At 44.1% G+C, this 208042-nt stretch overlaps 1 protein-coding gene across 2 annotated transcripts; it reads left to right on the top strand.

The window, feature by feature from the left end:
• Positions 1 to 6127: 6127 nt before the first annotated feature.
• Positions 6128 to 172654, top strand: LOC145348418 (protein FAM163A-like). 2 transcript variants are annotated; one of them, XM_080196631.1, is made up of 5 exons: positions 6128 to 6216; positions 35838 to 35908; positions 144807 to 144915; positions 167945 to 168059; positions 171465 to 172654. In XM_080196631.1, the coding sequence occupies exons 4-5, from the start codon at positions 167967 to 167969 to the stop codon at positions 171828 to 171830; spliced, it is 459 nt and encodes a 152-aa protein (XP_080052757.1). In that variant the 5' UTR covers positions 6128 to 6216; positions 35838 to 35908; positions 144807 to 144915; positions 167945 to 167966; the 3' UTR covers positions 171831 to 172654. The 2 variants fall into 2 exon arrangements, with proteins under 2 accessions (XP_080052757.1, XP_080052758.1); XM_080196632.1 differs by lacking the exon at positions 6128 to 6216 and adding an exon at positions 7467 to 7629.
• Positions 172655 to 208042: the final 35388 nt, after the last annotated feature.

A 208042-nucleotide genomic window follows, 5' to 3' on the forward strand; every position in this document is an offset into this window, starting at 1 on the left:
TAATGGCACTAACTTTTCAAAAAAAGTTCTTTAACTGAATTCAAATAAATAAACTGCTATGGTTAGATTCAAACTCACAGGTACAGGGTTATGAATTCAGCAACACAGCCATTTTACTATCATATGGTCCCACTGGATTGAGTTGCTCTGCCAGCTCCACTCATGCCTGACTGCCCCACTGTTTACATTCCCCTGGAATGACGATAATTGTGCAATTTACAAGAGCTTGTGAACCCCAAATGTCCCTTCCTCCCTGCAGAATGATCTTTCTTCAGTCACTAATTACAGCCATTAAAGATGAATGCATATCAACAAGCAATTAAAACCTCAATAACTCATTAAACAATTGATTCAGCAACATGATTGATGGTGCTTTCTGATTGTACCTGGCAGTAAAGAAAGTGAGCTAATAAACCCAGCATTGGATAATTTGGTGAATTGAAAATTACCTGGTTTCAAATGTGCATTAAAAAATCAGTACCTAATGGAAAAATAGTCAGAACCTAAAATTTACACAAGAGCCTTAAAGTTTCATTTATATCCATGATTTTTTAGAAGTTGAACATATTACACCAATGTTATCTCTCATCAAAGTGGAACAGAAACACTTTAAGTCAGAACAGAAGGGAAAATATCTGTAACTCTTGTGGTGCAGCATGATGACACAGTGGTTAGCACTGCTGCCTCACAGCTCAATTTCAGCGTCCGGTGACTGTCTGTGTGGCGTTTGCACATTCTCCCCATGTCTGCGTGGATTTCCTCCAGGTGTTCCAGTTTCCTCCCACAGTCCAAAGATGTGTTGGTTAGGTGGATTGGCCATGGGAAATGTGTGGGATTATAGGGATAGGGCGGAGGAGAGGGCTTGGGTAAAATACTCTGTCAGGGAGTTGACGGTTTGGTAGAAATTTGATGTCTGTGTCAATATGCGCGATCTTCTTGGAGATCCTCTCCAGTTGGAGCCGTCAATGAGTCGGTGCAGACTCAATGGGCCAGATAGTCTCTTCCGCACTGTAGGGATCCTATGACACCACAGGCTTAGAGATTTGCTGATTAAGGATCAATCTGTTCACTTGTCTGAAGACTCATGGCAAAAACCCACTACCATGAGTAGACATCACCTCAGATAAAATTTAAAGTTTATTTATTAGTGGCACAAGGAGGTTTACATTAACATTGCAATGAAGCTACTATGAAAATCCCCGAGTCACCTGTTTAGATACACTGAGGGAGAACTTAGCATGGCCAATGCACCTAACCAGCATGTCTTTCAGATTGTGGGATGAAACCGGAGCACCTGGAAGAAACACATTCAGACATGAGGAGAATGTGCAGACTCTGCATGCACAGTGCAGATAGACTGCCAGCTGCCAATCTGATCCCTTCTATTGTCAGTATATACCACAATATTTATAATTCTGTGTTGCATAATTGTATCAATCTTGGCATCTTCTACAAAATGCTCATATCAAAACATAAAATGCCGGGACTGCACAGCTGGCCACATTAAAGAGAAAGACAGACTGCTGGTTCAGTTTGTTGAATTTATGCTTTTTTATTTCCGATTAGTGCCACTTACCTTTTATATCTCTTTTAATGCTTTATTAATGACCATGCAGAGAGTGACGTGCTTCGAATACTGGATTTGCACCCTGTTAGGTAGCACTGATTCCTGATCATGATTAAAATCTGCAAGTGCATGCACATCAACATGAGGTAAAGTTTCCACCTCACACAGCAATGAGATAGATATTATATTTTAGTGATGAATATTGGCTAGGAGAAGATATCATGGAGTTTATCTCTGATATTCTAAGCTGTGGCGTCAGAAGTGGAGGTCATACAATGGAGGGCATCCTCTCTTTTAAAGACCTATAATAAGGTGTAGGAGTGTCACTGCTAATGCAACATACACTTTTGGCCAATCACTGCTGTCTTTTTTTATTCATTCATGGGACATGGGAGTTGCTGGCTGGCCAGCATTTATTGCCCATCTCTAGTTGCCCAAGGGCAGTTAAGAATCAACCACATTGCTGTGGCACTGGAGTTACAAGTAGGCCAGACGAGGTAAAGATGGCAGATTTCCGTCCCTAAAGAACATTAATGAACCAGGTGAGTTTTTCCGACAATCGACAATGGTTTCATGATCATCAGCAGATTCTTAATTTCAGATATTTTTATTGAATTCAAATTCTAGCATTTGCCATAGCAGGATTTGAATCCAGGTCCCGAGAACATCATTATTGAATTCAAATTCTAGCATTTGCCATAGCAGGATTTGAATCCAGGTCCCGAGAACATCAGCTGAGTTTCTGGTTTATTAGTCTACTGATAATACCACTAGACCATTGCCTCCCCTTGTGGCTCAGTCTTGTGCCCAGCAGACTCACAGGAGTCGCAAAACACCAAAGCGAAGAGGAGACAGCAGAGACAGGGTCCACCAGGAATACACTATCCATTTTCATAGGGACTGTGTCCTGATCAATCCCAGAAGTTGATCCAGGGCAGCAGGATTTGAGGTTAACTGTCAGCATCAGATTGGTATTTAGCATTAAAATATTCTCTTTGTGCTGTTACATGCCAGCCACATCTACCCATCATTTATTACAGTTGGGGACATTTGATCTTTGACTGTCGGTTCCAGTAGATGAACGTCCAATGACCATGCAGATCAGTGAACAGGATGGCTGCTCCCCATCTCAGATATTTGACAAAAAAAGCTAATGGGTGGAATTTTACCAGCACATCCGCCCAAGGTTTGTACGATCACATAGAGGCCAATGAAGAATGGGGCAAGCGTGCTGGTAAAATTCCAGCCAATGTGTTATCTGGACCAATGGCAATGGATTCAGATCCACTCCCCAGTCCAGAAGTAGTCAGCTTGAAAGAATGACCATAAACAGTCAACTAGGTAACCAAGAATCAGAACTGCATCACCCACTTTCCCACTGCCAACCCCTCACTTGCATAACAAAGCCTTTGGATATTATAACCCCCTCAACTGATCATTTTCAAAACATTATCCTTTCTTTATTGATTGCTCTGGCTTCAGTCAACCATTTCTCAACCACCAAAATAGCAGTTCCATCCTCCAAAAACTGAAATTCATACAAGTCCTCTGCTGCCTGTGTCCTCACCAAATCCTATTCACCTAAGACCCATGTATCCATTGAGCTGTACCGGCTTCAAGTTCATGAATGCCATGATCTTAAAATTTTTGCCCTTGTTTTCCTTCCTTCTGCGACATCTTCCAACCCTAAAACCCCACAAAATATCGACTCTGCTTCAAATCTTGCGCATCCCTAGTTTTTCTTGCCCTATCTTTGACCACAATGGCTTCAGCTGTCTAGCCCCACAGTTTTGGAATTTTCTCCTTACAACTCATCATTTCTCTCCCTCGCCTTTCTAATACTTCTTAAAACCTATCTCTTTGAACAAGCTTTTGGTCATCTGGCCTAATATCTCCTTATGTCAAATCTGTTTAGTAATCATGCTGGGAAGTATCTTGAAATACTCTGTTACCCTAAAGATGCAACACATATAAGTACATATTGCTGTTGTAGTTGACACAATATAGTACATCGGCATAGGCTGTTTCAACTTGTCTCTACATAAAGTGGAAAGCCACTCATCTGGTCAAAATCTGGATGACTGTATTGCAGTGCTTCACCTGGGGACATATATAAATCAGGATCAAGGGTGAGGGAAGCAGTTGGAAATACTTTCCAGAAGCTCACAATAGTCTTCCATCATCAATTCCATAACATACTCAACAGCAAAATCATGAAACCTCAACATCTCTCACTACAGTAGCAATGACCAACCCTTTGTGAAGGACAGCCCTACACCCCCTTGTCTGACTACCACCTACAGCCAAGTTGATTCCAAACCATTAAGAAATATGATGCCAATGTACACAGTTGGATCTGTTGGGGCTGAATTTTGCTGTATAAGTAATGGTGAGACAAACAGACATTATTGAACTGTAAATCAGAAATCAATTTCCGGTATCTGACTACACGTAACTGTGCTGACTGTTTCCATACTAAGTTTCCATGTAGGTTTACATACTTACCTCATACACATGAACTAAACTTCACTGGAAAATGTTTGGCCTTCTTCATTCCAGCTTAAGTACTCTTTCAATGATGTGTTAAGTCTTAATTATTTTCAAACAACGTATCTGACACTGAAAATTAATTTTTACAAGTGTGAAATTTCATTCTCCAGATTATAACTTTTGTTGGTTGCTTAAAAATGTAAAAATGTATTTATAACTTTTTGTTTTTGTATTTTTTGTCTCTCATTCTTAATTCAATCACTCATTCCTCTCTCTTTATCTTGCTGTTAGTACCTGATTTGAAATTGAATTCAATATTCTGATTGAGTCTTCCTGGTCCTGACTCTGTGCTCTCATCAAGATTCTTCAATCTGGTTGGTTAAGGAGATACCCAGTTACTACCCTAATCACAAAGGTGCCAGATCTGCTATAGTATGCACTGCACTTTTTGCCTCTTCAATTTACAGTGCATTCCAGTGTAAACCCCATGGAATATTTATGGACAAGTCCAAGTATTGGCCCAAATCTTCTGACCAGCATCAGAACCCATGTGTACAGTAGTAGGTGGGTAAGGTGGCAGAGTAGCTGGTGGTAAGTGGACAGGATGGCAAGTGGGCAGGGTGGCAGGAGAGTAATGAGACAGGTAGGTGAGGTGGCCAGTGGGTAGGGTGGAGGCAAGATTGGGCAGCAGACATATAGGTGGAAGATGTTTAGGGTGGCAACTGGGTAGGGTGGCAGGTGGGTGAGTGAGTAGGTGGGTAGCGTGGAAGATGAGTTAGCGGGTAAGTCATGGGGAGCATCTATGGGTAGATGATTAGGATATCAGATTGATAAATGGGAAGGTTGGCAGGTGGATGAGTGAGTGGGTGGGTAGGATGGGTAGATGAGTTGGGGTTAATCAGTTGGGCTGAAAGTGCAGTCAAAAGTGGGGGAGTCAGGAGGTCAGGGGGTAGTCAAGGAATTAGGGGGGAGTGCGGGGGGGTGGTTTGTGGGGTCATGTGAGTGTTTGGAGGGGGTTTGGTTGTATAGTTACCGAGAAATTCCCCTGGGATATTTCAATCTAAATCTCCTGAGTAACTATCCTGGTAAGTGAATCGGGCCTGTCTTTTTCAGGGTGATCCAGGGGGCAGGGAATTGTTCGCCAGCAGGACATTTTCCCAGTCAATTCTCATATAGCCAGTGTGGCAGGACTTCTGCAGGGACCCCACATGCATCTTAGCCCCTATGTCTGGCCTCTGGTGATCCGGAGTTGGGAAAATCTGAACTATTCGCAGAGCTCAGAGCAAAATCTGACCCAATGTTGCATCAAGTTTAACCTCCAGTAAATAAGTGAATAGAATGTTCAAGTGCACCTATATTTAAATCAGAGTACGGGTTAGTTACAAAGTGGATGTGGGGAGCACAGACACAGGGTTGACCTAAAGTCAGAATTGCTTGGCATTAGATTACACCCCCCGCTGCTGGATTTTGCTCAGGGACACAGAATGACACTGATTGTAAATGTATAGTGTATCAAGCCAGGATAGAGTATTGACATAGCCATGAGCAGCTTGGCCTCTGTCACTGCGGAGCCCAGGGGATTTCTAATTATTATAGCAACATGACACAACCTGAACCATTTCCAGCCCAAATTGACTCTTCGTATTCAGCCACCTGGTGTGAGGGCCAGTCACTGCACAAGCACATTGAGCTGGACCCAAGGAACCAGGGGTGGAAAGAGAGAGGCAGATTGGAGACTGGCGGTAGCAAAGGCATTCTAAACCATAGAAAGAGGCCATTCGGACCATCGTCTTTGAAAGAGCCTGTTTAATTCATCCCCTCTCCCCCCAGCTGCTCTAAATATCCAGGCAGTCAAAAAGAGAGTGAGAAGGTGAAATGGACGCAGGGCGTTGGGGGGAGGGGAGTGAGAAAAGAGGAGAGAGAGAGAAGGAAAGGGGGAGAGAGAGAGAGAGTTAAGCAGTGAGAAGGCGAGCACAGAGACAGTCTGGGGACTGATCCACAGTCAGGGACATCATGAGCTGTGGTTGCTGGAGGCTGGATCGTTATTCGCGTTCAGCAGGGGGCGCGGTGCGTGAATATTCATCGAGATACAGAAGGAACTGGGACGAAGACGCCTGGCTTTTCAGCACCAAGGACTAGTGACAGCTCCTCATCACAAGGTGAGATTTTTCAATTAGAAGAGTTTTGTTTTTTTTCGCGATGCTGATTCCGAGGGAGAAGGAGGACTTTTCTTTCGCTTCGGTGGACGCCAGCTGTGTTCTTTAGGGCAGAGCTGTCTCTGGGGGACAGAAAGAAACAGAGGGCAAGAGGGAAAGAGCTCAGCACTGAGAGAGCTGCCAGCCCTCTCTCCTCTCTTCTCCTGGCCCATACAGCTGGAGTTCAGCTTCCAGCCACCGACTCGAATCACAAATCTTCTTCATTTCCCCAGTCGCCTGAAGTTTGGCCTGTCTCAAGGCTGGGTCAGCAATGGTTCAGCATTGAACAGTTTCAGGAGTGATTCGAGACTGGTCAGTTTCAGGAGCAGCCCGGGACTGGTCAGTTTCAGAACTCAGGACTGGTCAGTTTCAGGAGTAACTCAAGACTCGCCAGCTTCAGAACTCGGGACTGGTCAGTTTCAGGAGTAATTCGGGACTGGTCAGTTTCAGAACTCGGGACTGGTCAGTTTCAGGAGCAGCCCGGGACTGGTCAGTTTCGGGAGTAATTCGAGACTGGTCAGTTTCAGGATTAATTTGGGACTGGTCAGTTTCGGGAGTAACTCGGGACTGGTCAGTTTCAGGATTAATTTGGGACTGGTCAGTTTCGGGAGTAACTCGGGACTGGTCAGTTTCAGGATTAATTTGGGACTGGTCAGTTTCAGGATTAATTTGGGACTGGTCAGTTTCGGGAGTAACTCGGGACTGGTCAGTTTCAGGATTAATTTGGGACTGGTCAGTTTCGGGAGTAACTCGGGACTGGTCAGTTTCAGGATTAATTTGGGACTGGTCAGTTTCAGGATTAATTTGGGACTGGTCAGTTTCGGGAGTAACTCGGGACTGGTCAGTTTCAGGATTAATTTGGGACTGGTCAGTTTCAGGAGTAGCGGGCATTTCAATGGTCACACAGACTGGGTATTTTGGGGGGTGTAGACACGCGTTCTCTGACTGCCCAAACTCCAAACCCCCATCCGGACCATCCCCACTCCTCCCGGGGTCTTGCTGAGCTCCGTGTGGAAGAAGCAGTCGGCGGGTCTCTGCCTCTTATCCCCTCACTCATTCCTGGATACCGTCCTTTCCTTTTCTCTCTCCACACGCTCTTGGCGTCAGCAATGATCCTCTGTGTTTACCAGCTTTCCGGATCTCCCGGGTTAAGGAGCTGAGGGAGCCAGAGAGAAAAAGACAGCCAGGGGACGGAACTTTCAGCCTGCCTCAGAGCAATGGACTAACCCGGGGCGGCCTGGATGTAGTCACTGGACTATAAAGAACACAATTCAAAGCTCTCCATCCATCCGCACTGAAACTAGCTTCCATTATCCCCAAGGAGAGAACTGGGGAAGGGAATTAGAGACAGTTCTCCAGTCAAACACACACACAAAGGTAAGATGGGAAAATCTAATTGGCGTCCCAATGCCTAGAATTCAGATTGACCCGATTGGGAATGCATTATTTGAAGAAGGGACTTCCAGGGTTATGGATTCGGGTTGCAATGTGCATGCTGAATGTTGCTTTGGTGCAAGGTGATTCATTTTACAAACGGGATTTGCACCGGCCGCTCTTTAAGCTGTGTAACTGAACAGCCCGTTTGCTGGGAGCTGCTGCCTGTGTGTGTGTGTGTGTGTGTCTGTCTGTTTATGCTCGGATATTTAGACACGCTGTCTGTTTACGGGACGCACAGCGATGTGAATGGTTTTGGGTCAGTCAGCCACCGCTATACTACAGAGTTACACCCCCTAACTCACTGAAACCCATCCCTGACCTGAGGCTAGACCTGCTCCATGTGGGGAGCTTTGGCAGGGCAGGAGGGAGGCCGTCTGTGGTAAATATAAAATGCTCCACGAGTGAATACCTTTAAGTTGCTGTGGGTGAGCATCCAAAGCAACGAGTTGGTGAATACATTCAAAACACAGCTTTGGCTTTCAAACTCCCTTGTTGCTTCTTTGCTATTTTTCTGTCTTTCCAATGGAAATGGGAGACCAAAAAAAGGATGGAGCAACAACAGTTTGCATTTATATGGCGCCTTTTGGTGAGACAAGATTCCAAAGCGCCTCACAGGAGCATTATAAAACAACATATGGCATTGAACAAAATCAGAGTTTTGAATAGTCCCATCACACATTAAGCTGATCTTTCTCTTCACCCTATCAATAACTGCAACATTATATTCTGCACCCTCTTTTCCTTCTCCCCAATGTACTCTATGATCAGTATGTTTTGTCTGTAACAGCTCGGAAGAAACAATACTTTTCACTATATCCCAATACATATTACAATAAATCCAATCAAATCATTGAACCAAATAAGGATTGATTAAACAGCTTGATTATCAAATGTAGATTTAAAGGAGTAGTTTAGAATCATAGAATCTCTCCACTGCAGAAGGAGGCCATTTGGCCCATTAAGTGTGCATTGATTCTCCAAAATAGCATCTTATCCAGGTCCAAACCCCTGCCCTATCCCCATATATTCACCATGACTAATCCCCCTAACCTATACATCTTTGGACACCAAGGGGCTATTTAGCATGGTCAATCCACCTAACTTGCGCATCTTTGGATTGTTGAGGGAGGGAACTGGGACACCTGGAGAAAACCAACACAGACACAGGGAAAACATGCAAACTCCGCACAGTCACCCAAGGCTGAAATTGAACACTGTGAGGCAACAGTGCTAACCACCATGCCGCCCTTTTGTTTGCAAGAGAAAGGCAAAGTGGAGGTGCGGTGAGATAATTCTACAGCTTAGGGCCTGGTCAGCAGAGGAAATGGACACTGGAGATTGAGCAGTTTCAACAGAGATTGCTCAAGAGACCGGAATTAAATGAGCACAAATATCCTGGGAGGTTATGGGGCTGAGGAAGGTTACAGAGATAGGTAAGCGAGGCCACAGAGTAGTTTGAAAACAAAGGTGAGAATTCCAAAATAGATACATTGCTTAACCACAAGCCAATGAATAGTAGTGAGCACAAGGGTAAGAGGTCAAAGGGACTTGGGCCAGTTAGGACACATGCAGCAGTATTCTGAATGACATCAGGTCTGTGGGGAGCTGTAGGTGGGAGAGCAGCCAGGAATGCATTGCAACAGCCAAGTTTAGTGGCAGCAGAAGTTTCAGTGAAGGTTTCAGCAGCAGATGAGCTGAGGTAGGGGAGGAATTGTCAGGCCATTTTACCAGAAATAGCCAGTCCTAGTGTTGGTGTGGATTTGTTGCCTGAACCTCATTTCAGAGTCATGTGCAAGACAAAGGTTGCAAAGAGCCTGGTGCAACCTCAGACAGCTGCCAGGGAGAGGAATGGAGTCAGTGGTTGGGGAGATAGGATGGGGAGGAGGGAATTTTGCAGGGGCTGAACACAGTGCCTTGGGTCTTTTCAATGTCGAATTGATTCTCCACTCATTTCAGCTCACCTGACACTGAATGTCAACGAAGAGTGGAACAACCACGAGCTGTAGAAAGGCACAAAGCATTCAAACATAGCAATGTACCAGAGAAGCAGGGTTAGTGGATCTTGGAAGCAAGTGTGAGAGAGGAATGGTTGCCGAATGATGGAGAGCAAGAATGGAACAGCCAAAGAATGGAGGTCAGGGGAAAAAGAATCACTGAAGGGTCAGAGGATGAGAGAGGAAAGGTTGTTAAATAGATGAGGAGTGTTGATGCGTCAAACATATTTATTTAGCTCATTCAATAATATAGCTAATTATTTACTTGACAAAATATTACCTTAAACACCCTGGGCACCAACACAAAATCGGAACATTAGCCTAATGTCTGACACGTATGTGGATTTTAATAAGTTGTGGAAATAGCTTCTCCAAGCCTGCTCATGCATGGATGACGCAGACCCATCCCTTTCTTTCTCACTAAAAAGACAATTCTTTTGATACTATTTTCTTTATGGAATCCTTCATGTGGAAATGCAGCACAATTTGATCCTTTATGGTTGCCCGGTTATTGGAGCTGAGTGGCAAAAAGAGATGAGGAGCCTCGTGTCTTTTCACACCATACTGTTATTCTCAGTCACTGCTTCTCCTGAGCCACAGCTTTGTTACAAATGACCTTTTGATGCATGATCTCATAGGAGCAAACTGCTTCATACAACACGGCAATCTCCTGCCTTTCCCCAGATTAAAAATAAAATTTGTGTGTTTAATTTTTAGCTTTTTAAGCTCCACATTTCAGTATGTTTTCACCAGACATGTTTTTTCCAGAACACAATTTCAACCAATTCTGTCACTTGTTAGAAACAAAAATAAAATACAAAAATATTAATATTCTTATGTTGCCTAACCTGAAACTAGAAAAAAGCTCCTTTTTGTAACCTCACAAATTTAAATTTCGATCGGCCCTAAGTTTTATTATAATTTACCTCATTTTAATATACTTTCCATTGTTATCTTAAAAATGAAAACATTGTCATAGAACCTCTATTGTGCAAAAGAAGGCCATTTGGCCCATCAGATCTGCACCAACTCTCTGTCAGATCATTTTACCCAGGCCTTACCTTGCTGCCCTATCCCCATATCCTCACGGATTTACCAGACTAATCCTCCCCAATGTACACACCTTGGGCCACTAAGGGGCAACTCAGCATGCCCAATCCCCTAAACTGCACATCTTTGGACTCTGGGAGAAAACCAGAACACCCAGAGGAAACCCACACAGGTATAGGGAGAACACGTAAACTCTACGCAGATAGTCACCGAAGGCCGGTATTGAACCCAGGTGCCTGGCACTATAAGGCAACAGTGCTAACCATTGTGCCACTGTGTCGCCCAGAAAGTAGTGGTGCTCAAGTGAGACATGAGCCCCATGACCTTGTGAGGACAATCAGCATAATGAATTGTGTTAACAGTGAGAATAAGGAGGCAGTTCTACATCTTACCAAATCACATCGCTAGTTATCTAAGATGGCAATAGGCTATTGTTCCTGAGAAATGCTGGAGCATTTCGGTATAGATTTAAAGTACAGGAAAGGGATGGAATTGGATGGCCAAAATGTATAATTGCTGATAAGGTTTCTGCCTGGAGGGTTACAATGACTCGAATTTCCGTAATGTAATGGGTCCCAAGGGCACCAGTATTTTATTCCCAAATCTAATAACTTGCGTTGACATAAAACAGAGTGTTCGCCAAAGTATGCACATGATGTGTAATTTGGTACGTTCTTCCCTTCAAATTGTTTTGTTTTCCATCAATGTGTAGTGTCACTCTGTGGTGCAGTTAAGGTATTCTTTTCCTGAAATGAAGATACAGGCTGACCATGCAATCAGCAGCACATCACAAACACATAGCCAAGCCAGCACTTTGTTTCTGCAACAGCCATAGATTTCTGGGATTTTTACAAACACCTTCATTTAATTGCAATGGGATAATTTTTCAACAAATCCATATCAGTCTGCTTGCATTATCCAGCATTCCTAGTCTTTACACCTTTCACCTAATCATATTGCCAAGTAGTTTTCATTTGCTTGTCTGATAGAAAGTACAAGGCAGAATTGTTTTCTCTATCAGTTATCCCTTGTTTTGGATTTGATTTGGCTGGAGGCCTCCGTACATTAATCACCTTTGAAAACAATTGTTCTTCATAGTCATTGGGGTCCTGACATTCCCCAAAAAAACTCTTTTAATTGTGAGTGTTTGGGTTTATCATGTTTCCACATTCTCATTATGTCAATCCATTTGATTTTTCTCCCAAAGTGCATTCAATGAATGAATGTACTATTTCTTCTTTGCAGCCTATGATTTAAGATTACACATATACACTTAAATTGATGGGAAGGGGAAAATAACAAAAGCACAATTGAACAGGATAGGAACCTAATTATAGCTCACCAGAGGCCATTTTTTGGTCCTTTTCCTTGGACATTTTGTTGACTCATCCTTGCCCAACATGAGTTTTTCCCTATTTCCTTTAAAATGAGCCCGTTCAAAACATTACTACAATTGACGAATAATAATGAATCTTAATGTTGTCTCAGCTTTGGGTGCACCAAACTACTGGATAAATATTAGCTTGCCTTTCACCATCAATTGTCACCAGTAAAATAAATGGTCCAGTTTTCTGGTACGTTCTTCCTGAGCGGTCACAGCTGTACAACTAAGTCAGTTCACGTTAAAGGCTTCAACATTCCTTTATTATGGAGCAAATCTTTCGTTTTATTTCTGGTGTTGATGAAGAGGAAACTCTTAGACACAAGACCACTGGCTCTCCACTATGGCAGCCACAGCATCCATGCCAGGCTTTCAGCCTCAGCACTCCCTGTATAAATTAGAATTTAAACAGGAATTAACTGGGCTGTGCCCCTGAAGGGGCTCAGTGGCAATGGTTTGCATTGTGGAAGCACAAAGATGTTGCAAAGATAGTCCTTTATGACCTGCCATGAATTCCAAAGTGAAAAGACTTTAGTTCAGTTCTTTAAACACAGTTGCTCCATTTGTCATCCAAGAGTCAGCTGTGAAAGAACCATGCTTTATTGAACAAAATTAAGATAAAAAATAATCACAAGCCTGTGATGAACACAACGGGTGGGATTTTACGGTCTTGATCAAGCAAGACTAGAAATTCTAGCCCAAGGTCAATGGACATTTCTATTGTCCATCCCTCGCCCGCTCCAATTCTCTAATGGGCAAGACAGTAGAATTATAGCAAATATGTCCCTACTGAAACCAAAAAAAAGATAATGGACCCACTCATAGTCTTGCTTTATACAGGGCTCAGCATACGAGCTCCACCTGATTGGTTAATTACCAAACCCAGGGAGCTCATATTCAACGAGTCCATCTGGGAGGTCAATTAGTGATTCCCTGTGTAGACCATGGGGGTTATCCTATCATGAGAGTTACAACATCATTTTTAACCTTTCTGTTTTCTCTTTCCACCAAGTCTGACCCCAGAGGGGCTGCAGGATGTGAAATTTATGTAATAAAATGCACATTTCTTTCATAAACTGGCCCACACATTGTGCAACATATTGTTATTACTTGATTGCTCCGCCTCAAAATAACTTGTTCAACAAGACATTCAGCCTGTCGCTTCAAGCTGATACCTAAATAAAATAACACAGCGTGTCTGTACATTCAGCAGTTCAATGTGGCAAATTGAAGCGAGGAGTTAATTACTTGTTCACTGTGACAATAATCCCTCAGGGTGGGGGGAGGAGTCAGTCAGCACGATTGCAGTTTCAGATGTGCTGTTATAGCAATAAAAATGCTTTGAAAAGTTCCAACTGCAACTGTAATTCCTCAATATAGCCTTTTACCCTTGAAAATCCTTGAGGGTGAAGCAACAATATAATGTAAGTTATTATCAAGATAAAGTCATACCATATATCTTTAATTTTAAAAATATAAAACAAAATGCTTTTTTATGAAAGACTTTCCTTAAATCTCCCAGTTTTACAGGCAAATTTCTCCATTGAAATGAGTATATTTTAACAGCCAGATTAATAACAACTCAAGCCAAGTACCTTAATCACACTCAGTCATTCAAGCCTTATTTGTTCTCATCCAGTTTAAAATATTGATTCCTTGTCATGGGTTTATTAACTCAAGTGTGAGAGAATCTCAAGTCACATTATGTGCAGAACCAGTTTTCTAAAGTGGCCACCAATGGAAAAATCAGTATTCACAATTTGATCATTTGGTCAAATACTCAGGCAGGAAATATCAGTTTGCATACCAAAAATAACCAGAAGGACTCAATATTCTAAAATTAAATGCTTACATACTGCAGAGTGATATTTGGCTGAAGCTAAGGACCAAAAAAAGGTGCAATTACATTGCTCAGTGTAGTCTATTGGCCACTAACTAGTGGAAGTTTGTAGACAAGTCACTAAGGGAGTGACAGGAGGACCATGAAGGAGTGGAGAGTGAGGGTCACTGAGGGATAGAGAGTGAGAGTGACTGGAAGGTGGAAATTGCAAGTGACTGAGTAATAGAGAGTGAGAGTGACTGAGGGATGGAGCGTGAGGGTGCTGAGGGCTGGAGCGTGAGGGTGCTGAGGGATGGAGAGTGAGGGTGACTGAGGGATGGAGAGTGACAGTGACTGAGGGGTGGAGAGTGAGGGTGACTGAGGGATGGAGATTGAGGGATGGAGATTGAAGGTGACTGAGGGATAGAGAGTAAGATTCACTGAGGGATGGAGAGTGAGGGTGACTGGAAGACGGAAATTGCAAGTGACTGAGTAATGGAGAGTGAGGGTGACTGAGGGATGGAGAGTGACAGTGACTGAGGGATGGAGAGTGACAGTGACTGAGGGATGGAGATTGAGGATGACTGAGGGATAGAGAGTGAGAGTCACTGAGGGATGGAGCTTGCGGGTGACTGAGGGATGGAGATTGAGGGGACTGAGGGATGGAGAGTGAGAGTCACTGAGGGATGGAGATTGCAAGTGACTGAGGGATGGAGATTGAGGGGACTGAGGAATGGAGAGTGAGAATGACTGAGGGATGGAGTGTGAGGGTGCTGAGGGATGGAGAGTGAGGGTGACTGAGGGATGGAGAGTGAAGGTCACTGAGGGATGGAGATTGATAGTGACTGAGGGATAGAGGGTGAAGATCACTGAGGGAGAGAGAGTGAGAGTCACTGAGGGAAAGAGGGTGAAAGTCACTGAGGGATGGGCAGTGACAATGACTGAGGGGTCAAGATTGAGGGGGACTGAGGGATGCTAAAGGTAAAGTCACCATAGTCCTAGATGATGAAAGGCTGCTCTCTCTTTTGTGGGGAAAAGCTGACTGGTGGTGAATTAGCCTGAGGATTGCCACATTTCAGGTGAGGGACAAGGTTGAGAAGGCAGGGCCTTCATTTATAACCTCAGCCGGTATCGGGGTTGAACCTGCACTACTGGTGTCCCTTTGCATCACTAACCAGCCATCCAGCTAACTGAGCTAAACTGAGCCCCTGACTGAAGGATGGAGACTGAGGGTCACTGAGGGATGGAGGATATGGGTGACTGAGGGATGGAGAGTGAGAGTGACTGAGGGATGGAGACTGAGGGTCACTGAGGGATGGAAGATGTGGGTGACTAAGGGATGGAGAGTGAGGGTGATTGAGGGATGGAGGGGGAGGGTGGCTAAGGGATGGAGGGTGAAGATGATAGAGGGATGGAGGGTGACTGAGGGATGGGGACTGAGGGTCATTGAGGGGTGGAGGGTGAGAGTGACTGAGGGATGGAGGGTGAGAGTGACTGAGGGATGGAGGGTGAGAGTGACTAAGGGATGGAGGGTGAGGGTCACTGAGGGATGGAGGATAAGGGTCACTGAGGGATGGAGGGTGAGGATTACTGAAGGATGGTGGGTGAGGGTCACTGAGAGATGGAGGGTGAGGGTGACTGAGGGATGGAGGATGTCGGTGACTGAGGGGTGGGAAGTGAAGGTGACTGAGGAACGGAGGGTGAGGGTGACTAAGAGATGGAGAGTGTGGGTGACTGAGGAATGGAGAGAGTGGCTGAGGGATGGAGGGTGAGAGTGACTGAGGGATGGAATATATGGTTTCCTGAGAGATGGTGAGTGAACAGTATGAACTGAAGATTGACATTTTACCAATGGGCATGTTGATTCAGAAGACCAGCAATGGATGTACTTCTTATTCTTTCTGTTCCTGGGGAAGCAGCAGTGGCTAACAGAGACACTGAGGGAAATTGTGGCCTTACACAAGAGAACTTCAGTCCTGTTGTGTGGGCAAGAGAGTAGGAAGGCAGAAAATAAGTGCTGGATGGACACCATGGAGACAGGATATCCACAACCTCAACCTAAATTCTCTGCTGGACCATCAGCTGCCTTCTTTCATTTTGCATTTCACAATTGGCATCGTATTGTGTTTTGCCATCAGCTAATTCAGGTCAGAGTAGACAGGCTACTTACCATTTAAATTCACAAAACATCACATCCTAGTCTTTGACCCAATGAGCCAATGAGATTAACTGGCATCTTAAATTATTTGGAAAAATTTATTCAGACTGCACCACATTACATAGATGAGTTAAACAGTATGTATTACCCCAAATCATTGGTTGCATGTCTTGGAACAGCTTATCTATTTGTCTCTATTTAGCTATAAATATCTCAATTTCTACTTCCTATCTATCCTTCCACAAATGTGTCTGTGCCCCTGTCTATCTGTCCATCCCCGTTTATTTTTTTGTACTTGCCTGCGTGCGTTTTTCCTACTCATGTTTGATTATCTGAATGTACAATGTACAATGACAATTGGAAATATAAATTCAGAACGTCAAAGCAAAGTTCCTACGTCATTCAGGTCAGATTGCAAAGCTGAAAAAAAGCATGTATTATTTTGGAGGGGAGCTGTATTATAGAAACCTATGTTGTACACACAGCCACGCAAACTTTTCACATATTTTGGGCAGCAAGACAAAGGTCATCAAACACAGCAGCTATTGAATAGAATATTGCACACAATTTATGGGTTTCCTATTAACACAACGTTCTTTTAAAGATCTTTACAAGGTTGCAAGGTTACAGAAAGATACAATGACCCAATTAGAGATTTGATGTCACATTATTGTCACTGTTTCATTCAAAAAAAGCTGGACAAAATCAATAATCACATTGCTGGAGAGAAAGGGCGGAGTGTTAAATTACGGTTACTAAGATTGTTTTGGAGTCATCAAGTCATTACAGCACAGAAGGAGGCTATTCGGTCCATCAAGTCCATACCAGCTCTGTGTACAGCAATCCAGTCAGTCTCATTGCTCACTCTTTCCCTCTAAACCTGTAACTTTATTTCCCACAAATATCCATCCAATTCCTCTTGAAATCACTGATTGTCTCCACTTCTACCACACTCATGGTTAGTGTGTTCCACATTGTTACCTCAATCTGGTCCAATAAGCGTAGACAAAGGTCATGGGTAGAAGACGGCACTCACAATGTTAAAATGCGGCGTGGGCTTGTTGGGCTGAAGGGGCCTGTTTCCTGTGCTGTGTTGTTCTTTGTTCTTTGTACCACTCACTACAGAAATGCTCCTCCTCACATACTTGATTCACATTTCTCACCCCAAACCTGAAATCTGTGTGCCCTGTTCTTTGCACCATTGGCTAATGGGAACAGCTTTTTTTATCCACCTTATTCAAACCTGTCATAATCTTGTACATCTCCATCAAATCTTCTGTCAATCCCCTCTACTCCAAGGAGAACACCCCAGCTTCTACAGCCTAACTTTGTAGTTAAAATTCCTCATCCTGTAGCCATGCGTGTAAATATCTGCTCCCTCTCACAGGCCAACACACTCTTTCTAAAATGTGGTGACCAGAACTGGATGCAATTGTCTAGTTGTGGATGAATCCATAGAGTTTAATAAAAGTTCAGTGCATCTTCCTCAATATCTTTTGTATTCAATAATTATGTGGTAGCACAGTGGTTAGTACTGTTGCCTCACAGCTCCAGGGACCTGGGTTCCATTCCTGGCTTGGGTCACTCTCTGTGTGGACTTTGCACACTCTCCCCATGTTTGCGTGGGTTTCCTCTGGGTGTCCACACTCCAAAGATATGCGGCTTAGGTTGATTGGCCACGCTAAATTGTCCCTTAGTGTCCTGGGGTAGATAGGTTAGAGGGATTAGCAGGGTAAATATGTGGAGTGACATGCATAGGGCCTGGATGGGATTGTTGTCAGTGCAGAATTGATGGGCTGAATGGCTTCCTTCTGCACTATAGGGTTTCTATGATTCTATGATGTTTGATTTATGAAGCCTAAGTTCCTCCACTGCTCTCCACCACTACCTTCAAAGATCTACCCCAAATCTCTACCCGCATGAACTCTAAATCTATCTGGCACACTCTTCAAAACTATACCATTCAGTTTGTATTGCCACTTCTTATCCCTTCTGCCAAAATGCATCACCTTTATCAAATTCCATCTGTCACTTGTCTGCTCCATCTAATAGCCTATCTAGATCCTATTGCAGGCGACTGGTATCATTGTCACTGTTTGCCACTCCTCCAAGTTTGGTATCAATGGCAAATTTTTAAATTTTACTCTAATAAAAATCCAAGTCATTTATCTATATCAAAAATATAATGTCGTTAAAGTGACCCTTGAAGAATGCCAGTTCCTACAATTCTCCAATCTGAATACAACCATTTACCATAACATGATGCTTACTGTCTTTAAGCCAATTTGTTATTCAAGCTGACATTGACCCTCCTATTACCATGAATCTCAGTTTTGTTAAATAGCCTTTGATGTGATACTTTGGCAAGAACATCCTTAATGTCCATTGGGACACTTTAATTTTTTTAAATTAGTGTCACAAGTAGACTTACATTAACACTGCAATTAAGTTACTGTGAAAATCCCCTTGTCACCACACCACGGCACCTGGGTGAAATAAGTGATTTGTTAATTTGTGGTCAACAGTTGTAGTTCCATCTCACTCTGTATTGTTAGGAAATTGGAATTAAATAAAAAGCAAAGAATTGGATAAAAGTGAAACTGATAGGGATTTAGCTGCGCTGAGGACTCATGAGGTGCAAATTAGCTGAGTAGAAGGGGGAAACAGATACTTTGTTAAGCAAAGTGGAGACTAGCAGTCTAGTGATTTAGATTATAACCACAAGTAATTGAAAAGCAGAGCTCTCTCAGAGAGGATCAAGCTGTTGTACAGAAAAGAAAACAGCAGAAGTCTGTCTGTGCAGACCCCATCAACTCAACCCTAAAGGTTCCCAGAAGAAAGCTACAGTCCTGTATGGCAATTATTTGCTGGATTTGGTCCATTGTGTTAAAATCTATGGGATGAAGTTTTGGGGTAAGTGGAATCTCAGAGCTTAGGAAAGTAGATAAATTCAGTTGGGGGGAAGGGGGGATTAATTTAAGTATACTGTCTGAGTAAACATTATTGTAGTTAATTATAAATTTGTTCTTTACTGTTGCCATTCTTGTTGTGTGTTTTAATAAACCTTTTGTTATTTAAATAATTTACAAAGTTGATCCTTTCCTCATCAGGTTCATCTCTTTTCTCACATTTTTTCCAAATTACAAATATAAATAGTTAAGAACTGACGTTCCAAGTTTCTCTTCAGGGATTTGGGATAACCTTACAGTGAACGTCAGCGGGGTTCATCACAATGTACATATATATCTCAAAGCAGTTTATTATAATAACTGCTTGTGCTTCTATAGCACCTGTAATACAGTCATATGTCCCAAGGTGCTTCATAGAAGAGTTATCAGACAGAGCTATGTGAAGAGGTAATAGGACAGATGACCATTAGTTTCAGCTAGATTTTAAGGAACATCTTAAATGAGGTAAGAAAAGTTGAGATGTTTGGATAGGAAACTCCAGCGTTTAGGGCCCAGGCTGTTGATGACAGATGCTCTGTTTCAACACCATTCTCTCATTCTTTCTCTATATTCCTTGATGCCTTTACTATCTAAAAATCAATCAATTTCTCCCTCAAATATATTCAGCGATTTGGCCTCCACAGCTTTCTGTGGAAGATAATTTCACAGGTTCACCAGCCTCTGAGTGAAGAAATCACTCTTTATTTCAGTCCTAAATGCCCTACTCTATCCTGAGATTCTGACCCCTTGTTCTAGACCCTTCTCCCCCAGCCAGGGGAAACAGCATTCCTGCATCCAGTCTGTCCAGCCTGTCAGAATTTTATACATTTCAATTTGATCCTCTTCCATTCTTCCAAAACCCCAGTGAATTCAGGTCTAGTCCACCGCGGATGACAATCCTGTCACCCCAAGAATCAGTCTGGTTGCTGCACTCCCCCTCTGGCAAGTATATCCTTTCTTAGGCAAGGAGACCAAATGCACACAATACTCCAATTGTGGTCTCACCAAGGCCATATTCAGCTCCAGTAAGACATCCTTGCACTTGTACTGAAATCTTCTTGCAATGAAGGCCAACACGCTGTTTACCTTCCTCACCAATTGTTGTGACTGCTTGTTCTCAGTGACTGGCATACAAGGATACCCAGATCCTTTTGTATGTCAACATTTCTCAATTCTAGCTAGATTCACCTGTTCCAACTTTTGAAAGACCTTGCTTTTCTAGGGTAATCTGAGGTAAACTGGGCATTTTCAGGACCAAAATTTATAGCCTTAGGCCATTCAAGAGTTTGCTGAACAGGTGCTGCTTAATAGCCCCTTCCATCACTTTACTCATGACTGAGAGTAGACTAATTGGCTGGGTTGGATTTGTCCTGGTTTTTGTGTACAGGACATACCTGGGCAATTTTCCACATTGTTGGGTAGTTGCCAGTGTTGTAACTGTACTGGAAGAGCTTGACTACGGGAGCAACAAGTTCTGGAGCACAAGTCTTCAGTACTATTGCCAGAATTTTATCAGGGCCCATTGCCTTTTCGGTATCCAGTGCTTCCAACCATTTCTTAATATCACTTGGAGTAAATTGAATTGGCTGGAGACTGGCATCTGAGATGCTGGGGCAACTGGAGGAGGTCAAAATGGATTATTTTCTTGGCATTTCTGGCTGAAGATTGCTGCGAATACTTCAGCCTTATCTTTTGCACTGATGTGCTGGGCTCCTCCGTCATTGAGGATGGGGATATTTGTAGAACCTCCTCCTCCAGTGAGTTGTTTAATTGTCCACCAACATTCTCGACTGGATGTGGAAGGACTGCAGAGCTTAAATCTGACCCCTTGGTTGTGGGATCGCTTAGCTCTGTCTATCACTTGCTGTTTTTGCCATTTGGCGTGCCAGTGCTCGTGTTTGGTAGCTTCACCAGGTGGACACCTCATTTTTAGGTGTGCCTGGTTCTGCTCCTAGCATTCCCTCCTGCACTCTCCATTGAACAAGGAGTCGATCCCATGGCTTGATGATAATGGTTGAGTGGAGGATATGCTGGACCATGTGTTTGTAGACTATGCTGGAGTACAGTTCCACTGCTGTTGATGGCCCACAGTCCCTCGTGGATGCCCAATCTTAAGTTGCTTGATTGGTTCAAAATCTGTCCCATTTAGCACGGTGATAATGCCATACAGCACGATGGAGGTTGTTCTCAATGTGAAGGCAGGAGTTTGTCTCCACAAGGACTGTGCGGTGGTCACTTACCAACACTGTCATGGACAGATGCATCTGCAGCCAGCAGTTTGGTATGAATTATGTTATTTCCTCTTGTCGGTTCCTTCATCACCTGCTGCAGACCCAGTTTAGCTGTTATTCCTTTAGGACCCAACCAGCTGAATCAGTAGTGCTGATGCCAAGCCATTCTTGGCGGTGGATGTTGGAATCCCCCATCCAGAGTACATTTTGCATCCTTGCTTCCTCCAGTGCTTCCTCCAAGTGTTGCCCAACATGGAGGAATACTGATTCATCAGCCAAAGGAGGACGGTATGTCGTAACCAGAAAGAGGTTTCCTTGCCCATATTTAACCTGGAGCCAAGAGACTTCATGGGCTCCAGAGTCAATGTTAAGGACTCCCAAGGCAACTGCCTACCCACTGTATATCACAGTGCCACCACCTCTGCTGGGTCTGTCCTGCCTCTGGGACAGGACATATCCAGGGATGGTAATGGTATGATTCTCTGAGAATGACTATGTCAGGCTGTTGCTTGACTAGTCTGTGAGACAGCTCTCCCAATTTTGGCACTAGCCCCCAGATGTTACAAGAAGGACTTTGCAGGGTCGACAGGGCTGCTTGTTTTGCCGTTGTCTTTTCCAGTGCCGACGTCGATGCCAGGCAGTCCATCCATTTCATTTCTTTATTGACACTTTGCAGCGATTGTTACAACTGAGTGGCTTGCTAGACCATTTCAGAGGGCACTTAAGAGTCAGCCACATTGCTGTGTCTCTGGAGTCACCTGCAGGCCAGACCAGATAAGGACGACAGATTTCCTTCCCTAAAGGTCTTTAATTAATCAATGTCTTGGGAGGCCTAGGTTTAACAATGATTGGAATGATGGGACCTCAGCTCTCTCACTGCTGCTCTGGAATGCCACCTGATAACCTCCTGAGTAAGTGCTGACAAGAGTGCTCCCACAGAGAGCACTCATACTGTCACATGCTTTATGTATCCAGGTGGTCTGAAAGTGAAAGGAAAATCGTAACTCCGCACGATACTATTGTCCGAGCACCGACTGTGCTGTTGGCAAATTCCCCTGTCTGTTATTTTAAATGTATTCATTTTAAATGGGTTAATGCCTCTGTTAGAGTATTGGATCGAAGAACTTGAGAGATCAGACCGGAGTGTCTGATAGCATGGTTTCCGGGCTTATGGTTGCAGCTGACTGGCTCAGATGAGCTCATCCTCAATTCCCAGTGCTTCCATCCACAAATGTTGAGTCTAATTGGTTACAAGTAACTAAAGGCAAACCTCTTTATAATTTTCTGTCTCGTCCTCGTCTCTTATTCTGAAGCAGCTGTCAGATCTGCCACCCCTCCCCCTCCCACCCCAGTCCTTGTACAATTCTCCTGCACAGCACTGAGGATAATTACAGTCAAAATTTCCTTTCTCTTCCGTACTTTCCCTCAGGGTCCTGCCACATTCAGGAAGACAAATCACCAGGGCCTGATGATCCTTAATTATATTGCTGTCGCCGTTATTCCCAGATGTTCCCTCCGTAAAAGGCAAGGACTTGCATTTATATAGCACCTTTCACAACCCAGAAGGTTTTCCCGAAGCTCTTTGTAGCTGCTCCTGAAGTGTAATTCCCCTTGTGTAGGAACCGTGGCAGCTAATTTGTACACAGGTAATCATCCCGAGATAATAATCTGACTTTTAATTGAGGGATAAATAATTGTCAAGGAACGAGAGAGAATATCTTGCTTCAAAATTAATGAAATTATTAACCAAAAAAGCAGTTAGATCGTGCTCTTCTTTAGATCAGCCAGACAGAGAGAACAGCCCAGAATACATTTCAAATAAAAGCATTCTCCATTTTACTGAGATTCCTCCCCCGACCCTAATTTCTAATCTGTCATAGAATCCTGACAGTGCAGAAGGAGGTCGTTCAGCCCATCAGACATAATACCACCCAGGCCCTATCCCTGTAACTCAATGTATTTATCCTGCTAATCCCCCTGAGAGGTGATTTAGCCCAATCTGCACATCTTTGGAGTATGGGAGGAAACCGGAGGAAACCCATGCAGATACCGGGAGAATGTGCAAACTCCACACAGTCACCCGAGGCCAGAATTGAACCCGGGTCCCTGATGCTGTGACTTACATTGTCAGAAGTTCAGACCTATGCTGGGACACAAATCACACCTCACTAGTGTGATTTGTGTCCTACCTTTGGCAAAATGTTATCTGGCCGTATCCACCTCCCCCTCTCCTCCACCATTAATTCCCCAGAAGCAGAGGGTGAGAACAATGGGAAAACCCATTAAAAATGGTGGAACCAGAAGATCCCGCTACCAGCCACTGCCAGGCCACCTCTGAATAAGTGGACAAGCATGTTCCCACTGAGAACATGCCACGATGGGCATGGAAAATCCCAGCCAGTGCGTGACATTCTCCTTAATAGGAGCAAACATGGGTAGCAGATTGTGTAAGGAAGAGCAAAACTGTCTAAAAAGAATCATCATCCAAGGTGGATCTAACATGCATCATTTGCAGCTGTAGTTTCACCTTGATTTACGAACAGAAAAGGATGGGGTACCATCCTACTGGCATCAGAATGTTCGAGACAGAGAGCTTCAGGACAAGATATCATAGGAGGCTGCAGTTCTTTCTGGTTACTAAGATGTGTGGGCTAACTCCCCACTTCTGGTCCACAGGTTTACTCTGGCTATCAACAACTCAAGACTGCCAAATTATTGTTTGCCAGCAGCACATTTATTCTTCATTCCAAAATCTTGCGCTCATTAAGAATTATCCTTACACTACCAAGTGGGCAATGCTTGTGCGAGAGTCAGAACGGAGTGAGTGATCAGTTCTGTCCTTCTGGTCTCCACATCGTTGATCAGACTACTTTGTCCTGAACTAGCCAACTATTATTCTGGAGCACAATTTCTTACACCCTGCTCTGGGTATGCTGCCTGCCTGATCGGCTCTGGCTTGGCCAAATCTTCCTTCCCAAGGCTCAGTGATTGGCCAGTTGTCTGTTGACACAACACCAGTCACAGTCAGTTGACCTTGCACCAGCCTCTGTCATCACTTGGTTACTGGCAGCCTCCTCAGGCCTCAGCTACCTGGTATGGATAGCTCCATGTTCTTCAGTCCTTACACAATAACAAACCATTGAATCAGCTCCACCAACGTTCCAGACTTGGCAAATCCCCTTCTTCATACATCCAGAGACTTGCTTACTATGCTTAGTTTTTCGTATACACCCTTTCCTCTTTACCAAGTTAGATGGGGGTTGCTGAGAGTTGGGATCCAGGCCTTTCTGATGAAGTGAAATGCCCCCTCTCTCTGCCAGCTGCAATAGGAGCCCGAATTTGGTCCAGGCTAAATTCACAACAATAAATTGCACAAACTTTGTTGTTTGGCATCAAATGGGCAGAATCAATGAGCAATATGCATCAAATCTTCTAAATTGGGATGGATTCCCTGGAATCATCTACTTCCAATGGCTGAGGGAATCATTCCAGAGGTATAGACTGGGATGTTTCAGTCCTTCCCACCACGGGACTGGAAAATCCCAACATAGTGTGGCTTTAGTCCTTCTGACATGGGTTTTTGCTGCCAGACAAATCGAAGGGCAATATTGAGAACAACGTTGGGACTCGTATTGAACAAGCACAGAAGGCATTAATGGTGCTACCCAAGCTGGGAATGCATTAACTAATGAAAGTAGGTATTAAAAACAGAGACATCTTTCATTCAACAAGCACCAAGGACCAAAACAAATCTTCAGCAAAAAAGCTCCTTAAAATCAGGAGCAGTAAAAAAAAATCTATGAAGCTATGTCAAATATCAGCTTGGTCTCTGTGAATACCAAGATGAACAGTGCCTGTTCTGGAAACTCGGATTCCTGGTTCAAGCATTCAAATAATATATTACATCAAATTCCACAATTAAGCAATATTGTGTCACTGGTTTCTATCTTGTAACAAAGGAAATGTGACTAAACTGTAGGAGATAAATTAGATAATGCATTTGGGCAGAGTTAAATTACAAGTAATTGCCTTAAGATTCACTAGGCTGTAATTCAGTCATTTTTATATTTCTTCACATTTTTGGAGCCTAGAAATTGTCTCCACAATTTTAGTGTAAATACACTTAGCACATTCATATCAAGTCTCCTGTCCACTATTCCAGTGGGAATGTTGGAGCACTCACCCATTTACAGAAAATAATTAAGCAATTTCTACTAAAGTAGCAGACAAGGAAATGATACAGTGGTTAAGTTTTCCAGTGATAGTATCACACAAAGTAATTTCTAGGGCCTGATGGTTTCCTGGGAGTTGGTTAGCTTTATATTATCAGCGTATGAATTTAGAATTCACTCCATATTAGAACATCGTGCTGGAGATCTGTTAAATCTAATCACTGCTGAACGCAGGGAGTAAAGGATGCAATTACATTTCACTTATTTGTCTTATCAAAGCTCATTTTGTAACCAAGAAGAGTAATAAAACACACTGCCCTCTCCCAGTCTGTGAACCCATGCTTCCTTTTATTGCATTACACTAGAGAACACAAAGCTAATGTGCTTTAGTCTTACAAAATAACCCGATCAAGCCTCTCTCTTTCTCTGTCTATCTGATCTCATTGACCAGTTCACACTAACCCCATTGCTCACACTGACCCCATTGCCCAGTTCCACACTGACCCCATTGTCCACACAGACCCCATTGTCCAGTTCCACACTGACCCCATTGTCCAATTCCACACTGACCCCATTGTCCAGTTCACACTGACCCCATTGTCCAGTTCACACTGACCCCATTGTCCAGTTCCACACTGACCCCATTGTCCAGTTCACACTGACCCCATTGTCCAATTCCACACTGACCCCATTGTCCAGTTCCACACTGACCCCATTGTCCAGTTCCACACTGACCCCATTGTCCAATTCCACACTGACCCCATTGTCCAGTTCCACACTGACCCCATTGTCCAGTTCCACACTGACCCCATTGTCCAATTCCACACTGACCCCATTGTCGAGTTCCACACTGACCCCATTGTCCAGTTCCACACTGACCCCATTGTCCAGTTCACACTGACCCCATTGTCCACACTGACCCCATTGTCCACACTGACCCCATTGTCCGGTTCACACTGACCCCATTGTCCAGTTCCACACTGACCCCATTGTCCAGTTCCACACTGACCCCATTGTCCACACTGACCCCATTGTCCACACTGGCACCATTGTCCAGTTCACATTGACCCCTATGTCCAATTTCACACTGACCCCATTGTCCATACTGACCCCATTGTCCAGTTCACACTGACCCCATTGTCCACATTGACCCCTATGTCCAATTCCACACTGACCCCATTGTCCACACTGACTCCATTGTCCAGTTCACACTGACCCCATTGTTCACACTGACCCCATTGTCCAGTTCCACACTGACCCCATTGTCCAGTTCCACACTGACCCCATTGTCCACACTGACCCCATTGTCCACACTGGCACCATTGTCCAGTTCACATTGACCCCTATGTCCAATTTCACACTGACCCCATTGTCCATACTGACCCCATTGTCCAGTTCACACTGACCCCATTGTCCACATTGACCCCTATGTCCAATTCCACACTGACCCCATTGTCCACACTGACTCCATTGTCCAGTTCACACTGACCCCATTGTTTACACTGACCCCATTGTCCAGTTCCACACTGACCCCATTGTCCAGTTCCACACTGACCCCATTGTCCACACTGACCCCATTGTCCACACTGGCACCATTGTCCAGTTCACATTGACCCCTATGTCCAATTTCACACTGACCCCATTGCCCACACTGACCACATTGTCCAGTTCACACTGACCCCATTGTCCACATTGACCCCTATGTCCAATTCCACACTGACCCCATTGTCCACACTGACTCCATTGTCCAGTTCACACTGACCCCACTGTTCACACTGACCCTATTGTCCAGTTCACGCTGACCCCATTGTCGAGTTCCACACTGACCCCATTGTCGAGTTCCACACTGACCCCATTGTCCAGTTCCACACTGACCCCATTGTGCAGTTCCACACTGACCCCATTGTCGAGTTCCACACTGACCCCATTGTCCAGTTCCACACTGACCCCATTGTCCGGTTCACACTGACCCCATTGTCCAGTTCCACACTGACCCCATTGTCCACACTGACCCCATTGTCCACACTGACCCCATTGTCCAGTTCACACTGACCCCATTGTTCACACTGACCCCATTGCCCAGTTCACACTGACCCCACTGTTCACACTGACCCTATTGTCCAGTTCACACTGACCCCATTGTCCAGTCCACTGTGACTACTTTGTCCAGTTCCACACCAATCCCATTGTCCAGTTCCACACCAATCTCATTGCTCAGTTCCACACCGACCTCATTATCCAGTCCCACACTGACCCCATTGTCCACACTGAGCCCATTGTCCAGTTCACACTGACCCCATTGTTCACACTGACCCCATTGCCCAGTTCACACTGACCCCACTGTTCACACTGACCCTATTGTCCAGTTCACACTGACCCCATTGTCCAGTCCACTGTGACTACTTTGTCCAGTTCCACACCAATCCCATTGTCCAGTTCCACACCAATCCCATTGTCCAGTTCCACACCAATCTCATTGTTCAGTTCCACACCGACCTCATTATCCAGCCCCACACTGACCCCATTGCCCACATTGACCCCATTGTCCAGTTCATACTGACAGCATCGTCCAGATTGACCCATTGTCCTGTTCCACCACTGACCCCATTGTCCTGTTCCACAATGTTTTCATAGCAAGCACATGTGTGAAAAATAAAAGCAGTAAGCTCTGGAAATATTCAGCAGGTCCGGCAGCATCTGTGGAGGGAGAAAAAGAGTTAATGTTCAGATCAACGATATTTGACAAGACATCTCCTCTGGATCATCACTTCTCCACATCTTTCTGCCCCTCCATCCTGTCACCGCTGTATTCATTCAATTCTCGAGTCCTTATTAGCAAGGTAGAAAATGGGCAAAATCATCTTGAGAGGTCACAGTGGGTTGAGGAAACCTGTGAGTTAAATCTGATGAATGAATAAATAACAGTTCAATCGATGAGTGTCACTGAGTATTCAGGTTGTTTATATCATTAAGTGAATGAAGTGAATGATCTTACCATTTGATGACTGGTCTGATATCAGTCAATAGTTTATTCTTTCCACATCCAGAGGCTTTGGACTTTAATCGAACTTCCTTCACTCCAGTGCTGATGACCTCACACTATCTCTTTGCTGCCATCTGTTCCTATCCGCACTCTCTCATGTGATGTCAGATGTTGTGTTCTCTGCAAATGCAGATAAATGGGCAGCAAGGTGGCACAATGGTTAGCACTGCTGCCTCACGATGCCAGGGACCCAGAGACCGATTCTAGCCTCAGGTGACTGCATGTGTGGAATTTTGTGAAGTCGAGTTTGTGAATTTGGAATTTAATATTGATAAAGATGTAAAAGAATTGTAAAAATGCTAGCAGGAAATGAACATTGTGTGGTCCCTTTAAAAGCTGCTGTTTTGTTTCAGTGTTTGGAGGTTTAAAATGCAAAGTGCATCCAGAGTCCAAGCTGAAACATTTGTATCAAAAAGTCAAGCAGTCTTGACAAGACAGCCTGTTTTTGTTTGAATTTTGCCCAGTCAATTTAAAGCAAGCAGTAAGCTACCAAGAACCTATAAGATTTGAATGTGATGACATTGACAACGTCAGACCAATTCTATTGTCAGAAAATTGATAGGTCATCATAGGTATCAAAGAAAGTCGGGGGGGAAAGCAGGAGAGCAACTGAAAAACTGCCACCTCTCAAACCTCGAGAGAGAGCGAGCAGCTCTCAACTCTGCCAGTTTCAGATATCTCTTAAGAGAGCACACCATCTAACTAGCAAAAGGTACCAAAAAGAAAAAAGTTACAGACAGAGGAATCAACAGAAGAACTGTAAAAGCTTCTGAAAGCTTGCTGTATTTTTGAGAATGACTGAATTCTTTTATTATATTTTTCCTTGTCTAATGAATAACTATTGTATTACACTACCAGAAGGACGTGGAGGCTTTGGAGAGAGTGCAGAGGAGGTTTACCAGGATGTTGCCTGGTATGGAGGGTCTTAGCTATGAGGAGAGATTGGGTAAACTGAGGTTGTTCTCCCTGGAAAGACAGAGAATGAGGGGGGACCTAATAGAGGTGTACAAAATTATGAAGGGTATTGATAGCGTGAACAGTGGGAAGCATTTTCCCAGGTCGGAGTTGACGATCACGAGGGATTACAGGCTCAAGGTGTGAGGGGCAAGGTTTAACTCAGATATCAGAGGGAGGTTTTTTTTCCAAAGAGGGTGGTGGGGGCCTGGAATGCACTGCCAAGTTGGGTGGTGGAGGCAGACACGCTGGGATCATTTAAGACTTATCTGGATAGTCACATGAGCAGACTGGGAATGGGGGATACAAACAAATGGTCTAGTTAGACCAATGAGTGACACAGGCTTGGAGGGCCAAAGGGCCTGTTTCCTGTGCTGTACTATTCTTTATTCTTTGTTCTTGGTATCCCCAGCCTGTTGAACGTAGCCCCCGATGCCACTCGCCCCTCCCCCACCTCACAAAGACTCCCCCAAGCCTTGGGCTCTGCAGCATGATGGGGTATCATGTAGTCCCAACTGCAATCACTGCACCCAGCCAGCATTGTTGGGACATCCTTAGACAGCTGGCAGCTGTCTAAGGTGGGACCCCCTCCTGAGGAAGGGGTGGAAGTCCAGCCTTAACACATTGGAAGTTGCTCCCACTATTAACCTGCTGCAGAGCAGTCACAAGGCACATGGGCACGCTCCCCCACAATTTTTAAATGGGGGTGGAGACCATGGCACTGTGTCAAATCTAGCTCCGTAATTCTATATTGGCAGATTTGAGTATCTTCCCCATAGCGGACGATAGATTCTGTAATTTCCTGATTTCCCTCTTTGGACCTTCTTAAGTAATTAGCATTAGCAGCTTCCTATCCAAGAGTACAGTGTTTTTGAAGATCTTGACCGGACATTCACAATTCCCTGGCTTATTCTTTTCAACCTGGAAGTGGGAACCATCAAGTCTGGAGATTTGTCAACATTCAGCCTAATTGTTTTCTCTGTTACAATTGTTTCAACTTACTGCATGTAATGTCTATGCAAGTCTTCCCCATTGATTTATTCTTTGTTGCCTTTGTATCTCTCAAACTTTATCCACATCCTCTTCTGTGAAGGCTATTACAAAGTAATGATTTACCAATTTTCTTATTTTCGATTACATTATCACATGTATCTGTCTTTAAAGGACCAACATTTCCCTTTGTAACCACCCTCTTTCTCTTAACATTCTTGTCAGCACTTTTGGTTTTATCCTTGTTATGCCTTGCCAGGTTTATTTTCTCATATTCCTTTTCTTAGTTGTCACTACTCTCTTTTTATCCCGTTACTGTACTCGTTAACTGCCCCAGTCTGTAGGATCTTTGCATTTCAGTTCAATATGGCTGGCTGCCGTTTGTGCTCTTTTCTGCTTTGCTCTTCTTTACATGCCAAGAATGCAACTTTCATAAGAAGACCAATTACAATGTGATGTTGCTAATGGCTCAATATTCAGCGAGACTAGTCTTCATCTGCATCCTTGTCTGCCAATTTGCATGTATTAACATTTCAAATTAAGTTGTTCCAGGCGCTGAAGCAACTTTAACCCTTCTAAATACAGGCACTCATCATTTTCCCGTCAAAGTGCAAGAATAGGTTTCAAAGGAAAATTAGACAGACTCCCCCTTAGCCATGCACTCATAACTCCCTGGTTTTCCTGATGCTGCAGCAGGCATTAAATAAATCAAAGGGCTAAACCGGGAAGATCATGTCTGCATTTTGAACCGCAATGATGGAGGCCAAATTCTAATTCATAGAATCACATAATCCGTACAGTGCAAAAACAGGCCATTTGGCCCATTGAGTCTGCACTGACAACAATTCTACCCAGGCCCTATCCCACGTAAACACCCTGCTAATAACTATGGGGCAATATAGCATGGCCAATCAACTTAACCCCCACATCTTTGAAGTTTGGGGAAAACCAGAGCACCTGGAGGAAACCCACGCTGACATGGGAGAACATGCAATCTTCACACAGTCATCCAAGGCCAGAATTGAACCCAGGTCCCTGGAGCTGTGAGGCAGCAATGCTACATAAGAACATAAGAAATAGGAGTAGGCCATCTAGCTCTTCGAGCCTGCCCCGCCATTCAATAAGATCATGGCTGATCTGAAGTGGATCAGTTCCACTTTCCCACTTTCTCCCCATAACCCTTAATTCCCCTGTCAGAAATCTATCTACCCGTGACTTAAATGTATTTAGCAAGGTAGCCTCCACCACTTCAACGGGCAGAGAATTCCAGAGATTCACCACCCTCTGAGTGAAGAAGTTCCTCCTCAACTCCGATCTAAACTGCCGCCCCCCCTTATCTTGAGGCTGTGCCCTCTGGTCCTGCTGTCCTTTCTAAGCGGGAAGAATCTCGCTACCTCTACCCTATCCATCCCTTTCATTATCTTATACGTCTCTATAAGATCCCCCCTCATCCTTCTAAACTCCAACGAGTACAGACTCAGACTATTTAGTCTCTCTTCATAGGCCAACCCCCTCATCTCCGGTATCAGCCTAGTGAACCTAAATATTTAATCTTTATATGAAGAGGCCATTCAGTCCATACCAACCACAGTCCCACCCAGACCCTATCCCAGTATTTACCCTGCTGATCCCCCTGACACTGAGCAGTAACTGATCATGTCCAGTGTCCCTATGCTGCTGATGTTTGGAGAGTGTGAGGAAAGGCCCCCGTAGACATGGAGACAATGTACAGACTCCACACAGACAGTGAGCCCAAGGCCACCAATTGAAGCCGAGCCTCCCTCAATGCTAACCACTGTGCCACCATGCCATCCAAAAGTTCAGCTCAACTTATTTTGAAAGCACAAAGAAGCAAAGTTAGAAAGTTGCTTGGTCCCATTCTTCAGACAAGATGCTAAATGGAAGACACTTCTAAATGGTTCACATGGACAGCAAATACTCCTCTGAAGAAGAAAAATCTTCTCCCAAAATCCAGGCCAAGAAACTTTCGTCATCCATCACCCACCCCAAATGGATTAACTGGTTAGGCAGGTTTGTGGGATCTTCTCAGAACATAAATTGGATGCCAAATCAATCCCCAAAGCACCACATTTCGATCACATTTTCTATATGCCTGGAATCCTCAGTGTAGAAAAATGCCCCAAATGGAGGAGACAGGCAAAAATGAAAGCTAGGCTAAAGACAGACGTTAGATACAAAATTGAATAGCTTAAAGGAAGAGGTGGGTTTAAAGAGGAGATTCAAGGAGGTGAGAAAGTTAAAGACAAAGGTGTTCCAGATGGCTATATGCATTGCCACGGACAGTGCAGCGGAGGGAGAAAGCACCACACAATCAGTGTTGGAGGAATGGAGTTTTCAAGTCTTGGAAGGGTTGAATGAGTTAGGGAGGAGCGAGGCCATTTGGCCATGAAGGATTTAATCATGTGGACAGGAAATTTCAATCTGAGATCTTGTGAGATTGGAAACCTTTGTGGGTCAGAAAGGGTAAGTGTGATGTATTCATGATACCATAGCTGAGCTTTGGAGGTATTGTGGATTTGTTTTTTGGGTGAGTGAGCAGGAGAGCCCAGTCATGACATTCAATTTCAAGCTGACAAAGACAGGATGAGGGTTAAAGCTGCAGAGACAGGGCTGAGCAGGAGATACATGCTCTGTGAAGGATGCCATATGGAATTGGAAGTTCAGATCAACGGGGAACATTCTACCTCAGCTGAAAGCAGTGGCCTTCAACCTGAGACAGTGGCCTGGGAATGAAATGCAATTAGCAGTGAGGGAATAGTAACTGTGACAGAGCCTAAATTATATTCAGATTATCTAGGACAAAATGTCAGGCAAGCAGGCTGGCGGCTCTGGCTATGATTGATTAGTGTAGAACCAATTAAGGTAGTCAAACTGAACTGTACAACAATGGAGAGATATTGGAGGATGGCGGCCAGCAAGTCCTGCAAACAGGGTCCTATAGTACCTGGACAGATAGTGCAACTGGATCACAATCATAGAAGACATCCACAACTATAATAGAGGTTATTTTAATGATGCAGAAGAGATGGAAAACTGACTGGACAGATTTAAACATGAAGCTGCAAAAAGGATGTATTTTTTTGGAGAGTGGAACTGAAGCCAGTCATTTCCCAGGACTGGTGAACAAGAAATGGAATTTTTGTAGAAGGATTTGTTGACAGTGGTTTTGAAAGAAGTCAGAATAACAGCTGAGGGATGAAACCATTTGCAATGGGCAGCACAGTGGCACAGTGGTTAGCACTGCTGCCTCACTGCACCCGAGATCTGGGTTCAATTCTAGCCTTGTGTGGGATTTGCACATTCTCCCCGTGTCTGCATGGGTTTCCTCCAGGCGCTCCAGTTTTCCCCCACGGTCCAAAGATGTGTAGATTAGGTGGTTTGGCCATGGTAAAATTGCCCCTTAATTCCCAAGATGTGTAGGTTAGATAGATTAGCCATGTGAAATGTGTGGGGTTATGGGGATGGGGATAGGGAGGGAGGGGGTGGGGGTGGGGGAGAGGTGCTGGGCTTGAGTGAAATATTCTGTGAGAGAGCCAGTGCACACTCAATGGGCTGAACTGTAGGGATTCTATATTCAATGTCATCAGTATTTCTGTCCATGAAGGAAAGTGGGCAGTTTAGTGGGAATAGGGTTGAAGGATCAGGAGAACAACATGAATTCTAGCAGCACATGAAGGGAGATCGACTGAAGAAAGTGTAAAGAAATAAACAACGAAATGAAGCCAAGGTAGAGGAATAAGAACGAGACTCCAATCGTCAATGAGAGCTTTCTGGTGTTGCCCCTAATGGGAGAGCAGTGAGTCAGCCTGAGGGTTAATGTGAACGTGGAGAATTCACTTCAGTGGGTGGAGTCTTCACCTGCACATTAGGAAGTGAAGATTAAATGTGTTGTAGCTGTAGGCCCTCAGTTTCGCAACAACAGAATTTAATGCTGGACTTAATTTTCACCCTTGGGTCTGTAAATGTGCATCAGGCAAAAAGACCAGAGAGCACATCCAGTTTGTATCTAAATGTTAGCATCACTCATCCAGACTCATATACATTGAGTGAATAAAAGCTTTTCCACAATAGTTTCCGTTCAAGATAACTAACTGAAGTGAAATCAAATAAATCCCTCAATCACTAAACTGTCTCAAAGGGACATTACTGTCTTTTCCTGGTGGCTTAATAGGATGCAACATGATGGTCTAAATTAGCTAGCACAGTATTGTGTTACTTAGTGAGAAATGTGTTGGACCTGATAGGCCCCTTAAAGGGCAAGAGATCTGCAGTCTATTCTTGATAATTCAAAGTCAATTCTTGTTCTAGAAAATAATAATTATCCAGTCATTTGAAAGAAGCAATGTGAATAGCACAGCAAAGCGGGAATTTAGCACTAAAGACTCAAAATGACTGGATTGACTTCTTGGCTTTAAACTTGGGGTAGGCTATGATTGCTGTAAATAGGCACATCCTGAAGTTCCAGGTCAATAGCCTTTTTGGACATCTTTCTGAGCAGCTTTATGCAGAAATGTGTGCATAACCAATGAAGGGAGTTGGCATTGACTGTGATTTCACAGAGTTGCACGCTGAAGGATCTGGTAGCGAGAAATGGAAATAGATATGAAGGATAAGAGCAAAATGTAAAAGGAAAAAACAGAAAGCGAGGAAAGACTGCAATATAGAGAGAGAATAGTGAAAGGAGAAAGAGTTAACTTTCCAATGGACATCTTGGAAGAAGCATTTTTAAGCTGAAAAAGTGAAGCAAGAATTGGTAAACATATGTGGGGGTTGAATGTGAGTTTTTGAATGATAAACTGTGACAGGAAAAATTAATTTATCAACTTAGACAGCGACCTATACTTGTATACCTTCTCTAACATCGCAAAACAACCCAAAGGGCTTCACAAGAGAGTAAACAGACAACAAAATAGAAGTTGGTCTTAGGTTGGATGGCCAAAGGTTTTATTAATGAGGCAAGTTTAAGGATCGTCAGCAAGAAGGTAAGAAGCAGAGGGGTTAGGCCTCAGAATGGAGACGCACAGATAACCAATAATTAGAAAAAAGCAAGATACTGCAGATGCTGGAATCTGAAACAAAAACAGAAAACCCTGGAAAATCAGCAGAAAATCAGAGTCAGGCGCTCAGGAGAAACTGATTTGAAACAATATGTGAGAAGGAAGCAAAGTAGGTGTTTGCATCTATTGGAATACTCGAGCTAAAGGGAACTAAGGCTAAGTGATCCTTTGGAACTTCAAAGAATTTGGCCATAAGACTGGGTCACGAGAATTGCTTCTTTATTTGCATGGGATCAGTGTGAAGAGGTTTACATATACATAGCAAAATGATAAAAATTTTAAGCAAGCAGGACAATTCACCATATCCTAATTCCCACTTCCCTGTTGCAGGAGAGCACATCAATCTCTGACCTCTGGCAGGACAACAGAGGAAGAGAACAAGCTGAGGGACTGTTGAGAAGGTAGGAGCACCACCTCTGTTCAATGCAGCCATTCTAAGCATGTATGTGTGAGATAACATGAAACCAAATGGACAATGTGCTCAACCACACTATGTTTTTGCCTATTAAAAGCAATGCAAACATGCATTCACCAAGCGTTACTATCCGTGCAGAAATATCACAAAATAAGAAACAGATGTGGCAAAGAGCGTGACTTGAGAATCACAATATTTTATGGATTGTATCCTGCAGAATGGCAGGGTTGTGGAGCTCGGTATTAATACCAGTACCATAACCGCAGGAGTGTTCAGCCTGTACGTCAGTTTCTGATGTTTGATTTACTGTGATGTGATTTTTCAAGATGGCAGACAAAAGAACACGCAGAGTGGCAAAGAGCTTTGATCTATAGGGCATGTAATCCAGAATAGCTAGTTCCATGGTATGTTGTGAGTGATGAAGTTTACTGTATCTATGGGAACCTGAAATCAGTGAACAGTAAACTCGGATGTAAATATGTTTTGGTAAAGTAAGCAAAGAGAGTACCGGAGGCAATCAGCTGGAGTTGGGAGATGGTAGCCTGGCTTTGGCAGGGACAGCCTGGATAGATACTACAAATATATGTATAGAAGGTCCAGTGTAGAGCAATCAGCAAAAGTGGGATAGGCCAGAGTGGGCCTCAGTCACCCCAGTGCAGTCACAATTTGAGCATATCTCCGGCAGCCATGGCCACACTAACACATTCTCATCAAGATGCCAGAAGTGTGCAAGCTGGCATCAGACATCTTTTAGGATGGTAACTAGTGCCCATAGCACCCAAATAATGGGTGCTGTTGATCCAAATTTCACACCCAAGTTTGAATTGCAGTAAGAATACTCCCCCATTTATAGCCGAGAAATGTAACCCACACATTGGGTGAAAGGTTCAAATTCCAGAACTTTTACTGCTGCTTTAGGGGCCAAGTTTGAGGCAGAGAATTTGAAATCAATAAATGAGTATTCTTTCTTAAATATATTCATTTATGTGTTTCATTAAAATGTATTCTACATAAGCTTTAAAGTAAAAAGCCTACAGAAAGAAACTCAGTGGCAAAGTGGTTAGCACTGCTGCCTCACAGCGCCAGGGATCTAGCTTGGGTCACTGCCTGTACGGAGTCTGCACGTTCTCCCTGTGTCTGCATGGGTTTCCTCCAGGTGCTCTGGTTTCCTCCCTTGGTCTGAAAGATATACTGGTTAGGTGCATTAGCCATGCTAAATTCTCCCTGAGTGCACCCGAAAAAGCACCGGAGTGTGGGATTTTCACAGTGACTCCATTACAGTGTTTATGTACGTCTACTTGTGACTAATAAATAAACTTTATTCTGGGGATGTGGGTTGGAAGCTCACCACAGCAGATGGTGGAATTTGAATTCAATAAAAAAGTATCTGGGGCTAAGAATCTACTGAGGACCATGAAACCTTTGTTGATTGTTGGGGAAACCCATCTGGTTCACTAACATCCTACAGGGAAGGAAATCTGCTGTCCTAACCTGGTCTACATGTGACTTCACAGCCACAGCAATGTGGTTGACTCTCAACTGTCCTTTGAAATGGCCTAGCAAGCCATTCAGTTCAAAAGCAAAACTGGACGGGATGGGAGAGTGAGATTTAACTGTACTGGGAAAGGGGGAGTGAGGTTTAACTGTACTGGGTAAGGGGGAGTGAGGTTTAACTGTGCTGGGTAAGGGGGAGTGAGGTTTAACTGTGCTGGGTAAGGGGGAGTGAAGTTTAACTGTACTGGGTAAGGGGGAGTGAGGTTTAACTGTATTGAGTAAGGGGGAGTGAGGTTTAACTGTACTGGGTAAGGGGGAGTGAGGTTTAACTGTATTGAGTAAGGGGGAGTGAAGTTTCCCTACATAGATTAAGGTTAAGTGAGTGGGCAAAAATCTAGCAAATAGAGTATAATGTGGACAAATGTAAAATTGCCCATTTTGGCAGGAAGAATTAAAAGAAGCTCATTATCTAAATTGTGAGAGATTAGAGATCTGAGGAGCAGAGAAAGCTGGGTGTCCTAGTCCATGAAGCAAAAAAGGATAGTGCACAGATCAACCAAATAATTAGGAAAGCTGTCTTATAATTTATGGTGAGGGGAACTGATCACAAAGTAGGGAGATTATGCTTTAGTTGTACAGGGCATTGGTGAGATTACACCTGGAGTACTGTGTACAGTATTAGCCTTACTTAAAGAATGTAAATGTTAGAAGCAGTTAAGAGAAGCTTTGGTGGACTAATACTAGGAATGGGTGGATTGTTTTAGGAGGAAAGGTTAGAGAGGTTAGGTTTGTACTCACTAGAGTTTAGAAGAATAAGAGGCAACTTGATCAAAACCTTTAAGATCCTGAGGGGTATGGACAGGGTGGGTGTGGAGAGTATGTTTCCTCTTGTCAGCGAATTTAGAAATGTTTAAAAATAAGTTTTTGCTCATTTAAGGCGAAGGTGAGGAGATTTTGTTTCTCTCAGAGGGTAGTGAGTCACTGGAACTCTCTTCCTCCAAAGGCAGTGGAAGCAGAGTCTTTGAATAGTTTTAAGGCAGAGCTAGGTAGATTCTTGATTAACAAGAGAGTGAAAGGTTATCGGGGATCAGCAAGAATGTGGGGCTAGGGTTATAATCAGACCAACCATGATTTTATTAAATGGCAGTGCAGGCTCAAAGGGCCAAGTGGCCTACTCTTGCTTCTGATTCATATGTTTAGTATGCAGGTATGTTCATATTATCAAATGATGATTGAGGTTTCATAGTAAAGACATAGGAATATACGGAACTAAAGAAATTATTAAACAAACCTGCACCTTGCCTTTTTCATTAAAAATATGACATTAAAGAAGAGATTTATACAGGCATGTGAAGGAAGCAAATTGATTTGACAACCTGCAACAGATAAGAAAAGAACAATTTGTTTTCTATTGTCTGGGAATAACGTACAAAATTCTTTCTAATGCTTAAATGCAAATGCTCCTCTGCACCTCCCATCCTGTTTCTTGCAAAAACCTCACTGTGAGTCAATATAAGGGGAGAGCAGCTGGCATTTTCACAAACTTCTTCATTTCTATAAGTGAAATTGTTGATAATACTTTGCCAAATAGAAGACAATTATTTGTGCCTTGTGCTCAGAGGTGTGAAAAGTCTGTAAGGCCGGATGTATGGAGAAGTAATTTCATAAACGTCTCATTGGAATTCAACAAAGAGGGTGGGAATTCCACATCAATAAAACAAGCTGCAAGATTGGCAGCAGAAATGTAAAAATAGATATAAAAATGCTGCTGATTAGAAGGGGCTGGTCAGAATTCCCTCAAGCATGTCCAGTGTCAGCAGTATCTGATAAACCACTTTGTAAATGAAATGTACAATCAGGCTCTCAGCAACATCAGCACCCAGGCAGGCTGAACACTGAATAAAGAGTATTATCAACATCAATCTCTGTTACACACTTAGTTCATCTTGCACCTCGTCAAACCATGAGACCCAGACCCTGCCTCTCAGTCTGACTGTGAAAGTGTGACCCAGGTTCTGACTTCCTCTCTCTCTGTGTCTGACAATCTAAGGATTGCAAAGATGATCCTGGATAGGTGCGAAAGTAACAGGGTAGTTGTTATGGGAGACTTTAACTTTGCAAATATCGATCGGAAAAGCTATAGTTCAAGCACGTTAGAGGGGTCAGTTTTTGTCCAATGTGTGCAGGAAGGTTTCATGACAGAGTATGTAGATAGGCCAACAAGAGGTGAGGCTACATTGGATTTGGTACTGGGTAATGAACCAAAGCAGGTGTTAGACTTGAAGGTAGGTGAGCACTTTGGTGATAGTGACCACAATTCGGTCACGTTTACCTTAGTGATGGAAAGGGATAGGCATATACCGAAGGGCAGAAGTTATAGCTGGGGGAAAGGTAATTATGAGGCTATTAGGCAAGATTTAGGATACATAGGGTGGAGTACGAAATTGCAGGGGCTGGGACATCTGAAATGTGGAGCTTATTCAAGGAGCAGCTACTGCGAGTCCTTGATAAATATGTACCTGTTAGGCAGGGAGGAAGTGGTCAAGTGAGGGAACCTTGGTGTACTAAGGAAGTTGAATCTCTGGTGAAGAGGAAGAAGGAGGCTTATGTAAAGATGAGACGTGAAGGCTCGGTTAGGGCACTGGAGAGTTATAAATTAGCCAGGAAGGAGCTAAAGAGAGAGTTAAGAAGAGCTAGAAGAGGACATGAGAAGACTTTGGCGGATAGGATCAAGGAAAATCCTAAAGCTTTCTACAGGTATGTTAAGAATAAAAGATTGGTTAGGGCAAGATTAGGGCCAGTCAGAGACAGCAGTGGGAAGTTGTGCGTGGAGCCTGAAGAGATAGTAGAGGCACTGAATGAGTATTTTTCGACAGTATTCACACAGGAAAAAGTCAGTGTAGTCGAAGAGAATACTGCGATACCAGGTCGTAGACAAGATGGGATTGAAGTACATAAGGAGGAGGTGTTGGCAATTCTTGAGAGTGTGAAAATAAATAAGTCCCCTGGGCCGGATGGGATTTACCCTAGGATTCTCTGGGAGGCTAGGGAGGAGATTGCAGAGCCTTTGGCTTTGATCTTCATGTCGTCATTGGCTTCAGGTATAGTGCCGGAAGACTGGAGGATAGCAAATGTTGTCCCCTTGTTCAAGAAAGGGAGTAGAGACCATCCTGGGAATTATAGACCAGTGAGCCTTACTTCTGTTGTGGGCAAAGTTTTGGAAAGAATTATAAGGGATACGATTTATAATCATCTAGAGGGAAATAAATTGATTAGGGATAGTCAACACGCTTTTGTGAAGGGTAGGTCGTGCCTCACAAACCTTATCGAGTTTTTTGAAAAGGTGACCAAAGAGATGGATAAGGGTAAGTCAGTTGACGTGGTGTATATGGATTTTAGCAAAGCGTTTGATAAGGTTCCCCATGGTAGACTATTGCAGAAAATGCAGATGCATGGGATTGAGGGTGATTTAGCAGTTTGGATCAGGAATTGGCTAGCTGATAGAAGACAGAGGGTGGTGGTTGATGGGAAATATTCAACCTGGAGTGCAGTTACAAGTGGTGTACCTCAAGGATCTGTTTTGGGGCCACTGCTGTTTGTCATTTTTATAAATGACCTGGATGAGGGTGTAGAAGGATGGATTAGTAAATTTGCTGACAACACCAAAGTCGGAGGAGTTGTAGACAGTGAGGATGGATGTTACAGTTTGCAGAGGGACATAGATAAGCTACAGAGCTGGGCCGAGAGGTGGCAGATGGAGTTTAATATGGAAAAGTGTGAGGTGATTCACTTTGGTAAGAATAACAGGGGTACAGAATATAGGGCTAATGGAAGGACTCTTAATAGTGTGGACGAGCAGAGGGATCTCAGGGTACATGTGCATAGCTCCCTGAAAGTTGGCACCCAGGTTGATAAGGTTGTTAAGAAGGCGTAAGGTGTGTTAGCTTTTATTGGTAGAGGGATTGAATTTCGGAGCCGTGAGGTCATGTTACAACTGTACAAAACGCTGGTGCGGCCGCACTTGGAGTATTGTGTACAGTTCTGTCGCCGCATTATAAGAAGGATGTAGAGGCATTGGAAAGGGTGCAGAGGAGGTTTACCAGGATGTTGCCTGGTATGGTGGGAAGGTCTTATGAGGAAAGGCTGAGGGACTTGAGCTTATTTTCATTGGAGAGAAGAAGGTTACGAGGTGACCTGATTGAGGCATACAAGATGATCAAAGGATTGGATAGGGTGGACAGTGAAAGCATTTTACCTTGGATGGTGATGGCTAACACAAGGAGACATAGCTTTAAATTAAGGGGTGATAATTATAGGACGAATGTCAGAGGTAGGTTCTTTACTCAGAGGGTAGTAAGGTCGTGGAATGCCCTGCCTGCAGCAGTTGTGGACTCGCCAACTTTAAGGGCGTTCAAATGGTCTGTGGATAGGCATATGGATAATATTGGAATAGTTTAAGTTAGAGGGTCATTAGATTGGTTCCACTGGTCAGCGCAACATCGAGGGCTGAAGGGCCTCTACTGCGCTGTAGTGTTCTATGTTCTATGACAGTGTGACCCAGGTTCTGACTCTCTCTCTATGTCTTGGACCACGTGGTCCAGTTTCTGAGCTCCTTGCTACTTCTTTCTTATCCTAAATCTCCATTCTCTCCTCACTCATGCCCGCACCGTTTTTGTCTCTCAGCTTGTTTCTCACCTTCACCCATCGACTGCACACCAAATTCTCCCATCCTCCATCATGTCTTGCTCTCTGATTACTTGACTGACACAGTAAGAAGTCCCACAACGCCAGGTTAAAGTCCAACAGCATGGATTAAACTTGACTGACAGCATGGATTTTCTGTTTAATGTCCTCAAGAATTGATAGGCTTCTATGTTCAATGTGGAGAATGTGTTCGAATGAATCCATCCGAGAAACAGCTGGCGGGTCAGTTTAACTGAATGGAAATGGTGCCAAATTGAAATTCATCTCATTTACTTCTTTACTTAGGAACGGTGACTGGAATCGATAAGAGACTCCATTCATTGTTTCATTGGCTAACTAACTGTGATCATTTGCAATGGAGTGCTTTTGCCTTGTATGTTTGCAGCTGATATACGAGTGTGTCCCATTGGAGCTGCACTTTGAATAACGGCATTGCTGTGTTAGTTGGCTTTGTATTCACCTTTGTAACCTGATTTTAAATATGTTCCAGAATAAGCAGATCATAGTCCCTTCTGTTTGGCAGCTGTAACCCTCCCCTATGAAGTGAACTTCAGTAAACCCAATGCAGCCATTTCATTCCAGGCTACACAAACTGCCCCAGTTCGATGCTAAGTGCACCATCTCTCACACAGGAAGGTCACAAGGATGATTCCACTTGGGCCTGCAGCCTGAGGTTGAGGCACACTGCTAGGGAGATCACAGGTCTCGACACACACAACAGATGAAGAGGTCTTGCGAGCTGATGTAACTGGATTGTTTTTTTCTAATTATCACTGAGCTGGAGGGTACCCTCCTCTTCATTCTGTTTGAGTTTAGCATGGGAATGTGAAGAGAGACAGCGCAGCCTGCACTAGATTCAGGTGCGGAGCAGAGCTTGGCAGACATTCTGCTATTTGCTTGGTGCTGAACTGGGCGGGTAACATATCAGAGATTGTTGCTTCTGTCGAAGATTAGTAGGAACACATTCTAAGGTGCTGCAATCTAAGCTTTGACAGGATTTTCCTCTAAGAAACTTCAAAAACACAGACACCAGGCATTAAAGGTGATGTGGGCTTCACAATTCACCCAAAATGTTCTCCTGATCTCCCACATGAGGCCAGCAATGACTGAATTTCACCAAGTCAGATACGGCTTTTTTTTAATTTAAACCATACTGGCCCAAGGCTGCTTCCCAACTGAAACTGTGAGTCAGTGGGGAAACAACTGTACGTGGGTCTAAGATCATCATAGAATCAGCATAGAATCCCCACAGTGCAGAAGGAAGCCATTCAGCCCATTGTGTCTGCACCAACAACAATCCCACCCAGGCCCTATCTCCCATATTTCGCCAGCTAACCCCTCTAACCTACACATCCCAGGGCACTAAGAGGCACTAACCTGCACATCTCTGGGAGAAAACTGGAGCACCCGGAGGAAACCCTCGCAGACGCAAGGAGAACATGCAAACTCCACACTGACAGTGACCTAAGCCGGGAATTGAATCCTGCTCTCTAGCACTGCGAGGCAGCAGTGCTAACCACTGTGCCACACAGAGCTCTTGACTATTGCCAAATATGTCAATATTGAGAAGAGAACTTTCTCCTTCTGTGGGTGTGAATCTAATCTATTTCCGAGGGGGTTTGAGGCTGGGGTGAACTCGTCTCAGATGAGGGTCAGCTTGCTAACAGTCAATAGCTTGTCTTTTCATTTTGTGCTAACCCAGCCAGGCAGCTGCACCAGATTCAAGCTTCCACAAGCAAACCTCTGCTTTAGGGTCCAGGTTTACAGAGAAATTGAGAAACGTTTTTCTTATTTAAAGTATTAAGGGGAATCGTAGTGTCTGATTCACTGAAGATCACAGGTCTTCATTTCCCGTTTTAGTTCAAATCTGTTGCGTTAAGCCAGTGCCTTGGTCTAATTGAATATATATTCACACTGCTTTAAACACAGTAAAAGTCATATTCTGACACATGGGCCTGAATTTTCACACTCGCCATCGTGAGAATCAGCAGGTAACCTGTTCCTGGAAGTTCCGACAGTCCCACTGCCATGTCACACTCAATTGAGTGTTGATTGGCATCAGGCAGTACTCCCAGCTACACTGGGAGGGAAGTACCATCTCAGAGAGCCGTCAGCTAATCAGACTGTCTATCCATCATCTCTCTGGCCTGTTCAGGCACAGCAGTGCAGTGGCCAGAAGAGGTACTGCAGTGCTGTACCTCAACCTAAGTCCTGGGACCGCACTTAAGATAACTCCTAAGGGTTCCCGAGGTCGCGGGGATGGGAGGGCAGGGGATGTCCTGGGGGATCAGGAGGCGGCAATGCTACCTCAGGATGGGAGGGCTGGAGCTCCAAGGTCCTGCAGGGCAGGTTACCAAAATCTGAAGTGGTTTTCCAATTAATTCGTCCTACCCGAGATGGAGATTCGTTCATTTTTCAGTTTCCCATACTGCTCTGACCCACACCCACCAGCTTAAAAATTGTGACTGGGTGGGGAAAGGCCCTTACTTGGCCATAAAGTGTCTACTTATGGGCTTTAATAGGGAAACAATGGATTTCCTGCCTATTGTATCTGGTTCAGGTTGGGCGGAATCCCAAAGGGAGTCGGAGAAAGGTGCTCTCCAAGTCATACAGGATGTCAGACTTTATCAAATTACTGATTGAAATGTTATCTAAATGCTGAGAGGTGGCAGAAATCCAGAGGGATCTGGGTGTCCTAGAGTATGAATCACAAAAGGCTAGAATGCGGGTATAGCAAGTAATTAGGAAAACTAATTAAACATAATTTTTTTTTGTGAGGGGAATTGAATGAAAAGGTAAGGAGGTTTTGCTCCAAATTGTACAGGGCATTGTTGAGACCACATCTTGAGTACAGTGCATTGTGTTAGTCTCCCTATTTAAGGAAGGATGTAAACGTGTTAGAAGCAGTTCAGTGAAGGTTTACTACACTAATACTAGGAATGGGTTGATTCTCTTTTGGGGAAAGTTTGTAGAGGCCAAGCTTGTGTCCACTTGAGTTTAGAAGAGGGAGAGGCAATGTGATTGAAACATGTAAGACTTTGAGGGGTATGGACAGGGTGGAGAGAATGTTTCCCCTTGTGAGAGGATCAAAAACTAGGGGGTCATTGTTTAATAATAAGGGGTTGATTAAAAAAGCAAAAAGCTTTGATTCACACACCTAGATCCAAACTAACAAAAACAAATTTATTCTCAGACCTTCTGCCAATACAGAGTACAAAATGAAAGTAAAACAGCAGCCTGTGTAACACCCTAATATCATCACCATCAAATCACATGATTAGATCTTCAAGCAATCTGCAACTACTTAAATAATTAACAGTGATGCTGGTGTTGATTCTGGTGATGGTGGTGGTAGTGGGGGTGATGGTGGTGTTGGTAGTGGTGTTGGTTCTGGTAGTATTTGTGATGGTGATGTTGGAAGAGATGGTGTCAATTCTGGTGGTGTTGTGTGTTGGAGGCGATGGTGTTGATTAGGTTGCTGATGGTGGTGGTGTTGTTGTTAGTGTTGTTGGTGCTATTTTTGTTGTTCTTGTTGCTTGTGCTTGTGTTCTTGTTGTTATTTTTGCTGATGGTGGTGGTGTTTGTAATAAATTCAACAAACGCCATGAGGTTGGTTCTTGGAGTACGAGCTCCCTGATTAAGGCCATAATTTCCTGACTAGTCAGGGAGCCCCAATTGCATCTAAAACTGGGAGTGACCGGTCTTCTGGCACTCCTGGTTCTGATTCTGCACCAAAAGTACTTTTAGACATTTATAAATAAAGCGAATTTGGTGAACAGACTGAGGAGTTATTTTAGTATGACAAGGAAAAAGAACAGCTCTAAGGAACTTGCTTATGAATAGCTGTCTTCACTTGAGATAAGCCATTTTCAGGCATCATGCCTCTCTTTGGGAAACTGGACTCTTTTGACCCTGCTGTGGAGGACTGGGCCCAACATGTGGAACACCTGCATTGTATTTTTAGGAGTAAAGATATTGTGGCAGGTGAAAAGCAACTCCTAAAAGTACTTGTGGTGCAGAGTCAGAATCAGGAGTGGAACACATGCATTACATTTTTAGGGTTAATGATATTGTGGCAGATGAAAAGCAACAGGTCATTTTTCTGACCCTTGTAGACGGGTGACATTTGCCGTTATTCACAGTTTACCTTCCCCCGGAGGCACCAGGCATCAAAACCTTTCTGGAATTGGCAGGCCTAGTGAGGAAATATGCCACTTCTGATTCTGAGGAGGCATTGGTTTTTCTTGGCACTCCAGGAGATGGGAGAGTCTGTTACATGTTTCCTAACAAGGTTTAGATGACTGGTGGAAGCATGTGAGTTCGGGTCGATGCTTAATGAGATGTTAAGAGACTGTTCAATACATGGGATAAATGCTATAACTACCCAAAAATACCTACTGGCTGAAGCCCAAATGTACTTGCAAATAGACTCTACAGCTGGCCTTATAACTGGAAAATCCTGCAACTGGGGCATATGAATTGCAAGGTATCCTGTTAAAAGTTGACACCCGTGCAAGTTCGACCAAGTTCAGGATCACCACTTGAGTGCAGGCGATTACATAGCATCGCTCAGGAAGTATCCAGAAAGAAATAAACCCAGATCTGCCTGCAGTACTTCCCCAGAGCAAAGCCAAGCTTTGACCAGACTGTCAATAGTCCCTTCAGAATCCCGCCTGGCAGGGCATTGGAACTGCTGCCGGTATGCAGAGTCGGAGCAGCACAGTAAGCCTTCAAGACCCAGATTTAGGAAAATGACCATTCCATAGGCCATGTCCAGGAAAGTGCACAGCCTGGAAGGTTCACCTACGTCCAACGTGGAATAATTAAACTGCATAGCAATGTCCAAATTGGATCCAGTTAAGATAAAATCATAGAACCCTACAGTGCAGAAAGAGGCCCTTCGGCCCATCGAGTCTGCACCGAACACAATCCCACCCAGGCCCGACCCCCATATCCCTACATATTATACCCACTAATCTCTCTAACCTCCGCTACCCTGGACACTAAGGTGCAATTTCTTAGCATGGCCAATCAATCTAACCCGCACATCTTTGGACTGTGGGAGGAAACCGGAGCACCCGGAGGAAATCCACGCAGACACAAGGAGAATGTGCCAACTCCACACAGACAGTGACCCGAGCCGAGAATCGAACCCAGGACCCTAGAGCTGTGAAGCAGCAGTGCTAACCACTATGCTACCATGCTGCCCACAAGATCTTACAACCATAAGATTAAATGGAAGTGGGTACAGGCATGACCATTTTGGTGGCCGGAGAATCAGCATTCAGTAAAATTCGCACTGGACTCCAACCTTTAACTTTAATCAAGACTTCAGCAATATGAGAACTTACACAAGGGAACCTCTGAGTCTTGTGGGTACAACCTTTGGTCCTGTCTCCGACGAAAGGCAGCTGGTTTGGTTGTCATTACTGGTCATGGAGGATTCAGGCCCAAGCCTAATGAGGTGAAACTGATTGAGAGAAATCCATCTGGATTGGGTAAACATCTTCCAGTTAGAAAATGGTCGCTTGAGTGAAGTTCTGCTCAAATACCCGGAGGTTTTCCGAGAAGGGCCAGAAACCATAAAGGGAGCCAAGGCAACCAGTATGCTGTCCTGTGATTTTTGCAAGGTCCACCCAGTACTTTGGCTTTAAAGGTTGAAGTGGAAGCAGAAATTAGAAGGCGGGAACAAGAAGGAATCACAGAACCTGTCCAGTGGCAGAATGGGCAGCATTGGTGGAGCCTATTTTGAAACCAAATGGTTCAGTCCGCCTTTGTGGGGATTTTAAACAAACAATAAACCGTTATTCACAGCTGGACAAACACCCAATTCATTGGATCAAGGATCTATATGCAAAGTTGTCAGGGGGGACTCTTATTCTCGAAATTGGCTACAAGTTATTCTTATTTGCAGTCGCAGCTGGATGAGGATTTGCAGAAATATTCCACTATCAATACTCTAAGGAGCCTCTATCAATACACAAGGTTAGCTTTTGGGGTATCGTCAGCCTGCTTGATTTTCCAGAGAACAATGGAGAACATATTATAGCGTTTACCCCAGGTGGCAGTTTACCTGGATGACGTAATCATTACAAATAAAACAAAGGCAGAATATCTACAGACCTGGAGGAAGTCCTTAATCATTTATCAAAAGCCAGCATGAGGTTAAGGAGGCAGAAATGCAACTTACTGTGACCTATCTGGGCTATAAAGTGGATAAGTCAGGTCTACATCCTTTAGAGGACTGGGTGTGGGTGATTAAAGATGCCTCAGCTCCCATCTCAATCCAGGATTTAGGGCTATGTTCGTAGGGCCGATAACATATTACAGAAAATTCATACAAAATCGGGCCTCCATTTTGGTTCCGCTACCTCAGCTGCTAAAAAAGGTCAATCTTCAGAATAGTCTGCCCATCAAGACCTCGCTTTCAAGCAAATAAAGCAACAGCTGTCATCATCAAATGTCTTAGTACAATCTCAAAAAAGGATTAGTGCTAACTTGTGATACATCTGCATATGGCATCGGAGCAGTATTGGCACAATAGTGGCCAAATGGAGAAGAACATCCAATAGCCTCCGCCTCCAGGAACTTGACTAGAGCGGAAAGAAAGTACATCCATATTGAAAAAGATGGGTTGGCCATAATACTTGAAGTAAAAAAATTCCATCAATATCTTTATGTGCATTTGTGACTGTCACCAATCACAAGCTGTTATTGGGACTACTAAGTGAGGACAAGGCAGTATCATTGATAGCAATGGCTCAGACTCAGCAGTGGGAATTATTATTAACAGCTTACAATTATCAGTTGGAACAACGGCCAGGAGGTTGAGTGGCTACATTTAGCAGACACCCCACCAATATTGAAGTTTAAAGTTTATTTACTAGTGTCACAGGTAGACTTACATGAAGTTACTGTGAAAAAAGTACCTAAGTAGAAGAGATAGTAATGACTATGAATTTTCTGGATACCCTCACAGCAGCCTCACAGAATATATGTCTTTGGATGCAAAAGAACCCCATACTTGCAACAGTTAAACACTTAGTACTGACGGAGGAGATGGAAAGACCAGTACAGTCCCAAATACATCCTTATTGAAGCAGAAGAGAGCAGCTCAGGGTAGAAGATGGAATACTGCTATGGGGACCACTCTGTTATTCTAAGTCATGTTGGCTGAACTACATCACAGCCACCCATGCGTGTCCAAGGTGAAGATGTTGGCCAGGAGCTTTGTTTGGTGGCCTGGAATGGACACAGAGAGAGCGGCACTTATGGGTTGATGCCAGGAATGTCAACAAGGATAAGGCTTGCCACGAGCAGCTCCGCTACACCCATGGGAATGGCCAGGTAGATCATGGCTGCATGTGGATCATGGACACTCATTCATGGGCTTGATGTTCTTGGTCATAGTGGACGCCCATTCCAAGTGGATGGATGTCCATAAGGTGCATTCAGTGAACGCAGCAATAACAGTAAGGAAATTTTGCACCTCCTTTTTGATGCATTGGAGCCTGGAGGTGCAGGTCTCTGACAATGAACCGGCTTTCGCCAGCCAAGAGTTCACCCAGTTCATGAAGTTGAATGGGATTCGACAAATAAGGATGGCACCATGCCATCCATCGTCAAATGACCTCGCAGACAGAGAGGTCCAGATTTTAAAAAAACAGCCAGTGGCATCAATGGATACCAAGCTCTCCCACTGGTTATTCAATTATAGGACAAACCCCCCCCATGACACTACAGGAATAGCAACCGCAGAATTGCTCATGGGCAGACGCCTCTGCACTAGATTAAATTTGGTCTTCCCAAACTAGGGGTAGGGTGCAAAAGCAACAAAAAGCTCATTGCAAAGGCCTCAACAATAGCAGCCAGGAGAGACAACTGGAGGCCAGTGAAAAGTTTTAGGTAAAGAAGTACACAAATGGTCTCGCATGGTTACCTGGAATGGTGGACTTTAGGATGGGGCCTATATCCTACAGAATACACCTGGGTGGGACCATCCAGAAACAAATCTGGACCAGACTTGGGTCTCAAAATCACAGTTTGTCCTGGAGCCACCTATGCCCAGCGAGCCGAGAACAAAGGAGAGTCCTCCCAGACTGGCCAGCCCCCACCTCTCTGTCACCCATAGTTAAGACCCCTGAGTCCAAAATGGACACTGCAGACCAAACTGTGGCTACTCCTCTGCCACCTGGTGAAGGGACAAACTAGAACTCCGGTGCTTGTGTCGCAATAGACAGGCGCTTGTTAGATACACTCCTCCGATATCGGATGCCGAGTTGGAGGATCTGTACCCAGTGCTGAAATATAACAAGAGATCCATTAGTGTGTGAACTGCTGAGGTTCCTGAGACTTGGGAGAGAGGGGTGGACCTTAAGGTTGGCCTCTTAGAGCTCCCAAATTGAGGCCATAATTGCCTGCCCAATCAGGGAGACTCACCTGTACCTAAATATAGAGTGTGAGGTCCATTGGCACTCCTGATTGTGGCTTTGCACCAGAAGCACATTTGGAGTAGAATTGTGTTTGTGAATAAAGGGACTCTGGCCTCTGAGGAGTTAGTTCAGTGCTGTAGTTGGTGCTGATGTTGTTGCTGGAGCTGGTGTTGTTGTGATGGTGGCAGTGTTAAAAACAGAAACATAGAAACTAGAAGCAGGAATAGGCCATTTGGCCCATCAATCCTGTTCCGCCATTCATTTTGATCATGGCTGATCATTGAATTCAATATCCTAATCTCCCCTTCCCCCCCATTTCCCTTGATCCCTTTAGCCCCAAAAGCTATATCCAATTCCTTCTTGAAATCACTCAACAATTTGGCCTCAACTACATCCTGAATTCCACAAAGTCACCACTCTCTAGGTGAAGAAATTTCTCCTCACTTCAGTCCTGGAAGGTTTAACTCTTATCCTGAAAGTATTACTCTCGGTTCTGGATTCCCTCACCATCGGAAACATTCTTTCTGAATCTAGCCTATCTAAGCCTATTAGAATTTTCTGAGTTCCTATGAGATCCTCTCTCACACCTCTAAAGTCCAGTGAATAAAATCCTTACCAACTTCTCCTGATATAACAGATCTGCTATCCAAGATTCAGCCTGGTAAACCTTCGCTCTATAGTAAAGACATGCTTTCTCAGGTAAGGACACCATAACTGAACACAATACTCCAGGTGTGGCCTCACCAACACCTTGATACAATTGCAATAAAACATCCCTATCCCTATTCTCAAATTCTTTTGTTACAAAGGCCAACATGCCTTTTGCCTTCTTTACTGCTTGCTGTACCTGCGGGCTTACTTTCAGCAACTGATGCACGAGGAGACCAAGGTCTTGCTGAGTATCCACTTCTCTCAATTTATACCCATTGAAATAATAATCTGCTTTCATATTATTGCTAGCAAAATGGATAACCTCACATTTATTCACATTATACTGCATCTGCCAGGCATATGCCCACTCACTCACCTGTCCAAATCATGCTGAATCATGTTTTCTCTCAACCGCCCTTTTTTGAATAGCAGGCTTACATCATCGATCCTCCAAACTGTAGGAATCAGTTCAGAGTCCAAAGAATTTTGAAAAATGACCTCCAATGGATCTACTATTTCTAGGGCGATGACAATGGATAAATGAACACCACTCAACAATCACTAGGCAGGAGTGTTCCCTTCCAGTCAGAGAACACTTCAGCAGTCACGGGCATTCAGCCTCTGAACTTTGGGTAAGCGTTCTCCAAGACAGCTTTCACGACAATGACAACGCAGAATGACTGAGCAGAAACTGAGAGCCAAGTTCCTCACACATGTGGATTCATGTCACACTATTTGTAACCCCTCACGAGTTGCCTGGGCTTGCAAAATCTCACTAACTGCCCTGGCTGGAGACGATACACATCTCTTTAAACTGTGCTTAATCCTCTCTCCACTCACATTGTCTGTACCTTTTAAGACTTGATTACCAGTAAAGATTTGCATTCCAACCATTATCTTTTAAATTGAGTTTGTGTCTTTATATGTCCTGTTTATGAATATAAGCCCTCACTCACCTGAAGGAGGAGCCTGAGGGTCTGAAAGTTTGTGCTACCAAATAAACCTGTTGGACTTTAACCTGGTGTTGTGATACTTCTTACAGTGCTTCTCCTAGTCCAATGCTGGCATCTCTACATCATTCCTTTGTGAAGACAGAAGAAAAGTCTGAATTTAGTTCCTTAACCATTTCTTTGTTCCCCATTATGAATTCTGCCTTTTCTGACCGTAAGGAGTCTACATTTATCTTTGGCAATCTTTTCCTCTTTACATATCTGTAGAAACTTTTGCAGTCAGATTTTATGTTCTCTGCTAACTTACTTTCATACTCTGTTTTCCTTTTCTTAAAGAATCCCTTGGTGCTCCTTTGCTAAATTTTAAACTGCTCCCAATCCTCAGCCCAATTGCTTTCTCTTGCCAACTTGTATGTTTCTTCTTTGAATCTAATCCTGTCTCTAATTTCCCTTTATAAGCCGTGGTTTGGCCACAGTTCCCTTTACACTCTTGCGCCAAATAGGAAAAAACAACTTTTGGAGTTCACCAATTCATTCCATGAACGCCTGCCATTGCCTGTCCACTGTCCTTCCTTGCGGTAATGTTTCCCAGTCCATCACAGCCAATTCATATCTTATATCATCATAGTTACCTTAATTGAGATTCAGGACCCTGATCTCAGAATCAACTACCTCACTATCCACCTATATAAAGAATTCTATCGTATTATGGCCACCTATCCCTAAGGGTTCGCTCACAACAAGATTGCCAACTAATCCTTTCTCATTGCACAATACCCATCCAAGATGACCTGTTCCATTGTTGATTTCTCAACGTATTGGTCCAGAAAACCATCCTGTATACACTCCTGATATTCCTCCTCCATTGTACTGTGACTAATTTAACTATCCCAATCTATACACAGATTAAAATCATCCATAATCACAGATGTTCCTTTATCACATGCATCTCTGATTTTCTGTCGAATGCTTTTCCCAACATTGCTACTACAGTTTGGTGGTCTGTATACCACCCCCACAAATGTTTATGCCCCTTTGTTCTTTTATTCGATCCGCACAGATTCCAAATCGTCCATGATAATATCTTTCCTCAATATCGTATCAATTTCTCCTTTAATCAACAATGCAACTCCACCACCTTTTCCTTTCTGTCTGTCCTTCTAAACGCTGAAGAGCTCTCAATGTTTAGTCCCCATCCTTGGCCACCTTTGAGTCATGTCTCTGTAATCCCAACTATATCACACCTCTTTTCATCTTTCTGTGAAACTAATTCATCCATTTTCTTTCAAATGCTCCAAGCATTCAGGTACAAATCTTACGGTGAGCCCTTTTAACATTTCTGTCCTATTCCTACTATTTTCTACTGCGTTCTTATCTGGCTCTGGCCCTTGATTTCTCTGTCTCTCACTTATCTTATTCTCCTTGCTGTATTTTTCTCTTATTCTCCCTACTCTGAATCTTACAGGTTCCCATTCCACTGCCATATTAGGTTGTTGACATTGGCATTGGTGGTGATGGTATTATTGTTGATATTGGCACACTGCAACTATGCACTGAGTGGCATTAATGGAACCTGCTCTCCTCTATTTTTCCTCTGGTCCCTCTCCCATCTTCCTTGCTCTCTTCTTCTCCATCCTCCTTTTCATTCTTCGATTTTCCTTTTCCTCTCCTTCTTTCCTTGCAACTCTCCATCTCTCACTACCAATCCTTCTTATCCTCTCTCTCCTTTTCAGTTCCCACCCCTTCATTCCCTCCCTTCACTTTTCCCTCACTCCTCATCCTCTTCCTTCTTATCATTTTCACTAGGTTATTGAATTTCAGAGGGAGAGAAAGCACTGTGAAGATATGGTTCATGTTGATACTTTGTCAGCTGCTGTTACTGAGTCGACAGGGCCTTTCTCTAATAGAGAGTGCTCATTGCCAGCCTTAGACCTGGGTTAAGCCTACACAATGCTCTTTATTTGTCTCTTACACTCCAGATGTGGGATAGTGACAGATTGGACGTTGCTGTCCTGCAGAGTCAAGGCATTGGAATGAAAATCCAGCCAGTTCAGTCTCAGCTTGCCTCTATTAGTTTGGTTTCATGTTGCAGTATACGCTACGACAATGGATGAATGAACATCGCTCGACAGTCACCAGGCAAGACTGTTCCCTTCCTGTTGGCGAACACTTCAGTGGTCACGGGCATTCAGCCTCTGACCTTCGGGTAAGCATTCTCCAAGGCGGCCTTCACGACACACGACAGCGCAGAGTCGCTGAACAGAGACTGATAGCCAAGTTCCGCACACATGAGGACGGTCTCAACAGGGATCTTGGGTTCATGTCGCACTATCTGTAACCCCCGTGACTTGCCTGGGTTTGCAAAACCTCACTTACTGTACTGTCTGGAGACAATACACATCTCTTTAAACTGTGATCAGTGCTCCTTCCACTCACATTATCAGCCACTTCAGGTCTTGAACAGCAGGTTAGGTGTAAGGATTCGCATTCTAATCAGTAATCTCTAAACTGTCTGTGCTTTATATGCTCTGTCTGAGGCCAGAACTCTCCATTCACCTGACGAAGGGGCTAACCCGAAAGCTTGCGAGTATATTATCAAATAAATAGGTTGGACTAAAACCTGGTGTTGTCAGACTTTTTATTGCAGTAGTACAAATACAGACGGTTAACTCAAGCATAAAGTACACCAGAGTGGATATTAAAATGCTGAAATTACAGTTGACTGTGCAGTCTCCCCTACACTGAGTGCCCCATCATGCAGCCTCTGTGTTACACAAGACCAATTTGTTTTACGGATTCTGAGGAATCAGCAGATGGGATCAGACAGTCAGTGATAAATGTTATCGGGTAATCTAACGGAGGAGGGTCTTTTCAGTGAGGTCAGCTATAAATTGTCAGTGACAGTTGCATTGTCTGGGTTTCTGATTAAAAGCAGTGTGACAGGCATGGGATGAAGAGGTGAACATTGCCTACTGAACAACAGCCACACATACTAATACACACACACCCACATACACACTGACACAGAGATGTACACACACACACTGACACACACACGCCCACACACACTAACACAGACAAACCCACACACACACTGACACACACACACACCCACATATTGACTGACACAGAGACACACACACATGCTGACACAGACACAACCACACACACTGACACACACATACACACCCACACACAGACTGACACAGAGACGCACACACACACACACATACTGACAGACACATGACCACACACACTGACACAGAAACACCGACACACACTGACACACATGCACCCATTCATAGACTGACACAGAGACACACACATACTGACAACACGCACCCATACATACTAACACAGACACACCCACACACACTGACACAGAAACACCCATACGCACTGACATAGACATACCCACACGCAGCCACACACAGACTGACAGAGAGACACACACACTGACACAGCCAGACTGCACACACTGACACAGACACACCCACACAAACTGACACAAACACACCCACATACACCATATGCAGACATGCATGAAATATACAACACTCACAGATACCGCTCACACTGACACAGTCAGACCACACACTGAAATGTAGCCACCCATCAAGACATAGAGTTTGTGCACACAAACACACTTCATGCACGCACACACACATTTCCACAGGACACACAGGATACATGTACACATAGCACTGCACATAGGATACACATAGGATACGCAAACACACACAGGCACACAAACCATACTATACACATGCAGACACAAACACACAGTCAGACATGAAGCACACTGAGAGTTAATCCAGTGCTTTGGCTGGCAGAGTCCTTACAAATATTTGCATCCATTTGCAATATTTCAATTATCAGTGCTGAGAGGTCTTGTCCTTTATTAAACAGAGAGAGTCTGTTGGGCATGGAGGTTCTGGCATGTCACGCAGAGGGGTGTGACACTGGACACTGACAGGAACATTCAACAAAGAATGTTTGCAAAACACCACACTGTATCTTCTATAATAAAAGAAATATTACTTCCTCCCCTGTTTGTGTCTGGAATGCCTGGAGACTGGTAGATAAACGCCTTCGATGGGCGTGAAGGGATTGGACTAAATCCTGACACTCAACTCATTATAACTTTGGGCTAATCTTTCTGAGAGAGCTGGTGGTCATTTGCAATGATGTGGGTATGCCGGCGTTGGACTGGCGTAAACACAGTAAAAAGTCTGACAACACCAGGTTTTAGTCCAACCTATTTATTTGATAATATACTCGCAAGCTTTCGGGGTTAGCCCCTGACGAAGGGGCTAACCCCGAAAGCTTGCGAGTATATTATCAAATAAATAGGTTGGACTAAAACCTGGTGTTGTCAGACTTTTTACGGTCATTTGCAAGCCAGGGCAGGCAGATTGTCAAGAGTTAAAATAGAGAAACCATCTACTCACATCTCCAAAGATGCAGCATTATGTGGACCTGTATTAACTATGTGCAGACCACCTCAGCAGTGAAGTTACAGGACTTTATTTCCAGAACCTCTGTGAGATGCCTCAGGCATTTCACCTTTATTGAGTTCACAATTAAACCAAGCAACATTATCAGAAGGTGTTGCTTCACAAATTGAAATCAAGCAGTGGCAGGCTTTGTGTCCACTGCTAGCAGAGTTGTCCCAGTGGATTGTGCTGCAATTAGAAGCAGCTTATTCCATTGTGAACAATTGTGGGCACTCCATTATTGTGTCTCTTCACACTGACCTGATGAAATGCACAGCAGAGAAATTAATTCAGCGGGAGCAGATGGTGTGGGTCAGCAGACCGTGACTCAATCCCAAACTGCTTTAAGCAAAGAAGTGATGGCAAACCTTGGATACCTCCAGAGTTCTCCCTCTTCATATCCCAATTCTGTAATAGATTCAGCACCCAGACTAAACCCTTCACGTTCAACTATACACAGCAAGAATTTACAATAGCCAGTTAATGTAAACTCACAATTCCAGAAATCTGTTGATCGCACAGGAGGTGAGGACAGACAAACAGGAGGGGAGGGACAGGCAGACAGAAGGTGAGGGACAGATGGACATGAGGTGAGGAACAGATGGACAAGAGACCAGGGACCGACAGGCAAGAAGTGAAGGACAGACAGGCAGGAGGCAAGGGACAGGCAGACAGGAGGTGAGGGACAGGCAGACAGGAGGTGATGGAAAGACGGACAGTTGGTGAGGGACAGATGGACAAGAGGCAAGGGACAGACAGAGAGGACGTGAGGGACAGGCAGGCAGGAGGTGAGGGACAGACAGGAGGTGACTATAGGCAGACAGGAGGTGAGGGACAGACGGCGGGCAGGAGATGAGGTGCAGACAGACAGGAAGTGAGAAACAGTCAGACAGGGGGGTCAAAGAGAGTCGGACATTAGGTCAGGGACCGAGAGCATCAGACATCCAGTAAAAAAATCAAGTGGCACTCCTCCCCATCCCTCATACTGCACCAGAACAAAGACAGTGAATGAGTTAACCGTCATACTCACTGTGGAACCGTGTTGTTATCTCACTGCGTGAGCTGACTAGAAATGAAGAGAGTTGAGTGGAGAAAGCAATGTTCCTGAGGAAGGAACTTGACAGGTGAAGCTTTACTCTGCATCTGGAGTCCCAAGTTATTTCATCTTACGACAGGGGCAGACAGATCCAAAAACATCACAGATTAGCAGCAGGAGCTGCAGATTTATTTGTTCTTGTTTGGTTAACCAGTATTTATGGAAATGGCATTATGGGATCTGTTCTTGCCATGTGGACAACTAAGTGCCACAGTGCCAACTAAGCTGGAGTTTCTGAACGTGATTCTATTGATTAGTAAGCTGGGTGGACTGTGATATGAATTATACCTATGCTAACAAGCACTTGCAAAAACAGATTATTCCCCCCTACAAGAGAGGGGTCAATTGAGGGAGAGATACACAACGTCAAACCCAATATATGCAATTTACACTGAATCCAACCAAGCAGCTAACCCTCAGAGAGAAACAACAGATGGTAACAGAGAACAGCACTCAAACAAAGAAACAGTTTCCCAAGGCAAATCTCATCCACGTTAACAGCGACCTGCATTTATATAGCAACTGAAAGGAAGAGTAGGACTTAGAGAAGAGGAGGGATTTATGGGAGAAATTCCAGAGTTTAGTGTTTGGACAGCTGAAAGGGTGATGAATAATGGTGTGGTGATGGAGGTCACGGAGGCACCAGAATTGGAGGAGCGCGGATATTTTGGAGGGTTGTAAGACTGGGATAAGTTACGGAGGCATTAATGGGGTGAGACAATGAAGGAACTGGAAGATGAGGGTGAGATTGTTCAAATTGAAGCACTGACTCTCTGGGAGCTAGTGTGGGTCAGCAAGCACACAGTGTGTGATGAGTAACCAGGAGTTGGCACCAGTTAGGATGGGGGAAATGCATTTGAAATGAGCTTGAGGTTTTGAAGGGTATCAAGTGGTCAGATTGTGATGGCAATGGCCTATTTTCTAAGGACTTCTGCCCAAGTTCCACAGAATCCATAGAATTGTAGAATGAGGCCATTCAGACCATCGAGTTGCGCCAACTCTCTGAAAGAACATCTTACCCAGGCCCAGCACATCCCCATAATCCCACACATTTACCAAGGCCAATCCGCCTAACCTGTATATTTTTGGAGTGTGGGAGGAAACTGGTGCACCCGGATGATTGATTTTGATTCTGCTGGCAATACAGGCAGGAGTGAGGCTTTCAACTACAAGTCCACGGGGGCAAAGATGGAGTCGAGTCATAGAGGAGTAAGTGGGCGTTTTTGGTGATGGAGCAAAAATGGGGTTGGAAGTTGAGCTCAGGATTAGATAGGATCCCCATTTAGAAGAGAGAAATGAAAGGTAACAGTTTTGCATCAAGCATCTTCCCCCTGAAAGCTGCAGAGTACTGAGGGTCAAGGATCCCATTAGTTAGCCTCAATGAGGCCTGAGTGATGCTGGCTATTGTGTTCAGAGAGGGAAGGAGGTGGAATCCACAGATACAGTGGTACAGTGGTTGGCACTGCTGCCTCATGGCACCAGGAACCTGGGTTCAATTCCTGGCTTGGGTCATTGTCTGTGTGGAGTTTGCACGTTCTCCTCATGTCTGTGTGGGTTTCCTCTGGGCGCTCCATTTTCCTCCCACAGTCCAAAGATGAGCTGGTTAGGTGGACTGGCCATGCTAAATTCTCCCTAAGTTTATCCGAACAGATGCCAGAGTGTTACATAAGAACATAAGAACATAAGAAATAGGAGCAGGAGTAGGCCACCTAGCCCTTCGAGCCTGCCCCGCCATTCAATAAGGTCATGGCTGATCTGTCGTGGCTCAGTTCCACTTTCCCGCCCTCTCCCCATAACCCTTAATCCCCTCTCTTATCAAAAACCCATCAACCCGCGTCTTAAATATATTTAGCGAGGCAGCCTCCACCACTTCAACGGGCAGAGAATTCCAGAGATTCACCACCCTTTGAGTGACTAGGGGATTTCCATTCCCCCTCTCCCTCTCCTCCTCTATTCCCCACTCTCTCTCCTCCATTCCCTCACTCCCTCTCCTCCAATTCCCCCCACTTCTCCATTCTCCTTCTCCTCTATTCCCCCTCTTCCACTCCTCTATTTCCCTCTCCTTTTCCTTCATTGCCCCTCTCCCTCTCCTCCTCCATTCCCCCATTCCCGCTTCTCCATCCCCAACTACCTCTCTTCCATTTCCCATTCTCCCTCTTCTCCATTTCCCCTGTCCTCTCCTCCATTTCCTCTCTCTCCATCTCCTTCTCCATTCCCCTACTCCTCTCTTTCATTCCCCTTTCCCTCTCTTCCATTTCCCGCTCTCCCTTTCCTCCATTCCCCCCTTCTCCATTCCCCTTCTCCCTCAACTCCATTTCTCCTCTTCCTCTGCTCCATGCCCCTCTCCCTCTTCTTCCATTCCCCCTCTCCCTCACCTCCATTATCCATTCCCTCATCTCTATTCTTCCTCTCATTCTGCTCCATTCCCCCTCCCCCTCTGCTCCTCCATTCCCCCCTCTCCTCCACCCCCTCCTCTTTAAAACCCAATCCCTCACTTCTCTCCCTTCTCTTCCTCCCTTTTCTTTATCCTCTCCCCTCTTCTTCCTCCTCTTCTCCACCCTCACACTACCCCTTCCCTCGATAAGATCCCGCATGCTGCTTCCTCTGTGCTGTTGGGAGTTGTCTCTGGCTCAGACCTCACACAGAGTGAGGGACAGAATGTGAGAGGATGCTTCATTTTTGACCAAGTAGGGAGGGTGAGGAATTGCTACATGGAGATGTGAGGACACAGACATTCAATCAGCTTTGAGATAATGTTGGAAATATTGGAAAAATCATAAAAAGATGAAATGATTGAGCAGAGGGCTGCAGGCTCACTACACACCAGTGTATTTATGATCCTGATGACAGAATAGTTCACACTTACCTCAATAGAATCAGAAGACACTTAGGTGCAATTTCTAAAATTAAATAGCGGCTATTTGTGATACAAAGATCAGATGTCTGCCATTAATCTTGCTAATTTAGACAGCAAAGGATAAGTGAGCAGGAAATGGTTTGGGATCTTGGAATATGTTTGATATGAGGCAGAGAAAGTGTAGCTGATGATTATATTAAAATATTGCCAGAGTTCCTGCTTCTTCTTCAATGTTTTTCAATCACTTTTACACATTTCTGTGTGACAAACAAACACCCTCCCCTGGGAGAGAGGGAATGGAGAGGGGACGAGGGGAAATGGAGGAGAGGGGGGGATTTTCTGCCCCACTTTTCATCAGGCAGGATTGACTATGGGAGCGGAAAATCCAGCAGGAGGATCAAACCGCATTTCCTGCCAATTTAAAGGTGTAAATTTAAGTTTATTTTACTAGTGTCACAAGTATGCTTATGTTAACACTGCAACAAAGTTACTGTGAAACTCCCCTAGTCATCACTCTCCGGTGCCTGTTCAGGTACACTGAGGGAGCATTTAACCTGACCAATGCACCTAACCAGCACGTCTTTCAGACTGTGGGAGGAAACCGGTGCATCCAGAGGAAACCCATGCAGACATGGGGAGAATGTGCAGACTCTGCACAGACAGTGACCTAAATCAGGAATCGAACCTGGGTCCTTGGTGCTGTTGGGCAGCAACGTTAACCACTGTGCCCATTGTAATGGTGTGACATGATCATCCACACCGTGCACACCAGTGAGGTCAGAAGAAATTCACTTTCAACATCAGAAAGCCAATCACATCGACTTATCATTATACCCTATGCATGATATTCTAACCGTCTCCATTTCATAATCCATTCGCACATCAGGGAACACACGTGTGATTTATGATGGGTCTCCCAGAACATGTACTTGGTGAGCAGAACCTGCCACAGGAGTTCAGGTGAGAGCATCGCTCAGGGAGAATGAGAGGGTCATGCCTAGATACAGCTCACTGGCTGTGCCCGAGGAATGGGACTCCATTCAATGGGGATGGCAGGATGGGTGAGATGTCGGGGAGATGGAGGTTCTATTTTTAATTTTTTGCATCTGGAGAAAAACGATGCCCCAATCTTTTAAAACGTAAGTTGCAGGTGGGTGATCTCAGTCAGATCCTGCCCCACTGGTATTACACTGTGGGGCCATCCATTCACTTTGTTTCAGCCGAATGTTACAATGGAGAAAGACACTGTTGGGGCTGACAGCTTCCATGCCATTTTTCTTGCCCACTGTATTACTCAACTAAAAAACTGGGTAAACTCCACCCTTACTGACTGCACGTTTTAAAAGCTGGACTGCAAAACAATCCCAATGTTTCGACATCAGATGTTGTTGCGAAGTCACTTTTATTTCAAATATTTTGTCGTTAAAAGAGAAAGAGAAACAACTCGCATTTATATTGCACCTTTCACTATCTGAGGGTGTTCCAAAGTGCTTTGGCTCAGTGTTGTAATGACTCTCTTTCTCTCTCGCTGTCAGTGTTTGCGTTCCTCTGGTTAATGTGTGCAGCAAAATGAAGGAATAGATTTCCCGCGAATGCATCCCTTACCCATAACAAGCAGGATACTTCTTCCTTTTCAGCCTCTGAGGGTACCTCTCCTCTTCCTCAATCAAACACTACCGAGCTCCCTCATTACCCTGCTCCCTCAAAATGCACTCACTCAGTACTTCACACCCTCAGTACTCCACACCCTCAGTATTCCACCCCTTTGGTACACCGCCTCCTCGACACTGTACCCTCAACGCTCAGCCCTGCAGTACTTCACACCCTCAACTCGCAGTACTCCCCCTGCACTGTATCCTGCACCCTCGGTATGCTGCATCCCAGTGAGGCGTGGGGGTGCAGGATGAGCAAGGGGAATAGACGATGAAGGATGGGATGGAATGGGCGTGGGTGTGTGATGGTGGAGGAGGGGAGCGGGGTGTGATGGTGGGGTGGGGAGGGGGTGTAGTGTGGTGGTGGGAGGCAGTGTGATGTGGGGGAGGGGGAGTGATGTGAGAGAGGAGAGGGGGTGCGATGTGGGGGTGGGCAGGGGGTGTGATGTGGGGATGGGGAGAGGGTGTGATGTAGGGGAGGGGAGTAGGTGTGATGTGGGGGATGGGGAGGGGTGTGATGTGGAGGGTGGGGAGGGGGTGTGATGTAGAGGATGGCGTGGGGAGGGATTGTGATGTGGGGGAGGGAGAGGGGTGTGATGGAGATGGGATGGGGAGGGGTTGTGATGTGCGGGATGGAGTGGGGAGGGGGGTGTGATGTGGGGGACAGGGTGGGGGGGTGTGATGTGGGTGATGGGGTGAGGAGGGGAGGGGGTGTGATGGTGGGAATGTGGGAAGGGTGATCGTTGGGGCTGCTATGGAGGGCAGTGGGATGATTGTGTGCCAGTTGTGGAAATGCCATGTGGAGGAAAAGTTCAAGAAAGAGACATTTCAGTGGGAGCTAAAAATAAATCCAAGTAAAGGACTTGAGCAAGAAGCTGATGCCTTTCCTTAGGGGAAGCTGAAAATCACAATTAATCACTGTCACACACTCGTGTCTCAAACAGATGATTGCCAGATCCTTACGAGCTATCCATTCCACAGTCAGAGCTGCTGCAGATGGTTCTTCTCGCTATCTCTGGGGCTTGACGGATTGGCTTGAAGCAGGGCAACAGCTGAGGATCACCATCAGCCTTCATTGGGACGCCTTCATTGCCATTAGCATGTCCATGATAATGCGCTAAAAATTAGGCTTCTGCTCAGTCTTTTCAAAACCATAAAAAGCTCTTTACAGTTAATAACTGGGCTGATAAGTGGTAGGTAACATTCCAGCCACACAAGTGTCAAGCAGCGACCATCTTGAACAGCAGAGAATCTAACCACTGTCCTTTGACATTCAATGGTATTACCATCGCTAAATTCCCTCACTGTTGACCAGAAACTGAACTCGACTAACCATATAAATGTGATAAGAATAGGTCAAAGGAGAGGAATCCTGCAGCGAGTAACTCACCTCCTGATTCCCTAAAGCATGTCCATCATCTACAAGGCGCAAGGCAGGAGTGTGATGGAATGTCCTACACTTGCCTGGATGGGTGCAGTCCAACACTCATGAAGCTCAACACCTTCCAAGACAAAGCAGCCCGCCTATTGGACCCCGTTCAACGTTCACTCCCTCCACCACTAACACACAATGACAGCAGTACGTGCCATCTAAATGATGTACGGCAAAAACTCACCGACGCTCCTTTGACAGCACATTCCAAAATTACGACCTGTACCTCCTAAAAGGACAAGGGCAGGAGACACATAACAGCACCATCAGCTGTAATTTCAAACCCAAGCCACTCCGCATACTGAGCTGGAAGCGTATTACTGGGTCAAAATCCTGGGACCCTCCCTTCCTAAAAGTACTGTTCAAGGGCTTTCAGCACAGAGCCTTCAGCATAGGGCCTTTGGTACAGGGGATTCAGCAAATGGGCCTTTACTACAGGGGTTTCAGCATGGGGCCTTCAGCGCAGGACCTTCAGTACAGGGATTTCAGCACAGGGGTTTTGGCACAGGGGTTACAGCACAGAGCCTTCAGAACTGGGCCTTCAGCACAGGGTCATCAGTGCATGGCTTTCAGTACTTGGCATTCAGTACAGGGGTTTCAGCACAGAGGTTTCAGCACAGGCGTTTCATTATCAGATGCTTAATTACTCAAGGAGATACTGGATTGTTGATCAGACCATTGGTCAATATGTTGGGTTTTAAGGAGAATGTCTGTGGCCTAGATGGGTGAAATGACAAAACGTATTTGTGGTATGATTGAAATCAGGGATAGTCAATAGGCTGGAATTGGGTAAAATACAGATATCTTGTAATGTCGAGCTGGAGGAGTTGATAGTTATAAGGAGCGCCAAGACCGTACAGAGATTTGAAATTAAGGATGAGAATTTAAAAATGTAAGCGTTTCTAGACCATACACCAAACCTAAGTCAGTAAGCACAGAGGTGATGAGTGGAAATGGCTTGGTGTGAATTTGGATAAGAATAGTATGAGCTGAAGTTTGTAGAGAGTACAATAAGGAGGCCAGCCATGAGAGTATTGACATAGTCCATTCCAGTTGTAGTTTGATCAGAATTCTACACATGTAGATTTAACAGGCCTCAACAGTGAAAACTCATGTCCTGAAGTTCATTCTCAATCTGCACACAGGGAAAGACATTGGCATACAGGGCCTGGAAGACAGTGCCAAATACCAGAAAGGGGGGTGGGGGGGGGAGGTGGTGGTGGATTAGTGGAGGTGACAGGGCTAATTGCTCTAAATAGAGTTCCTGAGTTTCTGATGACCCCAGCCTGAGGAACCAGAGGCAGAGCTGCAGACCTGATAAGAATCGGGACCTTCAACCTAAGAGTTGCAATTTTGTTAAAGCCAGTTGGTCAGTTCAATTTCACTGAGCTGCTGCGGTGGCTGGTTCTGACCTTAGGGAAGCTTGGTGGTTCTGATTTTTTTTCAAAAAAACCCTTCAAAAAACCATTCTCAGCATCTGAGAGTGTTCTTGCTTGAAACATATTCAGTGAAATTTGAAATGGTATTTTAGGGTGGTGGGAAGGTGGGGGCATGTTTGGGATGTTAAAAGCATTGGTGATGTGGGAGGGGTGAGAGAGTTTGGACACTTTTGGTGAAGTGTGGGAAGTGGGGGTATTAGACGTGTAAGGGGAGGTTGGGGGTAATGGGGAACGGGATGCGGTGCAGTGTCAGTCTTTTTTGCTGTTGGTGTTTCTTATTTATTCATTACATCTTTCCAATTTAAGCTGTAAATTCACAATGCAGAACCTTGAGCCCATGTTTGCCATCCACAGGAATGGCCAGTGAGATCATGATATAATCTGATTTCCATACATTACACCACATTTACAAATCATTAAAGAACCCCTTGCCAGATAGTGAGCCCCTGCTGTATCTTCAAACAGGCATTCAACACCTAAACCCCATTTCAAAGTTGGCATTCATTCTCCACCCTCGCATTTCTCCTCCCCACTCTCCGTATTTTCAAACAGCCAGAAGTGAATCTGTCTTGGGGACCCGCAGGGGCATAAATGTAGGCATAGCCCCTGAAGGAGAGGGAGCCAGACAGTGGTCTGGCAATGCCCCCGGCACAGATTGGCATTGCCAGTCAGCACTGTATCACTCTGACAGTGCTAACCTATTGCCAAGGTGGAGCCCAGTGGGAGCGTTATGGAGGATGGGGAAGTTTCATTTATATGTGGTGGTGGACGGGAGCGGACATGGGAACTGGGGATTCCGGCACTGATCGTTTTGGGGTCGTGTGCTGGCAATGGCAGTCTGGGTGGGTGGTTGGGGGCCAAGGGTCTGCTGTTTGGGGAGGGAAGGTGCTGGCACTGACTGCTGGAGCGGGGAGTGGGGAGGAGAAATGCAAGGGTGGAGAGTGAATGCCAACGTTGAAATGGGGTTTAGGGGTTGAATGCCAGCTGTGATTATGGAGCAGTAGTGAGAGGAAGCCCTTGAAACCTCCTTGATAGGGCAGTTGCTTTGATCAGGGCACCCTTTAATCATGGCACCCTGGTCTCAGTGCAGCCCAGGCTTTGCCAGCATGTTGAGGCCCTGTCCCCTTACAGAAAGTGACAGAATGGTGGAAGATCTGCAAGGAAAACTGATTGTTTCTCTGGAGAGAAACATGCCATTTTTGGTAAGATTCCCCTCACAATGTACAACACAATTTCTATGATCTATGGAAGGAGAATCAACTTAGTCCTTGAGTTTAGGCAGTACTGCATTTATGTACTTGTATCGTTCTTCACTGAGAAATTCAAACCAACAATCCAGTCTATATTTTTTCCTAAGCTTCTGGCGGATGTCTGATTAGCAAATCTTGTGGCTAATGTAAAAGGAACACTTGCTATTTGTGGTATATTGTGGGTTTGCGTCAAAGAAGAAGAATGGTAAGGTTTGTATTAGCTACAGAGTTGAATTGTTTTGTAAATGTAATGATTATTTTGTAGCCATTTTCCTAAGACTTGTTGATTGCTTTGGCATGTATTATCCTTAGAGATACAGCATTGTGACTCTAATTTCACCATTGCTACAGTCACTCTGCCTACTGCATGCAGCTGTACTGAAAGAAAGACAACACCTGCATTTATACCTTTCACAATGTCTCAAATCACTTTACAGCCGATTAGATATTTAGTCGCAGCCACTTATATATTGTAGACAATGTTAACAAATGACAGAGCAGGATCAAGGGACCGAATGGCTTAGTCCTGCTCCTAATACACATATCATTCTGGATGGATGAGATGAACTGGGCTAGATGGGCGTTGACATTTACAATGACTCTGTAATCAAGGGGTGGAATCATATCTGAGTTTTGTTTATTTTGTCATTAATGGAAGTTTACTGTCTGCAGGGTTTGTGGGACAGGAGTACTTAATGGACTCATAGTGAATCAATAATCTGTTTTACATTGCACATGATTCTAAAGCGTCTTTTTCATTGACTTCACTAATTTCCTTTTTTCTATGTACTTATTATCCCACTCTAGCTTTGTGATTTTATGCTCTTTTTGAGGAATACAATATTATCATGCACAGTAGATACTGAAAATATATGGTAATGAGAAGCAGCAATTAGCAGAGTGTTCAGTGATTAAGAAAACACAAATACAATTGTGAACCATTCAGTATTTGTCCTCTGGTCTCTTCCAAGTTGTATTGCATGGAAATACCTGAGAATGCCAGTGCTCTGACAGAGAAGATCTAGGTTGTTCAATTGTTCCACTTTGTTGCTCAGGAGTCACTTTATCTTTCTATCCTGTGAGATTATTGATAAAATAGTATCTAATTATACCATTCCTGTGAATTTTTTTTATTTGATCATGCACACGGGCAGGAGAGGAAGTCTGATTCTTCTACAGGATGACAAAGATCTTGTGCAGTTTATCTAATTGCAAGTGTTGAATCTTTCCCCCAAATATGAATTTACAATCACCGTGTTGATATGGTGCAATGTGTTGAACATGTTAATGAGGGCAGGGGCAGTCACAAAATTCAGTGTTATTGTCTGCACAATGTTATAAATAATGGAATATTTACCTGTCAAATTAACAATATCGTATGTTGCAGTTTAAGTTTCTTTAATAGTTATCGTGGGAACACTTGCAGGTGGCACACAAACTAACACGGTGTCATATATTGCTCTTAATATTAATGATCTGCTGCCATCAGACTTTTGAATGGACCTACCTTTTTTCATTCACTTGTGGAACACGGTCTTCACTGCTGGCCAGCATTTATTGCCCATTCCTAGTTGCCCTTGAGAAGGTGGTGGTGAACTGCCTTCTTGAATCGCTGCAGTGCACATGCTGTGGGTTGATCCACAATGCCATAAGGGAGGAAATTCCAGGATTTTGAACCAGTGACCGCGAAGGAACGGCAATATATTTCCAAGTCAGGATGGTGAGTGGCTTGGGGGGGAACTTGCAGGTGGTGGTGTTCCCAAGTATCTGCTACCTTTGTCCTTCTAGATGGAAGTGGTTATGGGTTTGGAAGGTGCTGTCTAAGGAGATTTGGTGAATTTCTGCAGTGCATCTTGTAGATAATACACACTGCTGCTATTGAGTGTCGATGGTGGAGGACGTGGGTGTTTATGGATGTGGTGCCAATCAAGCAGGTTGCTTGGATAGTGTCAAGCTTCTTGAGTGTTGTTGGAGCTGCACTCACCCAGGCAATATATTAAGTTGATCTTTCTCTACATCCTAGCTGTGTTTGTAAACTATATTCTGCACTCTCTCCTTTCTTTCTCCGTTATGTACTCGATGAACAATATGCTTTGTCTATATTGTGCACAAGAAATAATACTTTTCACTGTATACCAAAACATCTGACAATAATAAATCAAATCAAATCAGGTGATACTTGTAACCAGTCATTATTGTTTTACTAGGATCTATCTGTGTTTGCTGAATTGATTGGTGTACCTTGAAAGGGGGAAAGAAATTACCATGCATGATTTAGTGAGAGGACTATGTAGGAGATTGTAGAGAATAAAGAACCCAGAAACAGTAGAGGCACCAGGGCTCATAATTTCTCTCTCTGGCTCTGTTGGCATATATTGCAAGTCAAAGGCAATGGCTCCAATCCAATTCCAAAAACCATGAAAGCTGGATTAGATGAGCAATAGATGAACCTATCAGTATGTCTGTCTCATCTCCCACACAACCAGATTGCATTCAGGCCACAGTTCTCTTCGCCACCTCCCCCACTTCTCTCTTCCCCTGTGCACATGGCTATACAATTTACCATGTGCTTTGAAATTACTGACCTCCCTTTCAGTTGTTACTGGAATGCACAGCTGATCATTTCTCTGCCACCATCCAATAATGTCAATCACCTACCCTCACCCCAAACACAAGGACATTGCAGACTGCCTCTGTTGGTTTTGTTAAGAAATGCTCAGCACCGAAAGTAGAATATGATGAAAAAGTGGAATGTTAAATTAATTTACATGAGAGTGAACAGAGACCTAAAGCAACTGTCAATGAGATAAAGGCTATAATTTAATGTTATAATTCTGGCAACAGTTCCAAAATGCTTAGTTTGAACTTCATCCTTGAGATCATTAAATTGAGAGTTGCATAACTCATTGCTCACAACCATTCATCTGTAATCCACCATATTATAACCACATAACTCACTGTTTGTGATCCATTTCTGACTTGTAATTCACCAGATTACAACAATGTAACTCACTGCTTGTAATCGATTACTTGTAATTCACCATATTGCAATAATGTAATTCACTGCTAATTATCAATTACTCACTTGTAATCCACTATATTACAACCATGCTTATAATGTATGCTTGTATGCTTGTAATCTATGCTTGTAATCACTGCTTGTAATCTATTGCTCACTTGTAATCCAGCATATTACAACCATCATTCTATACCATGTAGTTTACTGCTTTTAGTATATTATTCATTTTTAGTCCATCATATTACAACCATGTAACTGCTTGTAACCTATTATTCACTAGTAACCAGATTATTGCAACACGAATTCACTGCCTACAATCTCTGAGGATTTTGATGTTTTTTTCCAATTTTGCTTGTTTCCCACTGGTAGCCAAGTCAATAACCAGGCTACATAGTTTTAAGAGAATTGGCAAAAGAACAGGAGAAAGGACGAGGAAAAGTTATTTTCTTCATTAAGTCATTATGATCTGGAATGCACTGTCTGAAAAGACAGTGCAGTGGAGTCAGAGTTAGTAATAATTTGCTGAAAGAAATTGGATACCTAATTGGAAAGGAGAACATTTCAAAACTGTGAGGAAAGAGTCCTGGAGTAGGACTAATTGGATAACTCTTTCAGACCCTATTTTGTGGTATATGATTCTATGTATGTCCTCAGCTTTGCTGGTGCTCACTGTTTGTTAGTGCACATCATTTGGGAAGAAGAGGCAGTGGGTATTTTTTAACCTGTGTCTCTGGCATTGTGAGGCAGCAGCGCTAACCACAGTGCCACCATGCCAAGTGGTGGTATTGTCACTATGCTACTGATCCAGGGTAGTTCTCTGGGGATTGGGTTTGAATCCAACCATGATAGATGACAAAATATAAATTCAATAAAACTCTAGAATTTAAAGCCGAATGATGATTATGAAACTATTCTCATAAAAACTCATCTGCTTTAATAACGTCCTTTAAGAAAAGAAATCTGCCGTCCTTACCTAGTCTGGCCCATGACTCCTGGTCCATAGCAACGTTGTTTACTTCTAATTGCCCTTGGGAATGGGCAATAAATGCCAGCCCAGCCAGTGATGTCCACATGCTATCAACAAACAAGAACAAATTTACAGAATCAATTTTGTTGCCATAGTTAGCAGAGCCCATCGGTGGCAAACTGATAATTGAATGGGATTCAATACATTGCAGACAACACGTTGGAACTGAGCACCAATCTAGGAATTCCAGCAATAGTTTCATGCGGAGAATAGAGGGAAGATAAAGGACACATTCACGAGGATAATTGGGGATAATGTTTGAAGACAGCCTAGAAGCAAAATTAGCGTTGAAATCCACAGGGTGAAAATCAGGGATACCCCCGATGCACTCACAGTGGATGGAGGAGGTGGTAGATACCATTAAGGTGGAGAAGATGAGATCCACTGCTAAGTTCTATAAGACCTGGCATCCATTTATAGTCATGTTGGGGCGCTGCAGTTGCAGCCGGGTGAGTCGATACTCCAGGACCCCGGGTGCTCCCATAAAACACCCCCCCTCCCCCAATTGGTGGACACGGCCTGGCCCTTTACCTGAGTACACCCACCCACCCTGCCGAGGAATGGAGACCAGTACAAGAACTTTTCTCTCTTCCCTCTCACTCTCTTTCTTCTCTCCCCTTCACTGTCACTCTTTTTCTGCTAGCTAGTTTATAGCTTGGGCTGTTTGGGTGCTCAGTTGGTTCTCCAGCAGCATTCCTCTGACTTTTTGTTTATATATTATTACCGTCATTACCAGTGCAATTAGGCGGGACTTGAGCGGGGTGGGTGCTGGAGTACCAAGACTGGTCCCTTGACCTCGGGGAGCTCTGTGCCCACTCACGTCGGAATGTACACGTGAGCACTGTGTGGATCTGTACCTGTGTTTGTTTGCTACGTAAAATATAAGAAAATTTTCAATAAACACATCAAAAAAAGAGAAAACCATGGGGTTAAGGGGGCCAGGATGGCAGCGAAACGCTTGGGTCCCATTAAGTGTGTCGCTTGCTGACTGTACATCAGAGTTGGCAAACCAGCACGAGGTGAATTCCCAGCTATTAGAAATGGGTGATGGGTGGCGGCTACTAGGAGAACTGTCTCCATTGCAAATGAAATTTTCATGGTGGAATCTGATCCTCCTCATAGTGATTGTGGTGATTCATAGAAGCTCTACAGTACAGAAGGAAGCCATTCGGCCCATCGAACCTGCACTAGCCGCAATCCCACACAGGCCCCATCCCCATAACCTCACGTATTTATGACACTAAGGGGGGGGGGGGTAGTTTTAGCATGGCCAATCTACCTAACCTACACGTCTTTATACTGTGGGAGGAAACCAGAGCATCTGGAGGTAACTCACACAGACATGGAGAGAACGTGCAAACCATGCACAAACAGTGACCCAAGCCAGGAATTGAACCCTGGGCTCTGAGGCAGTAGTGCTAACCACTGTGCTACCGTCCCTGGTACACATGGTGGAATCCATTACTTCACAAATGAACAATTCTTTGTTTTCATGTGTGGTACAGTAAAAGAGAGAACAGAACCCTTTCACATTCAAAGAATGGCTCAAAGCACTTTGCAGCTAATGAAGTATTGTAGTAGGAAAAGCAGCAGCTAATTTGTCCACAGCAAGATCCTACAAACAATGTTGGAACGTCCAGAGAATCTGTTCTTTTGATGTTACTTGAGAGATAAATATTTGATATCATCCAGGCGGGGATTACTGTTTTTCACTGAAATGGTGTTGGGGACCTTTCACCTCCACCCTGGTTTAATGTCTCAATCAAAAGACAACACAGCTGACAGTGCAGCATTCCCTCAATTATAGACTCAAGCAATTCTTAGTCTGCTGGAGGAATCCAGAACAAGGAGGAACCATCTTAAAATGAGAACTAGATCATGCAGGATGAAAATCAAGAAACACTGACCTGCACCAAGGAAAGAGTTGTCGAAATCTGGAACACAGAAAGGCTAAGGAAGTACTGAGAAATGGAAGATTTTGAGATTGAGGTCAATTGGTGGTGAGTGAAGGGTCGTTAGCAGGGGACGGGAGGGAGGATGATTCTAGTTTTCCACTGCTCAGTTCGCAATCTTGGTCACGAGATATAAATTCTGAGTCCAGGAGGTTTCCCACTGGAGTTGTCAAGACAAATGGCGAGGGTAGGGTAATTTTTGATTTGATATGACGTATTATTGTCACATGTATTAATATGTAGTGAAAAGTATTGTTCTTGCATACTATACAGACAAGGCATACTGTGTGGAGTCCTTGATTATGCTGGCTGTTTTTCCAAGGCAGTGTAAAGTGTAGACAGATGGAAGCTGGTTTCCATTCACGACCTTTTGTAGTTTCTTGCAGTCTTGGGCAGAGCGGGAGCCACACAAAGCTGTGACACGACAAGAAAGAATACTTTCTATGATGCATCTGTAAAAGTTGGTGACAGTCATAGCTGACATGCCAAATTTCCTTAGTCTTCTGAGAGAGTAGAGGCATTGGTGGGCTTTATTAACTATAGTGTCAGCGTGGAAGAACCAGGACAGATTGTTGGTGATTTGGACACCTAAAAACTTGAAGCTCTCGACCATTTCTACTTCGTCCCCATTGATGTAGATAGGGGCATGTTCTCCACTATGTTTCCTGTCATCCAAAATGAGAGTCAGGCCAGGGTGGTAACTGGTGCTTCCTGGTAACCATGAGAGGACATTGGCATCACCCTGCCAACAGATTACACAGCCATTCCCTTCACTGACACTGAGCCAAGCAAGGGAGGAAATAGAGCAGAAACCTACTCCCAGAAAGACTAAAGCTTATTGAAAACTGAGGACTTCTTTTTATTCATTCAAGGGATTTGGGCATCACTGACAAGTGATGACCCTTCACACCACCAATTGACCTCAATCTCAAAATCTTCCATTTCTCAGTACTTCCTTAGCCTTTCTGTGTTCCAGATTTCGACAATTCTTTCCTTGGTGCAGGTCAGTGCTTCTCTAATTGTCTTCAAGAAGGTGGTGGTGAGCTGTCTTTTTGAACTGCTGTTGTCTATGTGGCGTAGGTATATCACAGTACTGTTAGGGAAGGAGTTCTGGGATTTTGACCCAGTGACAGTGGAGGAACAGCAATGTATTTCCAAGTCAAGATGGTGAAGTGCTTGGAGGGGATTTACCAGGTGGTGGAGCTGCTGCCTGAGGAGCCTTGGTGAGTTCCTGTAGTCAACGTTGTTGTCTTGTCAGGTTCTTAAGATATCAATCATTCAAATTGCATGTCCAATCTAACTATTTTCCGAATGCATGGTACAGAGCATTCTACAGGTCCACAGTACATTCACACTCACACAGGAAACAAATGCAACAACCACCTTCTGCACAGCAAGATCCCTTAAAGAACAAATGATAAATGGATGTGACTTTGATGACCAATGTTTTCAAGCTGAATATTTGGTCCAGATACAAAAACATTCCAGCTTTTTTTTTGAGCTACCACCATGGAATGTTTAATAGAGATCTGAAAAATAAATATTCAAAATATTCATCCCTTAATTGCCTTATTAAAATCCTTCAATATTTCAAATAGCTCCTCAAAACCCTGCCAATGCTCCAATGGAAATAGCCTTAGGCTGTTATCCCTCCTCATAATCTTGACTTCCCATTCTTGTAGAAATTTATTGTACTTCTACTTTTGTACTTGTACTTTGTATTTTACATTACTTCTAAAACCCAAACAGTTATTGTACCTTTTTCTACCCATTTAATCCCCATCCACACCCCATGTACATTCTATCCTATTATAGACTCTACCCACCCATTTAAGCTCCTCCCACACCCCATGTACACTCTTTTCTATTAGAGACTCTACCCACCATTTAAACTCCACCCACACCCCATGTACATTCTACCCTATCAAACCCTTCCCACCCATTTAATCACCTCCCACACCCCATGTACACTCTTTTCTATTAGAAACTCTACCCACCATTTAATCCCCTCCCCCACCCGATGTACATTCTACCCTATCAAACTCTTCCCACCCATTTAATCACCTCCCACACCCCATGTACACTCTTTTCTATTAGAGACTCTACCCACCATATAATCCCCTCCCCCACCCCATGTACACTCTATCCTATCATAGACTTTACCCACCCATTTAACCCCTCCCAAACCCCATGTACACTCTACCCTATCATACACTCTACTCACCCATTTAATCTCCTTCTATACCTCATGTGCACTTTTCTTTATCACACTCTACCCATCCATTTAATCCCCTCCCATACCCCATGTACACTCTACACTATCATAGACTCTACTTACTCATTTAATCCCCTCCCACAGCCATGTACACTCTATCAGATTCTATCCATCCATTTAATCACCTCTCACAGCCCATGTACACTCTACACTATCATAGACTCTACTCACTCATTTAATCTCCTTCCACATTCCATGTAAACTCTACCCTATCATAGACTCTACCCATTCGTTTAATCTCCATCCACACCCCATGTAACTCAATCCTATCATAGATTCTACTCACCCATTTAATCTCCTCGCACACCCATGTACGCTTTACCCTATGAGATTCTACCCACCCATTTAATCTCCATCCACACCCCATGTAACTCAATCCTATCATAGATTCTACTCACCCATTAAATCTCCTCCCACACCCATGTACGCTTTACCCTATGAGACTCTACCCACCCATTTAATCTCCATCCACACCCCATGTAACTCAATCCTATCATAGATTCTACTCACCCATTAAATCTCCTCCCACACCCATGTACGCTTTACCCTATGAGACTCTACCCAACCATTTAATCTCCATCCACACCCCATGAACACTCTACTCTATCAGCGATCCTATCACATAGATCTCCAGAATTTTCATCAATCCTCACACCTCCATTATCCATGCATAACCTACCAGCCTCCAAATACAATACAACAAGGATTATACCCCAGAGAATACCTGATCTTATCTGTCCCTTTATTCCCAATCAACTGATGCAGGCTCTGTTTGAATGAGTTAATTGTTGACATACTCCTTAAGAGAAATATCTTTCACTTGAAACACAGAGACAGGTGTAGCTTTGTAGGAATACAACATTAGGACCAACTAATTTCCTACTCAAAAGTTGGAAACAAATTGCAATAATGACAATTTATGATTTGACATTCCTGCCTTGACCAATGCCCCCAGAAACAGACTAACTGACCGATCATCTCGCTGCAGTTTACGAAATATTTCTGTGGCAAATTGACTGCTGTGTTTGCTTAACAATTGAGTGGCAGCCGACAACATGAAAGCAGTGTCTACTATTTCATGAATTGAGTTTCACCAAAATCCTGTTGGTGCTGCAGAAACTCCATTGTACTGATGGCCACATTATGTTCAGGCGGGTGTGATAGCCTAGTGGTATTATCATTAGACTATTCATCCAAAAACTCAGCTAACATTCTGGGGACCCAGGTTCAAATCTCACCACGGCAGATGATGGAATTTAAATTCCATAAAAAATATCTGGAATTAAGTATCTACTCATAACCATGAAACCATTGCCGATTGTCAGGAAAAACCCATCTGCCTCACAAGTGTCCTTTAGGAAAGGAAATCTGCCATCCTTACCTGGTCTGGCCGACATGTGGCTCTAGAGCCACAGCAACGTGGTTGACTCTCAACTACCCTCCTAGGGCAACTAGGGATGGGCTATAAATGCTAGCCAGCCAGTGACGCCCATGTCCCATGAATGAATAAAAAAAATCACAAATGACACTGCGGTGCCTAAGGAAATGCTTAACCTATTTAGTGCAAAACTAGTTCACTGAGAGAATCAATGAATACTTCCCAAGTTCAGTCTGCATTGAGTGAATTGAAAGGAATGTTAACCTCGTTTGTGGCAGCACTCAAGGAAGGGCAGAGAGATATCCCAGTGACCTGGCAACTATGCTATATTCTGCGGTTTGATGATTTTATGAATCTTGTTAGGTATAATTAAATGATTCACGTAAGTTGATTATAAATGATTAGAATTACAATCTGTCTCCTGTCAGCTGCCGTGACTGGAAATTATCTCTGGAAGCCATAAATTCTCACTCAAAAGTCGACAGAAAGTCTGTAAGTGGCTGTCCACACAATTTACAGTGAATATCATTTCTTTACATTGTCCACAAAACCCAGCCCAGTATCTCCCTCAGTTACACTCCTGTAAAGCCACACAGTCATCAGGTTTTACAGCGCGGAAAGAAGTCCTTTGGCCCATTGTGTCTGTGCCAGTCATCAAGTGCCTACCTATTCTAATCCCATTTTCTGGCACTTGATCTGTAATCTTTTATGCTATGGCATTTCAACTGCTTATCTAAATCCTTAGAACATAGAACATAGAACATAGAACACTACAGCACAAACAGGCCCTTCGGCCCACAAGTTGCGCCGATCACATCATCACCTACCAACCTACAGACCTATCTATAACCCTCAATCTCATTAAACCCCATATACTCATCCAGAAGTCTTTTAAAAGACCCCAGCGAGTTCGCCTCCACCACCACTGACGGCAGCCGATTCCATTCACTCACCACCCTCTGAGTGAAAAACTTACCCCTAACATCACTTCTGAACCTCCCTCCCCGCACCTTAAATCTGTGTCCTCTCGTAGCGACCATTTCAACCCGGGGAAATAGCCTTCTTAAATGTTGTGAGGGTTCCCGCCCCTACCATCCTTTCAGGAAGTGAATTCCCCATTCCCACCACCCTCTGAGTGAGAACATCTTTCCTCAAATCCACTCTAAATTTCCTGCCCCTTACCTTAAATCTATGCCCCCTGGTTATTGACCCCTCTATTAAGGAGAAAAGTGTTTTCCTATCTACTTTATCTATGTCCCTCATAATTTTGTATACCTCAGTTAGATTCTCTCTCCGTCCCCTCTGCTCTTAAGACAAACAATCCCAGCCTAACCAGCCTTTCTTCAAAACTGAAATGTTCCAGCCCAAGCAACATCCTGGTGAATCTCCTCAGAACCTTCTCTAATGCAATCACATCATTTAAACATAACTTCCTTTGCAAAGCCACATTGACTGCCTGATTACCTTGAATTTGAACCCGGGTTTCCAGAAGATTACCATGAATCTCTGGATTACCCGTCCAGCCACCATGCCCCAACACTACCACCTCGCCTACTCAAAACAATGTCCCTCCCTCAACCAATGTCTGCCACAAACTGATTCACTTAAGTGAAGTTGGTGTTTGTAAAATAATAAAACAGTTGTAAAAATGCTAAGAGCAGACAGCAGCACATGGATTGTTTAAAAGAAGAATAACTTTTTTTGTGCACTGAAGAGAAGCAGGTGCATACTGTATACACAGACTGAAATAACATATCGCAAGCTTAGGCAGTGGTGCTGCCAAGACAACAGGGATATAAAAGCCACAGCTCCCAGTTCCAGAGAGCTGAAGACCACCTGCCATCAACTGCCACAGATCACAGCTTGAGAACGAGAGAGAGAGAGAGAGAGAGCCAGCAAATGTCTCTAACAGTGTAACAGCCACATTTATGTCTTAAAAGAAAGCCTCATCTCAATCATAAAGGTACCAACAGAAGATATTGAAAACTGAAGATAAAGAGTTCAGAAGATTCTTGAAGATGACAAACCTGGTTAAAACTTTAAGAGTGACTAGAAACTCTTTTTTTGACAATAAGTGAGAATTGTATTTATCTAAACAGCATTCCATTAGAATAGTTTTTTATTCAATTTGTTAATAACTTAGTCAACCTGTTTACTGTTTGTTAGCTAAATAAAGTGTTACTTGTTGCTTTTTCAGAGAGTCTCAGGTAGTTATTTTGATTTGACCACTAAAATTTGCTGAAGCACAGATATTACTCCTTCTCACACCCTCTTTAACAGATGAAAGGAGGTACTTCTCTTTGAATGTGTTAGTTCTCAGAGAAGAGATCCTCTTTCTAATACTCACCTACCATTCATCTCACTGTAGTCAGGGAAACTTTATTATGAATTAAGTGGCTGTCTTGGACTTAACATCAGTTATTGCACTTCAGTCTAATTCATTGTCCACAGATTACCTGGGGACATTTCCACGAGATATGATGAGGCTCCACATGCATTGAAAATTTTGTCGCCCGAATGTCACCATCTGGAAGCAGTGAATCAGGAAGGACTTCCTCTTCCCTCCATTGTCTGCTCATTGAGGTAACCAGCTTATAATATCCTTCCACCTACAAAGGGTGAGGGACACACTAAAAACAAATCCATTTCAGATGGGGCAGCATGGTGGCACGGTGGTTAGCACTGCTGCCTCTCAGCGCCAGGGACCCAGGTTCAATTCCGGCTTCGGGTTACTTTCTGTGCAGAGTTTGCACGTTCTCCTCGTGTCTGCGTGGGTTTCCTCTGGATGCTCTGGTTCCTTCCCACAGTCCAAAGATGTGTGGGTTAGGTGGATTGGCCATGATAAATTGCTCCTTAGTGTCAGGGAAGGTAAATTTGTGGGGTTGTGGGTATATGGCCTGGGTGGGATTGTGGTCAGTGCAGACTTGATGGGTTGAATGGCCTCCTTCCCTACTGTAAGGATTCTATATTTAAATGGTGCACTTTGCTGAAGAGGCCAATCTTTGAGAAGCAGGTTCTGCTACAAGTGCCTCACTTGTGGGTTCTTGTTTCCAGCACTGGTGTCTGCTGTCAAGCTACTGTAGTCATTGTGATGGTGCACACCAGCCCACAGGAGATCTCACCATTTTCCTCTATCATCAGTTTGTGACTCGCAGATGTGATAATCGGTTTAAAGGTTTCTTGTCACATTTGCATCCTTGAGGAGTTCTGGACATCCCACTGGTCATCTAGCTCTGACCATCTCAGCCGGACGGCACAGTGGTACACTGGTTAGCGCTGCTGCCTCACAGCACCAGGGGCCCAGGTTCGATTCTGGCCTTGGGTCACTGTCTGTGGAGTCTGCACATTCTCCCTATGTCTGAGTGAGTTTCCTTGAGGTGTTCTGATTTCCTCCCACAGCCTTAAGGGTGCATTGGCCACACTAATTTCTTCCTCAGTGTACCTGAACAGGCACCGGAGTGTTGCCACTAGGGGATTTTCAACTTCATCGAAGTGTTAATATAAGCTCTCTTGTGACACTAATAAATAAACTTTAAACCTCACCATGCAGAATGTCCTTGGGTATATGACAGTCTTTGACCCTGTAGATGTGACCAAGCCAATGGAACCTGTTTGATGAATGTTAACCACTTTGAAGCTCTGGCTTTGTGAGGTTTGTCACATTTATGAACTTGTCCTGCCAGGATATGTCTATAATGCACTGCATATGGTGAAAATGGAAATTGTTGAGCATCTTTGCCTGATAGCTGGGGATTGACAATGTTTCATAGCAATATGTGTGTGTGTGTGTGTGTGTGTGTGTGTGTGTGTGTGTGTGTGTGTGTGTGTGTGTGTGTGTGTACACAACAGAACGTTGGGAAGACAGGCTTCATAAACCATCATCTTGGTCCGAACCACTCTGTCATGTGTTGGCCAAAGGGTCTAGCTGCTTTCCCTGTGCACATATTGATTTCTGCATCAAAGGATTGTCTGTCACTGTTGTCATGAAAATGCATCTTTATTCTTTGAAAAGTAATTTTTAAAATAACTTTCAACTGGCGGGAAATTTGATACTTTAAAAAAAATGAGCAGCAAGCTGCTTGTAAATGCAAGGCTGCTTTCCAAGAGAAAAGCAAACCAGAACCCCATCCAAAAAAAGGTGAGAACAGGGACATTTCAAAGGAAACCTATAGACATCAAAATCCAACACTAACTAACGTATAGATTAAAAATGCAAAATGCTGAACTTTGATTCACAATAAAGACAATGGGAACTGTTAAACAGCCAGATACACTGTGGGGGATATAATAAACCCATCTTCTGTTGGCTCCATTGGCTGAAATGTATCAAAAATATTTGAGATGCAAGATCAGAATATGATTACTTGATCTACAAACAATGACTGTAAGAGTTTTAATATCAAATTTCTTTCTGGGAATATACAGACAGGAGGTTTTTGAGAAGTGGTTTTGCCAAGGCAGACGCAAAAATAAGTCACCTGGAAAAATTTCTGAAAGGCACCTCTCCCTCTCTCTTAAGTTAATAAAGCCCAATCTGTACAGTATTAAAATCCAACTCAAGATATAGTGACTGTCCATCAAAAAGAGCGTCAAGAGAATCCCATTATTTTTTGGGAGACGGACCTGGGAATTTAAAGGAGGGAAATTGATTCCAGCAACGTGCAGTTACCTGGACTACAATTCAACTCCAGGATTTTAAAAGAAAGCAGCTAAATTCAAACAGCCACAACATTCAACAATTTGAATCTCGAGAACAAGAAACGCCTCTACTTTCTCAGAAAACTAATTTGACATGTCAGCTATGACTCTCACCAACTTTTACAGATGCACCATAGAAAGCATTCTTTCTGGTTGTATCATAGCTTGGTATGGCTCCTGCTCTGTCCAAGACCACAAGGACCTACAAAAGGTTATGAATGTAGCCCAATCCATCACACAAACCAGCATCCCATCCATTCACTCTGCCTACACTTTTGCTGCCTTGGAAAAGGAGCCAATATAATTAAGGACCCCACACACCCTGGACATACTCTCTTTCAACTACTTCCTTTGGGAAAAAAGATACAAAAGTCTGAGGACACATAGCAACGGACTCAAGAACAGCTTCTTCCCTGTTGCCATCAGGCTTTTGAATGGACCTACCTCGTACTAAGTTGATCTTTTTCTATATCCTAGCTATAACTGTAACACTACAATCTGCACTATCTCCTTTCCTTGTCTATGAATGTTTTGCTTTGTCTGTATAGCATGCAAGAAACAACACTTATCATTGCATATAACACATGTGACAATAATAAATCAAATCAAAAAAAAGGACTTAACCCTATAATCTTTTATTTGGACTCCAACTTTCTTATTTGAATATGTGTGTGTGTGTGTGTGTGTGTGTGTGTGTGTGTGTGTGTGTGTGTGTGTGTGTGTGTGTGTGTGTGTGTGTGTGTTGTAAGGTCTTTATTATTTTACCTTCAATTTGATAACTAATAAACTTTGTCTTTCACTCAAGAAAACCTGGATTGATTTTCTCCTTTATAAATCAGTGAATACATTTGGATTGGAAAAGGCATGTATGGGCAAAAGAAATCAAAAAATCTTTGTTGAAATGGAAGAGGCTGAATAAAGGGGTGCCAGTCCATCCTCCAGGTCCAGTCATAACACCATCAACCCAGGGTAGTAGAATTTACTGATCACTTCCGCTGAGGTGTTATTTAGTGCAATCAAGGATGGAGATGTGACACCCAGTCCCATGGTCACCGTTTTCTTGATGTTTATAGTCAAGGAGAACAAGTTACAGGCATGGCGAAACAATCCAGAATCTTTGCAGTTGTGTTTCCTTTTGAGTGACTTACATGGCATTATCAGCACAGAGGAGTTACCTGCTGAGTATTTGTCTTTAATCTAGATAGATTGTCTAGCTTGCTGTCTGATCTAGGGTGGAAGTAGACTGTAAGGAAGGCAAATTCTGTGTTTGATGCTCTCCTGCAGTTTCCTCTCATGGTTGAGTTAATGGAGAGAAACTTCAAAATGCATCGATGCAGAGGAATCTGGGTGTACTTCTGCATGAATCGCCAGAAGTTAGTATGCACATGAAGCACATAATAAGGCAGACAAATGGAATTTTGGCACTCATTGCTAATGGAATAGAGTTCAAAAGTGCGGAAGTGCTGTTGCAACAGTACAGGCCTTCATTGAGACCATATGTGGAGTAGTGCACAGTTCCTTCCCCTTACCTGAGGAAGGATGTAAGTACATTAGAAATGGTTTTATAATGGAGGCCAGCTTGGAACTAAACTGAATTGAGTTAAAAGGAAATTTAAAACCTTAAAAGTGCAAAGTATTGCAGCTCATAACGCAGAATTGCATTTTTGGATCAACACGAACAGAAAAAGAGAAGTAACACCTGTCAGTTTAGCGCAGAGTTTTGACCAACAAGTTGTGTAAACTAAGAGTTGCAGACTCAAATTTCATCACAATGGGAATAGGTAATTGTGTTGCTTCCAAAGGGCACTCATCACTAATCTTCTGTACCTTGAAGGTTCTGGAGGAATAGCAATCATGTGAAGTTTAGCTGCTCCCCCGCCTCATCCCGGGAGAGGTGCCAGCTCCAGACTGCATCACAGCTGCTATCTCACTGCCACTCTAAGACAGACAGTGGCCAGAAGATGAGACTGGCCATATGGGGGAGATCTGCTCCCAACCTCCCCCGCAATCAAGGAACTGCATGAAATCTGCAAACACTCTATGATTGCATAATAGCATTACTGTGACTTAACTCAGGGTATATTTGGATGTGTTCACTCAGAAACAGTTTTCAAGGACAATGTTAGATAGTATTTATTGCATGAGATTAGATAGGATATGCTGCACAAAAACAGGACATTCAACCTAGCCAGTCCATATTAGTGTTTAAGCTCCATTCCAGCCTCCTCACATCTTTCCTCATCCAAATCTACAATTGTAACCCTCTATTCCTCCCTCCCTTACCTCCATGTCTAGGTTCCCCTTAATGCATTTATACTATTTATTTCAACCTCGGTGCTAGTGAGTTCCACATTCTCACCATTGTTGAAAAAAGAGGCATGATGTCTAAGCTTCCCATCTGTATATAGGCAATAAGTTCTGACCTTATTGTCTTGAACTCAGCTGATGTTATCTGCAAGGGCGTCTCAACCTGGAACACTGGTTCATGGTAGTATATAGTTTTATATACAGGAATGGTGTGAGAAGCCACGTGCAAGACCAAGTGAGAACAGTAACCAGCCCAATTGTGAATTAACACTTAATGGAGGCTATTTATTACTATAAAGAAAACACAAACAGAACTATAACAATCTAAGATTGATGTTACATCTAGAAAATAAACACTCAGTTCATATAGAAATTACCCTTTTTGATCCAAAGTATATTTAAGAGATCTGAACTTTTTCAGGACTTCTCAAACAACATCCACTTCAATAGATCATAAATCAAGGCTCGCTTATAGTTATTTGTATATGACTGAGGAGTTATTTTCGGAAGCACTTCTTCTTGGTTTAGCAAAGCCATGGATTTCACAAAGGCTTTCTGCACTCTTGCTTCTTGTCTGTTAGCCAGAACTGACTTACAGATTGCTCGGTGGAATCTGCCTACCTGATTCACTGAGTGTTGGCAAATATAGTTTCCCTTTGATTGTTCTCTCTGTGTATTTGCTCTCTGGCCCCTTAGTTTCTGTGGCTCTAAAAAATTAACATAGAATCCCATTCAGTCCATCAAGTCTGTACTGACCACAATCCCATCCAGGCTATATTCCTGTAACCCCATACATTTATCCTGCTAATCCCCCTGACGCTAAGGGGAATGGTCAATCAACCTAACCTGCACATCTTTGGACTGTGGGAGGAAACCAGAGCAACTGGAGGAAACCCAGACAGATGTGGGGAGAAAGTGCAAACTCCACACAGACAGTGACCTGAGGCTGGAATTGAACCCGAGTTCCGGGTGCTACAGGGCAACAGTGCTAGCCACAGTGCAACCCCTTATATATGCCTTCCCTTGAAGGTTCAATTTTCTAACTAAACTATTTCCTATTAGCATGGTGAATTATTCTTCTGGTCTGCCTAAAGCCTGCTAATCTTCTTACTGGGAGACTCACATTCTGTGAAATACCTTTTGAAATGCTGGTGACTAACACTTGTTCTTTTTGGTATATTCTTGATATTGCTTGTTACTAGGCACATTCATGACCGTACCCAACCAGTCTGTTCTTGCAAAACTGAAGGTTGAATGTTGGATGTGACTCCACGATTGGAAAACATTTGCTAAACAATCTTGATTGTTACAAGAAATACACTAAAAACCAATTTAAGATCGTCAGTCAGATTTCAGTGTGGCTCACTTACACATGCTGGAAGACACAAATATTCACCCATAGGGCCCTGTCCTTTGCAGAAGAAATATGTCCATATGTTTCGCCTTTCTCATCTAAACAAAAGCTTTAGGTAACAGTCATTCCCTGGTTCATTCCTCAGGGAAATGCCTTGACCAAGAAAAGTTGACCGACCCAGTTTGAATTTGAACAAAGCTGGGCAGCTAAATGTTCCATGCTGCATTCTCCATGGCGACATGTCCACCAATCAGGGTCCACTTACTAATCATTCAGCGCTCTCTTCTCATGCGGTATAAATTGTTGTTCCTCTTTACTATTGTTAATTTCTTGCGAGCTGTATTGATGAGTTCAAGATGAAAAGTTTTGATAGCGATGTCTCTTTTTTCAGCAATACTCAAGTTTTGTACTACCAAATGATTATTCACACAACTCTTTGGATGAAGAAATTTCTCCTGATATCTCTATTGGATTTCTTAGTGACTACCTCATATTGATGGTCTCTAATTATGGTTTTCCCCACAAGAGAAAACATTCTTTCTGTATCTGTTCTATCAAAACCTTTCCATAATTTAAGATGTCTATTTGGTCAACCCCTCAGCCTTCTCCTTTCAAGCGAGCCAGCCTGTCATGTAGATGATTTTCTATTACTCAGGACTTCACATCCTTCATCAACTGCTCAATCTCATGTTACTGATAACTTTGTATTTGGAGCAAGTCATCTGGAAACTTATTGTTCCTAAGATTGCAATTTCAATTATTCATGGTAAGCAATAATTGTAACTTCAAGCAATGCTTATCACATAAGGATTTCTTTAGCAAACAGTGGAGGAAGAATACACCTTGCCTCCCACCCTGGTCTGCCCACCAGTTAAAAACCCAAATTGATGGTCTGTTATAGCTACTGCTGTAAAATTCACCTTGCAGGTAGAGCACCTTGTACAGAATCAGTAACAATGACTATTCAAGAATCATTACAAGTAAGAGCTCTGTAATATCAGTGTAGTGCTAAACATTGGGTTATGCAATTGGAGCTGTTCAGATGTGTTTGAGTTGCAATTATTTCTTATCTACATTAATGTCTTCAGTGCAGGGACCAGCTATATGGAAACCAAATTTGCTGATGCTACGAAGATAAATAGGAAATCAGGTTTTATGGAGGATATAAAACATCTGCAAAGGGTTACAGATAGGTTAAGTAAATGGGCAAACATTTGATAGAGAGATATAATGTGAGAAAATGTGAGGTTGTCCACTTTGGTAGGAAGAATATATTTAATTGGCGAGAGACTACAAAATGCTGAGATACAGAGAAACATGTATGCTCTTGTACATGCAAGGACAGCAAATAATTCAGATGGCAAGTGGAAAGTTGGCCTTTATTGCAAGGTAGGGTGGAGTGTAAAAGTGGGGAAGTCTTGCTACAAAGATGCTGCACATAGAGTTCTGCGTACAGTTTTCGTCACTTTGCTTAAGGAATAATATATTTGCATTGGAAGCAGTTCAGAAAAAGTTCATTAGGCTGATTCCTGGAATCAGGGCTTTGTATTCTGAGGAAAGGTTGAGTAGGTTGGCCGATATTTGCGGGAGTTTAGAAGACTTGAGAAGTGATCTTATTGAAGCATTTAAGATTCTGAGGGGTTTTGACAGGATAGATGCTGGATTCCCCACTGGGAGACTCTAGAACTAGGGGCCAAAGTTTCAAAATAAAGGGACTCCAATTTATGCCAGAGATGAGGAGGAATTTCTTCTCTCAGAGGGTTGCTATATCTTTGGAATTCTCTCCCAAAGGAAGCAGTGGATGGGACATTGAATATATTCGACGCAGAGCCAGACAATTTTTTGACTGACAAGGGAGTCAAGGGTTATAATGGGTGGGCAGGCAAGTGGAGCTAAGGTTACAATCAGATCAGCCATGATCTTATTGAATGGCAGAGCAGGCTTCAGGGTCTGAATGACCTACTCCTTCCTCTAATTCTTACGCTCTGTGACTGCCCACTAATTTCTTCTTTGGCCTTCACCCGGCCACAGACCTACTTGTGCTGCTCAACAAACAAAACAGACTTCTTATTAGGACTGGGGTTACTGATGTGGATCTTCCCCCAGCTCCATTCCTGAGAAGCAGTTTCGACAGTATTAATTCAGTGGCTGTTTTTATTATTTGACGTCCATCAGGGCATCTTTGCAAGTTAGAGTAGTTGGGATAAAAGCATTGTTCAAACAGGGTATTGACCCTTGGATGGTGGCAAAGGTGGGGGAGAGGAAGGGTGGACCTTCACTTTGAGGAGGAGTCAATTCATACAAATCAAAACATTTGTTTGCAAATGCGAGAGAGTGCTCCATTGAACCTTGCGCATTATGTTCACTTTAACTGAGCCGTATCCAATTATTGAATAATATTGGTTGTGGTTCTTGGATCTTTATTGCATCAATTATCATTATAAATGAATTTTCCCTCCAACTCATTTCAAAATAAATGGAGTTGTCCTGTATCCATTTTCAGTGTAGGTAGATTATCCCTGTAACCCATTACAATAATTGTGCAGTTTCCTTATATCCCAGGGTGGCACCATGGCACAATAGTTAGTATTGCTGCCTCACTGTACCAGGGACCAGGGATCATTCCCAGCTGGGTCACTGTCTGTGCAGAGTTTGTACATTCTCCCCATATCTGTATGGGCTCACTTTGGGTGCTCCAGTTTCTTCCCACAGTCCAAAAGACATGTTGGTTAGGTGCATTGGCCATGCTAAATTCTCCCTCAGTATACTTGACCAGCTGCCAGAGTGTGGCGACTAGGGGATTTTCACAATAATTTCATTGCAGTGTTAATGTTAGCCTACTTGTGACAGTAGTAAATAAACTTTAACTCACTACGAATGGCTTATCATTACACAGGACACTAATAAATAAACTTTAACTCACTATGAATGGCTTATCATTACACAGGTCACTTTTGCGATCAAAATAGTCAAGTGCAGAGGTGTATCAATCACAGCTGTCATATGAGAATTCATGAGATCTAACAGAACATGTCTAGATTTTATTTTGATACTATTCAAAAGCCTAGATTAAGTTCATTCCTGATGCAAACTTTAGTGAGACAGATCTCCAACAAGAATAAATGATCGCCAACAGCTATTAGTGCAAGCCAGAAGTTGTGGAGCAAATGCCAGATACTAGATGTTGAAGTGATGTTCCATAACAATAATAATGGCTAGAAAGGACTGCATTTGGAGAAAACCAAGACACATATGGAACAAGATGGCAAGAATACATTCACAAGATTTAACCTCAGGATATGAAACTGAATGGTGCCTAAAACTAAATTGAACTTACGAAGATGAGTAAGTGGACCAAGCTGTGGTCTTTTGATAAATTAATGATAAGAAAAATGTATTTTATTCATTACTAGATAGAAGGTCAATTAAGTGGAAAGAATAGTTATCTCTAAACGTTCAGTACCAACAGTATGGGAAACTACTAGAATGAATGCTAAGTAAACTTCTCTTCTGACAGCAGAAGTAAGTTTTTGTTAAACAGTTAGTTATCTCTCGTTTAGTGCGCCTAATGTGTGCCGAAAAACCAGAGGCTGAATGAAAATAATTTTCCCACAAGAAAACATATTAAATGATGAGCCACATTCCCACCCTGTCATTTTTATATTAAAAACCTAATAATTAAACAGAGAATGCCTGTCCCAGCCAGAACATTAACCATACTCTTCCTCTCTGCTCATTGCAACCACATTGGGCACAGCAAGCACTACCTTGGATACATTTACAGGGAGGCGACAGCCTAGTGTTATTATTGCTAGACTATTAATACAGAAACTCAGCTAATGTTCTGGGGACCCAGGTTCAAATCTCACCATGACAGTTGGTGGAATCAAATTCAATTTAAAAACTCTGAAATTAAGAATCCACTGATGACCATGAAACAATTGTCAGGAAAAACAATTTGGTTCGCTAACGTCCTTTAGGGAAGAAAAACTGCTGTCCTTACCTAGTCTGTTCTACATAGGACTTCAGAGCCACAGCAATGTGGTTGACTCTCAATTGCCCTCAGGCAACTAGGGATGGGCAATAAATGTTTGCCAGCCAGCAACGCCCATGCCCCATGAATGAATTATAAAAGAAACCTAAAACAAGTTATTGGAAATGCATCTTTCAAATAGAAAATCTGTCTGAGCCAGCCACTTAAACAGTGGGTTTGGACTCTGCAGTTCACAAAACAAGAATTGAGATCCAGCCAATAAGTTCTAAAAGTTAAAATGAAAGCAAAGTATGTCATGCATTCAGTGCTGCCTCGCTCACCATGCAATGTGTGTGCAGCCTCACAGCCTCGTCCACATACAGGCTCTGAATGAAGCAGCCACAGGGTTACATCAGCCCCAGGTGGCCATCGCTGCTGGAAAAATCCAGAAGCAATTCCAGTTTTAACTGCAAGGAAGAAAAACCAAACAGCATCTTCATTTCCAACAAGACTCTTCCGTTGCAAACTGCAAGGTTCATTCAATGTGTGTCTCAACATCACTTCCAACGCATTGTAAATTTCACACGGTGATGATCACTGGGATTTATAAAAACAAGAAAGCATAAAGATTCTGTTTACAACAAACTAGGTGATTGTGAAAGCTGAAAGCAGCAAAAGGAATTTTGTAAACTGACTAAACTGAGACTGAATTTTGGAATGCTCCTTAACATAAGCACTGGCTCATTAACTATACTAAACCGAAAATTGAGATCATGGCAAGCGACATTATTTGAAGAAGCTGCTTTATATTAAATCTGCTTCAAAGCAAATATATGCTCTAAATAGGATATCTTTGTCTGCATTTCTCAATGCACTTTACACAGCATTTGCACAAGCATACATCAGGTTCCCACCCCAACACAGTAGTGAGATGACCCTTAAAATATCACAAATGACACTTAATGTGACAACGACCGTAGTAAACTCTCCTGCCTCAGCCTTCAACATGGCTGACCACTCCATCCTCTTCCACATTGTCCAACTAGGTGGAAATAACCTTGCCTGGCTCCATTCTTGTCAATTGAATTGTAGTCAGGTAGTCACCTGCAAAGGCTTCTCTTCCCATTCCCACTCTCCTGTGCCCTGTCTATTTTCCATCTACAACACTCACCCTTGGCTGACATCATCCAGATTTGACCTGTACGCTGACAACACTCAGCTCTACCTCACTTGACCTCTCCACTCTCAGAATTGCTGGAGTGCTTGTCCAACATGCAGCATTGAGCAGAACTTCCCTTCAACTGAATGTTTGGAATACCATGTTGTTTTTGATCTCTCCATTCCCTGATCACATTCCCATCCTTCTCCCTGAAGACCACCTGAAATGCAGCCAGACTGTTCACAACCTCAGTGTCTGACCTGAGCTGAGTTTCCAGCCATATTTCCGTTCCATCGCTGAGACTGACTAATTTCAGCTTCACAACAGCACCCAACACCAACTGAACCATGGCATATCCGCTCCTGAAATCCTCGCCCAGGCCCCGTTACCTGTAGAGTTGACAATTCCAATGCTCTCCTAGTTGGCCTCCCATCCTTCACCCTGGATAAGTTTCTGCTCACCCTAACTCTGCTATGAAATTTTCACTTGCACCATGTCCTATTTACCCATTACCCCTGACCCCTGATTTACAGATCTGGCTTCAGATCTGACAACACCTCAATTTACACTCCTCACTTTTTTTCACTATTGCCTCACCCTCCTTAGCTCGAGAATCTCCTCCAACCTTCGTGATCACTGCAGTTCTCCAATTCTGGCACCTTAGCCACTTTCATTTTAATTGCTCCACCAATGGTGGCCATATTGCCTTGGCTGTAAGCTCTGGAATCTTCTCTGGATGGCACGGTGCCAGGGACCTGAGTTCAATTCAAGCCTTGGGTCACTGTCTGTGTAGAGTCTGCACATTCTCCCTGTGTCTGTGTGGGTTTCCTCTGGATGCTCCGGTTCTCTCCCACAGTCCAAAGATTTGCAAGTTATGTAAATTGGCCATGCTAAATTGTCCCTTAACGTCCCAAGGTGTGTAGGTTAGGGTGATCAGTGGGGTAAATTCATGGGGTTATGGGGATGGGGCCTGAGTGGGATTGTTGTCGGTGCAGGCTCGATGGGCCAAATGGCCTCCTTCTGCACTGTATGATTCTTTCTAACTCTCTCTTTTAAACCTATCTCTTTGATCAAGCTTTTTGTCAACTGGCCTGACATGTCCTTTCATGGGTCAATGTCAAATTTTTATTGGCAACAATCTTTTTAAAATGTTCGAAGGAACTTTATAAAGTTGATAACATTTTTAAAAATTTACAAAATTTTATAAACTTTCTGAAGCAACTTTAAAGGAACTATATAAATGCAAGTTGATGTTATACGCCGATACAGTAAACCTGTTAAAAGATTATGTATTGTGGTGTTACATTTTCTAGACTTCTATCAGTGATTGAATTATAGAATCCTACAGTGCACAAGGAGGCCATTCAGCCCATGGACTCTGCACTGACAACAATCCTACCCAGGCCCTCTCCCCATAACATCATGTATTTACCCTGCTAGTCACCCTGACGCTAAAGGGCAACTTAGCATGGCCTACCAACTTAACCCTTTGGACTGTAGAGGAAACCAGAGCACCCAGAGGAAACCCACGCAAACATGGGGAGAATGTACAAACACCACTCAGACAGTGACCCAAGGCCAGAATTGAACCCGGGTCCCTGATGCTAAGCACCAGCAGTGCCAATCAGTGTGCCACCATGCCTATTGGATAGGTTTTTTTTGGAGTTGATAGCCAGACTCCTATTGGTATGTGGGTTGATGGATAGTTTATATGTAAACTCCTGCTCCAGGAAAGTTGATAGATGAATGTGAACAAACATCTCCTAAAATAGTTAGTGTCACTGTACATTATAGTAGTTACACTTCTACAGTGCTAACAGTGCACATTCATTGGGCCAAAGGACCTATTTTGCACTGTGTGATTCTGTGATAAGGTTGTTTTTAGATTTTACAGTTTGAATACAGTGTCTGCCATGACTCAGTTGGTAGCACACTTGCCTCTGAATCACATCTTGGTTCGAGACCCACACTGGGCCTGAGAACAAAACATTGCGACTGTAAACAATTGGTACCTGATCTTTGAATCATGAGTAAAATTATATAAGATACTGTTGTTATCCCACTGCTTCTTGTTGTTCATTTCCTCCTGCACTTGGGCAACAGAAAATATAGTGCAGTACTGAGGGTGCACCATAGTGTCACTCTGCCTGTCTACTCAGGTGGATGTATAAGATCCCATGGCACCACTTTGCAGAGGATCAGGGGAGTTAGCCCCAATTCCCTGGTCATCATTTATCCCTCAATCAACATCACACAGAGCAAATGATCGGCTCACTGTCACATGTGTTTGCCTTGTTATGGCTAATAGATATACCAGGAACAAAACTGTGTGAGGAGAACAAAGCTTGCTGGTATCATATCAGAGCTGAATATACACAAGGTTAGAGGGAATGAAAAGGAGGCTGAGAAAGTGTTTCAGTACTGGGGCTCTTGTCGAGGGAGTGAAAGTGTCGGAGCAGTTTTCATTCATCAGACTCTGGCCAACAGCTCGTGAGAACAGGCAAACTTCGGACTACAGAAAATAGAAAAACTTGAGAAAACTTCACAGGGTGGTGGGGATTGGGAGGTGGTGGTAGGGGTCGCTGTGAGAGGCTAGACCCAGTGTTGGGGGCTGTGAGTGGATAGACCCAGGGTGGGGGGATGGGGGTTGAGAGGCTAGACTCCAGGCAGTGAAGGTCAGGATACAGTGGGTGAGGGGCAGGACCTGGGAGAGTAAAGTCAGGACCTCACAGGATACATGAATATAACTTTGGGTCTTATGGCGTACTGTTGTCAGTATTATACAGAACAGATCATGAATAAAACACAACCACCCATTAAATTATTTTAAGTTCCACAAGTAACAGTCACCCAGAAATGATGTCCATGAAACAGAAATTTGAGAGGAAATTTGACTGATGAGTGATTTTCAGTCTCAATCATTGACAATACCTCAAAACAGCAGTTAATCACTCGAATGGAGAACAGGTTTATAGAGCTCTTAGATTCACTCAACTCAATTGTTACCAGCTCAGCAGCAGTGAGGAGCCAGTAGACAACAAGTCTAAATGTACTAAAAACACAGCCAGAGATCCGAGGTACATCAACAACAGCCAGGTACTGACCCCGGTTGGTGAATTTAAAATGTACCTTGGATGTGAAATGAGCAGCTCTTTTACAGATTTACAGCCCATTGCTCAGAACTTTTGCCTAAAATATCAACAGGCAATTCGCAATACGGAGTTCTGTGGTGATCACAGATCTAATCATCGCTCTCAGTAGGGGAGGTCATGGTACAGTGGTATTGTCACTGGACTAATATCCCAGAGACTCAGGGTAATGCTCTGGGGACCAGGTTCAAATCCTACTATGGCAGATTTTGCAGTTTGAATAAAACAAGCCCAATGCTGACTGTACTATTGATGTAAAAGATCATCAGGTTCACTAAGTAGGGAAGGAAATCTATCATCCTTACCTGGTCTGGCCTACATGTAACTCAAGACTGTGGTTGACTCTTAACTGCCCTCTGCAATGGTTATTAGGGATGGACAACAAATGTTGGCCATGCCAGGAAGAATAAAAACACATTACATATTGTGGCTGTACAGTCCAAGATTAAATTTATTTATTAGTTCACAAGTTGGCTTACATTAATGAAGTTACTGTGAAAATCCCCTAGTCACCACACTCCAGCGCCTAATCGGGACATGGAGGGAGAATTTAGTATGGCCAACGCACATAACCAGCATGTCTTACGGATTGTGGGAGGAAACCGGAGCACCTGGAGGAAACCCACACAAACACGGGGAGAACATACACCCTCCGCACAAACAGTGACCCGAACCAGGAATCAAACCTTGGTCCCTGGCACTGTGTGGCAGCAATGTTAACCATTCTGCCACCATGCCGGCCCAGTCCTGTATTGGATTAAATAAAGGTTCTTTGGCTTCACCAATCCATCCCAATTGTGAAGCAGAACACAAGGATTCCAAGTTTGGGAAGGGGGAAAGATTCCTATCAATGGCCTCCCTCTGCACTGTGGGGACTTTATATGTTACTGCTGTTGAAAGCTATCTGACATATTTACATTTACCAATACGATCTGCTTTTTTCCCTTAAAATGTTTGTGGCAAGATGCCACATGACAGACTAGTCAGAAAATAAGTGCCATGGGTTCCAAGGGCAAGTGGCAAGTTGGATCAAAACTTGCCTCAGTGGTAGGAAGCAATATGTTCCTGATTAACAGGTATAATTTTGAATGAAAGGTTGTGGCCACTGGACTCCTGCAGTCCATCCTGCTTGGTCCTTTGCTTTTTGTGGTACTATCAGTGATAGAGACTTCAACACAGGGGCAAGATTTAGATCATTGATGATATTAAAAAGCAGGGCATGGTGTTGATGGTGAGGAATGAAGCTGTGGACTTCAGGAACAATACCAATGGACTGGTCAGGTGGACAGGAAATTAATACATGGAATTCCCTCTGTAAAAGTGTGAGGTCATGCATTCGGGGAGACCAAGAAAAAGGGAATATAAAATTATATGTTCGGACTCTGAGAAGTGTAGTAGGGCAGAAGAACTTGGAGTGCATGTCCACAGATCCCTGAAGGTAGCAGGACAGTTAGAAAACACAGTTAAGAAAGCATACAAAATACTTCATCAGCCAATGCATAGAATATAGAATAGAATCATGGAATGCCTTCAGTGCATTAGAGGCCCATTGAGTATGCAGTGACTCTCTGATGGAGTGCCTTGCCCAGTCCCTCTCCCTAGCCCTATCCCTGTAACCCCACTCAGTCACCATGGCTAATCCATCTAACCTACACATCTAGGGACACTAAGGGGTAACTTGCCACAGACAATCCATGGACTGTTGGAAGAAAACGGATCACCTAGAAGAAATCCATCTTGGCACGCATCAACTCCAGTCTCCCAGATTGCCTGGATTCACTGCAGTTCGCCTACTGCTGCAACAGGTCCACAGCATTTCCCTGGCCCTATACTCAACGTTGGAACACCTGGGTAAGAAGGAGACTACTGTCAGACTCCTATTTTTTGTCAACAGCTCAGCCTTCAACACCATTATCCCAACAAAACGCATCTCTAACTCCCTAGCCTCGGGCTTGGCTCCTCCCTCTGCAACTGCCCATCTACATCAATGGAAACAAAATAGAAATGGTCGAGAGCTTCAGATTTTTTGGTATCCAGATCACCAACAACCTGTCCTGGTCTCCCCATGCTGACACTACAGTTGAGAAAGTCCATCAATGTCTTTACTTTCTCAGAAGACTAATTTGGCAGGACTGCTATGATTCTCACTAACTTTTACAGATGTGCTATAGAATGCAAGTTGTATCACAGCTTGGTATGGCTCCTGCTCTGTCCAAGACCACAAGAAACTATAAAGGGTTGTGAATGAAGCCCAGTCCATCACTCAAACCAGCCTCCTATCCATTGAATCTGTCTACACTTCCTGCTGCCTCGGAAAGCAGCCAGCATAAGACCCCATGCACCCCAGACATACTCTTTCCACCTTCTTCCATCGGGAAAATGATACAAAAGTCTGAGGGCACGTACCAACCGACTCAAGACTTTTTCCCTGCTACCATCTGTGTTTTGAATGGGTCTATCTCACATTCTTTCTCTATCCCCTAGCTATGATTGTAACACTACATTCTGCACTCTCTCATTTCGTTCTCTGTGAACTGTGTGCTTTGTCTATATATCACGCAAGAAACAATAGCTGCCTGGTGCCCGCTGGGATGCTGTCAGGTTTCAGTGGGTGGTCTCACCACGTTGCCACAATGTGTGCATACAGAAAGCAGGGGGTGACAGGCAGGCAGCCAATCTATCACTGGCAAAACGGTTTGGTAGCGGGGTGGTGCCAAACCCTCGGCCTCCTTCACATGCCATTTTCCACCTTTCCTGCCTCCCAGCCCATTGCCAGGGGACTGATAAATTCAGCCCATTATCTGTGTTTTCCTCCACAGGTACAGTCTGACCGACTGATCTATTTTTGCCATCCAGGAAAGATTTCAGGTTGGGCTCAGTGAAAGTGTGGCATCTCCTTGGCAATTTAAGGACCGTTTCCTGCCCAATTTCACATTTTAGGTTGGTGGGTAGATAACAGTTTGGGAGGTGGGGGCAGGGGGGAGAAATAATGATAGTTAGATCTCAGACGGGAAGGGTGTGGGCACCTCTAGCACAAGCCTCCTTCTGACTGGGGCCATTCTCCCCTAAAGGCCTGGTGATCTCAGACTCCCTTGCTCGCCAGCCTATCCCCCGAGACACCAATTGCCCACCCAACAGGCGTTCCCTATCCTCCCGGTCCTGAAACCCCTGTCACTTACCTTGTCCTCCGGTTCTCAGTGTCAGGCAGCTCTGTGTAGTGCTCCTTCCGGCCACTGCAGCGCTGTTGCTGGAGGGTCTGGAGAGCTGCCAGCCAATCTTCATGAGCACAGAAGTCCTGCCTAATGTCAATCAATGCTGATTTGAGGGTAAAATAGCAATGGAGCTGCTGGAGTTGATGGGGATGTATCCCCCAGCCTAAAAATTCAGGACATAACTTCTAGGGTTTGCTGTGTAATTACCCTGAATTCTCACTCTGGGCAATTAATTTGATGGAGTTCTTTGAGGAAGTGATGGAAATGGTGGATGAAGATGATGGCATAAGAACTAGTTCAATACAATCATGGCTGACGTTATCTTGGCCTCAGTTCCACCTTCCTGCCCTCTCCCTGTAACCTTACATCCCACTGCTAGTTATAAACCTACCTACCTCCTCCTTAAACTTGCTTAGTGTTCAAGCAACCATCGAACTCTGGGGTAAAAAATTCTACATGGTCAGAACTCTTTCAGTGAAGTAATTCCTCCTCATTTGTGTTTTAAATCTCTATCCCTCAGCCGAAAACTATGGCCTTTCCTTCGCGAATGTCCAACAAGGGGAAACACCCTGCTCTATGTCTACTCTGTCAATTCCCTTTAGCGTTTTATATGCCTGTGTAAGTTGACTTTAATTTAAAGTGTCATGAGATCAAAGGGCAGGGGCTGTGGGACAAGAAGCAGAGAGCAGCGGTGAACAGTTGCAATGAAGTGTGCAATGGTGTCCTCAAAGGGTCGACATGTGGACCATTTCTCTGTTTCTTTACTATATTAATGAGCTGGATTTCCATACACAGAAAATCATTTTAAAATCTGCAGATGATACAGAACTCAGAAATGTAGTCAGATGCAAGGAGGATATTAACAGTCTTCAGGAGGACGTTGACAGACTGGTAAATTATGCAGACACATCACTGATGAAATGTAATGCAGAGCAGTCTGAAGTGATTCACTTTGATCAGAAGAATGAGGAAAAGAATTATAAAATAAATGATACGGTTTTAGTGAAACTGCAAAAACAGGGCATTGTGCATGCACAAGTTTTTGATGGTGACAGAGCAGATTGAACAGGCTGTTAAGAAACCATGTGCGACCTTCAGTTTATAGGTCAAGGCATTAGAAAACAGGTTAAGCATTATCAAGAGTATTGAGTCCAGCCCTGAGCGCCACACTTCAGGAAAAACATCAGAGCTGGGGATGACAGCTTTGTTCTCAGACTGATGGGAGAAACCGAGGACTTCCTTCTCAGAGCAGAAGGGAGAGTTGAGAGAAATGTTCAAAATCTTGAAAATCTTTGATATTTGATTTGATTTATTATTGTTACATATATCGGGATACAGTGAAAAGAATTGTATCTTGTGCACTGTACAGACAAAAACACACTGTTCATCGAGCACATCAGGGAGAAGGAAAGGAGAGGGTGCAGAATATAGCATTACAGCCACAGCTAGGGTTTTGAGAAGGATCAGCTTAATATAAGGTAGGTGCATTCAAAAGTATGACAACAGCAGGGAATAAGTTATTCTCGAGTCGGTTGGTACATGTCCTCAGACTTGTGTATCTTTTTCCTGACAGAAGAAGATGGAAAGAATATGTCCGGGGTATGTGGGGTCATTGATTATGCTGGCTGCTTTTCCAAGGCAGCGAGAAGTGTAGATAGACTCAATGGTGGGAAGCCGGTTTGCGTATGGACTGGGCTATGTTCACAACCCTTTGCAGTTTTTTGATGTCTTGGTCAGAGCAGGAGCCATACCAAGCTGTGATAAATTTGGAAAGGATGCTTTCTATGGTGTAGTTGTAAAAATTAATGTGAGTCATAGCATAGCAGAGATGACAAATTTCCTTAACCTTCTGAGAAAGTAGAGGCAATGAGGGCTTTTTAAGCTTAAGTGTCAGCGTGAAGGAATCAACTGAGATCCATCAAAGATGCCAAAAGACAATACCGGCCCAGCTAGAGACCCAAGCTAGCCACAAGGATCCCCGTTGAATATGGCAAGGTCCGCAAGAGATAACAGGCTCCAAGATGAAGGCATGTAAAATCGTCAGTACCAATGCACCCCTCCGTGATAAGCTAATGCATTCTATGCCTGTTTTGAGCAAGAGGTCAGCGAAAGTATGCCCTCCATCCCAGAATCCTTGAACGAACCTGTATCCAAGGTATTCGAGGTCACCTTCGCAGACATCAGAGCAGCCTTCTCGAAAGTCAACCCACAGAAAGAGACTGGCCCGGATGGGGTACTGGACGTGCACTCAGATCCTGCATAGATAACTAGCAGGGGTATTCACAGACATCTTCATCCTCTCCTTACAACAGTCTAAGGTTACAATCTGCTTCGGGAAGACGATCTTCATCCCAGTACAAAGAAACGCCTTAATTATTGTCCGGTGGCTCCGACATCTTTCATTAGAAGTGCTACAAAAGGTTAATCATGGCACAAATCAATTACGGCCTTCCAGATTGCCTGGATCCACGAAAGTTTGCTTATCGCTGCAGCAGGTCCCCAGCAGATGCCATCCCCCTGGCTCTGCACTCAACCCTGGGACACCTAGACACCTATGTCAGACTCCTATTTCCAGAGTAGAGCTCAGCCTTCAACATCATTATTCCTACAAAACTCATCTCCAATCTTTGTGGCCTGGCGCTCCTCCCTCTGTGACTGGATACCAGACTTCCTAACCCACAGACCACAATCATTAAGGTAGGCAACAATACCATTTCCATGATCATCCTTGACACAGATGTCCCAGAAGACTGCGTCCTCAGCCCCTTACTATACTAAAGTAAAAGTCAAGTTTATTAATTAGTCATAAATAGGCTTACATTAACACTGCAATGAAGTTACTATGAAAATCCTTTAGTTGTCACACTCCAGTGCCTGTTCGTGTACACTGAGAGAGAATTTAGCATTGATAATGCACATAACCAGCACATCTTTTCAATTATGGGAGGAAATCGGAGCAGCTGGAGGAAACCCAGACAGACACATGGAGAATGTGCAAACTCCACACAGACAGTAACCCAAGCTAGGAATTGAATCCAGGCCCCTGGCACAGTGAGGCACCAGTATTCACCACTATCCCACTGTGCCACCAATACTATACTCCTTTTACACTTATGACTGTGTGGCCAAATTCCCCTCCAACTCAATTTTCAAATTTGCTGATGACACGACCGTAGTGGGTCGGATCTCAAACAATAATGAGATGGAATGCAGGGAAGCGATAGAGAATCTGGTGAACTGGGGCGACGACAATAATCTCTCCCTCAATGTCAACAAAACAAAGAAGATGGTCATCAACTTCAGGAAGCATAATGGATGGCATGCCCCTGTCTACATCAACGGGGATGAAGTGAAAATGGCTGAAAGCTTCAAATTTCTAAGTATCCAGATCACCAACAATCTATGCTGGTCCCTCCATGCCAATACTATAGTTAAGAAAGTCCACCAAACTTCTACTTTCTCAGGGGGCTAAGGAAATTTGGCATATCCGCTTACAGCTCTCACCAACTTTTACAGATGCACCATAGAAAGCATTCTTTCTGGTTGTATCACAGCTTGGCATGACTCCTGCTCTGCCCAAGGCTGCAAGGAATTACCAAAGGTGGAGAGTCTGCAGAAGGATCTAGATAGGCTGGGCGAATGGGCCAGGAAATGGCAAATGGAATTTAATGTTGGCAAGTGTGAGGTGGTCCACTTTGGTAGGAAGAATGGTAGGAAGGACTATTACTTACGTGGCGAAAAACTGCAGCAGGCGACGGTGCAGAGGGACCTCGGGGTCCTTGTGCATGAATCGCAAAAACCCAGCTTGCAGGTGCAGCAGGTGGTCAGGAAGGCGAATGGGATGCTGGCCTTCATAGCGAGGGGGATTGAATATAAAAGTAGGGAGGTCTTGCTGCAGCTGTATAGGGCATTGGTGAGGCCGCAGCTGGAGTACTGTGTGCAGTTTTGGGCGCCGCACCTGCGCAAGGATATTTTGGCCCTGGAGGGAGTGCAGAGGAGGTTTACTAGGCTGATACCGGAGTTGAGGGGATTGAGCTATGAGGAGAGGCTGAATAAACTAGGCTTGTACTCGTTAGAGTTTAGAAGAATGAGGGGAGATCTCATTGAGACGTATAAGATGATGAATGGGATGGATAGGATAGAGGTGGAGAGACTCTTCCCGCTCAAAAAAGACAGTAGGACTAGGGGGCACAGCCTCAAGATAAAGGGGAGGCGGTTTAGAACGGAGTTGAGGAGGAACTTCTTCACTCAAAGGGTGGTGAATCTCTGGAATTCTCTGCCCGTTGAAGTGGTGGAGGCTGCCTCGCTAAATATTTTTAAGAAGCGGGTTGATGGGTTTTTGATAAGAGAAGGGATTAAGGGCTATGGGGAGAGGGCGGGAAAGTGGAACTGAGCCACGACAGATCAGCCATGATCTTATTGAATGGCGGGGCAGGCTCGAAGGGCTAGATGGCCTACTCCTGCTCCTATTTCTTATGTTCTTATGTTCTTATGTTCTTATGTCATGAATGTAGCCCAATCCATCACGCAAACCAGCCTCCCATCCATTGGCAATGTCTACACTACCCGCTGCCTCAGAAAATCAGCCGGCATAATTAAGGACCCCACTCACCCGAACATACTCTCTTCCACGTTCTTCCGTCAGGAAAAAGATACAAAAAGTCTGAGGACATGCACCAACCGACTCAAGAACATCTTCTTCCCTGCTGCCATCAGAGTTTTAAATGGACTTACCTCACTTCAGTTGATCTTTCTCGACACCCTAGATATGACTATAACACTTCATTCTGCACTCTCTCTTTTCCTTCTCTATGAACGGTATGCTTTGGCTGTATAGTGCACAAGAAACAATACTTTTCACTGTATACTGATACATGCAACAATAATAAATCAAATCAAATTTTATGGCAGGCAGGAGGGTGATGACAACTCGCAATGCAGCATTGTGATGTTACCCTGATGAAAACTAGTCTGACGCCTACCTGCATCCACACTGGCACCTGGGTCCACATCTGTGTGGTGGGTTAGGGAGCACTGAACATCAATGCAGGGTCTCGGGGTGCATAGAGTGGGGGTGGGGGAGGGAATCTTTCCTGAGTTCCAGCAGATGCTGTAAGTCGCTGCCAATGCATGCCACCCGCTGTAGCCAGTGAAAGATTTGAGCGCCTTGATTTTCACAGTAGTAGTGCCCTGAGGGGCGTCCCCCATTCCCCATCGGGAGCAGGGGGTTGATGAGGAGGTCACGTGCAAGGAAGTCCTGGGGGGCAGGTAAGGGGGTCAGTAATGTTAAGGGGGTCTCCAATGTCCGTGAGGGAGGTGGGGGGTTGTTCTATCTGACCAAGAGGAGTTATTTCAGGACATCTGCAGATTATGTTCTTTTACTGTGCATGTGTAGTTTGTGACTCCAATCTGAGTTGCAAGCTGTCTGGCAAATTAAGCCCCACCCACTGCCTCTGGTGGCTAGAAACAGTATAGCCCATATTTTCAATAACTAAGTGCATAAGATTTGGAATGAAAACGCTCCCAAAAAATAAATCAGGAACTCTCCCACTTTCATGCTAGCTGGACATTTAGAAAAAAATCTTGTAAAATTCCACCCATAGATTGACACAGAATTGGAAAAATTGGGCCATGGATAGAATTCTGTACACAGAATATCAACTTGGACGCAATGAATGTTTGAAATGAATTAGCTGTCTCAGAGGGACAGAGAGCCAGATCAGTAATCCAGGGATATTGTTATGGACAGGAATGGGGGTATATTTGAGTGGCATGAACTTAGAGCATAAGACCATAAGACATAGGAGCAGGATTAGGCCACTCGGCCCATCGAGTCTGCTCCGCCATTCAATCATGGCTGACTTTTTTTCTCACCCCCCCGTTCTCCTGCCTTTTCCCCATAACCCTTGATTCCCTTATTAATCAAGAACTATCTATCTCTATCTTAAAGACGTTTAATGACCTGGCCTCCACAGCTTTCTGCAGCAGAGTTCCACAGATCCATCACTCTCTGCCTGAAGAAATTCCTCCTCATCACTGTTTTAAAGGATTGTCCTTTAGCCTGTGGTTGTGCCCTCTGCTTCTAGTTTTTCTTACGAGCGGAACATCTTCTCCACATCTATCCAGGCCTTGCAGTATCCTGTAAGTTTCAATAAGATCCCCCCTCATCCTTCTAGACTCCAATGAGTACAGACCCAGAGTCCTCAACTGTTCCTCATATGACAAGCTCTTCATTCCAGGGATCATTCTTGTGAACTTCCTCTGGTCCCTTTCCAAGGCCAGCATATCCTTCCTTTGATAAGGGGTCCAAAACTGCTCACAATACTCCAAATATATTGTGGTACAGAGCCTTATACGGCCTCAGAAGTATATCCCTGCTCTTGTAACCTAGTCCCCTTGACATGAATACTAACATTGCATTTGCCTTCCTAACTGCCAACTGAAACTGCACGTTAACCTCAAGAGAATCTTGAGCAAGGACTACCAAGTTCCTTTGTGTTTCTGATTTTCTAAGCATTTCCCCATTTAGAAAATAGTCTATGCCTCCATTCCTCCTTCCAAAGTGCATAACCTCACACTTTTCCACATTGTATTCTATCTGCCACTTTTTTGCCCACTCTCCTAACCTGTCTAAGTCCTTCTGCAGCCCCCCTGCTTCCTCAATATTACCTGTCCCTCTACATATCTTAGTATCATATGCAAACTTAGCAACAGTGCCTTCAGTTCCTTCTTCCAAATCGTTAATGTATATTGTGAAAAGTTGTGGTCCCAGCACTGACCCCTAAGGCACATCACTAGTTACCGGCTGCCATCCTGAAAAAGACCTTTTATCCCCACTCTCTGCCTTCTGCCAGTCAGCCAATTCTCAATTTCTCCTCTCACCACCCATTGGTAAAGAAATTTGAGAGGTTTGATCTGTTTCCTACTTTATGAGAGGCGGCATTTTTTCCATCCCCTCAGTTTTTCTGTGACCTAGTTTACTATTTATGATCCCACAGCAAGTTTGTGACAGGATGAACTCAAAGGGTTAGTTTATTTTCACGCACTCAAAACGTGAAGATTACTCAGACAGTAAAGAGAGGGATAGAGAAAAGAAAGATTTACAGTGCAGATACTACAGAGAAAATAAATATTGGGGGCGATTCTCCCAAAAGTGCTGAATTGGTGGGGAAACTGTTCTGGATCATGACTGTTTCCTCAATTCAACTTCTCACTCGAATCTCCCCAGTCTGTGCACTACAGAGGTCCCAGTTGTGAATCTGATTAAAAACTCAGAGAGGGGAGGGGCCTACTCGTGCCGGAGTCTGTCAGTTCCAGAACTCTGTGCATGCGCAGTGGTCCCGATCTGTCAGCCTCCCCGTTTGCTGGCCAGCTTAATCGCTGGCTGGCCTTGGGACACCCACAGTGCTGCCCCTCCAGCCATCCCCACAGCCCGATTGCTTTCCCAAAACAATCCCCAGGCCAGCCCTGGGCCACCCACCCTCATCCTACAGCGCCCCAATGTCCAGCCCCCACACCCAGCAGTGGCGATCCCTCTACCTGCCTGTTCCTGGTAGACCACCCCCCTCCCTGGGGTCAAGACGTCCCTCCCCCCCCCCTCGGGAGGCCACCCACTCCCCCCCCCCCCCCCCCAGAGGCAGTCAACACCCCCCACCCAGTCTGCCCCAATCACTGTCCTCCCTCCATCCCACACCCATCCCAATGCAGAGTGGCAGCGGGACCCCCAACCCCACTGATCACCCCTAGGCCCCATCCACAATAGATCCCACCCCCTGGGCACTGCCCGATGCCCTGTGGGCAGTGACAAGGTGTTCACTGGGCTGGACACTTTGCCCCTTGGGCAGTGCCAGGAGGCACAGGTTGGCAGTGCCAGGATGCCCATGCCCAGGGGGCACCACCACCCCCCCCCCCCACTGCCTGGCCCCCTGGGTGGGCCCCGATTTGCCCCCTCCCCTTCATCCTGGCAGGTTCTCCTGCTGGTTTCCCAAAAGTGTGGAGCTATTTTAAACCCCCGCCAGAATGAAGCACTCCTGGCTGGGTCGCATGTGCAAATCCTGGAACAAGGCCGATGATACGCATCTGCCAGCCCGACCCCCCAGAAAAGCTGCGGCTCACAGTGGGGGTTTCATGTGGGTTCCAGAGTCCAAAATCAAAGTCCAGTGAGGACTTTCTTCCTGGAGGTTGGCAGGCTTGAAAGTGATACTGTATCACTCACTTTTCCAGCAGTGTTGACTTCACATGATGTGATAGACATGCAGAGATGAATCAGTTTTGTGGATGATAGCACAGAATTTCTAGCAGAAGCAATGTAGATGGAGCCATGTGTCCTGACAGATCCACAGCTCCTTGTGTGTGAGTTGCTAGTTAGATGGTAAGAAAGCAGACTGAGACTTTGCTGTTCAGCAAAGCAATATTACTGGTTCCAAAAGGCAGAGGTCACCTTTTCCACATTGTCTATGACAAAAGATGTGTACTCCTTGTCTGCGCCCTTGAGATTGTTAAATGGCTCAACCATTTAAAGATTGGCAGGAAGGTTTCAGGGCCTTTTGTCTCAGCAGATAGGCAAACTCCTGTTGGCCAACTGGGGTTGGGAAATGCAGATAACCTTTGTATAACTTCCTTTGAATTTGGTCTGTGCAGCCCACATGCAGCCATTAGTAGCCCTTCAGGGATAATGAGGTGTGAGTTTATCTGATTGGCACAGTGGTTAGCACTGCTGCCTCACAGCACCAGGAACCTGGGTTCAATTCCTGGCCTTGGGTCACTGTCTGCGCAGAGTCTGCACATTCTGTGTGGGTTTCCTCAGGGTGCTCTGGTTTTCTCCCACAGCCTGAAAGATGTGCTGGTTAGCTGCATTAGCCATACTAAATTCTCCCTCAGTGTACCCAAACAGGCACCGGAGTTTGGCAACTGGGGATTTTCACAGTAACTTCATTGCAGTGTTAATGTAAGCCTACTAATTAATATATAAAAAAAACCCAAGTGCTTCTTTTGTTCAGAGTCACAGGCAGACTCATATTCCGTTTGGATCTTGGTCTAGTTTGAAGTTACTAGAGATGGCAATGAGCATATCTTTGTCCATTTTGTTTTAAGAAGTCAAGGGTGAGGTCTTAGTCCCTCAAAGTATGTTGGAAAATGTTTGAAAGTTCTCAACAGAGAAGAGGATTAACAGGGACCTTAGAGACATTTGTAATCCAGAGATTAACATAAAGGAATTAACTGGGATATGGAAAGAAAAATGTAACCCATGAACCCACACAAAGAGGATTGTCTAGAGCAAGGAGAGGGATTTGAACTCTAGGGATTAATTGGACAAATATCTGCTTTGTTTGGACCGATACTATTGGGAACAAAAGGAGCTGTAGGTTAGTATCAGACAAACTCACACATCAGTATCCCTGAAGAGTCACTAGTGGCCCCATGTGTGCAGCACAAGCCAAATTCAAACAGAGCTATACAAAGGCCATCCGCATTTCATAACATAGATTAGTTAACATTGGTATTAACTGAGCATGGTGAGAAATCTGTAATCCAGAGATTGAGATAATAGGATTAACTGGCACATGAGGAGCGGGCTGCAATCTAGGGACAAACACAGATCAGCATTAACTTGCATCCATGGATTGACATTGTCATGGTAATGAGCTAAGAAACAATGAAATTACAAAAAGATAATGGAATGTTGCTCTCCTCACAAGAGGGCTGGAATGCAGACGGGTAAAGCTGTGGAGGGTTCTGCTGAGACCCCATCTGGAGTGCTAGACTTCATGGAGATATATAGGGCTTAGATAGGGTGCAGTGCAAATTCACTAGAAAGACACTGAGGATAAAAGGATTAAGTTAAGAGGACAGTTCGTGAAGGCTAGACTTGTATTTCCTCGAGTGTAGAAGATTAAAGAGTGATCTATCTAATTGAGGTGTTAAGATGATTAAAGCACTATATAAAGCAGATAAATGAGAAAATATTTCAGTTGGTGGGATAATCCAGGGCAGTAAGTATAGCCTTAAGTGTTAATTAGAGCTAAACGGTTGTGGGGAAGACACAAAGAGTAGTGGAAATCTGACCTAAAACTGGGAATGAATGTTTCTTTCTGTTATTTAAGGATTACAGAGCCAGGGCACGTAGATACTGTTAAGGTACTAAGTGGAGGGTCTAAGTGAATGGCAGAACATGCTTGAGGGGCTGAATGGTCTACTCCTTCATCCCTTCTTATAATAAGGAAATAGAAAGAGATCAGAGAGCTCTCAGCGAAGTTTACAATAGCTTCTGAAGAACCGGATTCAGTTGAGAGGATCCTACTGGTGGCACCAAGGTCAGTATAACCCCCAGGGAAAGAAGGACATGCAGCACCCCTTGGCACCATGTTTGGCACAGGTTGGTACTGCCCCCAGTACAGGTGGGAAGTGACAAGCCAGCAGTGCCAGCTTGTGCCAGGGGAATGCTGGGGTGGGCCCTCTGGGGAGCTCCATTGGGGAGGGGTTCCCATTATATGTGCTGGGGGTGGGGGAAGGATTGAGGGGGACTTGCCTATGAAGGGGGGTTCTTACCAGTGAAGAGGGAAGGGGGACATGCCTACGTAGGGAAGGGAGGGGGTGTCTTGCAGACTTTTTATCCAGGGACTGAACTGGAGGGAGATTTATCCAACAGTTAAGCCAATTAGTCTGACATCAATCTATCATTAAGGAAGTCTTAACAATTCACTTGGAAAAATCAAAGTATCATCAAACCATGTCAACAAGGTTTTACGGAAGGGAAATAATGTTTGACAAAAACTTAGAGTTTTTTGAGGATGCAACTAGCAGTGTGGACAAAGGGGAACCAGTGGATGTGATGTACCTTGACCTCCACAGACATTTGAGAAGGTGTCCCTGTGAGGTTAACACACAGGAAAAGGAGCTGAAAGTGATACATCAGTAAGGATGGAGGATTAGTTAAACAGGAAGCAGACAGTGAGAGTAAATAGGGCTTTTTCAACTTGGCAGGCTGTGACAAATGGAATGCCGCAAGGATTAGTCCTGGGGGCATCAGTTATTTACAATCTATATTAATGACTTGGATTAAGAAATCAAGAGTAATGTATCTAATTTTGCTGACAGTACAAATTCATCTGAGAATTCATGCTGTGAAGAGGACAGAGAGAGGTTGCAGAGTTGTAGTCAGGTTAAGTGAATGGGAAACAATCTGGTCGATGGAATATAAAGTGTGGAAGTGTGAGGTTATTCACTTGGTTTGCAAGAATAGAAAAGCAGAATATTGTTCAAAGGAAGCTGGGGCAGATTTACATTGAAACATACCACGCCTTGGCACAGGGCTCCCAAACAACAAGGGGGCCCCAAAATGAATGAGTTTTTTTAAGGATTTCATTACGTTAACTGAAACTGCACTTTCAGTGGGAGCTCAGTTCCACTGGGGTGTTCTGATTCAAGGCAAAGATCTATAAACCAAATTGTGAATATTCCCATTCCCCAGGGAACCAGAAACCCTCTTAAAGAAGGCAGGTCTCTCCAGCAATGAGAAGAGGAATTAAATATATAAAATTCATAAAGGGAGGGAGGTAGAAGTTGGCAATGAAGGCATTTTACTTCTGTTTAATTCTGAGTTTCAGTGCCAGTTGAATAAAAAGAGTAAGACTGGACTGGAGAAAGTGTTAGAATCATAGAAATCATAGAAACCCTACAGTGTAGAAAGAGGCCATTCGGCCCATCGAGTCTGCACCAACCACAATCCCACCCAGGCGCTACCCCAATATCCCTACATATTTTACCCACTAATCCCTCTAACCTATGCATCTCAGGACACTAAGGGGCAACTTTAGCATGGCCAATCAACCTAACCCGCACATCTTTGGACTGTGGGAGGAAACTGGAGCACTAGGAGGAAACCCATGCAGACACGAGGAGAATGTGCAAACTCTGCACAGACAGTGACCCAAGTCAGGAATCAAACCCGGGTCCCTGGAGCTGTGAAGCAGCAGTGCTAACCACTGTGCTATCGTCCTGCCCAAACTTTAAGAGGATTGGAGAGCAGGAGACACACTATTGGAGAGGCTGTTGGAAGTGAGGAGCCCATGCTGAGAGCTGGTGGATTTGACCAGCACTGCATCCTGAACAACTCTTATTTCCAGAAGGTGATTTTTGTTTAAAATGTAGATTTTTTAACAGTGGAATGGAGACCTCTTCTACATGAGTTGTCCAATGCTGTATGGAGTATGATGGCAAGTGGGGAGATGGCTGCAAAAGGAGTAACATCACTGGACAGACAGTCTGATACCTGTTTTCAGCTAAAATGAATGCATTCAGCTCACATCCAAAGGTTTGCCCAGGCAACGTGACCTTTCCACTTCAAAACAGCACCAAATATGTTGCAAATCTGCCATGACTTGTGCAAATCTGTTCACCATTCTGATTTTAATAGCTGAATAAAGGAGAGAAATTGATTTATTTCAGCAATATCCTGCCTGGAGGAGAATTTGCAAAGGTGTGTGGAGCTGAACTCTTAGTTGCTTCCTCAGAAAGTCAACTTACTGCAGGCCATTAGCCAAGTTGCTTCATTTGATTTTAGTTTGAGGGCCGATGACAACAGAGAGTCAATGGAATAGTTAACTCAAAGCTTTCATATGTTTAATTAATATGCAGGAAGAGGCAGGGATGAAGGAATATAGAATGATCAATGACCCATTATGTTCCCCTGGCTTGTGAGCATTGCGTTGAAAGATAGAGGGTTGAAAGTTTAATGAGATTTCATCACTGACTTTAATACAAGTCATCCAGGGCAACAGGTATTGCCAAATTATCATAGAATCCCTACAGTGCAGAAGGAGACCTTATGGCACACTGAGCCTGCATCGACAACAACCCCATTCAGGCCTTATACCCGAAACCCCACACATTTACCTTGCTAATCCCCCTGACACTAAGGTCAATTTAGCATGGCCAATCAACCTAACCCATACATCTTTGGACGGTGGGAGGAAACCAGAGCACCTGGAGGAAACCCACGCAGACATGGGGAGAATGTGCAAACTCCACACTGACAATGACCCAAGGCTGGAATTGAACCCGGGTCCTTGGCGCTGTGAGGCAGCAGTGCAGACCACTGCGACATTGTGCTACCCAGATTATATCCATTTTTAAGAATATTTATTTCTCTATATGGGATCGACGGGAATTTCATTCGCAAAAGTATTTCGTGATGAATTTGAGGAAGTGTCTGTTTGATTTTGCTGTACAGTTAAAGTGTGATAAACATTGGAATAATACTTAAAATACAATTGTAGAACAAACACCTGGCCCTTTAGAACAAGTTTTCACCAGACCATTTAAGGGGGATGCTGGATAGACACACACAGGGGAGGATGGAATAAAAGGATATGATGCTAAGGTACAATGAAGAGGGGGTAGGAAGAGATTACTGTGGAACCTGAATATCACTGGACTGGATGGGGCTGAATAGTCTGTTTCTGTGCATCGAATTCTGTGGAATTCTGTGCAAATGCCAGTCTATCAGTGGGAGAGGTGAATGTGAGGGAAGAACAGTGGAGCAAGAGGTAAACGGAAATCGGGAGTTGCAGAGAGAGGGTAGTCTGATGGGAAAACTGAATGCAAAAAAAAAAATTCCCTCCTGTTAATTCTCAGAACAGCTGGAACGTCCTCCTCCTAAAACTGTCCGTGACATATCAGCAAAAGAACTGAGGTCTCTGAGTGTCAGATTGAACACACATTTGCTGCTGATAGGCTCGGAAAAGTATGGATTCTTCCTGAAGGAATCAGCCTGCAATAAGCTGAATAACTTCACCCGCAGTGAAGCTGCTGTGGCAACTTCCCTTAGGCGTGTTCATAGGATCCTAACAGTGCAGAAGGAGGCCATTCGACCCATGGAGTCTGCACCGACCACAATCACACCCAGGCTGTATCTCCACAACCCCATGCACTTACCTTAGCTAGTCCCCCTGACACTAAGGGTCAATTTAGCACGGCCAATCCACCTAACCTGCACATCTTTGGAATATGGGAGGAAACAGGAGTACCATGCAGACATGGGAAGAATGTACAAACTCCACACAGACAGTGATCTTAGCCGGGAACTGAACCCAGGTCCCTGGCACTGTGAGGCAGCAGTGCTAACCACTGTGCCATCATACTGCCCAATAGATGAAATTCTTTGAAAGCTTCTTGACCTTTTGGTTATGAACGAGTGTCAAATCAAGCCCCAAGATGGGGTGTAATGCCTTATCTTGTCAGCTTGTATCTTGTTTGTCTCTTTTGTGGGGACCATGAATTGGATTCAATTGGAATTTGAATTTGGTTTTGGAGCAAGCAAGGAATGGATTTGGGGCCACCTGGTCCACTCTGAACCTTGACTTTGTAGTTTTAAGGATGGAGTAAAAAATTTGAACAAAAATGAATTCTTGGAAAATCCAATTTAGTGTGGAGTGAGTTTTGATCAGAAGCTGCAAATATTGAGCAATACACTGTTATAAATTTGAGAATAATCTCTGTCGTAGTGACAGTGCTTCTTTTGTAATTTTAAACATCTTGACAACAATCAGAAACTTGTTTCTATCCAACCCCCTCATGCACTTGTCTCAGCTTTACTTTGAGGTTCTCAAAATTGGTGATGAAATTCCAGCAAGTTAGATAACAAATACTGATGGCAGATATAGTCATCTATTTTCTATTTATGGCATTGACTTTATTGAAACATGTCAAAATGTGCTTTCGGAATTTAGGGGCCTTTCGGCAAACGATGCATTTTCACCAGTGTGGGTCAAAACCTGAGAAGAATGTTTTCTGAAATTCAATAGGAACTCAGTGTCATGTAGCATGTCCAATTTCCACACTCAGTGCGCTCAAAGTAGCGATTAACATGAAATAAAAATCACAATATTTCAACATATGTCAAATCCTCCTGAGGAATTTAAAGAACATCTCCTCTGTGAAGCAATTGATAATTGCTATTGTGCATAAAATGCTGAAGTACAATATCCTTCAAATTCACTCACTGATTTCATGGAATCCCTACAGTGCAGAAGGAAGCCATTTGGCCCATCAAGTCTGCAATACAACAATCCCACCCAGGTCCTATTCCTGTAACCTATTTACCCTACCAATCCACCTGACATCTCCCTAACACTAAGGAGCTATTTAGCATGGCCAATAAACATGGCCCGCACATTTTTTTGGACTGTGGGAGGAAACCAGAGCACCCGGAGGAAACCCACACAGACACAGGGAGAATGTGCAAACTCCACACACACACACACACACACACACACACAGTGACCCAAGCCAGGAATCAAACCTGGGTCCCTAGACCATGAGGCAGCAGTGCTAACCACTGTGCCACCATGCTGCCCCATTTTGATGGCATTGCCATTGTTTTTTTGAGGGGGAGAAAGGAGAGTGATGTCAGATGACTTGCCAAGAAAACAGGAAGAAGGGCTGGAGCAGTGTTGCAACTTAATACGTGAACCAATTTGGCAGAATTGCAGAATTGTTACAGAATCCTACAGTACAGAAGGAGGCCAATTGGCCCATCGAGTCTGCACCAACAACAATCCCACCCAGGCCCTACGCCCGTAACCCCATCTATTTACCCTGCTAATCCCCCTGAAAATAAGGGGCAATTTAGCATGGCCAATCCACCTAACCCATGGATTTTGGAGTGTGTGAGGAAACTTGAGCACCCAGAGGAAACCCACACAAGGGAGAATGTGCAAACTTCACACAGATAGTCATCCTAGGTCAGAATTGAGCCTGGGCCCCTGACTCTGTGAGGCAGCAGTGTTAACCATTCTGCAACCATGCCATTGACTTTGATCTTACTCCAGAAGAAATTTGATTGGGTTCTATCCAAGTGGCACACTGAGTGAAAGGTGCAGGATTCTCACTGTACTCCCAAAACTTAAAATAATCACAGAACTTCACCCAACCATGACTAGTATGCAGTCACATGCCATTTAGCGTTCATTGCATTCATTTTAGCAGCAAAAGACAATTTATGTCAAATGTCAATTTGTATGCTTGAAATTCCAAATAACACCCAGCGATTAAATTTTATTTTGAGTCGTTACTTTTATGCAAACCCTCACTCATAAATACACTGGATTATTATCCAGCTTAGTTCTCAAAAAGGTCGAGAGCGATGCAAAAGTAAAATTAATCATAATTTAAATTTGAAGCTTAATCAACATGTGACATTTGCCAATTTGAACCTGGACATGGCATTTAGCAGCTAGCAAAATATGTGAAACAAATTTGAATGTGAACAAATGTGAAACAAAGGCCGAATTTGAAGAAATGAGAAAGGATCTAAAAAGTATGGGTTGGGACAGGCTGCTCTTGGCAAGGATGTGATTGGTAAGTGGGAGGCCTTCAAAAGAGAAATTTTGAGAATGCAGAGTTTGTATGTTCCTGTCAGGATTAAAGGCAAAGTGAATTATAATAAGGAACCTTAGTTCTCAAGGGATTTTGGAACACTGATAAAGAAGAAGAGAGAGATGTATGACATGCATAGGCAACAGAGAACAAATAAGATACTTGAGGAGAATAAAAAAGTGCAAGGAACTACTTAAGAGAGAAATCAGGAGGACTAAAAGAAGTCATGAGGGTGCATTGGCAGTCAAGGTGAAGGATAATCCTAAGAGCTTCTACAGGTATATTAAAAGCAAAAGGATAGTGAGGGATAAAATTGGTCCACTTGAAGATCAGTGTAATCGGCTTTGTATGGAACCAAAAGAAATGGGGGAGATATTAAATGGTTTTTTTGCATCCGTATTTACTAAGGAAACTGGCATGGAGTCTATGGAAATAAGGCAAACATGTAGGGAGGTTATGGAACATAAACAGATTGAAGGGGAGGAGGTGCTGGCTGTCTTGAGGCAAATCGGAATAGATAAATCCCCAGGACCCAACAGGGTATTTCCTCGGACTTGAAGGAGACTAGTGTTGAAATTGCAGGGACCTTGGCAGGTATACTTAAAATGTCAGTATCCACGGGTGAGGTGCCAGATGATCGGAGGACAGCTCATGTTGTCCCATTGTTTAAAAAAGGCTCAAAAAGTAATCCAGGAAATTAGAGGCCAGTAAGTTTGATGTCAGTAGTAGGTAAATTATTGGAAGGAGTACTAAGAGATAGGATCTACAAATACTTGGATGGACAGGGACTATTTAGGGAGAGTCAACACGGCTTTGTGTGTAGTAGGTCATGTTTAACCAATCTATTAGAGTTTTTCGAGGAGGTTACCAGGAAAGTGAATGAAGGGAAGGCAGTGGATGTTGTCTACATGGACTTCAGTAAGGCCTTTGACAAGATCCTGCATGGGAGGTTAGTTAGGAAGGTTCAGTCACTAGGTATACATGGGGAGGTAGTAAACTGGATTAAACATTGGCTCAATGGAAGAAGCCAGAGAATGGTAGTGCAGGATTGCTTCTCTGAGTGGAGGCCTGTGACTAGTGGTGTGCCACAGGGATTAGTGCTGGGTGCATTGTTGTTTGTCACCTATATCAATGAGCTGGATGCTAATGTGGTAAACTGGATCAGCAAATTTGATACAAAGATTGGAGGTGTAGTGGACAGTGAGGAAGGTTTTCAAAGCTTGCAGAGGGATTTGGACCAGCTAGAAAAATGGGCTGAAAAATGGCAGATGGAGTTTAATGCAGACAAGTGTGAGGTATTGCACTTTGGAAGGACAAACCAAGGTAAATGGTAGGACACTGAAGAGTGGAGTAGAACAGAGGGATCTGGGAATACAGATACATAATTCCCTAAAAGTGGCGTCACAGATAGTTAGGCCGTAAAGAGTGCTTTTGGAACATTGGCCTTTATAAATCAAAGTATTGAGTATAAGAGTTGGAACGTTATGGTGAGGTTATATAAGACATTGGTGAGGCCGAATTTAGAATATTGTGTGCAGCTTTAGTCACCTAGTTACAGGAAGGATATTAATAAGGTTGAAAGAGTGCAGAGAAGGTTTACAAGGATGTTGCCAGGACTTGAGAAGCTGAGTTACAGAGACAGATTGAATAGGTTAGGACTTTATTCCCTGGAGCGTAGAAGAATTAGGGAAGATTTAAATCCATCACTGAAAGGTGCGTAATTTCAGAAAACACTTGTAGAAGGTAAGTTTTCATACTGGGACAGCAAACAATATTAGGAAGGCAAATGACGTGTTAGCCTTTAATGGAAGGACATCAAAGTACAAGAAAAAGAAAATCTTTCTAGAGAGCTTTTGCGAGATCACACCTGGAAATCTGTGCGCAGTTTTGGTCTCCAGACTGAAGAAAGGGTACACTTGTGTTGGAGGTGAAGACTGGGTTTGTTTTGTGACATAGAATAAATTGGGGCTATGCTCCCTGGAGTTTAGAAGGATAAGAAGCGATCTCATTGGAACATATAAGATGCTAAAGGGTGTGAGAGAGAGAGAGATTGTCTTCCCTGGTTGGGGGCGCAATCTCAGGATAAGGGGCTGATCATTTAGGACTCAGACGAGGAGAAATTGCTTCAGAGTTATGAATCTTTGGAAATTATATTTTGTACATATTTAAGGTTGGGGATAGATTTTTGGTCTTTCAGGGAATCAAATGGGGCAATTCAGGCTGAGGAAGAGGGATGATCATAGCAGACACCAGGCTTGAGGAAACTTATAGTTTACTCTTGCTCTTGTTTTTTTTATGTTCCAATGTTCATAGAGATCCAGATGAATTAAGAAGGGACATGGAAAGAAATTGGCTATGAATCAAAACTAATTGGAAATGGAGTGAGATTTATAACACAGGACCCACAATTGGTCAATTTGGTTATGAACATAGATCTACTCAATGTCAAATAGAGAACAATTAACTGAGAGAGCTGTAACCCAAGGATGAATGTGAACACAGAAATTAATGTAATCCATGACTTCATACAGAGGACTATTAACTGGATGGGACATAGTGATAGATCAATAATCCAGAGATTGATATGTTCAGATCCTTGTAGGAGAGTCTAGGACTAAAGGTCATGATCTCAGAGTAAGGGGTCGCCCATTTAAGATAGGAATAGGGAGGAATTTCTTCTCTCAGCGGGTAGTGAATCTGTGGAATTCTTTATTGCAAGGATCTGTAACGGCTGGGCCATTAAGTATGTTCAAGGCTGTGATAGACAGGTTTTTATTCAGTAAGGGAATCAAGGGTTATGGGGCAAGGCGGGAATGTGGAGTTGAGGATGGTCATATCAGATCAGTCATGATCTCATTGCAGAGTGGAGCAGACTCAATGGGCTGAATGGCCTACTTCTGCTCCCATGTCTTATGGTCTTTTCATGGAAAATGGTTGAAATATTTCAATCCCAGAGACTGAGGCAGGAGGATATATTGGGATATGCAGAGAGTTCTATATTCAGTGCACTGACATGGGAAGTTTAATTGAGACTTGAAAAAAGTTCTCATGAAACTTAGAGAAGATTAAAACTCTGATCCAGAGAGATTGCATCTATGCCTTTTAAAAGCAGTTCTGGAAGAGATATCAGAGTCATTATTGCACATATATTTATAAATCAATTCATTAGACGAGGGAATAGTGTCAGATCATTTCCATATTTGAAAAGAGAGATAGAACAAGTGCTGGGAAATATAGACTAATTTTCTTAACATTGATGGTAGGAAAGATAATGGAATCCCGATTTTGAGACATCATAAAAATTTATCTCGACATTAAAAATATGATAAACAATAGTCATGGATTTCAGAAGGGAGGATCATTACTGAACCTTACCTGTCACTTACACTGACCAGTTCTCCATTATCTGGAAGAGACATACAGACCAATTATTGTCTGGAAAAGCAGATCCACTAAGATTGGAGCCTGTTGAGAATTTAGGTTCGGTCTTACCAAGTTGCGACTTTCCTTCAAGTCCTATACCATCAAACACCATTGAGGAAGTCAACAACTTACCCTCTGTTCAGGCACAGAGACAGCCCCCAGTTCTCATGTCAATGCTGGTCAAACCAATCACCATTTCAGTGGTGTGAAGAGAAAAGTGCCAGAGGAGGCCATCAATGTGAAGTGAAAAACGCCAGAGGTTCCTGGCAACCATTCTGAGAGAGAAGGCCATCGAACTGCCTGGATTTATAGTAGTGACTAATCTATTGACTATTGTTCATGTTGAACTTGTTTCGATTTTTTTATATTTGATTTATTGTTGTCCTATGTATTAGCATAATATTAGCATATTAGTGAAAAGTATTGTTTCTTACATGTGATACAGACAAAGCACACCAATCATAGAGAAGAAAAGGAGAGGGTGCAAAATGTAGAGCTACAGTCATAGCTAGGGTGCAGAGAAAAGTCATCTTAATATGAGGTAGGTCCATTCAAAAGTCTGATAGCAGCAGGGAAGAACTGTTTGTAAGTCAGTTGGTATGTGACCTCAGACTTTTGTATCTTTTTCCCCACAGAAGTTGGAAGAGAGAATGTCCAGGGTGCATGAGGCCCTTGATTATGCGGCTGCTTTGCCGAGGCAGTGGGAAGTGTAGACAGAGTCAATGGATGGGAAGCTGGTTTGCGTGATGAACTGGGCTTCGTTCATGACCCTTTGTAGTTTCTTGGACAGAGCAGGAGTCGTACCAGCTGTGATCTGTAAAAGCTGGCGAGAGTCTTGTTTTGGGGACATTCAAATTAAAGAGGAAGCAAATGTTATATCATTGTCCATTTTGGCTCATCATAGAGCCCAGCTGCAGTAATGTATGTAGGAAAGTGATGTAATGCGGTGTAGAGCGGAAAACAGAGAAGCAGAAAAGATAAACTGAAAACTGATGAAAATTCATAAGATTTGCAAGGGATTGATAGGGGAGGCTGGGCTGGTATTTTGGCCTTATTGACCGTTTCTGTTGCTTTGTTTATTTTGTGTGTCTGTAACCTTGGATCCCTCCACTCCTCTGCCTCATTCGGACACTTGTTATTTTACCCAGGAGGTAGAATAGGCTTTACAGGGCACTTGGCCAAAGACTCAGCATGGGCAGTAGGTGAAAGTATATGCTTGACTGACCCGCAAGTAAAACTGTATGGACAGAACTCATTGAGAGGAAGTGTGAGATTACCCACTGAGAAAGGTAAGTGGGATTTTTGTTTTAATGCTGAGAGTTGTGGAACAGTGGAACAGTGGAAAGATTTGGATGTTTGCATATAAAACTCAACATAAGCTAGTGGGCTCACACAAAGATTAATCAAAACAACAAATGGAATGTTGAACTTGATCACAGAAGGACTGAATTACCAAGAAAAGAAAGTTTATGAGCGATGTTGTAAAACCCCACCCATAATATTCAAGCGTGGCATTGGGGTGCACTTTCTCACAGAAAAATCAATGGAAGTCCAGAACCTTCTGGATGTTGAGAGAACAGAAATATTCTAAATTAAGAAAAATCGATGATTTTTTTTTCAGTTTATCTCAGTTACTCCGATCAAGGGAAGTGGAGCAAAGACAGATAAACAAAACTGAGATACAGAATAACACTGATCTATTTAAATCGTTCAAGGAGTTTGAAGGTGAGCTTTCTTATGCCCAGCTCCTATGCTCTTTGATGTCTGTAATGTGACACAGAAGGATTAAAATCAAAGGCCTTTCAGACCTAAACAGAGATTCATATCAGAGGAAGCAACACCTGCCGGAAATCTCACAGTTTTAACTTCATAGTAAAGCATTCTGAAGGCCAACTGACAGTCTCTTGATCATTTAATTTACTTACTTACAGCTCACCTGAATCCTCAATGTCCTACCCAAACTCTCAATGTCTCACACAAATACACGGAGGACATTCTTATCAAATAAACTCTAAGTGCTGGGCAAGTATGAGAATGGGAGAGAATCAGGTGAGTAAAAAAATCAAATCTTACCTTACTCTGTGGAAAAAAAATGCAAGATCTGTTTCCCACCAGCAGCCAAAGCTCACCAGAAGATGACAGATTGCAGCAGAGGGCGCCATTGCACATGCTCAGATCTCTTTGTTCTATGCAGCGTGCCCAGCGACCTACTCCTGTGATTGGTCTGTCCCCTCAGGCCCCACCTCTTGGCAGTGTCCAGTGCCCATTGGGCACTGCCAGCATGCCAGATTGGCAATGCCAGGGTGCCCAGTGGGCAGTGACAGGGTGCCAGGGTGGCATTGCCCAAGGGGCATCCCCTCTACTCCTGACCTTCTGGGGTGGGGGGGGGACCTCAATGGTGAGGCTATCATAATAGGTTCCCATCGATGGGGACCATATATGATCCCTGCCGGTGTGAGGCAAGTGGACCCGGGATGATTGCATCCCAGGCTCGCTTGTAACACTTAAATACAAATTTAAATATTATAATCAACCAAAAAGGGAGTGAGATTGATCTGTCCAGATACCCAGTGCCAGTAGGATCGTGAGAGGCAAGAGATCGATTTCTCGGCACTCTCGCAATCTTACTGGCTCACCCTGTCCACCAGCCTGGCAGGGCAAAACGGTAAGATTGTGGCCTCAATGCCCCTCTCAAACTCTCAATGTCCCTCTCAAACTCAGAGTTCCTGTTCCTCGATATCTCACTTGTTCCCTCAGTACCTCACCTGTTCCTTAGTGCCTTACCTGCATCCTCAATACATCACCTGCATCCTCAGTGCCTCACCTGCATCCTCAATACATCACCTGCATCCTCAGTGCCTCACCTGCATCCGCAATACATCACCTGTATCCTCAGTGCCTCACCTGCATCCGCAATACATCACCTGTATCCTCAGTGCCTCACCTGTTCCCTCAGTGCCTTAGCTGCATCCGCAATACATCACCTGTATCCTCAGTGCCTCACCTGTTCCCTCAGTGCCTTAGCTGCATCCGCAATACATCACCTGTATCCTCAGTGCCTCACCTGTTCCCTCAGTATCTCACCTGCATCCGCAATACATCACCTGTATCCTCAGTGCCTTACGTGTCCCTCAGTGCCTCACGTTTCCTCAGTGCCCACCCATTCCCTTAGTGCCTCACCTGTTCCTTGGTGCCTCAGCTGAGGGAACAGGTGAGGCACTGAGGAACTGGTAAAGCACTGAGGGAACAGGTGAGGCACTGAGGAAACAGGTGAGGCACTGAGGAAACAGGTGAGGCACTGAGGAAACAGGTGAGGCACTGAGGAACACGTATGGCACTGAGGAACACGTATGGCACTGAGGAACACGTATGGCACTGAGGAACACGTATGGCACTGAGGAACACGTATGGCACTGAGGAACACGTATGGCACTGAGGAACACGTATGGCACTGAGGAACACGTATGGCACTGAGGAAACAGGTGAGGTACTGAGGAACAGGTGAGGTACTGAGGGAACAGGTGAGGTACTGAGGGAACAGGTGAGGAACTGAGGGAACAGGTGAGGTACTGAGGGAACAGGTGAGGTACTGAGGATGCAGATGAGGCACTAGGGGAACAGATGAAGCACTGAGGGAATAGGTGAGATATTAAGGGAACAGGTGAGGTGCTGAAGAACAGGTGAGGTATTGAGGGAACAGGTGAGACACTGAGGGAACAGATGAGAATTGAGAGAAGAGGTATCCTCAGTACCTCACCTGTTCCATCAGTGCCTCATCTGCATCCTCAGTACCTCACCTGTTCCCTCAGTGTCTAACCTGTTCCCTCAGTACCTTACCAGTTCCCTCAGTACCTTACCAGTTCCCTCAGTGTCTCACCTGTTCCCTCAGTACCTCACCTGTTCCCTCAGTACCTCACCTGTTCCCTCAGTACCTCACCTTCTCCCTCAGAACGTCACCTGTTCCTCAGTGTCTCACTTGCTCCCTCAGTACCTCACCCAGTTCCTTCAGTGTCTCACCTGCTCCCACAGTACCTCACCTGTTCTCTGTGTCTCACCTGTTCCCTCAGTATGTCACCTGTTCCCTCAGTGCCTCACCTGTTCCTCAGTGTCTCACCTGTTCCCTCAGTACCTCACCTGTTCCCTCAGTACCTCACCTGTTCCCTCAGTACCTCACCTGTTCCCTCAGTGCCTCACCTGTTCCTTCAGTGCCTCACCTGTTCCCTTGGCACCTTACCAGTATCCTCATAGCCTCATCTGTGCCCAGTTTTGTTCTATCACAGCATAGGTCAAGGCAGAATTCCCAATTTTTGAATATGAATTTGCGCAGTAATTTCAGTCTGAAAATGGCAAGCTAGGGTTGGACATGTGATCATAAACCTCTGACTCCAGTTTCTTTCTGCTCCTCATTTATATATAACCACATTTCAAGCCACTATCCAACACTTTTAGAATTGAACATGATATTCTGTCCAGAGCAATCTGAGAATGACAGCACTTAAAATTGATTTGCAACAGTATTCTAACACATCACAGAGTCAGCAACAATAGATAAAAGCAATCTCTCACATTAATACTACTTCAACTGCCAATTTGTCAATATTGTCTATATTATGTAGCACCATCTGAATGTTTCATCATGTGTCACAGGTGGAAAATGCCTGTGAAAACCTTGCCAAGAAGTTCATTGTTTGCACAAATGCATCAAAATAATTATTTATTTATTGTTTTATTACTTATTTATTATTTCAAATAACATGGAACTTACAAAAATCCAAGACACAAGGGATAGAGTATTAGAGAAACTCAAGAGGCTAGACAGACAAGTTGCCAGGACCTGATGAAATGCATGCTAGGGTTTAATGGAAGTGGCTGCAGAGATAGTGGACACATTAGTTGAAATTTTTCATGACACACAGAATTCCAGGAGGATACCAGAAGATTGGAAAAAAACCAATGTGACTTCCTTGTTCAAAAAGGGAAAAAGGCAGAACAGAGGGAAATATAGGCCAGTTTAACATCAATCATTGACAAAACACTGGAGTCAATAATCAAAGAGGAAATAGTTAATCATTCAGGAAAGCTGGATATAATTGAATCTAGTCAATGTGGTTTTATGAAAGATAAATCATGTTTGACAAATTTGCTCAAATTCTTTGAGGAATTAGCAGGTAGATAGAGGGGAACCTTTAGATGTGGTGTATTTAGATTTTCAATAGGCATTTGACAAAATGCTACATAAGAGGCTGGTGCATAAAGTAACGCCCATGGAATTGGAGGAAGTGTGTTAGCATGGATTAAAATCTGGCTGTCACAGAGAAAACAGAGATATAGAATAAATGGATCCTTTTCAGAGTGGAAAGATGTAACTAGTGGAGTGTGACAGTGATTAGTTCTTGGCCGGCAATTGTTCACTATTTAAATTAATGACCTGGAGCGAGAAACAGAATGTAATGTTTTCAAAAATGCTGATGATTCAAAGATAGGTGGAAGGGCAAGTTATGATGAGGATATTGTAATTGTGCAATGGGATACAGATAGATTGTGTGACCGGACAAAAAGCTGGTAAATGGAGTTTAATGTGAGGAACTGAATCAGTAAGATGAATCAAAAGGCAGATTATAATCTAAACTGAAAGTAACTGTTGGACTGCAGAGAGATCTAGGTGTTCTCATGCATGAATCATAAAAAAACCAATGCATCGGTCCAACGAGTAGTTAAGAAGGCAAACGGCATGTTGGCCTTTATTACAAAGGGTTTGGAGTTTAAAAATGGAGAGATTTTGTTGCAATTACACAGGGTGTTGATGAGGCCTGAGGGATCAGTTTGGGACTGAGAGTGCGAATAGTTTTGATTCCTTCCCTAAAAAGGAATTAACAACATTGGAGGCAGTACAAAGGAGATTCACCGAGCTAACTCCTGGATGAGAGGGTTGCCTTCTCAAGAGAGATTAAATAGCTTGGATCTGTGTTCCTGGAGTTTAGAAGAGTGAGGGGTAACCTTATTTAAAAATATAAGATCCTGAGGGGGTTGACAGGGTAGATGGTGAGATGTTTTCACCAGTGGGACAGTCTTGAACAAGTGGAATAGCTACAAAATAAAGGGCCAGACATTTAAAACTGAGGTGCTCGCAGAGGGTAGTGAATCTCTGGAATTCTCTGCCCTAAAGGATTCTGGAGGTTGAATCATTAGAAATATTCAAAGTGGAGGTGGATAAATATTTAATAAATCAAGGAATAGAGGGCAATGGGGAAATGGCTTGGAAAAGGAGTTGAAACCGCCACAGATCAACCATGACCAATATGGAATGGTGGGACTTGAAGGCTTGAAGGGTCTGGTGGCCCACTCCTGCTTCGATTTCTTGTGTGTTGAAGCAGCTAAAGATTGTTAGTCCCAGGATAATAGTGGGGAACACCAGCTGTGAAGTCCTGGGACTGAGATGAATAAAATCTAACAACCGCAACCATCTTCCTTTGTGTTCACTTTGTCTGTAGCTCGTGGATGTTTCCCTCCGATTCCCATGACTCCAGTTTTCATGGGGCTTCTTGCCACATTTGGCTGCCTTGATATCAAAAACTGTACAGAGTTCCCTACCACTACCACCACCACACCACCCCCCTACAATTCCACCCTCCCCCCATCCCTCCAGGTTGCCCTGGAGCACCCCATGGTTCCTAGATGCCTTCTACATGTTCTCTGCCTAAGAGAGGCCTTCACCCCCTGAGGTGATTACCCACTCTCAATCCCAACTGGTCCCTCAATCCTGGTGACCCTCTGCTGTGTGCCTTTAAAGGGCCAATCGCCACAATCACTACAGAAAGGTCTTGACCTAATACAGCCACTGACGTTGCATGCTGGGAGTTTGGTAGGAGGGAAGACAAAAGTGAATGGCTGGAGGACACCCAGATATGCTCTGTTCCACCTTCTTCCATCACTAAAAGATATAAAAGTCTGAGGTCACAACTCAAGAGCAGCTGCTTCCCTGTTGGCATCAGACTTTATCTACCTTATATTAAGCTGATCTTTCTCTACACCCTACCTATGACTGTAACGCTACCTTCTGCACTCCTTTCCTTCTCCACTATGTCTCCTATGTACTCTATGAATGGTATGCTCTGATTGTATAGCGTGCAAGAAAAAATATTTTTCATTGCATACCAATACATGTGACAATAAGAAACCAAGTCAAATCAAAAGGTTTTCTGGTACAAAAGCCAAAGGAAGTGGTAATGCATATTGTAAAGAAACAAAAGCTGTGTTCAGATAAGATGTGATTGACTGCGTATCAACTATCCAAATAGTGAAGGAATAAAGAAAGAAATCAGGAAAACATCCAAACCAGCAAAAACAAATGCGAAGCCTCCATTTTTCCACATCATCATCAGTTTCGCTCCACAAGTACTGCCTGACCTGCTGAGTATTTCCAGCTCATTCTGTCTTTACTTCAAATCAGCTTCATCTTTGGCTCAGACAGGCCAGCTGATTCTCAACAGACTTTTCTATGTATGTTAGGGCAGCTCGCTGCTCATTACACAACCAGAAGTAGTTACAAAGCAGGGAGGGAGGGACTCAGGGAATTTACAGTTACCAGAGAAATGGTACTCAGTAAATTACTGGAGCTACAAGCTGACAAGATGAACTTCATCCTGGGGTCCTAAAAGAAGTTTCAAGTGAGATAATTGATGCATTAGTTTAACTTTCCAAAATTCCCGACTATCAGGAATTGTCCCATTAGATTGGGAGATAGCAAATGTAACTCCATTAGTCAAAAAGGAAGGGAGACAGAAAGCAAGAAACTATAGTTAGCTTAACATCTGTCATAGGGAAAATGTAAGAAACCATTATTAAAGAAGTTATAAGTGGATATGTATATGTGAATAAGATCAAAGTAATCAGGCAGAGTCAGAATGGTTTTATGAAAGTGAAATCATGTTTAAACAACTTGTTAAAGATCTTTGAGGATGCAACATGTGCTGTGAATAAAGGGGAACTGGTGGATGTACTGTACTTAATCATAAAGTGTGACAGCAAAGATTAATGTGAAACATAAAAGCTCATGTTGTAGACAGTAACATATTGGCATGGATAGAAGATTGGCTGGCTAACAGGAAGCAGAAAGAAAGAGTAAATGGGTCTTTTTCATTGTTTGAAAATTTAAAATGGAGGTGAGGTGAATTTAATTATCTCAGAAGGTCGTGAGCCTTTGGAACTTTCTTCCTGAAAAGGTGGTGGGTGGAAACAGAGTCCTTGAATATCTCAAAGGCAAAGGTGAATAGGGTTTTGGTAAGCAAGGGTCTGATACTTTATCAGGGGAAGGTGGGATGCAGAACTGAGGTTACTACCAGATCAACCATGATCTTATTAAATGGCAGGCTAGACTCGAGGGATAACTTTAGCTCTTTGTTGCTATGTTTGCAACCAGCTTCTGGATTACAAGGTGTGTGGAGTTCATGCAGTTCAGTATTTTAAAAGTTACAGGCTTGGTCACTGAGCTACCTGAATATAAAAGCTAGATGCAAATTCCGGGGGTGGGATTTTCCTCCCTTGCTTGCGGGGGGTTTCATGGCGGACGGGAGTGAAAAATCAGGAGACATGCAATTCCTACCAGTGGGAAAACAGTTTGGAATTTTCTGCTCACCATTTTCATGGCAGGTTGATGGCGAGTTGAGTTTCCCATTGGCAGTGTCAGAAAGGCCATTCACGTGCATTACCATGTCATGAATGCTCATTAAATACATTCCTCACCAGAATGATGCTCCCCTGCTAAGCTGGTGGCGAAGCAGACCTGTCTGATTTACATTTGAAAATAAGTGGTGTGCAGCTGTCAGCTCTCATACCACGTGTATCTTTGCAATGAGTGCAACATTCAAAGCCTACCTGCAACACCATTCCAGCTTCTCACCAGTACCAGTGAGACACTACACTAGTAGGGGTGTAGGGTCGCTCTGCTCACTGACTGCCTCTGTTCTCAGGAAGGGCTGCATACAAGACAGAGACCAGCATTGCCATCACTAGGTGACACTGAGCCCTTCCCCCCTCAGATCAGCATCATCAAGAAGACAGCAATGAGCACAGCCTTCATTATTCAATCCTCATTTTCCCTGGGGACTGATAGACTGCAAGAGATTAACGAACACTGGGCAATTGTAGTAGACCTCCCACTGTTATAAAGAAAGGCACTATCATGGCCTAGATCTGTATCTACGCTACTAGCTTTTTGTTAATACAGCCATGGAGCTGAGGCAAATACTCACAGATTCAGGTGACCAAGGTGCCAACTGTAATACTTGGCTTCACAATCCCACAGAGCATGGGAGAGGTGTGGGCATATTATAAAATATGTGATCTTATAAAAGGGTTTCCTGCAGTCTTCAACTGGGTATACTGATCAAGCAATGACTGGATGCCCTTTGGCCTGTTATCCCTGCCAATTGGAGGAAGAACGTTAAGAGGCTTTGTGTTTCCTTTGCGGTTGTTGACATTATCCATTCTCAAACTCAGTCAGGATCACTGACAAATCTTACAAGACTCAACTGTCCACTAGATAGTTCACCTTTAAAGTAGAGCAATGACTCTCAATGTTTCATGAAGGCACAATCAAATCGTGGACCCTGAGGCAGAGCGGGCAATGTTAGGAAGGATGAACAAAGTCTTGGTCACTGAGATGAATTTTAAGGAGGAGATGCAGCTGAAGAGGCAGAGGGGTTTAGGCAGAGAATTCCAAAACCAACAACTTGGCCAACAACAGTGGAAGACATTAGAGTCTGGTTAATGGTGGTGTCATACAAGAGGCTAGAGTCAGAAGAATAGAGTCAGGAAGGAGATTTGCAGGAATGGAGGAAGTTTAAAAACAATGGAATGTGAGACAATGATTGCTCACAAGAATTTAAATTTGGATTGAGCACAAGGAGCCAATGTAGGTCAGCAAATAAAAGGGCTTGACGTAGGCCCCGTTATCCTGAGGAAAGCTTATTCCTGTATTTCCTTATACTTTTTCCAAAGTATTCCTGCAAGGGATATAATTCGATTTCCCATCATGTGAGCAAAGGAAAATGTTATTGTTCAATGGAATGATAATTCATAGCGGAAAAAAGAAAAACTGTAAAATCTAGCCGCAAGGTATCAGTTCCACAGTTGGCAACCATGGAATTCATTCAAAGTCCACCCAACATTTACAAGAAGCATCCTTGCCCATTGTGCAACTGAATTTTTAATACGGACGGGGGACAAATTCCAATGGGGCTTCAAGCTATGAATAACTGGAGACATGATATGGGTTGAACACTTTGGAGAATCATGAGACTTTGGACACAGGATTCCGAATCTCTCCACCAATGTGCACTGAAAACTGCGCTGTTGGGTATCAACTCACAACTCCACACGCAGGTTACCCACGAGTCGGCCCCTTTAAGTTACCACACATGCAACTCCACAGAAAAAAACTAAAGGGTGCTTACGCTTAAATAAATCACCCACACATTCCAAAAAATAAAATTAGGTGGACATTGCCCTCTGTAACTTACATTTTCCTCACATCATGTCTTGGGCCAGGATTTTATGGCCCCATTATGGCATGTCTCCTCCTGGTGAGTAATTTAAATCTCCATTCAGTTTGGTGTAATCGTAATATCAGGTCAAAAGGAGCGTGGCCTTGGCCCGTTGCAGACTAACCGATAGCGATTGATTGCCGCAGGTAATCAACATTTCCATTAACATGGAACCGTGTGGCTGCCAGGACAGTAGAAGGTGAATCAGGTTTAATCTTTTCAACTCCTTCAATTGCTATGCTTACAGCTAGGAGGTGATATGCTATTGCAGCAAACATTGTCACCTCATGTCTGTCAGCTGGGCTCGAATCCAGCCCCAGTCTGGTGGGATGAAAGGCTCGGTCCTCTGTTGCCTCTCAGTGTCTGACCTGAAATGAAGTCTCAACACACCTCCCAACTGCACCACTTGGAATCGCTCAATCCGAGACACAGATCCTGCTTGAGGGGTGCTGGGTTTTCTGATCTACCGTCACGAAAGGTTCAGCCCAAACACTGAGCTGGATTCAGTCAACCCTTTTGAGTCCATAGGATTCTCAGGGGGTGTAACAAGGTAGATGCTGAGGGGTCGTTTCCCCTTATGGGAGAATCTAGGACTAGAGAGCATAACCTCAGAGTAAGGAATCACTGATTTAAGACAGAGGTGAGGAGGAATTTCCACTCACAAAGCATAGTGAATCTGGGGAATTCTTTCCTATAGAGAGCTGTCAAGATTGGTTCATTAAAAGGCTGAGCTAGGCAGATTTTTAATCAGTAAGGGAATCAAAGGTTATGGAGATAAAGCAGGAAAGCGAAGTTGAGTATTATCATATCAAATCAGTCGTGATCTCATTGAATGTTGGAACAGACTCAATGGGCCAAATGGCCTTTGGCTGCCCCTACGTCATATGGACTTTTGGTCTATAGTCATAAGATGGCACAGCCAATTTCTCAGCTTTCTCCAGTTCCAGGAATGATAATTTATAGCGGAAAAAAAAAGCTGTAAAATCTAGCCGCGAGGTATCAGTTCCACAGTTGGCAGCCATGGAATTCATTCAAAGTCCACCCAACATTTACCAAGAAACATCTTTGCCCATTGTGCAACTGAATTTTTAATACAGATGGGGGACAAATTCCAATGGGGCTTCAAGCTATGAATAACTGGAGACATGATGTGGGTTGAGCACTTGGGAGAATCAGGAGACTTTGGACTCAGGGTTCCCAACCTCTCCACCAATGCTATATGTATAAACAGATCAACTGGGGTAGTGGTGCACACAAATTGTTCTTGTGGGATCCTGTCCCAGAATTCAATGGCATACAAAAGATTCTCAAATCTAATACACAGGCCCAAAGCACAAAGCTGCTCCTGATTTGACATTGCAGTTTCAATTCCACCGATGCTCTTGTTATACCCCATATTCACATGTAAAACTGGAACCAGTCTTGGAGCAGTATGAGCAGACAATGTGAGTTTATAAAGATGCGCAATGTTTGAGAAGGGTTCCATTCAGCTCCCTTTTATTCTCAGAGTAGAAGAGTATTGTAGAGGCCGATAAGCAAAGACCTATGTCCTGAATCAATTCGATGAACAATGGGGTTACTTGTGATTAAGTGTTATTGAAGAGCAGAGTTTTTCATTTAATGTGAAATCTGATCACGCATTAACTCTGAAAAATCAGTCTTCCTGCAGACAACATTTCTTTTTATTCTTACATGGTTCAGAATTTTCCTGATATTACCATCTCATGAATGCTCATTAAATTAGTTTCTCACTGGGATCACATGCTGCCTTTCAATCTTGCATCACATCGATGGGAGGTCACATTCGTCTGAAGCTCTTTTGTAAAAGGATGGCTTGCACAGTTCGGACCTCACTTCTCTCGAAACTTCAAGGTGAGTATAACATACACAGCCTTCCTGTCACAGCGCTGCATCGATCTTATTGTGATGCCAATGGAACACACACTACTGGGGTGTAGGGTTGGGTCTCAGTACATGGCTGCCTCTGTAGTCACAAGGACAGCACTGTGCATCAGTACTCCAGCAAGACTGAACAGTCAGAGACCAGCATTCAGACGGAAGTGGAGGGACAGGGTCTGGGAGGGGGAGGATGATAAGCACACAGAGGGCAGAGGGTTGCAGGAAGAGTTCGCAAGCGGTTGGAGGTGGAGGCAACATGTTGGGGCAAAGGGACAGAATAGCTTTGCAAGGAGAGGAAATGATGACAGCAGAGGGATAGACTAAGGGTTGAGAAGCTGAAGCCTAACAAGGCAGACTGAAACACTGACAAACAGGGGTAAATTAATTACCACCTGTATGAACAAGAGGGGATGCACACTGACTCTGGCGTAGGAAAGGAGGGTGTATGTTAGTGTGGCACAAGGGGGATGGGTCACACAGAGCTCAGAGTGTGGAGGGAGGGTTTGTGAAGGGAGAAAGTGTAGACCTCCGTCATGAGGGAAAAGAAGAACTCATTGAAAGTCAAAGTCCTAGATGTGGAGCTGGCAAGTCTGAGTCAAAGAGTAGAGACATATCTTGGGGTTACAGTCAGGAGTCAGTGAATGGAGGCGGTCCTGGGGCTTTGTGGACCAGACAGTCAAAAGTAAGAAAATTGAGACTGTCGTGAGTGGCGTAGGGGCCAAGCTGCAGGACTATTCATGGTGCTTGCATTATACTACAGCTCAAGGGAGGGGCACAAACTGTGAGCTCAAATGGGATAGTGCACAGCTTGGAATGTGCAGGGTGTTTTCACAGTCATTGCCAATGGTCTTGTCTGTCTCTGTACTGGACTATAGATAGGATCGTACTGATTACAGGAGGAATCTGCAGCATGTATATTGGTGAGGCAGATGTGTGTGAAGTTCTCCCAGAGGGATTCTCTTTGATAGGTTATCCTGACTCAAAACATTGGCTCTATTCTCTTTCCATAGATGCTGCCAAACCTGCAGAGATTTCCCAGCATTTTCTGTTTTTGTATATCTCTCAAGCAATACTTTCCCTCAGATAACTTCACCAAGGATCCACAAACAGGGTTTCAACCTTTCCTTTTGATATTCCATCTTGCCCCCAACATCTCCCACACCCACCCCCCACCTTCTGGGCAACTGCCACATTCCTCAGTCAGTCCCTTAACAACCTGTACCTCTGTTCTGCTATTCACACATTCTGATCACTTAATGGACGCTTTTGGAACCTTTCTCAGCCTTCTTCATCATCATTTACATTCCCTTTGTCCAATTACAACCTCCAACCCCACCGTCATAATATAAATCTCTTCTGATTATCTTTGCTTCTTAGCTCTGACAAAGGGTCACCCAAACTCGAAACGCTGGCTCTACACTATCTCAACAGAAGCTGTCAGACCTGCTGAGATTTTCTAGCATGTTGTGATTATCTCAGGTATCTGGCTTCTCACATAGCCAATTCTAATTTGCGATTCCTGATATGCCTTTTTGCACTGAGTCTGAAACTGGCCCATGTGCTGCAGGTTTGTCAGACTTCTCTGCTCCTTCTCTATCGCTTTTGTTTCCATTTCTTCCTTTTCAGGTTTTCTGACTCCTCCCTGAACTTTGCATTCTCTTTGGATTTTAAATTTGTTTCCTTTTCACAGAGCTGCTCTATATAACTGGCTATCGCTATAGCCTTGCTAATCTTGGAAGTGCATTTTGCTAGGTCTCTACGTGCTTCCTCCCAACATCTTTATCCTGTATGTCCTGGACCCGATATCTTATTCATATACTTCAACAGCGTTACCTCTCACTTAGGGCACTCAGCCATTTCCTAATCTTACTCCCTCTAGGGTTCATCACAGGGATATGGGAGTCTACCAAGGTAGGGGTCTAATTGTCACTAAGTTTCCTCCCACTCCTTCTGGGTCAATACACAAGAGGAATGCTTGCAACCCTCAAGGATGCCCTGCAGAGATGAACCAACTCCCTGACTATCCTAGTTTTGAGTGCGTAGCCTGATCACTTCATTTTACAGACATCTAGATACAGCCCAATTACTGATCAGATTTCTGGTCACTCACTTATTCCGACCATCACATAGGGTGACTATCATCTTAATTCAGGATCAGGCTGGATGTTGGAGAATAGGAGGCCAGTGTGGCTTGGCTTCAGAGCACCTTTGGTCACTTCTTATCAAAGCCCACTCTGGCATGCCAAATGTTGTCTCAAAAAATTAGACATTTCAACAAATTATCTTAACTAAGGTTCTAATACTGTGCTGATGAACGTGACAGGTGCAATTTTTTAAGCCTTGGCCGTCTCAGGGTCCTAGTCTGTGAAAGTGATTCTCACCTTCTTCCATTATCTCTGGGCTGCCGCCGAGTCTTGTCTGTAGTCTTCTTTGCTGTGGGTCGTGCTGAGTCTTTGCTGCAAGTGGCCTCCAAAAGTCTCCTCTTTTCACTCTCTTCACACCCTTCTAGAGGCTTTCCTGGCTTTCAGCCAATGGGTTACTGGGTGGAGGTCATGCTACCCAATGAGGTTGCAAATTCCTTATTTGGAGGATGTTAGATGCACCCAAGGTGCCCATCGCCAGGTATGCTTTTTCCACTTAGCCCCTTCCAAATAAAGTTGTGGCAGGAATGCGAGCCGTCAGAGAGTCCGGCCAAAACCATAGAATACACAAACCATCTGCCAAATATGGTGAGGGTCAAGACCTTCGACTTCCATTCCAGGAATACGCCCTGTCTTGCCCTGACCTGTATTGTTTTTGGCCTGGGCCTGCTGGGTTCCTGGCAAGCCTTGCTGTAGGAGCTGTTTGCTGCTGCAGTTTAATTTAGAGTGTCCATTTGTCCTTTGGGCCTACGATTCAGGCCATTCACCATCTTTGCCGCAATGTAAATATAGATCTATAATTCCTTGTAAATATAAAGAGGCATCAGTCATTCCTGCAAATATAAAGACCCATCAGTGACTGCTTGTAAATATTGAGACACATCAGGGACTCCCTGTTTATATCCAGGCACTTTCAGAATTTCTCTGTTTATATTGAAGCACTCTCAGGAAATCCCTGTTGTGATTCTGTTGCATCCCCAGCCATGTTCCTGGTATCTCCCCTGTAAATATTCATCACTGAGGATTCCTTGAAAATATATTACAGATGACATGCAGAATTTTTGCAATTCTGCTCACTGTGCACCCAAATTGTCAAGTCTCAGATATACAGAAAGCTAATAACCTTGCAGACAGTGTTGAATTCCCTGATGGAGAACAGTGTGAGAACGGATGTTGTATTATAATGTGTATTAATGTATTATAGTTGATTATAGTGCTTCATATTAATATCAAGCTTGAGTTTCCTGTATCAGCCCCACACGCAGGCTGCCACACTCCATACATGTCGAAAAGCTGCTTCAGTCAGACTGTGAGCTTTGAATGGCAGCAGCAGTCTGAAATCTTATTACCATAAGCAATCTATCTAACTTCTGCCTGGGCACCAAGTGAAGGTTGGGCACTGCCATTCACCTGGGATCAAACTTGGCATTCACAGTAATACTGAGGACTCTGGATGTAGACTTCCCTGTGGATGATGTGTCTCTGGGCACATTGGTGGTTATGTTGTGCTGAGGATGTATTTGTGGGGGAGAGGAGGGGAGACATGTGGGTGCTGAGTCTGTTAATGGTGGCAAGACTGAAGCTATTGTCTTCAGCCCCTACCACCCCTTCCCAGCCACCATTGCAGAAACTGGACAATGTATTTGACTGTGAAAGACTTCCATCTTCACCTCTGTAACATCATCCAGTTCTGTCCCCTGCCTAAGTCCAAGTGCTGTCACAACCCAGAATCATGCCTTTGTCACCTCAAGACTTGATTATTTTGAAGTTCGCCTGGCCACCTTCCCAGCCTGCAGCCCATGTAAACTTCAGCTCATATTCCCCATATTTGTTCTATACTAAATATCACCCTTCCTCACTCTTGCTTGCTGAGCTACATTGATCCTGTGCCCATCAACACCTCCAAGTTAAAATCCTTATCTTCACCTTTAAATTCTTTCGTAACGTCACACTTCACCTTCTCTGTAACCTCCCCACTACCTGCCAACGTTGCCCTGTCCAAATGTATTTCTCTTTAACTCTGCCCTTTTGTTCATGGAAAGGGACAAGGATGGGCCAGAAACCGAGATCCTAAACTAGGATAAGGCTGATTCTAATAGGATTAGATATGATTTGGTCAGAGTGGACTGGGGACAGCCACATTTAGGTAAATCTGTGACAGAACAGTGGAATGATTTCATGAAGGAAATAGGGCCAACGCGTTCCAATAAAGAAGAAGAATGGGGCTAACCAATCCAGCCAACCCTGGACATCAAGGAATGTGCAACATTGGATAAAAAGAAAATGGGAGGCTAATGGCAGATATTGAGGACTCAAAACAGCAGAAGTCATAGAGGAGTATAGAATGTGCAAGAGAGAACTTAGAAAGGAAATTGGCAGAGCAAAATGGGGACATGAAAGGATACTGGCAGGTAGAATAAAGAAAATTCCAAGTTGTTTTACAAGTACATTAAGGATAAAAGGATAACTCGGAAAAGTGTAGGGCCCATTAAGGATCAAAGTGGTAATTTGTATGTGGATGTGGGTGGGGTTCTGAATAAATACTTTGTGTCAGTGTTTATTGGTGAGAGAGAGAGAGACGATGTGGGAATAAGAAATCAGGCGGTAGAATTTGCTGAATGCTCCCAGTGGTATACTGTTGAGTCTGATCACAGGTAGAGACATAAAACCTTGTCCTTTAATTACAGTTTTCTTACTACTGATGGTGAGGGAAAGCATGCCCCAGGCTTGGGACAGTCGATCAATGAGCCATTGGAGCCAGTCTTCTGTCTGGGCAACAAGTGCAGCGTCAGCAGCATGCAGACGCTTTCTGATCAGGATATGTTGCAATTTTGTCTTGGTTTCAGTCATGATAGATTGAACCTCTAATGGTGTGTGGATATACACTCCTTCCATGTCTCCCTGCATAAGCTTCAACAGAAGTGCAGAGAGAAGCAGGCACCGCGTGAGTATCACAAAAGAATTTGAGACCGTAAGCAGCACAGGCCTTTAGCAGCTACTAGAGAAAATCAGCCATCTTTCCAAACTGCACCAACTCCTCCAGTACTTCCATGATAACCTGCACAGCACCATTCAGATAGACAGCTCTGCTTCCAACAGCATTGAGAAACAAGGCCAATTCTCAAGGGGTGGCACAGTAGCACTGCGGTTAGTGCTGCTGCTTCACAGCTCCAGGGTCCTGGGTTCGATTCCTGGCTCGGGTCACTATCTGTGTGGAGTTTGCATGTTCTCCTTGTGTCTGCGTGTGTTTCCTCTGGGTACTCTGGTTTCCTCCCACAGTCCAAAGATGTGCTGGTTAGGTTGATTGGCCATGCTAAATAATTGCTCCTTAGTGTCTAGGGATGCATAGGTTAGAGGGATTAATGGGTAGGGCCTGGGTGGGATTGTGTTTGGTGCAGACTTGATGGGCTGAAGGGCCTCTTTCTGCACTGTAGGGTTCTATGTTAACCCCTACTCTGTCTGGTATCTTTTTCTCTGTCCTCCTCACCTGTCAACATGGAAGGAGTGCACCTCCACAGCCAATCAGACAGGAAGCTCCTCAACCTGTATCGGCAGTCAATAGAAGAGAAAACTGGTGACAGTGTAAAACCGTTCACTGCAAATTAATTTTGCGGTGCAGGCATTGACCTTTGGTCAGTTTCCTCTGAGGTGCACAGTTAAGGCAATAAACTCAATAATAAAAACAGAGACTGATGGTCAGGCAGCACCTGTAGAAAGAGGTAATAATTCAACACATTATTAGTCCAGGTCAGAAACTCCAAAGTGTTTTATGGAGTGGGATTTTCAAAATGAATCGCCCACACTTTGAGCACTGCGGAGTGCCTCAGGGAGATTCACAGTGGAAATCTGGGGGTGGAGAGGCCAGCAGCATAGCGCCGAGCAGGCCACTGCGCAATCGCCGATGTGTCAGAGCAAAGATTGGCACGTGCGCAGTGGCCCCGCACTGCCGGCTTTCCAATCGATCGCTGGCCAGCCACACGACTCCCCATCGCAGGCCGTGGGACCCTCCCCACCCACCAATCACTGGCCTCCCGGATGCCTCTGGGCCAGCCCCAATCCCTGCTCCCCTACCTCAGCCCACCTTGATTTCCCCCCTCCCCCATAGTCCCGAGCCCCCCTCGCCCCAAACCTCTGAAGCCCCAAAGTCCCGATCCCCCACCGTGGTCACCACTCTCCACCCCAATGGCCAGCCCCAGTCAGTCCCTTCCCTCCCTCTGCCACTGATCCCAAATGCAGACTGACAGTGGAACCCCCTACCCCCCCCACCCCCCCACCCACTACTCCCACCAATCTGCTTCCGCAAGTCGTGCCCCTTCTTTTGGACCCATCCTCTGGGCACTGCCTGATATCCGGTGGGCAGTGCCAAGGTGTCCTTGGGCATTGCCACTTCATCCCTTGGGCAATGCCAAGGAGGTACCCCCTCTTATCCCTGACCTTCTGGGGTGGGGGCAGGGGGAGGTGTCTCCATGGCCTCCCTTCATTCCAGCTTGGCCAAGCTGCCAGCACACAGCAGTGGCGAGCTGTTGTAAACCCTACTAGAGTGAACAACTCCAGGCCTGGTTTGCAGGGGGAGATGAGGGAGGGAGAAGAAGCTAGCAGGCCCGGAGTCTTTAGACCCGGGCTCGCTCACAGGATTTAAATGCAGATTAAAATATTTAAATCGGCTACACACTGATTTCTGGCGCCGAGCTGACAATGCCGGAAATCCAGGTCCTGGAGAAGCGCAGAAGCAGTGGCGTCCAGCGGGGTGCCTGCTAAACGGCCTCCGTTGATGTCTCCCCGCAACAGGGTATGAGAATCACTCCCTAAATCTCTCCTGCTTCTAGCCAATCGCAAGGCAGGATTTTCCATGGGCTCACCATGGGAATTGTCACAGTGGGGTGGAAAATTTGACGGAGCAGCAAAAGGTCAATTGTCTTGGGTGGGAATTTCAATCCTGTGGATGGGAAATCCCAAGAATAGGCCTTCCCTTTTGTTCATCCCTCTACTGAAAACTTGTTACATCTCGAGCTTTTTTTTTTCGGTTCTAATGAAAGTTCCTTGACCTGAAACGTTAACGTCTCCACAGATGTTGTCTGACCTGCTGAGTGTTACCAGCATGTTCTGTTCTGTTATTTTAGTATTCTGCTTCTGGGGTCAAACAGTCTGCTGATATGGAAGCTGAACTGAACTCTCCCACCCCCTGGCAGTGGAGGGAGTTTGGTAAGACGTGTGGGAAACCCACAGGTTTTAGCAACGTGTTCGGGAGTGACTTTTTAACCCTGCCACTGCAACTTTATCTGACTTCTGGGATTTCCAACCAGTTAGCGTGACCGGGCACGATAATGACCTGCATCGGTCTGCTTCAGCTGAAATATTTAAAAGGTTTTTCCAAGGATCTGATTTTAAGTGTGATTGAGGCACCCAGACAGCCACAGAAGCTGTAGAAATGAAGCTGTAGAAATGGAGACAGACTATTGCAAGGCTTTACCATCCTTCAGCGATGTTTCCCTGGACACAGTGCTGTGGGCTGTAATGTTCAGGAGATAAATGCTACTCCCCACAGATGGGAGGAAGCCTGCCTCTGAAATCAAGCAGGTAAGCTTGGAATTGGCAGAGGCGGTGCTTAGCATTGCTGCCCCACAGTGCCAGAGACCCGGGTTCAATTCCCTGTTCTACCCGTGTCTGTGTACATTTCCCCTGGGTGCTCCGGTTTCCTCCCACAGTCCGGAAGAAATGCTGGTTAGGTGCGTTGGCTGTGCTAAATTCTCCCTCAGTGTACCCAAACAGGTGCTGGAGTGTGGGATTTTCACAGTAGCTTCATTGCAGTGTTAATGTAAACCTACTTGTAACACGAACAAATAATTTTTTTTTAACCAGCAGGAATGTGGTGCTTTGCTCCTTTGTCAGCATTCTGGAAGAGGTGGCATGACATAATCAAGGGCAGAAAAGATAATTGGCCTGGCACATTCAGATATATTTAAGCATATACGTACAGCATACAGCAAAACTCCTCACCCTGCCTTCCGATAGCTTCATACAGTCTTTTCAATCTAAATCAACTGCTTTCTGCCACAAGGTTCTGTAAGGCCCACTGTAGATTTTTTCGAGTCTCAGACTAGGCAAATCTTCCAGCTTCTCTCTTGCTCATGAATTCCAAACTGAGTTCAAGCCTCCGCCCACATTCCACGAGACGAATGACAAAATAAGTATTTTCTCTGCTTAAGTGCAGGCCTGACTACCATTCATTTTCTTTGCCATGCCCCAGTCAGTTAGTTGAAGTTTACACAAGACCCTAGGATAACTGGGATAGTGGTGTTAATAAAGGATAATATCCTCTATCTGTTTGATAATAAACCTGACTATTACTGATAAACCTTATTACTTAAAAAAAGACTCACCAGCCACTCATTTCTCTTTTGTTGATGTCACGTAAATATAAGGACATTTACTAGATATTTTACTTAACCCTTGTTTTTTTTCTCAATGAAACTTTCAACTTCCCAGCTCCTTAGATTAACATACTAAAAAAGCTCTAATTATCGCCAGCCAATCAAGTCACAGCCTTCCTCCCAACATCCCAGTTTGAAATTTTTTCTCTCATTTCTCCAACTTGATCATGCCCAGGTTCTTTCCAGCTCTCGATTCTATCCAGATCCACTTCAGCTGCCAATTCTCATCAATTAAGTGATAAGCCCCGAGCCTGTGCCTAAATTTATCTTTCTCCCGGTATTCCCAATGCCTTCCCGGGGTCTGCTTCAGCTGCCGGCCCACTCTTCAGTTGAGTTACTGCTCATTAGCAAACCTTTTGCATACTTTGTACACTTAATTGGAACTTGGGCATTTGGATTCCAAGAATATTATGCAAGAGCTATAGATTTCCCCCAAGGACTTCAATTTCCTGCTTCCCACTGCCAATTTCTAGCAGAAGCAATAAAGAGAGAATCCTTTGGGTTTTTTTTTGCTAAGTAATGATTTATTAGACAATTAACTCAAAAATTATTGCTGCAAAATTGCTAATGTTTTGTGGATTTTTATTGTTTTATATTTTGATTCGGCCAAGAGTTATAATATTTATCTCTGTTGTGTGTTTCCACTTCTGTGTAATTGTCTCCATTACAAATAAATTCAATCATTTAATTTAGCCTGGACACGACAGATCTGAGGTCATGATATTTAGCACCTTTCACAGTGAAAAGACGAATGTTTTTGGCAGCCTTTATCAACTTTTGTGCAAAGAAGTGTTGAAAAAGATCACTGTTATTCTTTTGGCACACACTGGGGCAAATTTTACTGTCCTGTCCACCACAAGAATTGGAGCAGGTGAGGGGTGGACTATGGGAAGGTCCATTGATCTCGAACGGGATTTTCCAGTTTTGGGGCAAGTGCAGCCGGAAGATCCTGCCCATTGCTTGCTTCAAGATACTAGGCCTCAGTTCCAAGGAGACATGGCTTTCTTTATTGGAGCTGTCTGTTTGCTGTGAATAAGAGTACAGGGGTCTGAGGGGAGAACCTGAATTGTATGCCTCCCCACTACTATCTCCCAACAAGCACCTCAACTTCGAGAGAGAGAGAGAAGGCTCATGTATGTGACCGTCTGATTAACTTTGACACTGACAAGAGCATTAATGTCTTGCTGACAAAATGCGGCACTGGTGAAAGCTGATACTTTCTTTTTTGTAGCTCCTGATAGGCTCTTCTTTCTCGTGTCACAATTACCATATATCAAAGCTGGTGGCATTTTTGAAAGAGGTCAAATGGGGTCAAGGAGAGAGAGAGAGAGAGATGGAGATGTTATAAAACTTCATTTGCAATTAAAAAGATGCTCTAATGTTAGCCTCACATTGAGAAGGTGGCACTGCTAATCGGCTATTTTTAGCCTGCAGAGCACAGCACTTTTGCATGACTTGTCCGTTATTGACACAAAATATTGCAGATCTTCAGTAAAAGGATATTATCCATGATACTGAAACTGGCCTGCATACTTGGGCCTGTACATGTATCACTCACAATCAAATAGTCTTCCAGGAAAGGATGGATTAAACAAAGGATCCTAACAATACCAAAATTCAACTTCCAAATTATAGAATCTTTTACCTTTTTTCCCTCATCGTTTGTGTTTACCATTACTGTGCACACAGCATTTGAAGGCCAGATGTGCACGTTAAGTCTAAATGGAAGCAGGATGCCGGCAATGTTTGAGGAAATTAAAATACTAAAGAGTAAGAAATCCCTCGGGGGGACAGGGAAACTGAATGAATAAGAACCCTTTGCCTGACATCCTGGATCTAAACAAGAGCCATTGCTGAGTGCTCTGACCACGGAGGAAGAGATGGGAAGGCTGAGGTATCGCTGACTCTGAAGATACTCGACTGTATTTTAAGACCAAGATTTTTGCTTTGTGAATCATCTTGTAATACTTCATTGGATAAAGACGCACAGAGGGTGAGGGAGTATTGTCAACTTGGCGATTAGCAGAGGGCGACAGGCAAGATTTGTTTGACCGCAGTCATAATTGGGTTATAGTGAGAGGTTTTTATGATCTGTATATTAGCCACAGGCCCTTAAATTATGCAAATTCTGGTAGAGATTAGATGAATAAGAGCTATTGCGGTGACAATATTGGAAAGAGGCTTTTATATTGATTCTCTATCAGAGGAAAAGATAAAGGGCATAAATAATACACATTTTCCCGAAGGAACTGATAGAAAAAAACACAGTGCTGTGTTGAAAATCATTTTTTAATAACTCAGGCCTATATTTTCTATATCCAGTGCAAATCTTTGGTGTCGGTTGATAAACTCTCAATTTTGGGTCTCAGATTAATGAAGGGGCAGCCGGAGAGTGAGAGGAAGTTACAGACTAGAGGGAGGAGGCCATTTCTAGCTGTGACGAAAACTCTCCGTCCAAACCCTAAAGCCAAACCAAAGTCCTAAGACGGGATTTTCTGGCCATGTTCGCCCCAAAATCGGAAAATAGTGCCCGAGGTCAACAGACCTTTGCATGGGCCTGTCCCACTTCCTACAATATCGGTGGCAGGGTGGACGGGAAAATTCTTGTGGACCCTGGGAAACACATCTGCAAATGTCACTGATCTGGATTAAAGCCAGAGATTAAAATGGAGCTCATTCTTAAAACAAATCTTGACCCATATGTGAGACATGGAAATTTTCAGCATCTATCTCTCTCCCATTAGTTACATTAGAGAACCTGCTGATTTTATAGCCAGGACTACCCCTTGCTTTTACTGTCTTACGAGAACATGCTCAGCACCTTACGAGCAAAGAGGATAAGAGTCAGGAGTACATTAGTGGTTCTCTTTTCACCACTGAACAGTGTAGCATCTACTGCATTTACACAGAACTGTGATATATTAGCCTAATGTTCAATGGCGTTCACATCAAATGTTAAATTGGGACGTTAATTGAAGTATTTCACATACATAGTCAGATTCCCAACTCTTCCGCTTCCTGGGTATGCATCCTGGAATTGGCGCTTGGTTTTTAGAACATAAGAACATAAGAAATAGGAGCAGGAGTAGGCCATCCAGCCCTTCGAGCCTGCCCCGCCATTCAATAAGATCATGGCTGATCTGTCGTGGCTCAGTTCCACATTCCCGCCCTCTCCCCATAACTCTTAATCCCCTCTCTTATCAAAAACCCATCAACCCGCGTCTTAAAAATATTTAGCGAGGTAGCCTCCACCACTTCAACGGGCAGAGAATTCCAGAGATTCACCACCCTTTGAGTGAAGAAGTTCTTCCTCAACTCCGTTCTAAACCGCCCCCCCCCCCTTTATCTTGAGGCTGTGCCCCCTAGTCCTACTGTCCTTTCTGAGCGGGACGAGCCTCTCCACCTCTATCCTATCCATCCCATTCATCATCTTATACGTCTCAATGAGATCTCCCCTCATTCTTCTAAACTCTAACGAGTACAAGCCTAGTTTATTCAGCCTCTCCTCATAGCTCAACCCCCTCAACTCCAGAATCAGCCTAGTAAACCTCCTCTGCACTCCCTCCAAGGCCAAAATATCCTTGCGTAAGTACGGTGACCAAAACTGCACACAGTACTTCAGCTGCGGCCTCACCAGTGCCCTATACAGCCGCAGCAAGACCTCCCTACTTTTATATTCAATCCCCCTCGCTATGAAGGCCAGCATCCCATTAGCCTTCCTGACCACCTGCTGCACCTGCAGGCTGGGTTTTTGCGAGTCATGCACAAGGACCCCGAGGTCCCTCTGCACTGTCGCCTGCTGCAGTTTTTCGCCCCGTAAGTAATAGTCCTTCCTACCTTTTTTTTTATCATTGCTGCTGACAGCTCGGGCTAACAGTCTAAGTATTGTTTGGGGATGTACATTACCCTGCCTCTCCTGGCTGCAACCAAACTGCACCGCCTGAACCGTGCTGGTTTTCACCTTATTCAGAATCCGCCATTCATTACTTTATGAGGATAACAGCATCGTGGCCAATGAAAATCACCTGGAAACATTGATTCTCAAGATGTAATTGGAAAAGGAGATTTCAGTACAAACCAGGAAGGGAGACAGAAAACAGCGAAACATACAGCTGACTGAATATGTGTTCGTGATATACAGTGTTGTACAATCTGTTTTACTACAAGGAGGCTGCTTTGGTGCAGTGCTTTGAACACTGAGGCTCACCACCCCTGCCCCCCCACCCCCACCCCTCCCTGCCCTCCGAAGCAAGGTTTCTAGAGTTGGGTACGGGAGAGACAGTGAATTGCATATGGTTTACTTTTGCTTTTATTTAATTTTGTGCTAGAATCCACAGTTTGGGGGGGCAGGTACCAAATGTTGTCTGAACAGACGACTGATCAAATGTTCTGCTGGGTGCACTGACCTTTGTTTCAAAGCTTGTATCTTCTGAGTCAAACCCCAACTGAAAGAGAAACTAAACCTTCAGGTTTCTAGGGACACTGAAGCTGGTTGAAACCAGGTAAAAGACAACAAGTCATCCAAGATCAGATCATCTAATGATGCACCATAGCAAGCTGAAAAAAAATTAAGACTGGATCCAGGAGCACGCAATAGCCAAATATATAGGGTTACTGTAGATGTTCCTGTAGCTGAAAGGGATTGATTTACCAGACTCAGCCCACAGAGTACATAGAGCTGTCACTGTGCATTCAGGTAAAGGTAATGCCAGTGGATCCATGCCATCAAGGCTGTGGTAGGCAGAGTTGAAAATGCTCTAGAATAGTGTGCCTTTTTGTCTGGACATCTGGGCCAGTGGTTGAGTGGGAGCTGCTGTCAGATGAGAATTGGTGGCTAAATCCTCAAAGAAAAAGAGTTGGAATTCTACCTGAATTCAGAGTTTTGAAAGGTTTTGCATTTGAAATTGATGTCATATATGCTGAGGGAACTGCCCAGCAGATCTGTGAGGTCTATCATTGTTGTCTGTATTAGTTAATGTATAGTTTACAGTGTATACTGACAATGATTTGCCAATTCATTCATGTTTAGTTTATATTGACTTTAGTTTGACTCGTAAAGTAAAAGCTGTAAACAGTGAAATATTGTCCATAAGTTTTTCATTGGGGTCATTCAGTAAATTTAGATTTTTTGGTTTGTTGGTTTTTCAATGATCAGCAGGATCATTAAAAATTGCTCCCATGTAAAATGACATTACATTCTACAAAATCTTTAGCTGCAGTTATCTACATGTGGATTTTCGTAAAATAAGACAGGATCTGGCCAAAGTAATCTGGGAAGAGCTACTAGTGGGAAAATTTACAGAAGAGGAGTAGGGGGCATTGCAAAAGGAAATGGGGAGGGTGCAAGCCCAGAATGTTCCCTCTCAGTGATAGATGGGGATAACAAGCCATGGATGATCAGAGATATTCAGGATACAGTGAAAAGAAAAAGAAAAGCTTTTAAAAAGTACAAGGGGAGCAAATCAGTGGAGGCATTTGTGAGATGTAGAAACTGCAGGGTGGAGCTTAAGAAAGCAATTAGAAAAGCAAACAGGAGATATGAGAAAGCTCTGGCTGGTAGAAGTAGGGAAAATCCCAAGATATTCTATTACTATATCAATGGAAAGAGAATAGCCAGCGAAAGATAAGGGCCCATTAGAGTCCAAGGGAGCAATCTGTGGGTGGAGCCTGAGAACATTGGTAGAGCATTGTGTGAATATTTCACACACATCTCCACCCAAGAGAATGAGGATGATGCTATGGAATTCAGGGAGAGAGATTGTGAGGTTCTTGAACAAATTGACCGAGGAAAGGACAAGATATTGGAAAGTGTATAAATTTTCAGGCCCAGATTAATTGTGCCCAAGGCTGCTACAGGGGACAAGGGAGAAGATTGCAGATGTTCTGACCCAAATTTTCAATTCCTGTCTGGCCACAGGGGAGGTGCCAGACAATTGGAGAACAGGTAACGTGGGTCCACTAGTTAAGAAGGGTTGTAGAGATAAACAAGGGAACTACAGAACAGTCATCTCACATTAGTGGTAGGGAAACTATTAGGGAATCTTCTGAAGGAGAGTATCTATCTCCACTTGGAGAGGCAAGGCTTGATTAGTGATAGTCAGCATGGCTTCATCAGAGTGAGGTCATGCCTAAGTTGATTGAATTTTTTAAGGAGTGACCAGGAGTGTAGTTGAGGGTAATGCAGTTGATGTCATTTATATGGATTTCAGCAAAACATTTGACAAGGTATTACATGGGAGACTTGTAAAGAAGGTAAATTCACATGGGATGCATGGTAATTTGATGATGTAGACTCAAAATTGGCTCAGTTGTAAGAGGCAGAGGGTGATGACAGAAGGCTACTTCAGTAACTGGAAGCCAGCGTCCAGTGGCGTACCACAGGGATCTAAATTGGGCCCCCTTTTTGTCATTTGTACAAATGACATTGATGATTATGTGGGGGTAGGATTAGTAAGTTTGCACTTGACACAGAGGTTGGGGAAGGGTGGTTAACAGTGAGGCTGTGTCTTGGGCTAATGGCCAAGAATGGTCAAATGGGCAGATAAATGGCAGGTGCAATTTAACCCTGAAAAGTGTGAGGTGATACACTTTGGAAGGAGTAATTTGACAAGAAAATACTCAATGGATGGTAGGACAATAGGAAGTTCCGTGGAACAAAGGGACCTTGGTGTGTTTGTTCACAGATCTCTGAACGCATAAGAGCATGTTAGTCGTGTGGTGAAAAGGGCATATGGGACACTTGCCTTTATCAATCAAGGCATTGATTACAAAAGCAGAGAAATTATGTTGGACTTTGGTGAGGCAACAGCTGGAGTGCTGTATGCAGTTCTGGTCACCATATTATCAGAAGAATGTGATTGCACAGGAGGGGGTGCAGAGGAGATTCACCGAGATACTGCCTGGGTTGGAACATCTAAGTTACAGAGAAAGGTTGCGTCAGCTTGGGGTTTTTTTTGGAGCAGAGAAGAGTGAGGGGCGACCTGATCGAGGTGTACAAGATTATGAGGTGCATGGACAAGAGTGGGTAAGGAGCAGCTGTTCCCCTATTTGAAGGGTCAGTCATGAGCAGACATAGATTCAAGGTGAGGAGCAGGAGGTCTGGCAGGGGGATGTGAGGAAAATCTTTTTTACCCAGAGGATGGTGACAGTCTGGAATGCACTGCCTGGGAGAGTGGTGGAGATGAGTGTCTCATATCCTTTAAAAAGTATCTGGATGAGTGTTTGTCACCTCATAACATTCAGGGCTATGGGCAGATGGGATTCGGTGGGAGTTCAGGTGTTTCTAGTGTGTCAGTGCGGACTCAATGGGCCAAATGGCCTCTCCTGTACTGTATGTTTCTATGTTGTTTGACAAAGCAGCCTGGTGTTTTTTATTACAGTTAATATTGTAGAAATATCACAGGTTGTGTTTTTTATTTAAACATTACTTCTAGCTTTAAGGCTATCTATTCTTTTCTGTTCTTTCTTTGACTTATACCTGATTTAATTCATTCCATATAAAACAACAAGTCACATATTGGGTCAGATTTTGGAGGATTTTTCTCAATTAAGTTTATGCAACGCAGCATTTGCAAGCTGTAGGCAAATGTAATGTCATCAAGTGTCATGTGATTAAGTATCACATCAGCAGCCATGTGATCGAATGTCATTTGACGAAATCTCCAGGAGTACATGACACCAGAGTTGGCAACCCTCCTGTGCAGATCCCTTCTTTCCAGTTCCTCCGCATCTAATGTGGTTTTGACTGATTATTGCAAGCAGTTATCAGACAGCTAGACGTCTTATGCCTGGGAGTGCCTGCTGCTGTCAAATGTTCTGTTCTGGCCTGTGCTATCTTGACACGCAAACAAAAATGATAGATGTTGTGCCTTTAAATACAAGATGTCAACTGAGGCTATTCGTTTCTGGAGGTCACACAGTGCTAAACAAGGCACTTCCTTTGTCTAGTTGTCTCAGTCAAGTTGACATTATGTAGTGTATCGGAGGTGACTTGATGCCCGAGAGAATGTTTCCCTTTAAGTGGATGTTTCGACGACGTACAGCACTGTCATCCATCATGCGCAGGTGACACTGGAGGAGTTCAAACACTGACCATGAAATGTTTATCTTTCAGGGACTGAAGTGAAAGAGAGAGAGAGCATAGACGATCTGTCTGCAAAGAAAATATACAACACAAGAGCTTCATGTGAAAAGAAACAAGACATATCATCAACTGTTCTAATGTGAGTGCTAGCCCCTCTACACTTTTTCTTCCTATGCACAATTTTGTGTCAAATGCTGGGAGTACAGCCCATGCATTTAGGGGGTGGCATGGTGGGACAATGGTTAACATTGCTCCCTCACAGCTCCAGGAACGTGGATTCAATTCCTGGCTTTGGTCAGTGTCTGTTTGTGCTATAGTGCTCTATGTTCTATGTGTGGATTAGGTGCATTTGCCATGCTAAATTGCCCCTTAGTGTCCCTGGATGCATAGGCTAGAGGGATTGGTGGGGTAAATATGTGGGGCCTGGTGTGATTTTTGTCAGTGTAGACTCAATGGGCTGAATGGCCTCCTTTTGCACTGTAGGGTTTCTATGATTTCTATTTCTATGATTATTTCCCGACAGGTCAATCCATATGTTCTCTGTGTAATGTGCTGCTGATGGAAATGTTGTATAACTGGTATGTGATTATAGTAAACAAAATGACAACCCCCCTCACCGGATGTGAATCCCTGACTGTTTCTGTGAAGTGCAGGAAGCAGCAAGCTCAGTGATACAGACTCTATTCAACTGTTTTCGCCAGCCAGCTCCAGCCTCCATCTCTGGGCTGAGATCCTCACCTTTGCCAACTCTCAGCTGATCTTTTAGTGTTTTGTTCAGGGTTCATTAAGGGGGCATGAGATTTAGAAGGCGGGTGAGAGGGTGAACGACACTGTGGTTGGCTGGTAACCCAGTGTTCCCTGTGTTTGATGTCAGAAGAAGTCAACGGCAGCAAAGGAACTTGCTTTCACTCTCAGCAGGAGTCAGTGATATCAAATGGGGCATTTTCCACATGAGCGAGCTTTCATATTAATCACTGTCTTAATACTAGACGGTTGAGAAAGAAACAAGGAAAACGGGAATGTTGCAATGTCCAGCAACACATGAAAAGGGGATAGAGGAGAGAGGAACAGGAGGGTGGTAAAAATCGCACATCCTAATGTCTGGTTATTATTCATTTAAAAAAAATGCCGTGGAAATACTCGATTAGTCAGTATTGCTGAAAGAAAGGCACTTTGTATTGAAGTTTTTCATCTTGCAGTCATCAGGACACATTGTGAGAATACCAAAAGTAAAGGGAACAATTTATACTGCATGAAAAGAGAGCACCGATTGGTTAACAAGTGGGGTGGAATTCTCCTAAAAACATTCTAAGTACCAAATTTGTGTTAAAAACTGGAGTAAATCCCGTTGGTTTTTTTCAGCAGGATTTTCAAAGTGAATCCAACACTCTGTGCACTGCAGACCATAGTGCACAGCCAAGTGCTGAGCGAGCCACTGCGCACGCACCAATCTGTTACAGTGGAGATCAGCACATATGTGGTAGCCCTGCATTGCAGGCTTCCCGATCGCTGGTGAGCCCGCGACCTCCACATCTCCCCATCCCCCCCCCCCCAACCACCACTGCACCCCGCCACCACCCACCTCCACCCCGCCCCCCCAATCGCTGACAGTGTGAACCAACCCCCACCACTCGTTTGCTGGCCTCCCTGATGTGTCAGGGCCAACCTTGCCCCCCACACCTCCCCCCATCCCAGCCTGCCTCGATCTTCCCCCTCACACCCCCAGCAGTCCAACACCTCCCTCAGGCCCCATTCCTGATGAGGAAACATCACTGCCTGATGCCTGGTGGGTAGTGCCGAGGAGTTGGAAATCGGGCAGCTGGAAGCCATGACGTTCAGCGGGTTTCCTGCTACACAGCCTCCGCTTATGCCTTCCAGCCCGCTGCGCTGCTAGAGCAGGCTGGGAGAATGACCCCTGTGGACTCTGATTGGTAGAGGCGGTGTCATGGAGAATGCACCAGTGGCTGTGGTTTAAAACTCAGGCAATGCAGGCGTGAACAGAGTAGAATCAGCCTCTGTTAAAACAGCCAATTGCTGCTAATGATCTAGGGAAATGCCAGAAGCTGCAGCACCAGTGAGACTTGGAGGGCTCTCTCCTGGCTAATGTGATGTGGCCTTCAAAGGCAAATGGCTGAACCCACTGTTTATTAATCAGTGCCTCCTCCAGGATCAATGGGCATTGATACTCACTCAGGCAGTAGGTCAGCTTCAACACACTCCCTCCTTGTATGGAACACTGACTGCTGATGCAGCATTCATAGAAATATAGAAACTAGGAGCAGAAATAGGCCACTCAGCCCTTCGAGCTTGCTCTGCCATTCATTATAATCATGGCTGCCTATCAAATTCCTGATTCCCCCTTCCTCCTATATCCCTTGATCCCATTAGCCCCAAGAGCGATGTCTAATTTCTTCTAGAAATCACACAATGTTTTGGCCTCAACTACTTTCTGTGGCAATGAATTCCACACATTTATCACACTCTGGGGGTGAAGAAATTTCTCCTCATCTCAGTTCTAAAAGGTTCACCCCTTATCCTCAAACTATGACCTCCTAGTTCTGGATTCCCCCACCATTGGGAACATTCTTTCTGAATCTAGCCTTTCTAACACTATTAGAATTCTGTACATTTCTATGAGATCCCCTCTCACTCTTCTAAATTCCAATGAATATAATCCTAACCGACTTAGTCTCTCCTCATATGCCATAAGAACTGGGAGCAGGAGTAGGCCATCTGGCCCCTTGAGCCTGCTCCGTCATTCAATAAGATCGTGGCTGATCTTTTTGTGGACTCAGCTGCACTTACCCATCTGCTCACCATTACCCTTAATTCCTTTACTGTTCAAAAATTTATCTATCTATTGCGGGTCCCCTGATGAGATATTTGAATCATTGATAGTCACAGGTGAGATGCCTGAAGATTGGAGAGTGGCAACTATGCGTTTGTTTAAAGAGGGCTGCAGGGAAAAGTCTGGGGACTGCAGGCCAATGAGCCTCACATCTGCAGTGGGTAAATTGTTGGAAGGTATTTTGAGAGACAGGATCTACAGGCATTTAGAGATGCAAAGACTGGTTCGGGATAGTCAGCATGGCTTTGTGAGTGGAAAATCATGTCTCACAAATTTAACTGAGTTTTTTGAAGGGGTAACCAAGAAGGTAGATGGGGCAGTGCAGTTGATGTTGTCTACATGGACTTTAGCAAGGTCTTTGACAAGGTACCTCATATTAGGTTATTGCATAAAGTTAAATCTCACGGGATCCAGGACGAGGTATCTAAATGCATACAAAATTGGCTTCTTGACAGAAGCCAGAGGGTGGTTATAGTGACAATTTCTAAGGTTCGGCGCTCTGCGTTCGGCTTGGTTTGATAATAATCAAGTCAACTCCGGATAGAAGGTTTATACCTTTATTCTTTTACAATGTCGGAGCTAGTTTTCCTTAGGGTGGGCAGGCATCAGTGGTCCCGCACACCCAGGCAAAACTAACTTCTTTGTTCTACTTTTTCCAAACACTTATCCCAGTCTGTAGGCGGGCTCCCAGAGCATTAGCCTATTACAACTTGTCCCCGACTCTTTTACACCAATAGAGCAGTAGTATAGCTGCATGCACGGTTCATAATGTTCTGAAAACCAATCAACTCTGTACACACTCTCATCGCAATAAATCCTTACACGACAGTTAAAACACTTGGTACTAGGTACAGCTAGACTACAGAATGTGATTAATGGCACTTCTGCATACGTGCAGGACAGCATGTCCACAGCATGAGATTACAAACTATACAAAAACCGTATGGCTTTTATATTCTCAGTAGAGAGTTGTTTTTCAAACTGGAGGCCTGTGACAAGTGGTGTGCCTCAGGGATCAATGCTGGTCCCACTGCTATTTGTCATTTATATCAATGATTTGGATGAGAATATAGGGGGCATGGTTAGTAAGTTTGCAGATGACACCAAGATTGGTGGCATAGTAGACAGTGAAGAAAGTTATCACCAATTGCAATGGGATTTTGATCAATTGGGCCAGTGGGTTGACGAATGGCAGACGGAGTTTAGTTTAGACAAATGTGATGTGATGCATTTTGGTAGATTGAACCAGGGTAGGACTTACTCAGTTAATGGTAGGGCACTGGGGAGAGTTACAAAGGGATCTAGGGGTACGTGTTCATAGCTCCTTGAAAGTGGAGTCACAGGTGGACAGAGTGGTGAAGAAGGCATTCGGCATGCTTGGTTTCATTGCTTAGAACATTGAATACAGGAGTTGGGATGTCTTGAAGTTGTACAAGAGATTGGTAAGGCCACACTTGGAATACTGTGTGCAATTCTGATCACCCTATTATAGAAAGGATATTATTATGCTATAAAGAGTGCAGAAGAGGTTTATTAGGGTGCTACCGGGACATGATGGATTGAGTTATAAGGAGAGGCTGAATAGACTGGGACTTTTCTCTCTGGAGCAAAGGTGGCTAAGGGGTGACCTTATAGAGGTCTATAAAATAATGAGGGGCATAGACAAGGTAGATAGTCAATATCTTTTCCCAAAGGTAGGGGAGTCTAAAACTAGACGGCATGGGTTTAAGGTGAGGGGCGGAGATACAAAAATGTCCAGATGGGCAATTTTTTCACACAGAGGGTGGTGAGTATCTGGAACAAGTTGCCAGAGGTAGTAGTAGAGGCAGGAACAATTTTATCTTTTAAAAAGCATTTAGATAGTTATATGGTACAATGGGTATAGAGGGATATGGGCCAAATGCGGGCAACTGGGATGAGCTTAAAGGTTTTAAAAAAAAGGGCAACATGGACAAGTTGGGCCAAAGGGCCTGTTTCCAGTCTGTAAACCTCTGTGATTCTCTGACTCTACCCTTGCCTTAAAAATATAATGAGGTAGCCTCAATTGCTTCACTGGGCAGGGAATTCCACAGATTCACAAGCCTTTGTGTGAAGAAGTTCCTCCTCAACTCAGTCTTAAATCTGCTTCCCTTTATTTTGAGGCTATGCCCCCAGTAGTAGTTTCACCCACCAGTGGAAACAACTTCCCTGCTTATGTCTTATCTGTTCCCTTCCCTTATATATTTCTATAAGATCGCCCCTCATTCTTCTGAATTCCAATGAGAATAGCCCCAGGCTATACAGTCTTTCCTCATAAGCCAACCCTCTCAACTCCAGAATCAGCCTAGTGAATCTCCTCTGCACCCCCTCCAGTGCCAGTGTATCCTTCCTCAAGTAAGGAGACCAAAACTGTACACAGTACTCCAGGATTGAGTCGTGCTAATCACTGTGCCACTGTGCCACCCCCTACTCCAGGTGCGGCCTCACCAATACCCTAAACAATTGCTGTAAAACATCCTGATTCCTAAGGTGCCTCACCAGCACCTTATACAGCTACAACATAGCCTCACTGTTTTTAAACTCCATCCATCTAGCAATGAAGAACAAAATTCCATTTGCCTTCTTAATCACCTGCTGCACCTGTAAATGAACTCCTTGAGATTCCTGCACAAGGACGCCCAGGTCCCTCTGCACAGCAGCATGCTGCAATTTTTTACCATTTAAATACTAATCCATTTTGCTGTTATTCCTACCAAAATGGATGACCTCATCCGCCAGACCCTCGCCCATTCACTTAGATTATCCCTTTGCAGACTTTCAGCATCCTCTGCATACTTTGCTCTTCCACACACTACACTTGGTCCCCAACTCCTAAACATCTATGTAAATCGTAAACAATTGCGGTCCCAGCACTGATTCCTGAGGCACACCACTAGTCACTGATCGCCTGAGATGACAGATGAATGATAGATCTGCCATCCCAGGAATCAGACTGGTATCTCTTCACTGTATTCCCTCTAAAGCAAGGGCACCTTTCTTCAGATAAGGACAGCAAAATTGAACAAAATACTCATAGAAAAGAATAAGAATTAGAATTCCCACAGGTACACCACTCTCTGGGTGATGAAAGGAGGCCATTCGGCCCACTGAGCCCACACTGACAATCCCACCCAAGCCCTATCCATGCAGTCCCACGTAATTACACTGCTAACCCCCCTGATACTAAGGGGTAATTTGGCATGGCCAATCATCCTAATCCGCACATTTTTTTAGTGTGGGAAGAAACCAGAGCAACAGGAGGAAACCCACACAGAAAGGGGGACAATGTACAAACTCCACACAGTTACCTGAGGGCCAGAATTGAACCCAAGTCCCCAACACTGTGAGGCAGCAGTGCTAATCACTGTGCCACCATGCCGCACTTACTCCAAGTGTGACCTCACCAATGCCCTAAACAATTGCAGTAAAACATCCCGATTCCGAAACTCAAAACCTCTTATTATGAAGGCCAACATACCATTTGCCTTCTTATCTGCCTGCTGTATCTGTCTGCTTACCTTCAACGGCTGATGCATGAGAACGCCAAGGTTTCTCTCACTTTACACCCATTCAAATAATACTCTGTCTCCCTATTATTGCTACGGATGTGGATAACTTCACAGTTATCCGCATTATTCTTCATCTGCCATGCATATGCCCACTCACTCAGCCGTACCCAAATCACGCTGAAGCATCTCTGCATCCTCCTCACAGCTCATCCTCCCATCCAACATTCTATCGTTTGCAAATTTGGAGATAATACATTCAGTTCCCTTTTCCAAATCATCAATATATAACGTGAACAGTTGGGGTCCTCCTCTCGGATACGCTACCTCCTTATTGGGAACACTGACTGCCAATGCAGGATTCACCTCCTCTTATTGGCCCTCCCAAACTAAACATCCCAAGTGCTGTTCAGCCAGCAAGAACAGAGCTTGGAGAGGCCTTCCAGTGTTCTATCGAGACCACGATCTCTTCTGTTTTGCACCTATCTGTTTGTTCTCTAGCACCAGATAGTTCACGATGCACGTGGGTACTGCTGTCACTTTCAACAGGTTTTCCTAGACACATCAGCTGTGGGCAAAGCCTTGGCAATGATGTTGGAGAGGTCACTCTGATTAATGTATAATCGAGAATGATTGTTCATAATACGACCCCCTGCATTTATATCCTCACTAATCACGGCACAGTGAAAGATCAACTAGCACCATATGGCCGCACAAAATATACAGTAACTCCAGTCAATGACTAAGAGAAACTGAGACTGTAATCTGGAGACATTGGATGACAGGATGGTAATGATGGGAAGTCGACTTTACCTACATGTTGATTACACTGCATTTTCCTTCGTATGTTCATTTCTGGGATGTGGGCATCACTGTCAGAACCAATATTTATTGCCCATCCCTAATTGCCCTTTAGAAGATAATGGTGATCCATCTTCTTGAGTCATTGCAGTCTCTGAGATGCACGTACTGCCACAGTACTGTTAGTGGCAGGGGTCTGTCAGGATTTTGACCCAGTGACAGTGAAAGAATGACAATATATGTAGGACAGTGTGTGTGGCCTGAAGGGGAATTTGCAAGTTTGGGGAGTCAGGAGGTGAGTTAATCACCATAGAATTCCCAGCCTATGAAATATTCTTGCAGCTACAATAATTATGCAGCTGGGGCAGTTAAGTTTCTGGTCACTGGAGACCCCCAAGATGTTAATAGTGGGGGATTCAGCAATGATAATGTTACTGAATGTCAAGGGGAGATAACTAGATTCTCTCTTGTTGGAGATGGTCATTGCCTGACACTGTTTGAGTGGTAAACATTAATCAGGTTATCTTTGAATGGATCAGACTGATGTCATGACTGCTTTAGAAGATGTTTCCTCAAAGTCACTCATGAACAATGAGTTTGTATGCGTGTGTATTTTCTTACCTGTGAAATGAGAGATGCAATTTGAATTAACCCAACAGCAAAACCTTTTTGCTTAAAAAGTTTGCTTAAAAAGGTTTAGTTTATCTTACACCATTGCTCTGGAAGTTACTTCAGAAAAATAAAGTTATTAACCTAAGTACACAGTTACAAATTAAGATAAAATTTGGATTAGTTCAGTCCATATACAGTACAGGGCCTGATATGTTTTGAAGTCAAGGGGTTGCGACTGCAACTTGTCTCGAGTGAAACTCCTGAGGCGGTAGAGTTAGCCCTCAAGCTGCGAAGGCTTCCATTGTCGAATTGCTGGTGGTTGCTTTAGCAGGTGAGCGTAGTAGTTGGAATCAGGGTCTGTATGGAGGAAAGCAGGTTCTTTATTTCTTTTCTCCAGGTGTGCTACTTCTGGCTGTCCAGTCACTTATAGCAGAAGATGCAGCAGTTTCTGGACTCTCTCCCTGGAGTGAAGTTTCTTCAAGTTGGTTCTCTGTGGAGCTGCCTTTTTTTCCTGCCCTTTTTAATACCTTTTGCAGGTCAGGCTGCTGTTGTCATGTGCCCTGTACCTGCATGCCATCACTTTCCGTATAAGGTAAGTGGTAATTCTATTATAGTTATCAAAGTCTCCTTACCTGCCGCAGTGATCAAAAGGATCGCAATTTTCACACATTACAGTGGCTTAGCTGTTACTGTCTGTGTTTGCAGGAAAATCCATTAAATGACTGAGTCTCTGTTTACACTTTTGGAACACTCAGTGGATTTTAAATATATGCGTCCGGGAATGCATTCCTGTCTCCTCAGGAATGAAATAATGATGATTGGAATCCACACTTCCATTTGGTAGCCTTAGAAAGTTGAATTTTTATTTTATTATTTAGTGACTGTAAATCCCCGAAGCCCTCCTGATTTGCTGAGTTTATAGTGATTAATCCGGTTTGGTGGGAGGACGCTTCTTGGTAATGTACGGCCTTGTTCAAGAAAGAAGAAGCTGGATTTAAAGCACATGCGTATTTTGAAGGCCACAAGTAGGGTAAACAGTATTGCAAAACAATCAGAAATGACCCTTCGCAAATAAACAATTATTCACACTTGCGTGGGTTTCTGCTTCTTGGCTTAAGAGGAAAAATCAAATGAACCATGGTACTTAAATACAAATAAAATATTCATGAAAAGCCTCACTATGCAGTTGGGTCTGCCCTACAGGCTTTATTGAAGAGAGTAGGTATAAAAGCACCAGGAAGGAAAGACTTGCATTTACACAGCGCTTTTCATTACCTTAGGACGTCCCAAAGCACTTTAGAGCAAATGGAACACTTTGGGAAGTAGAGTCACTGTTGTAATGTAAGAAAGATTTGCGCACAGTAAGATCCCACAAACAGTGCATGATAAGGACCAGCTGGTCAGTTCAATCATTTGGTTAAGGCACTCATTTTTTAGCCAAGGTGCCAGGAACAACTTGTCGGCTTTTTATTCCAAACGCTGCCGTGGAATCTTGCGTGCTACACCTGAGGGGACATTCTCACCTGAAAGAAGGCACGTCTGAAAGAACTTGCTCAGGAGGGACTCACCAGGGGACAGCGTTTCACTTGGAATCTTTCACTTTGGCGATGGAGTGACGCATCGTGAGCGAGAACGGAAAATTTGGCATTCCAACAAAAACCCCATTCAGTCTCAGCAGCACCAGAAAATCCCAGCCACAAATGAGGACAGGAAATTTTGGCCAATGTCTCTAAACTTTCATTTTGCATGTTATTTCTTAGTGCTCTTTCACTATCCTGTGATTAGTGAGGATGTCCTGTGCAGCCCTCCATATGTTATCCAGTACATAATTTATTATACACTAATTAACACTGGCAGGGCCTCACACACACCATTGTGTACTGGCAGATAGTCCAATTATGTTTAAAATTTCAGTATCCAGTTTGATGCTCTCTCCTTCATTCACTTAATTTGAGAAAGCCAAGATGAAGCGCCAAGAACTACAGCATAGGGCACCAACCAGGGAGAGCATTAATTAGAAAGTAGTGCTTAAGTTATGCCAAGCTTAGGTTTTAATTTTGAGAATTGTTGGTGGGATTGGGAGCGCTGAGATCCATAGTTTTGACATCTTGTGCAATGCATTGGGATCTTAACAGAGTAAGAAGGGAGGATGAGTCGTGTGGCCTATTCAAACTGGACACAAGGAGGAATTATAGTAATGGTAAAACAGGGAAAACTAAGACAGTTTAGAACCCAAAGGTGAGTTAGATGCTAGAGGTGAGAGAGAGGGATACTGATTAAATGACAAGTATCTCTTTCATCTTCTTCAGGAGTACAAGGGAGATGTTAATTTATTAGTCACATTAACACTGCAATGAAGTTACTGTGAAAATCCCCTAGTCTCCACACTCCGGTGCTTGTTCGGGTCAATGTACCTAACCAGCACGTCTTTCAGACTGTGGGAGGAAACCAGATCACCCACAGGAAGCCCACATGGGGAGAACATGCAGACGCTGCACAGACAATGATTCAAGCCGGGAATCAGACCAGGGTCCCTGGCACTGTGAGGCAGCAGTGTTAACCACTGTGCCAGATGTTATCACTCCTTCCCAGATAGAGGCACAGAATTCAGATGCATGGGCTTGGATTTTGGAGTGGACAGAATGATGTTGAGGGAAACAGAAGTAGAAACAAGTTCCTTGGAGGGCCCTTTATTTATATAAAACATTTTAAAAGAAGAAAAAACTGAAATGAGGAGAAATTTCTCACCCAGAGAGTGGTGAGTCTGTAGAATTTGCTACCACTGAAAGCAGTTAAGGCCAAACATCGTATGGCTTCAAGAATCAGTCACCCCCTCTACCGCAGCTAAATTCGTGGCCAGGTGTCCCTGGAGAGGGAGCATGCAGTGTCCGCGGGCGCAGTTGACACCTTCTGTGCCCGCTGGGCACCACAGGGGCTGGGGTGTGTTATAGACCCCGACAAGCACATTTTGATTTGATGTGTCTTAAGTTTCCTTTGTACTTTGGTTTCGTTCGGGCTGTTCCCCTTTCTTTTGGGGAGCTGCCCCTTTTACTTTGTCCTAATTTAATTTAGGTTTGTCTATTTGGTTTCACCTTAAAAGAGGTGAAGAATCCGTTAGATATAGCTCTTGGGGATGAAAGGATATAGGGGGAAGCTGGATCAATCTATCGAGTGGGATGATCAGCCATGATCATAATGAATGGTGGAGCAAGTTCAAAGAGCCAAATAGCCTACTCCCATTTTCTGTGGTTCTAGGAACTGTGACTCGTTTGAGGTAAGATCGCGAGGTGAGGAACATCAGCCGATAGTGAAAAACAGAGTGGAATCACAAAAGGTGAGGGGGCAGCTGTTCGACAGAAAGAAATTATACCTGGAGAATTGAGGAAAAAAACAAGATTTTGTTCAAATTAAACAAATTAAAACTTAATTGGTCAACTTTTTCTTGGGGAGAAATGTACCATCGCAATGGAGAAGAGGTGGAAAGTTAGAAGTACAGCACTGGAAAAGATTCAGAGAGCGACACAAGGACATGGGTTGATGCTTCTTTTCAATAAATAAACAGCTCTCCAATTCACAGAGACTCCAAGCAGAGATACAGTCAACTCCAATGTTTCACACTGCTCAAGATAGCAGAAAAACAGGTATGACTAGAACAAGCTGTCATACCACAAGTGACAGGAAGAAAACAGTGAGGCATGAAACCCTCTGTGCCAACTAGGATAACATCAGTGACTTCACTGGCAAGAGGAATCAGAGGACTCAGACTACTGGAGCAGGAGAATTTTCGCCCACAGTGCAGTCCTGCTAGCCTGCTTCACAGCCTGATTCTGGAAGGGAAAACGCAACGCGATTTATTGCCAGACATTTTCGGGAAGAGGTACAGGAAAGATGGGGTTCGGTTTTTTGGGGAAAACATTGGGTTTGCAGTTGAATTACATGGTGGGGGTGGGTGGATGGCAATGAAAAGCCAATTGATGCACAGTTTCTCGAGCCTTGGCGTTGGAACAGTTTGAACTGGAAATGCGAAGGCCATTCCCCGTATGAACCAGGCTGTTCGGGGTTGGGGGGGGCGGGGTGCGGGCAGGGTGATGCTGGGATTCTTTGTGTTTTGCCTGCGGAAGAGTTGAAAAGTACACAGGGTTAGGAGAACGATGCAAACTGTGAACTTTGGGATCCCAAATACAGTGGGCAGGAATCAAGAGTGTTTCCACTGCAGAGGCCATTGGCAATTTGTGCCAAGTCACACGATGCTGGCTTAATTCATTATCCCGCGTACCGTGTGGTGGGATGGGCTGGGAGGTGCACTGTCATCTCCAGCCACCACATTTAAAAGGTACCCGGATATCTTTATCCCAATGTTGAAGGAGGAGATGGCCTGAGGAGCACGGGGCGCTCCATCCCATTGATTCAGTGACGGCTCCCTCGATGTACGGAGGCCCAAAGTGGCGTCCTGTACCCCCAAGGAGGGAAAAGGAGACTGAGCCACCTGGCCAGCCTTGCATGGGAGGAAATTGCCAGGGTGGTCAGTGCCAGCGACCTCCACTGGGGGACTGCCTTGCAGTGCTGGGAATGGATGGATGTCCTCACCCACACCACTATGGTAAGGTAATCCTTAACTGCTCACACTCATCTCTGTGAATGGCAGAGAGGACATGGACCTTAGTGGCACCATCTGCGTGGCTCATACATGAAAGAGCTCATCAATGTGATGAGGGGATGCCTCATAGCCTCACAGGACTCTACCCAGTCTGCAGGTGGAGAGGCCACTCTGAATCCTTCACCCTTCCATGCAGAGAGCTCAGAAGCTGTCTGGGAGGGGTCGGGGGGGGAGGGTGGAGGTTAGACATTGAGGCACTGTGAATGACACCCCTCGATCTGCATGGGTGCACTGCTCTGGAGGATGCTGCCCCTTGTGGATAACGTGCAGTAGGTCAATCATACAGCACACAGTCCAGGTAGTTAGTGGTAAGACTGGAAATGTGAGAAAGATTCATGAAACCCATTGGCTCTCAACCCCATCTTCTGTCTTTATGCAGTAGAATTGGAGGCATAACAGGAGACAGGAGGGGAGGGACAGGCCTGACCTCATGAACCTCACTGAGTTTGAGGAGCGGACAGCCCGACTGGCTGGGGAGGAACTGGACTAAGCCCGTGTGGATGGAGAGGTCAATAAGCTGCTGGTAAGGATAAGGACCCATGCATAACATAGTCACATAGAAACCTGAGGGTCACGTGCTCCTCTATGGGCTGCACGGTGGCACAGTGGTTAGCACTTGTAACCCCATAATGCCAGGGACCCAGTTTCAATTCCCGGCTTGGGTCACCGTCAATGTGGAGTTTGCACATTCCCCAACTCCCCCTCCTCCATGTCTGCCTGGATTTCAGAAATCACAAGCTTTCAAAGCGCTGTCCCTGGTGAAGCAGCAGTGCTGCAAAAGCTTGTGAATTCAACTTGTTGGACTATAACCTGGCGTTGTGTGACCTCTCATGGCTATGTTGGAGGCAGCTCATGATGTGACTCTCGCTCTCTCCTCTCTCACTTTACGGGTGGCAGCAGGAAGAGGGCAAGGTCAGATGAAGGAAACCCTTGTCCAGCAGTTTCTCAGCCCACACAGGACCCAGAACACTGGGGGGGGGGGGGGGGGGGGGAGAGAGAGAGAGAGAGAAAGTGCACCTGGAGCAGAGACACACACCTCACTGGGTGCTAGCTCCAGTTCAGGTTGGGTCTCCTATTGTGGTGCTCACCGCACAGAGGCATGGTCACCAGCAGGAGGAGGCAGAGTCAGCCAAGTTCGCCAGCAGGAATAGGATGCTGGGGAAGAGGCATCTGTCACATTCAGGTCAGATGGGAGGTCAAGATCCTGCGAGAGGTGTGGGAACATCGATCAAAGGTGGCGGCGGCCTTCAACGGAGAGGCAGGTGAGATGGAGAAATTTGTCTGCCTGCTCTCTGATGAAGTGATGGTCACGTATGCACACGTAGAGATCTCCGTTGAGAGGGTTGCAGCTGCCATGGAAAAGCTGGTGCAGCGTTACACGCAGTTTCTGCTGGAGATGTACGCAGACCTGGGCTCCATCGCTATAGCCATGGGTGAATTTTAGCAGTGGCTGGGTGAGAAGGGATTGGGGTACCACCACCTTCCTCCAGGTGCCCTTTCCCCTCAAGGAATCAGACAGGGGCACTCGGGCACACAAAGGGAGGCGGAGTGGCTGTTGAACACCCCAGGACTTAGGTCTCCATGAGGGTGTCCAGCCTCTCCGAATCCCCCTTATCTGTGACCCCTTCAGCCTCATCCTGTGTAACCACACAAGTGTTTCAGATCCTGAACCGTCTCCAGAAGCGGTGAGGATATTTCCTCTTGTGGCTGAGTCCTGAATTAGGGGAGACTGATGCATGCGAGGTCGGCCTTCTAGGACAAGAGCGAGGAGAATTTTTTTCTGAGGGTTGTGTGACTTTGGAACTCTCTGCCTCAGATGGCAGTGCAGACGGAATCATTGAATATTTTAAGGCAGAGGTAGATAGCCACCTGTTAGGTCAGAGAATCAAAGGTTATTGGGGATAGATGGGGAGTGTGGAACTCAACACAAGCTGAGCAGCTATGATCTTACAGAATAGAGGAACAGACAAGGGGCTGAATGGCCTACTGCTGCTCCTATTTCCAAGGTTCATATGCGGGGGGAGAATAATGATGAGGCAGAAAATGATGAGGAGAAGAGCAGAATAAGGAGGAGGAGGGGAGAATAATGAGGAGCAGGAATGAGAATGATGAGGAGGAGAATGATGAGGAGGAGAGGAGAATAATGAGGAGGGGAGAATGATGAGGCATGAATAATGATGAGAAAGAGGGGGAGAATGATGAGGAGGAGGGGGAGAATGATGAGGAGGAGGGGGAGAATGATGAGGAGGAGGGGGAGAATGATGAGGAGGAGGGGGAGAATGATGAGGAGGAGGGGGAGAATGATGAGGAGGAGGGGGAGAATGATGAGGAGGAGGGGGAGAATGATGAGGAGGAGGGGGAGAATGATGAGGAGGAGGGGGAGAATGATGAGGAGGAGGGGGAGAATGATGAGGAGGAGGGGGAGAATGATGAGGAGGAGGGGGAGAATGATGAGGAGGAGGGGGAGAATGATGAGGAGGAGGGGGAGAATGATGAGGAGGAGGGGGAGAATGATGAGGAGGAGGAGGGTGAATGATGAGGAGGAGGGGGAGAATGATGAGGAGGAGGAGGGTGAATGATGAGGAGGAGGAAGGGTGAATGATGAGGAGGAGAGGAGAATGATGAGGAGGAAAGATGAGGGGGAGAATGATGAGGACGGGAAGAATGATGAAGAGGAGGAGGGGGAGAATGAAGAGGAGGAGGGAGAATGATGAGGAGGAGGAGGGAGAATGGTGATGAGGAGGAGGGAGAATGATGATGAGGAGGAGGGAGAATGATGATGAGGAGGAGGGAGAATGGTGAGAAGGAGGAGGGAGAATGATGAGGAGGAGGAGAGAATGATGATGAGGAGGGGAGAATGATGAAGAGGAGGGGAGAATGATGATGAGGAGGGGGAGAATGATGAGGAGGAGGGAGGAAGAATGATGAGGAGGAGGGAGGAAGAATGATGAGGAGGAGGGAGGAAGAATGATGATGAGGAGGGAGGGAGAATGATGAGGAGGAGGGGAGAATGATGATGAGGAGGGGGAGAATGATGAAGAGGAGGGAGAGAATGATGATGAGGAGGGGGAGAATGATGAGGAGGAGGGAGGAAGAATGATGAGGAGGAGGAGGAGGAGAATGATGAGGAAGTTTCCAGTTTAACATTAAAAAGATAGATTAGCAAGTTTTCATTATGCTCGAGGATTGGGGTTGACAGACGCAGGGTGGGTTGGAGTAGGGTCAAGTAATTTGGTGTTCAGAGCTGAACATGTTAACATGTGAGCTGTGGAACAGTACCGTCCACAGGATGATTTAAGAGAGTCACGTGACATCGCCTGATGGAGACGAGTTCTTCGGCTGAGGCTGTGTATATCTATAAATCTGTTCCTACAATAATCCAATTATTGTTCAGGGCTATCTATATCTCCGCATCTATTCCTTGGCCAGTTTCAACTTTGAACTACAATGATCTAATTGAATGGCTTGAGGGGTTGAATGGCCTTCTGCGTTTTTATTTACAGCTGTTGGCCTGACTTGTTCTGATGCTCTGGCAGAGGGAGTAAATTGAAAGGGCTCTGGTGAAGGGCTTGACAGAAATGACTGTTTACGTCATCATTGTTCCTGATTTCTTTTCCCCTCTCGGGTATATCCAGAGTCTGCTCCATCACTGCTCACTGCCTATCAGAACTCATTACCTCAACAACAAGTCAACGAGTGTCAAAACCGAGAGGTTTGGAAACACGTGACCCAGCACTGTGTTAACATTTGTAGCATTAACATATAGAGCATAAAAGCTGAATAAGTAACCTATTTAACCAGCAAGGAGGGATTGAAGAAAACCAGACATCCGCAAATCCAAAGTCAAGGAAAACATTCAAACACTAAGAAAGGCGTCTGCTTCTGTCGTGCCCCAGAATGTCTGGAGAATGTTTTAGACATTGGAGAGCTTTTCGATTAATGTATGTAATGAAGCAGCTGATTTGCCCACAGCAAGACCTCACAAGCAATGATGAGATCCCAGGCAGAATCCCACTTCCCCTAAGTCCTGGTTTCTTTTACAGCCACATGGGGGGGGGCCTTAGCTCGACATCTCAGCCAAAGGACGGCACTTTGGCAGTGCCGCACTCCCTCAGTCCTGGCCCAGGAGTGACAGCCTCCACCTTATCTCCACTCTAGGGGCAAAGTGTCTCAGTCACCTGCATCCGAGGTGAGAGGGCTATCAACAGAACCTTGATAATGACAGAGATATAACAACTGGCAGGCAAAGAGAAAAAACAACCCACGAGTGTCTACAGGCCTCATTGATATCTGTTTAAATCACAGATCCGGTATAAAAGGAATATAAATTATTTGGAATGTAGTTCTTTAAATGTTTTACGCCAGTAGAGAGGAATTCTAACACCACTCAATTTTTTATGTTAAAAGCTTTAAGGTAATTGTTATGTATAGATGCAGATTATTGTAATGGATTCCTGCAGAGTAACGAGTGAAAAAGCTGTTTATTAATTTTTGGGCTTCATCTCATTTGGGTCAATCAGCCTGGTTAATGAACAGAATTTCTAAAGACAAACAAGTCAATCTTTCCCCCTTATTTGTTTCACTAGCAGATTTTTATCAGCAAGATAAACATAGATCATGCAGTGCCCGAGTGATGACCTTTGCCCCTTTGCTCCTGTTTGGTCTTTGGCCAATCGAGTCATAGAGATTTACACTTTGCATTTGGCTATTTATTTAATCAGGGGTTTACAGCAGCACCAATACAGAGGCCTACATGGTCAAAGCCTCACAACCATGGGCCTTTTAATTAGCAGCATTATTGTCATGTGGTCATTTCGGCTGTTGTTTCTTTGAGACAGAACAATGACGTGCCGTCACCAAACTGGTGTCTCGTTTGCATCTTGAAATTCTGGCACACAGCCCAAAAATGCAAATCCCTCCCCCCCCACTTCGCCGACGCAGCCTTTTTAATCAGAAGAGATCCTCCCCAGTTTCCGGCTAGTTATATCATTGGCAAACGTCTGCAGCACAACTCAGGATGTGCCGTGATCCAGCCGATGCCAACACTGCCACCGCTGGGTGTTGTGTGGTACTGTGGGGCTCTGGCATTAAACTCAATCAGCACTCCAGCGCTTAGAGACGTCTCTGAAACCCAAACGACCAGCTCATTTCCGGTTCACTACATATTCTCAGGAATTAGCGCAACGTGACTTCCAGGAAAGAAGGGGAGAATGTATTTTCCACCTCACCCATCCTGAAGAATTACGGATACACGGCACAGAAACAGGTCATTCAGGCTGACCACAGTGTTTGGCAGCGTCAGGAGAAGGAGTGCTGCTCACCTGCAATTGGGGTGTGCCATCGACAGGACTGTAAGATCCTGCTGGCATAAGCAGCAGATTTACATAAGAACATAAGAAATAGGAGCAGGAGTAGGCCATCTAGCCCCTCGAGCCTGCCCCGCCATTCAATAAGATCATGGCTGATCTGTCGTGGCTCAGTTCCACTTTCCCGCCCTCTCCCCATAACCCTTAATCCCCTCTCTTATCAAGAACCCATCAACCCGCTTCTTAAAAATATTTAGCGAGGCAGCCTCCACCACTTCAACGGGCAGAGAATTCCAGAGATTCACCACCCTTTGAGTGAAGAAGTTCCTCCTCAACTCCGTTCTAAACCGCCCCCCTTTTATCTTGAGGCTGTGCCCCCTAGTCCTACTGTCTTTTTTGAGCGGGAAGAGTCTCTCCACCTCTATCCTATCCATCCCATTCATCATCTTATACGTCTCAATGAGATCTCCCCTCATTCTTCTAAACTCTAACGAGTACAAGCCTAGTTTATTCAGCCTCTCCTCATAGCTCAATCCCCTCAACTCCGGTATCAGCCTAGTAAACCTCCTCTGCACTCCCTCCAGGGCCAAAATATCCTTGCGCAGGTGCGGCGCCCAAAACTGCACACAGTACTCCAGCTGCGGCCTCACCAATGCCCTATACAGCTGCAGCAAGACCTCCCTACTTTTATATTCAATCCCCCTCGCTATGAAGGCCAGCATCCCATTCGCCTTCCTGACCACCTGCTGCACCTGCAAGCTGGGTTTTTGCGACTCATGCACAAGGACCCCGAGGTCCCTCTGCACCGTCGCCTGCTGCAGTTTTTCGCCACGTAAGTAATAGTCCTTCTTACCATTCTTCCTACCAAAGTGGACCACCTCACACTTGCCAACATTAAATTCCATTTGCCATTTCCTGGCCCATTCGCCCAGCCTATCTAGATCCTTCTGCAGACTCTCCACACCCTCCGCACAATTTGCCTTTCCCCCAATCTTGGTGTCATCAGCAAATTTCGACACCCTGCACTCGGTTCCCTCCTCCAGATCATCTATATAAATGGTAAATAGCTGAGGCCCCAGCACCGACCCCTGGGGCACCCCACTAGTCACCAACCGCCAATCCGAATAGCACCCATTGACCCCCACTGTCTGCCTCCTATTTGACAACCAATCCTCTATCCACGCTAACACCCTACCCCCAACTCCATGTCCCCTGACCTTCTGCAATAACCTCTTGTGAGGTACCTTATCAAACGCCTTCTGAAAATCCAGAAAGACCACATCCACCGGCTCTCCTCTATCCACTGCCCTAGACACATCCTCATAGAACTCCAGTAAATTTGTCAGACACGACTTCCCTTTAATGAAACCGTGTTGCGTCCGCCCTATCAAGCAATTCCCTTCAAGATTTCAATCGCCTGAACCTCTATCTTTTCTCATCTAAATCTTAATCTTCTATTCTCTTCCCTTTCCCACACTTGTCTTTCTTCCCCTTAAATGTATCTGTACTGTTCACATATCACCCATCATGGCAGACGGTGAATTTTGAATTCAATAATAATCTGGAATTAAAAGTCTAATGATGATTCTGAAACCATTGTCAATTGTCAGAAAAGCCCATCTGGTTCACTAGTGACCTTTAGGGAAGGAAATCTTCAGTCATTACCCGGTCTGGCCTACATGTGATTCCAGACACACAGCAATGTCGTTGACTATTAAGTACCCTCTGAAATGACCAGACAAACCAGTCAGTTCAAGGACAGTTAGGGATGGGCAATAATTGCTGGCCCAGCCAGAAATGCCCTTGTCCTGTGAACAAATAATTTTTAAAAATTCACTTCAAACACTTATAGTGGGAGCACGTTCTACACCCTCACCATTCCCTGGGGAAAGATGTTTCCTCTGAATTCCCTATTGGATATCTTCCTGACCACCTTAAACTGATGGTCTCTCCTTTCCCTTCCCCACAAGTGGAAACATTCTCGCTGCATTTGTGCGATCAAAAACTTTCCGAATTTTAAAGACTTCGATTGGGTCGGCCCTCAGCCTCCCCTGCTCAAGGTCAAAGAGACCCACCCTCTGAGGGCAGGATCCTGAGCCCAAGTTTGCCGTCCACGGGGATGGCGACATGGGCTCAAAGATCAGAAAAGCGTGAATCTAGCCGGCGAGATTGCGTTTTCCTATGTTGAAGTAACCTCACCAGTGGAGTAATGTGGAACACGCTGGAAAAGTTGGGGGGGGAGCTAATTTGAATGCATCAGCATTTCATTAGCAAGCACTCACTCTGGACATGGAGGCCACACTAAATACTCAGATGGCGCCGGTGTGACACCATGTCGCCACCATTTATAACAGGTTTACAAGAGGCTGAATGAACCTGGTATTATCGCCTCTGAGGGGGAATTCGGAGGTGAGCACTCAGGTGGCCATTACTTCTCAGGCAGTCTAACCATCAGGGAGAATGCTGGGGAGGCACAGAGGTGCAGCACGAGGCCGGAGGTAAAGGTTACTATAGGGTGATCTTATCGAGGTCTATAAAATAATGAGGGACATAGATCAGCTAGATAATCAACACCTTTTCCCAAAGGTAGGGGAGTCTAAAACTAGAGGGCATTCGTTTAAGGAGAGAGGGGAGAGATACAAAAGGGTCCAGAGGAGCAATTTTTTTACTCAGAGGGTGGTGAGTGTCTGGAACAAGCTGCCAGAGGTAGTAGTAGAGACAAGTACAATTTTGTCTTTGAGAAAGCATTTAGACAGTTACATAGGTAAGATGGGCCAAATGTGGGCAGTTGGGACTAGCTTAGTAGTTAAAAACTGGGTAGCATGGACAAGTTGGGCCAAAAGGCCTGTTTCTACTCTGTAAACCTCTCTGACTACTGTCGCCATCGGTTGTGGGGTGTATGTGTAGGTCGCACAGACGCCTTATTTTCCCTTCATGTCGGATTGCCCTTTGCTCCGAGGGGATATGCTGGCTGCCAAGCAGCATCACTCCCTGGTTCCTCCATACTGGGTTAGTGTTCAAACAGTAGCTGAGTGGTTTCCCTCCCTTATCGGGAGTTGCAAACTGGGGTAGAAAGTGGACACAATGAGCGGCAGTATTGGGTGCGACTATGGGGGTCTTGCTTTGGGAGAGGCCAGACTACAGGGGCAGTGTGAGGGTATCAGTGATGGGGAACTACCCTGCTTCATGAGCCATAAAGACCCTCTCACTTGGGGGAGGGTGAACGCAATGAATCCTACGGCCCTCACTCTGACAGTAGTGTGAGGGCAGAGGGGTTTACTGGACAGGAAGTTCAAATCCACCAGAGAAAGGCTGTTTATTGCTCTTACGTAAGGCTGTTTAAATGCACAGCTTTGAAGACCCAGAAGAATGAGGCTGCCCCTCGAGGGAATTGCTTCAAAAACTAATTGCAGACGTCTCAAGATTCAGCTGTGTCACGTCAAGATGACTGTTGTCAGAGTGATTAAATGACAATTCCTTAAGGAGTCCAACATGCCAGCTTAATATCCAGAGCTAGATTGAGTTTCACAATCTGGAGACAAGAGTTAACACTGTGGAACACCAAGCCCCAAGAATGTAGACGCAACTTTCAAGTCACACCCTAACAGTACACAGCGCGCACTGTGGAGAAACCCCAGGCAAGTCAGGATGGTGATAGGTGCCACCACCAACCCTGTTTCAGTATCATGTCTGGCACCATTTGAGAGGTGCTCCGTCAGCATGCAGACTTGTCATGCATTCTCTCTTATGCACTTTAGTGCTATGCAAGGTCGGAAATCATGTTCAGTGGCTGCGTGGGGTGCAGAATGTGCAAGAGAGATACCGTGAGACAACAGAGGTTCAACTCTATTCACCTTGCTGGAGTACACGGGCAACATAGTGGCACAGTAGTTAGCACTGCTGCCTGACGGTGCCAGGGACCCAGGTTCAATTCTCAACTTGGGTCACTGTGCGGAATCTGCGTATTCTCCCCGTGTCTGCATGGGTTTCCTCCGGGTGCTCCATTTTCCTCCCACAGTCTGAAGATGTGTGGGTTAGGTAGATTGGCCATACTAAATTGACCCTTAGTATCGGGGAACTGGCTAGGGTAGATGCATGGGATGTGGGGATAGGGCTTGGGGGGGATTGTGGTCAGTGCAGACTCTCTTCCACCTTCTTCCATTAAGAACAAGATCCAAAAGTCTGACGACATGTACCAACCAACTCAAGTACAGCTTCTTCCCTGCTGCCATCAGACTTTTGAATGGACCTACCCTGTATTAAGTTGATCTTTTTCTACACCCTAGCTATGACTGCAACATTACATTTGGCACTGACTCCTTTTGCTGGTGGCACAGTGGTTAGCACTGCTGCCTCACAGTGTCAGAGACCCAAATTCAACTCCTGGCTTCAGTCACTGTCCTTGCGGAGTCTGCATGTTCTGCCCATGTCTGCATGGGTTTGCTCTGGTTTCCTCCTACAGTCTAAAAGACATGCCGGTTAAATAAATTGGCCATGCTAAGTTCTTCCTCAGTGTACCCAAACAGGCACCAGAGTATGGTGACTTGGTTATTTTCACAGCAGCTTCATTGCAGTTTTAATGTAAGCCTATTTGTGACAATAATAAATAAGCTTTAAACTTTCCTTCTCTATGAATGGTATGCTTTGTTTGTATAACACTCAGAAAACAATATTTTTCACTGTATACTAATACATGTGCCAATAATAAATCCAATCAAAATGGGGCCTTAGGTTTAACACCTCATTTGAAAGATGACACCTCCCATAGTGCAGAACTCCCTCCAGCGCTGCGCCAGAGTCTCAGCTCCCATCATCATGCTCAAGGCCTGAGTGGGATTTGAACCTGGAACCTTGTGACTCAGGGGTGAGGGTGCTGCCCCCCTCAACCATGAGTGACAGCTCAGTGCAGCAAGAACGGGCATAACTGAAGACCTGGCAGGATATCCTCAGCTGAGGAAAAGGGAAGACTTATCAGAAGTATTGACATAGAAGACAGAAATGTCAGCACAAATGTGGTGGAGAGACAGGGACGTGAGAATGGAATGGAATCCTTAGTGGCAGTGCAGCACGAGGGAGTGTATTTGTAACAGTCATGGGCTAATAATGAATATTTTGGTTCCACAGAAGTGAATTTTCATCTAATACAATTCTAAATAATATTAAAACTGAAAATGCTGGAAAACGCAACAGGTCTGGCAGCATCTGTGGAGAGAGAAACAGAAGTAAACAATGTGATCTTACTAGCCATTCACACCAAGCTCTTGCTGCAGCGAGGCCGAAGAACTTGGCAGCCAGTCAAATCTCCGTTCACTGCAGCAGGATGGGGAAATCCCACTGGCGTGAATGGTGCTAATATTCTGGCCGCAGTTTCAAAGACTCCACCACCCGATTCTCACCACTTTCTCTCTTTGTTCTTCCAGGGTTTGATGGAGATTTGGTCGGATGACAGCTGGAACTGTTGTTATCACTGGTGGAATACTAGCAACAGTAATACTGCTGTGTATCATAGGTGTGCTCTGTTACTGTAGACTCCAGGTAAATCCCCAAATATCACCTGTCAGTTTTAACTGGGGGGACTGGGTGGGGGGGGAGAATAGTGAATGAACCTATGGAGAGATTCCCAATGACTGCAGAACGCCATACTGTGTCTGCTTTGAAACTCGTTCCTCCTTGTTTGTCCAGATGGCTATGTCCTAACATAGACTTTGGTGATTCCTTGCGTAAGCAAGCAGTGGCCAAATGCCTGCCTAAAGTGAAGAAAAAAGCAAGACTTACGTTTCTATAGTCCCTTTCACAACCTGTCCCACAGACGTTTACAACCAATGAAGTACTTTGTGAAATGTAGTCACTGTTGCAATGTGGGAAACGCAGCTGTTAACTGTTAGGCAGCAATCTCCCACAAACAGCAATGAGATAAATGACCATTGCTTTATAATGGGATTGGTTAAGGGATAAATGTTGTGCCTGGTTGGTACCATTCCGCTGGCTGGGGGGGTGGTTATAGAACCGGGGAACTCAGTTTCAGATTTAGGGATAAGCCATTTCAGACTGAGGTAAGGAAGAATTTCTTCATTCAGGGGGGACTGAATCTTTGGAATTCACTACCCCATGCACACACACTCTCTCCTCTCTCCCTCTCACACAGGCACACACACGCACACCCCTTCACACACACACACACGCACACCCCTTCACACACACACACACGCACATCCCTTCACACACACACACACACACACACGCACATCCCTTCACACACACACACACACACACACACACACACACGCATGCACCCCTCTCATGCACACACACTCTCCTCACGCACACACACACACACACAGTGATTCTGTGCCTCTCTCACACTCTCCTCTCTCACACACTTACACTCTCCCCTCTCTCTCTCTCTCACTCACACGCCCCTCTCTCTCACTCACTCCTCTTGCTCTCTCTTACTCACTCTCCTCCCCCTCTCTCTCTCTTTCACACTCTCCCCTCTCTCTCTCTCTCTCACATTCCCCTCTCTCTTTTTCACTCTCTCTCACACACTCACACGCCCCTCCCTCTCTCATGCCCAGGGACCCGCGCTCTCCCTCGCCCAGGGGCCCGCGATCTCCCTCGCCCCGGGGCCCGCTCTCTCCCTCGCCCCGGGGCCCGCTCTCTCCCTCGCCCCGGGACCCGCGATCTCCCTCGCCCCGGGACCCGCGCTCTCCCTCGTCCCGGGGCCCGCGCTCTCCCTCGTCCCGGGGCCCGCGCTCTCCCTCGTCCCGGGGCCCGCTCTCTCCCTCGCCCCGGGGCCCGCGCTCTCCCTTGCCCCGGGACCCGCACTCCCTCCCTCACTCCGTCCACCTTACTCTCAAAGTTACTTTAAAAGTTTATCTTCCCATTGTTTTCTGCTTGTCCAATCACTGACTGGTTTCTCCCCGCATTTGCTGCTGTTAGGCTCACCCAAGCCAGCCTGTACAGTATTTTTTAAATGTTAGCCAGTTAAACGTCCGACAAATGTGGCGAGCTGAGTCCAGAGGTCTGGGGGAGGCGCAATGCGGACAAACCACTGGCTGGACAAACTTAATCTAATTGAGGGGCTGAATGGCCTACTCCTGCTCCTATGTTCCAATGAGCGATGGGGTCTTCAATGCCTCCTGAGAGGTCAGACAGAATCTCATTTTAACATCTCATCCATAATACAGCACTTGCTGACAGTGCAGCACTCCCTCAGTACCACACTGGGAGTGAGCATTAGTTTACATTATATTCTCAAGTCCCCAAATGGTGATTGAACCCATGACTCTCAGAAAAAGAGGTGAAAGTGCTGCCTGGTCCTGTAGAGAGGAGTAACAGAATGAGCTGCATTAAGCCTTGCTCAGTAAAAAGTCTGACAACACCAGGTTTTAGTCCAACCTATTTATTTGATAATATTCTCACTAGCTTTCGAGGGGACAGCCTCTTCGTCAGGTGAATGGAGAGTTCTGGCCTCAGACAGAGCATATAAAGCACAGACAGTTTAGAGATTACTGATTAAAATGCGAATCATTTTAATCAGTAATCTCTAAACTGTCTGTGCTTTATATGCTCTGTCTGAGGCCAGAACTCTCCATTCACCTGACGAAGAGGCTGTCCCCTCGAAAGCTAGTGAGAATATTATCAAATAAATAGGTTGGACTAAAACCTGGTGTTGTCAGACTTTTTACTGTGTTTACGCCAGTCCAACGCCGGCATACCCACATCATGATTAAGCCTTGCTCCCAGCAGGAAAAGGACAAGTGTGCAAAACCAATGCGCTGCATCCAACACCCACAGCAACAACTTATGCCTGTGTAGCGGCAGTAATGTAGTCTCTGCCCAGGAACATGATCAGATAAAACTCAGCACTCAGCCACATAAGGAGACCTTGGAGTTCTGTGGGGCTGCAGGACATTACAGAGTAAGGGAGGACGGAGCGAGGACATGGAGAGATTTGCAAACAAGGTACAGAATTGAGATAAAAGCAAATTACTGCAGATGCTGGAATCTGAAACCAAAAGAGAAAATGCTGGAAAATCTCAGCAGGTCTGGAAGCATCTGTCAGGAGAGAAAGAAACTGATGTTTTGAGTTCAGATGCCCCCTTGTCAAAGCTGTCCCTTACACCCCCACCTCAATGAATTCCATTCAACTTGAACTCTCCTTTCATCGCCTCGTCTCTGTGCCCACTTCTTTGGGCAAGGGTCCTCCCCCATTCTACAAATCCTTTCACGTGCCTCCAATATTCTGCCTCCAATTGGACACCCCCGCTGGGACAATTACCTGCCCTCAATCTTTCCATTGGGAACTGTCAACAGAACATTGGCCATCTTAATTTTTCTGCCCCCTAACCCATTCCAACTTTCTGCCTTTCACTCCCTCAGGTCCGACCCCGACATTGTCATCAAACCTGCCAACAAAGGGGGTGGTGTTGTCATCTGGTGTACTGACCTCTACCTCACAGAGGCCGAGCACCAACTCTCAGATACCTCCTCTTACCTCCTCCTGGACCATGACCATACCACTGAACATCAAGCCATTATCTCCAACAGGCCTCATTTCCTCCGGATGCCTTCCCCCACAACTTCCAACCTCATAGTCTCCCAACCCGGGATAGCCCGCTTCTACCTACTTCCCAAAATCCACAAAAAGGATGGGTAGGCCCATTGTGTCAGCATGCTCCTGCCCCCCCCAACCCTATAGAATTGAGACATTGCTGGATTGGGAGCCAGTATGTGAGCAGAGGGGTAATCGGTGAGTCAGATTTTGTGACAGATCAGATATGGGCCGCAGAATTTAAGATGAGTGGAGGTTTATGGATGGTTCACAATGGGTCGCCAGCCAGGGGAACACTGGAATTGCCAAAGCAAACTGTTGACTGCTGGTTTCTTCTGACTAACGCCTCCATTTTCTTTCTGTCTTTCTCGTTGTCCCCGTCCCAGTATTATTGCTGCAAGAAGGATGAATCAGACGATGAGGAAGAAGGTTCGGATTTACCCGCTCATCCACACTTCCCTTGCAACTCATGCAACGCGCACGTTGTGGATGGATTGGTCGCTCAGCTGGCTCCTGCGGTGGAGCCCGGCCAGACGGTGGCCAGGGGCTCCTGCCCCAGCTGCTCGCCCTTTTACATACAGACCGCCGATGAGATGCGCAATGGGGGTGAGCGCATCACGTACACTCCTGCCTGCTACAAAGAGCCAGGGCTGCCCATCGAGATGCCATCACTGCAAGGTTTCCCGTTGAGCCAGCCGAACGCCATGCGGGAAACGCCTACGGGTACCAGGGCTATAAGTACTGAGGTGTGAACTGGGGACCGGGGAAGCTTCAGAAGGTGGAGAGAGGGAGAGTATTTTTTTTCTAATAAGGGGGAGGAAAAAGAGAGTTTGCAAAAAAAAACATATGGCCTTGAACAACAGGTTCCAACGGAAGAAATTCACCCCTTTCCAATCTCATCAGTGAAGGACAGTGTTCATCCGGCAAGAACACAAGGAGGGCATTAACTCGAGCCACCCTTTGCTCAGAACTTGCTTCCTGGGTGACAATACGGATAAAAGCTAAAACCAGTCCCACTGCATCTAATTTAGGAAAGTCCATTTGTGTCTTTATAAACTTTCCGCAGGACTCCTAATTGCAAAGCCAGTGCGGTAGGCTCATCTTTTTCCCGAAGAGGTTTAGGGCATTAAATTTCCATATCTAAGGCTTAAAAGTCAATTGAGTGAACCAGGCTGGAATCTAAGCATCAAAAAGCAAAGTGTCATTTCACTCTGATTTTTTGCTGTTATTCCAACACATTGATTTTTTTACACACCAAATCATTGCATTGTATCCCCAATGCGTCAAGTTGTTTGCAATTTGCATCACCTCAAAGTATTTGTTCTGTCCCCAGTCTCTAACATTACATGTATTATTAAAATCCCCTCACTGCACCTCTAGAGTCACCGAATATCGTTTCAGTGGATTTCATTCCACCTCATCCACTCTCATCTCAGCCAATGGTTTTGGCCATGGTCAGGAGGAGGACAAGAGTGAGAGCTCCCGGGCATTGCTGTGAGTGGCCCAGGTTGTTGTGTCTTTGCTTTCTTCCAACCCTCTTGTTAAATAGTTCAAAAACTATTTGCAATGTGGTGTGTGTGTGTGTGTGTGTGTGTGGAGGGAAGGTGGGGGGGTGCGGGTAGCAGAGAGACAAGGAAGAACAACTCCTGAGGGCAGTTGTACAAAGATAGAAACCACCTGGAGTGCTGTATACACACCTTTGGTCCCCTTATTTACTGAAGGAGATAAATGCATCAGAAGCAGTCCAGAGAAGGTTGATTCGACTGAAAGCTGGGATAAGGTGGTTATCATATGAGGAAAAGTTGGGCAGGCTGAGCCTACACACATTGGAATTTAGAAAATTGATTGAGACCTATAAATTCCTGAGGGTATTTAACAGGTTGGATGCTGAAAGGATGTTTCCCCTTGTGGGAGAGATTAGAACTAAGGGACACAGTTAAGATGGAGAGGGGACTTTTTTTTCTCTGAGGGTTGTGAGTCTGTGGAATTCTCTTCCCCGATGGAAGCACAGTCATTGACTATTTTTAGAGCAGAGGTAGATAGATTCTTGACTAACAAGGGAGTCAAAGGGTAGGCAAGAATGTGGAGTTGATGCCACAATTAGATCAGCCATAATCTGATTGAGTCATGGAGCAGGTTCAAGGGGCCGAAAAGCTCACTCCTGCTCCTAACTAATATGGTTGAATGTATGTCTGATGAACAGGATCAGACGTGGCTATAACGATTGTCAACTTCCAGCCAGCCTGTCTCACTCTTACAGCCTGGGCTCACTGGCTGAGTACCTGTGCACCTGCTACCCAGTCAGCACCCACTGGGAGAGCACCATCGAGTAGGTTGTTGGAACATTGGGGATTGGGTGAAGCCTGGTGCTGGCAGGAGAAGGAGTACTAATGATATTCAAGCCTTGGGGGGGGGCAGCAAATCATTTGTCAGCCTAAACGCTATTGGATTTAGGTTTAGTCTTTGGATATCAGTGGGGGTGAGGGATATGGGGGCGTTGGAGGTGAAAGAAAGCATCTGGCTTTGGGCAATAGGTTCCATCAAGGAAATTCATTCCGTTCTAATCTCAGTCAGTGGGAGAGATTATCCATCTTGAATGAGGCGGTCAAAATGTCTAATGCTCAGAAACTCTCTCCCTCTTCCTGACCATGACATGTGTAACCCTACAATTAGTTATCTCCTTCTTCTTTCCAAAAAAAAGTACAAAGCTTTCAAAAGCATGGCCTCTTCGACACAGACTGATCTGACCATTGCTGGTGCAACCTGGTCAACACAATACTGACACTCACAGCATCAATGTAAATTGTGCACTCTCCACCATCATGTGCAAAATGCTTACATTCCATCCCTGGTCAACCTCATCACTTCTCAAAGTGAAAATGTTCTGTTTCATTCCAAGTGCGGAACAGTTTTTAACATTCGTGGAATAATACTCGCACGTTGTGAACCAAACAAGAAGAAGAACAACGGGCTGTGAGCATGTAGTCAACATGGTTTCCAACAACACCAGGAAAACATACCATATTGGTGTCACAGAGACACTCAGCATTTCACTTCTAAAAACAACTGCTTTGTGAATATGTTTACATGGATTTGCCAGTGCCTCCCAGAGCCTGTGGGAAGTGTGTGTATGTGTGTCTCCCTGCAGCGAATCACCCAGTAGACAAAATCACTTCCTCGTGTGGTTTATCGGCTGAGATAGGCAAGTTTCAGAAAGAGAGAGAGAGACTGAAGTCTTGTCATGGTGCTTTTTCACCTTAGCAGCCAGAGTTTAAATCTAATCTAGGCTATCGGCTTGAACATCTCCTCAATTCCAAGATGGAAAGGACATGTATGTGTTGGCACAGTCCCATTCCCATCCCCATCTTTCACCCTTGCTGATAATTCTGCACAAATTGGCAAGTTACATAAGGCCTCAATTGTGGGAATTGAGAAAGTCATATCAGTGTGGGGAGAGGAAAGACTTGCGCACGGTTAAAGTGATTTGGTGGAGATGTCAAACTGTTGCATCCCAAGCTGTACCTTAGCCGAGAACAACTGAAGACGGAATGTATTTAAGAGTGGACATCTACCAAACCCTGGCAATCTCATCATGATCAGCATCAAATCCGATATCACTGCTAATTCAGCACTGATTAAATAATAGCTTCCATCGATCAGGGGTAATTAGGCCTCAGCAAAGGCCAAGGAAGCGATTGGCAACAGCAGAGGATTGTCACAATGATGCAATAACTTGGTAAAAACACTTTCATTACTGAATTTCAGGGATTGCATAAGTTTGAAGTGTTCGTCTTTGATTATTAGAATTTAATGGGATGTGTCTCTGGTGGTGATAAGAGTCTTCTGATGACAATTTGTCACATGATCATCAACACCAATGTGTAACAATCAGCCTATGATCGTTTCCCGTGTGTATGAGCAGGAATCTGATCAGTCCATGTACTGGAGTCGTATTCTGACTCTTGTACAGTACAATCTCCTGTTATCTTTGGAGACATTCGAATAACACTTCAGAGACCCTCTTGTGGTCATGTGCCAGACAATTAAATATTAAGGTGAAAAGTAACTTCTACTTTTGACAACATCTGCACAAGACAGTGCGCTGGTACCAGCTGACTAGACAATTGGGCCTTGATGGTCAAAAATGTCACTGTTGGCACCACTCTCCCTCACCTCAGCTCTGAAGAACGACCTGGGCATCTTATCAATGAACTGCCACTGTTCATTTGCAAGGTTAAGTCACCAGCAAGGGGATAAAGCTATTGTGGTATCTTTCCTGTGCCATCCTCCCCTCACTCTCATAATCCTAGATGTCTTCTGCTTCAGACTTTACTCCCAACATTTTGTTTGTCAACTTGTGTGTGTTCTCTTCGCCTCCCAACCAAATTGCCTTTCTCTTATTCTCCCCTACCATCCTCACTCACTCCAAGATTTATATCCCTCCCTCATTTTTAGCCTCTGTTCCTTGAACTGACGCTCTCTCTCTCACCTCCCTCTCTCCCTTCTGAGCCACTTTCTTCTCTGCCACACAAATGCACTGGCCTACAGTAACTCACGTTGTCAGGCCCATATTCGAGCTCCAGCCCCATAGATATATCAAACCCAACAATATCTGAGCTCTTTGAAGTTGGGGGGTGGAGGATAGAGGCTCAACTGGATCTGATTTTACAAAATATTTCCAATGTGAGCTCGCAATATTGCAGGCACAGTAATTACAGGTTAATATCTGTAAGAGTCAGCACCCTCAACTATATGCACACCAGACTGGTCAGGTCTTCAAAGTAAACTTTGTTGACTAACAGGATTTTATCCTTTGGAAAGCCTTTAAGAGTTCAGGGTAACAAACAGCATCCAACACAGGGGCAGTGGAGTGCGACTGGCAGCAAGCAAACTTCCAATTACAGAATTTCTGTGACAAGCCCTCCCAAATCTGCAAACTCCCATCAACATGAATTGGGAATGCCACCGCCTGTGAAATGCCCCCCTCCCCAGGTCACGCACCATGTTGACTAAACTGTTCCTTCACTGTCACTGCTTCAAAATCCTGGCACTCCCTCCCTAACAGCACTGTGGGTGTATCTACACCACATGGACGGCAGCAATTCAAGAAGGCAGCTCACCAACACCTTCTCAAGGGCAACTAGGGATGGGCCATAAATGCTGGCCTTGCCTGGGATGTCCACATTCCAGGCACCGTGGTTAGCACTGCTGCCTCACAGTACCAGGGACCTGGGTTCAATTCCAGCCTTGGGTCACTGTCTGTTCAGAGTCTACACATTCACTCCATGTCTGCGTGGGTGTCCTCCGGGTGCTCCAGATTCCTCCCACAGTCCAAAGGGTTAGGTGCATTGGCTATGCTAAATTGACCCTAGTGTCAGGGGACTAGCAGAAGGGTAAATATGTGGGGTTACAGGAATAGGGCCTGAATGGGATAGTTGTCAGTGCACACGCAATGGGCTGAATGGCCTCCTTCGGGACTCTAGGATGAATCTCTTTTCACAAAAGAAAGTTACTGAGCATTTAATATCTTTGTTCCTCATGAACAGTGTGTTTGGTTTGAATTTAGTGCTGGTAATGGCAGTTGTGGATCCTGAAGTTATGAAGTACGAACAGTATCACCAGCTTAATACCAGGGTAACGGGAGTCGGGAGGTCATCTGATGAAACAGTCAGGAACATGTCCATCCTGTTGCTGCATGCTAGTGGAAGAGTTACAGGGGGATCGCACAGCTCCACACCCACCCTTCCCACCTTACTCATCGACACCCCCCCCTGCCCCCGCTACACACAATCAGGCACCCTCATCCCTCCCCACCAGCGACTTTCACCCCATCCCTCCTCCTCCTCCTCCTCCCCTGCCACCAACCACTCCCCCTCCAGGACCCTGACCTCACCTCCGATCCACGTGCCCAGTTTCCAAACCCTGATCCCTGCCTACCCTATCTCAGCATCCCCTCCAATGTTCCCCCATTCTCAAACAAAAGTCTGCCACCCCACCATCTTAAGACCTCAGATCTCCCCTCGAGGATAGGCAGCCCACCTGAATGGAGCCCCTGCTCAAACACACTCCTCCCCAAAGAGTCCATGTGCTTTCCAATTGTTGTGAGAAGGCAGGTGCCCCGTGACTGGATCAGCTGGGAGCGTAGGGTCAGGACAGGTTGCAGGTGTGTGGTGAAGCCTGTAAGAATCCATCCAACCAGTGTTGCCAAGGTTACTGCAGGGCCATTGACTATAGAGATTGTGTTCAAAAGATTCACTTACTTGTTCAAAAGAGCCTTGTTGCGCTCAAACACAGCTTACCATGTAGCCTGGTGGTCCGGTAGAGTCTAGGGATTGTGTACCACTGTTTTAGACATTGTATCTCTTTGTGCTAGGACACAGGTCACTCTCTGCACCCCGCCAACCCCCACCCTCTTGCTCCTCTTCCCCCAATTCCCCTCAAATGCCTTCACACCCTGAGCTCCTGGCCAATGGGACAAGCAGGAAGAAGTCCCCAATGCTTAACAGGAAGGACAGACAGACGCAGCAGAACGGCGAGGCCCAACCATCTTAGACAAGCATCTGATTGGAGAGTGGAAATAGTTTGGAGTCTCCAACTGGCCAGGGATCAGAAAGGAAACATCCTACCAGCAATGAATGAATAGAAAGATGCAGGTTAAAGGGAATCCACAAGAAGCTGTGAGAAATGTTCTTGTGAATGACATAATCTTTGCAACACATTCTAATAAACAGGTTTTGATGTATGCATTTCATACATCAACCAAAACCTTGCATGTTCTCTTGGTGTATACGGGAAAGGGCTGGATATACCCTGCTAACTGGATTTTGAGAGTAAATTGTATTTATTTAAATAAAGTAATAAAATGATATGTCTTGGAGTTGCTGAGCACCTGCCGTGGACTGAGTCTCTCTTGTTTGCATTTGAATGTCATTCTTTGGGTGAGAGAAGTGAAGCCTCAGAGTAGTTGTACCTGAGCTAAAGGCCGTCATCTTTTAGCAAGTTGCCAAATAGCTGACTGAACTAACAGAAAGGATGGGCCTTTTGGCTGACTTCTGTCAATGAAAATGAACATAGATGTTTACAGCACAGACTCACTTCACCTCATTGTGTGCATGCCAACCTTGCTGGATCAATCACAGGCACAATCCCACTCCTCCATTCTTTCCTTACAGCCTTTTGGCTTCTTCTTCTTCAGATAGTTTTCCTGTGCTAACCTTGGACACAATTACTTACTGTGGCAAATCCTTGGCTTTGTTTCGCAAGAGTTAACTGACACACAAGTGAATCAATCTGACCTTTCGCCTTTGATTCCAGCCAAGATTGTTGAGATGGAAATAAGAGCCTTAAAGTTAATTGAGCTTTCTGCAAGGGACAACTCCATTCTCCATGTAAGCCAACTGCCCTCAGTCTAATCTTCAGCTTTGTGCATCTTATCTGAGTCGAGTGTTGCCCTCACCTTGCACTATGTGCTGAAGGACCTCTTTCTGTGCTGAATGACTCTATAACTCTGTATTTGACTTGTGTAAGTGCAGTTACAGTCTGCAGCATGCATATCTTTCACAATGGGGGTCTTGGAATTAATGATCAGGAAGTGCCTGATTGAGAATTGGTGCAGTCAGCACAGGCCACAGATAGATCTGTGGCTATAGACTTTCAATTTGCTACCTTTCTCTAATAATAAACTGACACACAACAGTAGTTTAGTATTGGCAGCTGAGAGGGAGGGAAAAGCTAACCATGTTGTAAATGAGTCTGAGCCATCACATTCCACCCACAAGTGATTAGAGGGAAGTCTTGTTCTGTGCAATGGAACACCACCATAGAATATCGTTTCAGTCATATTTATTTGTTTTGCAGAGAGCAGCAAATTCAGGGGAACAAGAAGGCTGTCACTGCATTTATACAAGTCAAACACAGAGCTATAGGGGATGATCTTATCAAAAAATTCTAAGTGACGAACGAGCGTGAAAACAGGAGAGAATCACACCCATGTTTTGGATGAATTTCCAGATGCTATTGTATGGCACTTAGAAACAAAGAGGCAAAATGTGATTCTTGCCAATAGGTGGAGCCTATTCACACCAGGAAGCCAGTTGCTGAGCTGTAGGGATGTCATTGCACAGTTCCCCCCCCCACCAATCTGTCACTTCCTCCCCAACCCCCACCCACCCAGACATTGAGTCACCCCACCACCCCCCCCCCCCCCCCCCGCCCCCAGACATCATGACGAGCTGGTAAGATCACCCCATAGAGTCATACGGATATACAGCACATCCTTTGGTCAGTGGTAGCCATCAAGCACCTATTATAATCCCATTTTCCAGCATTTGGTCCCTAGTCTTGTATACTATGGCATTTCAAATGCTCATCTAAATGCTTCTTAAATATTGTGAGGGTTCCTGCCTCTGTCACCCTTTCAGGCAGTGAGTTCCAGATCCCTGCCATTCTCTGGGCGAAAAGGATTTTCATCAATACTCCTGCCCCTTACCTTAAATCTAAGCTCCCTGTTATTGACCCCTCTATGAAGGGGAAAAGTTTTTACCTATCTACCCGACTTATATCCTTCATAATTTTGTACAATATTTGTAACAATAATAGAAAGAAAGAATTTGAGGGTAGACAATAAACTGTTTTTATTTGTTCATTGGATGGGGTGTCACTCATCACTGGACCAGCATTTATTGCCCATCACTAATTGTCTTTGAACTGAGTGGCTTGCGAGGCCATTTCAGAGGGCGTTTAAGAGTCAACCACGTTGCTGTGGATCTGGAGTCACATGTTGACCAGACCAGCTAAGTACGGCAGATTTCCTTCCCTAAAGGACTTTAGTGAATCAGATGAGGTGTTATAACAATTGTCAAGTGTTTCATTATCATGACTATACTTTTAATTCTAAACTTTTATTGAACTCATGTTTTATCATCTGCCATGATGGGATTTGAACGTGGGTTCATTATCACCCTAGGTCTCTGGATTACTAGAAGCTGTGACACTAATAAAATAAATAAATAGGATTTGCAGAAACAAGTACCCAATGCCCTCCAGCAATGACAAAACAGGAAGTAATGATAATACCACTATGCCATCGCTTCCTTTTTTTATCTGTTCATGTGGGCATCTCTGGCTGGGTCAGTATTTATTACCCATCCTAGGGCATTTGAGAGTCAACTACATTGTTGTGAATCTGCAGACCAGGTCAAGACTTCACCTGACAAAGGAGCAGGGCTCCGAAAGCTTGTGATGTCAAATAAACCTGTGTCGTGTGACCTCTCGTCTTGTCCACTCCAATCCAACACTGGGATTGCCACATCATAAAAAAAAGAGTGACTCCTACACTGTGGATAATGCCAATGAGCTCTATTTGAATTTACCACCAAGTTCAAATGGCCTTGATAGGTTCGATTTTTCCTCATTTGTGAGACATGTGCCTTTTTCCTTCAGGTGAAAACGTTGAAAATGGAGGCTGGACTTCAAAATCCGGCTGCCGTTTTGAAAAGTCTACGGAGTCTCCATGATGCCCTTAATTACTTGGACAACCTGCAACCTTATCTCAGGAATGGTTCCTAGGTCAAGTTCATTTACTTCTATTTGTGTCACAAATCTGCTTTGCATGTTCAGATATAGCACCTGCAACTATTGACTATTTTTTCCATGATCTGGTTTTAGTTGCTAATACCCTAATACTGTATTAAACTCTCTGTGTCCAGTCCTGACAAAATTGCTTGATTTTACCCAAATCCCTACTCCATGCCACAACCATGACTTTTCACTTAAATCTTATAAATTTACCTTTACCTAGATCTACCTTCCATATAGACATGTACAGATTTACAACTGAATAGGCAGGTGGGGGAAATGTGGGGACACATCAATTTTATTCACTTTCATAGGGACAACAGAAAACTGAATATTTTAAAGGTGAGAAACTGTGAAATGTTGGTTTTCTAAAGGATTTTGGTGCCCTTGTACACAAAACGCAAGAAAATTAATCTTCAGGTACACCAACCTGGTTAATAAGGGTAATAATACATTGCAATGTGGTTGCAGCACTGAAATCTTTCTGTACTGTGTTTTGGTGAGACTAAACCAGGAGCAGTGTTTTGGTCTCATTATCGAAGGATGGATAAATTTGCTTCAAAATGATGTGACAAAAGTTCATGATGATTCCTGGGGTAACGGTGCTGTCCTTATGAGAAATGCTGAGTAGAGTAGGCCTGTATTCTTTGGAGTAGATCACACATCTCCTCAAGGCTGCATCCACATCTCAGAGAAGGTGAAGGAGAGATTTATTAGAAGCCAAAATCATGAAGGGTTTTGATCGAGTAAAAAGAAACTGCCCTCACTGGCAGGTAGGTAGGTAACTAGAGGACGCACCAGATTTAAAATAATTGGCAAAAAGAACTATGCGCGGATGTGGAAACTTTTTTCCTCATTTTTAAAAGAATGAAAGGCGATCAATGAAATACGCAGGTTCCTGAGAGGGTTTGAAAGGATCGATACTGAGGGTTGTTTCCTCTCACTGGAGATGTGAGGCTCATAAGTCTCAGGGTAAGGAGCTGATCATTTAGGACTGTGATGAGGAGAGAATCTTTGGAATACTCTATCTGAGAGAGTGATATATGTCCACTGTTGACTTTACTTAAGGCTGAGATTGATGGAATTTCCATACTAAGGGATCAGACAAGAAGGTGCAGCACATGTTGTTGGGACAGCCATTATCTCATTGAATAGTGAAGAAACATCCTTTTAGTGAAGTAAAGTGAACCCTCCTGCTCCTATTTATGATGTTCGTATGACGTCCTATATCTTTTTGAAAGGGCATCTACTTAATTTCAAATCCTTGCAAATATTTCCTTGTCAAATGTCTGTTGAATTTTGATTTGAATGAAGCTGTTAAACCCGCTTCCACCAGGTTTTATGGCAGTGCATGGGAAAACTTAACAATTTGTTGTGTGGAAAAAAAATTCTCCACATCTCCCCACATTTCTTAGATTTTCTCAAATCTGTGCACCTCTGGTTACTTACCTTCCTGCCCTCTTAGTCTACTCTATCACATTGTTAAAAACGTCTAATAAATCTCTCCTTCACATCCTCTGCTCTAAGGTGAGCAATCCCATCCTCTCCAGTATCTCCTGGATGACTATTGTGATTTGAGCCAAGAATCATTCTCCTGAAGCTTTCCAGCTTCTTTGAGCAGTGACCTACAAATCTTTTATCGCATCGCTAGGGTCAATAACTCCTCTTCATTCAGATGGTGTTGACAGCTGTGGACTTCCATTGGATTGGTCCATGATTATTGAAGTCTTCTGCAGTTTAGCTAGCTGGGAAAGCCTCTGCCATCAGCATATTGGATTGCTGATAATCAACCTGTAACTGCATTATGAATGTGGCCAAATTTAAAGAGTACAAGCAGAAAGGGTCTATAAAACTGCCAATCTGTAAAGTTATTTAAATCCACAAACTTTTAAAAATTAGAAAAGCTTGGTGCTTGTTGTCAGTAAGTGTTGAAATAATGCTGCTCCAACAGTTACAATAGCTGTTGACATTTCCCCAAGGATTAATGTTATATCATTATCAGTGCATGACTGATTTTCACAATCTATAATTATCTCAGCAGGATATCCTAAATTCATAGCTTGATTAACAACTCAAAGAGGTTATTAAATGATTAGCTGTCCTAAAATGTGGGATTATGAATGCAAGTCTTTTTTATCAGAGATTAAGTACTTGAGATTTAAAAATTTTGAATGAGCTTTCATGAACAGGAATACATTATTTTTAATATTGTGAAGACTGTAATCAAGCTTAAGGTGTTTATTTCATTTCATTTCAATATGGCCATTGAGGTCTGACCATGGTAAATGATAGATGAATTGGCAAGGTTTAAGGGTGGGAGAGGGGCATGGGTTGGCATGATGGTCCCCCCAGCTCCTTTTCCATTTTGTCTACCTTTTATTAAAGTCACATATCCAAAGTGGATAGCGTGAATTGGGGAATTTCCTAGTTTACACTTTGGACAAAAGTGTCCATTTTTGCTCCAGGTGCAGGATGAAGTCAGGCATGGGGCTATCAGGACAGGGTCAGAGAATGGTGGGGTTTGCATTTTCATGAATTGTCATGGGGGTGATGGGGTATGAGGGCTGAGGACTAGACAGCCTATATTTTTAATGAAATAACTAGAACAAAGTCCAAAACAACCAAGATGAGCCTTTTAAATAACCCACCTTGGCACTCGGCAGCTCTTGCAGACGCCTCCAATCTGATCCCCCAATTCGCGCTATGTGCTTTGGATATGTGACTTTAATAAAAGAGAGGCAAAATTAATAAGGAGATGGAGGAACCCTGAAAATAAAGGATGAGATAACGAAAGAACTGAGACTGGATCTTAGCACAGAAAATCAGGATGTAGAATCAGTCCAGGCGGAGCTAAGAAGAAATGAGGGTGGGAATAGTCTAGAAACCACACTAATGGTAATCATAGTATTGGACGGAATATAAACCAGAAAATTATTAACAAGGGTAAATCAATAATCATGTGGGACTTTTAACCTCATGTCCACACCACATCAAATTGGCAAAATTGAAAGATGAGTTCATAAAATGCATTCAAGACAATATGTGAAGAAAACATCAAGAGAACAGACTATTTTAGATCCAATGTTCTGTAATGCAACAGGTTTCATGAGTAATCTTACAATGAAGGATCCTGGAAGGAGGGCGATCATAATATGTGTAAGTAATTTTACTTCTTTAAGTTCAGAGATCAAGAATTATGATTGGCCCAACCCTACATTAAATCAAACAAACAAAATAATTAAATCATAGTTACCCCTCAGGCAGTGAATGAGTTGATTGTAGGTCACTTAGGAGTGATCTTTGACCAAGATCTTTCTGCTTGTTTCACCAGGGCTCTCCTGTTGCATCTTTCTTCTGTCTGAAGTGCTGTTCATCAATAACACCCTCCATCTTCCTTGATGAGCATTTGTGTGTGGGACTTTTCAGGGGTTTACATACAGTTTTTCAAAGAGCTGATGCATAATCCTTTGCTGGTTAGTTGGGTACATGATTATCTGTTGGTTAGTTAGCATATTCCATATTAGCACATGGCTGAGCCTTCTAAAGACTTCTTCCCATCCCTTCTGATTACCTGCCTGGCTTTGATCAATTTGCTGCTATTAGCTGTTCTATTTCAATGTAAATTGTCTAATTCAGCACTGCAATTAACAACTATCAATGTAATTAGCAAGTATCAAAGCCATCCGGTTTCTACATAATAAACACTGCTCTGAACTCATAACCAGCCCATTAACTCTTTCCTCACATATGTTTAAAGTTCGAGGGTGATTATAATTAAAAAATAAGATCTTAAGTTTAAGCAAAACAAATTATGTTAGTATGAGAGATGAGTTTGTTGAGGTGATATACATGAGCAAACATCGAGAAATTATTAAAAATTCTGAAGTATTGTACATTCCTTTGAGGATGAAAAACTCCACAGGAAAAATGGCGCAGCCACAGCCAGCTAGAGAACGGGTAGTATTAGATTAAAAGAGGGTTATAATATCAAAAAAGCATAGTAAGCCTAAAGAATTTGCTAAAAATCTGCAAAGGATGATCAAGAAATAATAAGGGGGAGACGATTGACAGAGAATAAATGAGCAAGAAATATAAAAAACACATTGCAAGAACTTTCATTTGCAGGAAAGCAAGAATTTAGCAAAAGTAAATGTAGGTCCTTTGCAGACAGGCAGCAGAATTTATAATGAGGATTAGGAAATAGGACAGACATTAAACAAATATTTCACATCTATCTTCACAACACAAAGTACGAAAAACATGTCAGGAGTTATGGGTTACTCAAGGTTTACTGGGAATAAGAAGCTTAGAGTAATTACTATCGGTTAAAACAAAAAGCATGACAAAATTAATGAGACTAAACGCCAACAAATCCCTTGAACCTTACGCTCTACACCCTAAGGTTTTAAAAGAGGTAGCTGTAGAAATAGTGAATGCATTGAATCATAGAATCCTACAGTGCAACAGGAGGCCATTCAACTCATCGAATCTACACTGGCCACAATCTCACCCAGCCTCTATCCCTGTAACCCCAAGTATTTACCCTAGCTATTCCCCCTAACATTAAGGGGCAAATTTAGCCTGGCCAATCCATCTAACCCACACATCTTAGAGTTTGATCTTCCAGAATTCCCTAGATTCTGGAAGAGCCCCTGTAGATTGGAAGGTAGCAAATGAAATTCCACTGTTCAAAAAAATCAGGGAAGAAAGAAAACAGAGCTGTCGGTTAATTAGCTTGACATCAATAGCCGATAAGATTCATTAAACTCATGATAACAGGGCTCTTGGGAAATGACTACAGAATGAGGCAGGGTCAGCACAGTTTAATGAAAGGAAAATTGTGTTGGAAAAATTATTAATTAATTTTGAGGGTGTAACTAACCTGGTAGATAAGCAGCGGACCAGTGAATGTAGTAGACTTGGATTTTCAATAGGTTTAAATGGTTGTTACATAACGTCATGAAATTGAAAGTAAATGTTAGCTTGGATGGAGGATTAGTTAATGGATAGGAAACAGAATAGGAATAAATGGGCCATTTTCAAGTTGGCAGGGGTAATGAGTGGAGTACTACAAGTATCGATGCTTACGCCTCAACTATTTGGATTCTGTATAGATGAGTTAAAATGGGAACCAAGTGTAATTTACCCAAGTTTACTCAGTACAGGAGGCTAGGTGGGAAAGCAAAGTTGAGGGGGAAAACAGTCTGTGAAATTCTTATCAAGGAGGTTACAAAGTGGTTATAAAAAGATAAAGACAGGTTAGGTGATCAGGTAAGAGGGTAGCAGATAGGGTATAATGTGGAGAAGTGAAATTATTTTTCACTTTGGTAGGAAGGAAAGAGGCAGAATACTGTTTAAAAGGAGAAAAACAGTAGACTTAGGTATTCAGAGGGAATTGGGGTGTACTTGCACACAAATCACAGAAAGTTAACATGCAGGTCCAGCATGAAATTAGGAAAGCAAAGCCTTTACTACAAGAGGACTGGAATGTAAGAGCATGACAGCTTTACTGTAATTATGTGGGGATTTGGTGAAACTGAACCAGGAATCCTTTGCGCGGGGGGGTGGGGGGGTGTTGGGGGAAGATGGGTAGGATTAATAAATTTGCGAGTGACACACAGATTAGCTGGGTGGTTAACAATGAGGTTGAGTGTCATGGGCTACAAGAAGATATAGATGGAATGGTCAAAGGGGCAGATTAGTGGCAGATGGAATGTAACCCTGAAAAATGAGAGATGGACGGAGCAGTTTGGCAAAGAAGTATTCAGTGAATGTTAGGACACTAGGAAGTTCTGTAGAACAAAGATGCCTTGGTGTGTTTGACCACAGATTCTGAAGGCGGAAGGGCATTTAGTAAGGTAGTAAAAAAGGCATACGGGACACTTGCCTTTATCAATTGAGGCATCGATTACAAAAGCAGGGACATCATGTTGGACTTGTACAGAACTTTGATGAAGCCACAACTAGAGTACTGAATGCAGTTCTGGTCGCCACATTATCGGAAGGATGTGATTGCACAGGAAAGGGTGTAGTGAGGATTCACCAGGATGCTGCCTATGGAATGGAACATTTAAGTTAAGAAGAGAAGTTGGGAGGGCTTGGGTTGTTTTTGTTGGAGCAGAGAGGATTGGGGAGTGACCTGATTGAGGTGTGCAAGATTATGGGGGGCATGGACAGAGTTGATAAGAAGCAGCTGTTCCCTGCAGTTGAAGTGTCAGTAATGAGAGGACATAGGTTCTAGATGAGGGGCAGGAGGTTTAGGGAGGAATAGAGGAAATACTTTTTACCCAGAGAGTCTGGAATGAGCCGCCTGTGAGGACAGGAGAGGTGGGTTGCCTCACATCCTTTAATGTATTTGGATGAGAACTTATCATATCAGAACATTCAGGGCTATGGGCCAAGTGGAATCGTGATTCTAATGTCACAGTATGAACTCGATGGGCCGAAGAGCCTCTTATGCACTGTATGATTCTATAAATACCATATACAGTTTTGGTGTCCCAACTGAAACTCAATCAACTGCGATTGTGGCAACTCCAAATTATGGCTGTGGAGTGTTTCAACAGGAGTTTCCCCGGCTGGAGAGTCAAGATTTAGGGGTCATATTCTCAGCATAAGGAGTCGACCATTTAGGACTGGACAAGGAGAACTTCCCTCACTCGGAGGGTCGTGAATTGTTGGAATTCTCTATGCGAGCTGTGGATGCCCAGTCAATAAGTATATTTAAGACAGAGATTTGTAGATTTGGGGCACCAAGGGAATCAAGAAAAATGATGCAAACTCTGCACAAAATATCACAAATCCTGTAGTGAGTGTTGATGTCCAAAGTTGAGGTATCATCTTAATGAGTGGCACAACAGGCATTCCTGCTCCTACTACTTATAAGACCATGGTTTGATGATGGTAAAACTCACTATCCGTTCCCAGACCCACTGGTGAATATGCGATGCTACAGCGCGCCCACTAGTCCTACGTGATAGTACTGTGAAGTATTAGCTGAGGACAACAAAAATTATTAGTGCACAGCCTCAAAAAGTATTAGTGACAGTGTTTTAATCCCATGTCAATATCTCCAGACCAACATTTTCCATTCCCAAATACGTCCACATGGATGTTCTTGACCATTAAGCATGCAAAGATTCCAACATGGCTGCATGAGAGCAAAACTAAAATATAGATAATCATCATAAAAACCACATGTTAAACTCTCAAATTACAAAAGTATATAATCATTTCCCAAAACAGAAAATGTACAGAAATGTACATTGCTTCTTCCTTCCATTCCCTGATAAGGTCAGGTCTTCTATGCGCTCCCACCCACTGACAACTAAACTAAGACTGACCAAACTCATTTGTTTCTGGGATGTTTGGCAGCTGGAGGGAGCTGGCTTTCTTCCCACCAGTCTGGGCCCGATTCCAAACTGCGTAATACAGAGGTGAAAGGCTAATGCTCCAACCCACTGTGCCACCTGCTCCTTCCATCTCCTACAGTTAGGAACCAACAACATTTAACAGCTCAAGAGTTTCAGCTAATGCTATCTGGGTCAAGTGAAAGAACTGTTTCATTACTTCCAACCACGTAGCATCTTCAGCGGACTCCATGGAGAGGCGTATAATTGGAACACATATGCAAATGATCAGTGACATGCTTTCTCAAGTGTAAAATATCTTTACTTTGAGTGCTGCTGGAATTCTGACTGACCCCGAGGGAAAACGTCCATAATGGTTTAAAAAAACATATCAAATGAGTGTAGAATTTAATCAGATTCAACTCCACATTTATACTCAAAAGGGAGGGATGACAGAATGCTTAGGTTCAGGAGCTGGAAAATGTCATTGGGAATCATTGCAGTAGGGGACATTTGAGGTTAGCTCAATTCAATCTAGCCAATCATGGCGGAAAACATGGCAGCCAGGCCCACTAAATCACACGGGAGGCTACATGTCAGTCTGCCAAAAGCAGAAAAACATTTCACAATTAAGTCGGAGGTGGGAAAGGGTCCATTGAGGTGGTGGTGGGTGGCGGGGGTGGAGGGTGTCAGAGGTTCAACAATGTGTCAATATACTATTAATCATAGTATATGGCAATGACCTTGTTAAGGAAATTGCTAGTTAAACATGCAACATTGAATTTACTATAAATAGAGACAACTGGAACACTTTGGGAGAAGAGTTTCTTGTTGGTTGGGAGAACTGAGGAAGTGTCTCACAATAAACCAGCTTGAACTGCAATGACCAGTCTGAATTGATCCTTCCATTGTAGCCATTTGTTGTGAATACCAATAGGAACAAAGGATGAGCATTAAGGTTGGTGATTGACTGCTACACATGAAGACTTTTGTCTCAATCTTCTGAGGAAAATCAAGTGTAAATTAAGTGTAAATTAAGTTATGGAATGGCAGAAGGACAGTGCAAAATTGCAAGTTTGGCTTATCCATCAATTTTTCTGACTCTGAACCATATCAGCAATGGAAAGCTGAAGTAGAAGTGTGGATCTGGGTTATTTCCACATCCTAAAAGGAGCAAGTATTGGCATCATAGCATTGTTGCTACCGCCCAAAAGAAAGATGAGTAAAGTGTTTTCAGAGTGGAAAGTGGATAATCTAAATCAAGATGAAGGATCGCACCTTCTGTAACATTCTTTGGATAAATTTTACAAAAAGGACAAGTTATTGGAAGCCTATGAAGCTGGGCCAATCTTTGATAAGTTAAAGAAATCAGAGGATCCATCTATGAGAGAATATATCATGGATTTTGATAGATGTTACAAGAGACTATAAAGATTTGCATTTAAAATTCCAGAATCTGTATTGACATTTAAGTTCCTGGAGTCTGCCTGCGTTTTCCACGTTGATAATCCTTTAATACTAACAGGGGTTAAATTCCCAGGGAAAGAATCTTACCCAGATCAAATGCCTATGGCCCTAAAAAAAATTCTGGGAAAACAATCGTTCCCAGCCACTCTCTTTGCAAATGCAAACAAAAATGTTATGAAATAAAAAATAGAGGACTCAATGATGGTGCAATGCTAGTGCTGACCAAATACTAGATGAAAATTCCAATACAGAGATGAGGTTAATGTCCAGCATTCTGAAAATGGTCATAACCCTGTTTGAAGGTTGGGATAAAAAGCACACCTGATATGGTAAGCATTTAAACCCAAAAAATGCATTGGGCATAGCTAATCAGCATTTCTAGCACAATTCCTAGTATCGTTATATGATGGATGGAACTATCCATAGCAAAGAAACCATGTTTTTGAAGTAGCCCATGAGACTGATTTATCTGAGATTGAAAATGGTGATGGTGACTGCCATGATGGAATTGTATTGGTCATTGAAAATTTGATTCCCATAACGAGCATATTGATGGTTGACTCCTTCAACTGTGAAGTTTTGGACAGTGGTTGCACTTCTACAGTGCATTGTATGGATTGATTTAACTGTTATCTGGTGTCTCTCAATGAGACTGGCAGAAGGTCTGACTTGGAGGTGATAATATATTAACATTCTCCAAACAGGTGGTCCTCCTTTGCAAGATCACAGGGATTAATCTGTATTGATGTGGTTTCTTGTGAGATACTACTATTGATCTGTGAAGATGGCTCAGATGATGCTATATATGAATGATTGAGCTATCATGTTTAGAAAATGTATGGACCTTTAGTTTAGTTGATCAGGACAATAGCGCTTACCACTAAAGAAGCTAGAGATTGCTCATCAAAATATTCAAAGTTTTGCTAACCACTCTTAAGAAATTTGGAAATTACAGTTTGCACATCCAGCTCTTCCAGAAACTGAAGACTCTACTTTGCGATGCAGGAGAGTTTGATGAAGGATACAATGCCCACCTTGAACAAATCACTGCTTGATTCAAACTCTGCATAAAATATCACAAATCACAAGTGAGTTTGCCAGTAGGCAGTGAGTTTAATGATGCCATCATAATGGACTTGAAAGTTTGAGACAAGGATAGGGCTATTTATAAACTACACTTCATAGGCTAAATCTGGTTGCCATATCTATCTACCATGATGCATACTAAGACAAAAGAATCATTGTTGATAGGGTCGTGGAGAAATGGGTAGCAACAGGATTAGGAACACCGATAAAGTTCCTGACAGATAATGATGAGGAATTTGTCAATAATAAATTTCAAGATGTGTGCAAAAATTCAAACATTGTAGTTATGCATACAGCAACTGAAAGGCCATTTAGTAATGGTCTTTGTGAAAGAAACCATGCAGTAATAGATACTGATATGATATGATATTGGATGACCCACCAGATTATAATTTGCAAATGGCATTGGCATAAGCAACACATGAAAAACTCTCTTTGCAAACGGTTGGGTTACAGACCATTCCAGTTAGTGTAAGAAAGCATGGAAGGCAGCTTTGGATTTCTATCAGATGCCCCCCTGCTCTAGAAGGAAATAGCATTAGCTCGAATTTTTCTGATTATCCGAATGCCTTGCAAGCAGGCAGAAAATCTTTCATTAAAGCTGAGGACTACCTGGATCCACTACAGTTAGCCTTTTGCCACAACAGGTCCACAGCAGACGTCATCTCCCTGGCTCTGCACTCAACCTTGGAACACCTAGATAACAAGGACACCCATGTCAGACTCCTATTTATTGACTACAGCTCAGCCTTCAACACCATTATTCTTATGAAACTCATCTCCAAACTCCACGTCCACCTGCGACAGGACCCTGAACTCCCTAACTCATGGACCACAGTCAGTAAAGATAGGTAGCAACACCTCCTCCACGATCATCCTCAACATCAGTACCCCACAAGGCTGTGCTCTCAGCCCCTTACTATACTCCTTATACACCAATGATTCTGTTGCCAAATTCCCCTCAATTCGATTTTCAAGTTTACTGACAACACCACTGTAATAAGTTGGATCTCAACAATGAGACAGAGTGCAGGAATGAGATAAAGAATCTGGTGAACTGGTGCAGCAACAATAATCTCTCCCTCTGTCAATAAAACAACTCCTTATGGTACCAGTAAAACATTGCGGGGTCTGCCTTTACCTGAATGCAGCCTGATTTCAACAGAACAGACCATAATCTTGATGGATCATGCAATCTATAGACACTTGTTTAATTTCCATCGTTTTCCTTCAACTTCAGGAAGCATGAAGGAGAACATGCCCTGTCTACATCAATGAGAATGAAGTACAAAGGGTCAAGAGCTTCAAGATTTTGTGTGTCCAGATCACCAAGAACCTGTCCTGGTTCCCCCCACCCATGCTGACACTATAGTTAAGAAAGCCCACCAATGCCTCTACTTTCTCAGAAGACTAAAGAAATTTTGGCATGTCAGCTACAACTCTCTCCACCTTTTACAGATGCACCATAGAAAGCATTCTTTCTGGTTATATCACAGCTTGGTATGGCTCCCGCTCTGCCCAAGACCACAAGAAACTACAAAATGAATGTAGCCCAATCCATCACGCAAACCAGCCTCCTATCCACTGACTGTCTATACTTCCCGCTGCCTCAGCAAAGCAGCCAACATAATTAAGGGCCCTACGCACCCCGGACATTCTCCCTTCCACCACCTTCTGTCAAGAAAAAGCTACAAAAGTCTGAGATCACATACCAAGACTCAAGGACAGCTTCTTCCCTGCTGCTGTCAAACTTTTGAATGGACGTACTTTCTGTACAGCCTAGCTATGACTTTAACACTACATTCTGCACTCTATCTTTTCCTTTTCTGTGAATAGTATGTTTTGTCTGTATAACGTGCAAGAAACAATACTTTTCACTGTATGGTAATACACTTGACAATAACAAATCAAATCAAATGGTATCGGAGAGAAATTAGCAAGCCCTACACACCACATAAAGCCGTCCAGGATACCATTTTGGCAAGGAGATATGGTATGCTATGAAAGAGAAGGCCAAAGAGTAGAAAGGGCCTGGCAAGGTAACGGAATGTTGGGGAAGTACAATCTGGTAATCAACCTGTTCGGACACATTCTTAGTGGCTGACTGATACTGACTATCCAGTCACAGGTCCTGAATAACATGAAGTTAGGAGGCATCATGCACTTCACACATACTGGGTAATTATGAAGATCAGATGATGGGAAAACACAAGGTTGACAGTCTATGAGCAAAGTAATACTGAGGCACAGGATGACCCTGTCTGTTCAAAAGGGCAACTATCTAAAAGTGGGCACAAAGATAACATACATACCAGAAGAAACCAGTGTGTGCATGAATGCCACTATAATAGGGAGAGCAAGAAAAGCCTCTGGTAAATACAAAAATTGGCTGAACATGCAGAAGAAACGTCAAGAAACAAGATCTATGGATTGGCAAAATGACCCAAAAAGCATAACATCAGTTCTGACACTGATCCAGAAAATGACCACAGACCCAGAAATAAATCACAAACTTGCGAATGAGATTCTGTTCATATGAGAGGAAGATCATATCATAGTAGTCCAGAAAGGGCCAGGAATGCAACCCCAGGCCATAGTTTAACAAGAACTAGGCTAAGAGAGGAAGCTAGCAATCTCAATAGAAGCCCTCATGACCAGGAGGTTTTAAAATTGCTAATGAAGGATGCCAAAAAGTTAGAAAGTTGATTGGAATTTGGAGTATGTACTGAAGTACCTGATAGGGGACAGCCCTCTATTGCAGCAGTACCTCTGTACAGACAAGGTATTCCCAAACGCCACGTATAGAGCAAGATTAGTAACCCCAAGGCTTTGCATAGCAATTATGGGAACAGGATGTTGGAGTGGATTCACCTACTGCAGGGCAAGTGAGTCTGAAGATTTTTTTGGCTATTTTGGAATTGTATTTCTAGGAATGGAAATCTATTAACATGAAGACTGCATTTTTACAAAGAGAGAAATTTCAAAGAGAAGTGCTTTTGAAACCTCTCTCCCAAAGAAGTTAGTGATGTTGAAGGAAAGCTATGGAAATTAAACAAGTGTCTATAGATTGATCCATCAAGATTATAGTCTGTTCTGTTGAAAACAGGCTGCATTTACTTAAAGGCAGACCTTGCAATGTTTTACTAGTACCATAAGGAGAAACTACAAGGAGAATTTTCATCATGTATTTTGATGATTTCCTGCAGGGAGGCGCTGATGGATTTGAGCAAGGAGTGATTGAGAAGTTAAAGAAGGAATTCAAGGTAGGAAGTCAGGTTCCAGGGGCCTTTTAATACTTGTTTTGCTTAATGTCTAAATCTATGTTAGGAGTAACACTGAATCAACAGTCTTATCTAGAAAATATTAACCATATCTCTACAACTTGGGCTAGATCCTCACAAAAAGAGGATCCAGCTACCAAGGAAGAAAGAGAACTGAGAAGTTTGATCGGGCAGTTGAACTGGTTGTTCACCCAACCTAGACCTGATTCTAGCTGCGATATGATAGAGTTGAGTACCATGATGAAACATGCTTCAGATGAGGAAATTCTGAGACCAAATAAAACACTGAAAAAGTTACATTTAGAAAGATGCATGCTCTCAGGCCAAGCCTTGGGCAATCCAAAGATGTGAGGTTGGTCATTTTTGTTGATGCTTCTTTACACGCCAATCTCAGATGGGTACTCTAGTCCAGCACAGCTCATCATATTCTTAGTAGGAATAACTGAAAAGTGTGCTCTATTGGCTTGGGAGGCCAAGAAAATAAGAGTCACAAAAAGCACCTAAGCTGCTGAAACACTGGCATCAGTAGAAGCATTAGATATGGGGGTTTACTTGTCTAACATCTTGTCAAATTTTATATTTGAATCATAGAATCCCTACAGTGCAAGAGGAGGCCATTCTGCCCAGCAAGCCTGCACTGACAACAATCCCACCCAGACCCTATCCCACATAACCCCATGTATTTACCTTGCTAATCCCCCTGACATGAAGGGGCAATTTAGCATGGTCAATCAACATGACTTGCATATCTTTGGAGTGTGGGAGGAAACTGGAACACCAGTGGAACCCCACACAGACACAGCAAGAATGTGCGGAGTTTGCACAATCATCCAAGGCAGGAATTGGCACTGAGGTAGCAGCGCTAACCACTGTGCTATCCGTTAGGGGCAATGTGAGAAATGTGGAATGTTACGCTGACAATGGTCTTTGGGACAACGTTCATTCAATAAAGAATGTGACAAAGAAAAGGCTAAGAATAGATTTAGCCACCATACAAGAGATGTTAGAGAGAAGAAAAACCTCTTCAATGGGTTGACAAGTCACCAGCTATCAGACTGTTTCACAAAAAAGAAATGCCTGCTCCAAGAAATTACTAAATATATTTGAACGGGGCATCTTCTGTTATAGTTGAATGAAAAATCAATTTCTGGTTTATAATGGCTTATGTATACTATATAAAGGAATTACAGGATTTATAGATGTGAAAATGTGAGATCATTTATTTCTGTTCAGATTCAAAAGAAAGTCTTTCTTTTCCAAAGCTTTAGTTTAAAAGAGGGGAATCTGTCAATGTACTATCAGTGCATGGCAATGACCTTGTTAAGGAAATTGCTAGTTAAATATGTGACATTGATTGTCCTATGAATAGAGACTCGGGGGGGATGAGCTTCTTGTCAGTTAGCAGCACTGAGCAAGTGCTCAGTGATTGAACCTAAACAAACACCTTGGATTGATTCTTCCATCACAGCCACTTGTTGTAACAGAGTCAATTGACACCAATTATTCCTGGTCCCAAAAGTTTATAGGTGGATCAGGGATTAAATGGGAGTCTGCGGGGTCTTCTTGTGACTCCTGTAGTTTGTCCAGCAAACCTTGTTTGGTTTGCCTGCAATCACACAGTGAGGAATTCCCTCATTCAGAGGTATTCAGTTCTTACTCATCAGGAAGGTGGATCTGTTGAAAGCTACTCATCTGCCCTTGCCTCTGACCTCCTCCCCTGCACACTATTCACCATTCTAATGACAACCCCGCAACATATCCCCCGGGACCGCCCTCCCACCCCATTCAATTTTGTCCAGGGATTTGGCAATGATCCTTGGTGAAGTCCTTAAAGCATTACCAGCAGCTGCCACTGCTCCCAGTGGCACTGCTGGCAAAGAGCAGCAGCTGGCCTCTAGCCAATAGCTCTCAGGAGTCAGAGTTTCTACTCCGCACTGCCCACCGCCCCCCCCTCAGAAATCCTATGGAGAGCCCCAACATAGAATCGGCTAAATGTCTGATGGACACTTAATTTTGTCAGGCTTCCCCCACAGAAGTGATGTAGTGTTCTTCTGCAGAACCCAAACTTGAGGTTGCAAATGCAAGATAGTCACTTGTAAAACTAATACGGAATTCAGGAAAAACTTCTTTACCTAAGGATTTGGAACTCGCTACCATATGGAATAAGTGAAATTAATTGCATAGGGGAAGTTAGATAAGCATGAGGGAGCAAACAATAGGATAGGGTAGGAGAAGGTTTGTGAAGACGGAAGTGACCAGTCAGGCTGAATGGTCTAATTTTGCAATGCACACTTGATGGAAGAGTGTTTTATATCTTGCACTGTATTATGGGTCAACTTCAAGGTACAGTGCCATGTGGTAAACACCTCTCTCTCTCAATGTGACAAACGGTCAAGAAGGAAAATTCTGCTTCAGTAACAATTCAAGGGGCAGTATGAGTGTAGATGGAAGGATACCTGAAGATATCTGAATGGGGTAAAGAGAAAGATATATGATAGTATTTGGTAGAGTATTCCAAGCCAGCCTTTGTGCATTATGAGAGCTATTGAGGATGTTATAGAGGGAAATAAGCAAAGGGTTCTGTGAGAAGTAACCCAGATGTCAAGATATAAAGAGTAACAATCGAATTTTCATGCAAAAACTATTTTTTCCAGATAGAAAACATCCTTACAAGAGATGATTAACCATTAGAATGCTGACACAGAGGAACTCTCCCCTCCTTTGGCTATCCAGTCATATTTCATTCTTCAGCTCTCAGCTCTCTGATACAAGATAATCTCAATATGTCACAGAAATAGGGCCAATAGCAGGAATATACTTGTTATAATCAATGACTGAAATATAACCTCAACAAAAAAACACCAACCTCTTAATCTGTTCTCTGCGCTTTCCTCAATTTCCACTGCAACCCCCTGTCCCCCTTACTGTTACAAAAACAGAAAAGACAATTATTCCTCTGCTTTAAGGAGGTTGAACAAGTTTGAAATAATTGGGATTCAATGGTCTGAAGCCTGAGTTTAAAGAACTGCATTCCAGAAGATGTAGAAGACTAAAATGTTCACATTAGTTTTTTTTTAATATCAAAACCAGGAAGCAGAACACTTAATGAATATATTCTCATTACACTTCCCTGCGGTTCAACTGCACCACACACCTTATTTAAACTATCTTCTTGCCTTCAGTGCCAACTTCCTTAGGCCCTCTGCTCAGCTGCATGACATGATACAACTGACTTTGAACCTGAGAACAACATCAGCCTCAATCGGACTGTCCGTTTAGTACCATCACCTGCTGTGATTTGGGTCATAGTCATGCTGTACTGCACAGTCCAACTTCCAATTTTGTATGGTCACTTGGAGTAAACTACACGACTAACTGAAAAATTGTAGCTAGCTTGGAAGCATGCATCATCCATTCCAGTCCTAAAATCACATCACATCAAAATGTTAATGATTTCCTCCAGCTCTATAAACCCCAACAGATTCACACATTTTCAGGAAGGAAACAAAAAAAAGTCCTGATTAATCATTGCTATAACAGTGCATGATGTATTGAAGCCAATTTAACATGCAAAATATACCAGGGGGCATTTTTCCATTCAATGGCCCATTAGAGGCTATAGCCTTTATTTAGAGGTCAAAGTGTACTTGCTCGTAAGGCGAGTGTGTGAAAAAATTCAGACGCAAGTAAGATAGTGGCAGAAAGGGAAAGAGAGGAGCAGGAGACAAAACTAAATATAGACACAGAGTCACAGAAGTTTACAGCATGGTCCTTCAGCCCAACTTGTCCATGCCCCTTTTTTTAAAACCCTAAACTAATCCCAATTGCCTGCATTTGGCCCATATCCCTCTATACCCATCGCACCCACGTAACTATCTAAATGCTTTTTAAAAGATAAAATTGTACTCACCTCTACTATTACCTCTGGCAGCTTGTTCCAGACACACACCACCCTCTGTGAGCAAATTGACCCTTTGGACATTTTTGTATCTCTTCCCTTTCACCTTAAACCTACGCCCTCTAGTTTTAGACTCCCCTAACTTTGGGAAAAGATATTGACTATCTACCTTGTCTATGCCCCTCATTATTTTATAGACCTCTATAACGTCACTCCTCAGCCTCCTAAGAAGTCCGAGTCTATTCAGTATCTCCTTATAACTCAATCCATCAAGTCCCAGTAGCATCCTAGTAAATCTTTTCTGTGCTCTTCCTAGTTTAAGAATATCCTTTCTATAATAGGGTGATCAGAATTGTGCACAGTATTCCAAGTGTGGCCTTACCAATATCTTGTACAATTTCAAAAAGACGTCTCAATCAATCAGTGAAATCAAGCATGCCGAATGCCTTCTTCAACACACTGTCCACCTGTGACTCCACTTTCAAGGAGCATGTACCCCTAGATCTCTTTGTCCTGTAACTCTCTCCAACGCCCTGCCATTAACTGAGTAAGCCCTGCCCTGGATCAATCTACCAAAATGCATTACCTCGCATTTGTCTAAATTAAACTCCATCTGCCATTTGTCAGCCCACTGGCCCAATTCATCAAGATCCCATTGCAATTTCTCACTGTCCACCATGCCACCAATCTTGGTGTCATCTGCAAACTTACTAACCATACCCTCTATATTCTCATCCAAATCATTGATATAAATGACAAATAATAATGTGCCCAGCATTGATCCCTGAGGCACATTGCTGGTCACAGGCCTCCAGTTTGAAAAACAACTCTCTACAACCACCCTCTGGCTTCAGTCAAGAAGCCAATTTTGTATCCATTTAGATACGTCACCTTGGATCCTGCGAGATTTAACTTTGTGCAACAACCTACCAAGTGGTAACTTGTTAAAGGCCTTGCCGAAGTCCATGTAGATAACATCAACTGCGCTGTCCTCATCTATCTTTTTGCTTACCCTTTCAAAAAACTCAAATTTGTGAGACATGATTTTCTACTCACAAAGCCATGCTGACTGTCCCTAATCAGTCTTTGCATCTCTAAAACCTGTAGGTCCTGTCTCTCAGAATAGCATCCAACAATTTACCCACCACAGATGTGAAGCTCACCGGCCTGTAGTTCCCAGGCTTTTCCCTGCCACCCTTTTTAAACAGAGGCACAACATTTGCCGCTCTCCAATCTTCAGGCACCTCATCCGTGATTATCGATGATTCAAATATCTTGGCAAGGGGACCCGCAATTTCCTCCCTAGCCTCCCACAACATCCTGAGATATACATCATTAGGTTCTGCAGATTTATGTACCTAGATGCACTTTAAGACTTCCAGTACCTCCTTCTCTGTAATATGTACACTCCTCAAGACATCAATATTTATTTCCCCAAGTTCCCTAACATCCATACTTTTCTCAACAGTAAATACTGATGAGAAATATTCATTTAGGATCTCACCCAACTCTTGTGGATCTGCACTTAGATTACCTTGTTGACCCTTAAGAGGCCCTACTCTCTCCCTTGTTGTTCTTTTGCCTCTTATGTATTTGTAGAAGATCTTTGGATTCTACATTGCCTTATCTGCTAAAACAATTTCATGTCCCCTTTTTGCCCTCCTGATTTCTCTCTTAACTCTACTTCTACACCCCCTATACTCTTCAAGAGATTCACTTGATCCCAGCTGCCTATGCATGTCATGTGCCTCTTTCTTTTTCTTGACCAGGGCCTCAATATCCTGAGTAATCCAGGGTTCCCAACTTCTGCCAGCCTTGTCCTTCACTCTAAAAGGAATGTGTTCACACTGAACCCTGGTTAACACAATTTTGAAAGTATGCCACTAACCAGACGTCCCTTTGCCTTCCCACAGACTCCCCCAATTAACTTTTGGAAGCTCCTGCCTGATGTCATCAAAATTGGTATTGCCCCAATTTAGAATTTTAACTTTTGGGACAGACCTATCATTCTCCATAGCTATCTTAAAACTAATAGAATTATGGTCACTGGTCCCAAAGTGATCCCTCACTAACACTTCTGTCACCTGCCCTTCCTTATTTCCCAAGAGAGTGAGAAGAGTAAGGTAAAAAGAAACAGTGGCGGAGACAGGGTCACGAAGACAGAGAGAAAGAAGGTGACTCAGGCAGAGTGAAAGAGATAAAAAGAAACAGAGGGAGCAAAAGGCAAAATAAATAAAGCCAGAGAAAGACAGCGAGCAGAGCTAGAGAAAGAGAGCAGGCCAAAACCCTGGAGAAAGAAATACAAAGAATGGCAAGATATGTGAAAGGGCAGAGAGGGCAAGAGAGAGTGAGCAGAAGAGGCAAAATGAGAGCAATGGAGATAACCAGAGAAATAGAAAGGGATTGAGATCCAGCAATGGCAACCTTGAAGGAACGCAGAGACAAAGATCTATCCCTGCCAATTGGCCACTTCCTCTGATTCTGAGCCCTGGCAATGTCCCAGTCTCTCAAGTTCACAAGGACAGAGAAAGTCAGGGAGAACGATCGGTACTTCTGAAATTTTGTCAGGAGATATCAACAGCTTTCATTGGAATGGGTTAAGGGAGGGCTAGGGATTTATGTTCAATTGATCTATAAAGCAATGATTTCTCAAATTGTTTCCTAACTACTAACATATTTAACAATTAGTAATAAACTTCATATATAGTAAGGCCTTTTCACATATTAAACAGCCAGAAACTCGGGCGTAATTTATTTGAGTTGACTTATTGTCCACCATACACAAACACTTTAACCCATGCACTATGAGGTGGTGATGGCTTAGTGGTATTATAGATGGTCTATTAGTCCAGAAACTCAGCTAATGTTCTGAGGACCTGGTTCAAATACCACCCTGACAGATGGTGGAATTTGAATTCAATAAAAAAAAACCTGGAATTAAGAATCTACCGATAACCATGAAACCGTTGTCGATTGTCAGAAAAACCCATCTGGTTGACTAACGTCCTTTAGGAAAGGAAGTCTGCTGTCCTTATCCAGTCTGGCCTACACATGACTCCGGAGCCACACAGCAACGTGGTTGGCCCTCAACTGCCTTCCAAGGGACTACTAGAGATGGGCAATAAATGCTGGTCAGCCAGCGACTTCCATGTCCCACGAATGAATAAAAAAAAAGAAATTAGTAGGCTAAGTACACAATGGAAAAAGTATATAGAAGCTGATACAGAGGAGAATTTGATCCACAAGTTGATAGGTCTAAGTTGTCAACAGACACGTGACGGTCCAAATTTCACACTAGTGACAAAGGTTTTAATTTGTCAAGTATTAAATTCAGATGCTAACACTGGAGATGTGGCTCCAAATCCCTCCATTTCCATTTGCCCAGCCGTGCCCAATTATGGCAGCCTCATTGGTGCTGGAGTAGTCACATGTTGATTATTAAAAAATACATTTGGCTAGAATACCTAAAGCATCATCATCCATTCAGCCTGAGCTAGATTTCAACCAAGTCCCAGAAGAATAATTTCATGGATCACAAGTTCAGTATTTCTTCCTCGTATTCAATATCTGCTGCATGGTTTCCAAGCTTTGGTAGCCCATTGCCTCACTGATCTACATGAGGTGTGTATTAAGGGCACAGCTTTATTTGAGAAACTGTGATACATGTTTATTGGAGATGACCCCACTCAAAAAGTCTGGATGGGGCCACAGAATGATAAAGATTAAGCAACGCTTGTGCAAAGGATGATTCTGCTCTGGGAGAAAATCTGCCTGTCCACATCCTACAAGGCAATTTCTGATGTTATTATCCCATAGAGACTGAATTTCCAATTAATAGCCAAAAAGATAACCCAACAGCATTTCACATTTTAAGACTTTACTGCAACACCAGACTAAAAGCACTATTGGCAAAACACCATTTCTCTAGACAATTTATACTTTAAACCACAAGACATTTCTTGCACAATTGAAAAATATATTTCACAGATATAGTTTACACTGTCCTTTGAGTAGACATTAAGTTCTCCCAGGGTCAGTCCAGAATAATTTTTAGTTTGAGAGATTTTACATAAGAACATAAGAAATAGGAGCAGGAGTAGGCCATCTAGCCCTTTGAGCCTGCCCCGCCATTCAATAAGATCATGGCTGATCTGTCGTGTCTCAGCTCCACATTCCCGCCCTCTCCCCATAACCCTTAATCCCCTCTCTTATCAAAAACCCATCAACCCGCGTCTTAAAAATATTTAGCAAGGCAGCCTCCACCACCTCAACGGGCAGAGAATTCCAGAGATTCACCACCCTTTGAGTGAAGAAGTTCCTCCTCAACTCCGTTCTAAACCGCCCCCCCTTTATCTTGAGGCTGTGCCCCCTAGTCCTACTGTCCTTTCTGAGCGGGAAGAGCCTCTCCACCTCTATCCTATCCATCCCATTCATCATCTTATACGTCTCAATGAGATCTCCCCTCATTCTTCTAAACAAGTACAAGCCTAGTTTATTCAGCCTCTCCTCATAGCTCAACCCCCTCAACTCCGGTATCAGCCTAGTAAACCTCCTCCGTACTCCCTCCAAGGCCAAAATACCCTTGCGTAAGTACGGCGACCAAAACTGCACACAGTACTCCAGCTGCGGCCTCACCAATGCCCTATACAGCTGCAGCAAGACCTCCCTACTTTTATATTCAATCCCCCTCGCTATGAAGGCCAGCATCCCATTCGCCTTCCTGACCACCTGCTGCACCTGCAAGCTGGGTTTTTGCGACTCATGCACAAGGACCCCGAGGTCCCTCTGCACCGTCGCCTGCTGCAGTTTTTCGCCCCGTAAGTAATAGTCCTTCCTACCATTATTCCTACCAAAGTGGACCACCTCGCACTTGCCAACATTAAATTCCATTTGCCAGTTCCTGGCCCATTCACCCAGCCTATCTAGATCCTTCTGCGGACTCTCCACACCCTCCGCGCAATTTGCCGTTCCAATTTTCCTTCTGTTCTTTCCCTTTCTCAGCCCGGTAGCTTCTAATCTAGAACTGTCTTTAATGAGATTATTATTAGAGATCCTCCCTCAAGCACGCTAGATGAATCTTCATTTTAACTCATGAATTTGGTCTTTCCAATCCAAGCACAAGCTCTGACCAGCATTCCTGCTCTGTGAACCTTCAAACTCTAACTGCTCTCACTCCCAGACCCTGGCAGACTGCCTGTGCCTAAATATTTTCAGGGATATCTTAGAAACCATTCCTCTCCAAGGCCAATTTTTATGGCAACACAAATCACAGGGGTCTTGTATCCAAGCAGAAATGCTGATTGGCTAAACTTGAGAGCCCAACTCTTTCATCTTGGAACTAAACAGACAGTTTAAAACTATTGTTTACAACCCAGCATTCTCAACACTTGTTTGGGAGACTCCCCACTGTTAGCAGATATGCTGCTGCCATTGTATCCAACTGTAAAAACTTTGCATCTTCTTCCCAGTAAAAGATTTTGGGTCCCCTTTAATCTTTAACTATCAAGCCATGTAGGTTTGCTGTCAAGCAGACATCAGCACAGGTCATATGACCCGTTCATTATACCTTAAATAAATAATACCACTCGGCCATCACCTAGTGGAGCACTTACCAAAAAATGCCATCCACCAAGTTCAACAGAACCCATGCCTCTGAAAGGCTTGCTATTTGGTTGAGGGAAAGGTTGGTTGTTTCTGGAGCCTCCCTAACATTCCAGGCCTCCATTGGTGGAACGCTGTCTGTTTGCCAGTATGGGCACATTCTCCCCAACTGTGCTGATGACATTGTCCGCGTAATTAAATGTCATCGCTGGAGATTGGTGGACCTCGAATCATAACTTGGTCCTAATAAAGCAGCATTTGGCCACTTTTACTATAAGCCTATTTTTAACATGCTTTCATTTCTATAGCATCCTGAATGCAGCAAAATATCTTAAGGAACTTCACAGTATTGTTATTAAACAATAATTGGCACCAAACTGCATAAAGTGATATCAGGAAGTGTTTTAAAGAGAGCCTTAAAAGAGAAGGAAGGGTGGGTTCAGTGTTTAAAAGTTGGAAAAACTATGACAATTGAGGTTTCTAAATAATTTGTTTTTGGAAATTATTTAGAAACCTCAATTGTCATATCAAGCTTTGCTTATGCACACATCTATCAGACAGAAGTTAATTCCAAGTGGATCCAAAAATGGAGTGTTGAATGCATCTCTAATTGAAAAAGATCAGTTGAACAGCAAAACATTATATTTATCTCAATCAATATTTCTTCATTGATCAACAGTGCAGGACAAAAGCAATTGCTAATGGAGTTTGGCCAAGCTAACAGTTTTCCAGTACTTCAAAGTAATCCATTGTGTGAAGCACTTTTCAATGCCAGAATGTCCTCCAATCCTACATTGGTTCTCCATCTGGCAACATTTCCAACTGGAAATTCTCATCCTTGTTTTTAAGTCCCTGCATAGTCTTGTCCCTGTCATTGTCTCCATCCCTACAACTCTCTTCAGAGAAAAGCAAAATACTGCAGATGCTGGAATGTGAAACAAAAACAGAAAGTGCTGGAAAGTCTCAGCTGGTCTGACTGCATCTGTGGAGAGAGAGAATAGAGCCAACATTTCAAGTCTGGATCACCTTTCATCAGAGCCCTTTTTGAGAGGTCTACATGCTCCAATTCTGACCATGCACACATCACCTATTTCCTTTGCCCCACCAGTGGGGAATGTGGTTTCAGCTTCATGGCTCATAAGTTCTTGAACTCCATCCCTAAAACTTTTAAACACTGAACCCACCCTTCCTTCTCTTTTAAGGGTCTCTTTAAAACACTTCCTGATATCACCTTATGCAGTTTGGTGCCAATTATTGTTTAATAACACTGTGAAGTTCCTTAAGATATTTTGCTACATTCAGGATGCTATAGAAATGAAAGCATGTTAAAAATAGGCTTATAGTAAAAGTGGCCAAATGCTGCTTTATTAGGACCAAGTTATGATTTGAGGTCCACCAATCTCCAGCGATGACCTTTAATTACGCGGACAATGTCATCAGCACAGTTGGGGAGAATGTGCCCATACTGGCAAACAGACAGCGTTCCACCAATGGAGGCCTGGAATGTTAGGGAGGCTCCAGAAACAACCAACCTTTCCCTCAACCAAATAGCAAGCCTTTCAGAGGCATGGGTTCTGTTGAACTTGGTGGATGGCATTTTTTGGTAAGTGCTCCACTAGGTGATGGCCGAGTGGTATTATTGCTAGACTATTAATCCAGAAACTCAGCTACTGTCCTGGGGACTTGAGTTTGAATCCACCACAAAATGGTGGAATTTGAATTCAATTTAAAAAAATCTGGAATTAGTAGATTCTTCCTTCCAGTAGATCCCTAAGAACCCAACTTGTTCACCAATATCCTTTAGGGAAGGAAATCTGCCATCCTCAGCTGGTCTGGCTTACGTGTGACTCCAGAGCTATAACAACATGGTTGACTCTCAACGGCTTTTTGAAATGGCCTAGCAAGCCACTCAGTTCAAGGGCAACTAGGAGTGGGCAATAAATGCTGGGCAGTCAGTGATGTCCATTTCCGACAAATTTTAAAAATGCCCTCCTAACATGAGGGCAGCTTAGGGTTGTCACATCTGCCTGGAGGTACCCCTGGAAGTTTGATCATGAAGAATGGTGCAGAAGGTGAAGTCAAATGGAATCAGAGGTGAGCTGGCAAGGTGGATACAAAACTGACTCAGTCAAAGACGACAGAAGGAAGCAGAGGGTGCATTTCTGAATGGAGGGCTGTGACAAGTGGTGTTGCTCAGGGATCACTGCTGGGACCTTTGCTGTTTGTATATATGATTTGGATGAAAATGTAACTGGTTTGATTAGTAAGTTTGCTGACGACACAAAGGTTGGTGGATTTGTGGATAGCGATGAGGACCAACAGAGGATACAGCAGGATACAGATCAGTTGGAGACTTGGGAGGAGAGATGGCAGATGGATTTAATCTGGACAAATGTGAGGTAATGCATTTTATAAGGTCTAATACAGTTAGGAGATATACAGTAAATGGCAGAACACTTAAGAGTATTGATGGGCAAAGGGGTCTCGGTGTACAGGTACACAGGTCACTGAGAGTGGCAATGCAGGTGGAGAAGGTAGTCAAGAAGGCATACGTCTTGCTTGCCTTCAGTTGGCTGGGGCATTGAGTTTAAAAATTGGCAAGTTATGTTGCAGCTTTCCTTTGACAGCACCTTCCAAACTAGCAGCATCTACGACCTAGAAGGACAATGGCAGCAGATCATGGAAACACCACGATCTGCAAGTTCCCCTCCAAACTAAATACCATCCTGGTTTGAAAGTGTATCACTGTTCCTTTGCTGTTAATGGGTCAAAAACTTGGAATGCCCTTCATAATGGCACTGTGGGTGTACCCAAACCACATGGGCAGCAGCAGTTCAAGATGGCATCTTTTCAAGACAAATTAAGGATGGGCAGTAAATGCTGGCCTTGCCAACGATGCCCATATTCCATGACTGAATAAATAAATGCATAGAATGATTAAAATTACTGCAGAGGAGAAGCCAATCAACTCAAAAGAAGTCCTTAAAAGGACAGCGGGGAAAGGAAGACTGAGCTCTCTTTGGCTCTGGAAGTGGAAGGCAGCTTCTGATCTCAGTCATCATTTGACACGTCATCGAAATCTGACCACCAGTCCATGCATTCCAGTCTCTCTCTCCTCCCCATTTCCCTCTCCACCCATCACCTTCTCTCCCAACACCCAATTGGCCCTTCTCCCCTCGTCCACTCTTCCCATAATTGTCATCCTTATCCCATTCTCTAGTTTTCCTCTCTCCAGCCTTGGCTTATTTTTTATTTATTTGTGTCACAAGAAAGCTTACATTAACACTGCAATGAAATTACTGTGAAAATCTCCCAGTCGCCATACTCTGGCACCTGTTCAGGTACACGGAGGGAGAATTTACCATGGCCAACGCACCTAACCAGCATGTCTTTGCACTGTGGGAGGAAATGGGAGCACCCAGACAAAACCCACGCAGACATAGGGATAATGTGCAAACTCCACACAGATAGTGACCCGAGCCATGAATCAAACCCGGATGTGAGACAGCAGTGCTAACCACTGTGCCAGCATGCTGCCCAACTTCCTGCAAATGCTACACAATGCAATGCTACATCACCAAACCAAAGACAGAGTGGTTATGGAGCGAGGAAGCAAGGTTCCATGGTGGGGTAGGTAATTGGGCATAGAGGCGGCATTCACAGATGCTCAAAAGTTTAAGATTGTTAACGTGCCCAAAGCTCCAAATAGCAGTGCTCAAGAGATTTGTGCCATGTATCCAGTGCCACATCTTGTCGATTGCAATAACTCACACTTTATCAATATTGCAATATGTGTAAATATAGAGGATGAGTTCCTTTTCGAACCTAGATGATCTGGAAGCGAGCCCATTGATGATCTCTTCCAGTCCAAAGCATCAATAAAATAAGCAAAACACTGAGGATACTGGAATCAGAAACAAGAGGGGGATGCTGGGAAAACTCAGAGAAAGTAGACTTAATGTTTTGAATTCTTTAGCTTTTTGTCAGAACTGGAGGGAGAAAGTGTTAGAGCTGTGAAATTGCAACAAGTAGCAACTTTAAGAAAAGGCAAGAAACACTTCTCAATTTTGCTTCCATATTCCAACCTTCACCTTCACTTCGTCCATCTCCCAACACTTATACCTTCCCTTCCTTGACCTCTCTGTCTCCATTTCCAGTGATAGACTGACCACTAATATTCATTATAGGCTTTCCTCTCACCCCATTTCCTGTAAGGACTCCATCCCATTCTCCTGGTTTCTCCACCTTCATCACATCTGTTTTGATGATGATGATGCCTCTGAAAACGACACTTTTTACACTTTTTTTTGCCTTAACTAAGGTTTCCCCATCGTGGTTGACAGGACACTCATCCATGTCCCACCAATCTACCATACCTTGACCGTCTCCCCTTCCCCTCCCTCCCTGAACCAGGATAGTGTCCCTCTTGTCCTTACTTTCCATCCCACTGGCCTCCCCATTCATAGAATTATCCTTTGCATTCTCTAACATGATGCTACCATAAAACACATCTTCCCCTCAACTCCTATTCCACTGCCCCCCTTTTCTGTCTGTCTTTTGTTCTTAAAGTTGTTACTTCTTGTTTCAATCTCTCACAGCACTGACACATTCTCCCTCCTTCAGTTCCAAACAGCCATAGGACTCAAAACATTAACTCTGCTTTCTCTCCTTACAGATGCTGGCAGACCTGCTGAGCTTTTCCAGCA

Source organism: Carcharhinus amblyrhynchos, chromosome 9 (assembly GCF_965287045.1).
Source record: "Carcharhinus amblyrhynchos chromosome 9, sCarAmb.v2.hapA, whole genome shotgun sequence".
NCBI classification, from domain to species: domain Eukaryota; kingdom Metazoa; phylum Chordata; class Chondrichthyes; order Carcharhiniformes; family Carcharhinidae; genus Carcharhinus; species Carcharhinus amblyrhynchos.

Bases quoted from the DNA above. Each gene is read 5' to 3' on its own strand.
- LOC145348418 (XM_080196631.1), top strand. From the start codon at position 167,967: ATGACAGCTGGAACTGTTGTTATCACTGGTGGAATACTAGCAACAGTA. The intron at 168,060-171,464 runs GTAAATCCCCAA...TCCCCGTCCCAG, and splicing joins TCTGTTACTGTAGACTCCAG to TATTATTGCTGCAAGAAGGA.